Consider the following 279,493-nt stretch of genomic DNA (forward strand, 5'->3'; position numbering starts at 1 on the left):
TGTGTGTTTCTGGGTGAGACGCATTTCTTCCCCATGACATGGTAAGTCATCAGGTCATCTAAGAAATCCTGACTGTTACTCCTTGCCAGCTCCACCAGTTTCCCTTCACTGGATCATCAGGTGCTACGATCTTTATCTTGACTGATGTCTATCTCTGCATTTTCTCCTTGCTGCCAGTGTTAACAAGTAACCATTGTAATCTACTGAGCTCTCCTGAGATTTCACATGCTTCTCTGTTTTCCCATTGTGCTTTATGAACAATTCACTTTGTTGTCGAAACCAGGGACCCTGCTTTCACCGCAGACTAACTCCTTTTGCTTTGCATCCAACTGGGCTCTCATCCTGCCATTTTCATCCCCTTAACAACTCTCATATGAAACTCCTTCTCTCCCTTCCTTATGAAATTGTCTTAATTATGCCTTTCATTGGCTTCCACTCAACCATTGACATAACTTCTTAACTAGTCACCCAGATTAGCCTCTCCAGTCAGTCTTATTCACCACAAAGTGTTCTAAAGAGCTCATCTTGTCTGGTCATCCTTTTACTTGAAGTCTTCAATAGCTGTTTATCACCTATAGCCAGTATTACTGGGCTTAGTTGTGTATTAATTTGGTTAGGCCACCATAACAAAGTACTGTACCACAGACTGTATGGCTTATACAGCAGAAATATATTTTCTCAGAGTTCTGGAGACTAGAAGCCCGAGATAAAAGGGTTCTTACAATTGGTTTCCTCCGGAGCCTTTCTCCTTGGCTTATAGTGATCATGTTTTCCATGTATGTTAGCATGGTCTTCTCTCTGTATCATCTGGGTCCGAATCTACTTTTCTTACAAGAACCCAGTCATAATGGATTAAGGCCCACCCTCAGTGAGCCTATTTTTGCCCTAATTACCTTTTAAAATGGCCTATTTCCATATAAAGTCATATTCTGAGATAATGAGGATTAGGACTTCAACATCGGGATTTTCGGGGGGACAAATTTAGCATATAAACAAGTGGCTTACTCATCTTATTCTTTACAAAAATTCTTATTATTTGTACACATGATAAGCCTCAAAACTTACAAAACTCTATAGTTGGCCCAATAATTGACTCAGTCGTCTTTGAGCCTTGCAAAATTTAATATCTAACAGAACGAGATCCAAATTCCCTTATGATCATTCTATCATACTTACTCATTCTGCTGTTGATCATTCAAAATCTATAACTTGTGCCATCAAGTAGGCAAACTGGTTAAACTTGTACTATTGAGTAGGTAAACAGGTTAAAACTTGTAAAAAGCAAGAGAGTTCCAGAAAAACATCTATTTCTGCTTTATTGACTATTCCAAAGCCTTTGACTGTGTGGATCACAATAAACTGTAAAATTCTGAAAGAGATGAGAATACCGGAACACCTGACCTGCCTCTTGAGAAACCTATACGCAGGTCAGGAAGCAACAGTTAGAACTGGATATGGAACAACAGACTGGTTCCACATAGGAAAAGGACTATGTCAAGGCTGTATATTGTCACCCTGCTTATTTAATTTCTATGCAGAGTACATCATGAGAAACTCTGGGCTGGAAGAAGCACAAGCTGGAATCAAGATTGCTGGGAGAAATATCAATAACCTCAGATATGCAGATGACACCACCCTTATGGCAGAAAGTGAAGAGGAACTAAAGAGCCTCTTGATGAAAGTGAAAGAGGAGAGTGAAAAAGTTGGCTTAAAGCTCAACATTCAGAAAACGAAGATTATGGTATCCGGTCCCATCACTTCATGGGAAATAGATGGGGAAACAGTGGAATCAGTGGCTGACTTTATTTTTCTGGGCTCCAAAATCACTGCAGATGGTGATTGCAGCCATGGAATTAAAAGACGCTTACTCCTTGGAAGGAAAGTTATGATCAACCTAGATAGTATATTCAAAAGCAGAGACATTACTTTGCCAACAAAGGTCCATGTAGTCAAGGCTATGGTTTTTCCTGTGGTCATGTATGGATGTGAGAGTTGGATTGTGAAGAAAGCTGAGTGCCGAAGAATTGATGGTTTTGAACTGTGGTGTTGGAGAAGACTCTTGAGAGTCCCTTGGACTTCAAGGAGATCCAACCAGTCCATTCTGAAGGAGGTCAGTCCTGGGTGTTCTTTGGAAGGAACAATGCTAAAGCTGAAACTCCAATACTTTGGCCACCTCATGCAAAGAGTTGACTCATTGGAAAAGACTCTGATGCTGGGAGGGACTGGGGGCGGGAGGAGAAGGGGATGACAGAGGATGAGATGGCTGGATGGCATCACCAACTCGATGGACGTGAGTTTGAGTGAACTCCGGGAGTTGGTGATGGACAGGGAGGCCTAGGGTGCTGCAGTTCATAGGGTTGCAAAGAATTGGACACAACTGAGCGACTGAACTGAACTGAACTGATTGAATAGGTAAACTGGTTATATTTAGTCATTGAAGAAAAACATATGTGTTCATCATAAAAATTCAAATGGTAAGAAAGGGTTATACAGTTAATAAAAAACACCTGAATCTCTCCCTCTCATTCAAGATCTTTGTTTCTCTTCCCCAGAAAATACTAGGATTATCAATCTTCTGTGTGTAGATGTCTTGGAAAAAATATTCTATAGCTCAAGTAGCACATATTTATGCATTGTGTCTGTTCATGTTTCTTTGTTTATGGTAAACATGGGAGATACCATGCATGCTGTTACGCACTTTGTTTGCTTTGTGTAAAAATAAGTTTTGGTGACTGTTCAATTTCAACAAGTATTTTTAAATGTTTCCTAGAGGTAGAGAGATATGAGGGCTTCCTAGGTGGCACTAGTGGTAAAGAACCTGCCTACCAATGCAGGAGACATAAGAGATGGGATTTGATCCCTGGTTTGGAAAGATCTCCTGGAGGAGGGCATGGCAACCCACCCCAGTATTCTTGCCTGGAGAATTTCATGTCATACGGTTGCAAAGAGTCAAACACGACTGAAGTGACTTAATGCACATGCAGAAAGATGTGTGCTACACTACTTTACTGTTGGAATGGATCATTATTAGTTAAGAAGTTCTATATAGATATAGTCAAGGTTCTTCTCATCTTTTGCTTCTTTTGCTCTAATTATTGTATGTAATTTCTTTCCCTTGTCTAATTGAATTGTCTACATCCCAAATTCTGTTATATAATAATAGTGGTTCCAGACATCTTGTCTCAAGTTCAGCCTTTCTATCTATTCCTTCTATTTTTCTACCATTAGGCATTATGTTGACCTTTGACTCCTATTATACATATAGGTTGTTACTGTTGCTATTTTTAATATTTTAGAAGTATCTATTGGGGGAATACTTTTCCACCCTTTTCATTTCTTTTTAAATTGAACTAGTTCAATTTGCACAACATCCCTAGTCTCTCTCATCCCTTTTGATTCTGTTCAGTGTAGAAATATCTTGCCTTATTTGGAAAAAATGAATCAGGCATGCTCAATTCTCTCATTTCACTCTTGGAAGCAGACCCCTTGACGTGGATGAAATCTATCTGGTTCAGCATTTGCAGTGACTTTGTGACTGTCTGCTTGTTTGTAGTATTCAGTTGGCAGCATTTTTGACACTGTCTTATTTAAGCTGTCTTCCAATGTTTTCTTTTAATCAGTATTAAAAACTGTTTTTTATTCCATTTGCCATTCATTTGATTTTTTGTGTATTTTTAGTGTTGAAATGGTTTCTTGAGCTCTTTAGCCCCCCCAACAGTGAAAATACAATCATATTGTATTAAGAGCTTTAAAAATCTAGAATGAGTGCTTAATCCATCTTTAGCAATAACTACAGATAATTTAATCAATTGTCAGTTTATTAATATAGGCAGATGGTATGTGCTGAATAGTTATTAATAAAAATTTAAATCACTGTATTTGTATATTCACAAGTAAATGCAATGCACTGTTTGCCATTCTGTGCTTTAAGGCATGATTCCTAAATTTGCTTCTTTTTGCACTACGCCAGTTAAAAGCCATTAATAAAGAACACCATGGGGATGTGCTTTACTGTCTTCTAATTTTAGAGGTTAAGTGTTTTGTATCCACTCAAATATGGTACCAGAAAGGTGTCTTATAAGAACCTATTAATATACTACAATTATCTGTGTATACAGATAACGATACAGGTACAAAAATGAAAATAGTGGTTTATAAGAGTAAATCACTCCCTTTATTGTTATTTGATAAAGTAGTAGATTTAAACTAAGACATTCATCTTTGGTTTGTGTTAGGAAAGATACTGTACTTTGGAGTTGCTTTCAGGAACTGAAGTAACTATCAATTATTTTAAATCATTTCTTTAGATTTCTTTGAATATAACATGGTGCTAGTGATACATCTTAAAGTGGCAAAACAGCTTTAAGTGAGTTTTTTATGTGTAGTTACTGGAAATAGGAATGTGTAGGTTAAAGGTATTTCTGTTATAGCCAGACCAGGCTTATGTGTGAACCTCAACTTTAGAAACATTCTATTAGATTGGTGCAAATGAAAGTGTGATTTCAGACTGTGAATTTTAAATCATTATAACTGGGCTCACACACATTTTTATTAATCAAAATAAGAACCATTAAAATAAACATATTTTTGCCAATGAGAACAGTTTATTTATTCCTGTAGCATAAAAATACATGTTTCGAGATAGGACAGATTCTTGAAAAGCATTTTCTACATCCTGCTGGTTGTGGAAGCATTTTCCCTGCAAAAAGTTGTCCTGTTGGCTGTGCAATGTGTGGTCAGGCTTTGTTGTGGAGAAGAATCAGGCCCTTTCTGTTGACCAAGACCAGCTGCATGCATTGTAGTTTGCAGTGCATCTCATCGATTTGCTGAGCATACTTCTCAGACACAATGATTTTGCCAGGATTCAGAAAGCTATTGTGGATCAGACCGGAAACAGGCCAACAAACAGTGACCATGACCTTCTCTTGGTGCAAGTTTGGGGAGGTGTTTTGGAGCTTCTTCTTGGTCCAGCCACTGAGCTAGTCATAGAAGGCTGTGGTATAAAATTCACTTTCCATCACATGTCACAATCCAATCAAGAAATGGTTCATTGCTGTTGCATGGAATAAGAGAAGATACTTCAAAATGATGATTTTTTAAAATTATTATTCGCAGTCAGCTCATGAGGCACCCAGCTATCAAGTTTTCCACCATTCCAATCTGCTTCAAATGCCAAACAACCTTAGAATGGTCAATGTTGAGTTCCTCAGCAACTTCTTGTGTAACTGTAAGAGAATCAGTTTCAATGATAGAGAGTTCTCAACTGATTGTTGTCAACTTCCAATGGCTGGCCGCTGTGCTCCTCATCTTCAAGGCTCTTGTCTCCTTTGCAAAACTTGTTGAATCACCACTCCACTGAAAATGTGTTAGCATCCCCTGGGTCAAGTGTATTGTTGATGTTGCCAGTTGTCACCACTGTTTATGACCCGTTTCAAACTCAAATAATTTCTTGAATTTGCTTTTTGTCTAACATCATTTCCATAGTCTAAATATAAATATAAAATAAATATAAACTATAAATATAAAATAACAGCAAGCAATGTCATTACCAGAAAAACATAAAGTGAGAAATGTGCATTAAATTAGTGTATGACATAACCACAGTTATTTAAGAATGTATTCCAATATCAAAAGGCAAATTTCAACAATGCAAAAACTGCAATTACTTTAGCACCAACCTAACAGTTTTGAGTTTGAAAAAGTTAACCTCTCAGAGCCTCAGATTCTATATTTATAAATGAGAAGGAAAACAGTAGTTCTACTTAAACCCTTATAAAGTTGTTGCATATATTAAATTCACAGTACTGAACACACCTGGTGAATAAGGAAATGGCAACCCACTCCAGTATTCTTGCCTGGAGAATCCCAGGTACAGAGGAGCCTGGTGGGCTGCCGTCTGTAGGATTGCACGGAGTCAGACACGACTGAAGCAACTTAGCAGCAGCAGCAGCAGCAGAACATACCTGGAAGATATCAAGCTTTCAGTAAACATTAGTGGACACAATTTATTTTCATGTAATTGCTAACATTCACATTAACTCTGTCCCCTCTATCCCCTCCATCAGTTAAAATCTACATATAACTCATTTGTGCCAAATGGATCTTAATAAAAGATACATAATTCCAACAAAGCTCAAAACCTACTGTTTATCATCCATTTCATTGTGCCCTCCACTTAATCATGAATACATTATTGGTATATGGCAAGGAAAAGCTGAGTGGGAATGCATGTACAGTTTCTTTGGAAATACACCATATGCCCAATATGTTCAGTTTAGTTCAGTCACTCAGTCATGTCCGACTCTTTGTAACCCCATGAACAGCAGCACGCTAAGCCTCCCTGTCCATCACCAACTCCCAGAGTTTACCCAAACTCATGTCCATTGAGTTGGTGATGCCATCCAGCCATCTCATTCTCTGTCGTCCCCTTCTCTTCCTGCCCTCAATCTTTCCCAGCATCAGGGTCTTTTCAAATGAGTCAGCTCTTCGCATCAGGTAGCCAAAGTACTGGAGTTTTAGCTTCAACATCAGTCCTTCCAATGAACACCCAGGACTGATCTCCTTTAGGATGGACTGGTTGGATCTCCAATGTGTAAATAAATTTAAAATGTGCTTCTCATCAGAGACTTTCCTGTTTATAAATTATACTTTTTTTCCCTGTAACACATTAAATGGGGACCGTTTAGGATAAGGAAAAAAGATTTTGCCATCCACTGTCTGCCCCAGTTCCAGTTGTAATGACTCACATTTTTTGCTTAAGAAAGTTAGAGCCACAAAAGGACCATTCAATGTGACCACTTAATACTATAACTGTTATTGTAATTTTTAAAATTGATTACTGTTTAAAAGTATGTCAAAGAACATTGTTAATGTAGTTATGAACTTTCTATACTATGTAAAAAGATTCTATTTATACTTCATTTTTATGGTTAAGATAGCAAATAGTGGTTACATTTTAACTTTGTGTTATTTGTGGTTACAATCAAGTAACAATAAGATGTACACTAAAATCTCTGGGACAGTACACCCACATTTTTATAGCATTTGGATTTGCACACTGTGAGAACAGTGACGATAATACTTTTGATTCTTATTCTCTTCCTTGTTCTTTTCTTTCATTCAGATTTTCTGTAACTTTCAAGTTTACTGTAATTAACATGTATAACTTCATAACCTTTTTTTTAAAAAATAATCTCTGGTTATGTTTAACATCTAGATGAGATGAGAGTCAAAATCAGGTCTACTATTTAAATACATAAAAGAAGTTTCATCTCTTTCACAAGTAATATTTTTATTTCCTGTATTATTATGGCCAGAAAAGATTTTTACCAAATCCTACTAAAATTTCTTATACATCTTATAAAAACTTTTCATATTCATTATTTTCTATGAATTTACATTCAATGCTTTTTAATAGGGGCTTCCCAGAGGTGCTAGTGGTATAGAATCTGCCTGCCAATGCAGGAGACTTAAGAGATGAGGGTTCGATTCCCGAGTCGGGAAAATCCCCTGGAGGCGGGCATGGCAACCCACTGCAGTATTTCTGCCCAGAGAATCCCACTGGCGGGCTAAAGACCACTGCTGCTGCTGCTGCTAAGTCGCTTCAGTCGTGTCCGACTCTGTGCAACCCCATAGATGGCAGCCCACCAGGCTCCGCCGTCCCTGCGATTCTCCAAGCAAGAACACTGGAGTGGGTTGCCATTTCCTTCTCCAATGCATGAAAAGTGAAAGTGAAGTCGCTCAGTCGTGTCCGACTAGTAGCGACCCCATGGACTGCAGCCTACCAGACTCCTCCGTCCATGGGATTTTCCAGGCAAGAGTGCTGGAGTGGGGTGCCATTGCCTTCTCCGTCCTTCTCCGCTAAAGGTCACTAGAGGGAGCCAATATTTCATGAATACAAAAGTTTGGCACTGATTTTAGTGACCTCCTTCTCCACTGCTGCTGCTGCTGCTGCTAAGTCGCTTCAGTCGTGTCCGATTCTGTGCGACCCCATAGACGGCAGCCCACCAGACTCCCCCATCCCTGGGATACTCTAGGCAAGAACACTGGAGTGGGTTGCCATTTCCTTCTACACTAAAGGTCACTAAAATCAGAGCCAAATTTTGTATTCATGAAATATTTGCTCCCTCTAGTGGCCAAATTAATGGTGGCTCAGAGGTTAAAGCGTCTGCCTGCAATGCAGGAGACCTGGATTTGATCCCTGGGTCAGGAAGATCCCCTGGAGAAGGAAATGGCAACCCACTCCAGTACTCTTGCCTGGAAAATCCCATGGACAGAGAAACCTGGTAGACTACAGTCCATGGGGTCGCAAAGAGTGGGACACGACTGAGCGGCTTCACTTTCAACGTGGGCGGTGGATGGGTATATAGATACTGATAAGCTCACTATGCTATAGATCTATCTAGTTGATCTATTGATCTATTCATATCTATCTACATATATCTATACATCTAAAATGCTTCTCATTGAGGAATGTGGATTACTTCTAAGGAGAATCAGAAAATGCTTAAACCCTATATCTAGTCAATTTTAATTGAAAAATTTACATACAATAAAATGTTCCCGCTTTAAGTGTGTAATTTAATGAGTTTTAACAAATGAATAGACTGTGTACCATACCACAATCAAAATATAGAACATTTTTGTCACCTTCAAAAGTTCTTTTGTAACCTTTTGGAGTTAGCCACAGCCAAGTAGTAAAAAATAGAAACTGTGGAAACAGACATTATTGCCTTGTGTTAAACTTTATGCGTCTCTCACCGTGAAATAATCATTATCTGTGGGTTTTCATAGACATTCTTTATAAGCTTGATGAATATCCCCTATTTACAATTTTTTGCGAGTTTTAAATTTTGTTTTCATGGATGAATGTTGAATTCTGTCAAATATTTTTTTTCTACATCTATTGAGCTCATTACTGTTTTTTTTTTTTTTCAATCTGTTGCTATAGTAAATTGAATTGATTGGTTCTGAGTGTTGAACCAGTTTTACATTCCCAGGATAAACCTCACTTGGTCATGATAGATTGCCTTTTTGTATATTGTTTTATTAAATTTACTAGTGTATTTGAAAATTTCTGTTACTGTGTTGTTGAGGGATGTTGGTCTGTAGTGTCTTGTAATGATTTAATGCCAGGGTACCTAGTGCCCTTATAAACGAGTTGGGAAGTTTCCTTCCTTTTCTGTTTTCTGAGAGATTTGCATAATATTGTTGCTATTGGTTTCTTAAATATTTGAGAGAAATCATCAGTAAAGTCCACTGAAGACTAAAGATTCTTTGCCAGAAGATAATTAGTAATTTGATTTTTTCATGGAATTATTCAATTTTTAAATTTCTTTTGGGGTCAATTTTTGATGATTTGTGTTTTTAAAGAAATTTGCCTATTTTATTTAGGTGGCCAAATACATATGTAATTGAGCCCTATCTACAATCTAATAAATTAGTCCTCTACAGTTTCATGAAAACTTACAGAAGACATGAGACTCCTGAAGAGAGACAAGAAATTTGCTACAGCAAAAGTAGTTATCAAAAATGACCTATCCAAAAAAGAAATGAAGAAAATATTTCCATTTACAATAGCACCAAAAAGTATAAAACACTTAAAAATAAACCCAACCAAGAAGGACTTTAAACTCAAAATTGCAAAATGTTGCTGAAGGAAATCAGAGGAGACATAAGTAGATGGAAAGATACCATGTGTTCATGGATTGGAAGACTTACTATTGCCAAAATACCAACATTACTCATAGCAATCTGCAGATTTAATGCAATATCTATCAAAGTCTCAATGCCATTTTTAGAGGAAGCAGAAAAACCTATTCTAAAATTCATATGGAATCTTAAGGGGCCTTGAGTAGCCAAAACAATCTTGAAAAGGAAGAATAAAGTTGGAGGTCTCATACTCTCTGATTTAAACACTTATTACAAAGCCACAGTTATCAAAGGATGTGATGGTGGCATAAAGCAGACACACAGAACAATGGAAGAGAAGAGAGAGCTCGGAAATAAACCTTGCAATAGATGAGCAAATGATATCAACCAAAAAAGTAGTTGCTGGAGCATTAGCATCATTGTTCCATTTTCCTGAGCCCCACGTACTACAGGATGACATGGAAGACCAGATGAAGCCTGAATGTGTAGTCAGTCGGCTGTTGCACCACAGATGAGGAACTCTGAGCTTAAGGATCTCATCCCTTTAAGGCAAGCAGTAAGCAAGCATTCTCTTTGTATACAGGGAGTAATTACCTCATCGCTCAGAATTACCAGCTGCAGGAGAACTCATGAGAGATGGGGAACTGCCTAGTGGTCCAGTGGCTAACACTCCATGCTCCCAATATAGGGGGCCTGAGTTCGCTAGCATGCTGCAACTAGAGCTGGTGCAGATAAATAAATAAATATTTTAAACAAATAAATACTGCTGCTACTGCTGCTGCTGCTAAGTCACTTCAGTCATGTCCGACTCTGTGCGACTCCATAGATGGCAGCCCACCAGGCTCCCCTGTCCCTGGGATTCTCCAGGCAAGAACACTGGAGTGGGTTGCCATTTCCTTCTCCAATGCGTGAAAGTGAAGTCGCTCAGTCGTGTCTGACTCTTAGCGACCCCATGGACTGCAGCTTACCAGGCTCCTTTGTCCATGGGATTTTCCAGGCAAGAATACTGGAGTGGGTCACCAGTGCCTTCTCTGAAATAAATACTAGTTTCTTTAAATATAAGAAAATATTTTTTTAAAAAAAGACTCCTGAGAAATGGCCCAGGTAAAAAGTGGTCAGGGTCTAGTCTTGACACTCAGCAAAACATGTAGGAATGAGAATAGGAATGCATTGCTCCCTATAATGCTCTTTTCCTTTAATTAGTCTTACAAGTTTATCAATTGTATTGATTAATTCTCAAAATTCACTTTTGATAAAATTAATTTCATGAGCTGTTTTTGTTTTCTATTTAATTTAGCTCTTATCTTTAGCTCTGTTGTTCTTATTTTTCTAATTTGTAGAAGCTTAGACCATTGATCTTATTAAATTTTTAATTTTTATTTTATATTGGAGTACAGTTGGCTTAAAATATTATGTTAGTTTTAGATGTACAGCAAAGTAATTAAGTTTTACATATATCCATTCCCATATATATCACTATAGACTATTGATTAGAGTCCCCTCTGTTATACAGTAGGTCTTTGTTGATTATCTATTTTATATAGGGTAGTATATCCCAAATTTCTAGTTTATCCCTCCCCACATTTTTCCTTTAGTAACCATAAGTTTATTTCCAAAGTCTATGAGTCTAGGTATCAATTCATATGGGTCAGAAGGGCCATGATCAAAAAGTTTACAAACAGTAAGTGCTGAAGAGAGTGTGGAGAAAAGGGAACCCTCCTATACTGTTGGTGGGAATGTAAACTGGAATAGCCACTATGGAGAACAGTATGGAGATTCCTCAGAAAACTAAAAATAGGACTGCCATATGATCCAGCAATCATACTCCTAGGCATATATCTGTGCTTGTGTTCTCAGGTGCTCAGCTGTGTCTGACTCTTTTGGAATCCCATGGACTGTAGCCAACCAGGCTCCTCTGTCCATGGAATTTTCCAGGCAAGAATACTAGGGTAGGTTGCCATTTCCCACTTCAGGGGATCTTCCTGATCTCAGGATCAAACTCTCATCTCCTGTGTCTCCTGCTTTAGCAGGTGGGTTCTTCTACCATTGTGTCACCTGGGAAGCCCCATATCCATAAAAAAACTATAAATCAAAAAGAAACATGCACCCCGATGTTCATTGCAGTGCTATTTACAATAGGCAAGACATGAAAGCAACCCAAATGTCCATCAACAGAGGAATGGATAAATAAGATGTGAAAGTGAAAGTGAAGTCGCTCAGTCCTGTCAGACTCTGTGCAACCCCATGGACTGTAGCCCACCAGGCTCCTCCATCCATGCGATTCTCTAGGCAGGAATACTGGAGTGGGTTGTGGTACATGCATAAAATGGAATATTACCCAACCATAAAAAATGAATAAATCCATGCCATTTGTAGCAACATGGATAGACCTAGAGATTATTAGACCATTGATTTTAGACCTTTACTCTTCTCTAAAATAAGCATTTAAGGCTACCGATTTCTCCAGAAGTACTTTTTTAGCTGCTTTCCTCAAATTTTGATATATTCTCTGTTCATTTTCCATTTTCATGTCTTCTTTGTCCCATGGATTATTACTATTATTTTAACCTACAGAATCAAAATGCCTTTGTTTGAATTTTGAATGTACCACTTCCTAGACTTGTAGCTTTGGGCAAGTTTCTTAATTACTTCATAGATCAAATTTATCATATGTAAAATGAGAATTCAAGAGGATCTTTCTCAGAGAATTATTGTCAAGATTAAATGAATCAATCCATGTAAAGGACAAATGCCTGGAACAGAGTAAACCTACAGAAACTGTTAGCTATTATTATTGATAATTTTTATTACTTTAAATTTAATGAATGTAACAATTCATAGACATAATCCTATATTTTTAAAACAGAAAATATATTTAATTTTCCAAATTATGTATTTTTCATTTTGTGCACAACTTTTTCTATACTTTGCATTATCCTTAAGCTGGACTACAAGAAAAATTTAAAAAACAATATTTAATTCAAAGGCATGAAGGTAGTTCTGTTTCTTTCTTCATATTATCACTAGTCAGGTAGTAGGTCTGATAGCTCTCTGCAGTTTTAAAGGAAAATAACCTTTCAATAGCCAAACGAAACCACTTATTGTCTAGTATAACTTCTGCTCCCTTCTGCCTACAAGTCTTTCATTTTGTGAAAGATACGCTCCTTAGAACTTTCTCTCTGCTAGGTTGGATGCTGCCTGATTCAAGTTGATTTTTGCTCAAATAAAAGCATAACTCAGTTCATCTTCTACCACATCTCAGCATAAAAAAAGGCCAGTCTGATTTTTACTTTTTAAAGGAAGCTGCTAATTTGTTTTTTCACTACAAATTCACCACATAACAAAGGTTCCTAGGTAGTGTAAGTTTGATCATAGACTCCAGAAAATGAATGATAGGTTTTCCTCTCCAAAGTGGAAATGATAACAGAGCAATAGAAATTCTTAGGTCCAAGCCTTGTTCAGCCAGGTCTCCCTCCTCCCTCCACACACTCACACTTGTCTTTCTTTCTCCTGATCTCAGGAGAAAGGTATCCCAAGGTCTCACTAAGGGAGACAGACTCTGTAATATCCTTCCTGCTTTAAATGAAATCACCAGTAGCCTGGGCAGCTGCGGGGGCAGAGCAATGGTTTGGGAGTAAGGGAGCGTGCTGCTTGAACTGATTAGTTTAGACGCTTTCCCTGTTTCCTCGCTATGGGCACATTATCAGCGTGCCCAGTGCAAGAGAAACCATGTCGCCGCCAGGCCATTCCTCAAACTCCTGCCTTCCGACACACGTGCTAGTCCAGCCTGGGGCTCGGGTCCGTCAACCCCGCCCCGGCCCTGAGCTCGGCTTCTAGCCCCGCCCCTGCAAGGGGAACCCCCGCCTGGTGGGACTCGCTCTCCCGCCGAGCCGGGTGGGGGCGGAGTCCGGCCTGGCGCTGTGAGGACCGGAGTGGCGGAGGTGGTGCCTCTGTGAGGGAGCCGGCATTCGCGGCCATGACAGTGGTGGGTCGCGGTTTCTGGCTGCTCCGCGGCCGCCTGGGCCGAGTGTCGGCGCTGAGCCGGGGCGCGGTGTCGCCCTTCGCGGCGCCAGGACCGGCGGGGCAGGCGTTCCGGGGCTTTCGGAGCGGCGGCGTGAGGTACGAGCGCTCCCGGACGCTCGACCTCCTCAGGTCCGGGCGCTCCCGGGTGCGAAGCCACTGCCTGTGGGAGGGGCGGCCGGACGCCTGCAGCTGGCGCGGGCGAGGCCTCGCGCGTGTGACCCGGGGCTCCTGGGCAGCCGCGCGGCGGGGCGGGGGCGAGGCCTATCTTCGCTCCGAACTTGGCCTTGCAGGCCAGGCCGGCTGGTCGCGTCCGCCTCAAATCAGGCAGCTTGGATGTTCTCTGTGCTCACTGGAACGTTCCATCTTTGCAGCAGGTGCAGTTGAGTGACTGAAGAAGACCTTTGAGACCCAGAGAAAAGGGGCCTTAAAAACACGTGGTCTGCTTGTTTGAAGCATTTGTTTGGTTTTGGTTGTGGCTGTATTTCGTAAACAAAGGAGTGGGCAATGGCCAGATGGTTTAGAGTTTATGAGTTTCTTTGTTGGTGGTAATACTGAGGTTTTTTCCAGCTCTACAATTCTTAATGATTTCACAAAATCAGACAGTAATCTTGACTTTTCGGTATTTCTCTGGATGGCGCTTCCCAAATGTCTGCAGTCTTAGATTGACATGATCAATCTTAGATTCACTGCATCTCTTTGGACCTTGTTGCTGGCTAGCAGATTGCGAGTAGGTTTTAACTGTTCTGTACAAATGGTACGCTTCGTCCGTCCGTTACTTGTAGCTATTATACAAACTCAGATCTAAGAAGCTAAGAATAATTTCTTTTGACCCAGAGCTAGTGAGTCCATTTTTTTTCAGGCTTACAGGGACTTCAGTAACATTCTGTAACTGCAGTTTTACGTGGCGAGAGATTGTGCCTTACTCGTCTTTTTGTAGCCCCATGCCCAGCACTATGCCGGGAAGAAAGGAAAGATCAGTGATGAGGAAACATGAGTGGCTGCTTATTTAACTTAAATTGATTAACTCTTCATTGTATATATTTGGATCTTACTCTTGGGTGATTGAAGTGAAAAAAAAAAAATTTCCTATAGGGTTTACTTTGGACTTAGTTTGTAATGACTGCTGTTTGTCTTCCAGAGAATATGTGAGAAAAATAACAATGACTCACAGTTCTGATTGTGGAAGCTCTCATGGTGTCTGAAAAAAATTACCAGTTTTTTTTTGGATACAAACTCTGCAACCTAGGAAAAACAGATTCTGTAGAATTCTCTTTGCGTTACAGAATTGAAGGAATTATGCACCACAGTCACGCTATTTAGATAATTATTTGTTGAATTTGAGTTATTTTAGGGCTTCTTCCCAGAGTGAAGATAACCGTTTTCAAATTGTGTAAGTTGGTTAATTTCCCTTTGTCAGATGGTGTAAATAGACAACCCCATCATCCTGTCTTCTCCAGGTATCAATACACTGAATGAGAACCGTAACAGCTAAAAATCTATCTCGTTGAAGCCACTTGTTGTCACACACACATGCACATACACACATGGATAATACAGAGCTTTTAAAATTGAATTTATGGTCTTTTATAATTTAAAATAATTGGAATAATTTTGGAAAGCTATTTTTAATGTAAATGAAGTGTTACTTTCAACTCAGCTGCATTCAGATTAGAGCTGTATAGAAATAAGTAATACCTTTGATAGGTTTTTATTTTTTCAAGGCAGCACTAGTTAGGTTAGGATAGCTGGCATTTTGACATCCCCTTGTCACTAAGTACCATGTATGAAGGTGAAGTTGGCTGTAAGGTTGATAAACACCTGTGGACTGATGGGTCTCGGGTGGGGAGAAATCCGGACAGTGTGTTGATGCTCATTGGTGTCTCTTTTCTCTTCTAGGACCAGCAGAGAGAAGAGATTCCATCTTCCAGAGGTCGCCACTGTCTGCCTCCCCACTTGTCCCCATCCTCGGTCATCTCTTTTAACACATTATTGACCAGAGATGTATTAATATGTCTTTTGTTACCCAAATGTTATTGACTGGAAATATATCAATATCACTTGATAACAAATTGCTGGCCACAAGTGTTAGTGTCTGCAAAAATCCCCCGGTCAATAATGAGTTAATATGTAGTGACACATTAGTTGTGTAGTTATTCATAGTGAATGTGGTTTAAATCCTACATTATCCTCTTGACTTGAAATTTGAGCCTTAGTGTTTTTCTTACTGCAGTGAATCTTTGAGTTTGATGAACTCTTTCCCTAATGATATTGACTGTTTTCTTTTTTTAATATAAATTTATTTATTTTAATTGGAGGCTAATTGACTGTTTTCATTTAACAGATTTATTACTAGTTTCTGGTATAGAGCCTCAAATGAAACAAAGTATTTTTGATTGTCTTTCATATCTTTGGCTAATTAGATACTTATAATGGAACATATAAATACTTTTTTAGTAGAGAATTTCAAGAAATAGTGTTTAACAGAATTTGAAAATTACAAAATTATTATTTATTGTTTAATATTTAATCTCAGAATGGTTTCCCTTTAAAATTTGCAGTGAGTTTTCCCCCCATTTACTCATGATAAAACAGATTTATTAATTGAAAGAAAATATATTTAAATGTCAAGGAAATAAGTGAATAAGCCCCTTCTATTTGTTACAGCTTATTGTTTCTTGAAATGAATTACCTAAAAAGCCAAAAAGTTACAAATAAAAAATTCTTGGTGACTAAATTTTCCCAGTTCTGCCTTGCTGTGTGAGAAGTTTACAAATCAGAATGTGCTTGGGTTGTAAAACATCGCGTGAGTCTGGCGCAGCGTTTTTAAGTGTATGGAGCTGGGCACCAGTCTATCCCATCTGGAGGCAAAGTTGCAGATTTTTATGTTAATGCCATTCTCGAGGCAGATTTTCGGGTATCCTCCAACAGAGGCTTCCCCAAACCATGCTTTACTACATCAACTCATTAATTTTTTTAAAATAAAAAACCTATATTTTTGGAGCTAGTAAGAGATACTGGCTTATGTTATGTAAATGATCATGTCTTATAGGACTTCCCTGGTGGCTCAAATGGTAAAGAATCTGCCTGCAATGCAGGAGACCCAGGTTCAATCCCTGGGTGGGGAAGATCCCCTGGAGAAGGAAATGGCTACCCACTCCAGTATTCTTGTCTGAAGAATCCCATGGACAAAGAAGCCTGGCAGGCTACAGTCCATGGGGTTGCAAAGAGTTGGCCACAACTGAGCAACTAACTAACACCTTCTTCTTTCATAGAATGGATAGTTTTAATAATTTTAAAAAGAAAAATTGTATATGTACACTTGTTTGTTTTTCTTGAGACCCTCTTTTCTAGTATTTACTCAGTTTCTCTGTCTGCTATAGAATTGATTTAAAGATCATTTTATCCTCATGTGAAGCTTAAAGAACCCAGACTCCAGTTAGTACCATTACTGAAGCTGATTTTCCATGGAATTATTTCAACCAAGATAGAGTTTGTACTAATGGCTAGCAAGGGCAGTTTCTCAAAATCACATTTTATTTTGCTGGAATTGTGATTTTTGAGTCTTAATGCCTTACCTCTCTTAATGACAATGAGCTATGATAGCTATCTGGTTATAGTTTTTATTTCTAAGCGTTTATTGGTGGTGGTTTGGTCACTAAGTTGTGTCCTACTCTTGCGAGTCCATGGACTGTAGCAGTTATGAACCTTTTATAACTGCTTCACCATTTATATGGTCTTATATCTTAGTTTTATATCTGTGCTTCAGCTGTTCAGAAATAATATGTTCTAATGTAATGTCTCCAAAATCAAGTTTTCTGATTAAAATGGATCAACAGGTAAACAGAAAATTAATACTAATCTCAGACCTTGTTAGTCATGATTTTAGTAATAATCTAGCAATTTCTTTAATGACCCAAATCTTTGTTTTTCAGATGCTTTGTAGTTATATTATTCTTTCATGTTAATACCCTGCTGCTGCTGCTGCTGCTGCTGCTGCTAAGTCGCTTCAGTTGTGTCCGACTCTGTGTGACCCCATAGATGGCAGCTCACCAGGCTCCCCCATCCCTGGGATTCTCAAGGCAAGAACACTGGAGTGGGTTGCCGTTTCCTTCAATGCAAGAAAGTGAAAGTGAAGTCGCTCAGTCATGTCCGACTCTTAGCGACCCCATGGACTGCAAGCCTATCAGGCTCCTCTGTCCATGGGATTTTCCAGGCAAGAGTACTGGAGTGGGGTGCCATTGCTTTCTCCGGTTAATACCCTAGTTAGATGATAAAAGTAGGAACAAAGAAACCCAGCAGATTACCTTCTATGGTCGCATACTTCTCATGGAATTCCATGGAGCTCAATGAAGATTTTTAAAAATAGTTTGGTTTAGGGATGATTAAGTTGTAGAAGGATGCTTAAAGATGTAGGAGGTTGGGTGAAAACTGAGCTGTCGAATGAGTGGGATAAATTAATGATTAGTAATTAGTGAGATTTACTATTAAGTGCAATCTGGACAAGAAAAAAATCAACTGATTTGTGTTCAGAATGGGATATAATACAAACCTAAATTAGTTTCAAAGACCACCTCAGGTTTGATAGTATCCAAGAAGTTTTATACAGCTGCTCCTGTTAATATCATAGGTATTTTCTGTGTTGCCATTGTTTTTGTTAACATTTTATTGGCTGTATAATATTACGTTAAGTCAAGTGGCCTTAATTTACCTAACCATTTTGCTGTTGGTTAATGTCTAGTCCTTGAAATATGAAATAATTCACTCTCAGATGCAGGTCATGTTCCTGTCAACATCATCATACCAACCAGGTTTGTTCACTTAATGATCTGAACTCTACTTAGGTTTCTAGAATTATTCTCATTAGAGTATGCCTCTAACCAAGAGACTATTCAAAGATTTGTCATTCTAAACTGAGGGCATATTATAATTTTAAAATAGATGTTTCCTTTTCCCACTTTGGCTATTTATTAACTCTGCAATGAATATCATCTTGCTTTAAGCAGTCCAGTTGTATTGTTGAAAAATAAATTCATATTAATATTTAATGTTTCCTTACTCTGTGTTAAACATTTTGCTGAGATTTTTCACGTATAGTTTGTCCTTCAATCCTCATAACAACTGAAAGAAGTAGACACTATTACTATTCCCAATTAACAGATTAGGAGATTGAGACTTAAAGAAATTAAATAACTTGTCCATGATAACACAGTAAATAGATGATGAAGACAGAGTTGGAAAATGCATGATCTATCCGGTGCATTTCTCTATAAGCAATTTATAAATTTCCCTATTGCTTATCATCGTTCTGAAAATTCTTAGTAAATTGCAGAACTTTTGTGAATCAAGACACCTGATTTTGCATATAAACCTTAAAAACTGTGTTGTCAGATTTCTTTAATACAGGGTATCTCTTTACTTGGGAATCCATGGATAGAATTTAAGGATACCTAAACTTAGATGGTCACTAATCTCTACTAAATTTAGCATTTTCTTCAATTGTGAATGTTTGCCTCAAACCAAAGTAATAGGAGTACAACTTATAATATTGCCAGCAAAAATACAGGTATATTAATAACACAGTTGATGCAGAGATCGCAAAACATATATACACTCACCAATACTCTTTGATATTATGGTAGTAATTAGACTTGCCACTAGTTGTTTTATTTAATGCTTTTTAAAAAATATTTGATAACAATATTTCAATAAAACTGGTTTTCTGTAAACTATGTATTTTATGTTAAACATTTAAAAAAACTGTTCTGAGAAGATGTACATGGGGTTTAACAAACTGCCCACGTGTTCTCATAGTACAAAGCTTAGCATATAAGATTTTTTTCTGCAAAAGTTATGAATGTTTAGGTTGTTGTTGAGTCACTAAGTCATGTCCGACTCTTTTGCGACAGGCTCGTCTGTCCATGGATTCTCCAGGCCAGAATACTGGATTGGGTTGCGATTTCCTTCTCCAGGGGTTTAGGTTGTTGCTGATGTTCTGCATTACAGGTTAGAGGTCTGAAGTTACAAAATTGAATGAAAGAATCGTACATAATGGAAAGAATTTGCTTTACTTTTTATTGATTTATAAAAATATAATTCCTTTACTTCATAGTGTAAGATAGCATTTGGGATGTGAAATAAAATGTTTTTTTAAAAACTTTAAACTTAACATTTCTAAATATTAATTTACTTAAAAATAAATTCACTTGCTTTGAAAGGCTCCCTAGTACTAGTTAGTGATTGGTTTTATTCCATATGTAATTTTGCCCTGGTTCCCTTGAGTTTGTTTTGTTACTGTTGTTAATTTGAACCCCCAAATCTTCAAATTTTGCCCTAAGATACAAAGCACTATGCTAGGACCTGCAGAGATATTTTAATTGCTTATGACTGTATTAGGTTTTTTCATCTTCATAGATCATAAAATAGTTTATTACAGCTCTAATTAAAGTTGTGGTTGAAAATGAGATTAAAATATAGATGCAGAAGCAAGATGTCAAGTATACAGATTAAATACACTGTTGTTTGTGAGTGGACTTTGATTTACTATTTTGTGAAAGAGTATTTTGATACACAAGAAAAGTAGTGATTTTTTCCCCCTCCTGTATACTACTTTGTTTTAGCTAATTAAACACTTAATTTAGTTCTAGGAACCATAGATTAGGATGGTTGTAGTTATTTTCTGTAAAGTGAATAGGTAAATGGACAAGTTCATAGAAACAACAGTAAATGTTGATGATTTTTTTTTGTTGTTGTTTAGTTGCTAAGTTGTGTCAGACTCTTTGTGACTCCATGGACTGTAGCCCACCAGGCTCCTCTGTCTGTGGGATTTCCCAGGGAAAAATATGGAAGTGGGTTGCTAATTCCTTCTCCAGGGGATATTCCCGACCCAGGGATAGAAGCCATGTCTCTTGCATTAGCGGGTAGATTCTTTACCACTGAGCCACCAGGGAAGCCCTGATGGCTTTTTAGTCCCATATTACTTCTGGTTCTCTGAATATTTCTCCATCTATTACTTAACAGAAGCTAGGAAAGCCATTTTTACAAATGAGTCAATCGACTCTTAGTCAAAGCTTCTTATATAAGGTCAACAGAGACTATTCCCATTATATACATGAGGAAATTGCATGCCTTTGAAAGCAGTTAAGTAACTTGGCCAGCTTTTAAGGGTGAACAGGGCTGCCTCTCAGGACTTCTGGCTTTGAGTGAGTAATTTGTAATGTGTTGCGCTGCCCGACTGCTAACTCTCCTCCCTGGCTCCTCCATTATGACATATTCTTTCCTAATGAAGGGACTTTTAGTGCTAGCTGAGCAATAGGGGGAGAATAAACTGCTGAAAAGGAGAGCTCCTTGTCTTGCCTTCTTTGGGGGTGACTTGCAAAGTTCCTACCTTTGCAGGAAATGTCACCTGAGCAAGTAATGACAGGGTGCATTGTGTGAAAGATATCTAAGGGTCAAATTGACTGCACTTTTGATTTGTGTTAATGGCAATGTCACTGTATAATTTTTTTATGAAATCACATTTTTAAGAGGTAAAAAAGTAAGATCACACTCAAGTACTGCATTTAAGATTCTTGTTAAATGAGGGCTACTCCATTCTTCTAAGGGATTCTTGCCCACAGTAGTAGATATAATGGTCATCTCAATTAAATTTGCCTATTCTCGTCCATTTTAGCTCACTGATGATGTTCATTCTTGCCATCTCCTGATTGACCACATCCAATTTACCTTGATTCATGGACCTAATAGTCCAGGTTCCTATGCAATTTTGTCCTTTACAGCCTCAGACTTTACTTTCACCACCAGACACATCCACAACTGAGCGTCATTTTGGCTTTGGCCCAACTGCTTCATTCTTTCTGGAGCTACTAGTAATGGCCCTCTACTCTTCCCTAGTAGCATATTGAACACCTTGTGACCTGTGGGGCTCATCTTCTGGTGTCATATTCTTTGTCTTTTCATATTGTTCGTGGGGTTCTTGTGGCAAGAATATTGGAATGGTTTGCCATTCTCTCCTCCAGTTGGCTAAGTTTTGTCAGAACTCTTCACTGACACATACTCAGTGAAAAACAGGAGATTCATCAAAAGTTCTTCCCACAAATTGGGATACTTTGAATTGGGATTAAAGATGTATTTATTTACTAAGGCAGCCATAAACAAAGTACTGCAAACTAGATGGCGTTGTAGAGGAGGGGATACTCTTCTCTTTTTTCTCTCAGTTCTTTGAGCTGGCAATTGAAATGAGAGAAGGCAGATTAACCCAAAAAATAAAAATAAAAAATATATTAACTATATATGAGGAATTTACAGAAACATGAAGAATCCCAAAGACAGGAAAGATGAGGTATATACATTATTTTGGACTAAGGAGAAGAAGGTAAGTGTCTAGGACTTCGAAGAGAAGTAAGGTAATTCACAGGAATATGAAAAGAGTTAATGTTTGGTGAACAAATGTTTGCCTGGCCATCTAGAGACAGAGGGACACGGAGCTTTGATCAAACCAGCCTTGCTAGGTTCCTCCCTGTTCCACGCCTAGTTCATACTTTAGTATGGTTATCTGTGGTGACAGCTCCTTCCTGGAACTGGAATTCCAATTCTTAAAGTTCTCTTAGGCATCTGGGAGAAGTTCAAAGGTTTCATCCCAAATCTTCTGGGCCTTGGTTGTTTTCAGCTGGAAATAATCTGCATGTTAGAGTGTCACATCTTGGGGCACCCTGCCCTGAACCTCATCAGTTTAAAACAACAGCAACTTATCCTCACATTTGTAGAGGCCAGGAGTCTGAAATCCAGAAAATCCACAGAACCATGCTCTCTTGGCCTGGCAATCCTTGGCTTTCTTTGGCTTACAACTGTATGACTCTGACTTTGTGCCTATAGCCATGTGGCCATCTTGCCTCTGTCTTCATGTGGCCATCTTCTCTCTGTCTTTTTATAAGGACAAAAGTCATATTGTATTTAAGGTCACTGAACTCCAGTGTGACTTCTCCTGCAGCTTAATTACATCTGCAGATGCCTTATTTCCATATACGATCACAGCCGTGGGTATCAGGGATTAGGGTCTGAACATATCTTTTGGGGGACACAATTCAACCCTCAGCAATAGAATTTCAAAATTGCTTCTATAATGCTTGAGGCGTCATTGTTTAATTAGCTTAGTACCTCCTTTTGGAGGAAAGGGGTACATTTCTATTGTAAGCTTTGTTTTCAGTATTTGCAGTTCACTAGATGTTTCAAACCTGAACTCCTTATTCTGCCCTTGTCTGGCTTATTTTTTTGAATATGTTAATAATTCCCAGTAGATTTTGAACAAAGTGCAACACTTTCTGGCTCATTTACAAAATATATTTTTAAACACTTGTTTTTAAAATCATGTAGGCAGGCAGTGAAGAGAGTACATTCTGCTGTGATGAAATAATTTTTTGTATTCAATACAAACCTCTCCACAATAGCTTTGTAATTTAGTTGTAATAACTGAGCTTATGTGTACAATATTTGTTAATTTGTTATCAATTTATACTTTTGGGCTTTCTCCATGGCTCAGCAGCTAAAGAATCTGCTTTCATTGCAGGAGACACAGGAGATATGGGTTCTATCCCTGGGTCAGGAGGATTCCCTGGAGGAGGAAATGGCAACCCACTCCAACATTCTTACTCTTGGCAGGCTACAGTCCATGGGGTCGCAAAGAGTCCTAGTTGGTAGATTGTATGCTTGTTTGCATGCTTATGGATACATGCCCCATGACCAGTTTCAAGCATATACACATGCCTCATAGGTTTCTTTATATTGAAAGTGTTAATGCAAGTTCATATGTCTGATGCACAATAGGATTTGGGAGTAGAGGAAGGTTTACAGCAAGGCAATGCAAGGAGATGTGTAGTTCACGCCCTAAAAAGCTGCAAGGTCCCTGAAGAGTTTCAGCAGAGCACTTTTAAAAGCCAAGTGAGGGAGGGGGAGTGTCTCAGGGTCTGTGATCAGCTTATGCACAATTCTCTGATTGGCTGATGATGAGGTAGGAAAGTGGTTATCTCAGGGGTTAACATTATTGGTCCTTAGACTCCTGGTGGCCTGGGGCTATGTGTTCATCATTGTCAAATGGTTAACATCTTTCATTTGTTAGCATGAGGGAGGTTTTTTTTACATCTGCAAAACAGCTCAGGAAATGTGCTTCAAAAGATATGGGGGAAAGCCTGTCCTGGGAAGGCCTCATGGGATCCTGCTTGGTTACAGAGGTAGTTGACCACTTATCAGGAATATTAGAATGGGGATTTTTACTTTGAAAATGATGGGGTGTAAATCAGTGGCTCTTAACTGAGGCTTGGCAGAACTACTTTATAGAGGTTTTAGTTAAGCCCAGTAAGATTTTTAAATCTAGCCTATAGCGTCTCAGAAAGTTCCTGGCAATTCCTTAGCCAATCTGGCTCAACTGTGAGTCCTGTTGTGTTCTGTAAAACAAATTTTGTCAGAGATGATGAAGGTTTTCTTAAGAGACAAGAAGTGTAAGTTCTAGAGGTAAAGATGGTTTTCACATTAGAATTAAGAACTTTCCATCGAAAGTAACTGTAAAATAAGTGAAAAGTCAAACCATACACTGGTGATACTTGATACACAGATATAACTGATGTAGACTTAAAAAACAGACATAGCCTGAAAGTTGAGAGTTATGTTTTATTTGGCAGAAATTTTTAGTACTTAATCCTGGGAGGCAGTATCATCTTAAGTATCCCTGAGAGAACTGCTCCAAGGAGGTGGAGGGGGGAGTCAGGTTATATAGAAGTTTGAAACAAAGAACAAGTAGTCTGAACATCAAAAGTATTTTTGTGAATGAAAAAACCAGTTATCTCAAGTTAAGGAGTTTAACACTTTTCTATGTATGGGAAGATGCAAGAATCTGGGTTCACTGAAATCACTCCTTTCAAATGCAGCTCAGCTCTCTGGGGCCAGCCTGCTGGGAATCTTCACATTCTGGTTCCTTGGTGCTCACCACAGAGAGTGGCTGCATTGTGGTCTGATGGCTGCCAGATGGCACAGGTCTTCTCCCTTCTGAGTGGCCTGGAGGACTGGAATCCCTGATGACTGTGACATCCTTGTTTACCGATATGGCAGGAAATACTCCGTTTCTCACTGTTATGAGATTAGTGTTCAGAATGCATAAATAGCTACTACAAATTAGGCACAGCTAATAATCCATTAGAAAAATGGTCAATAGAGATGAACAGTGAAGTGAAGTCACTCAGTCGTGTCCGACTCTTTGCGACCCCATGGACTGTTGCTTACAGGGCTCCTCTGTCCATGGAATTTTCCAGGCAAGAGTACTGGCGTGGATTGTCATTTCCTTTTCCAGAGATGAACAGGCACCCCGTAAAAGAGGAATTCCAGATGGCCAATAAACCTATAAGTCATTCAACCTCTAGTAATTAGGGAAACACATATTTAAACTACAACAAAATGCCTGCCATTAAACTAATGTGTTATGTAAAAACTTTGACAATCTCAAGGAAGTAGAAATTCTTAGACACTACTTACTGGTGGATGTATGAACTAGTGCAACCACTTTGAAAATAAGGTGGCATAAACTGAATACATATAAATGTATCGTATAATCTAGCAATCCCATTCCTGGGTGTAAACCTTAGAGAGAGAGTATGTTTTATATTTATATCATATATAAATGTGAGATATATAATGTAGCTCATATATTGATATACATTATGTATTCTATATATATGTTATATTACATCATATAGTATATAATATATATGATTATATTTCTAATGTTTAGAGATACAAACATTAGTTTAAATGATAAAGGAAAGCAATGGAATTATAAACTCCAATTTCAGGATTGTGTTTAACTCTCTAGGAGAAGATAAGGTTTTGATAGGGGAGGGTTTCAGTATACACAATTGCAGTGATGATGATAATATTTTCTATAAACTGGGTAGTAAGGTTGTTAATTTTACTATTTCTTCTTATGTTTCATACATATTTTGCATTTATTCACTTTTAATTTAATTCAGGATCTGTTTTGATACCATTTTAAGATAGAAAGATAAATATCCAGAATACTACCTATCTCACTGTTTTATTCAGTCAGTTCAGTTCAGTCGCTTAGTCATGTCCGACTCTTTGTGACCCCATGAACCACAGCACGCCAGGCTTCCCTGACCATCACCAACTCCTGGAGTCTACCCAAACCCATGTCCATTGAGTCGGTGATGCCATCCAACCATCTCATCCTCTGTCGTCCCCTTCTTCTCCTGCCCTCAATCTTTCCCAACATCAAGGTCTTTTCCAGTGAGTCAGCTCTTCTCATCAGGTAGCCAGAGTATTGGAGTTTCAGCTTAAAATGGTTCAGTCCTACCAATGAACACCCAGGACTGATCTCCTTTAGGATGGACTGGTTGGATCTCCTTGCAGTCCAAGGGCCTCTCAACAGTCTTCTCCAACACCACAGTTCAAAAGCATCTATTCTTTGGTGCTCAGCTTTCTTTATAGTCCAACTCTCACATCCATACATGACCACTGGAAAAACCATAGCCTTGCTTAGATGGACTTTTGTTGGCAAACTAGTATCTCTGCTTTTTAATATGCTGTCTAGGTTGGTCATAACTTTCCTTCCAAGGAGTAAACATCTTTTTATTTCATGGCTGCAGTCACCATCTGCAGTGATTTTGGAGCCCAGAAAAATAAAGTCAGCCACTGTTTCCACTGTTTCCCCATCTATTTGCCATGAAATAATGGGACCAGATGCCATGATCTTAGTTTTCTGAATGTTGTGCGTTAAGCCAACTTTTTCACTGTCGTCTTTCACTTTAATCAAGAGGCTCTTTAGTTCTTCTTCACTTTCTGCCATAAGGGTAGTGTTATCTGCATATCTGAGGATATTGATATTTCTCCCGGCCATCTTGATTCCAGCTTGCATTTCCTCCAGCCCAGCGTTTCTCATGATGTACTCTGCATAGAAGTTAAATAAGGAGGGTGACAATATACAGCCTTGACGTATTCCTTTTCCTATTTGGAACCAGTCTGTTGTTCCATGTCCAGTTCTAACTGTTGTTTCCTGACCTGCCTACAGGTTTCTCAAGAGGCAGGTCAGGTGATCTGGTATTCCCGTCTTTTTCAGAATTTTCCACAGTTTATTGTGATCCACACAGTCAAAAGCGTTGGCATATTTTTCATTTAATTTCTTCACTTAATTTTATGCTGTTTTTATCGTTATTTTCAGTGGCTACATATTAACTCCAAAACTGTAATACAATAAACAATTTAACTCTGATAATCCCACAAATATTTTATAAACACAGTAGTAAATATAAGCTTCCTGTCCTACCCAGCTTAGAGTGTTGTGAGAGAGACAGTAATTTTAGTAAGGACTTAAGACTCTACATGAGGGTAAGAGCTGGGTGCTGTGAGCACTCTTAGCAGAGGCAGATCCCCAGTTTGAAGGTGTCAGGGGGCATTTCCCAGATTGCCTTCCAAGCTGAGACTTGAGGACCGTGTGGGAATGAATGAGGAACAGATTTGGTAGGGATGTTAGAGAAGTGAGAAGGAGGATGAAGAGTGTTTTAGGTCAAAGGAATAGTGTATATGAAGGCCCAGAAATGAGAAACTGGCACAAGTGATAAACTGAAATGTAGCTGTGTGTACTGTGGGACTTGGTAAGCACCATGAGGCTGAAGAAAGCTCATGCAGGGGCATGTAAGCTACAGGACATTTGGATTTGAATTAAAACTCCCTTTCCCTCAGCTTTTCATGTAAAAAATTTTGGAGTCATGTTTGACTTCTGTTCTGTTTTCTTTACACCCTATATTCAGTCTCAGTAAATCCCAGTGGCTCCACCCTCAAAATAGATTCAGAATCAGACTACTCTCAGCACCTTGACTGCCTGCTCCGCCCATGTCCAAGCCTGAGATTCCACACTAGCCTCTTCACTGGCGTCCTCACTTCCCTGCTTCCTCCTATAGAGTCTCCACATTTTAACCAGTTATCACTGAATAATGAAAATCAGGTCATGACACTCCTCAAATCTTCAAATGCCTGCTTTCTCACAGAAACAGCCAGCGTCTTTTCAAAGGCCTGGAATGCAATGTGATCTGAGGTCACACTCCTTCTCTGACTTTACATCCTGTTCTGACCCATTTGTTCTTTCCACTGCAGCCACTGGCCTCGTTGCTATTCATCAAACATACCAGGCATGCTCCAGCTTAAAGTCCTTTGTGCTTGCTAGGTACTTCCCTTAGCCTAAGTTCTTTTCTCCAGGTAACCACCAAACATATTCCTTCACTTCTTCGTTTACACTCAGGTGTTACCCTATTAATTAGGGAAGTGACACTTTAACCTTCTTATGGAAAATAGTAAATCTGGCCTCCACAAATGCCTTTTCTTTCTATTTCTCACACATAATATATTAAATATTTGCTTTAAAATTTTGCTTATGTCTTCTTCAACTACAAATATAGTTTCTGTGAAAGTGAGTAATTTGTTTTGTGTACTATTATTTGTATTCCTGGTGCATAGAGTAGTGCCTGGCATATAAGCAGTGTTCAATATTTATTTATTAAATTAATTTTTTCAATGGGTATATAGTCCAGTTTTAACAAGGGAGCTGGCATGTTTCCATTTGGAAAATTGCTCTGGCTGCAGTGTGGAGAATGGATTGACAGCAATCGAGATCTGAAGTTGAATTCTTTGGAGCTGTGTGCTTCTATGGCCGAACATTTGAGTTGTTGCTGATATTTAACAGTTTTCAACAATATGCATGTTTAAAAAAATCTCATTTCTTTATGCACTGAGGTCTATGTGAGCTCTTAATGTGTGTGTTTACCAGTACTTCTAGCAGGTAGACTGATGCAGGCATCTTGCATTGGCCCTCCACTAATTCGAGGTCGCTTCATTTATCCTTACATTGTGACTCCCACAGAGCCAGGCTTGCTCAGCTTCTCCAGTGACTGGGGAAATCAGTTTGATGGACCAGCTACGACTGAAAATGCTCTAAGTCCCTCTTCATAATTGGGTAGCAATCATATGGGTGTTTATCTGTAAACATCAGCTAGGCCAGGCCAAACCATGTCAGCTGTAATTAGCAGGCCAATTTAGCACATCAGTGCTATCATGTAAAGTTAAGCCCTGTCACCTCAGCCTCCAACAGAAAAGGTGCAATCAAGTTTAATCTGCAAATAGATTGTCTTTTTGGAAGTCAGGAATCAGTTTATGCCATTATCATCTCTGACATTCTCAAGGTCACACAGTTTTATCGTTTCCAGGCTGTAATTATCCTGAATTATGTCCACTGTTGCCAGTTTCACAATAATCTATGAATAAATCACTGTATTTAACAGAGAATTGGCTAATAAAACATGTAAGCAGCTGCATTGCTATTCATATGCTCTTAAAATGCAACATGGAGCTCAGATGGTTTTATATTTTAAAATACAAATGTATGTTCTTTACATCTGAAGTCACTTCTTTAAAAGTGACTTCTTTAAAAGTGACTTCAGATATATGTTAGCAGATAAACTCACTTCTAAAGCAGAGTATTTTGCCTATCTGAATATTGTTGACACAACTTACTTTTTGGAAAGTATTTTTTTAACTACTTTTTATTTTATTATTTGTTTATTTTATTTTTTTCTACCTCTTATAAATGAATCATGTTGAAATTGTTTGCCATATCTGCAGGCCCTTAGTACTTGTTAATATAGGAGGTCCTTGTTCTTTCAGTATTAATATGTGTGTGTGTGTGTGTGTGTGTGTGTGTATGTGTGCTCAGTTGTATCTGACTCTTGGCAATCCCATGGACTGTAGCACACCAGGTTCCTCTGTCCATGGAATTTTCCAGGCAAGAATACTGGACTGGGTTGCTGTTTCCTTTTCCAGGGGATCTTCTCGACCCAGGGATCAAATCCATACCTCTTGTGTCTCCTGCATTAACAGGCAGATTCTTTACCATTGTGCTACCTGGGAAGGCCCTTAGTATTTAAAGTCCACTTAAATGAATCAATAACAAATGAGCATCAGGAATTCAAAGTAAATAATGAAAAAAGTGTGTTTCTTAATCCTGAAAAATAAAATTTAAACTCAAAAGTGAATGTATTTTATCTTTAGTCTGATAATTATGTATTAATACCAATTATTAGAATGTACAAACTACAAAAGGTCACTCAAGAGCCCTCTGTATTAAATAATTTAAATTTGTAGTTTTAAACCTTACCACAAAGAAAGCCCAGGGCCAGGGAGCTTCACAAGTGAATTCCACCAAACATTTAAGGAAGAAATAAAACCGATTCTACACACACTCTTCTGGAAATGTGAAGAGGGTTGGATACTTTCTAACTCATTCTATGAGGGCAGTTTCACCCTGATACCAAAACCAGTTACTTGTTTACCTATGGTTATGATTATTATAGGGGCTTCCCAGGTTAAGAACCTGGTGCTAGTGGTTAAGAACCCACTTGCCAATGCAGGAGATGTAAGATTCCTGGGTCAGGAAGATCCCCTGGAGGAGAGCATGGCAACCCTCTCCTGTATTCTTGCCAGGAGAATCACACAGACAGAGGAGCCTGGAGAGCTCCATAGGGTTGCAAAGAGTCGGACGCGACTGAAGTGACTTAGCAGACACATTATTATTAAAATACACTTTAGTGTTGAACTAAAGAAGTGGTTTTCAAACATGCTTATACATAAGAATACCTGTGGGAGCCTGTTAGATGTATAGATTGCCAGGCTGTCTCTTCTCCCCCAGGGGTCCTGAATCATGGGTGTGATGGAGGGAGGGCGTCCAGAAATTGCAAGTTCAGTAAGCTTCCCGGGCCATTTTGATGTATATATCCATAGACTGTATTTCAGGATCACTTCTTAGCAGAATATTGTTGACATCATAATTGGATGAACCCTGTAGACCACTGGTGCCAGGTTGAAATAAGTTGTTCTTGATCTGGTTCTGCATGTGTGTATACCAACCTGTCAGAAAGGGGAGCTGACTTATTTGGAAGGGGTGACACATTTTCATTTTGTTCGTGCTGGCTGATATTCATGATGCCTGCTCTCGTTAGAACATAAAAGTTGTACAGGTGATTGAAAAAATTAAGTTGGTAAAGGTTTTTCTTTCTTCCATTTCTTCTCTTGCATAATATTCATTGACCTGCATTTAGTGTTTTGTATAATATTCATGCACTATAGATCATGCTTCCACCAGACCTTTCAATAGTGAAAGGACAGGGGCACCAGATGGGACTATTTTTTATTTTATCTAATACCTTTAAAAACTAAACATGCAGTAGTGTGTGCATGCATGCTAAGTTGCTTCAGTCGTGTCCGACTCTTTGTGACCCTAGGGAGCATAGCCCATCAGGCTCCTCTGTCCATGGGATTCTCCATTGGAGTGGATTGCCATGCCTTCCTCCAGGAGATCTTCCTGACCCAGGGTTTGAACCCACTTCTCTTATGTCTCCTGCATGTAGTAGGAGCAATATTAATTCACCACTTTAAAATTTGAGATCATGGAGAGCAGTAAAGCCTTCCCATAATGCATTCATTTTTGTGCCTTTCCAGAGATAAATTTATGTCATCTATCAAAGTCTAGCATGCTTTACCTTCTTAAACACTTATAAACTGCTGTGAAGTAATGTTTTGTGTGTTTTTTCTGTTAGAAATAATGCCTTGGTATGAGCAGGGTGGTGGGGGTGGTGCTGTGGGGAGAAGGGGAAACAGCCACTTGGTTCCTGACCTGATCCCATCAATGATAAGCATGGCAGTACTGGCAGCTGTCGTCACAGAGTCCAAAAGCTGTGGGGCACAATTTTTCTTGGAGCAAATGAGAGCAGCTGTGTAGTGTAGAACTCATGACTTCAGGATTTTGTACTGGATGTACTATTAAGAATGAACTGACTTTGTCTTTGGGTCAAAAGGCTGTGGGGCCAGGTATATGCAACATGTCTGGGGCTTTGAAGATAGGGGCCAGTTTTAACTCGACTGTGCTGATCTGTCTCTTCTGAAAAAAAAAAAAAAAAAAGCAGAGCTTTTAATAGAACCAATATTCTAGGTCTTGAGTATGTGATTTGATAATTAGAAAACATATGTGAAAGTGATGAAGAAATGTATACTATAGACAGATCATAATGCAGAACTAAAAACTAGAGTTGGACTAGTTTTAAAAAGTTACGCATGCATTTCTGAACCTGAAGAATGAGTGTCAAATATATCTGAAAAAAATCAAAGTTTGGTTGCTCGCTTAGGGGATCATAGATATTTTGTTCACTCTCGTACTTAAAATTGATGTGGCTGGATAGTCCTTACTGCCTTCTTAGTAGTATATTTGTTTTTTGTTTGTTTTCCACAGATATGATGCAATTATTATCTCAGGAACTGAAATGGCCAAACAAATCCAGAAAGAAATCCAGCATGGCGTGGACTCTTGGGTTTCCCTTGGGAACAGAAGGCCCCACCTCAGTATCATATTAGTGGGTGATAACCCAGCAAGCCACACGTATGTCAGGAGGAAGATTAAAGCCGCCGCTGCTGTAGGTGGGGAGCATTTTAGCTGTACTTGTTACCAGATAACGTTTTCTGGTTTTACTTCAAAGTGTGATAATTATGAATGATAACTGTCGACTAAATGCTATTTGAATAACGTGTTATTATTTATTGCCATTCTGTAGATTATTTAGTTCCCAACATTCACATTCATTTCTTATTCTTTTTTTCTTCAAATTTCTTTAAATCAACTTAGTGTGATTTCTGATCCTGTTGGGAAACATGAGAGCAACTTGTTACATTTAAAGGGCCTGTTTTTTTTTTTTTTTTTTTTTTAAATCACATTAACCTGGCTAGTTCATGGTGGTGGTGGTGGTGGTGGTGGTGGTGGTATTGGTATTTTTACTCTCCTCGAATCCACTAACAGTAGCTCATCACAAATAAGTGCAATTTGTCGCATGGGATACTGGGCCAAAGAATGCATGTGAATCATAAGAAAACATCTGTATCATTTAAAAGTTCTGTCCTGATGGTGCTTTGAACATCACTTTTGTAGAAGGGCCTTTTCTTTCAGTGGGATAAGAACAGAGGGAACCAATCAAACACTGTGTAAGACACCATTAATGAAAAAACACATCTTTGTTAGTCAAGTGACTTTCTGTGCTTGTTTTTCTTTCAGGTATCTGTAGTGAGATCATTCTAAAACCTAAGGATGTTTCTCAGGAAGAACTGTTGGATATAACTGATCAATTGAATGTGGACCCAAGAGTCAGTGGTATATTAGTTCAGTTGCCACTGCCAGGTACATAATGCTCTTCTGTGTATCTAATTTGGTTAGGGGCAAGGACGTCTTTCAACATTATGTCATGACACCACAAGTCATTTATAAAATAGGTTCAGAAAGGGACTAGCCATTATAGTAGCATTCAAGGTGGCAATTTCTGAATGACATGTTTATAGTGACTGAAAATTGTGAAAGAAAACTTTAGGCTTTGGCAATAATACATGCAGTTCTTGTTTTGCACAATAGTGCGAGACCATGAAAATGACTAAGTTGAAATTGGGCAAAGGATCTTAACAAATCAATAGGAAAATAACAATTGTTCTGTGACCTTTAAAATGTTTTCTCAAAACATTAAAAACTCTCTTACCGTGGTTTATAAACATGTAAGGAGATGAAAGCTATTGTTTTTTTAGTAGTCATGTATGGATGTGAGAGTTCAACTATAAGAAAGCTGAGCACCAAAGAATTGATGCTTTTGAACTGTGGTGTTAGAGAAGACTGTTGAGAGTCCCTTGGACTGCAAGGAGATCCAACCAGTCCATCCTAAAGGAGATCAGTCCTGGGTGTTCATTGGAAGGACTGATGTTGAAGCTGAAACTCCAATACTTTGGCCACCTGATGCGGAGAGCTGACTCATTGGAAAAGATCCTGATGCTGGGAAAGACTGAGGGCGGGGGGAGAAGGGCATGACAGAGGATGAGATGGTTGGATAGCATCACCAGCTCAATGGAGATGAGTCTGAGTAAACTCTGGGAGTTGGTGATGGACAGGGAGGCCTGGCGTGCTGCAGTCCATGGGGTCACAAAGAGTTGGACATGACTGAGAGACTGAACTGGACTGAGGAGATGAACAAAATAATGAAACTAATATTTATCCAGTACACTGTAATTTAAAACATTAGAAACATTGAGCATTAAAGTACTTTATTTCATTGCCAAAATCTTATCAAGAGGAGTTTGAACAGTTACTTGCCTTCTCATGATAAAACTTACATGGAGCAAGCATTTTTTCTCTGCCTTGGTGAATTAAATTGTCAAATTCTTTTTAAGTTTGGATTAACTTCCATTTTGTCCTTTGTCCTTTCAAAGTCATGAAATATCTCCAAGAGTTTCTTTAGTGTGAGGTTTGATTCTGGTGTCACTTCCTCTGGGCGTTGTCATCATTTTTGTTCCTCATTTATTTTGATCCATTTGCGATGACTAAGTTCCTTTGGCTTCATAGCTGCATCACTCCAAAGGACATGGTATCAGCTTCTAGGGTCTTTTCCAACCAACCCATTTACAGTCCATTAGAATCCTATTGAAGCGACTTTTACAGTCATGGCCCTTACCTTCTTGCTAGCCTAGGTCTCTTTTATCTTTGCTTTGCTGTTGCCATCTTCAGATCTTCGGTTCACATCCAATTTTTACTTCCAGCATCATCACATTTATTTCTTTGTTGAACTTTCATCTTTATGGGCTAATTCCCTCTTTTGATTATGTACTTTTTTGAAATGTCAGTGAATTTATCCCTGAAACCCAAGGAGGCAATATGATTTGCTATCTGTGTTTGAATTTAGTAACAGATGTACAGTGACCAAGCATTCACAGACTTCGTCTGTTAAACTTACATAGTGATATTTGGACCAAAGAGTCGGCATGCATGCATGCATGCCAAATTGCTTCAGTCGTGTCTGACTCTTTTCAGTCCTGTGGACTGTAGCCCTCCAGGTTCTTCTGTCCATAGGACCCTCCAGGCAGGAATACTGGAGTGGGTTGCCATTCCCTCCTCCAGAGGATCCTCCTGACCCAGGGATCAAATCTGCATCTCTTAATGTCTCCTACTTTGGCAGACGGGTTCTTTACCACTAGCGCTACCTAGGAAGCCCATCAAACAGAAGTGGGTTGCCATTCCCTTCTCCAGGGGATCTTCCTGATCCAGGGTTTGAACCTGGGTCTCCTGCATTGCAGGCAGTTTCTTTACTGTCTGAGAGTTGATAGCTCTTATATAATTATTGACAGTTAAGACACCGTGATAACTAAAATTTGAACTGTGTTGTTGGAAGACAGGTGTCATTTGACTGAATTATAGCTCTGAAATTCATGCATATTTCAATGAGATAAGCAAGGATTAGCCTGAATATTATAGATTATAGTAGTTTTGTGCAGTTTTGAATTATTTTATAGGTTTTGACTTGCAGAAACTAAAGCCGAATGATGTAATTGTCTGTGTTCTTTGTATGGTGCTAGTATTTTAACTTATCTAATAATATAACTTAATATCCTAGCTATATGTTATAACATTTGTGCTGTTTAAATTACACTCCATATTCCCATTTCTAATTCTTTTCCTCTTATATGGCTGCATTTAAAAGGTCAAAAAGTTGGAACAGATCTTAGAAGTTATTAAGGTTTGCCCTTAAGAAAAATGCTTCTGACAGATAATACTGTAGATTCATCATGTTAAAATTAGCATAGTGATTTATCCCATACTGTTATAACTACAAAAGGAATTCAACACATACAGCACACTCATGTGATATCATAGAAGACTAGGACCTGGAAAATATCAGGGGTATATTAACATCACAAGTCTGTCCAAAAATTTTTTGGCATTGAGTTTAAACCCAATTGTTTGGCTCATGCAAAATAAGAATCTTTATTTTTTTGGTACTGCTGTATTTGCCAAGCAACATTCTTGTGGTTTTCAGTTTTTAAGTTTTCCCCACTTATATTTGTATCCAATTCAAATTGTTATAGAAAATGTATCACAAATTTCCAAATATCTAGTTTGTCTTAAAGAATTAAATTCACATCTGTAGAAAATTTACCCCTTTAAAATCCCATGGACGGAGGAGCCTGGTAGGCTGCAGTCCATGGGGTCGCTGAGGGTCGGACACGACTGAGCGTCTTCACTTTCACTTTTCACTTTCATGCATTGGAGAAGGAAATGGCAACCCACACCAGTGTTCTTGCCTGGAGAATCCCAGGGACGGGGGAGCCTGGTGGGCTGCCGTCTATGGGGTCGCACAGAGTCGGACACGACTGAAGCGACTTAGCAGTAGCAGTAGCAGTATGGGCAATATTCCTCCTTATTGAATTTGCTAGCAGTTTGCCACTAGATGGCAATGGTGACCTGCTTGTACTAAAATAAATTGAGTCCTGTGTTCATTTTAGAAATATACAAGCAGCTCATGCAGCTCAATACCAGAAAAATAAACGACCCAATCAAATCATGGGCCAAAGAACTAAACAGACATTTCTCCAAAGAAGACATACAGATGGCTAACAAACACATGAAAAGATGCTCAACATCACTCATTATCAGAGAAATGCAAATCAAAACCACAATGAGGTACCATTTCACGCTGGTCAGAATGGCTGCTATCAAAAAGTCTACAAGCAATAAATGCTGGAGATGGTGCAGAGAAAAGGGAACCCTCTTACACTGTAGGTGGGAATGCAACCTAGTATAGCTACTATGGAGAACAGTGTGGAGATTCCTTAAAAAACTGGAAATAGAACTGCCATACGACCCAGCAATCCCACTGCTGGACATACCCAATGAGGAAACCAGAATTGAAAGAGACACATGTACCCCAATGTTCATCACAGCACTGTTTACAGTAGCTAGGACATGGAAGCAACCTAGATGTCCATCGGCAGATGAATGGATAAGAAATATACACAGCGGAATATTACTATTAAATATTTAAAAAAACACATTTAAAGCAGTTCTAATGCGGTGGATTAAACTGCAGCCTATTATACAGAGTGAAGTAAGTCAGAAAGAAAAACACCAATACAGTATATTAATGCATATAAGTAGAATTTAGAAAGATGGTAACAATAACCCTATATGCAAGACAACAACAGAGACACAGATATAAAGAACACACTTTTGGACTCTGTGGGAGAAGGCGAGGGTTGGATGATTTGAGAGAATAGCATTGAAAAATGTGTATTTCCATATGTGAAATAGATCACCAGCCCCAAGTTCGATGCGTGAAATGGGGCACTCAAAGCCCATGCACTGGGATGACCCTGAAGAATGGGATGGGGAGAGAGGTTGGAGGGGGGTTCAGGATGCGGGACACATGTATACCCATGGCTGATTCATGTCAATGTATGGCAAAAACCATGACAATATTGGAAAGTAATTAGCCTCCAATTAAAATAAATAAATTAAAAAAAAAAAAGAAACTGAGAAGCAAGAGCCAAAGGGATATGGTGATAACACTTATCTGGATGCTTTGAGAAAGGGCAGTCTTCTACCTAGCTGAGGAGCCAATAACATACAAAATAACACTGATTAAAATTAAGCCTTTATTATAGGCATTATTATTATAAGCATTATTATACTCTTTACTTTTATTGATTCACTGGATCCTCACAATTTCCCAATGCAGATGGGGAGCTATTATTATGTACATTTTACTAATGATGAATTTGAAGTACAGAGAAGTTATGTAACTTCCTCTCAGGTCACAGAGCTGGTAATTGAGCTGGGACATGAACCCAGGTTCATGGGTCCCTCATGCCTTCACCATCATGTTACCGCCCTCACCAACTTGTCAGTGTTAGCTCGTGAGTAATGTGTGCTTGCTATGTGGCAAGTATTCTTTTATAGGGATGATTTTATTTAATCATCAAAATAGCCTTATGGGTAGGCATTATCTTCTTCATATTGCAGGTGAGAAGACTCAACTATATTACTTATTGACTTAATGTACATTATACTGGTACATAAAATTTGTTGTTTAGCAGAATAAGTTGGAATTCTCCAGGCAAGAATATTGGAGTGGGTAGCTGTTCCCTTCTCCAGGGGATCTTCCCAACCCAGAGTTCAAACCCAGGTCTCCCACATTGCAGGCTGATTCTTTACCAGCTGAGCCACAAGGCAAGCCCAGGAAACCATAACACAATGCAATTACCTTAAACAATGTGTTATAACATAAAGTATTTAAATTAACTCATCAATCTTTTGATGTAGGCTTTCAAGGAGGATGACATTTTCCCTTCTTGTTTCTTCTGTCTGGTCTAGGAATTAAGTTGACCTGAGACAGATTAACAAGAGAAAAACAAACAAAATTTTAGTAACTTGTGTACTTGGGAGAGACTCAGGAAAACTGAGTGACTCTCCAAAATGGTTTTAGCTGTCACCTTAAATACTGCTGGACATGGAGAAAGGAAGGGAGTTCCAGACAAACATCTGCTTCTACTTCATTGACTATGCTAAAGCCCTTGATTATGTGGATCACAAAAAACTGGAAAATTCTTAGAGATGGGAATACCAGACCAACTTGTCTCCTGAGAAACCTGTGTGTGGGTCAAGAAGCAGCCATCAGAACCAGACATGGAACAACTGATTGGTTCAAAATTAGGAAAGGTGTATGACAATATTTTCACTCTAGTTATTTAATTTATATGCAGAGTACCTCATGCAAACTGCTTGGCTGAATGAATCACAAGCTGGAATCAAGATTTCCAGGAGACATATCAACAGCCTCAGATAAGCAAATAATACCACACTAATGGCAGAAAGTGAAGAGAAACTAAAGAACCTCTTGATTAGGGTGGAAAAGGAGAGTGAAAAAGCTGGCTTAAAATTCAACATTCAAAAAACTAAGATCGTGGCATCCAGTCCAATCACTTTATGGCAAACAGAAGGGGAAAAGGTGAGAACAGTGACAGACTTTATTTTCTTGTGCTCCAAAATCACTGCGGACGGTGACTGCAGTCAGGACATTAAAGATGCTTGCTCCTGGGAAGAAAAGCTGTGACAAACCTGGACAATGTTAAAAAGCAGGGATATCACTTTGCCGACAAAGGTCTGTATAGTCAAAGCTTTTTCCAGTGCTCATGTAGGGATGTGAGAGTTGGCCATAAAGAAGGCTGAGTGCCGAAGAATTGATGCTTTCGAACTGTGGTGATGGAGAAGACTCTTGAGTGTCTCTTGGACAGCAAGGAGATAAAACCGGTCAATCCTCAAGGAAATCAACCCTAAATATTCATTGGAAGGACTGAAGCTCCAATACTTTGGCCGGCTGATGTGAAGAGCTGACTCATTGGAAAAGACCCTGATGCTGGGAAAGATTGAAGGCATAAGAAGGAGGCGAGAGGATGAGACAGTTGAATGGCACCACTGACTCAATGTACATGAATTTGAGCAAACTTCGAGAGATAGTAAAGGACAAGAGAGACTGGCATGCTGCAGTCTGTGGGGTCGCAAAGAGTCAAACCCAACTGAGTAACTGAACAACAACAGCAATTCAGATATAAGTCTAGAAAACTGTGAGTGTATGTCCTGAGTCAGTTGTGTCTGACTCTTTGTGGCCCAATGGACTATAGCCTGCCAGGCTCCTCTGCCCATGGAATTTTCCAGGTGAGCATACTGGAGTTGGTTGCCATTTCCTACTCCAGGAGATCTTCCCGACCCAGGGATCAAACCTGCATCTTTTGCATATCCTGCATTGGCAGGCAGATTCTTTACCACTGAGCCACCTGGGAAGCCCAGGAAACAGCAATCACTCAATTAAATTTTAATGTGTTATTTTACTATTGTTCCATGACAACAACTATTACTAGTATTAGTAATGGCAAATTTTTGCCATTTATTATTGCCAGGCATTGTTAAGTGCTTTATATACGTAAATCATTTAACGCTCACAAGAACCTTTACCGGTAAGTACATTTTTTTGATCCATGGTTTATAGTTAAGGAAACGAAACTTGTTAAGGTTTCATATGCTACATAGGTTTCACTCATATGCTACAGCATATGAGTAGCAGAGAAGTACTAGATATCCAGTTATAGCATTCTTTCAGTCATAATCACAGTCTTAAAACTGAGTTAAGTCAAGCACCAAGGGAGATGCTTACTCACTTTTTGTATTTTCTTGCTTTCTAGGAAATCTACTTCTCATCTATTTCTGGTTAGAAAATTATAAGTAGAGTGGGGAAATTTTTTGATCTTATCTTTTTCTAAAGTAGTTTTTCAGATATTTCCCTTCAGTTATCTAGTTTGATGCCTTTACAGATCAACATCTTCCAATTTATGTGAAAGGACTGAATAGAGAAATTAGAATGAAATACAGGATTAAAGGATTGAAAATAGAGAGGGTGAGTAAGAAGAGTTAGAATTCACAGTGTAGATTTAACAAAGATAAATTTTTCTAGTTATTAGTAGGCATATAAATGTTGATGTTGACCTAATTAGTGAACATAGATATGTGTATTTGTCTAAACCTTGATTCTTCATTTGGAGGGGGAAAAAAAGAAAGAAATGATCTTACTATAGTTGTTTTTCTTGAGAGATTATGGAATTTATGTATGCAGAATACTTATTGCTCAATTTTTAATGTTCTTGACCAGAGTGAGAAATTTTTATCACTCTGGACTTCTCCAGTTTTGTGGAACTTTTTCTTGCTTATTTCTAAATAGTTTCTAAATTAGAAATCACCTTTGTTGTAGCTTTCTCTCCTTTTCTTTATGGGGAAAACCAATTCCACATAGAATATTTCATTGCTTTTTAGTACTATGTTTCTTCTACTAGATTATTAGTTATCAGTTCCACCAAAGTAGGGGAAATTGCAGTCAACAATATTATTCTACCTTGCCTCATGGTAGACTCTTAGTGACTGTTATTGCTGAAATAAATGAACCCTGTAGCTTCACAGCTACTGTTTTTAGTGTATGTGTGTCATTGAAGTTTCATCCTCCTGCATATTCTTCTACATCTGAGTAGTGTATTTATTAATTTCTGTCACCGATCAGTATTTGGTGAGGCTCTTATACTCCATATCCTTGAAAGCTTCCTGTAGTGATAGTATTTCTTATACAAAGGACAGGCTAGGATAAGATACATTTTATTTCTTGAATAGGGCTTTAGCCTCTGACTTCTTAACTACATTGGTTATCTTTCAAAGATACCAGGGCTGACTTCTTTCTGACTTTCAAGTCTTAGCTTAAATTCCACTGGTTCAGAGAGCCTTTCTCAGCCTACACCTTCTGAAATTACTTTAGTTCTATCAATTCTTGTATTAGATCTGCTTTTCAAGTGTGCCAAACAGCCACACATTTCCTTACATTTCCCAGCTTCTCCTGGCAATTAGATTGGGGCCATGTGAGTTTTGGTTACTGGGCTGTGAGGATAAGTGACTTTTTTGAGTCACTTCTGGACTGAGATAATTAAAAGCTATGTGGCCTCCCAGAGCCACAGCCATTTTTGTTGCAGTTATCATGAAATCTAGGTGTTATAGATGATTGCCAATTATGAGATGAAAAGAAGTGGAATTCTTTTTTTTTTTAAGTTTTTTTTTTTTATGTGGGCCATTTTTTAAAAGTCTTTATTGAATTTGTTACAATGTTGCTTCTGTTTTATGCTTTGGTTTTTTGGTCACAATACATGTGGGATCTTAGCTCCCCAAACAGGGATTGAACTTGCACCCCCTGCATTGGAAGTCTTAACCACTGAACCACCAGGGAAGTCTCAGAAGGTGGGACTCTTGGCAGAGGCTTACATGAATAAGAAATAAGTATTCTTTCATAATGGATTGGAGTTTCAGAGTAAAGCACACACACACACACAAACACAAATATGATAAAAACTATATATACACAGATCTAAGAAGCTCAACAAACTCTCAGCCCATGAAATAGGAAGACAACTATACCAAAACCCCAAAATGAAATTCTTCAAATCCAGTGTGATTAAAAATAATGTTGAAAGTGGCAAGGGGATGGGGAGTCTCATTACATACAGAGGAACAAAAAGAGGGAAATAGCAGACTTCTCAGAAATGTAAGCAAGAAGACAATGGAACATCTTAATCTTTAAAGTACTGAAAGAACGAAATAACTGTCAATCATGAGGTCTATAGTGAAAACATCTTTAAAGGCAAAAAAAGCATTTTTATTAATGTAGAGAGAGTAGAGTCCAGATAGAGGTGAAAACAATCATGTGCATACCCACACTGTAAAACTTGTTAAAGGAAGTCCTTCAGGCAGAAAGAAATGATACAATATGTATATTATCAAAGGAATGAAGAACACTGAAATTGGTAGCCACATGACTAAGTATTTATGGTATTTTTCTTAAATTATTTTTCAAATCATTTTAGAATATAATTGGCATTTATCCCAAAATAAAAACAATGTAATGTGTGGTTTGTAACATGCATAACAGCAATAGTACAAAAGTCAGAAAGGAAGAAATGATAAAACATTATTGTTAGATTCTTATGCTATATGTAAAGTGATAAAATGTCACTTGAGAGTGACTGAAATAAGTTATGGTTATATACTATAAAGCCATAAGCAACTGCTGAAACAAAACAAAGAGTTAGAGCTAATAAAGCTAGTAAAAGAGATACTATCCAATCATTAAAATGTTCAAGTTATTCTAAAGGAAGAAAGGAAATGGGGGAACATTGAAAACACATAGCTAGATGATAGATTTAATCACATAAATGTAATGTTGTAAATAATCCAATTAGATGTCAGAGGTTGTCAAATTGAATAAAAAACAAGATCCAACTATATGGTACCTACGAGGAATATAGTTTACATATAAAAGCCTACTGCTGCTGCTGCTAAGTCGCTTCAGTCGTGTTCAACTCTGTGCGACCCCATAGACGGCAACTCACAAGGCTTCCCCCTTCCCTGGGATTCTCCAGGCAAGAACAATGGAGTGGGTTGCCATTTCCTTCTCCAATGCCTGAAGGTGAAAAGTGAAAGTGAAGTCGCCTAGAGAGGTTAAAAGAAAAAAGATGGAAAAGATACGCTATACTAAGGTAGATCAAAAGAAAGCTGGAGTGGTTATGTTAATATCTGCCTGCCAATGCAGAAACCACAAGAGACACAGATTTGATCCCTACATCAAGAAGATCAGATTCAGATCCCTGGGGATTCCCAGTCCCTTTGTTGGATCCCCAGGCTGGGAAGCCTGATGTGGGATTCATAACCATCACAACTGTGGGAGAACTTCTTTGGTATTATTGTTCTTCAGTTTGTGGGTCATCCCCCCGCCAGCGGATGTGGGAATATTTTTTCTCACGATTGTGCCCCTCCTACCGTCTTACTGTGGCTTCTTTGTCATTGGATGTGGGACATCCTTTTTTGGTGGGTTCCAGCATCCTCCTGTTGATGGTTGTTTAACAGCTAGTTAGGATTTTGGTGCTCTTGCAGGAGGAGATGAGCACACGTCCTACTCTACCATCTTGAACCAGAAACTGACGTCTCTTCTTGTAAGGGTATTAATCCCATCATGAGGGCCCCACTCTGATGACTTCATATAAACCTAATTATATATCATTTACATTAGGGGTCAGGGATTCAACACATGAATTTTGAGGGGACACAGTTCAGCCCCATAGCAAGTGTTTACAAAGTAGTTGGAGGTTAAGGGGCAGGAAGGGGAGAGAGAACGAGATGAGGAAAAGGGGCCTGTAGAAACTTTCCAGAGTGGTATATATATGTTCATCATCTTGATTGTGATAATGGTTTTACAAGTATATACATATGTGAAAGCCTATCAAATTGTGTACTTTAAATATATGCAGTCTACTATATTCAAATATTCTTAAATAAAATTATTTAAAAAACAAATCTATTAGGAATACAAATGGATACTATAGAACTCTTATGGAAAGGAAGTCAAGGGAATGATAAGATCAGGATGTGGGATGAAGTTTACCTAAGGTTGGAGCAGGAAATGGGGTGGGTTAATGGATGAAATATATGATTAAATATAGATTTTTTATAGTCAAGTCCATAACTTTTGTTTGGGGTGGCAAATTTGCATATGCCTAGCTTACTATGAAAATAACTAGTTAATTATTTAAAACTGGATTATGCTTGGACCAAATATCATGTGTCACAAGTCATTCAAAAATTTATGCATTTAAAGTTTATGCAAAGAAAAAGGGCCAGATTTTAAACAATAGTTTGTTCAAATCCTTTCTGACATGATTTAGTGTGAACATAGAAACAAGTGAAAGTCACTCATTCATGTCCGACTCTGCGACCCCATGGACTCTGCAGTCTATGGAATTCTCTAGGCCAGAGTGGGTAAACTTTCCCTTCTCCAAGGGATCTTGCCAACCCAAGAATCAAACCCAGGTCTCCTGAATTGCAGATGGATTCTTTACCAGCTGAGTCACAAGGGAAGCCCAAGAAACAAAGTCATCGCTGCAAATCACTCATCTACTTAAAAATTTTTTCTTATAGGTAAGACTTTTTTCAGAGAATTTGTATGAGGGGCAGGTAGGGGAAGAAAGGGCTTCCCTGGTAGGTCAGCTGGTAAAGAATCTGCCTGCAATGAGGGAGACCTGGGTTTGATTCCTGGGTTGGAAAGATTCCCTGGAGGAAGGCAGGGCAACCCACTTCAGTATTCTTGCCTGGAGAATCCCCATGGACAGAGGAGCCTAATGGACTGTTGTCCATGGGGTTGCAGAATCAAATACAACCAACTAAGCACAGCACAGCACAGCACAGGGGAACAAAATGGAAAATTCTGCGCTGGCTTATGATAACCACATGATGGCAGCGTTAAGCAAACTGTTTTTTTATGTGTGTGTGTTTTGTTTAATGGTTTATAGAGAAAGCTGAGTAAATCACTTAGATGTGCTTTATATATCAGTAGGATTGGTTAGTCCCTGTAGCCATATGTGTTTCTTCCTATTTATTTCCAAAGGGAAATCATCCCAAGAGTTATTTTAGTCCCTCAGATCTATATAATTATGTCTTTTTGAGCAGTTGCTATCCTAAACAGACTATATCATGTAACTTGAGATTATTTACTTCTCAAAATATCTTCACAGTCTGGAATTTCTTAGAACAACAATCGTTGCTTCTTTTTTTTCCTATTGTTCTCTTTCCTCTGTCATAATGTCCTTAACTATTTTTGAGTGCTTTCGGCTTTGATAAGGAATTCACCAAAATCAAAAGACCCTTTGAAATGTCTGGATGTTTCTTTGTAGAATTCTTTAAAGAGAAGTGTTTAAATGATTTCTCTCAGACCCTCTTTGTTCTTTTTCCAGTTCAAAAAAATATTTACCTAGAATACAATCTATATATGATTCTGTGATAGTCACTAGGGTAAAGGGGTGGTTAGAAAACAATTTGAGACGCACTATCCTTAAAAACTTTGCCAGGAAATCCCTGAAACACAGTATCTCTTCTTTTCCCTTTTGTGTTAAAGGAATTCATTAGAATAGATATGCTCGGTTATCAGACTGTTTCCTCTGTGGAAAAGACATAGCTTCCAGTTCAGTACAATGTATTTGACAGAAGTGTATAGTGTCTAGAAATCCAAGGGTTTAGAAAACCAGGGTGTCTTCAACACCACTTCTGAAGAATAATGCAATCTTTGGATCTCCGTCTACTCTTCACGTCACTCAAGAAACTTATAAAGGTCAAACCTTTGCGTGATGTGTAGGTTCCCACTTCATTAACTTTTTAAAGAGCCTGTGAAGTCAGCCTGCCTAGGAATGTCTGCCTAGTTTCTGTGGCTATAGGAGAAAGAGGCTAAGAAAGGGTGGAGAGCCAGATCCACCCCTTTCTGGGCATCCACTCCGCCTCTGAGTTCTACTGTCTTCTCAGATTTAGGGGTGGAGTAATACAGTGAGACTCGAGTCACTTCCCATTGCCTTTTTGTCTTGTCACTGCTTGATGCTGTAACAATTCTTAAATGATATTGGGCAAGAGGTAAGCATCTGATACGTATTTTGTGTCTTGAAACATTGACGTAGAACCCAGAGGGTGTAACTTAAATAATATTATGTACTGGTTTGAGAACCGTGAACACAGCTTCCAAAACTGTATTTACTCTGGGAAAATAATTAACTCATCAAGAGTGTGAAAGTGTGTTAGTCACTCTGCCATGTCAGACCCTTTGTGATCCCATGGACTGTTACCCCACCCGGCTTCTCTGTCTATGGAATCTCCAGGCCAGAATACTGGAGTGGGTTGCCATTTCCTTCTCCAGGGGATCTTCCTGACCCAGGGATCAAATCCAGATCTCCCACATTGCAGGCAGATTCTTCACCATCTGAGCCACAACTAGGGAAGCCCAGCTCATCAAGAGGCTACAGCTAAATGATTGACTAAAATGTGAGCTCCAGAGGATAAGAGTTTTGTTTGTTTGATTCACTTATATATTCTAAACCCTTAGAACAGTGCTGAGCTTCCCTGGTGGCTCAGTTGGTAAGGAATCTGCCCACAGTGCAGGAGACCCAGTTTGATCCCTGGGCTGGGAAGATCCCCTTGAGAAGGACATGGCAACCCACTCCAGTATTCTTGCCTGGAGAATTCAATGGACAGAGGAGTCTGCCAGGCTACAGTCCATGGGGTTGCAAAGAGTCGGACATGACTGAAAGACTAACACTTTCACTTTTCACTTTAGAACAATGGTAGACACTCAGTAATCATTTAAATATTGTAAATCTACAAATATTTGTTGAGTGAGTAAATGAGTGAATTTCCAGGGGTCTTGTCCACACTTGGACTTTAACATACCTGCATAAAACTTTACCTGAGATTTCTTATTTTTCAAGTCCTGAAAGGAAGAAATAAATGAAAAACAAAGAAACATGAATCTTTTACACATTAAATTTATATTGGAGAGTGTAAAAATGCCAAATATCTAATAATGTAGATGCAGCTATTGACAAATCAAGATTTTAGTGAAAGCTACTTTTGATTTTTTTTGCATTGTATTTGTAAAAGAGGGATATCAGAGATTGCAGGAGAATCAGGCACCTTTTCCTTGCAGTAGTCTACTCTAATTGTTTCCAGTTTACCACTCATTTGCCTCAGTATCTTCATTTATAAATCAAAGGTAGTTATTTAAACAAATTTTCAGGCACTGTTATTTGTGCTAGGAATACATTAGTGAAAAAAAAGGACAGAAATTTCTACCTTTGTGGAGTAGTAGGGGAGATAGACAATAAAAAATAAACATAATAAGTAATTACTGTATTTTTTTAGAAGTTGATATGCTATGGGAAAAGAGAAAACATAGAGCATGGTAAAGAGAATCAGGATGTTTGAGGGGTACTTGGGATGTTATATTTTTATTTTGGAGTATTTATTATACAGAGGACATGTTAGGATAATGCACATTTTATTATTTGAATTGGACTTTATTGAGCCTCTGATCTCTTAACTACATTGGTTATCAGATGTACCAGAGCTGAATTCTTTTCCAGCTTTCAGGTCTTAGCTTAAATGCCACTGGTTCAGAGAGCCTTTCCCAGCCCATGTCTTCTGATATTATTATAATTTTGTCAACCCCTAGTTTAGATCTGTTTTTTTTTGTGTGTGTGTGGCAGACAAATAAAATACTCCAAGCATGCATGTTTCCTTACATTCCCCAGTTTCTCTTGGCAGTTAGGTTTGGGACTTCAAAGGAGAGGCAGGCAATTCACCTGAAGACAGAAAAGCAAATGTTTAGGAAGCAAATGTTTGCTGGGCTACGCAGAGGCAATGGGATACAGGGTGGACTCTGATTTCTAGGCCCTGCCTAGAGTTCCCCCAGCACTCCTAGCCCATATTCTTTGCAGATATTTCGGGTGATACCTCTGTACCTCTGTTCTGGGAACAACTCTATCTAAATTCTTTAGGCAGCTGAAGAATTTAAAGAGGGAGATAAAATGTAATCCTCATGTCAAAGAGACACATATGACAAATTTTCTCCTTCACAGAATGAAGTAAGGATTGTGTCTCTTTGTTGCTGTTGTTGTTGGTTTTTTCCCTATATGACTGTCAAATTATTCAAGTGTTATTTGTTGAAAATGCTTTCCTTCTCTCATTACATTGCTTTTGGCAACTTTGTAAATAGTCAAATGACTGTGTAAGTGTCCATTTAAAGTTGGGCTCTCTATTCTGTTCCATTGATCTATTTGTCTATCCCTACACAGCTACCTAGTCCTGTATTCTTGCCTGGAAAATCCCATGGACAGAGGAGCCTGGTGGGCTACAGTTCATGGGGTTGAAGAGAGTTGGACACGACTGAGCGACTAACACTTTCACTTTCATACCAGCCCCACTCTGTGCTGATTATTGTAGCTTTGTAGCAAGTCTTAAAGTCAGGTATCCTAAGTCCTTTTTGTTCATTTTTAAGATTTCTTTGGATGTCCTAAGTCCTTTGCATAGCCATATACATTTTAGAATCAGGTTGTCAACTTCTACAAAAAAACCTCACCGGGTTGTCTTTGCAATTATGTTGAATCAACAGATCAAATAGAAAGAACTGACATCTTAATATTATTGAATCTTCCAGCCTATAAATGGGTAGCCATTCCCTTCCCCAGGGGATCTTCCCAACCCAGGAATGGAACCTGAGCCTCCTGCATTGCAGGCAGATTCTTTACCATCTGAGCCACCAGGACTCCTGAATACTGTACACCTTCCATTTATTTAGGTCATCCATCAGCAACATTATGTAGTTTTCATTATAAAAATCATGCCCTAAATTTTAAAATTTATTCCTAAGTATTTTCTGATCTGAGTTATTATAAATAGAATTTTTAAAATTTCATATTTTAGTTGTTTCTTGTATACAGAAATGCAATTTATTTTTCTGGATATTGACTTTATATTCTGTGATCTTGCTAAATTCACTTTATTTGTTCTTTTGTTGTCATGCATATTCTTTACAAGGTTTTGCATAAACAACCATCTGTGGTGAGAGAGTTTAACATCATCCTTTCTGATCTTTAGACTTCTTTTTTTAATTTTCCTTCTCTTATTACACCAGCTAGGATCTCCAATAAAATACTGAATTAGAGATGGTGGGTGTGGACACTTCTGCCACCTTCTGATCTTGGGAAAAGAGTCTGTATTTCATTATTAAGTATAATGTTTGCTGTAAAAGTTTTTTTGTGTGTGAATGCCTATCACATTGAAGACTTCAGGCTTTTCTTTGCCCTTGTTGAGCCACAGATGCATTCTGTTTAGTTCTCTTAGCATTAGATGGGCTTCTTGGGGTTTGCCTCTTATGTGTATTGTCCAGGGGTCAGTCAGAGTTTTGGGAAGAAATTATAGGCACAATTTGACTCTCCCCTTTGTGGTTTTCTCTTTTCCTGGATAGATATACCCCTTCAATTTCCAACTTCTGTAGTAGCCCCAAACTTTGTCCTTTGATTCCTTAAGCAAGGAAGACCACAGATTTTTATCTAAATTCTGCCTAGAAAAACCTCTCAGATGGGAAACTCTTCCAGTGACATTTCTTTCAGATGTCCATTCTCTTACAAATCTATTTCAAGTAACTCTCCAGTGCTTTCAGAGAGTTGTGTTTTTTGAAAATGTTTAAAAATTTTATGTTTCACTTACAGTTATTACAAAATATAGGCTTTATTTTCTGTACTGTACAATACATCTTTGATAGTTCTTTTTTAATATATTTTTCCAATGTTTATAGTTGTTTTCCTTGAGAAATTTGGTCCAATATAAACAACTTCAACATTATTAGACATGGAACCTACTGTTGAAATAACATGGTCAGAATACTATTACAAAGAATGTGGAATTTAAACAAAGATTTGAAAAAAAAGAAGGATTTAGCTAAATTGACAGGTTTTTTTGGTAAAGCCTCCAGGCAGATAGAGGAGCAATAACCAAGCTAGGAGATGCCTGATATGTTAGAAGAATAGCAAGAAGAGCAGGGTTTTGAGGAGAAGAGTGGTGTGATCAAACATGCATTTCAAAAATAAAACCTCTGCTATTTTGAGAACAGATTATATAGATGCAAATATAGAAACAATTAGCTAGAGAATTAGCTGTTACAAGAATTCACAGGAAAAATAATGGCTTCTTGAACCAGAGCGGAAACAGTGTCAGACTTTATTTTTGGTGGCTCTAAAATCACTGCAGATGGTAATTGCAGCCATGAAATTAAAAGACGCTTACTCCTTGGAAGGAAAGTTATGACCAACCTAGATAGCATATTCAAAAGCAGAGATATTACTTTGCCAACAAAGGTCCGTCTAGTCAAGTCTATGGTTTTTCCTGTGGTCATGTACGGATGTGAGAGTTGGACTGTGAAGAAAGCTGAGCGCCAAAGAATTGATAGTTTTGAACTGTGGTGTTGGAGAAGACTCTTGCAGTTGGACTGTAAGGAGATCCAACCAGTCCATCCTAAAGGAGATCAGTCCTGGGTGTTCATTGGAAGGACTGATGCTGAAGCTGAAACTCCAATACTTTGGCCACCTCATGCAAAGAATTGACTCATTGGAAAAGACTGATGCTGGGAGGGATTAGGGGCAGGAGGAGAAGGGGATGACAGAGGATGAGATGGCTAGATGGCATCACCAACTCAATGGACGTGAGTTTGAGTGAACTCCGGGAGTTGGTGATAGACAGGGAGGCCTGGCGTGCTGTGATTCATGGGGTCACAAAGAGTCGGACACGACTGAGCGACTGAACTGAACTGAACTAGAGTAGACATGGTGAGACCAGTGAAGTGCTATATGTGATGTGAAGGAAGAACGAATAAATTTTTGTTGATTAGATATTCTGTGTGAAAGTGTTCAGAATGACTTCAGATTTTTCTAGCAAGTAAGCATAACTTCTGTATAACACAGAAGGATGGAATTGCTATCAACTGAGAAAGCTATGAGTAAATCAGTTTAATACCATTCATGTATGACCCTAAATCAAACCCCTTATGATTATACAGTGGAAGTGAGAAATAGATTCAAGGGATCAGATCCGATAGACAGAGTGCCTGGAGAACTATGGATGGATTCAAGACATTGTATAAGAGACAGGGATCAAGACCATCGCCAAGAAAAAGAAATGCAAAAAGGCAAAATGGTAGTCTGAGGAGGCCTTACAAATAGTTGTAAAAAGAAGAGAAGCAAAAGGCAAAGGAGAAAAGGAAAGATATACCCGTTTGAATGCAGAGTTTTAAAGAATAGCAAGGAGAGATAAGAAAGCCTTTCTCAGTGATCAGTGCAAAGAAATAGAGGAAAACAGCAGAATGGGAAAGACTAGAGATCTCTTCAAGAAAATTAGAGATACCAAGGGAATATTTCATGCAAAGATGGGCACGATAAAGGACAAAAACGATGTGGACCTAACAGAAGCAGATGTTAAGAAGAGGTGGCAAGAATACACAGAAGAACTATACAAAAGAGATCTTAATGACCCAGATAATCGCATGGTGTGATCACTCACCTAGAGCCAGACATCCTGGAATGTGAACTCAAGTGAGCTTTAGGAAGCATCACTACAAACAAAGCTAGTGGAGGTGATGGAATTTCAGTTGAGCTATTTCAAGTCCTAAAAGATGATGCTGTGAAAGTGCTGCACTAAATATGCCAGCAAATTTGGAACACTCAGCAGAGGCCACAGGACCAGAAAAGGTCAGCTTTCATTCCAATCCCAAAGATAGGCAATGCCAAAGAGTGCTCAAACTATCACACAATTGCACTCATCTCATACGCTAGTAAAGTAATGCTCAAAATTCTCCAAGCCAGTCTTCAGCAATATGTGAACCATGAACTTCCAGATGTTCAAGCTGGTTTTAGAAAAGGCAGAGGAACCAGAGATCAAATGGCCAACATCCATTGGATCATCGAAAAAGCAAGAGAATTCCAAAAAACCCATCTACTTCTGCTTTATTAACTACGCCAAAGCCTTTGACTGTGTGGATCACAACAAACTGTGGAAAATTCTGAAAGAGATGGGAATACCAGACCACCTGACCTGCCTCTTGAGAAACCTGTATGCAGGTCAGAAAGCAACAGTTAGAACTGGACATGGAACAACAGACTGGTTCCACATAGGGAAAGGAGTACATCAAGGCTGTATATTGTCACCCTGCTTATTTAACTTATACGCAGAGTACATCATGAGAAACGCTGGGCTGGAAGAAGCACAAGCTGGAATCAAGATTGCCAGGAAAAATATCAATAATATCAGATATGCAGATGACACCACCCTTATGGAAGAAAGCTAAGAACTAAGCAGCTTCTTGATTAAAGTGAAAGAGGAGAGTGAAAAAGTTGGCTTAACATTCAACATTCAGAAAACGAAGATCATGTCATCTGGTTCCATCATTTCATGGCAAATAGATGGGGAAACAGTGGAAACAGTGACAGACTTTATTTTGGGGGGGAGGCTCCATAATCACTGCAGATGGCGACTGCAGCCATGAAATTAAAAGATGCTTGCTCCTTGGAAGGAAAGTTATGACCAACCTGGACAGCATATTATAAAACAGAGACATCATTACTTTGCCAACAAAGGTCCGTCTAGTCAAAGCTATGGTTTTTCCAGTAGTCATGTATGGATGTGAGAGTTGGTCTGTAAAGAAAGTTGAGCACTGAAGGATTGACGCTTTTGAGCCATGGTGTTGGAGAAAACTCTTGAGAGTCCCTTGGACTGCAAGGAGATCCAACTAGTCCATCCTAAAGGAGATCAGTCCTGGGTGTTCATTGGAAGGACTGATGTTGAAGCTGAAACTCCAAACTTTGGCCACCTGATGTGAACAGCTGACTCATTTGAAAAGACTCTGGTGCTGGGAAAGATTGAGGGCAGGAGGAGAAGGGGATGACAGAGGATGAGATGGCTGGATGGCATCATCAACTCGATAGATATGGGTTTAGGTGGACTCCGGGAGTTGGTGATGGACGGAGGCCTGGCATGCTGCGGGTCATGGAGTCACAAAGAGTTGGGACATGACTGACCGACTGAACTGAACTGAACTGAACTGATGAGCTTATCCTTATCCAACAGGCACTGGGAAAGTGGAAATAAGTGCTTTTAAACAGTAAGGTGAAAATCCTTGGATGGAAAATAAGCCAGTAATTTGTTTGTTTTCTTTTTGTTGTTTTTCCTTGTCCTAAGGCAATTAAACATATTATAAATAAATCACAGAAATACGTATTAAGTGTTATAGTTCTAAAGCATGGTCCATAAGGACATTCCCTGAGCTGTTCTATTGTGGTATTATGAATTTAATTGAAGACTTTTTTTCCTGGCTTGATTTAATTACTTTTCATAGTATTAAATAGATGGGAAAAATACACGCAAAGTGAATAATGCCAGTTTTCCCATTCATTTGTATAAGATATTAACTGGTTAGTTGTTTGCCAGTGTATTCTATGAATCAAAAGTGTTTTATAATGATTAGGAAAAAAATTAATGCTACTGAATCTTGTGATTGTTTCTTCCTTTCAAGTCATGGGCCACAGGGATGAGACATCAGGGGACTTTCAGTAGCAGTCAGTCAAAATCACGAAATATATTTATTTCTATTACTCATTTAACAAAAGGTAGCATTTGCTGCAAAATGTTTGATGCTTTTGTGTGTGTACTAAGATACATGTTAGTTGCTCAGTCATGTCGGACTCTGGGACCCCATGGACTGTAACCCGTTAGGATCCTCTGTCCCTGGGATTCTCTGGGCAAGAAGACTGGAGTAAGTTGCCATTTCCTTCTCCAGGGCATCTTCCTGGCCCAGGGACTGAACCTGGGTCTCCTGCATTGCAGGCAGATTCTTTACTGTCTGAGCCACTGGAAGATGTTAGCTAATTCAAGAGCACTGTTGTCTGTGAAGGCCTAGAAGAAACAAAACAAAGAGGAACTAAAGAGCCTGTTGATGAAGGTGAAAGAGGAGAGTGAAAAAGCTGGCTTAAAACTCAACATTCAGAAAACGAAGATCATGGCATCTGGTCCCATCACTTCATGGCAAATAGATGGGGAAACAATGGAAACAGTGACAGACTTTATTTTCTTGGGCTCCAAAATCACTGTAGATGGTAACTGTAGCCTTGAAATTAAAAGATGCTTGCTCCTTGGAAGAAAAGCAATGAAAAACCTAGACAGCATATTAAAAAGCAGAGACACTATTTTGCCAACAAAGGTCCATATAGTAAAAGCTATGGTTTTTCCAATAGTCGTATATGGTTGTGAGAGTTGGACCATAAAGAGCACTGAAGAATGGATGCTTTTGAATTGTGGTATTGGAGAAACTCTTGAGGGTCCCTTGGACTGCTAGAATATCACACCAGTCAATCCTAAAGGAAATCAGTCCTAAATATTCATTGGAAGGACTGATGCTGAAGCTGAAGCTCCAGTACTTTGGCCACCTGATTCAAAGAGCCGACTTATTAGAAAATATCCGATGCTGGGAAAGAATGACGGCAGGAGGAGAAGGGGACAACAGAGGATAAGATGGTTGGATGGTATCACCAACTCAATGGACATGAGTTTGAGCAGGCTCCGGGAGTTGGTGACGGACAGGGAAGCCTAATGTGCTGCAGGCTATGGAGTCACAGTCTCCTGACTGAGTGACTGAACAACAACAATAAGAAGGAACGCTATCTTCCTTGGGATATTTTAGAATTATCAAATGTCTTGATTAGAAGGGATAGGGACCCTTTCTCCTATTAATTTATATTAATTTATAACTTATTTAAGAAGATTGATATTTATGATTTGTATCTAACACAGAAAGAAAAGCTTGTTTTAGTGCAAAGAGATGGGGATTTGATTTCTGGACTTTCCTCTCAATAGTAGTTTGAGATTGACTAAGTCTCAAAATTTTGAGCTTCATCTTTAAAATGGAGATATCTTTTCTACCTTCATTCCTGGTAACTATGAAGACCAAAGGGGAAATCTGTATAATGATAACATGAACATTAGAAAGCATTATTTGAATATGAGATATATTAACTCATATTATTTTCATATACTGTAGATTACATAATAAAATTTACATCTTTCCTGGTAAAGGATGTAGGTGAGATTTGATTTACTGCTGAGAGCATGTAGAGTTACATAAAACTCCATGATTTTTTTCTTTTTGATTTTTATGATCTTAACATTTTTTAATCTACTCACATAGGCTTTTCCCTTTAGATTAAATAATAGCCACACTAAAAATCAGTTTTCATGTATTCTTTACATCATACCTTTTATATGTCCACATACTTGTCTTTTAAACAAAATTTAATTATGACAGAATTGTTCAGAAATGATGATCTGAGTTAAAAGTTTAAGAAGCACATGAGAGAACAGGTCTGTAATTGCCAGTTTCTAGTGCTTGTCCCAAATTTTCAGATGCTTACATTTTCCCTGAGTATTTCAGCTATTGTGTGAGATGTATTATTCACTACAATGTGTAATTTTTAGTGAATAAAGCAGCACAGACCAGTAGATGGCTAAATTCAGTATAGTTCAGACTTACTTGATAAGAGGATGGCTCTCAAAATCTACGAAGAGCCTTTGTTGAATTCTTCCTATCATATATACATTTGTTGTTGTTGTTTAGTTGCTAAGTTGTGTTTGACTCTGTGGCCCCATGGACTGTAGCCCACCAGGCTCCTCTGTCCAGGGGATTTCCCAGGCAAGAATGCTGGACTGAGTTACCATTTCCTTCTCCAGGGAATCTTCCCCACCCAGGGATCAAATCCATATCTCTTGTATTGGCAGGTGGATCCTTTACCGCTGAACCCCCAGGGAAGCCCCCGTTCATATGTTATTGGCCCATAATATACTGTAGCCAATTTTGAACTTGGAAATAAACTAATTTAAGTCATAGCTCATAATGGAGAGTTCAATTACAGTTATTTCTTTTTTTTATTTACAAAACTTTTGATTTTCTTGTAAGAAATATTCATGGCATGAAGCTTCTGCATGAGTCGGTGTCTAGAAATGAATCATCTCCATCATCATCATCATCACCACCATCCAGGTTTTAAAAGGAACCAGTGTTTTTGTCCTCAAATAGTAAATATTGTCCTCGAATGTTTAATTCTAAAAAAAGTTTTGCTAGAACCTGTATAGTAATCTTCTATCTTCAGAGAAAACACATGGAGGCTTACTCTGCTAGGACATTATAGAATGAATACAGTAGCTGAAAGTGACAAACTAGTCACTGGAAAGAATTCCTGAGACCCAATTTCTATTTGAATATGAGTAATTGTGTCTTTTACATATATAAAGGACTTTGGCAGTCTAATAATGGCAATTTGGAGCTATTTAAAGTAGTTCCAATCGAAAGTAGCTCCATCGAAAGTAAGATGGCAAAAGTGTCCCTTTTAGGATACAAAAGATAAAAGACACAAAGCATGGCTCTCTGAAAACAATTAGAACTTAGGCATTGATAATGTTTAAAAAATTATGTGTAAGTGGCATTCATTGTATAATGCACAAATAAACTTTTATATAGAATATACACCTTTATTTTAGTATTTTAGGCATGTGGGTTAATTGTTGGGTTTAGGGTAACTTAAGCTACACCGTACAGAATAGTATTAAGAGCCTACTTTTCAAAATGAGATGATTGGCATCTCATATCTCATTTGGTTAATTCATTACTCAAGTTATGTTCTTTTCCCTTCAAAAAGAAAACCATAATGATATTTTGTATTTCAGTGTAATAATGCTTCAGGGAAATGATGTGTGTGTGTGTGTGTGTGTGTGTGTTTTATTTGCTTTTCTTTTATGTCATTTGGGAGGAAGCTAAGCATTAATGATGTTACGGCTATTTTTAACACTAATAGCCCTTTTAACCTATAATGCTAGCGATATTCAATAGAAGCTTATTCATGGATATATTTTGTATAGGAAAAACATAGATTTAAATATGCAAACTTATGTGGCAAAGCTTTATCATCTGACCATTCCCAGATCTCATTGGTATTGTTTTATTTTACAGATTTTTCCTTTTTACCAGGCTAGTCACTTCTGGTTCTGTACCTGCATATACTCTTACAGAAGTTAATTACAACCATTGGTCAAGAACCCTTTGACTTAATATTTTCATGGCAAGAAAAGGAATAGAGTAATGATTGTATATCTTAACTGAAACTGAACCATAAGTGATCTGGCTGAAGGCCCTCATATATAATTTTTCAGGCTTCCAGATAAAGAACAATTGTAAAATTAAATCAATTTTATTTACTTCCAGACCATATGGATGAGCGGACAGTATGCAATGGAATATCCCCTGAAAAAGATGTAGATGGATTTCATATTATTAACATTGGAAGACTGTGTCTTGATCAGCATTCCCTCATACCTGCCACTGCTAGTGCTGTTTGGGAAATCATCAGAAGAACAGGTTGGTCTATGGGACATAGGTGCTAAGTGCCACATGAGCATTTGTGCATTGCCTTGATGGAAAGGATGAAAGAAGATAGGCCATTAAACTTCAGTCTACAGAAATAGATAAAGTTATAGAAATTGAATAATAATCTGAAATAAGATAAAAGAAGAACTGGTACCAGGTTACAAGTAACTGCTGTTTCAGCTCTCAGGGTGTGCATTTTCCAAATAATCGATTTATCTCCCTACTTTAAAACTAAAAACTTAAGGTATTTTGATATACATTTTTCAAAATGTGTTATGTTTTTCCTTACCTTTAAAAATAAAACGTGCTGAACATTTGAGCCATCTCTGATGACCTAGGTTTTCATTGTAGACGCTTGCCCTTGAATTGTGCTCTAAATAAAATAATACTCTCAAAGACCCTCGAACAGGCAGGTGATGGTTCCCTTGCCTCATCACTGTCACATTTCTGGCAGCATCTCCTTATCCCAATCTGTTCTTTTCTAACTGAGAAAGAGAACTTTCAAGGGAAAGCAGATCCTAGAATTATATTCATAGGATTTTAATAGTTATAAAACTTTAATTCTAATTTTTTCATTTTACTTATGAATAAACTATGCCCCAAAGAAGTTAAGTGTATGAAATCTGTAAGCTTTACCTTTTAGATCTTTCTAAATCCGTACATTTAGTGCTTCTCTCCTGTGAAGTAAACCGCATAAATTTTATGAAAAATACTTTTTCCCACTTCATTTTGTTCTAAATTTGGTCAAAGTTTGGTTGCCAGTTAATCTTGACATTGTTGTACCTTGCCTGTTTTATGATAAATAGTTAATATATTTTAAGTCTTCACACATCTACCTCTTCATGTGAATTTTAATGTTTAAAATAATGTAATGACAACTTGAAAATGTTTATGGTTTTTTTTTAATGAGGATATAATGAGAGGGAAAGTGACAAAACCGAAAAATATAAAAAGAAATATTTTTAAATAATGAATGTTGGAACATTATAGACAATTCACAAAATAATTCAAATTTAATCAGAGGTTTTTAAAGAATATCTCAGTTAGCTGTTCAGATGATTACTTTGCTTCTTGTTGTTTATTCTTCATTTAAATCAAACTCTGTGTTTTAAGGAATTGAAACATTTGGAAAAAATGTTGTTGTGGCTGGAAGATCCAAGAATGTAGGGATGCCCATTGCCATGCTCTTACACACAGATGGAGAACACGAACGGCCAGGAGGTAGGTGCCACTTGGAGATTCTATGCACTCTTGTTAATACAATCTTCTTACTTCCTAAGCTCTTCAAATAAAAATGTGTTTGGAAATGTGATTTAGCATGTTTGTGGGCTTAATGCAATAAAGGTTTCCCTTATTCTTCATCTAATGACATGTGTGCACACGTGCTCAGTTAACCAGTCATATCTGATTCTTTGTGACCCCATGGACTGTAGCCTGCTGGGCTCCTCTGCCCATGGAATTTTCCAGGCAAGAATACTAGAGTGGGTTGCCACTTCCTACTCCATCTAATGACATGAGTGCCTTGATAATGTATGAAAGAATTGCTAGAAATATGTGGCCCATTTGTTCTTATTTTTTTTCTTTTGGCTATATGTACTTCTTTCATATCCTTAAACATACAGAGATTATGGAGAATCATATGGAGATGCTTTAAAAAACGAGGAATAAAACTACCATGTGACCCAGAAATCCCACTCCTGAGCATATAGCCTGAGAAAACCACAATTAAAAAAGACACATATATCCCAGTGTTCATTGCAACACTATTTGCAATAGCTAGGACATGGAGGCAACCTAGATATCTGCTGCTGCTGCTGCTACTGCTGCTGCTAAGTCACTTCAGTTGTGTCCAACTCTGTGCGATCTAGATATCTATCCACAGATAAATGGACAACCTAGATATCTATCCACAGATAAATGGATAAAGAAGTTGTGGTACATATATACAGTGGAATATCACTAGCCATAAAAAAGAATGCATTTAGTCTGTACTAGTGAGGTGGATAAACCTAGGGCCATTATGCAGAGTGAAGTGAGAAAGAGAAAAACACGTATCATACATTAACACATATATATGGAATCTAGAAAAATAGTACTAATGAACCTATTGGCAGGGCAGGAATATAGATGCAGATGTAGAGGAAACTTGTGGACACAGCAGGGGACGGAACGAGCAGGACAAATTGAGAGAGTAGCATTGCAATATATACACTACATGTGTAAAATAGATAATCAGCGGGCAGTTGCTGTGTAGCACAGGGAGCTCACCTTGTGCTCTGTGACGACCTAGGGGAGTGAGATGGGGATGGGTGCTAGAGAGGCTCAAGAAGGAGGAAATATATGTATATTTATGACTGGTTCACATTGTTGTACACTAGCAACCAACACAACATTGTAAAGCAAGTATTCTCCAATTAAAAATAAAAAATTGAAATATTAAAAGAAAGGTGAAAAAACTAGATACATACTAGATGCATAAATATCACATGTTGATAGGTATCTGTATACCCATGTACACCATCTCACTAAAACATACCACCAATGCATGGCTATAAGATTTTTTTAAACATTATCATGTTGGTGAATTCCAGTTTCCTGTTCTAACATTTTCAAATACAGTTGACTCTTGAACAGCACAGATTTGAACTGCACAAGTCCATTTATGTTTTTTTCACTAAACATTTACATGCTACAGTACTGTACAATCTGTGGTTAGTTGAATCAGTGAATATGGAACCATGAATACAGTGGCTGACTATAAAGTTATAGGTGGATTCTCAACTGAACAGAGGTTGGGTGTTCTAAACTTCCACATTGTTCAAGGGTCAACTATACTAATTTTATGACCTTGGTTGACATAATGCGTGTGAAATATTTTTTTAAACCATGAAGCCCAATGGAAAAACAAGCCCAATGATAACATATCACTTATGCAAAATGAATTATGAGAGTTAAATATTGTTTTTCCTTCCTGAGATTAAGGACTTAAATATTACCAGATCAAAACGTGTATGAGAATCAAAGTTATCTTGGGCCTGATAGTGGCTCAAAGTCACTTTAAAAAGCCTTAGTTTTGGATTTCCCCAGTGGTCCAGTGGTTAAGAATTCGCCTGCCAATGCAGGGGACATAGGTTCAATCCCTGGTCTAGGAAGATTGCACGTACCCCAGAGCAACTAAACCTGTGCCCCACAATTACTGTGCCTGCGTGCCTAGAGCCTGTACTGGGCAAAAAGAAAAACCACTGCAATGAGAAGCCTGTGCACCACAACAAAGAGTAGCCCCTGATTACCACAACTAGAGAAAGCCTATGCAGCAAGGAAGACCCAGCACAGGCAAAAGTTAATTAATTAAATATTTTAAAAGTCTTAGTTTTGAAGAGCTGTTCAAAAGACCAAATCTGGTAGTATGAACTCTGTAGATGGTAGCCTACAAAGAGATGTAGTGTAGATGTGTCTTTAGCTTAATTATTCACTTCTAACATAGTCTGTTAGTGCTCATCTATGTATCTCTTAGGATGTAATAATGATATTGACTCATATTTGCCTTTATTTAATAGTTTCTGTTAAGCAAGGTAAAAGAACCAGAAAGATTTATCTAAGTATACCATTTTTGTTGGAAGATTTTGACCAAGAGTCACTCGGCAGGTTTTTCTTCATTTTCAACATATTGTTATCTTATTTCATCAGTAACATATCAAGCAACATTATGCAACTTCATTATTTGCACAGCACTTTCTCATGAACTATCTTATTTTGTTCTCAATAATTCTGAAATATATTCATATTCACATTTTGTAGCTAAAGGAAATGAGCTTTAGAAACTTCAGTAACTTAGCCAAGGCCATTCAAGGAAACAGTGTACAGAGCTGGGGGCTGGGTGCTGACTGTCTGGTTAGGAGGATCATTTTGAAGTCAGACCCCTCTCCCACCAAGCCCTGTATCCTTGGACAAGTCATTTAATCTGTGTAAGCCTCCACTGCCCTCATTTGTATCTTTTTTGCTGGGTTATCGTAAAAACTGAATTAGATTTGAATGTGAAGCACTACTCACAGTGTCTGAGACAGTAAGTTAAGCCCTTGGTACATGTGAACCATGGCTATTGCTATTATTTCTATTATTATGCTTAAGGCAATAATCTGTGGCCGTACAGATGAAAAAGTTTAGAGTAACATAATCCAAGGTTAATGATGAATTTTTAACCTTCATTTGAAATTTTATTTTCTTTTTGAGGTGGGTTTTCTGTTTGCTTTTATTTGGATGAAATCTAATCTTTGTTGTAATAATTTGCATAAATGTAGAATTTATAAAGTTTATAAACTATTAGAAATATGATTTATAATATTCCAAATTATACTTTATATTATTAACATATTGTGTGCTAATTTCTTGATAGATTTCAATTTTGAATTATTTGTCTATAAAATACCTAAGTCTAAGAAAGTCAATTTCCCTCCTCTTTATGCAATTTAAAAGTAGATTTTCCTATGTCATAAAACACATTGACTTTATAAATATTCTGTACTTTGTTTTGTAAGATATGTTCACTTGAATGCATGTTAAAAATTGAATAAAAGCAGAATTAGATATAGTACTGGTTACTTACATGCCAGGTGGTTAAATTTGCATTTTTATAGTGGCATCTAGGTGCCATTTATAATTACAGTATCTGAAAGGTAATATATTGTAACTGATATTGGTCAATTTACAACATGGGTAGTGTTTAATCTCATGCACATTTAATAGGAATATGGTGACATGTATGTTTAGTATAATGAATTGTTGAGAGCTGCTCACTGAAAACCTGGAATCTGTGGGAAAGATAATATTTCAAATATCCATGTCTGTTATAGCAGTGATTACGTGGAGTGACTGCATGTGCATTGTTAGCTAGTGGAGATAATGAAGGATGATTAACTGGGCAAATTCCTATCAATAGACCTTGTTCTGATGACACTCACAATGCTGAGCATCAGCTCACGCTGTATTTCTTTGCCAGAAAAGATTCAAAGCCCTAATGATTCATTTGTGTTTTAAAGCCAAAGATAATCACACTAGAAGACGTATGGCGAGGTTGTGGTACTATCGCAGTGGCGTTAGTGCTGGGATTTTGTAAAAGAGCATTATGGAAGATTTTGCTTAGAGTCCTATGGACTCAGGGATATTCTTGATTTCATTTGTGCAATATGCATTCAGTACATATTCTCACTGAAACACTAGGGTTGGGGGTGGTTCAGTTCAGTTCAGTTGCTCAGTCGTGTCCGACTCTTTGCGACCCCATGAATCGCAGCACACCAGGCCTCCCTGTCCATCACCAACTCCCGGAGTTCACTCAGACTCATGTCCATCGAGTTAGTGATGCCATCCAGCCACCTCATCCTCTGCCGTCCCCTTCTCCTCCTGCCCCCAATCCCTCCCAGCATCAGAGTCTTTTCCAATGAGTCAACTCTTCTCATGAGGTGTCCAAAGTACTGGAGTTTCAGCTTTAGCATCATTCCTTCCAAAGAAATCCCAGGGCTGACCTCCTTCAGAATGGACTGGTTGGATCTCCTTGAAGTCCAAGGGACTCTCAAGAGTCTTCTCCAACACCACAGTTCAAAACCATCAATTCTTCGGCACTCAGCCTTCTTCGCAGACCAACTCTCACATCCATACATGACCACAGGAAACACCATAGCCTTGACTAGATGGACCTTAGTCGGCAAAGTAATGTCTCTGCTTTTGAATATGCTATCTAGGTTGGTCATAACTTTTCTTCCAAGGAGTAAGCGTCTTTTAATTTCATGGCTGCAATCACCATCTGCAGTGATTTTGGAGCCCCCCAAAATAAAGTCAGCCACTGTTTCCACTGTTTCCCCATCTATTTCCCATGAAGTGATGGGACCAGATGCCATGATCTTCGCTTTCTGAATGTTGAGCTTTAAGCCACTTTTTAACTCTCCACTTTCACTTTCATCAAGAGGTTTTGAGTTCCTCTTCACTTTCTGCCATAAGGGTGGGGTCATCTGCATATCTGAGGTTATTGATATTTCTCCTGGCAATCTTGATTCCAGCTTGTGCTTCTTCCAGTCCAGCGTTTCTCATGATGTACTCTGCACAGAAGTTAAATGAGCAGAGTGACAATATACAGCCTTGATATACTCCTTTTCTTATTTGGAACCAGTCTGTTGTTCCATGTCCAGTTCTAACTGTTGCTTCCTGACCTGCATACAGATTTCTCAAGAGGCAGGTCAGGTGGTCTGTATTCCCATCTCTTTCAGAATTTTCCACAGTTTGTTGTGATCCACACAGTCAAAGGCTTTGGCATAGTCAATAAAGCAGAAATAGATGTTTTTCTGGAACTGTCTTGCTTTTTCCATGATCCAGCAGATGTTGGCAATTTGATCTCTGGTTCCTCTGCCTTTTCTAAAACCAGCTTGAACATCAGGAAGTTCACGGTTCACGTATTGCTGAAGCCTGTCTTGGAGAATTTTGAGCATTACTTTACTAGCATGTGAGATGAGTGCAATTGTGCAGTAGTTTGAGCATTCTTTGGCATTGCCTGTCGGGGGTGGCAGAGTGTTGAAAAAGACTTGGGTAGCACTAGTGGTAAAGAAACTGCGCCAGTGCAGGAGACATAAGAAACCTGGGTTTGATCCCTGGTTTGGAAGATCCCCTGGAAAAGAGAATGGCTACCACTCTAGTATTCTTGCCTGGAGGATCCCATGGACAGAGGAGCCTGTAGGGCTACAGTCCATGGGCTGGCAAAGAATTGGACAATACTGAAGCAACTGAGCACACCCCTGTCTCCAGAAGATGAGAGGTTGCATCTTCAGGATGCATCTTAAAGCTCGGGTTCCTCATTGAAATTCAGCTTTTGCACTCAAGTTTCCCATCTGCTGCAAATTCTATATATCAGGTACATTTTTTTTTAATTCAAGGAATATCCTATCTAAATTGAAAAACCTCAAGATATTTTGTTAGTGGAACGCCTTGCCTTTGTGAAAATTGGCTCCAGTTGTGAAAAATGAACATTTTTGCCACCTTGGAAGAGTTATCTCTCACCTTCAGGAGGGGCCTTCAGGTGATAATACAGGAGTGGATGTTTCAGGCAGTGCAATGTGATATGAGTGCTATGTGTGATTAAGCTCAGCCCAATGCTAGGTTGGGCTGGGTGCCCTCCAATTTCAAAGAGAGGAGCCAAAAAGGAATGCCTGGGAGAGGAGTCACGCAAAGCAATCACAAAGTCTCAGTTATGAGACTGAGATTCTTGGTTTTGTTGCCAGGGGAGTGAGGTGGACTTTTGCTGCCTCTGTGGAATGAACCATTGTCAAACTGGGGCAGGGGGACACCAGGCGTATAGTCTTTATTCCTCCCATCCCACTGTTCCTAAGGTAGAAGTACTCACGGTAGGATATTGGGGATATTATGTCTTGTAATGCCTCCATGTTGAGTTGACTTCACTGCATTATAGCTTTGAGTTTGCTTAGTGGAAAGCAATAGCAAAGAACAAATGCTTGTTGCAGTCTCATTTTCTGTGTTGAATAGTAGGAGTACTGTTTCATTTTCTTCAGCCAGCTAGTATCTGGAAAGCACTGTACTTGGAAAAATACCACATATCCTTATATCGGACAGCTGGAACTATTAGTTACACTCAGGCAGCTGGAACTATTAGTTACATTGTTGAAACTAACACTAAATGCTATATAAAAAAATGAAATGAAGTTCAAATCCTTTTCTTTCCCTTTCATTTTCTCTCTTTCATCCTGACCTCAGAGTACCAGGCATTTGTTTAATTAGCAGCACAAAGCATCCCTTTTCTGATGTCTATAAACCCAGTAATTCAAAGCATGACTTGTAAAGATGTTGTGTTCTGCTCCACCAGCATTTTCAGCTATTTCTCCCATCAAGTCCCCTTTGGTATCTTCTGCTGAAGCTTCTTAGAACTACATATTATTCCCCAAACACACCACCTCTTCCAAGCCGCCTTTCCATTACATACCCTGTTCCCTAGGCAGGGAATGCTGCTTCTCATCCCTCACTTGGTTTCCTCTCACCTTCCACCCATCTTTCATGATGTGCACAAAATCTAACTCTTAAATGTTATCTATGCTGCCATCACAATACTAATTCTGTTACGTCTTGATTGTCTACCTATTCCCCTTTTCTACACATGCATAGTAAACATGAGCTGCTTAAGGACAAATATTTTGTCTTGGGCTTTTTCTATCTCTGAAATTTAGCACTGAGATTGGTATGTAGTAATGCAACTAGTCAGCGAATCAATAACAGTTTATTAGTGTCCCCTATTAGCACCAAAGAATTGATGCTTTTGAATTGTGATGCTGGAGAAGATTCTCTAGAGTCCCCTTGGACTGGAAGGAAATCAAACCAGTCAATCCTAAAGGAAATCAACCTTGAATACTCATTGCAAGGACTGATGCTGAAGCCAAAGCTCCAATACTTTGGCCAGCTGATGCCTTTGCATCATTGGAAAAGATGCAGCTCTTTGGAAAGGATCCTAATGCTAGGAAAGGTTGAAGGCAAAAGGAGAAGAAGGCAGCAGAGGATGAAGTGGTTAGATAGCATCACTGACTCAATGGACATGAGCTTGAGCAGACTCCGTGAGCTAGTGAAGGACAAGGGAGCATGGCATGCTGGAGTCGACAAGATCCCAAACAGTCAAACACAGTTAGTGACTGAACAACAACATGAGCCTATATTATAGAAAATAAGACTGCAGGCTAGGGATTTAAAATAGAATATTGCTATTCATTGAGGGGAAAAAAATTCCCTGTATAGTGAGGAGGAGGGAGAAAAGTAGCTAGGTGCTTACTACACACTAACTCCTTCATATTTTAACATTATAGACATTTATATATATAAGCATAACTTATGACACCCCTTCCCCCAAGAATCAGATCATAGGAGAGGAGAATGCCTCATGACAATCAGGAGGAGACCTAAGTATACTGGGAAGAGAAGGGAGTTATTAACAATAGCATTAATTGAAAGAGGTCACAGCATTTTTCCAGTAAAACATTTTAAATTTATCATTTTGTTTAGACATTTTTTTTTTCTTATGCTACTGACATGTAGCCCTTCTTACAGAGGGGCTGATACCTTTCTCACTCAGTATGCACAATATGATGGTGAATAAATCATATTCTTGAGCTCACAGTTCAGTAGGAAAGGCAATCACTAAACAATCAGGTAATAATGATTAATCATAATTGTGCAAAATGCTGCAAAAGAGAGAAAAAATGCTGCTATAATAAAAGCTTAAGGAATGGATGATTTCTAACTGTACTTCTGCATGAAGGTTATACCTATTTATGTCTATCTTCTGTTACTGTTGCAATGGAATATTTTTAATAGTCTACCTTCTGTCACTACTCTTCATTTCAGACTAAAAAGTCCCACCTCAGGGACAAAAACAAAAATATATACTACTTAAAGTTATTAAAAATTTATAAAATACTAGAGGAAAAGGTTCATTTGACAGAAAATAAATAATTCATACCATAATGGTAAATTATGATTTGATGATTTTTTAAAAACAAGTCAATGCCATGAAATTATTTTATGTATAAAATAAGAACATCAGATAGAACTTCCTCAAACAGGCCTCTCTGAAAATCTCTCCTACTCCCTCACACACAGCTCTATAGACACACTAAAGAACTTTTCCTTTACAACATTTATCAGTTTGTAATTATTATTTATTTGTAACATTATTGACTAATGTTCATTATATTTACTGGACTGTTAACTCCGCAAGAGCAAAAACCAGATTTCTTTATCTTCCCATTTTATTTCCAGAATCTATTAATAGCACAATATTTCTCCAAAAATTCTTTGTTCAATAAATGAATGAAAAGATTACTTTATTTTGTAGACCATGAGTATCACAAAGGTTTTAACACAGCTATTCACAAACTGTAGTCTTAGAAGGCCTGATGTACCACAAGATTTTAAATGGTTCTGAGGCTAACCATGAAAGGCCAAAAACTGGGCAATGGCCCAATTCCTGGAAATCCCTGCCTCTTCCCCCAAAATAATCAGGGAATAACTGAAATAATCGGGGAATAATTAGAATAATAGTTGGAATAATAATGAGTTGGAATGATCTTCCCACTCATTTGCCTATGAAATTACTCAGCCCATAAAAACTTGCCACCCCATATTTTGGGTGCTCTGACCTTCTGAGATGGCCCACACTCTGTCTATGGAGTGTGTTTCTTTCTAAATAAATCCATTTCTTACCTAAAGAAAAAAAAAAGAGTATTTTAAATGGGTTTGCGAGAGATCTGGTTTCGATCCCTGGGTTGGGAAGATCCCCTGGTAACCCACTCCAGTGTTCTTGCCAGGAGAATTCCTTGAACTGAGGAGCCTGGCAGGCTATAGTCCATGGGGTCACAAAGAGTCAGACACAACTGAGAGACTGACGCTGGTTTCTGGCTAATTTTTTTTTGAAGGGACAAAAATTAGTCAAATAAGTCTGGGAAATCTGCGTTAAACAAAATCAAACATATATCTCGACTGTGAATATAGTCATATAATATAGCCTTTAATATAGTGAGCATTGTGAAACTCTGAGAGAGTAAAAGTCTTTGGTATTTGACCCTGGAAGTTGTTTTTCTGAAACAATATAAATCTATATATGTATATTTATATACATCCTGGAATGCAGAGTCAATTGGGCCTTAGGAAACATCACTACAAACAAAGCTAGTGGAGGTGATAGAATTCCAGTTTAGCTACTTCAAATCCTAAAAGATGATGCTGTGAAAGTGCTGCACTCAATATGCCAGCAAATTTTGAAAACTCAGCAGTGGCCACAGGACTGGAAAATGTCAGTTTCATTCCAATCCCAAAGAAAGGCAATGCCAAACAATGCTCAAACTACTGTACAATTGCTCTCATCTCACACACTAGCAAAGTAATGCTCAAAATTCTCCAAGCCAGGCTTCAACAGTATGTGAACCGTGAAATTCCATATGTTCAAGCTACATTTAGAAAAGGCAGAGGAACCAGAGATCAAATTGCCAACATTCGTTGGATCATCGAAAAAGCAAGAGAGTTCCAGAAAAACATCTACTTCTGCTTTATTGAATGTCCCAACGCCTTTGACTGTGTGGATCACAACAAACTGTGGAAAATTCTGAAAGAGATGGGAATACCAGACCACCTGACCTGCCTCCTGGGAAATCTGTATGCAGGTCAAGAAGCAACAGTTACAACTAGACATGAGCAACAGACTGGTTCCAAATCAAGAAAGGAGTACGTCAAGGATGTATATTGTCACCCTGCTTAACTTACATGCAGAATACATCATGGGAAATGCTGGGCTGGATGAAGCGCAAGCTGGAATCGAGATTGCCGGGAGAAATATCAATAACCTCAGATATGCAGATGACACCACCATTATGGCAGAAAGCAAAGAAGAGCTAAAGAGCCCCTTGATAAACATGAAAGAGGAGAGTGAAAAAGTTGGCTTAAAGCTCAACATTCAGAAAACTAACATCATGGCATCCAGTCCAGTCACTTAATGACAAATAGATGGGGAAACAGTGAAAACAGAGACTTTATTTTGGGGGGCTCCAAAATCACTGCAGATGGTGACTGCAGCCATCAAATTAAAATATGCTTGCTCCTTGGAATAAAAGCTATGATCAACCTAGACAGGATGTTGAAAAGCAGAGACATCACTTTGCCAACAAAGGTCCATCTAGTCAAAGTTAGGGTTTTTCTAGTAGTCGTTTATGGATGTGAGAGTTGGAGTATAAAGAAAGCTGAGCACCGAATAATTGATACTTTTGAACTGTGGTGTTGGAGAACACGCTTGAGAGTCCCTTGGACTACAAGGAGATCCAACTAGTCTTTCCTCAAGGAGATCAGTCCAGAATATTCATCAGAAGGACTGTGTTGAAGCTGAAACTTGAATATTTTGGCCACCTGATGCGAAGAACTGAATCACTAGAAAAGACCCTGATGCTGGGGAAAGATTGAAGGCGGGAGGAGAAGGGGATGACAGAGGATGAGATGGTTGGATGGCATCACTGACTCGATGGACATGAATTTGAGTAAGCTCTGGGAGTTGGTGATAGACCTGGAGGCCTGGCGTGCTGCAGTCCATGGGGTCGCAAAGAGTTGGACACGACTGAGTAACTGAGCTGAACTGAACTGAATGTATATTTATAGTTGCCATATTTGTATCTATATATTTGCTATATATGTACTGATATACCCCAGAGATCTAGCCTTTTTCCACACAGAGGATGAATAGGGCAATAAGCAGGATGTTCTTCAAGATGTCTGCATTTTTCACTCTCAATTTCAGGACCTTGAGAAAACTTATTTAGCATTAGTCTATGGTCAATGGCAACCCACTCCAGTACTCTTGCCGGGAAGGTCCCATGGATGGAGGAGCCTGGTGGGCTGCAGTCCATGGGATCGCTAGGAGTCGGACACGACTTCACTTTAACTTTTCACTTTGATGCATAGGAGAAGGAAATGGCAACCCACTCCAGTATTCTTGCCTGGAGAATCCCAGGGACGGGAGACTGGGTGGGCTGCCGTCTATGGGGTCGCACAGAGTCGGACACGACTGAAGTGACTTAGCAGCAGCAGCAGCATGATCTTTTAAGGCTTTCCTGGTAGCTCAGATGATAAAGAACCTGCCTACAAGGCAGGAGACCCAGGTTTGATCCCTAGGTTGTGGTGTCCCCTGGAGAAAGATATGGCAATTCACTCCAGTATTCTTCCCCAGAGCATTCCATGGACAGAGGGGCCTGGCAGGCTACAGTCTTTGGGGTCACAAAGAGTTGGACATTTCTGAGTGACCAACACTATGCCCTTATAAGCAAGTTTGCAAAAGCAGACATTGTAGTAAGATTCCTCAGTTTATTTTCATCTGTTATTCTTGGAAGAAAGAAAATAAATGCAAAAATTATATAAAGCTTTAACAAATAGACCTCATAAACACATCTCCCAGCCAAAACAACTAGAAAGCAAAGGGTAACACTTTGGCTTCTGCTAACACTTAGCCTTTGTCCCATGACTGAGTTGGCTACCTCATTTTGGCTAGGATTTTGGAGGGTCTGGTTGCTTTTTTTTTTGTTTTTAATAGTTTAAAATCTGTTTCACAGTCAGGAATACTACCATCAATCCTGACCTGGCAGCTTGGTAGCATGAGGAATTTGGTCACGTGGGGAACTGATTCATGTGGATGATTTAACAAATTTTATCCCTATTAATAGGAAAATAAACCCAAAAATATGACTCCAAAGCCAATATTTTCATTTGTAACCAGCAACTTGTTCTCCCCGTAGTTGCAATCTTGACAAGTAAAGTTGGACTCCTGGAGCAGGAGAGCCTAGTGTTAATGAGACTAGGTGCTCTGATCATATTGCCTGAGTGCACCCTGTGTTCCTGTATTTCCCTGAAACTCAGTGTTCAGTTCATATTAGCTATTATAGTGTACTTGCTCTAAAAAGTATTTAAAGTGGTCCACAACAATATGCAAAGCACAATGCAAATGAGAAATAGTTAAGAAAAAGGAGAAATAAGACCTGAAACTAAAATGGAGTTATGAATAAAGGCTACTATTTAAAATAGGCATATCATTAAATCTTCATGGATATTTTCCCTTGCCAAGCACACTGCGGTTTATATACTGTCACTAAATATATGTTTGGTGAATTTAATTGGGTCTAAACTACACTTTTTGTATTAGGGTCAGTAATTTCATTCTGTGAGCTTTTTAGCAGGAAAACAAAATGACTAGTTACCCAATTAAGTGTCTTTAGGATTAAAAATAAACACATGCTCAGAATAAATAAAACATACTTTGCATTTTCTGATATTAAAACCAAAGAGTAATTTCTCCTAAATTCCTTATAAGCAGGGAACTATGAATGGACTGAGTAATATTCATAATGCTTTTTAATTTAATGAAATGGTCATATTTTATAGAGTTATTTCTTTCATTGTTTAGCTTAGGTCAGAGCTACCACTGGCATGTATTTCTCTGATCTCACTCATACATTTCTTCTGATTCTCAGTTTCTGAGTCATTCTCTTCTTCCCAACTTCTAAACCAGTGTTCTCAACCTTAGCTGTCCACTAGTATCATCAGAGGGCTTTTAAAAATGTAGCCACCTGAACCCAATGTAGAATAATTATATCAGAGTCTTTGTGAGGAGGATCTGAATATCAGCATTTTTTATAAGCTTCATAGAAGAATCTAACACAATGATAGTAATTGAGAATGAAGCTCAAAACATTGGAATGAGTCCAGGACTTCACTTCCTATTCCAGAGTCATTCTGTAGGCACTTTTTTCCCAGCCTCATAGCTTCATTTTTTAATGTTTTAAATTAATTTTTATTATAGTATAGTTGCTTTACAGTGTTGTGTTAGTTTCTGCTGTACAGAAAAGTGGATCAGCTATATGGTTATATGTGTCCCCTCTTTTTTGGATTCCTTCCCACTTAGCTTACCACAGAGCCTTGGGTAAAGCTTCTTGTGCCATACAGTAGGTTTTCATTGGTTATCTATTTTATACCTAGTATCAATAGTACATATATGTGTCAATCTCCCAATTTCCCAATTCATCCCACCCTCCCCCTACTTTGGCATCCATATGTTTGTTCTCTATTTCTGTGTTTTTATTTATACTTGCAAATAAGCTCATCTATACCATTTTTCTAGATTCCACATGTATGCGTTAATATATGATGTTTGTTTTTCTTTTTCTGACTTATTTCACTCTGTGAGACAGCCTCTAGGTCCATCCATGTCTCTGCAAATACCATCCTCATAACTTTAAATCCACCTGTATCACCCCTATGCTCTACAGCCATGTAACCACTGTCCACTTGAAAACTCCACTTGGATGGTCCACAGGGATCTCAAAATTACCAAATACAAACATTCACTCTTAATTTTACTCCCCATAGTCCTCATCATCTTAGTAAATGTCACCATCGATTCACCTAGTTGTTCAAGCCATCCTTGACTTCTCTCTCTCACATTCCCTATCTTATCCATTAGCAACCTTTGCAAAACATACTTATGATCTCATCACATTCAATAGTGAGACCCGAGGTCAGTAAGCAATTATCTCACACTATAAAATGTGCACATTTCATAAAATTTACATCTGCCTTTGTCCCATCTCCCACATCCAGTCTATTTTCCAAGTGGTGTATCTCAGTCATTGGTGGCTTCCCATAATACTCACAGCAACAAAATGCCAGAACAGAAGCCAAATCCCTCGCTGTCATATGCAAGATATTGCATGATCCGACCTGTGTCTCCATACTCACTTCCTACTGCTTACCTTCCGCACTGCCCTCCAGTCACACCTGCCTTTTGCTTTCCTAGAACATGCCGTACTTGCCCATGTGTCAGATCTTTGCTCTTGGCTTTTCTTTTGCCTAGAATCCTCTTTTTTGTAGTTATTTGCATAATTTATTTCCTCACTCCTTCTGGTTTCTGTTCAGATGTTAGCTCCATGGGAAAACTGGGTTTGATCCCTGGGTTGGGAAGATCCCCTGGAGAAGGGAAAGGCTACCCACTCTAGTATTCTGGCCTAGAGAGTTCCATGGACTGTATGGTCCATGGGGTCACAAAGCGACTCTCACTTCGCTTCACCATTCCTAACTTCCCCACTGCCCTCCAGCACACCTGCCTTTTGCTTTCCTAGGACATCCTGTACTTGCCCACGTGTCAGATCTTTGCTCTTGGCTTTCCTTTTGCCTACAGTGCTCTTTTTTGTAGTTATTCATATAATTTATTTCCTCACTACTTCTGGTTTCTGTTCAGATGTTATCTCCACAGGCTGTCCCTGACCACCTTATCAAACTAGCACCTATCCTGTTGCTCTTTATTCACTTATTCTGTGCTTTTTAACTCATAGCATTTATTCTTATGTAAATTTTTATTACAAATTTATTTGCTCATTTATGTATTATCTTTGTTGGATGATGAATCCATGAGTTAAATTCAATCATTTTTGGCTGAAACCAGGGGCAGATTTTTCTAATTGTCTAGAGCAATAGGTGGTTATGATTCAGTAAGTCTTTCCTAATACTCCTTCTCACAAAATAAATTTGAGATATACGTAAAAGGAGTGAGATTGAAATGGTATTTGACTAAATGTGAAACCATATTCCTTAGTTTGCATCCACCTAGCAACCCAAAGTGTTTGAAAAATAACTGACAGACAGATAAACAGCAAATCAAACCAGCCTAGTCTTGACCAGATGCCAGGTTAAAGTCTGGCCCATTTAAAATATGAAAAGAAGGCTTAGATCTGAGTGCTTTGTAACTACATCTAAAGTTATTTAAATAAAGAAAAAGCAGCTGAAATTGAAACAAAAAACTTATAGTAAATGGAATTCAGGAGCCAAGAGAGTACAATATTATTTTAAGATCTAGGAAAATTGTTGTTGTTCAGTCACTAAGTCATGTCCAACTCTTTGCGACCCCATTATTGCAGTGCGCCAGGTTTCCCTGTCTTTTACCATCTCCCAAAACCTGCCCAAACTCATGTCTGCTGAGTCGGTGATCCTATCTAACCATCTCATCCTCTGTCCTCCCCTTCTCCTCCTGCCTTCAATCTTTCCCAGCATCAGGGTATTTTCCAATGAGTCAGCTCTTCACATCAGGTGGCCAAAGTATTGGAGTTTCAGCATCTAATGAATACTCAGGATTGAGTTCCTTTCAGATTGACTGTTTTGATCTCCTTGCTTCCCACCTGGAAAAACTGGCTGGAGATTATTTTACAAGAAGATCCCCTGGAGGAGGAAATGGCAACCCACTCCAGTATTCCTCCCTGGAAAATGTCATGGACCGAGGAGCCTGGTAGGGCCACAGTCCATGGGGTCATGAAGAGTCAGAGACAGTAGATCAACTGAGTACACACAAAAATTAAAGCCTAAACTGTCTTTTTTTGTGATAGAGGCACATAATGTTTTCCATCAGATGTGCTCTCATCAGTACTACCGGTGTATTCTGGGTGGGATTTGAAGGCAGACTTTATGCCTAAGGAAAAGGAAGTGTCATCGAGATCCCTCCCTGGCCTCCCTAGTATCAGCATAATCCCAGAAATGCTATTCTGCTGACCAAAGTGAAAACAGTGTGTGCCAGCTCTGATTCTACTGCTCTGAGCTTTCCTTTCTGTCCCATGTGGAGGCTGTGCAGTGAAGTGCCTAGGAGCTTGGCCTCAAGAGCTGGACAAAATGAGTTTGAATTCTGGCTCTTACATAGATTTATGACCTTGGACAAATTATGGGCTCTTTGTGTTTTCTCACTTTTCTCATTTATATAATGTAAATAATGTTAGTTTCTACCTCACAAAAATACACTTACAGTGTTTGGTGAGGATTGTTATGAGTTAGTATGTGTAACTAGAACAGTGCTAGTTGTGTAGTAAGTTCTTACATAAGGGTTGTTTTTATCATATATGCTTTGGTTCTGCCCACGTAGCTTCCATGGAACATTTCTTAGTAGGAAGGGTCTTGTTTTTCTGTTTCATGCTTAAAGATATAAAATAGCAGCTTATGAAGAGAGAAAGAAATACATGTTCAAATTCAGAACTTTCAGGCCTCTGGAGTCATTTGTCCAAAACCAGAACTCAGTCTTCATTTTTCTATCTAGTGCTGTTCTGTTGATGAGTACTGAGTTTTCCTTCTTGACAAAAAGAAGTTTTCCTTCTTTGCTATTTCCTTGATTTTTTCCCTTAAGCCAGACCCTGGTATAAGTTAAATGTATCAGGAATGATGCCATTTTCCCTTATCCAGAGAAGCTGACAAAGCAATACCCTACGTGTGAGATTCTAGCTCCTACTGGATTTGCCATTTTGCTTCATCTGCTGATGCAGGCACAAAAACAAATATAGGTTTGAAGATTTGCCTCATGGATAAAGAAGACGAGACTTGCCCTGTGTTGTTGAGGAAGATAGATCTAGGATCATAGCAAAAAGGTAGAGTTTTGCTGTTATATGAAGGACTTTCTAACAGTTTGGGCTAAATACAATACCCATAATTATTTTTATGGAAAATAATTTATTAGTTGGAAAAGATAGGAAAAGCATAAGGGAATTGAAGCAGAAGCAAACTAAATTCCTGCTCACATTAAGAATCTGTCTCTAAGAGCTTTAAGTGCCCCTGTGTGGTTCTTAGCTAGAGTAGATCATGGTTCTCTCTGCTAGTTCTGTAACTTATATCTCCTTTTAATGTGGAATTATCACACTGTATTACAGTTCTGATTCACAGGTCTGTTTTTATGTGAGAGTAGAGAATTGTGTGTCTCCATTACTTGGCATGGCCCTGGGATTATTTCTTGGTTGTTGAATAAATGAAATGCCTGACAAAAGTAAATTCCTCATTTAGGTAATTTTAACAAAAAAATGATACTCTAAAATGAATCATATTGTGTTGTCTTAGCATTTCTAACATCAAAAATTAATTTCTTCAGTTGGCACTCTGTGTTAGTTACCACCAACCCTTTGCTATAATCTGTAATTTTGCATAAATCACAGAGGTAATGATAGCCTAGAAGATTGTGCAGGGGGCTGGCTCCCAGTGAACAATTTTTGATTGACTGAAGACTCTTACATAGTCAGGAACATTTCTTGCTCAGCAGCCAATTATTAAGTTCTAACAGAGCTCTATGATTCTAAGAGATAGGTCCTCAGTCTTTCATTCTTATTATATCTTACAAATATGATGTAAAACACTGGGCACAATAAAATTGCTTAAGATTCTTCTTATAAAACATTTTTACCTAGATTTGTGTGATAGAGAAAAGGAGGCCTGAGCCCAGGCTGTTATCTCATGCACACTAGGAGGATAAAACTGAGTGTGAGAAAAAGTCATCTGAGTGTCAAAGATATGCATCATTCTGTGGAGTGGCTGCAGTAACTTGTTGGTTCTGATTATCCTAGGGAAAAAGCTAAGGCACTAGTAATGACTAGGTGCAGCAAGCCCTGGATTCACTGAAGAAAAGTGATGGAACACCAGAATTGAAAACAGAAATGACAAAATTTTCACAATGCCGAGCAAGACAGGTTAAATAAGGGTAGGGTTAGGACAGCTAATTCTCAGGAAGAGGGACGGGGTTTTGTTGTTTAGTCACTAAATTGTGTCCAACTTTTTGCGAATCCATGAACTGTAGTCTGCCAGGTTCCTCTGTCCGTTGGATTCTTCAGGCAAGAATACTGGAGTGGGTTGCCATTTCCTTCTCCATGGGATCTTCGTGACTCAGGGATCGAACCTGCATCTCTTGCATCTACCTGCACTGGCAGGCATGTTTGTCACCAGCTGAGCCACCAGGGATGTTCAAAATATTTTTTCTTTATTGATTTGGCTGTGCTGAGTCTTAGTTGTGGTGTGCTCGATCTTCTAGCTGCAGCATGCAGGATCTTGAGTTGTGGCGTGTGGGATCTAGTTCTTCTATCAGGGATCAAACCTGGTCCCCCTGCATTGGGAGCATGGAGTCTTAACCACAGGACCACCAGACCACCACAGGAGTCTCTCCAGGAACAGGTATTCAGGGGCAAATACAGAAGAGTCTGAGGCATTATTTGAACACATTTATTCTTAAACTCCCATGGTTCACTTCTCTTTTGCTATCATCATCTACTCTAATGAAGAGTAGGTTAAAAACCTTCCATGGTTTGATTGTGCAACCGTCAGAAACTGATCCATCAAGTCTAAAACAGACTTTGATATTGCCATGAGTATTCCTAGCCACACTCAGGAGTTAAAAAAAAAAAAAACACTAGATATTATTAATTAAGAAGTGGAGTTACCTGAAAGATCTTTCCATGCTGATTGAAATTCATCTCATTTTTTTCTTTTGCTCGAAGCTTTATAGGTTGTTAATTATATGTGTATATAATTCACTGAACTGTGTATCTCTCAGTTCCTTAATGAAATCATTAGTAATGATGAAGTGGGAGGTTTTGGTTTCATTTTGGTTTTTGCAAGGATTTGGGATGCTCTCATTTGGTGGTTTTTTAATTATTATTTTTTTGGCTGTGCTGGGTCTTCATTGAGACACTCAGGGCACTCAGGCTATTCACTGTGGTGTGTGCACCACAGGTGGGCTACTTGCCACAGGTGGGCTCAGCAGTTGCAGCACACAGGCTTAGTTGTGACATGTGGGATTTAGTTCCCTGACCAGGGATCGAACCCAGGCCCCTTCATTGGGAACATAGAGTCTTATCCATTAGACCACCAGGGCAGTCCCAGGGGTCTCTCATTTGGAACAAGATAATGCTTGAGTGGGCTGTTAACATCTAAGGGAAGTTTTCTAAATATAGGAAAACTGTATTAAGATAGAGATGGGAGGATGCTTCATAATTCTGGTGCCTTGGGATGGTTCTAAACATATACTTTACATATGTTGATTGTTTATAGCTTTTACTTACTTTTAGTAACTACATGTCTTTAACACTATTTGTTTAATAAATAGCTACTGGGAATTCTCTCAGTATATGCAAGATACTGAACAAGACTTTGAAAGGAAAACTGATACAAAGGACACCGCTTCTGTTCTAACTAGACTTTGTGATGTTAGACCCCAGGTGATGGTGAAGGGAGGAGGGGCTTCATAGATGATGCCAAGTTTATGGGCAGAAAATACCAAGGAAGGTGGTGCCATTATAAGAGTATATAACATAGGCAGGATAGCAGGTATGCAGTGGCATTTGCAGCTAGCAGACATGAAGGAGGACACAATGAGTGAAGGAATTTGGGTTTTAGTTCATATATCATCTGTTTATATTTATGTGTGGCACTTGGACAAGTAGATCTTGAGTGAAAGAATAAGAATAGAGTTAATGGAGTCTGTTTAGAAGTCATATGAGGAAATATCACTTCTAAAGGTATAGGAGCCATTCATATGTTCCAAGGGAAATGGTATGGAATGGAAAATCATAGAACCTTGGGAAATAGATGACACGGAAAGGATAGAAATGGCAAAGGAATTTGGAGGAAAAAAGGAGCTCAGTCGTGTGGGAGTCAAGAGAGCAGAATTATGGAAGCAGGCATGGGGTGACTAACAATGCGGTGATTGGAGAAAGAATGAGTGACTCCATCATAAACAAGATTCATCATTATTCAGGGAAAATTGTGTTAAAATCAGCAATAAAAATTGCTAAGTGGATTTTTTTAACACTAGAATAGGTTTTATATTTTCATCTAGCTTACTATTAATATGAATTTTATTTGTCTTGGTAACTCAAGCACTGATCATTCAAATTGTGAATTATGAGTGGCAATGTGTTCTAGCAAGTGTTTGGCATAGTGTTTGGTCATAGTATTCAACTTTTCCATAACAGTTTTCTGTTGAGTTTATTACTTTGTTGGTAAATTCTTAAAATTATTTTTTGGTGTTTTGACCTTGCGACAGGCATTTTTGTTTACTTAAACATGTGTATAGAATAAAATTTATTTAAACAGTTGCATAGAGTAAAATTCACTTTTTTGGTGTTTAGTTCCATGAATGTAGACAAATGTACAGTCATGCAACAACCACTAATATCAACATTCCCCAGGGCTGATCCGTATATATAGTATCATGAAAGTGTTAGTGACTGAGTTGTAGCTGACTCTTTGTGACCGCATGGACTGTGGCTCACCAGGCTAGTCTGTCCATGGAATTCCCCAGACAAGAATACTGGATTGGGTTGCCATTGCCTTCTCCAGTGGATCTTCCCAACCCTGGGATCAAACCTGGGTCTCCTGCATTGCAGGTAGATTCTTTACCATGTGAGCCATCATTTCAGTGCAGTTCAGTTCAGTTGCTCAGTCATGTCTGACTCTCTGCGACTCCATGAACCGCAGCACACCCATCCTCCCTGTCCATCACCAACTCCTGGAGTTCACCCAAACCCATGTCCATCAAATCAATGATGCCATCCAACCATCTCATCCTCTGTCATCCCCTTCTCCTCCCACCCTCAATCTTTCTCAACATCTTTTCAAATGAGTCAGCTCTTTGCATCAGGTGGCCAAAGTACTGGAGTTTAAGCTTCAAAATCAGTCTTTCCAATGAACACCCAGGACTGATCTCCTTTAGGATGGACTGGTTGGATCTCCTTGCAGTCCAAGGGACTCTCAAGAGTCTTCTCCAACACCACAGTTCAAAAGCATCAATTCTTTGGCACTCAGCTTTCTTTATAGTCCAACTCTCACTTCTGTACATGACCACTGGAAAAACTGTAGCCTTGACTAGGACCTCCTTTGTTGGCAAAGTAATGTCTCTGCTTCTTAATATGCTGTCTAATTTGGTCATAACTTTCCTTCCAAGGAGTAAACGTCTTTTTGTTTCATGGCTGCATTCACCATCTGCAGTGATTTTGGAGCCCAGAAAAATAAAGTCAGCCACTGATTCCACTGTTTCCACATCTATTTGCCATGAAATGATGGGCCTGGATGCCATGATCTTAGTTTTCTGAATATTGAGCTTTAAGCCAACTTTTTCACTCTCCACTTTCACTTTCATCAAGAGGCTCTTTAGTTCTTCACTTTCTGCCATAAGGGTGGTGTCATCTGCATATCTGAGGTGATTGATATTTCTCCTGGCAATCTTGATTCCAGCTTGTGTTTCTTCCAGCCCAGCATTTCTCATGATATACTCTGCATATAAGTTAAATAAGCAGGGTGACAATATACAGCCTTGATGTACTCCTTTTCCTATTTGGAACCAGTCTGTTGTTCCATGTCCAGTTCTAACTGTTGCTTCCTGACCTGCATATAGGTTTCTCAAGAGCCAGGTCAGGTGGCCTGATATGCCCATCTCTTTCAGAATTTTCCAGTTTATTGTGATCCACAGAGTCAAAGGCTTTGGCATAGTCAATAAAGCAGAAGTAGGTGTTTTTCTGGAATTCTCTTGCTTTTTTCAGTGATCCAGTGGATGTTGGCAATTTGATCTTTGATTCCTCTGCCTTTTCTAAAACCCGCTTGAACATCTGGAAGTTCACGGTTCACGTATTGCTGAAGCCTGGCTTGGAGAATTTTAAGCATTACTTTTAGCATGTGAGATGAGTGCAGTTGTGCAGTGGTTTGAACATTCTTTGGCATTGCCTTTCTTTGGGATTGGAATGAAAACTGACCTTTTCCAGTCCTGTGACCACTGCTGAGTTTTCCAAATTTGCTGGCATATTGAATGCAGCACTTTCACAGCATCGTCTTTCAGGATTTGAAACAGCTCCACTGGAATTCCATCACCTCCACTAGTTTTGTTCGTAGTGATGCTTCCTAAGGCCTACTTGACTTCACATTCCAGGATGCCTGGCTCTAGGTGAGTGATCACACCATCGTGATTATCTTGGTCATGAAGATCTTTTGTGTACAGTTCTTCCATGTATTCTTGCCACCTCTTCTTAATATCTTCTGCTTCTGTTAGGTCCCTACCATTTCTGTTCTTTATTGTACCCATCTCTGCATGAAATATTCCTTTGGTATCTCTAATTTTCTTGAAGAGATCTCTAGTCTTTCCCATTCTGTAGTTTTCCTCTATTTCTTTGTATTGATCGCTGAAGAAGGCTTTCTTATCTCTCCTTGCTATTCTTTGGAACTCTGCATTCAAATTGGTATATATTTCCTTTTCTCCTTTGCTTTTCACTTCCTTTCTTCTCACAGCTATTTGTAAGGCCTCCTCAGGCAGCCATTTTGCTTTTTTGCATTTCTTTTTCTTGGGGATGGTCTTGATTCCTGTCTCTTCTACAATGACACGAACCTCCATCCATAGTTCCTTAGGCACTCTGTCTATCAGATCTAGTCCCTTAAATCTATTTCTCACTTCCACTGTATAGTTATAAGGGATTTGATTTAGGTAATCCCTGAATGGTCTAGCGGTTTTCCCTACTTTCTTCAATTTAAGTCTGAATTTGGTAATAAGGAGTTCATTATCTGAGCCACAGTCAGCTCTTGGTCTTGTTTTTGCTGACTGTATAGAGCTTCTCCACCTTTGGCTGCAAAGAATATAATCAGTCTGATTTCAGTGTCGACCATCTGATGATGTCCATGTGTAGAGTCTTCTCTTGTGTTTTTGGAGGAGGGTGTTTGCTATGACCAGTGTGTTCTCTTGGCAGAACTCTATTAGTCTTTGCCCTGCTTTGTTCTGTACTCCACTGCCAAATTTGCCTGTTACTCCAGGTGTTTCTGACTTCCTATTTTAGCATTCCAGTCCCCTATAATGAAAAGGACATCTTTTTTGGATGTTAGTCTAGAAGGTCTTGAGCCATCAGGGAAGCCCCTATATAGTATTATGGATACTGTTTAAAGTCCTTTTTTAGATTACTTATCATGAAGTGAGTTGGATTTTCTTGAATATGATGTTTGCAAGATACTTCTGCTAGGGTTTGGGGAAGACATTCTGGGCAGCCTTCAGGGTTTTTTTCTTCATCACCTTCACAGAATCAAACCATTTCCTTCTTAAACGGCTCCTCTGAGTCTTTGTGTTACCACTCTCTGTGAACTATGCGAGGTGCAAGAGGGCTTCTTCTGCCTTTATTCCTACATGCAATAGGAGAGAGAGATTTTGCAATTTGCTATGACCTCCTTCACCTTCAGGAAGTATATTTTTGTAATCATTTTTCAGAGATTTGTCACTACTGGCCATGTTGTTATTGTTTGAACTTCTTTCTGCCTTTCTCCCTGTGTGGTACATACTAACTCTGCTGCACCTGGGTACTGTTACATATTTTTGGAGTCTGTGAAAAGTATGTCTTCTAGTTTTGCTAAAAAGAGGGATTATGCAGTTTTTGTTGTTGTCATTAACTGTGTGATTTTGCATGTTATCTGGAAGGAGCAGGTAGAAGATCCTGTTAACACACCCAAGTTCTTGAAGTCTTTCCTTTAACTGCTCTCATCACTGCCTTTCTCTCATTCCCTTTCCTTGGCTCACACATTAAGCTCTGGTATCCCCCATACTGCCAACTCCTCTTATTCCTACATCATTTTATTAAAACATGGAGTATTTCCTATTATATCCTAGACCATGTTATCATTTCCTGAACATATAATTTCAAAGTTGATCCACTTTTTCCTGTTATCCTTTTGACTTGTAATGCCCTTTTATTTTTTCCCTGATTAGTATACTCTTGTTCATACTTCATGAGCTAAAAATGTGTATTGACTCCTTTAGGAAGCCTTCTTTGACATCTCCTCAGCTGTTGTTTCTGACTCTTTGTGACTTCATGGACTGCAGCACACCAGGCTTCCCTGTCCTTTAGTCTCTCCCGGAGTTTGCTCAAATTCATGTACACTGAGTCAGTGATGCTATCTAATTATCTCATCCTCTGCTACCTCCTTCTCCTTTTGCCTTCAGTCTTTCCCAGCATCAGGGTCTTTTCCAGTGAGTCAGCTCTTTGTATCAGGTGGCCAAAGTACAGGAGCTTCAGCTTCAGCATCAATCCTTCCAACGAGTATTAAGGGTTGATTTCCCTTACGATTGACTAGTTTGATCTCCTTGCTATCCAAGGGACTCTCAAGAATCTTCTCCAGGACCACAATTTAAAAGCCTCAATTCTTCAGCCTTCTTAATGGTCCAACTCTCAAATCCATACATGACTACTGGAAAAACCATAGCTTTGACCATATGGACCTTTGTAGGCAAGATGATGTCTCTGCTTTTTAATACACTGTCTAGGTTGGTCATAACTTTCCTTCCAAGGAGCAAGCATCTTTTAATTTCATGTCTGCAGTCACCATCCACAGTGATTTTGAAGCCCAAGAAAATAAAACCTGTCATTGCTTCCACTTTTCCCCCTTTCATTTGCCATGAAGTGAGGCAAATCAATCTCTCACCTGTGTTTCCACACCACACTGTCCCATTTTCACTACACTTACTTTGTTGCTTTTAATATTTATATATCTTATTATCAAGCCAGTGAGTATGCCCTGCATCTATGTATTGGCCTGTCTATATAAAACTTTCAAATCCTTGGTTTCTTGGACTCTACTTGCAAATCTCCTATGATGAACAGCACATACCTTCATTTGGTCTCATTTGACTTTCTACTGGTCAACTGAAGGGTGCAATATTTTGAGTCACTAGATTTATATATCTAGTTTTGATAATTTCAAAGCAATTTTACTAGTCTTAGGATGTTACTAGAGCTCCTCTAGAATTGAAGCCTCATTAAAAAAAAAAACTCGGTAATTACTAATAGAAGTTATTCTGCATTCCAGGTGATGCAACTGTGACAATAGCTCACAGATATACCCCCAAAGAGCAACTGAAGATCCATACTCTGTTGGCAGATGTTATCATAGTTGCTGCAGGTAAGTCTTTAGTGCCTGTTATTTGTTGAAATGTCACAACAGCAGACTAATTCCTTCCCTGGTTGCTGACATGTCTGTAAGAATAGCTTCTTGGAAGAATTAGGTATATGTACAACTAACTTCCATTCTGTCTTTTGGTAGTCATGATACTGGTCCATTATGCCTGTGTTAGCATTTGTTACTTCATTATGGGAAAGCAAAACAGTCTTTGGAGTGACAGATTAAGCACAAGAATGAACGTGTACTTTGACAATTACATTGACTGGTGTAATTGGTTCCAAACATGAATAAGTTAAGAGGAGACTGGTAGGAAATGCTGTTGAAAAGGTAGTCAGGGCTAGCTCATGTAGGATCTTGTAAACCCTCCAGGGACTTTCATATAAGCCAAAGATGGCTGTGAGCAAAAGATTGATATGGTTTGGCTTATGTTTTTAAAATATTACTTATATTATGTCAAGGAGAATTGATTCTAGAACAGTAAGAGTAGAAACAGAGAGAACAGTTATTGCACTTCTATTTAATGAATCTCAATTTTCCCTTAATTTGTTTTATATTCAAACATACAAAGAATTCTACCCTTCACTTCTAACTTTACTCTTGCCACACAGTATTTCTGCATTACAGATGACTGTGACTCTTCTTGTTTTATCCGAGGCTTGAATGGTGGCATTTTTCACTTTGTTTATCAATTAGATGTTACTGATAATTTCTAGACTTTACAGTTAAATTGTTGAATATTTTCAAACTACAAAGGGAGGGTAAAAGTTCCAGAAAAAATTGAGTTTGATGAAGAGAATGATAATAGTTTAAGTTAGTTTCAATCAAGTTTAACTGACATTTAAGTAATATAGACCCTTCTCTGGAACTCAGAATATATATGTGATGATTCCAGGTGGAGTAATTTGCCTCTTTGTAGAGTAAAAATAGAAATATTACACTTTCATGAAGTCACCAGTAAACTGGTAAAGCTAATCACATTTCTTGTTTTTCTGAAAAACTATATTCAAGAGATATCAAATGCAAATTTTTGAACTGAGTTGACATAAATAAGACATCAGATGTTTAAAGAGGCAATAAAAGTTTTTATACCGTAGGTCAACATTAAGTAAAAAGCTGTGCAGCAGCTGATATATTAGCAGAGACAAACACTGACTCCTTTTTAGAAATACTAGGATTCACACACCAGTCTCAGGATTTGGTAAACAGAGAGAAATTAGAGTGATCTTCCTGGTTTATCTCTAACTTTAGACAGAATGAAATTTACATTATCTTTAAAAGGTGCTATTGGCTCCAGTATTACCAACTTGTAAAGACTGTTTCACCATTGACCTCATTTCCCATTTATCAATTATGACATTAAATGCATATTTTCTTCTAGTGGAGTAACATCCCTCAGTGTTCATTCAGTTCATGTTTGATTTTTTTTTGTATAAAAAATGACAAATGTGTGATCAAAATCCTCTTCAGAACCACTGACATTCTTTGTGACTAAATCAAAGCTTATGTCACAAGTATACATTCTTGAGTTCCTCTGTGGAAAGGCTTAAATCAGCACTTTGTAAAAGGCAGAGGAACAAGAGATAAAATTGCCAACATCCATTTAGATCATAGAAAAAGCAAGAGAGTTCCAGAAAAACAACTTCTGCTTCATTTACTATGCTAAAGCCTTTGACTGTGTGAATCATAACAAACTGTGGAAAATTCTTCAAGAGATGGGAATACCAGACCACCTTGCCTATCTCCCAAGAAATCTATATTCAGGTCGAGAAACAACAGATAGAACCAGACATGGAACAACTGACTGGTTCCAAACTGGGTAAGGAGTACATCAAGGCTGTATTTTGCCACCCTGCTTGTTTAACTTCTGTATAGAGTACATCATGTGAAGTGCTGAGCTGGATGAAGCACAAGCTGAAATCAAGATTGCTGGGAGATATATTAATAACCTCAGATATGTGATGACACTACCCTTGTGGCAGGGTGAACTAAAAAGCTTTTTGATGAAGGAGAAAGAAGAGAGTGAAAAAGTTCGCTTAAAACTCAACATTCAGAAAACGAAGATCATGGCATCCCATCCCATCAGTTCATGGCAAATAGATGGGAAAGCAATGGAAACAGTGAGAGAATTTATTTTGGGGGATCCAAAATCACTGCAGATGGTGTCTGCAGCCATGAAATTAAAATATGCTTGCTTCTTGAGAGAAAAGCTGACAAAGCTAGACAACATATTAAAAACTAGAGACATTACTTTGCCGACAAAAGTCCATCTAGTCAAAGCTATGTTTTTTCCAGTAGTCATGTATGGATGTGAGAGTTGGACTATAAAGAAGGCTGAGCACCTAATAATTGATGCTTTCAAACTGTGGTGTTGGAGAAGACTCTTGAGAGTCCCTTGGACTGCAAGGAGATCAAACCAGTCAATCCTAAAGGAAATCAATCCTGAATGTTCATTGGAAGGAATGATGCTGAAGCTGAAGCTACAGTACTTTGGCCACCTGATGGGAAGAGCTGACTCATTTGAAAAGACCCTGATGCTGGGAAAGATTGAGGGCAGGAAGAGAAGGGGACGACAGAGGACGAGATGGTTGGATGGCATCACCGACTCAATGGACATGAGTTTGAGCAAGCTCCAGGAGATGGTGATGGACAGGGAATCCTGGTGTGCTGCAGTCTGTGGGGTCGCAAAGAGTCAGACATGACTCAGTGACTGAACAAAAACAGCAAATCAGCACTGAATACAAGGGGTTAAAAATAAGACAGGAAAAAGACAAAGGAAAATAAAAGAAGAATTGATGCTAAGGAGGAGCGAAGCCTATATAAAATGAACAAGTGAAAGTGTTAGTCCATCGGTCATGTCCGACTCTTTTCAACTGCTTGAACAGTAGCCTGTCAGGCTCCTCTGTCCGTGGAATTCTCCAGGCAAGAATACTGGAGTGGGTAACCATTCCTTTCTCCAGAGGATCTTCCCCACCAAGGGATCTAACCCAGGTCTCTTGCATTGCAGGCTAATTCTTCACCCTCTGATCCACCAAGCCAGGAGGTACTCAGGCCCCTAGCTAGGCCACTGTGGAGACTCCATAAGCAGCAGCCACCCTGCTCAGGATAGCCTCTTACCACCAGAGGGCGCCAGTCAGGTGTGCAGCTACTGCAAACAGCTAGTTGGACACACTCCATCCTTATCCTGAGGGAGAAGACATTTTGAATGAAAGCAATGCGATCATGTCTTACTCCTGCCTTGTATTCTAGTTCTAATGCCTCCAACTATTAATAGATACTAAAGTATTCTGAAAGCTGGAAGACTGACCTATACAAAGCCCTCCTGTCATCCCCAAGAAATAAATATTTGGATAATGGGAAATTTCAGGGAAGAAAATTGAGAATTATAAGAAATAACTAAAGATTGCTACATTTCCACTCCCTTAATAAACACCTGGAGAATTTAAGGGTAAAATATGTAGATATTGATAAATGATGGTAAAGTATAAATTAATGTAAAAAAGAAATTCCATAGAACCAGACGATAAGAAAGAAATATTTCTAAAATGACCACATCATCATGTGTGGGGAATAAACAAATACAATTAGCAGTGGGTATTAAAGAAGGAGATAGTGATCTAATAGCAGAGTTGCTGGAACAGGGAGGGCTAGATCGTTATCATAATGAAGATGTCAGCATAAATGGAAGCAGTTGCATCTGAAAGTCAGGAACAGTAGAAGGAGGAGCATGGTATAATGTATCAGAAAGTTTAATAATGTTTGAGAAATGACAGTACAGAATGTAAGGATGAAATCTCAGAATGGGCTTGAACAAGAAAAAGGTAAAAAAGGAAATCATTTTGTGAAGATCCTGGGACATGAATAAAATTAGCTTATATTAACTTCACCCCTCCAGTTTCTCAAATTCCCATAGGTTTAACTATGCATCCCTTACATTTTAAATATCTACCTTCAAAAATCAAGAATTGGACTAATTTAGAAGCTCACACTTGAAAATCAGATTGTCAGACTGCTTCCCAAGTAGCCCTAGTGGTAAAGAACCCACCTGCCAATGCAGGAGACATAATGACACAAAGGTTCAATCCCTGGATCGGGAAGATTCCCTGGAAAAGGGAATGGCTATAGGAAGAAGAGATAAGAAAGCCTTCTTCAGTGATCAATGCAAAGAAATAGAAAAAAACAACAGAATGGGAAAGACTAGAGATCTCTTCAAGAAAATTAGAGATACCAAGGGAACATTTCATGCAAAGATGGGCTCGATAAAGGACAGAAATGGTATGGACCTAAGAGAAGCAGAAGATATTAAGAAGACGTGGCAAGAATACACAGAAGAACTGTACAAAAGGATCTTCACAACCCGGATAATCACGATGGTGTGATCACTCATCTAGAACCAGACATCTTGGAATGTGAAGTCAAGTGGGCCTTAGGAAGCATCACTACAAACAAAACTAGTGGAGGTGATGAAATTCCAGTGGAGCTATTTCAAATCCTGAAAGATGATGCTGTGGAAGTGCTGCATTCAATATGCCAGCAAATTTGGAAAACTCAGCAGTGGCCACAGGACTGGAAAAGGTCAGTTTTCATTCCAATCCCAAAGAAAGGCAATGCCAAAGAATGCTCAAACTACTGCACAATTGCACTCATCTCACACGCTAGTAAAGTCATGCTCAAAATTCTCCAAGCCAGGCTTCAGCAATAAGTGAACTGTGAACTTCCTGATGTTCAAGCTGGTTTTAGAAAAGGCAGAGGAACCAGAGATCAAATTGCCAACATCCACTGGATCATGGAAAAAGCAAGAGAGTTCCAGAAAAACATCTATTTCTGCTTTATTGACTATGTCAAAGCCTTCGACTGTGTGGATCACAATAAACTGTGGAAAATTCTGAAAGACTTGGGAATACAGACCACCTGACCTGCCTCTTGAGAAATCTGTATGCAGGCCAGGAAGCAACAGTTAGAACTGGACATGGAACAACAGACTGGTTCCAAATAGGAAAAGGAGTACGTCAAGCCTGTATATCGTCACCCTGCTTATGTAACTTATATGCAGAGTACATCATGAGAAACGCTGGGCTGGAAGAAGCACAAGCTGGAATCAAGATTGCCGGGAGAAATATCAATAACCTCAGATATGCAGATGACACCACCCTTATGGCAGAAAGTGAAGAGGAGCTAAAAAGCCTCTTAATGAAAGTAAAAGAGGAGAGTGAAAAAGTTGGCTTAAAGCTCAACATTCAGAAAACGAAGATCATGGCATCCGGTCCCATCACTTCATGGGAAATAGAAACAGTGGAAACAGTGTCAGACTTTATTTTTTGGGGCTCCAAAATCACTGCAGATGGTGAATGCAGCCATGAAATAAAAAGACATTTGCTCCTTGGAAGAAAAGTTATGACCAACCTAGATAGCATATTCAAAAGCACAGACATTACTTTGCCGACTAAGGTCTGTCTAGTCAAGACTATGGTTTTTCCAGTAGTCATGTATGGATGTGAGAGTTGGACTGTGAAGAAGGCTGAGCACCGAAGAATTGATGCTTTAGAACTGTGGTGTTGGAGAAGACTCTTGAGAGTCCCTTGGACTTCAAGGAGATCCAACCAGTCCATTCTGAAGGAGGTCAGCCCTGGGATTTCTTTGGAAGGAATGATGCTAAAGCTGAAACTCCAGTACTTTGGCCACCTCATGCAAAGAGTTGACTCATTGGAAAAGACTTTGATGCTGGGGGCAGGATAAGAAGGGGACGACCGAGGATGAGATGGCTGGATGGCATCACTGACTCAATGGACGTGAATCTGAGTGAACTCCAGGAGTTGGTGGTGGACAGGGAGGCCTGGCATGCTGCAATTCATGGGGTTGCAAAGAGTTGGACACGACTGAGCGACTGAACTGAACTGAACCCACTCCAGTATTCTTGCCTGGAGAATTCCATGGACAGAGGAGCCTTGTGGGCTACAATCCATGGGGTCGCAAAGAGTCGGGACACGATTGAGTGATTAACACACAGAAGCTCAAATCTGAAAATCAAGATTGCCAAACTGTATTTAGAAATAAGAAGTTCGAGTCTCTATAGCTACCGCTGAGTTCACAGAAAGCATGAATCTGTTTCTAGGGTATTTTCCTGTACTATGCTTACAGCACTTAACACCTGTGTGTGGTTGTCGGTCACCTTCACTAGACTAGAGCAGGGACAGGGCTGGATTTTGTTGTTGTTGGCTGTTTTTCTAGCCAAGTGCTTAGAACAGCATCTGACCCATAATGGTACTCAGTAAATGTGTACTGTAATTCATCTTGAGATTATAATTGGAGCAAGGATTTCTTCAAATTGATATAAACTTATCTGATAAATATGTAAGAATACTTTTATAAGGATGAAATTGTTAGTGTAAGATATTGGTTGATTTGCTAAGAGACAACATTATTTTTATGACTACTAAACTTCTTACTTTGTCATTGTAAATTCATAAAGCCATAAAAGTGAAAGATATGTTTATAAAAAATCAGTTCAAAGGTGGATGAATGGATTGATTTTAAAGATTAAAAAATTATTAAGATCAAAACTTAGAGCAGGATGAAGAAAATAAAGACACTATTATAGACATCTAAAATATAGTAAGAAAAGAGGAAGATAAGGGGGAGGGATAAATTAGAAGGTTGGGATTAACATGGCTCAGTGGGTAAAGAAACTGCCTGCAATGCAGGAGACATAGGAGATGCAGGTTTGACCCCTGGATCAGGAAGATCCTCTGGAGGAGCAAATGGCAACCCACTCCAGTATTCTTGCCTCGAGAATCCCACGGACAGAGGAGCCTGGCAGGCTGCAGTCCACAGGGTCACAAAGAGTTAGACACAACTGAGTTACCAAGCACACACACTCTGTGTAAAATAGATAATCAACCAGGACTTACTGTAAAGCACAAGGAACTCTACTCAATACTCTGTAATAACCTATATGGAAAAAGAATCTGAAAAAGAATAGATACATATATATGCATAACTGAATCACCTTGCTGTACACCTGAAGCTAACACAACATTGTAAATCAACTGTACTCCAATATAAAACAAACTTTAAAAATAAAAATATAATTAGAGTATTAGTTGAATGAAAAGAAGTAGTTTAGGGGAAGGCTAAATTGGCTTTGTATAAGATAATGATAAAATAGGGGAAAGTAGCCAGATTAAGGAACCAATTTTAAGAATATGGATAAAGCCTTTGGCTCACCCACATCTCATGCTTACAGGAAGCTGGGGGATGTCTTTAGTTTGTAAAAGTTGTAGGAATCTTGATTATCCAGACAAGATAGGCAATGTTTTTCCCAGACATTGTCCAAAGGACCCTCCACCCATCTGAGTAAACTCTGTGGAATTAGCTTCATTCAGAAGATGAGCTGCTGAGTCAATGCCACTAGCATATTAACTTCTGGTTGCAGAGTGTCATAGCCGGTGAAAGCTGGTGTTTTGTCCACTAAGCTCTCTCCGCCAGCGTGATGAATGAACCTTCACAGTCGTAACTGAAGCGTCTCTATTGCAACACTTTTAATGATGGACACTGTAATATAAAACAGGATAAATGGGCAGTTCAGTAATTTGAAATATTCATACTTACTTGTCATAAAATGCAAGCTGACCAACTAACTTCTTTCCACTGCTTCTCCCATCGTTTTATCAAGTTTTAGACACACTCCCATTACGCAACATCCTAGGCTCAGAGCTTTCCCTCTGGTAGGTTTCCTCCACCTTGAAGCCAGGTTAGTAAATTTCAGGATGGCAGGAAGTTCCAAGGGGTGGGGCATGGAAATACTCTACTCGACCATCTGAAGTTCATGCAACTCGGGAGTGGAGCTTGCTCACTCGCAGTCCTGAGTGCTTCCTGAATGGATGCTCACCCATTTCACGGTCTCACTGAAGCTACTGTTCTTCTTGTATCCTATTTCTGATTCTTTATCTTGTCCCCTTTGGCCTCTGTTTCTCCATTTAGAATTACTTTCTGCTTTCCTAAATTTGTCATTTATCTCAAATTTTTTTCAGTTATTTTCAGCGGTATAGAGTAGTGTAAAAAGCACAGGCCTTGGGAATTACCTGGTGGTCCAGTGGTTAGAACTCCATGCTCTCATTGCCAAGGGCCTGGGTTCAATCCCTAGTTGGAATTATTACTTTGTTATGTTTTTATGGCATGTATTTAAACATTTTATGAAATATTTAAAATCTTCTTTTAAAATATAGCAAAAGAACAATGTTGCAAGCATCAATCAAGTTTGTCATACCTAAATGTTGTGTTTTCAGTTTCTACATGCTGTACGTTTCTGCAGCTTGCTTTGTTCTGGTTAACATCATGCTTTGGAGATTTGCCCATATAAATACATGCAGCACTAGTTGTATAATACTCAGTTGACTGAGTATCCATTTTCTGTTGATGGATATGTATGTTATTTCCAATTTACTGCGGTTGTAAAAAGTGCTGTAGTGCTGTACAGAAATAAATCTGTGCATATTTCCTCAGGCTCATTCTTTCTTTCAACAGATACTAATTTTGCCCTCCATCAGGTGCTAGAAAACAAAGATACATAAATTATAGATTCAGTTCTTAGGAAATTCAGAGCCTAGCAGAGGAGAAAGATGTACAAATTAGTATAATGCAGTTTGATGATACAGTATTAGAAGTATTTGTGGGTAGATGTGTTTATGTCTGGTTATCTATCAAAGAGAGAAACAGAAAGACAGACAGTAGAGAGATAGAGAGACAAAGACCAAAAGGGACAGAGACAAAGATAGGGAAAAACAGAGAAAGAGAGACAGAGACAGACAGACAGACAGACAGACAGAGGATGTGTCACTGAGGAGGAGTGACAGCTATGTTTCACTGACCCTGAAGGCGAAATGATTGAGTGGGGTCCCATCCCACAGAGTGAAGAGAAATTCCCTGGGAAGAATCACAGGGAAGGGGCCTTCTGGAAGCTTAAAACTGTAAAATACTGTGTGTGTGTGCATGTGGGTGTGCTTGGTTTCTCAGTCTTCGCTGGTTCTTTGTGACTCCAAGGATTGTAGCCCACTTGGCTCCTCTCTGCCCATTGAACCTTGCAAGCAAGAATTCTTGAATGGGGTGCTATTTTCTACTCCAGTAAAACACTGTGCATGTATCAAAAAATGTTCAGGTCAGCTCAGTCGCTCAGTCGTGTCCAGCTCTTTGCGACCCCATGGACTAGAGCACACCAGGCCTCCCTGTCCGTCACAACTCCCATAGCTCACAAACCCATGTCCATCAAGTCGGTGATGCCATCTGACCATCTCATCCTCTGTTGTCCCTGTCTCCTCCTGCCTTCAATCTTTTCCAGCATCAGGGTCTTTTCAAATGAATCAGTTCTTCGCATCAGGTGACCAAAGTATTGGAGTTTCAGCTTCAGCATCAATCCTTCCAATGAATATTCAGGACTGATTTCTTGACTGATTTCTTGTAACTCTTTCAAAATGATGCTTCTTTGTGAGTGGTGAAAGATGAAACAGCATTCCGAAAGAGCCAGACAGCAAGATAAATGAAGAGATTTGGATTTTATCATGTCAGTTATGGATTAAACTTTATTTATTTTTTGTAACATACCACTTCACTTTTAATGTAAGAAACTTACAAAAACATGCTTACATTTTCCCCTTCCATCTTCTGTGCTACTATTGTACATTTTACTCATGTATAGTAGTAAACCCCATGATACATTGCTGTTATATTTGCTAAATACTCAATTATATTTACAATAAATTTTAATGAGAAAAATATTTCATAAATATGCATGTATTTCTCATATCATTTTCTCCTAACCAGAAGAACTTCCTTTATTATTTCTTTTTAACTTTTTGTTTTCTGTTGTAGTATAGGTGATTAACAATGTTGTCATAGTTTCAGGTGCACAGCAAAGTGATTCAGTTATACATATACATGTATGTAGTCAGATTCTTTTTCCATATAGGTTATTACGGAGTACTGAGTAGAGTTCCTTGTGCTATACAGCAAGTCCTGGTTGATTATCTACTTTACATATAGTGTGTGTTCTTAATCACTCAGTTGTGTCTGACTCTTTGTGACCCCATGGACTGCAGCCTGCCAGGCTCCTCTCTCCATGGGATTCTCGAGGCAAGAATATTGAAGTGGGTTGCCATTTCCTCCTGCAGGGGATCTTCCCCACCAAGCGATCAAACCTGTGTCTCCTGCATTCTTTCCCCATTTAGATTGTTAAATAATATTGAACAGAGTCCCCTGTGCTATACGGTAGTTCCTTGTGAATTATCCATTTTAAATATAGTAGTGTGTGCATGTCAATTCTAAACTCCCTGATTCAGATGGAGAAAGACAAATATTTCACGATATCACTTAAATGCAGAATCAAAAAAAAAGAAGATATAAATGCACTTATTTACAAAACAGACTCACACACTTAAAGAACAAACTTATTGTTACCAGGGGTGAAGGGTTGGAGAAAGGGTAAACTTTAAATAGGTGTAAGCATTGGAATAACATGATGATATTTAAATTTTTGAAGGGTTGATGCAGCTGGGAGTAGCATTGATGTGGTTCTAAACTAATATAATAGTTGAAAATCAGACAGAGAAAGAAAAAGTAAACTAGTCTTTCTGGCTTTGGATCCTGGGCATATGGTGTTACTATTAACAAGGGAGAGCATGTAGAAAGGAAGCAAGATTTGTGTGGAGAAGTGAGAGGGTGAGAGGTGATGATGAATCTCATTTGAACTTGTTGAGTTTGAAACATTCACAGTATATTGAGGTGGAGAAATCCATAGAGGCCTGAGATATGAGGATTTGGGGTTAGGAAGAGAACTCTAATCTGGACTGACAGGTTTGGAAGTCATTAGCATCAGTGGTACTAGACATAAGTTTGTTTAGACAAAACAAGTATTTATATAATCAATTCCATTTTCTTCCTCTTTTATTATTTTGTTACACTTCAAAATTCACAATGTGATGTTTAAGAGGAGTTTTTTAAATAAAGACATTCCATATCATTCCGTGTTAGCCTGATGTATTTAAATTTTACATATTAATAATATTAAGGCATATTTTATGCTTTACACAAGTGTTATCAAACAACTTTTTTATAGCAAAGTTGTGTGGATTGCATAGTTACATCACACCCATATAGTAGAGACAAAATTATACTCTAAAAACAGAATGATTATCTTAAATTCATAAATGTTGAATCTTCCACATATATACTTAAAAACCATTCATAAATGTTTCTCACAGCTTATATTTTCTGTTCATGCTTGTGTTTCTGGTATGTTCACAGTAAATTTGTCATAATTATTCTTTATCATTCAATGCATTTGATTTCCATTATATAGTTTGGTTAAGTTTCCCAGTTGACCTGCTTTTTCCAGTCTTAATTCTCACAGCCTGTTTTATTGTCAAATAATTTTTTTCATCAGAGAAAGCCTTTCAGTACCTAAATTTCTCATGCTTATTTATTGGTTAAATGCTTTGTAAAAATAGGAACAAGTGATTTTCTCAGTACTTTATGGTCTGATTATCTGTTTTCCGAGCCTGATCTGCTTAATTTTTACTTGAATAATCTATTGACTTAAATTCATTCTTTTTTTTTTTTAAACTAGGATCTGAAATGAAAGTTCTACATACTTTAAATATACTCTGTAGTTTTTCCTATCCATTTAGGCTATTTTTCTGTTCATCCGGTATATTTTTTCTATTTATAATTCTACTCCTATGGTGTCCATTCAACTCTGGAGGGTCTGATTAAGGCAGACATGGTCATGACATTTATAACCATGGGAGTAACTATTAAAAGTCCTTTATCCCTCTGTTGGGCTTCCCTGGTAGCTCAGTGGTAAATAATCTACTTATCAGTGCCAGTGCAGGAGACATGGATTCGATCCCTGGGTTGGGAAGATCCCCTGGAATAGGAAATGGAAACCCATTCCAGTATTCTACCTGGGAAATCACATGGATAGAGGAATCTGACTGGCTACAGTCCATGAGGTTGCAAATAGTCAGACACAACTTAGTGGCTAAACAACAAACAACCAACAGCAAATTCCTCTCTTAGCAAATTATTGCCTCTGCATTAAAAGACAATAGACTCTAGGGTGTCTAATCCATATTTAATAAAGAATGGTGCCTAAAACCATGATATTTTCCTTGTGTATCAGTAGATAATTTAAAATCTACTCTACAGCTTCTGTGCCATTTTGAATATGGTCCTTGAATATTGTGACTTACTTCGACAACTGACTCCAGTAAGCTGACTCTGGACTACAGAGGAGGTATAAGGCAATTTTTAAAACCATGCCTTCAATGGACTTATCTCTTTCTAGTTTATTAATTGTTTAGTAGGCCTAACTTTCTATGAGGCTGTATCAAGTCATTGTTTATAGTTGTTGAAAAAAAAAGCTGCCTAACAACACTCATATAAGGCATAAAAGAGGCCTTAATATTATGTAAAATTTAAATACATGATACTAACATAGGATGACAGTGGGTGCCTTTATTTAAAGTAGAAAAGTCTCTTTCAAGCATCACATTGAAAATTTTGAAGTGTAACAAAATAATAAAAGAGCAGAAGGAGAATGGAAATACAGAGGACCTAGATGAGATGTGTGATGAGTGAAAAACAGTATGAATTACAAGTGGGACAGTACTGACGTTATTCATACCATCTTGTGATCTCCAGTAGCCGGGACCACGTCTTATTTATCTTTGTATTTCTTGTACCTCGTGAAGAACCTTCCATTGGGAACTAGAAAACTTACTGTTAAATGAATACATTTCCTTCTTTAAAAGTCAGGTGCTTATCTTTGGTTTAAGGGTTTTCCCCCTAAAACTTGAAGAGAGCTTTCATCGGGGCAGATGATCTCTTCAGGATCCATTCAGACTCTGATTCTTCTTCAGACCTTGTTTGGGGCTGTTCCACTTCACAGAGCCTTAATATGGCATTGCATCAGCACCGCTGACTCAGAGCTTACACCTGCAGAATTCAAAGGTAAGATAGGGAGGAGGCCGAGAAACATCTGAGAAATGATGACTGTCTTCAATGAAAGAATGAGAAAATGCTATCTCTTTGCTCTCTATTGTGGGTAGAAGTATGAGCCCTTCTTTGGTGAAGTCATCATTCCTGTGGTATATTCAGATTTGCGGTACTGCTGAATGTTTATCCCAAATGTATGGTCACTGGCAGAAAGTGAAATGATGTCAATAGATCTCTAGTCAGTCATTAGTTGTGGCCTTGCAATAACACCATGTATCTAATTAAAATACAAGAAACCAAAAAAAATTTTTTTAAATTCAGGGATGAAGTATCACATATCAACACTTGTGTAATAATCTGTACAGAGGTGGTGACTGAAGAGGAGGCTATGGAGAACCTGACTGTGCACCTAGCTACCTGTTTGAGGTGTGGCTTTGGTTCTAAAGGAGAGCGATGGGGAGGAAGGAGTCACTGTGCAGCCACACATCTCCTCAGGCAGCTTTCTGTGTAATTCCTTTCTTCTCACCCATTTATGTAGTCAGAGAAGTGTTTCCAGCCCTGTCTCCTCATCTTTCACCTAAGTGCATTTCCTCCCAAATTTATTTCTGATTTGATTAATTAATAATTGCTTATTTTAGAATGATTTACCTTTGTTACAAAACTTGAAGATTAATGAGTGCTATGTATGAGTGTGGGCTTTATGACTGTGGATGGAACAGATATAAATGTCATAGTTCTTCCCTGAGTGTGCAGATTGCAGACAGTCTTCTCTTAGTATATTACTAATGTGTGTGCTTTAAATCAAGATAGTAACATCAGGGATTGCATATTGCATTGGAAAAAAAGGGCAGGTACATTTCAATCATGTTTCTGTTGTATGTATTTCATAATTCATACTTACACTTATTTTAAAGATAAGTAGGAATATACCTTGTCTTTGACATACATACATACACACGCAAACCAAAGGACATGTAATATACATCTTTGACAAGATAGTTAGGACAGTCCTAAAAATAATGTGATACGTCATATCAGAATGAATGAGAAGCCCTCCTTATATACTGAGTATCATACATTCTTTTAGGTCACTAGGATATCACTCCAAATTTACTTCTTCTTGAATTTAAAAAAAAAAAAGTGCTTGAAGGACTTCCCCCCTCCTCTACTTTATGATACATTTTCTGATTTTTTTTACTGGAAACTCTGCAAAGGAGTACTTGAATGTCTCAAAAAGAACTTACAAGATGGCATTAATAATTATAGTGGGCACTAGAGGAGATAGTAAACTTGAGTACATTTCTCCAAATACAAATAATTAGACTTTAAAACTTGTTATAAGCTTGTGAACAGATAAGGTCTCAAAATACTACATCCAGGAGTTTAAAGAAAATTGTAAGGAGGTTTTCAGAGAAATATTCAAGGACATCCATCACAGATTTATTGATGACAGCAAAAAGTTTGAAGCCGCCTAAGTATCACCCTCCTGATTTAACTTATTTGCAGAGTACATCATGAGAAATGCTGGACTGGAAGAAACACAAGCTGGAATCAAGATTGCCGGGAGAAATATCAATAACCTCAGATATGCAGATGACACCATCCTTATGGCAGAAAGTGAAGAGGAGCTAAAAAGCCTCTTGATGAAAGTAAAAGAGGAGAGTGAAAAAGTTGGCTTAAAGCTCAACATTCAGAAAAAACAAAGATCATGGCATCCAGTCCCATCACTTCATGGGAAATAGATGGGGAAACAGTGTCAGACTTTATTTTTGGGGGCTCCAAAATCACTGCAGATGGTGAATGCAGCCATGAAATTAAAAGACGCTTACTCCTTGGAAGAAAAGTTATGACCAACCTAGATAGCGTATTCAAAAGCAGAGACATTACTTTGCTAACTAAGGTCCATCTAGTCAAGGCTATGGTTTTTCCAGTAGTCATGTATGGATGTGAGAGTTGGACTGTGAAGAAGGCTGAGCGCCGAAGAATTGATGTGTTTGAACTGTGGTGTTGGAGAAGACTCTTGAGAGTTCCTTGGACTGCAAGGAGATCCAACCAGTCCATTCTGAAGGAGATCAGCCCTGGGTGTTCTTTGGAAGGAATGATGCTAAAGCTGAAACTCCAGTACTTTGGCCACCTTATGAGAAGTGTTGACTCATTGGAAAAGACTGTGATCCTGGGAGGGATTAGGGGCAGGAAGAGAAGGGGACGACCGAGGATGAGGTGGCTGGATGGCATCACTGACTCGATGGACTTGAATCTGTTAACTCTGGGAGTTGGTGATGGACAGGGAGGCCTGGCGTGCTGCGATTCATGGGGTCACAAAAAGTCGGACATGACTGAGCGACTGAACTGAACTGAACTGAAACATCCAACAATTCAGGAATATTTAAGCTATAAGATGGTATAGCTATAAGAAGGAATTCCTATTACCAGTTATATTTTGAAAACTAATTATATGATTTATAGACAGGACCTAATGTCTATATAGATTTCTGTACAGAAATCTAAATAGAACCCCACAACACACACATATGAAAAACTTCAACTTGAGAAGAGTTGTTACCTCATGCTAATGGCTAATAAGTAAAACATAGATATTGATTCTTTATCTTTCTCTGAATTCTCCAAATAAATTCTTCAAGATGTACTGATTTCACAATTATAAAATAAAATAGAAAACATTAAGGTGATCCATTCCCCATCTGTGGCAAGATTCTGCCTGAAGTTCATGTTGTCTTCTGGGGCTGATAACCTTTTTATATAAACGAACATGGGAGTGCACTGTTCATTGCAGCACTAATTACAATAGCTAAGACTATTGGAAGCAACCTAGATATCCACTAGCAGGTGAATGGATAAAGAAGTTGAGATACATATACACAATGGAATATTAATCAGCTATAAAAAGGAACACATTTGAGTTAGTTCTGAAGAGGTGGATGAACTTAGGGCCTATTATACAGAGTGAAGTAAGTCAAAAAGAGAAAGACAAATACAGTATATTAACACATATTTATGGAATTTAGAAAGATGGAACCAACAATTCTATATGCAGGGCAGCAAAGGAGACACAGGTGTAAAGAACAGACTTTTGAACTCAGTGGGAGAACGAGAGGGTGATTTGAGAGAATAGCACTGAAATATATGTATTACTATACGTAAGATAGATGACCAGTGCAAGACCAATGAATGAAGCAGGGCATCCAAAGCCAGTGTTCTGGGACAACCTAGAGGGATAGGGTAGGGAAGGAGATGGGAGAAGGGTTCAGGATTGGGGGTACCCTATGTATACCTATGGCCAATTCATGTTAATGTATAGCAAAAGCCATCACAATATTGTAAAGTAATTATCCTCCAATTCAAATAAGTAAACTTTAAAAATTAAAAAAAAGAGCATGGAGTGGTGTAAAGCTGAGATGGCCTGTCCCCTGCAAAGTACCAAACATGTTAATTAAATGACTCTTCTTGAAAGAGGAAGAAATGAAAAGACAAGTGAATTAAATGGATAAATCATATGAGATATAAATTATATCTTCATAAAGCTTATAAAAACCAATGGGAAACTGAAAGATGCAGGGATGCTGAAATTGAGGGCAGTTTTTGCTTTTAAATCGGTTATCAAATATTCAGAAAAAAAATTTAGTGTTTTGTTTTGCTTGTTTGTTTTTTATCACGTGAAATTGCTTTATTTAAAACGATTCCATCTCCTGCATCCTGATAAACTCAGTTCTTGGTCATTAAGCAATGAACCCTTTTGATGTTAGGCCACATGAAATGTAACATGATTACATTAGTAAAACTGAAATGCTCAGCAAAGTATTTTATTTAAAAAGTATAACTGCCAAAAGAAGATGGAATGGGATGGGGAGGGAGGTGGGAGAGGGGTTTAGGATGGGGAACACATGTACACCCATGGCTGATTCATGTCATTGTATGGCGAAAACCACTACAATATTGTAAACTAATTAGCCTCCAATTAAAATTAAAAAAAAAAGAAAAGAAGATGGAATTTGGAAGTATTTCTACCCAATCGCTGAGAATTGTATTATCAGTAATATCCTGAGTTAAAGTTCCCAGAACTACAGTCTGTCTGTACCAGCATTTCAAATGAAGCAAACAGCATTCTATTACTACACAGAAGATAGAACAATCAGTCATTATAAATAAGTTGATTCAAGTCTATGGAATATTATCAGAATTACAGCCAAGACGGGGACTCCAGATCAAGCCAGTGTAGTAGTCTTTGTTTTGTTGCCTCCTCATTGTATGAAAAAGTCATCTAGTTCTCAAGTAGGACCAAGAAGGAGTAGGATGAGAGTCTGAGGGAAAGAGGTAGTAGGAAGGGAAAACCTCTACTTGCTCTCATTGGAGCCCCTGATTTCTCCCTTTGCCATTCTGTCTTGAACATTCCTTGCCACTGATGGTCTATCCTTTTGTCTCAAGGCCCTAGAGCTATCCAGATGCCATTAATACCATGTTCTTTTGTAGTCAGTCAAGGACAAATCCAGATTTCAACTGAAATAAGCTTTGTAACAAATAGAGGCACATTCATTTTTTGCCCCTGTATAAATAGTTTAAACCTTAGAGAAACCTATTTAGTTTCCAATTTATCTGACTCATCTCCAGCAGAAGCTATTCCTTGATATTTCTGAAAAAGCATGTACAGGGACATTAAGATTTTTTTCTATATGGTTAAATAATTAGTACTTCCTCATATGCCTGAGTATCATGGACATTATCTTTTAAAATATAGTGATGTTTTTCAAACAGACTTTTTTGGCCACTTAATTTTTTAATTGAAGGATAATTGCTTTACAGAATTTTGTTGTTTTCTGTCAGACATCAACAAGAATCACCCATAGGTACATCCATGTCCCCTCCCTCCCAAAACTCCCTCCCATCTGCTTCCCCATCCCACCCCTCTAGACTGTTACAGAGCCCCTGTTTGAGTTCCCTGACTTATACAGCAAATTCCTACTGGCTGTCTATTTTATATATGGTGTTGTAAGTGTCCATGTTACTCTCTCTGTACATCTCACCCTCGCCCTCCCCTGCTCCCGCCACGTCCGTAAATCTGTTCCCTCTGTCTGTGTCTCCATTGCTGCCTTGCAAATAAATTCATCAGTACTGTCTTGATTGCATATAAATGTGTCAGTATATGATATTTATATTTCTCTTTCTGACTTACTTCATTCTGTATAATAGTCTCTAGGTTTGTACACCTTCAAACAGACTTTAAAGTAACCTTTAAGTGGAGTGTTTCAGTATAGAATTTTCATCATTTTATTTAAATATTGACATTCATAATATTTATCTGTTATAATACAGATTGATATTTATTGAGCATTTCTAAAAATCATCACTTTTAAATCTCATAACACCCTTATGAAGTCAGTAAGTTTAATATCCTTATAGATGCAAAAAGTTGAGGTTTAAAGTGAACTGATTTGCCCATGATCATATGATGGAATGCCTGAACCAGGACTGGGAACCCCATCTGGATCTTGAGTCTTCAAAGCCCCTGATGTTGATTCTTCTAAAACCCCTGATGTTGATTCTTCATTCTGCTTTTGGCTATTGTTGTCATAATTTTGGAAAGCAAGATGTGCTTTCATTTTCTGTGTTTATTTGCTTTATGTTAACTGCAAGTGTTATAATAACTGAAGGAGCAGGCATCATGCATGCATAAATGTTTCTCAAGAATTTATAGCTATACTGGGTACATTCCACATTTTATTTATAGCATTTTTTAACGGAACTCAAGGGGCATATTTAAGCAAGACAAAAAACAAGCATGAGTTTAAATTTTCAAAGCTTGCAGAGTTATATCTACAATTCTATAACTCTCTGCAAGTTCATAACATTTCACATTTGTCTATTCAAATAGCAGAAAACTTGGCATTTTCCTTGTGTGAATATTTGTTACATCTTCATTCCAGTTCAGCTCTTACAAGACAGCCTGCCATATGTGTCCCTTTCATAATGCGTGGTGATGCTTAAGAGCACACTCTCACAGAGTGATGCTGACATTCTTTAGGAATCAGTAATCTGTTGAAAGGGGCAAAAATTATCCCTTCATCTCTGTGTCTTTTAGTCATAGACTCATATTTGTTTTTAGCAAAATATGTTCTCCAACTGGAAAAGTTTTAACTCCTGGTACATTTTTTGTGTGATTTCATGGCCAAGGAAATAATTTAGAACCCATATCAAATTTTTTAACCTATGGTTTATTCTTATATATTCCTTAAGTGTTTTCTCACCACCCAATGTCCTCATTAGGGATTTTGACCTGTAAACTCTAGATAGGAACTGGTTGGTACACCACTAATCCTAGAATAATTGTGTAAGGAAAAGGCTCTCTTCCCCTCCCCTGACCAAAGAGACGAAAAACAGTGCCTCACTAATTATGCCATTGCTTTCCTAGAATCAGCTGGAGATTATAGCCACATAATAATAGTAGCTACACAGGTAAAATTGAGACAATCTTGGTTTATTTATATGTGGTCCTGTAAGTCATACTTGTTTTTTACCCTAAAAAAAATAACTAGGGATATACACAAAATAAATTGAATTGCTAAAATTGTCAAAAGGGGATTAACAATGACATTTATTTAAAGAAATTTAATTATACCTTGACTTTTAAAAAAAGTTTGAAGCAACTTATAAAGACATTTTAGTTACATAGGAATAAGGTCACTTACGGTAACTTAACATCACTAAAGCTTGTTGTTGTCAGTCACTAAGTCGTGTCCAACACTTTGCAACCCTGTGGACTGCAGCACATCAGGCTTCCCCATCCTTCACTATCTCCCAGTTTGCTCAGATTCATGTCCGTTGAGTCGGTGATGCTATCTAACCATCTCATCTTCTGCCATCCTCTACTGTTTCCTTCAATCTTTCCCAGCATCAGGGTCTTTCCCAATGAGTTGGCTCTTCACATCAGGTGACCAAAGTATTGGAGCTTCAGCATCAGCATCAGTCCTTCCAATGAATATTCGGGGTGTCTACTAAACATCTTAAAGTAACAGATAAATCCTCAGAATTCTGACTAGTAAACCCAGAGTATTTTGTGAGATGTTTCCTTCTTCCTGGTAGTGAGGCAGAAAAGAACTTCCTCATGTCAAAAGAATATTCATAGCCCTGCAGTGCCAGCCAAGCCAATTAGAAGACCCAAATGAAAGAAACTACTCCAATAATGTTCTCTTTCCTTTTGGAAGTTCTTTCTGCCTCACTACCAAGAAGAAACATCTCGCAAAATACTCTGAGTTTATTGGTCAGAATTCTGAGAATTTATCTGTTACTTCAAGAGGTCTAGTAGGCGCTTACTGAACTTACTCACTTAACTTCCTCAGATTAAGTTTTCAACAAGAATCTAACTCCTTTTCACCAAGTTAAAGTACACAGAACAAAAGCCTTGGTGACTTTCCTGTTTTCCTTTGGGATTCCTTTTGCCTTTCTCCTCATTTAATTAGCATGCCACTTTCCAAGGACTGATGCCTGAAGCTAGTCTAGCTGCATTCATCCTTTCTCCCTTCATTTGCTTGACATATGTACTGAGTTCATACACGTTAGTGCCAGACGCTGTGTCACATGCTGGTTAGTTTCTCCCTCATGGAGCTTATAATCTACTCTAAACAAACATGTAACATGCAAATGTAATGGCAAAATTGTGAACTGTGTGAGAAAGTGCAGGAGCTGTGAGTACATCTGTGGAAGGAGACGTGGTTGGTACCAAGATTGGTATAGTCACAGAAAGCCTCACAGAGGAAGTGGCTATTTGACCATATGCTGGATTTAGTAATATTAGGCAAGAAAGACTGTCACAGTTTTCTTTTATAATTTTAACTAGGCACTTCATGTATATCTGGTATATTCTTATTACTGTGCATCTCAGGTTTAGAAGTCATCTTCCACACAGTGCATTTGAGTTCCCTGAGGACAGGGGCTCTGTGTGCTTCCCTTACTCTCCTGAATGTCAGCCTAGCATCTCACCACACTCCTGCTGGGCTGCATGGGAAGGGGGTTTATGGTAGGATAAAATACCGTCAAGAAATTTTGAAGCTTTCTCTAATCCATTTGTGTGGATTTTGTTCATTTTTTAAAATGAGTGTCGGATTTTTGGAGGGTACTTATTTTTATTACGTAGTTTTATTTGTTTGTTTTTAATAAGTTTTTTTTTAACCTCAAAAAATTATTCCCTTGATTTCCCTGCTTTCATATCAAGCCTCTTCAGAGTTCCATGCTCTGGATGTGTTTAGTGTTTCCAAATGAATGTGAATGTGTCGTCCTTAATTTTGTTTGGTACTTGCATCACAGAGGATGTTATAATCAGCTAGTTATTCTCCCAAAACAAAGCTTGTAGGCAAGGTAACAGACCCACCCATTAAATCCCTAAGAGAACAGAGAGCTTTTTTTTTTTTTCATTCTTACAAGGTGCCCATTCTTTCCTCACTTTGGCTTGTACACTGACCCCATTTATGGTAGTGGACTCTGTAAGGTTTGGCCCAAACATCATTTACTAACACTGTTGTTATACTTTATGGAAGACCAGGTTAGAAATAACACCATTCAGTTTGTTGACAGGTGTGACAGAGCAATCTTCTTGTTACTATCTGTCCCAACTGTTGTTACATGATGATTATATGTTAAGGTTGTGCCACTCTCTATTTGTGGGGGGTGGGGTCTCAAGTGAAGAGTGAGATCATTCATTGTATTCATCATCACAGTCTTTCCAAAGTGACGCAACCCTTAGATCAGACAGGTGGATGGAGTGGGGAGGTCTTTACTTGGTTATAAAGATAGATCTTTCTATTGGTCTTGATGGAAATGGATCTGAGTGCCCACTGGTCTGCTGTTGTTAGTGGAAAGGAAGATAGGAGAGTAAAGACTGGTGGTGGGAGAGTAAAGGCACTGGAGTGAATTGTGGTGAACTTGTACTAGCCATCTGAACTAGGTTATAGCTTGATTTCAAGCAAAGATAATTTTACAAAAGCATTGTCCTCTCTGTAAGCTTGACAGTTTCCAAAAACGTAATTTTTTTTCTCAGGAGAGCAATGATGATATTAATGAATAGGATTTGTAATACTGTAAAATAATATGTGACAACATTTAGAAGATCTTTCCTCCCCACTGGTACTTCTGTCGTGCCCATCCCTCCAAATCATTGGGTACATCCAGCCATAGCTTTTCCAAGAATTGAATATAATATAAAACTAGTTGTTTTTGACATTTTCAATGGAGAAACCAAGTCTCAATATTCAGGATACATCTGAACTGGAATGTTGACCAACTGGAACTGAACCAGCCTTTCTCTTAAGTGCATAGTGGGAAAAAAAAGTTTTTTTCCTATTATTTGACAATATGGCAAAACATTTTTAAAATTAATAAACATAGTTATTCTAGAAAACAAGAAAGAGAAGTCTCTGTAGAATAGAATAAGCATATAAAAGTTATAGAGAATACAAAACAATGGAGATTGTAAACAACATTAAAATTTATTTTTCTGAAAAGATTAACAAAAATTGTCAAAACTTTACCTAGGTTGACCAAGAGGGAAAAAAAAAAGAAAAGTGTCAAATTGCTAAAATCAAGAATGAAAGAGAAGACATCATTAACAACCTTAGAGAAACAAAAAGAAATTCTAAGGGAATACGATGGAAAACTATAATGGATGAATTCCTAGAAAGACACAGACAACCAGAGCTAACACAACGAGAAACTGAAAATCTGAGTAGACATTTAACAGTTTAGGAGATTGAATAAGTAGTTTAAAAACTTCCTCCCACAAAGAAAAGCCCAAGTCCGAATGACTTCACTAATGAATTCTACTAAATATTTAGAGGCAAATTAATGTCACTTCCTCTGAAACTTTCAAATATAGACAACATGGGGATATTTCCTATGAATCCAATATTATTCTGATACTGAAATAGAAACATCACAAAAAAGTACAGACTGATATTCCTTATATAGATCCAATAATCCTCAATGAAATACTAGCAAGCTGAATACAGCTATGAATAAAGAGGGTAACATATCATGACCAAATGGGGTTTGAAGTGAAGTGAAGTCGCTCAGTCGTGTCCGACTCTTTGCAACCCCATGGACTGTAGCCTACCAGGCTCCTCTGTCCATGGGATTTTCCAGGCAATAGTACTGGAGTGGATTGCCATTTCCTTCTCCAGGGGATCTTCCTGACCCAGGGATCGAACCTGGGTCTCCCGCGCTGTAGACAGATGCTTTACCATCTGAGCCACCAGGGAAGTCCCTAAATGGGGTTTACACTAGCAATATGTTTTACTTTAACATACAAAATCAATTAATGTAATGCACACCATCAACAGAATAAAGGAAAAAAGCTTTGTGATCATTTCATTAGACACAGAAGAAGCATTCAACAAAATGCAACATTCTTTCAAGATAAAGACACCCTTATAGCTCAAATGGTAAAGAATCTACCTGCAATGCCTGAGACCCAGGTTTGATCCCTGGGTCAGGAAGATCCCCTGGAGAAGCAAATAGCAACCCACTCCAGAAGTTTTGCCTGGAGAATTCCATGGCCAGAGGGCCTGGTGGGCTATAGTCCATAGGGTCACAAAAAATTTGTCACAACTGAGTGACGAACACCCACAACAAACTAAGAATAGAAGAAAGTTTCTCAATTTGATAATAGGCATTTTAAAAAATTCCATGCTTAAATCATACCTATTGGGGAAAGACTGAATATCTTCCCCCTAAAACCAAGAATAAGACAAAGATGACAATTCTTACCACTTTTATTCTATATTGTACTGGAGGTTCCAGCAAGTTCAAGAAGTAATAAAAAACATTCATGTTGGAAAGGAGGAAGTAAAATTATCTCTTTTTGCAGATGACACGATCTTGCATACATAAAATCCTAAATAATCCACTAAAAATTATTAGAACCAATAAATGAGTTTAATAGAGCTTCAGGATACAAGATCAATATATAAAAATCAATTGTATTTTTATACATCAGTGATGAATAAACTGAAAACAAAACTAAGAAACAATTGCAGAAAGAATAAGCACTCAGGAATAAACTTAACAAAAAGAATGGAAAATATCCTACCCCGAAAAGTAACAAAACATTTTTGAAGAGAATTAAAGATCACATTAAGAAGCAGAGACATCATTTTGCCAACAAAGGTCCATCTAGTCAAGGCTATGGTTTTTCCAGTAGTCATGTATGAATGTGAGAGTTGGGCTATAAAGAAAGCTGAACGCCAAAGAACTGATGCTTTTAAACTGTGGTGTTGGAGAAGACTCTTGAGAGTCCCTTGGACTGCAAGGAGATCCAACCAGTCCATCCTGAAGGAAATCAGTCCTGAATATTCATTGGAAAGACTGATGTTCAAGCTGAAACTGCAATACTTTGGCCACCTAATGCAAAGACCTGACTCATTTGAAAAGACCCTGATGCTGGGAAAGATAGAAGGCAAGAGGAGAAGGGGACGTCAGAGTATGAGATGGTTGGATGGCATCACCAACTCTATGGACATGAGTTTGAGTAAATTCCAGGAGTTGGTGATGGACAGGGAGGCCTGGCGTGCTGCAGTCCATGGGGTCACAGAGTCGGACACGACTGAGCAAGTGAACTGAACTGAAAGATCACATAAATACAAAGAAAAAGGTCCCCTATTCATCTCATGCTTCATAATTTTCCATATGATTTTTAGGATTAAGTTGTCAACTTCTGAAAAAAGTCTGTTGGAATTTTGACAATTTCTCTGAATCTGTAGAATACGTAAGGGATATTGGCAATCTCCATGGTTTAAGTCTTTTAAACCAGTAGTTCTAGAACAACTGGATATCCACATAGGCAAAAGAATGGAGTTGGACTGCTTTCTCATACTATACATAAAATTAAGTCAAGATGGATCAGAGACCAAACATAAGAGCTAAAGTTATAAAACTCTTTGAAGAAAATATTGCAGTAAATCTTCATAACTTTGGACTAGTTACTAGTTAACTATTACACCAAAAACACAATCAACAAAAGAAAAAAAGATAAATTGAATTTCATAAACAATTTTTAAAAACTTTATTCCTCAAAGGTTATCATCAAGATAATAAAAAGACAACCCAAAGAATGTGAGAAAATATTTGCAAATCAAATATCTGATAATATTTATACCCAAAATAAACAAAGAACTCTTACAGTTCATCAATGAAAAAACAAATAAGCTAATTCAAACATGGACAAATGATTTGAACAGAGACGCTTCCAAGAAGTTAAATAAATAATAAAATCACATGAAAAGGTGATGACTATCATTATCATTAGGGAAGTGCTAACCAAAACCAAATGAGATAACACTTCATACCCACCAAGGTCACTATCAAAATTTCAGATAATATCAAGTGTTGCAAAGAAAGTAAAAATTGGAATCTATATATATTCCTTATTTAAGTATAAAATGGTTTAGGAAATTATCTGGCTGTTCACAATGTTAAATATGGAGTTTCCATATGACTCCATAATTCCACTCCTAGATATATACCCCAAGAAAATGAATACACAACCCCACACAAAACTAGTACACAAATACAACACCATAGTATGATTCCCTTTATATAAAATAACCTGAATAAACAAATCCATAGAGATAGAAGTAGATTAATAATTAACTGGGACTGGGGAGGCAGGGAGAATTGGGGAGGGACTGCTAATGGATAAAAGGATGATGAAAATGTTCCAAAATTGATTGTGGTGAGAAACACACAATTTTGTGACTGGTGATGAATACTAAAAACCACTGAATTGTAGAATTTAAATGGGTGAATTGTACATCATTAAAGCATCTAAGAAAAAAATGCTATGCACAGAAATTCCTTGGGGTTAATTGTGGTGCATACATAATTCAGAATTTCTTCCAAATGAGATGAGATGTTCTGCCAATTGAAGCAGAGCAGTGGTTGTTAAAATTTACAAGTTTAAAAAAATGCATATACATATGTACAGCTATCTATATATTTCTATTTGCTCATCATAGATATTATAGAAATTTTGAAATTTTAATTTTTTAGTCAGAAAACTAAGTGTACTAGAGTGGAGTTAAAATTCTGAAGATGAATCATCTAAATTTTGTTTGCATTTTATTCATAAGCAATTGGAAATTTCAAATATAAGTATTCAATGAGTGGAATAACAAAACTCTGCAGGTTTTACTGCACTTACATGCATTTATTATAAACCATATTTTATTGAAATATAGCTTTATGTAAGAAAAATTAAATATGAAATATCTCAAGCTGTATGCACACCTAATCTTTAAATTCTATAATTAAAATTTGGAATATCTCAATTAATGGTATGAATCATTTGATAGAGCTCATATTTTCAATAGGATAAATTTATAATCTGTATTAGAATACACAAAAATTTTCATAGATGTATGTAAAGTAGCTATTAGGATCAAAATTAGGGAAAGGAAAAAGAGAGATGGCACAAAAAGTAAAATCAGGAAATATAACTGAGACAGTAGGACATTTTAAAATTATATAGTCTTATGCCATTAAATTTTAAAACCAAGATTGATACTTAAAACCTGGATAACATGTTAAAACCAGAGAATGGAATCCCTGAGGATTCAGTGGTTAAGATTCAGTGCTTTCACTACTGTGGGCACAGGTTTGATCCCTGGTTGGGGAACTAAGATCCTCCTAGCTGTGTGGCATTACCAGAAATAAATAAATAAGTAAAATAAAATAAAATTTAAAAAACTGGGGAGGAGAGATGAGGAATGACCAAAATTGTCCCAAGACAGAGAAAATCTGATTAAGCTGCTGCTGCTGCTAAGTCACTTCAATTGTGTCCGACTCTGTGCCCCATAGATGGCAGCCCACCAGGCTCCACCATCGCTGAGATTCTCCAGGCAAGAACACTGGAGTGGGTTGTCATTTCCTTTTCCAATGCATGAAAGTGAAAAGTGAAAGTGAAGTCGCTCAGTCGTGTCCGACTCTTCGTGACCCCATGGAGTGCAGCCTACCAGGCTCCTCCATCCATGGGATTTTCCAGGCAAGAGTACTGATTAAGCTACTAAGTATAAAATAAATTGAATTGGTAAACAGTTCTTCATATTAAAATAATAAGTACTAGATGGACTGGGGATAACTTCAGAAAGAACTTTTAATTCTTTAAAGAATAAGTAATTATGTCTTATGTAAACTTAGTATGGAAAAAGAAGAGAGGAAGAGGAGGTGGAGAAGGTGGGGGAAGGGGACAAAGAGAGAGAAGAAACATTACCCATTTTAATTTATAAGATCACTGATGGGGCTTCCCTGGTAGCTCAGTTGGTAAAGAATCCACCTGCAATGCAGGAGACCCTGGTTTGATCCCTGGGTTGGGACGATCCCTGGTTTGGGAAGATCCCTGGAGGAGGGCATGGCAACCCTCGCCAGTATTCTTGCCTGGAGAATCCCCATGGACAGAGAAACCTGGTGGGCTGCAGTCCCTGTGGTCGCAAAGAGTCGGACGCAACTGAGAGATTAAGCATGCACGCATAATACTGATATCAAAACAGGACAAAGGTGACGGGAATTAAAAAAAAACTTTGTCTAGTTTTACTTATGAATATTAGTAAGTTTACAATGGTATTAAAAGAATATGACAAGAATTCGGATTCTTTAAAACTATATTACCATTAAAAAAATTGAATTCTTTAAACTATATTACTACCCAGCTTTCCAGGTGCCACTAGTGGTAAAGAATGCCTGCCAATGCAGGAGGCATAAGCAACACAGGTTCGATTCCTGAGTCAGGAAGATCCCTGGAGGAGGGCATGGCAACCCACTCCAGTATTCTTGCTTGGAGAATCCTATGAACAGAGGAGCCTGGTGAGCTACAGTCCATAGAGTTGCAAAAAGTCAGACAGGACTGAAGCAACTTAGCACACATGCACCATTACTCTTATAACCTCAAAAAATGTAGAAAAAGTATTTATAATAGTCAACACTTATTTGTGATTTAATAAAACAGCAGCAAAGAAACAAGTTTTTAAAACAATCATTCCGAGCTAGGAATGAAGAAAATTTTCTTAATCTAATGAATGTTATCAGTCGAAAATAAATAGAGAAAAAAATCCTCAATTTTGAAATACTAGAATTATCCCCATTCATTTAAGGATAAAACACAGAAAACAACTATTTATTTGATTTTTTCCTGGTGCTCTGTCATTTTCCCTTTATTCTATTGATCAGATTTCTATGGCCAGGCTCAGATTCAAAGCATGGAAAAAAGACTCCACTTCTTAAATAAAGGAACCACAAAGTCATGTTGACCTAAAACAAAGAGACTGACAGTTATTTCTCCAGCAAAAATGGATTTATTCAGGATCAAGGAATTGCGATTTGTGGTCTTCAATGACTCAGTGACTAAACAACAACAACAACACATAATGTTGTACTATTCCTATGAAACTATTCCAAATTGCCACTGGATAAACACATTGCCAGCCAGTAGATAATGACCTAGGCTACCCATCTCCTCCAGACTACTCTGTTTTGATTTTGCTAACTGATGATTTGAGCTGCATGTATTCTCTCTTCCTGTGCTGTTAACTCCCATTTTTGTTTTAAATTCACAAACAAGAGCTAGCCTTTGAAATCCTATCCCCCACTACCCGGAGCCCCAGTTAAAAGCAGAGCCCCAGTTACATGCTCTCTCACTCTCTTTCGCTTTACCTGTGACGTCACTGACTATGTGCCCCAAGTGTGTCATGTAATTTCCAGCTCCTGTGTCAATAAGCCTTTTTTAAAATTTCTTAATTTAAACGTTATTGCTGATGGCATCTTACAATCCTAAGAACCAAAAGAGCAGGTTCAGCCACAGCATTGTTATCAATAGGCCAAGACCAACAAGCAACAAGATGGAAGAAGGGAAGGTCTAAGACTGTGTACAAATGAAATAACAGAATTATGAAAAAAATAATTTGTGTTTCCAAAATATCAGCCTCATTTATATACATTATTTAGACTATCTGGCTTTTGGGAGCTATGTTTTTAAGCAAAAGGAACTAAACTCACTGGCTTTCAAAGTGAACTCTTGGGAACCTAAGGAGCTGGTGCTCCCCCAATCCTACCTTTTTTTTTTTTTTCTTTCAGTGAGTGCATCTGTCCTTGCTTTGATCATTTTACATGTGAGCTTGGTAAACATTTTTCCTGTAAAGAAAGGACGAAGAAGTGTTTGAATCTTATTCCATTTGTATGCTCTGTAGACCCCATGGAGATTGGCAGTGTAGACCCTTTGAATTGATGCTTTCACACTGTGGTGGTAGAAAAGACTCTTGAGAGTTCCTTGGACTGCAAGGAGATCAAACCAGTCAATCCTCAAGAAAATCAACCCTGAATCTTCATTGGAAGGATTGATGCTGAAGTTGAAGCTCCAGTACTTTGGCTACCTAATGTGCTAACTCATTGGTAAAGACTGATGCTGGGAGAGATTAAGGGCAGGAGGAGAAGGGAACAACAGAGGATAAGATGGTGGGATACACTGACTTAAAGGACCTGAGTTTGAGTAAATTCCAGGAGGTGATGATGGACAGGGAGACCTGGTGTGCTGCAGTTCATGGAGTCACAAACAGACACGACTGAGTGAACAACCTGTTGTCCCAATTGTCCTCCAACCTCCACCCATGCCTCCAATGCACCAGTGTCTATTTGAAAGGAACATGGTTTTAATGCGAGAAAGAAAAGAGAAGCATGCATCTCACCCCCCAAGAGGTCCACTGGACTTTGCAGCACAAAGGTTCAAGGTAAAAGCTGGTATCAATGATCAGGTCTTAGAAAAGACCATCATTCTGGGAAAGACTGAAGGCAGGAGGGAAGGGGATGACAGAGGACCAGATAGTTGGATATCATCACCAACTCAAGACATGAGTTTGAGCAAGCTCCAGAAGACCGTGAAGGACAGGGAAGCCTGGCATGCTATAGTCCATATGGTCGCAGAGTCAGACATGACTGAGCAACTGAACAACAACAAGAACAAAATTGCTCATGTAACTACTCATGAGCAATTCTAAGAGTTTCTGAAAACAAAGGGATTCCATATCCCTAGAGAATCAAGTATGGCACAGAGCAGAATCCTACTGGTCCTCAGCTCTGTAAGGAATTCAAGGCTGGTCTAGCACCCCAAGGATTAGAAGCTTTAGAAGTATCCAGAGATTGCCCTAGGTACAAACATTACTCTCCTGACAGGCATCATAGTCAAACAGGTATCAAAATAGCCAGATAGGAAGCCAGGGAAAAAGAGAAAAAAGAGGACATGTTCTGTGGTCATTGTCACTGATTCACTGGCTTATAACCCACTTCTTGGGGATTCCTAGAAGTAACAGAAGGACTCTTTGGGGAAGACACTGAAGTACTCTCACTACTAATATAGTCTGTATTCAGCTAGGATGCATTTAGCCATCATACTACTGTCTCCAAAACAAATACTGTTGAACATGGTTTTTTCTCATCTAGACAGAAACATATACATTCACACAAATTCCATTGTAATTGCTCTTGTTATTTATGTAGTAGGACAACTTCCAGCTGAAGGAGTGATGCATCTGAATAAGCATTTCCATGGTGTTACTTTTATATTTGAATAAGAATTCTGGTTTTGTTCCCAGTCTCACCTCTGACTCATCATTGTGAAACCAAGAAATCAATTAGCCTCTCAGCACCTCAAAATCTCTCTTCTGTGAATGAGGATAATGGGTAACCTTCTCTTGCTTCACTGAATTGTTGTAAAGTTTAATTAGATAATGTTCGCACAGCCCTTTGAACTCTACTAATTAAATTGATGTGTAAATATGGTGCTTCTTTTTATCAGGATGCCTTGACTGAGCCATTTCATAAAGAAAGATGACTGTGATAGGAGGAGTCATAGGGAAAAAAATTACTTTAAAAAAAATTCTTGTGAACTAAATTCTGAGATTGTCAAATAACCATGTGAAATCATGTGAAAATACCTAGTTGGGGTTCTAAGGATATGGCCTCTACTTACTCAAGGAGTGTTGGTTTTACCTTCATATAAAAGTAAACAGTTCCTAGGGTGTAGAATTATGTCCTGTTTATACTTTAAATAATGCTGTTGTTTTTCTAAGTGCTATATTTATCCAGTATATTTTGCTAAAACAGCATTGGTTGTTTATTTCATATTTGTCATATAAGGGACCAAAAAATAACAGATTTGAAATAGCCTAATAAACTTATAACCTTTGAAATAGTGTGATTCTGTGTAAACCATCCATTGGTTAGTCTGCTTATCAATAAAAGAGATTTCACCCACAACAACAGAGAAATCTTAGATGAATCAAAATCTTACTAAATTTTCTGATGAGAATGCTGTTGCTGCTGCCACATCGCTTCAGTCGTGTTCAACTCAGTACAACCCCATAGACGGCAGCCCACCAGGCTCCCCCGTCCTTGGGATTCTCCAGGCAAGAACACTGGAGTGGGTTGCCATTTCCTTCTCCAATGCATGAAAGTGAAAAGTGAAAGTGAAGTCGCTCAGTCGTGTCCGACTCCTAGCAACGCTATGGACTGCAGCCCACCAGGCTCCTCTGTCCATGGGATTTTCCAGGCAAGAGTACTGGAGTGGGTTGCCATTGCCTTCTCCACTGATGAGAATAGTTCACTCTAAAATAATTATCCCAATTATTTTCGAAATTTGCATTCATAAAGACCTTTTGTTTCTGTCAGAAATAACTTCATAGATGGATTAATTCGCTTGTGGTAAAAAAAAAATCATAAGCCTACCTCCATAAACCTATCTCAGGCTTTAGTATGTAATTTTATTTATAAGTTAGAATTTTTAAAAAATTAATTTATTTTTAAAGGTTACACCCCATTTATTGTTATTATAAAATATTGGTTATTTTCTCTGTGCTGTACAATATATCCCTGTAGCTTATTTTCTACATCACAGTGTGTATCTCTTACTCTCCTACCCCTATCTTGTCCCTCCCTCTTCCTTCTCCTCACTGTTAACCACTAGTTTGTTCTCTATATTTATTTCTGCTTTCTTTTTGCTGTATTCACAAGTTTGTTGTATTTTTTAAATTTCGCACATAAATGCAGTATCATACAGTATTTGTCTTACTCTTTTGAAGTATCTCACTTAGCATAATACCCTCCAAATCCATCCATATTACTACAAATGACAAAATTTCATTCTTTTTTTATGGCTGAGTATTATTCCTCTGTGTGTGTGTGTGTGTGTGAATGTGTGTATATCACATCTTCTTTATCCATTCACCTGTTGATAGACACTTACGTTGCTTCTGTATCTGGACAATTGTAAATAATTTTGGTATAAACATTGGAGTGTGTTATCCTTTCAAATTACTGTTTTTTTTCAGACATATACCTAGGAGTGTAATTGCTGGTTCTATTTTTAATTTTTTGAAAAACTTCCATTCTGTTTCCCCAGTGGCTACATCAGTTACATTCCCACAAACAATGTACAAAATTCCCTTTTCTACACATCCTTGCCAACAATTTGTTATCTGTGTTCATTTTATGATAGCCATTCTGACAGGTGTGAAGTGATATCTCACTGTAGTTACGATTTGCATTCCGTTAAGGTTTAGTGATGTTGAGCATCTTTTCATGTGCCTATTGGCTACTATCTTCATGTCCCTTTGGAAAAATGTATATTCAGGTTTTCTGCCCACTTTTTAATTGTTTTTTTTTTATGTTAAGCTGTATTGATATGTATTAATATGGGCTCTTTAATGTATGTTCAATATTAACTCCTTATCAGTCATATCATTTGCAAATATTTTCTTCCATTGGGTAGGCTGGTGTTTTTTTGTCAATGGTTTCCTTTACTGTGCAAAATATTTTGGGTTTAATTAGGCCCCTTTTGTTTATTTTTGCTTTTATTTGCTTTGATTTAGAAGACAGATCCAAAAAATATTACTACAATTTATGTCAGAGTGTTCTGCCTACGTTTTCCTCTAGGAGTTTTATGGGTTTTGGTCTTAAATTTAGGTCTTTAATAAGTTGTTGTTGTTGTTGTTTTTACTGAAGTCTTTCATTCATTTTGAGTTTATTGTTATACATGGTGTTAGAGAATGTTCTGACTTCATTCTCTTATGTGTTCAGTTCAGTTCAGTTCAGTCGCTCAGTCGTGTCTGACTCTTTGCGACCCCATGAATCGCAGCACACCAGGCCTCCCTGTCCATCACCATCTCCCGGAGTTCACTCAAACTCACATCCATCGAGTCGGTGATGCCATCCAACCATCTCATCCTCTGTCGTCCCCTTCTCCTGCCCCCAATCCCTCCAGCATCAGAGTCTTTTCCAGTGAGTCAACTCTTCGCATGAGGTGGCCAAAGTACTGGAGTTTCAGCTTTAGCATCATTCTTTCCAAAGAACACCTGGGGCTGACCTCCTTCAGAATGGACTGGTTGGATCTCCTTGCAGTCCAAGGGACTCTCAAGAGTCTTCTCCAACACCACAGTTCAAAAGCATCAATTCTTCGGCGCTCAGCTTTCTTCACATTCCAACTCTCACATCCATACATGACCACAGGAAAAACCATAGCCTTGAATAGACGGACCTTTGTTGGTAAAAAATGTCTCTGCTTTTGAATATGCTATCTAGGTTGGTCATAACTTTTCTTCCAAGGAGTAAGTGTCTTTTAATTTCATGGCTGCAATCACCATCTGCAGTGATTTTGGAGCCCAGAAAAATAAAGTCTGACACTGTTTCCACTGTTTTCCCATCTATTTCCCATGAAGTGATGGAACCAGATGCCATGATCTTAGTTTTCTGAATGTTGAGCTTTAAGCCAACTTTTTCATTCTCCTCTTTCACTCGCATCAAGAGGCTTTTTAGTTCCTCTTCACTTTCTGCCATTAAGGGTGGTGTCTTCTGCATATCTGAGATTATTGATATTTCTCCCAGCAATCTTGATTCCAGCTTGTGCTTCTTCCAGCCCAGCGTTTCTCATGATGTACTCTGCATAGAAGTTAAATAAGCAGAGTGACAATATACAGCCTTGATGTACCCCTTTTCCTATTTGGAACCAGTCTGTTGTTCTGTGTCCAGTTCTAACAGTTGCTTCCTGACTTACATATAGGTTTCTCAAGAGGCAGGTCAGGTGGTCTGGTATTCCCATCTCTTTCAGAATTTTCCACAGTTTATTGTGATCCACACAGTCAAAGGCTTTGGCATAGTCAATAAAGCAGAAATAGATGTTTTTCTGTAACTCTCTTGCTTTTTCGATGATCCAGCGGATGTTGGCAATTTGATCTCTGGTTCCTCTGCCTTTTCTAAAACCATCTTGAACATCTGAAAGTTCATGGTTCACATATTGCTGAAGCCTGGCTTGGAGAATTTTGGGCATGAATTTACTAGCGTGTGAGATGAGTGCAGTTGTGTGGTAGTTTGAGCATTCTTTGTCATTGCCTTTCTTTGGGATTGGAATGAAAACTGACCTTTTCCAAGCTGTCCAGTTTTACCAGCACCATTTATTGAAGAGACTGTCTTTTCTCCATTATAGATTCTTGCTTTCTTTGCCATAGATTAATAGACCATAAGTGCATGGGTTTATTTCTTGGCTCTCTAATCTGTTCGTTGCTCTACATGTCTGTTTTTGTATCAATACCAGGCTGTTTTGATTACTGTAACTTTCTAGTATAGCCTGAAATTAGGTAGGGTGATTCTTCCAGCTCTGTTCTTTCTCAAGATTGTTTTTGCATGCTAGAAATTTTTACTGATGATATTATTAGTGTGCAACAATGAAATTTCATGTTACTGAATATCCTAGAATATAGAGTTGATATGTTTTATTAGGAATTTAAAGAACTGATATAAGAGTTTTGAAAATTGCTAAATATAAAGGAGGGAGTTTGCAATAACAAATATTTATATAAAATCTAACAGCTATTTTATTGTACTTATAATGTTTCTTATTACCTATTTACTTGAGGAATACATCTGCTGATAGGCCAACATAGCCTAAAAGTATTTTGAATTTTTAGAAACTTAAAATTCAGTTTCTGAGTCACATCTTCTAAAATATATGTTCTTCTGCAAGTCTTCCTTTGAATGATAAGAATATAATTACAGGAAAATTTCAGATTGTTTAGATCCCGATAGAGGATTTTGTAAAAGTATTAGGATGACTTAGTAAACTCCTGGGTATAACAATAGCCCAGATATGTATATTTTTGATATTTCCAGAAGAAGGCCAATAACTATTGATTATTATGATCTAAAAGAAATCATAATAGTCAATTATGATTAACACTACAGAAAGGACACTACAGGAAACAAAATACAGATCTAAACTAGAACATATTGTCTCAGGAGACACAAGGATAAAACAGAATTTGAGGTTGCTACTACAGGGAACTGGGGAATGAATATTCTATTTATGGATCTGAGACTCTGAATGATTCTATATCCTCAACCCATTGGTGTTTTTACCTAGAAGGACAGGAGTTTTAAGAACCAGTCCATTTTCTATTAGTTTTGGTCTGTCTTTAGCTTGTGCTTAAAGAGAATATTATGTATCAGAGTCACCTGAAGAAGTGTTAAAATGCAGAGTCCTGGGCCATATCTGGCCTGCTGACTCAGGACACAGGCAGTCTAACAAGCTCCCCAGGTGAAACTCACTAAAACTTAAGAACATCTCAACAAAAGTGCTTTTCTCACTAGATAGAGGTTTAGATAGAAGTTGAGTCCCATTAATGCCGCCAATATTATAGAAGTGTTACCCACAAGAACTCTAGCATTTCTTTGAGTTCTTCAATTTGAACTTGATTTAGACACAGTAAGTCTAAGTTAATATGCCAGTTAGTTGAGACCTCATTATGAATAGGAAGTCCTCAGAGTTTTCAGGAAAGAGACTATCAAGAAATCACTTAATTTGTTGATGATTCCACTTTCAGCATACATCTGTCCCTATCAAATTAGCAAGTGTGGGGTCACTGAGGAGCCAAGACCGCACTTCTGCTCTCAGCCAGGACATGTGGAATGTCTGAGTATTCTTAAACACCCACCACCTGAGTGGTCTGTTTACTCCAAGGGAGATGTTGAATTAAATAGCAAAGTTTAAGACTAATAAAGTAGTGCCCAGATCAAGCAAAAGGTTGCCTTCTAACATTATGAGAAAATTCTCCTTGTGAATATTCAAGGATAAAATGAGAGACTGGGCATTTGATTCCTTTTCCTCCTCCTCTTCTTCCTCATAGGGAGTGTCTAATTGTTTTATCTGAGTCTTATTCTTTGTTCTCATGTTCTTTTAAAAACGCTCAGTAAAGTTCTGGATGTCTATCAGTGGGTCTATTATTCCATTCTAGTTTTTCTAGGATGTTTTAAATTATAGATTTTAAATTCTAAATGTTTCTAGTGTATTAAACTTTCTATTTCAGGCTTAAAGGTATTGGCAGAAAGTTAGCAGAGAGCTCATTACATCTACAGCAGGAGTTACTTATGAGAACTGTCTAAAGGTATTAAAGAACTTGTCTGAATTCTCCAGTGGATGGTTCCTTTCTTTGTTTGTAAGACAGAATCAGCATTCAATCTAAGCTCATAGGAGGGGATAGTTTCCAAAAGACCTTGTCTAATATGCACAACTTTTCTAAATTCTTCTGATTTCTTATGCAAATTGGGTTCTTTGAATCCTATCTTTCCATCCAACTCTTTAATAACAGAACACATGTGTACTATTTGATATACACTTGAGGGTACTGAATTATTGACTCCTAAAACTATTTCTAGTTCCTCTGCAAATTTTATCACTTGGCTTGTTGGCTCAGTATGAGACTAGGCCTTAAAACAACGCAATTTTCCCTGTTTCTGATGGTGAGGGGAGGGGTGGTTAATTGTATGAAGTAATTGCACTTTGGAGATTTTTCTAGCCAGTTAGGAGGTAAAAGGAACAAGTCAGAGGAAGTGGATAAAGTTAAGCTGGGGGAAGATAAATAATAAGATAAGAGCTATTTGATTTGTACCAAGACTTGGAAGACTCTAAAAGAGATCATTTTTAGTTTTTCACTTTTTGTTTGCTTCGGTGAAGACATATTTTAAGGGGACAATTTTAGAATCTAAATGCCTCAGATACTCCCTCTGAAACATTAAAAAAAAAAAATGCAGAACATTGGATATTTGGGATGCCGTGCTAATGCTAAATCACTTCAGTTGTATCCAACCCTTTGTGGTCCAATGGGCTGTAAGCCTGCCAGGTTCCTCTGTCTGTGGAATTCTCCAGACAAGAACACAGGAGTGCGTAGCCATTCCCTTCTTGAGAGGATATTCCTGACCTAGGGATCGAACCCAGGTCTCCTGCACTGCAGGCAGATTTTTTATCATCTTAGCCAAGGGAACAAGTGAGCTGAGGCAAAACTTATCCATAGGATTTTCCAAAATTCAAAAGACACTTTCCAAATTTTTCAGTCTTCAGGGTCAGTTTGAATAATGGATTTATCTACCTTACCCACATTGCCTCCCTGTGAACTCTTCCTTTATAGATATACAACAAAAGATGACAGCGATAGAGACAAATTGTGTTGTAAGTAATAGCACTGACTTCCACCAAAGATAAAAGTTATTTAACTGAACATATAATCAAAGGATGGAGAAGGCAATGGCACCCCACTCCAGTACTCTTGCCTGGAAAATCCCATGGACAGAGGAGCCTGGTAGGCTGCAGTCCATGGGGTCACTACTAGTCAGACATGACTGAGTGACTTCACTTTCACTTTCCACTTTCATGCATTGGAGAAGGAAATGGCAACCCACTCCAGTGTTCTTGCCTGGAGAATCCCAAGGACGGGGGAGCCTGGTGGGTTGCCATCTATGGGGTTGCACAGAGTCGGACACGACTGAAGTGACTTAGCGGCAGCATAATCAAAGGATTCCTAAAATGAGTTTCTTATTTAAAGAAGACAAAATAAACTCAGCATTTGGGGACTTTTAAAGAAAAGAAATCAGAGTTGGAACTCAATGCAAGACTTACCTCATCATCCCAGTCACAGAGGCCGACAGCTCCCTGTACCAGGAAGAGGCTCAAAGGGCCAAAGAGGCAACCATGGTTCCAACTTGAGTTCCTGGACCATAGCCAAGAGAAGTTCTTGATTAGATTTTCACAGATCCCCAGTACTGTTGAACACTGGTTTCCCCCAGATGTCATCCAAACAATCCATCAATAAGAGAAATCTAAGTTAGGTTAGAGAAACATGGGAGAACACTATCTTGACAGTCCCTTAGAGGCAGTAGTGTGCTGGAGCTAACTCTTATTAGCCTGAGAAGGATTCTGAACATCTCTTCCCAATTCCATGTTCAGTCATGTCACCATGGTAACTTGAAGTCAGCCATGATAGGACTACTTATACCAAAGAAATCATCAAATTCTACAAGTCAGAAATCGCTGCCCCCCCACCCCCACCCTACACCAGCCCCAGTGAGCTACTTTACCTTAGTAACATCTTAGGGTGTAGAAGCAAAGTTGGAATATTTAGGATATGTTGAAGTTTGTTTTGGGGGTTTCCCTGGTGGCTCAGATAGTAAAGAATCTGCCTGCAATGCAGGAGATGTGGGTTTGATTCTTGGATGGGGAAGATCCCCTGGAGATGGAAATGGCAACCCATTCCAGAATGCTTGCATCAAGAATCCCATGGATAGAGGAGCCTGGTGGGCTACAGTCCATGGGGTTGCAAGAGATTAAGCTTGAAGTTTGTTTTAAGGCAAGTCTCTTAATAAGAGATTTTCAGTAGGATTAGGTAAAGATCATAATATAAAAGTTTAGGGTTGAAGACACAACAAGGAGAGGATTTAAAGCAAGGATTTCCAGGTCTCAAAAATTTTGATACTATCTGTTGAGATGTCAAACAGTTTGATGTTAATTAGAATAAGTCTTTTGATGTGTTCCTGAGACAATAAAATTGCTTAAAATTTTTATCTTTCTGAGCAAGAGTTTCCTAGAGTAATAAAGTTGCATTGATAAAGATAATGAAATAATAAAGTTATGTCAATATATAGAGTAAGTTATGTGGCTGTGGATGGTTTTGGTTCTCACATATAATGCTTGAGTCTTCAAATTATATGAGAATTAAGGATAAGTTTCTATGGAACTATCACATCAAAAAGAAAAAGCTCATAGGAAATATTCACTTGAAACTCCTGTTCATTTTCAGCTTTAACAAAAAAGCAAATAAAAATTTTTCTGACTTCACATTCTGCTAGTATCTAAAGTCTTTTTTGGACTAATATCTAAAATCAGTCCATGGGGTTGCAAAGAGTCAGACACAACTGAGTGACTGAACTGAACTAGACTGAAAGTCTTTTCCAAATGTTTAAATAGTTTTTAATATGCCACTTTATCAAATGATAATAATTTAATTTAAATATATTGCATTTGTTTATTTGGAGAACCAAACACCTCATATCTAAGAAATTTCTTTTCAGTGTCTTTTAAGGTAAAATTAATGAACAACTTTACTACCAGTCATTTGTCTCTACAAGACAACAGTGTCAGTGGACAACTTATTTAACATATCTGAAGTAGGTATCCTATATGCCCATTTGTTATCATTCAACTGTTAAGTACAATTGAAGTTTGTTCAGTTATTTCTTCCTTTTGTTTAGCAGAATGACAGGGTCAGAGGTCTGCAAGGATTCAGAAATGAATTACTTGAGAGAAGAAAGAAAAAAGAATTATTTTAATTAGAGAAAAGAGAATCTTTAAATCGTAAAATTTGAAAGCATCATTAACTTTCCCAATTCAATCTCATCTTTACCCTATTGTGAACATTTCTAATAAGGAATAAGGACAGTATTTCTCTTTGTGGCTTATTATTCTTAAAATATTCTCTGTATTGAGCTAAAATCTATTCCCTTCCTTGTCCCTTCATTCTTCCTTCTGAAAATATATAAAGTAAATCAACTCCTTATACCGTTTAACACATTGAAGACACAATTATTGGGTTTTGATTATTTTTAGTTTTTAGGGTTTTTTTTTTTCCCCCTGAGAAAGGCAACTTGAGTTTATTCAACCATTCCTCTGTTTCAGAGATATTCAGTGTGTGGACCAATACTGACCCATGGCTGTTCCTTACCCTTGGGGAACTATAAGTTATAGATCCAAATCAACATAAAGAGCTGCAGCAGAATATAAATCAGCATACTGGGACTTCCCTTGTGGTCCAGTGGTTAAGAATCTGCCTGCCAATACAGAGGACAGGAGTTCAATCCCTGGTCAGGGAACTAAGATCCTACATGTCACGGGACAATGAGTTGCAGCATATGCTGCAACTAGAGAAGCCCACGTGCTGCAACAGAGTGCCTGCAAACTGCAAGAAGACCCAGCTCTGCCGAAGTGAAAAACGAAACCAGCATATTGCTGTTTTCATTGAAAAATTCTTTCTATGAAAAAATAAAGCTGCTGCTGCTAAGTTGCTTCAGTTGTGTCCAACTCTCTGCGACCCCATAGACGGCAGCCCACCAGGCTCCCCCGTCCCTGGGATTCTCCAGGCAAGAACACTGGAGTGGGTTGCCATTTCCTTCTCCAGTGCATGAAAGTGAAAAGTGAAAGGGAAGTCACTGAGTTGTGTCCAACTCTCAGCGACCCCATGGACTGCAGCCTACCAGGCTCCTCCATCCACGGGATTTTCCAGGCAGGAGTACTGGAGTGGGGTGCCATTAAAAAATAAAGCTAGGTGAATTTAAAAGCATGTTTACTGATATAGTTGTTTTACATTGTGGCATAAACTTTTTCTTCTTGTCACAACCTGATGGGTAAAGAGTTGAACCAACTAGTTTGATAGCACTTGTTCCATATGACATGATTTCCAGATCCATTTTCATCATTCTTCTCGAGATCACCCTCCAGAATACAACCAACATTTTCAGAGACAGTCTGCTGAAAATATAGTGGAAAACATTACATCCCTGTATCTGGACATTATTTGTCTTGGAGCAACCTAATAGTTTTTAGTGAGAGTGACTTTTTAATCAAGTACAGCCAGCTGGTCAGAATTATATACAGAACCTCTTTCAAATTCTTATTACTATTGATAGTCCACTATTCCAAAGTAGCTACGTACTAGCGGTTCTGTCCAATTTTGTGTTATTTGCTAATATGGATTATGCAGCTTTTGCTGTATTAAAAAACAACCAAATACCCCCAAACTCAGTCAATTTAAACAACACCCTTTAAAATAAATTTCTCATGAGTCTGGTTCAGCTAGTCAATTATGGTGATCTTAGCTCAAATATTCTGACCATGACTTGGCTTGTTCAAATATCTGCCTTCAGCTGGTGGTTGGCTAGATGACTGGTCTAAGATGGCTTCCCTGAAACGACTCAGCTCTCTTCCATGGGATTTGGATCTGCCATTAGGGAGGCTTGTATTTGTTCTCATGGCTGTGACAGGGTTCCAAGAGAGACAGGAAACACACAAGACCTCTATAAGAATTAGTCCCATCCCTGCCATAAAGTAGAGCAGAGAAGGGTGGAAAATGGACCTGGAGGAGGACAAGGATAAAATAACTAACTATTGTGATGCCAATGCATTCTTCCAAGTTCTCACAAAATTTGAAAGTGGCACTGAAAGATACTTTTCATGGAAGACCTCAAGAGACCTTCTTATAGATGCATTGATAAGCTGTTTCAGAATGTATTATTTAACCAGTCATGACTCTACCATTAAGAGCTTTTATTCAGCCCATGTTTTTCCATCATGTTTCACCGAGTCCCATCATAAGGCTTCAGTAAAAAACTGTCAAACTTGCTGCTGCAGATAAGAAATCATCATAGTTTCCCGAACACAAATGATCATCACTGCATTATTTATGATAACAAAGTATTGAAAAGACTGCAGGAATGAATAACTTACTATGGTAATGTATATAATAAATTATTTCTTGCGGTTTTAAAATTTTAAATAATTGATGAAAAAGGAAAATGCTTACAATTTAATTTTAATTCAAAGATAATGTGGCACAATACAAACAAAACTATATATCTTTTTATAGGCTTTTATATCTAATGAAGAAACATTTTGAAATCCTAGAAGCAAATACAATAAAATACATTTATTATCTTTGGATGGCAAGATTATAGTGATTTTTGTTTTCAGCGTAACCTTTTAGATATTTTTGACACTTTCTGCAATGGACATATGTAACATCATCATCAGGAAAAAAAAATGCATTCAGTTGTTTTCCATTTTGTAATTTTCCTGAGAATTAGAATCAAGCTCACATTTCCCTCACTTTGGAAAACTGTGTATTTGACTACTGCCAATTGATATTCATTGAGATACTGTATTGAATGGTCCTAATTGAAAGGGAAATCTGGATCTTTCCCCAAATCATAGTAGCTGGATTTTAATAACTACTTCATTGTCATTTTAATTTTAAAACTATTTCCTGCTGCCATAATCACTTATGGTTTCTTTTTCTATTGGCTGCTAAGCATATACAAGATTTAATTACTTTATTTGGAGCATTACTCAATATCTATGCTAGAACTGATAAAAAAGGAGAACTTCTCTGGGGCAGGATAGGAAAGCAAGAGAAAAATATCTCTCAAGCATTGATAACCATCTTGGTTGTATCATTGGTGTGGCTGAGGAACCTTGTCAGCTAGCTACATCTATTTTGGCCCTGTCTTCTTAGCCTTTTAATTCTTACTATCACTAAAAATCATATGTCACAAGATGACAGTTAACGCATCTGGATATTCAGATGATAGAAGAAAGCCTCTGATGATACCAAACAGATTACTGTATTCTGGTTAAGGGATGTAGTGTGAAAATGAATAAATCACATTCCAGACACAGTGTCCTCCAGAGGCACGCTGATGGAATAAAGATGGACACAAATTCTTTGATTCTCCTCCCATTGGGAAGTGGCATCTCTACCCCTCCTTTTCAATCTAAGTGGATTCTGTCACTGCCTGACCAATAGAATATGACAGAAGCAACATTGTGCTAGTTTCCAGGTTCCATCCGCAAGCAATGGGTGCCTTCTATTTCCTGCCACTTGGAACACTCACTCCTGGATTGGAATACTCACTCCTGGAAGCCAGCTATGGGGCTGTGAGAAGTCCAAGCTGCACGGAGAGGCCACATATGTGTGGTCTAGTCAGCATCCCCAGACAAGCTCAACTGCAGGCCTGTGAATGCACCATCTCAGACAACCAGCGATGTCACAGGTTGAGATGCTTCAAACTGCAGCCACTAATTGACTCCATTCATATGAAAGACCCCCAGGAAGATCCATCCAGCTGAGCTCAGTCAACTCACACAACTGTGGAACATAATAATGAGTTGTTGGTTTAAGACACTGAGTTTAGGAATGATTTGTTAACTTATAGCAAAAAAATAAAATTGGAGCACTAGCTATTGTTAGCTGATATTGTTGCACCTGAAATAAAATTTGAAAAGAGTTATAAAAAATAGATGGTGACATCACTTTTCTGTAGAGCTATCTTTCAAATTCAAATGGAGAAACTGAAAAGAATGTACGGTTTCTTCCAAGTTATATACAGAAATGATGAATCAAAGAAACCAAGAAAAAATCAAAGCAGGATAGTCTTTTATGTTTGGAAATGATAAGATACTACTTTGCACACAGCACTTTACAGTCTACCACAACCCTGAGAAAAATGGATATTACCATATTACCATTAATGTTTTGTCTTTTTTATCCTCCTTCCCTCCCTCACTTCCTTGTCTCTGCCTCCATCTTCCTAGTTGTTTTCACTCCACTGCACTCACCCTCAACAGAAGCCTGTTTTATCTCCATAATCTCCCCATGCTATTTACAGTACATGAAATAACAAAAGGAGGCTGCTCAAGCTGGGTCCATTTGAAGTCTGCTAAGCAATCCAGCGACTTCACTTTCACTTTTCACTTTCATGCATTGGAGAAGGAACTGGCAACCCACTCCAGTGTTCTTGCCTGGAGAATCCTAGGGACAGGGGAGCCTGGTGGGCTGCCGTCTATGGGGTCGCACAGAGTCAGACACGACTTAAGCGACTTAGCAGCAGCAGCAGCAGCAAGCAGTCTCTAAGGTAAAAGGGTAAACCCTAGCAGGATTTCATCCAGCGATACCCTCATGTGCTATCTTTCCATGACAACAAAAATACCGGATGTATAAATCTTTGTTATGCTCAAGGACAAAGTTTAAGTATTTTCCAGTGTCTTACAACTCTGTTTTGCTTCTAGGTGTCCCAAAGTTGATCACATCTGATATGGTTAAGGAAGGTGCTGCTGTAATCGACGTTGGTATCAACTATGTCCATGACCCAATCACAGGAAAGACAAAACTCGTTGGAGATGTGGACTTTGAAGGTAATAAACTGCATCTCTTTTGACAAGTGAAGAAAAACAGAGGTTCAACTTTGCATGTTTTGATAGTTGAAAGAGAGATTTTCTATTTGATTGGGGCATTACTTTTTTATAATGTTTTTTAAGATTATTTATTTTGGCTGTGCTGGATCTTTGTTGCTTCACAGACATTTCTCTCGTTGCAGTGAGCAGGGGCTACTCTTCATTGTGTTGCACAGGCTTCTCATTGCAGTGGTTTCTCTTGTGGAGCACAGATTCTAGGCTTGCAGGCTTCAGTAGTTGCAGCTCACAGGCTGTAGAGCACTGGCTCAGTAGTTGTGGCACATGGGCTTAGTTGCTCCACAGCACGTGGGATCTTCCTGGACCAGGGTTTGAACCGTGTCCCCTGCATTGGCAGGCAGATTCTTAACCACTAGAGCATCAGGGAAGCCCAGATTTGGGCATTATTATTAATTATTACATTAATCTTTCCTCGGATGGAAAAGAGTTTAATGACACTCACATATTTCCTTCCTCTGCCTGATTTCTTTCCTTCACTTCTTCCTTCCTACTTTCCTTCTTTCTTTCCTTCTGTCCTTCCTTCTCTCCGTCCTTTCCTCCTCTTCCTTCTGGGAGAAAAATATAATGACATCATTAACATTTAGTTTTAAGATTAAATTCCTTGTAGTGCAGTTTTCTTAGTGCAGTTTTCTTGTTTTGACTGTTGGGAGTGTATCTCTGTCCTTCATCATCCATGCTTTATACTCAGCCATTCATTCTCAGTGCCAGAAGCCGTCTTGGGATATGTTTGCTAGCCCTCACTATATTTCAGATCTAAATAGTTCCCTGGATAATTCAAGTCAATTTCCCTCACTTGTGTTTTAAAGAGGATGAGAAAGAGGAGTTAGGGTAACATTACTATGGCCAATGAAAGAGACAAAGCAGCCAATGTGTAGGAACAAAAGAAATTCTAACCCAATGCCTTAGCTGTATAGATGAAGAAACTTAACCCCGAGATATATTTTTAGATGCCTGACCCCTAATCCAATTTTACCTCCAGTATCTTTGTCAAATACTTACCTGCATTGGGCTTTTCAATATAATCATGGAATCTTAGCTGTCTAATAATACATGCATATAATAAAGTAGAGATATTTTCATATTAGACACATTTTGTATATTGGATTGGTCATTCTGTCCAAAAAAGCAGGATCATGCAAGAACTTCCTTGAGTTAAAAGTGTGTCTTTACAGACAAATTGAAAGGAAAAATCATGCTCTTTTTAAAAATAATCCAAACTTCACATTTTCTCTTGGAATTTGGTCATTAGCTGATGATTTGCCCAAATCCTATAGTGGTATGTAATACAAATGACTATGCAGACTCAGAAGCGTCCTTCTGAGTAAGGTATTGGCCCTTGAATGTGAGATTTCAGGGTGCATCAGGGACCAGGTCCAAGTAGGGAGGCTAAGCCTGGTGCTAAAAAGAAAAGGGAAATCTGAAGGCAAAAGCTCTGGAGACAGAATGATGAAGAGAGCAGAGTACAGATGGACCTTATCATCGGCTGCCCCCACAGGCTGTCATTCATGGAGCCCTGCCAACCTAGCAAGGTGGCTCCCCAACTGAGCATGTATGTCTGTGTATATGTGTGTGTCCAAACTGACCTCTTTAGGAAATGACCCCTTTTCTTTCTTTAATTTTTCATGTTCAGTCACTAATGTCAGATATCTATAACATATTTGAATTTCTTAACTTGAAATTTCAAGTACGGATAGATTTCATTTTAAAAGTTGACCTTTTTTTTTTTTTTTTTTTTGCAGTCATTCTGCTTCTGGGTTACATTATAGTTACTGTGTGTTTATTGCAAAATCACCACACACTTATTATGCATCCAGATGGCATCGACAGCACATGACAACCAGCTCAATGCAAGAAAGCAGGATATTAAACACAGCTCACAACCTTGACTGTACTTGTGGGGCAAGCTGACCTAGCTGACATTTGGCAGTGTTTTATAAGACCCTTCTCCTATATGATATTTCATTCAATTCAGATTTTATGAAAACATTTTTTTTAAATGAGCATTGTGGGGTGGGTGCATATGCTGTCACATGTTGATATACAATCCCTTGGTAGTATCTATTAAATTACAGTTGTGTGTATCTAACTATATAATGAAACAAAAAAGGACATGACCGTGAGAGACTAAGATATAAGGAAGAGCACTGGGCTGAGAGGCTGCAGAGGTGCTCTGAGACCTATTATTGCAACCCATTAACTTAGCAACCTCTCTGTCCAGCAATGTTGTTATCGGTTGACAGCAATGATGGCAGTTGTTCCTTCCAGCTCTAACACTTCGTGTATCTTGGACATTCAGCTGAGTGTTGCCACGTGACTGTGTAAAAACACAGAAACTTTCAGAAAGTCAGGTTTTTCTGATCCTATCATAAAACATGCCTATATGATTTATAAAATTACTCTTGTCGCCCTGCTGGTTCATGGAGCCAGAGCCCTAAGACGTGGACTTGGTAAAGAAGGCCTTACCGGTGAGGCCATGACTCAGTCACCCAGAGGAGCACGCAAGTGATAGGTTTTGACATGCTGCTCTTCAGATTGTTCATCAGGACTTAACCTGAGGTGAGGGATGATCCCGAAGCTGAGAGGGAGGGACTTTCACGTGGGTTCTACTGCAAAACTTATAGGTAGCAGTCAGCTGTAAATTGCCACAGGGAAATTGTGGCTGATTTGTGAGTATCGATGAAAGTTTCATTATAACTATAGCCAAGACAGATAAACCAGATACAGGTAAAATGCAGAGCTGAAGTAAATGGTCCTTGCAGAAATCTTGGCTCACTTATAAAGGAAACAGGATGACCTACTTCAAGTAGATTACTTCAGTGGGAATGATTTTTAAAGAATAATTTCATCCACGACCCCCTTTAGGTATTACTGGAAATATGTAAATAATTGCAGAATATTTTACAAATTCAGTGATTTATAGAACCAGGTGCCGTTTAGTCTATTTTCTTTCTAAGAAAATACACATGCCTGTATGTATTCTGCTTCATTATTAGATGTTTTGACCTCATTTTTAAATCAGGCTTCTCTCTAAGAAGACTGATATTTTATATCAAATACAACATGAAGGTTGCATCACACTTACTATAGTTCTTGACAAAAGAGAACGTAAAAACACCCTAAATATTTCCTTTTGTCTTTGAGGTCAGATTTTTCTTTGGGTTTAGATATATTTTCCTCTAAACTGCATCTTCCTTCATCCGCTAGGGTTTCCTGCTCTTATTTCTGTGTTCTCATAGCCAGTGTTTGTGAAGTGCTTATAGGGTACTAGGTATTGTTCTCAGCCTTTTACATGTGAATAACCCTATAAGCATGTATTGTTTAATTTTGATTCAGTTATTATGATAACCCTATAAGGTAGGTATTGTTATGCCAGCTACACACTGGGACTAGCCATCTGCCTCCACAAGGATTAAATCATGAGCTGCTGCAGCTGCTGACCTTCAACATTCCCTGAAAGGAGTTCAGGGTGGAGATAGAAATGAGGCACTGTGTGATCTGGGAACAACTGGCAGAACAGGTCTTCAGATAGAGATTTTCAGAAGATTTTATGAGCCCAATTCTTGCATCTCCTCGTGGCTAGAAAAGCACTAAAACCCTTCATAGTGACATCTGCTCCTCGTGACTAGCAGTAATTTTCAGGAGACTAGCATCAACTTTCAACAAGCCTGATTACGTGTACTGTCCCTTCACCAAAATCACTGACCTTTCCCCAGACTCTGTGGAGCAGTTTCTCAGAGCTATCTGAAATAGCTTTTGGCTACAGTCCTCATTTTGCCTTTAATAAAACTTGTTCCTTGTCCAGTTTTAACTGTTACTTCTTATCCTGCAAATAGGCTTCTTAGGAGATAGGTAAGATGGTCTGGTATTCCATCTCTTGAAGAATTTTCCAGTTTGTTGTGATCCACACAGTCAAATGTTTTAGCATAGTCGCTGAAGCAGAGGTAGATGTTTTTCTGGAATTTTGTTTTTTTTGTGATCTGATAGATGTTGGCAATATGACCTCTGGTTCCTCTGCCTTTTTAAAATCCAGCTCGTACATCTAAAATTTCTCAGTTCATGTACTGCTGAAGCATAGCTTGAAGGATTTTGAGCATGTGAAGTGAGTGCAATTGTATGGCAGTTTGAGCATTCTTTGGTATTGCCCTTCTTTGGGATTGGAATGAAACCTGACCTTTTCCAATCCTGTGGCCACTGCTGTGTTTTCCAAATTTGCTGGCATATTGAGTGCAGCACTTTCACAGCATCATCTTTTAGGATTTGAAATAGCTCCGCTGGAATTCCATCTCCTCCACTAGCTTTGTTCTTAGCAATTCTTCCTAAGGCCCACTTGACTTCACACTCCAGGATGTCTGGCTCTAGGTGAGTGACCACACTGTCATGGTTATCCAGGTCATTGAGACCTTTTTGGGGTAATTCTTCTGTGTATTCTTGCCACCTCTTCTTAATCTCTTCTGCTTCTGTTAGATCTTTGCTGTTTCTGTCCTTCACTGTACCCATCTTTGCATGAAGTGTTCCTTGGTATCTCCAACTTTCTTGAAGAGATCTCGTTTTTCCCATTGTATTGTTTTCTTCTGTTTCTTTGCACTGTTCACCTAAGGCTTTCTTACCACTTATTTTGACTGTTGAGAAAGAGAAGCCTACATGTTTCCCCTGGTTCAAGGACTAAGATTTTTGTGTGTATGCCCAGCCACGAAAGATGAGTTACCTGCTGTTAGAACCTGCCTGTGAATATATACCCAGGACTGGGATTGCTGGATCTATTTTTAATTTTTTGAGGAACTCCATCCGGTTTTCAGCAGTGTTTGTACCAATTTACATTCGCATCTACAGTGCACAAGTGTTCCCTTTTTCTCCAGATCTTCTCTACCACTTGTTATTTCTTGTCTTTTTGACAGTAGCCATTCTGACAAATGTGAGGTGATATCTCATTGTGGTTTTGATTTACATTTCTCTGATGATTGAGCAACATTTTATGTACCTGTTGGTCACTTGTATGTTTTCTTTGGAAAACATGTCCATTCAGTTCCTTGGCCCATTTTCTAACTGAGTTGTTTGAGTTTTATTTTTATTTTTTTGCTATTGAGTTGTATGAGTTCTTCATATATTTTGGTTATTAAATTCTTATCCAGTATGTGGTTTGCAATTGTAGGTTGCCATTTCACTCTGTTATTTTTTTCTGTGCTGGTGCTTTTTAGTTTGATGCTTCCTACTTGATTTTTACTTTTGTTGCTTGTCCTTTGGTGTCATAGCTAAAAACCTACTGCTAAGACCAATGTTAAGAGTTTCTTCCCTATGTTTTCTTCTAGGAGTTCTATGGTATGAGGTATTAAATAGAGTTTAATCCATTTTAAGTTAATTTTTGTGAATGCTGTGAGCTAGAGCCCCAATTTCATTTTTCTTCATGTGTTTATCCAGTTTCCCCCGTATCATTTTTTGAAGAGATTTTCCTTTTCCGATGAAGTGTTCTTGACTCCCTTGTCAAATGTTAGCTGACCCTATGTAGGGGATTTGTTTCTGAGTTCTCAGTTCTCTTTCATTGGTCTGTGTGTCTCTTTTACTGCTTTCATTATTATATCTTTATATATTGTTTGCTTCCCAGGTGACTCAGTGGTGAAGAATCTGCCTGCTAATATAGGAGACGAAAGAGACACAGGTTCAATCCTTGGGTCAGGAATATTCCCTGAAGGAGGAAATGGCAACCCACTCCAATATTCTTGCCTGGAAAATTCCACAGACAGAGAAGCCTGCTGGGCTATAGTCCATGGGGTTGCAGAGAGCTGGACACAATAGCACAAGCACAAAATATTGTTTGAAATGGGTCCTTCACCTTTGTTCTCAGGACTGCTTTAGCTATTTAGGGTCTTTGTGTTTCCATACAAATTTTAAGATTTTTTTTCTGTTTCTGTGAAAACTTTTTCTGTTTCTGGAATTTTGATAGAGATTGAATCAAATATATTGATGACTTTGGCTAGCATGTGAAGTGAAGTGAAAGTCGCTCAGTCAAGTCTGACTCTTTGCGACCCCATGGACTATACAGTCCATGGAATTCTCTAGGCCAGAATACTGGAGTGGGTAGCCTTTCCCTTCTCCAAGAGATCTTCCCAACCCAGGGATCGACCCTAGGTCTCCCACATTGCAGGCAGATTCTTTACCAGCTGAGCCACAAGGGAAGCTTATAGACATTTTAAAAAATATTATTTCTTCTAATCCATGAACATAGAATATCTTTCCATTTATTATTTGTGTCTTCTTCAATTTCTTTCATCAAAGTCTTGCAGTTTTCATTGTATAGATCTTTCATTTCTTTGGTTAAGTTTATTCCTAAGTATTTTATTGTTTTATGAAGCTATAGTGAACAGGATAGTTTTCATTATTTCATTTTCAGATTTCATTGTTATGTATATTATCAACTACATTAAATCAACACTACTCATGTATGATCCAGCAATCCCACTTCTCTTATCCAAAGGAAACGAAAATAGGATACAGAAAAGATATGTCTTGTTTAGTGTAGTTTTACTCATAAGAGCCAAGATATGAAAATAAGCTAAACATCCCTCAATAGATGAATGGAGAGTCTGGGAGAGCAATGGGGCCAAGTGACCTCCTGCAGCTGAGTTACCTTGCCCTGTAGGTCACAGAGGGAGGCAGGGCCAGCACCAACTCCATAAGGTACCAGGGAAAACAGTGTTCATGATGGAGTCTGTGCTTGAACTTGAGAGATTTGTAGGTGAGGAGTGGGGTGGTCCTAGGGAGAGAGGGAAAAGGGGGCATCTAACCCGCCACCCTGGGGCAGTAAGAGGAAAGAGAAGGTCAGGTGCTGGATCAGTCTGTCTGTCCATTCCTAGGTCTATAACTCACTCTTTTCTTAACCTACCCCAGGAACAGGACACCACCAGCCATGGAGGGGATACACCAGCCAAGTCCCGCCCCTGTCAGTGATTTCTCTCTGGCCCATAATTCTCTGCACAGTAAAGGCCCAGCTGCTTCTCTGGCTTCTCACAACAGCCCTTTCTAAAAAATGCCGAGGAAGATGGTAGGAAGGGGAGAGGTGCTCAGGGCCCTCTCTGGAATCCCTGGAGGCCACAGAAGGGCTGGGGGTGGGATGCAGGAGGGTGGAGATGCCAAGTGTCAGGCATTGCTGTGAGCATTTGGGATGCAACAGTGACTGACACAGGCAAAGTCCTTCCCGACAAAGAGCTTACATTCTGGTTGGAGAAGACAGATAATAAATATATAATATAATATATTAGGAGAAGGCAATGGCACCCCACTCCAGTACTCTTGCCTGGCAAATCCCATGGATGGAGGAGCCTGGTGGGCTTCAGTCCACGGAGTCGCTAAGAGTCAGACACAACTGAGTGACTTCACTTTCACTTTTCACTTTCATGCATTGGAGAAGGAAATGGCAACCCAGTCCAGTGTTCTTGCCTAGAGAATCCCAGGGACGGGGGAGCCTGGTAGGCTGCTATCTATGGGGTTGCACAGAGTCGGGCACGACTGAAGCAACTTAGCAGCAACAACGGCAGCATACTGTATGAGGCAGTATTTAATGTTACAAGAATAAAACAATATGTGGGGGCCGGGGCTAGAGATTGATGGCCTTAGGTTGTTGAGAAAGAGTGGTCACAGCAGGCTAACTGCTGATCTGAACAAAGTCAAGTCGAGAGCCATGTGGATATATGGGGCAGGAACAGTCTAGACACATGGATGAGCAGGGTGAAAACCTTGAGGTACAATGCGCCTGCTGGTTTTGATGAGCTGAGGAAGGCCACTGTAACTGGGAACAATATAAATAAGGGGAAGAATGCTGGGAAATAAAGAGGAAGCAGCGGGGGTACCACATCATGAATGGCCTTACAGACCATGGAAAGGAATTTGAATTTTACTCTAAGTGCAGTGGAAAGCCATTGGATTATTTACGCCAAAGCTTTTGCAGGATATTTATGCATTTTTTTTTTTTTTTTGCATTTAACAAGATCATCCTGTTTTTTTGAATAACAAATCAACCTTAGAGAGGTGAGGATACCTGTTAGGATACCTGTTAGGGTACCTTAGAGAGGTGAGGTACCTGTTAGGGTACCTGTTAAGAACCCATTGTAATTATCCAGGTAAGAAATTATCCAAGATGGGGTGTGGACCCAGGTGGTAATGGTTGAAAGTATTAAGAGGTAGTTAGATGGTAGATAAAGTTTCAAAGGAGAGTTAGAATGATTGGCTAAGTGATTAGATATAAAAGAAAGAGGAGGATTATTTATGACTCTAAGAGTTCTCAAATAGGCAGGAGTGAAGGTATTCTTTTGAGATGAGTTTGAAATGATCAGTGAATTTCATCTATTTATGTGTATATAGGGCAGAGAGTGGGCAGAAAAAAAAATGGGGCTCTTTCCATGGGAAGGGAACAGCAGATCAAAAGGAAAGAGGGAAGATTCCAAAAGGCCTTATGTACTCAATAAGTGATCCAACATTGTTTGTTGAATAAGGAAAGTACGATATTCTAAATAATTGTGATTTGATCCAAATAGTTATAACCTTACCATGCATTCTTCAAAAGAATCTCCACTAGACAAATCTCTCCTAGAGCAAAAAGAACCCTATAATTTGGGGCTCCATCTGGTCAGAATTATTCCTCAAAATTCAAATGCCATAGTCAAAATATGAGGACAGAAGAGGGTCCAGAATTACACAGAAGGTTCTATTCTTATAAGAAACTACTATAAAGGAATTAAAACTCCTGAAGTTCTTTTCAAAGCAGCTTTTCATCTATATTTTCTCTTCTTTTACTATAGGTGCTTCCAGATGTCTTATTTATGCATGGAACTCTACATTCAAAACCTGAGAGTTACCTTTTACTCCATGATCTTTTTATGTTATGTACACTATTTTATGTAAGGCTATAATTTGGAGTTAGACTGATTTAGGTTTGAATTCTAGCTCTGTTGCTTAAAACAATTAGGATCTTGGCAAATCACTTCACCTCTCTGAGACTTGATTTTATCATCTGAAAAACTGAGATAATAATACCTATCTTATAGAGTTGTTATAAAGATTAAATGAAATAATCACCTCACATGAGCTAATGTATGAGACTTCCTGAGCATAATATCTGGCAAAAAACAGTGTATGTGTGGGTTTGTAAGTGCACATTATTCAGCCTTTCTCTCCATTCCCACTAGAGTACTAACCTGGACATATGTAATTTCACCTTTCAATTACCACTCAGCTCCTCATTACTTTTCTGACCTCAGCTCTCTTCCAGTCAGATCTGTTGTCACCCAATAGTCTCCATCTTCTCCAAACTCCCATAGCAGGTCTCAATCTGCCCTACTCTTTCTGTTCTTAACCCTGTACTGCCTTACGCTTTCATGTAGTCATCCCCTACTGAATTGTACACCTCTGTAATGTAAGCGTCCTGTCCTCCGTTGCTTTTGTATCTTGATCCCACACCAGGTCTCAACCTTCTCAACCATATCACTGGATATTGCATGATAATCCTGGATAACTTATAAATCTCTAGTGTTACTCTTACATTACAGAAATAATTCCTTATAGTTGCCTGAATGGGAACAAAAGCTCCCACTGAAGGTGGCATCTGACATATTATTAATCTACAGCAATCTAGATTCAGTAGTGATACATCCACTGAATCATACATTGTTTTTTCAGTGCACACTTCTCACTCAACACATCTTCAAGGTACCAGGGATTTGGCACACACAGATAGACCAAGTCCCTGTTCCCACAGAACTTATATTCTCTGGTGTGTGTTAGTCTCTCAGTCATGTCCTACTCTTTGCACCCTCTTGGACTGTAGCCCACCAGGCTCCTCTGTCCCTGGAATTCTCCAGTAAGAATACTGGAGTGGGTTGCCATGCCCTTCTCCAGGGTATCTTCCCAACGTAGGGATTGAACCTGGGTCTTCTGCACTGCAGGCAGACTCTTTACCATCTGAGCCACCAGGGAAGCACTATATTCTCTAGATTATATGTCAAAGTAACCATTTTTTGGAAGTGGCTTTGGTACTGTGTGTGTGTGCTAGGTTGCTCCAGTCATGTCCAACTCTTTGTGACCCTATGGATTATAGCTCACCAAACTCCTCTGTCCATGGGATTCTCCAGGCAAGAATACTTGAGTGGGTTGCCATGCCCTCCTTCAGGGGATAGTCCCTCTCCAGGGATTGAACCTGTGTCTCTAGGGTCTCCTGCATTGGCAGGCAGGAACTTTACCACTAGTGCCACCTGGGAAGCTGATTTTGGTACTACTTACTCTTAAATGTATGTTCTAAAGCTGGGAGAGTAAGAGCATGTTACCAGTTTCTAAGGAAATAAAGCTATTTTGGAATGAATCACTTTTAGAGAACTATTAATCTGTGGTGATATTATAAAGAACCAAAATTAAACTGAGTTTTCCATGTTAATAATTTAATTTGATGATGTATGTCTTACTCAGTTTGGGCTGCTATGACAAATTGTTAAAGGTTAGGTGGCATAAAGAACAAATATTTATTTCTTATAGTTCTGGACACTGGTAGTCTAAGATCAGAGTGTCATCATACCCAGGTTCTGGTGAGAACCCCATTCTGAGTTATAGACAGCTAATTTCTCACTGTATCTTTACATGTCACAGAAATCATGATAGCGCCCTGATTTTTTTTTTAAGTACTGAAAGTTGGAACCTCTAATGACTTAATCTTTTCCTAAAAGGTCCTGAGAATTTTGCAAAGAGATTGCACTGGTCATAGCAAACACCCTCTTCCAACAACGCAAGAGAAGACTCTACACATCGACATCACCAGATGGTCAATACTGAAATCAGATTGATTATATTCTTAGCAGCCAAAAATGAAGAAGTTCTATACAGTCAGCAAAAACAAGACCAGGAGCTGACGGTGGCTTAGATCCTGAGCTCCTTATTGCTAAATTCAGACTTAAATTGAAGAAAGTAGAGAAAACCAGTAGACCATTCAGGTATAACATAAATCAAATTCCTTACAATTATACAGTGGAAGTGACAAATAGATTCAAGGGGCTAGAACTGATAGAGTGCCTGAAGAACTATGGCTGGAGGTTCATGACACTGTACAGAAGGCAGTGATCAAGACCATCCTCAAGAAAAAGAAATGCAAAAATCCAAAATGGTTGTCTGAAGAGGCCATACAAATAGCTGTGAAAAGAAGAGAAGCAAAAAGCAACGGAGAAAAGGAAACATATACCCATTTGAATGCAGAGTTCCAAAGAATAGCAAGGAGAGATAAGAAAGGCTTCCTCAGTGATCAATGCAAAGAAATAGAGGAAAACAATAGACTAGGAAAGACTAGAGATCTCTTCAAGAAAATTAGAGATACCAAGAGAACATTTCATGCAAAGATGGGCACAATAAAGGACATAAATTGTATGAATTTAAAAGAAGCAAATGATATTAAGAAGAAGTGGCAAGAATACACAGAAGAACTACACAAAAAAGATCTTCATGACACAGATAACCGCAATGGTGTGATCACTCACCTAGAGCCAGACATCCTGGAATGCAAAAGTCAAGTGGGCCTTAGGAAACATCACTACGAACAAAGCTAGTGGAGGAGATGGAATTCCAGTTGAGCTATTTCAAATGCTCAAAGATGATGCTGTGAAGGTGCTGCACTCAATATGCCAACAAATTTGGAAAACTCATCAGTGGCTACAGGACTGGAAAAGGTCAGTTTGCATACCAATCCCAAAGAAAGGCAATACCAAAGAATGTTCAAAGTATACTTCATAATTGCACTCATCTCACAAGTGAGCAAGGTAATGCTCAAAATTCTCCAAGTGAGGCTTTAACAGTACATGAACCGTGAAATTCCAGATGTTTAAGCTGCATTTAGAAAAGGCAGAGGAACCAGAGATCAAATTGCCAACATTCACTGGATCATCAAAAAAGCAAGAGAGTTCCAGAAAAACATCTACTTCGACATTATTGACTATGCCAAAACCTTTGACTATGTGGATCACAACTAACTGTGGAAAGTTCTTCAAGAGATGGGAATACCAAACCACCTTACCTGCCTCCTGAGAAATCTGGATGCAGGTCAAGAAGCAACAGTTAGAACTGGACATGGAACAACATACTGGTTCCAAATCGGGAAAGGAGTATGTCAAGGCTGTATATTGTCATCCTGCTTATTTAACTTATATGCAGAGTACATCATGAGAAATGCTGGACTGGATGAAGCATTGAGCTGGAATCAAGATTTCCAGGAGAAATATGAATAACCTCAGATATGCAGATGACACCACCCTTATGGCAGAAAGTGAAGAAGAACTAAAGAGCCTCTTGATGAAAGTGAAAGAGAAGAGTGAAAAAGTTGGCTTAAAAGTCGACATTCAGAAAACTAAGATCATGGCATCCAGTCCAATCACTTAACGACAAATAGATGGGGAAATAATGAAAACAGTGAGAGACTTTATTTTGGGGTGGCTCCAAAATCACTGCAGATGGTGCCTGCAGCCATGAGATTAAAAGATGCTTGCTCCTTGGAAGAAAAGTTATGACCAACCTAGACAGGTTATTAAAAAGCAGAGACATTACTTTGCCAACAAATGTCCATCTAGTCAAAGCTTTGGTTTTTCCACTAGTCATGTATGGATGTGAGAATTGGACTATAAAGAAAGCTAATCCCTGAAGAATTGATGCTTTTGAACTATGCTGTCGGAGAAGACTCTTGAGAGTCCCTTGGACTGCAAGGAGATCCAATCAGTACATCCTAAAGGGAATCAGTCCTGAATATTCATTGGAGGGACTGATGTTGAAGCTGAAACTCCAGTTCTTTGGACACCTGATGTGAAGAACTGACTCATTTGAAATGACCCTGATGCTGGGAATGATTGAAGACAGGAAGAGAAGGAGACAACAGAGGATGAGATGGTTGGATTGCATCACCAACTCAATGGACATGAGTTGTAGTAAGCTCCAGGAGTTGGTGATGGACAAGGAAGCCTTGCCTGCTGCAGTCCATGGGGTCACAAGAAGTCGGACATGACTGAGCAACTGAGCTGAACTGAACAGGTCCCACCTCCTAATATCATCATACTAGAGGGTAGGATTTAAATATATGAATTTTAAGGAATGCAAATATTCAGTCAATAATAATACAGTTGATCAGTCTGACTCAAAATATAAACTTTTCTTAGTGTTAGCTCAAAACTCCAATTTTAGTATAAAAGAAGATCTAACACTTTTAGGATAGATGGCAGATAGATAGGGAAACAGTGGAAACAGTGACAGATTTTATTTTGGGGGGGCTCCAAAATCACTGCAGCTGATGACTGCAGCCATGAAATTAAAAGATGCTTACTACTTGGAAGAAAAGTTATGACCAACCTAGACAGCATATTAAAAAGCAAAGACATTACTTTGCCAACAAAGGTCCATCTAGTCAAAGCTATGGTTTTTCCAGTAGTCATGTATGGATGTGAGAGTTGGACTATAAAGAAAGCTGATCTCTGAAGAATTGATGCTTTTGAACTCTGGTTTTGGAGAAGACTCTTGAAAGTCCCTTGGACTGCAAGGAGATCCAACCAGTCCATCCTAAGAAAATCAGTTCTGAATATTCATTGGAAGAACTGATACTGAAGCTGAAACTCTAATACTTTGGCCACCTGATATGAAGAACTGACTCATTTGAAAAGACCCTGATGCTGGGAAAGATTGAAGGCAGGAGGAGAAGGAGATGCCAGAGGATGAAATGGTTGGATTGCATCACCAACTCAATGGACTTGAGTTTGGGTAAACTCTGAGAGTTGGTGATGGACATGAATGCCTGGCGTGCTTTAGTCCATGGGATCTCAAAGAGTTGGACATGACTGAGGGACTAAAGTGAACTGAACTGAACACTCTAGCCCAGAGGTGATCTCTTCCAGTCATTTTGAAAGAGCTGATGGAAACTGGCAAAAATCACTGTTAGAGAGACTATTACTAACACTGTGGTCATCGTGCCGACCTGTCATTTCAAAAAACAGGTAGAACCACTGATGTTCACAATGAGATCGTGACCATTGAGCCAGCTGCCATCTTGCCAACATGGGCAAGAGGCTTAAAGTCTAGGTCTTTGAAATCAGGTCATCCTTTAGAGACATTCATTTTAGTAGAACATATTCGACATTGAATTCTTTATGTGGAGAAGAGCTGGACTTTCCAGGTGGCAACAGTGGTAAAGAATCAGCCTGCCAGTGCAGCAAACACAAGAGACTAGGGTTCCATCTCTGGGTAGGGAAGATCCCCTGGAGTAAGAAACGGCAATCCACTCCAGCATTCTTGCCTGGAAAATTCCATGGACAGAGGAGCCTGGTGGGGTTACAGTCCATGGGGTCACAAAGACATGACTGAGCACACACACATATGGAGAAGAGTTAAATTGAAAGGTTGTCTACCAAAACAGAAGTACTTGATGCCTCTGAAGTCCTTCTTCTTCTTTTATACTTAAGGGTGAGTTTTTTTTTTTAAGTTGTTCCTCAGGGTCTTTTTTAAAATAAAAATATCTATAGGAAGGAAACTTTATGCCCTAGTGTCTCAGGTTGATTATGGCAGACTACTGGGATCAAGACAGTGCCAGTGATTTTTGAGGATACTCCAAACAGCCTATCTAGGTTTACAGATTTGCCACTCTGCTGTACAAATGTTCAGAGGCTTGAGGAAAAAGGACTGGGGAGGGAAGAAAAATGATTGGAGAGAATGACAAGAATAAATGATATATTTTTTATAAAGGAAGTCATGAAAGGAAGATATTTTAGTCATGTTGACGGAGTACTAGAAATATCCTAGCGGAGATCCTTACTCCTGCTCACCAAAATGGAAACTAGCAATGATGGCTGACACTATTCATGGTCAGAGAGGAGGTTCCTCTGGTGGTTCACAGTTTGTTGAAAACAATTTCAAATTTTGATCAGGTGATTAATTTGTTATTTGACTCCATTGAAGGCCTTCTGGTTGTGAGTGGTAGTTTTAGAAATTTACATCTGTATTTCTCTTGGCATCTCTCTAGTCAGTCAGCTGTGTTTGACTCTTTGTGATGCCATGGACTATAGCCCACCAGGCTCCTTGTCCATGGAATTCTCCAGGCAAGAATATTGGTGTGAATATAGATTTGATTTAACATAATGAATAAAGCAGATAAACAAAAAAAAAAAAAAGAAGAAAGAAAAGATTTAGCCACCTTACCCAGTTTAAGTTAAATGGTTGAGGGAAGTCTTCGTAAGAAAAAACTTATAAAAATACAACCAAAGTCTCATATTCTTGTCCCTAGTAGGGTATTAATCCTGCCCATTCCATTAATATTCCACTGGGTGCCATAATAATGAGTGTATATATACACACACACACACACACACACACACACACACACATATATATATATATATATATATATATAATAACTTGTAGAAACCCCAGGAGTCAGACAGCTAGACAAATGCAAGAAAAAGCATAGTAAATTGTCTCTAGGGCACCTGATTCCCTGTTGCCTCACAAGAATCCAGTGGCAAGCCATTCACTTGTCAAGGAGCCCTTTACTCTCTCTCTCTGGCTCATCATGCTCTCATTTTTTATATCAGCCATATGAGAAAGTGGAGTGTTTCCCATATTATCTCCTGAGTCATACTATTTCTCCAGTCTCATGCAAGTCAGGTTTTTCTGGTTGTTATTTACCTACTTCATTTTCCTGAAGCTTGTCTTCCCTTCATTACAGCGGATATGTTTGGGAGGTCATGCTTCTAAATGGTCTGCATTTAGAAGCAAGGGAAAATCTCTAAGCATTTAATTTGGACAATTACACATGTATAGGAGGAGACAGAAACTCACATGAAGGGAACGAGGAGTTTTCCTTCTGCTGCTGGTTGCCACAAATAAAGAATCATTCCTTTTCCTTTTAGGGAAGGGAGTTGGTTTTAAAAATTAGTTGTAACATTACTGAAAATCTAATATGGGCCATAGAGTGCTTCTTTGCAAGAGACAGAGAAATGGACAAAATACAAATGGAAATAAAACAGTACTTTGGGAATTTAACATATCAATTCTTTCTCTTCTACCCAAGAATAGATTTGTAAAGCACAAATACATTCTTTGACTTAACTAGAATATACAATTTCCAAACTGTATTAGCAAAATTAATTCTATTTAGGTATATATGTAAATTCCATTATTTGGCAACTTTGGAGTCAGTATATCACATACTATGGTGCTTCCTAGGTGGCTCAGTGATAAAGAATCTGCCTGCCAATGCAGGAGACACAAGAGATGTGGATTTGATATCCCGGAGTTGGGAAGATCCCCTGGAGTAAGAAATGGCAACCCTCTCCAGTAGTCTTACCTGGAAAGTCCCATGCACAGGGGAGCCTGGCGAGCAAGGAGTCACAAAGAGTCAGACACAACTGAGTGAATGAGCACACACGTCATATAGCAATAGAAATTCACTATCTGCTTAAAAATTAGTGAGTCTTCCTAACAAAGTGTTTAAGATGAGAGTCTCGATTATTAAACTCAGATCCTGAAAACCTGGGAAAGTAAAGTTTCCAGAGGAAATAATGACACACAACACACAAGCCAGAGATATCCTGTCATGAAGCATGGGTTGCTGGCGCCAAAAGGTTAAGGATCACACACTTCTTCCTTACTTTAACTGTTAAAAAGTATTTTAATCCCCTATGTTGCTATAAGTATCCTTCGTTAGCAATATTTCCACACCTCATGACCATGTGTCACCCCTGGTTTTTTTTTTTTTAAGGCACACACCTAATCTGTACACCTGGTTTCTTTCATCATCCCTCCATTACCTCAAATTTTAAACATGAATAACTCCTGCACCATACCTATTCTTCTTACCTTCAAACTGAAAGATGGTTGACTTCAAGTAAGAAATGATGGAAATTATGTCAAGCCAAACCTGTGTTAATTCTTCCCTTTAGAAATTTGAAATCAGTCACATGATAAAGAGTAGATATCTACATATTGGAGAAAAGGAAGCATAGTAGATTAGATACATATTTCATGCTGAAAAGGGATTTCTTGAAAAATAATTGAATAGCATTCAAGAACCGAAAACTTTATGAAAATAAAACTTGGATTTCTCTTTTATTCTAATTTTCTTCTGAAAATTATTTAGCAGTATACAGAATCTGCCTGCAATGCTAGAGACTGGGGCTCAATCCCTGGGTGAAGATCCCCTGGAGAAGGAAATGGCAATCCACTCCAGTATTCTTGCCTGGAAAACGCCATGGACAGAGGAGCCTGGCAGGCTACCATCCATGGGGTCGCAAGAGTCAGACATGACTTAGTGACTAAACCACCATACGTTTTTCTCTCCAATTTCTCATTTTGAAAAGCTGGTTATTCTTAAATACACAAATCACTAGGTTTATTCGCAAAAGATATTTTTTCAAAAGCTTATTCATCTTGAACACAGTAACGACAGCTGTCATCACCCAACTCAAGTGTCCTGACCCTTCACTTTGTGGTCATGCAGCCCATGACCACCTTCCTAGCCTCTTCTCTGTTCTCTGCTTGCACCATGTGCTTCAGTCATAATGCACTTTTTTGAGCTCCTCCATTGCATCGGCTTCATTGGCAGGTCCAAAGTTCCTTTGCTTTTATTATTCCCGGTATTTGCACTGCATACTTTCCTTCTTTCTTACTCCCGCAGACATTCATAAAATCCTGAAGCTTTTCTGTCACTTTACAAATATTCTCTGACCCCAGTTTGATTTCTGTTCCTCTTTGAAGTGCTCTCACAAGAACCAGAATTTATTCCCACCTCAGCAAGTTTACCTTTATGTTGCTTCTTTGGTGTTCTCACTTCTCTGGCCCAGATGATAAGCTCATCCCATTAGGAAAAATATATACAGAATAGGCAGTTTTCCCCATTTGAGTTATCCTGCATCAGAATATTTTTTTCAAAGTTTTAAAAATACGTTATAAACAACAAGGTCTTACTGTATAGCAAGAGAGCTGTATACAACATCCTATGATAATCCATAATGGAAAAGACTATGTAAAAAAGAGTATGTGTAAATGTATCACTGTACAGCAGTGATTAACACATTGTAAATCAACTATACGTCAATAAACAAAAATAAAAGGCTTAACCAGTGTTCTTAGGTTAATGCCCCAAATTTGTATCATTATCTGCTACGCTGTATGAGCTAGACTCCTCCATGTCATCTCCTGAAACTCTTCCCTTCATTTCTACATGTCAACCCCACTGACATTCTTGCAGTGTTTCCAAGAATTCATGCCATTTTCTGCCTGGGGGAAGTCTTATTTCTACCTTATCACAAACATTGTTCCCCAATCAAGGACACTGTTTATTCCCTACCTCTCCATTTCACCTGGAAAAGTTGATTCATCCTCTGATTTCTGGACTTGGCAGAGATATTCATATGCTCAACCTCAGTTAGGTCCTCCCAACACAGTCACAGTGCAGTAAGCATTTTATTTGTAGAACATATCATAGCCTTAGCTCAATTATTATATAAGTAATTATATTTATAATATAAATCTCCCAACTAGACTATAAGTTCCAAGGGATAGTGACAGTGGCTGTCTTTCTCAAGAAACTTTTTTGGTAAATCTCTCTGGGGAGTTTTGAGCATGTGTTGGAACAGTGAATAATGGAGTTCAGAAAATATGCAATGGTTCGGACATACTGCAAGACAAGGATGTAGGGCTGGATCATAAAAGATCCTAGCTGACATGACAAAGAATTTATATTTTCTAAAGGCAGTCTACCACTGAGCTAGCTGGGTGGCTAAAGACAGTCAAAATTCAACAGATATTTATAAGCTGAAATGATCTAATCTATTTTTTAAAGAATAAATCTAGCAGCAGGTTATATGGCTAACAAGGTAGAGACTGAAATCCAAGAGACTTATTACAGTAGATTAAAAAAAATGACTATACGTATCTTCTTGCCTCATGGGCACATCCTCTTGGCAATGTGACTTGGTGATTCTTCCTATTCTAAGCCTTTAAATTTGAGCTTGACCATGTGACTTGCTTTGACCAATGAGGCATTCAGGTGTTACACTGGGGGTGGCTGGGACTTGACTGGAAAGTCGGAGGCCACCACATGAAATAACCTTCATTGAAGCAGTGGATTTTAACCACATTTAAATCTCCTCCACATATGTTTATATGTATAATATTCCCTACCCTCATTAGAAACATCTCTCATTTCAGCAGTGATTCTCAGTGGTGCGTTCTGGAATCATAAGGTGGGAGGAGGCATATCTAATTTGACTACAGTTCTCAGGAGATTCCAACATACTCCATGATGACAAGTTGAAAATCATGCTAGTAAATTTCATGGATCAATAAATGAATAGTTAATGTAGCTGGGGAGTTAATAAGCACCACAAAGGAAGTAGCATTTAGCCAGATCTGAAAAGGAAGAATAAATATTCATTGGATGGAGAAGTGCAGAAATGGTATGGCAGAAATGGTATGTACAAAGGCAAATCCTGTGTCCAGAATGACTGATTTTAATCTGTGAGCTCTTTGCTCTTTTATTTCTAAACAACTGAACACACACTCTCTAATGTCTGAATTTTGCTGATAGGCATTATTTTTAAGGAAATTATAGAATATATTTTGCAGAGTCAACAGTTTAGAAAGAAGTCATTCAGATAAATTATCATGACAATTGTCACCTTTCCTCAAAATATTCTTTCTTTTAGGAAACTGCTTTAAAATCATCAAGTCATTTCCATCTAAATCTCATTCCCTAAAGTAAGTTCCATACAAGTAACAACAGGATTTGAGGATTATTTTACTTGCCTCCATTGTCAGTTTCAGTAACTCTAAAATCATGTTGACTTTATGAAATTTAATCTAATCATGGTTTTGTGGTATCTGTTCATAAGTCTCTCATGAAAGCATCAATGTCAATCAAGATCTAATTCCTGATTCCTGTATGTACAGAATTTTAGTATTTTCCTTAAAATACAAACATACTCCTTCACAGTAGATAAGTTTATGAATGAAATTATTGCCTTAAAATTCTTCTGTCATTCTTTTCAATGGAGCATATAGAACACATTTTCTCACACATAATAGGATTAATCTTTAATAGCATCATCTTCTGCAAACAGGTGCAAACCCTGTTTGCCCTCAGGGAAAGACCAGTCAATGAGAAGTTATTCTGGTGATGTAATGCTTGTTAACTTACTCTTTCTCAAACATGATTGGGGAAAATGCTTTTCAGAGCATTAGAGAGGTATTGAACTTAACTCTTTTCACAAACATGTTACTTAGGACAGCCTTGAAATAGTTATGCAAACTAATTAGACTAAGAGAATTTCTTTTAAGCATTGGCATCTGTACTCATTGGCATTTGCCAGTGATAATTCCTCATATTTCTTGAGAAATCACTTGCTTCCATACCCTGGTCCTTATGTAAATAGAAAAGGAATACATTAACATTAGCCAGCAGCAGCATAACTTAGCAGTTCTTTCTCAGACATAGATCGTAATTAAAATCCAGTCAAAAGCAATAGAGATCTTATATTTTTTAAATCAAATTCAACACAGTCTGCCTCTCATGACTCTGTACAAATTCCATTTTCATACCTGACTAGTTATGTCAAAGATAAAAATATCTGAAATAAGTATTTGAATAAAACCAGATGTGTTGACAGTGATGTCACTAAATTCTGCCTAGTGATAATTTACAAGGCTCTGTTGATACAACTAAATGTTCATGGAAGTCCAGAGAAGTCCTCACCCAGGACAGGTGAAGTCCCATTACCCATCACATAGTCTTGATTCTATGAAGTGACAGGACAGGATAGATATATGTTGGTTTGCATAGTAAAGTGTGCAAGAGAGCAGACATAGAGCCACACATTTCAGGCAGGTATTATTTCATGTGACAGTTCATTCTCATTCCCTATTCCTCCACCTCAAGCCTCACTTTTTTAGCAAAAGAATGCAGTAGTAAGCGTGTTGTGAAAAACATAATTTCAAAGAGGAGGGTCATAACATCTGAACAGCCGAGTGCTTTATCTGATCTGAATTTCACCCAAGAAAGAAAGCAACTCAAACTGCTAAGCCAGCTGAAATTTAAGTGCTGACATAATTCAAAGATGATGAACTCTTGAGTACTCAGAGTAAAACTGGAGGTAAATTACAATATTAGAACTTTCCGCTTTTTGTTTCTTTTTTCTTAATATCCTCTTAACCCTTTGAGAAAACTGAGTTGATTTGGGGCACATAAGCCTTTCTTGGAGCTTTTCCACTTGTTCTTCTGCTACTGCTGCTAAGTTGCTTCAGTCATGTCCGACTCTGTGCGACCCCATAGATGACCCCTTACCAGGCTCCCCTGTCCCTGGTATTCTCCAGGCAAGAACACTGGAGTGGATTGCCATTTCCTTCTCCTTCCACTTGTTCAGGTCATGGTAATACAGTTGCATTGGGATGAGGTGGAATTATGGAACCACAAAATGATTCAAGCCTGACTGTGAATAATGTCTCTACCATATTGGAGAATGATAAGTCATTTTAAGTTCAGTGAGCCACACTTTCTTCAGCTATTGAAATGATAATTAAATATCAATTATTAAAATGATGTGTCTACAATTCTTGGATTGTAGTAAGTATTCAATGGATACTGCCTATGGTTATTACTATTTTTCCATATAAAAATAATTTCAAGCCACTTCACTTTTCAAAGTTGAAATCCAAATTATATAAAAAAATGATTGCATACCCAGAATGGATTCCCAATTTTGTCTGCTTCTATCTTTTAACTATGAAAGTTTTTTTAATGTTTTCCATTGAATATTTACTTTGATATTGATTCTTAATGTACCATATTATGCAGTAGTATTCTATTTTTATCTATTAATATTTCAAAGTCAGTGCTTTACAAATATATGATTTCACATACTATCAGTATAAATAATAGCAGTACAATACATTTCTTCTAGAGATCTGATGCAATTTTTAAAGACATTTTTCTCTAATCCTATAGAAAAGGTCCTGGAAGGCACTGTTCATACCATCAAGTTAGTTTTTTGAAAGTGAAAAATGCAGTTTGTTACCCACCAGCTACTTATGTAGCTTGAGAATTTCAGTAAATTAACTTGAACTAAATTGTTTTTATGCTGTCTATATCCAGTCAAAAACATGGTCACATTCCTGCATATTGATTTTAGATTTTAAATTTCAACAACTACTTACTTTATGTTTTCATAACTTACTGAATGCCTCACCTGTGCATGGAGAAGTTCTAAGATTAAAAAGGACAATAATCACCCCAAAGACAGTTTCTGCCTTCTAGGGGCCAATGTCTAATTAAAGGAATAGCACACTGTGCTAAATTTCATTTAACAGAGTTTGGTAAAAAGTGACTGGAAACATAGATGGCAACACTTTTAATTTAATATTGAGGGGGAATAATTTTTAAGAAAAATTATAAACAGGTAACATTTTATTGGCTTTAAAAGAATAATAAATAAAATAAAAGGAGTTGTTTATTTGGATAAGGTAGCAGTATATTCCAGGTGGAAGGACTAACAAGAGCAAAGGAAGTAAGGACCAAGAATTCGTATTGATTTGTGAATTAGATGTTGACACAGCCTAGTGTTTCTGCAGAATAGAGTACATTAGATTGAATTACAGCCAGGAAATGACATGCTTCCTATATAGAGGCACATTTTGGAAAAACAAAATATTATCTTCCAAATCATTATACTCTTATCCTTTCTTTGTTATATACCATGAGACGATTCATGATATACACTAGCAGGCTTTTTTGGTGGGTGATGTCTTCAAGCTTATCTGGACTTTTCTTCAAGTAAAAGAATGTTATTCCTTTGCTTTTCTTATGATTAAAAGGCCCAGGTGGAGCTAGTGGTAAAGGGTCTGCATGCCAATGCAGGAGACATAAGAGAAGTAAGTTAGATCCCTGGGTTGGAAAGATTCCCTGGAGTAGGAAATAGTAACGCATTCCAGTACTCTTGCCTGGAAAACTCATAGACAGAGACGCCTTGCAGGCTACAGTCCATGGGGTCGCCGAGTCAGACATGACTGAGCACACACACACACATATGAGTAAAAAATTACAATATACTAGCATATTGAAAAGCAAAGACATTACTTTGCCAACAAAGGTCCGTCTGTCTTGTCAAGGCTATGGTTTTTCCAGTGGTGAGGTACGGATGTGAGAGTTGGACTGTGAAGAAAGCTGAGCACCAAAGAATTGATGTTTTTGAACTGTGGTGTTGGAGAAGACTTTTGAGAGTCCCTTGGACTGCAAGGAGATCCAACCAGTCCATTCTAAAGGAGATCAGCCCTGGGTGTTCTTTGGAAGGTATGATGCTAAAGCTGAAGCTCCAGTACTTTGGCCACCTCATGCGAAGGGTTGACTCATTGGAAAAGACTCTGATGCTGGGAGGGATTGGGGGCAGGAGAAGAAGGGGACAACAGAGGATGAGATGGCTGGATGGCATTACTGACTCGATGGGCGTGAGTTTGAGTGAACTCTGGGAGATGGTGATGGACAGGGAGGCCTGGCATGCTGCGATTCATGGGGTTGCAGAGTCGGACATACTGAGCGACTGAACTAAACTAAACTAAATACACTTAAGATAAATGCAAATTTTAAAAACCATATTTCAAAAAGGCAATGTAAATTGTACAAAAGTAATGCTTAATTAAGATTTCGAAAACATCTACTGATTTCATGTTTGTAGAAGCATCTAAGAGTAGACTTTAAAAGGCAATAAATCTAAATAGCATGTGATTAATGAGGTCAGAGTATGCATTAAAGTATTCAGTATGCTAACTTTGTATTAAAAGAGTTACCTGGGAAAACTTCATTTTTCTTATTCACACGGTGAAACACTGAACCAGTAGGTCAATTCATGAAGCCATTCACCTGTAATATTGTGGGTGTGGGAACGTTCTTAAATAAAACTTGCTAAAAATTCTCTGTCATTTTCTTTGAGTATATTCACTGAAGAAGAAATCTTTATTCATACCTTAGAACAGGACTATGTGTATTTGCTCAGTTAATTTTAATATCTTTAATGTTTTTATTAGACTTGCACTGGAATGTATTATCCATATATACATGATGCTGTTGTTATAACAAGGCATTCCTGATGGCTCAGACAGTAAAGAATCTGCCTGTAATTCAGGAGACCAGGGTTCAATCCCTAAGTCAGGAAGATCCCCTGGAGGAGGGAATGATTAACCACTACAGTATACTTGCCTGGAGAATTCCATGAACAGAGAAGCCTGGCAAGACTATTTTAATTTAATGGATAGTGCTAAACTGTTTGTATCCTGTCTTCCCTTTAGAGACTAATATCATGTATTTTAGAAATAGTTAATTGGAATTACACATAATTGAGTCAATCACTGGAAAAGATCAGTTTTCATTCCAGTCCCAAAGAAAGGCAATGCCAAAGAATGTTCAAACTACCACACAATTGCACTCATCTCACATGCTAGCAAAGTAATGCTCAAAATTCTCCAAGCCAGGCTTCACCAGTACGTGAACCAAGAACTTCCAGATGTTCAAGCTGGATTTAGAAAAGGCAGAGGGACCAGAGATCAAATTGCCAACATTTATTGAATCATAGAAATAGCAAGAGAATTCCAGAAAAACATTTACTTCTGCTTTGATTACACCAAAGCCTTTGACTGTGTGGATCACAAAAACTGTGGAAAATCCTTCAAGAGATGGGAATACTAGACCATCTTACCTGCCTCCTGAGAAATCTGTATGCAGGTAAAGACACAACAGTTAGAACTGGACATAGAACAATGGACGAGTTCCAAATTGGGAAAGGAGTATATCAAGGCTGTATGTTGTCACCCTGTTTATTTAGTTTATATGCAGAGTACATCATGCGAAATGCTGGACTGAATGAAACTCAGGCTGGAATAAAGATTGCGGGGAGAAATGTCAATAACCTCAGATATGCAGAGGACACCACTCTTATGGCAGAAAGCAAAGAACTAAAGAGCCTCTTGAGGAAAGTGAAAGAAGAGTGAAAAAGCTGGCTTAAAACTCAACATTCAAAAAATGGATCACGTCCATACATGACTACTGGAAAAACCATAGCTTTGACTAGACAGACCTTTGTTGGCAAAGTAATGTCTCTGCTTTTTAATATGCTGTCTAGGTTGGTCACATCTTTCCTTCTGAGGAACAAGTGTCTTTTAATTTCATGGTGATGGTCACCATCTGCAGTGATTTTGGAGCCCCCCAAAATAAAGTCTCTCATTGTTTCCATTGTTTCCCCATCTATTTTCCATGAGTGAGAGTTGGACCATAAAGAATGCTGAATGCCAAAGAACTGATGCTTTGAACTGTGGTGTTGGAGAAGACTCTTGAGAGTCCCTTGGACTGCAAGGAGATCAAACCAGTCAATCCTAAAAGAAATCAGTCCTGAATATTCATTGGAAAGACTGATGCTGAAGTTGAAGCTCCAATACTTTGGCCACCTGATGCAAAGAAGTGACTCATAGAAAAGACCCTGATGCTGGGAAAGACTGAACGCAAAAGGATAAGGGAAAAACAAAAGATGAGATGGTTGGATGGCATCACCGACTTGAAAGACACAAATTTGAGCAAGCTCTGGGAGTTGGTGATGGACAGGGAAGCCTGACATGCTGCAGTCCATGGGGTCGCAAAGATTTGGATACAACTGAGCAACTGAACTGAACTGAATCAATCATGGGTTACAGATTTTCTTTTATTAAACTTTTTATTTTGTATTGGAGAATAGTCAACTAACAATGTTTGATCATTTCAGGTGTACAGCAAAGGGACTCAGCCATACATTTACATGTATCTATTATTCCCCAAACTCCCATCCCATCCATGCTGCCACATAATATGGAGCAGAGTTCCCTGTGCTATACAACAGGTTAAATTTTCATCATGTAGCACTAACTGAACTGTGTGAAGTTTTATGCTGCAGTGTTGGCCTTGTGTTTTTTTATACACATTCAATATCATATACAGAAGTGTGTGTGTGTGTGTGTGTGTGTGTGTGTGTGTTACAGTCTGCTTCATTGTAAAAATTATTTGAGGATGCTAGAGTTATACATGTATAAAAATTCAGTGTATTCTGTTAATTAAACAAAGAAACCCTTGGACTGAGGTGGCTCTAATGCCCCAGCTGTCTACATAAGCAAATCAAAATCTAGGTCTGGAAATGCCTCAAGGTTATGAAATTGAAAGCTAAGGACAACCTATCACAAACAGCCAACTAGGCTGTAAAGCTGGGCATTAAAGCTATAACTAATAAGTGGTTTTCTTGCTTTGTTTCTACCTTTTCTCTGTAAGTCGCTCCTGTTGCTGAAAGCTTTCCAACTACTTCAGGTTTGGTGCTGCTGGATTTGACTCCATTCTTGTGCAGATAAACTCTTAAGTTTTAAAATATTCACTTCAGTTTTTACAGTTTTAACAGTTCCATATGTTTAAAGATATGAAATCCTGAGAAAAAATAAGAAATTTTTCTGTTTCCTCCATCAGCTGTTAAGAAGAAGGCTAGCTTTATCACTCCAGTTCCCGGAGGCGTGGGACCCATGACGGTGGCGATGCTTCTCAAGAACACCCTTTTGGCAGCTAAAAAAATCATTTACTAGATCACGTGAAAGAATAAAGCAAACTGAAGTCATGCTACATATTTATTTGACAAAAGGCAAAGATCTTTATATTTTACTACAAAGCTATTTCTACATTGTATTTATTTTTTCATGGGTAGAATCATTGTGGATCAGATGATTCACACAATCTTATGCATTTCCTGCTAATATTTACTGGAATATTTTGAATGGATTTTGAGTTTTAGGAAAAAAGAAAACAACTGCAATGACACTTTGTTAACAGTTGCTTGTTTTGTGAATAATATTTGTTCATAATGTTAAAACAATAAAGGGCTCATAACAAATGCATATATTTTTGACACAAATATCACAGTGTGTCTTCAACAAACATGATGTCAGCCAAATAGTCTCCTTTGCAAAATGTAATTTAGATTTTACCATAATCATACTCAATTATATATATATTTTATATTCTACATTGTATGCTGAAAGATATCGCTAAGTTGTGTCCTACTCTTATGATCCCATGAACTGTAGCTTGCCATCATGTTCCTCTGTCCATGGGATTCTCCAGGCAAGCATACTGAAGTGGGTTGCCATTTCCTTCTCTAGGGGAACTTTCCCGATGCAGGAATTGAACCCAGGTCTCCTGCATTGAAGGCAGATGCTTTACTGACTGAGCTACGTGGGAAGCCCATATTGCATGCTGAAAAAGAGCAAAAGAGCTTACTTGCTAAAAGAAAGATAAAATATTAAGCATAAAATTCTGATCTCATGTACTTTCCAAATGTACTCCCCAAGGCATACTAATGAAAAATTATGCTCCATTCGAGGAAAGAAAAATGTGCAAGGAACCCCCAAAATGCCATGCTACTTGGAAAGCTATTGATTATTTCAAATTGTGAATGACTACTTGACATAGTAAAAATGCAATAAGAATATGTTAGGCTTACATGTAATTGCTTTGTTCTCCTACAAACATGTTTGAATAATACATTCCACAAATCTAGAAATCTAATAGCAAAATATGACACAATGTGCCACAGCTACTTCTTAAGATATAACTAAAAACCTACTGCTTTGTTGCCCAGTTATTTTCTCTTATGGCATTTGGTTCTCACAGTAGATGCCACGTTTTTAACACAATTTAAATTAGGAAATACATGTGACTGTCAGTTGAAGGCTATTTGAGACTACCCTAGGCACATAACTGTATTGTTGTCATGCCCAAATCCCAGTGTGTTAATGTACCAATAATGATTCTTACCCAATGCATGTCTTTATTAGTGTGTACTCTTAACCACTTGTGTGAAAATAGACTAGATGTTTATAATTAATAATATTTAAACTGTATAATAAAATGAGTTTGGAAAGAAATACATGTCTTCTTTTTTCCTAAGCTATACGTTTCCTTATTCATATACTCGTTATCTATTTCTTCACAGCAGGCTGGGGAAATGTACAAATGTCTCAAAAAGGAAAGAAAATGTTCTGTAGCCCATTCCACACTAATCTTGGTCTGATAACCTTGATAGTAGTTTTTTTTTTAATTTTTGTTTGTTTACTTTTGGCTGTGCTGGATCTTCATTGCTGCACAGACTTTTCTCTAGTTGCGGCAAGTGGGAGCTACTCTTTGTCGCGGTGCGGGGGCTTCTCATTGCAGTGGCTTCTCTTGCTGCAGAGCACGGGTTCTGGGGCATGCAGGCTTCAGTAGTTTCAGCTCCCGGGATAGGTTCAGCAGTTGTGGTGCACAGGCTTAGTTGCTCCACAGCATGTGAGATCTTCTTGGACCAGGCACTGAACCCATGTCTCCTGCATTGGCAGGTGGATTCTTTACCACTCAGCCACCAGGGAAGCCCCTTGACGGTAGTTTAAAATCAAAGATCCCAAGCAAACATGTCAGAAAGGCCCTCATTAATATTTAAGTGCCCCAAATCCCCAAAACAAACAATGACTATTGCAGTGGGGTCAAGACTATCACAATAGAAGAGATTGAAATCAACTCCACTTATAGCTGAGACATCAATAGATTTATAGGCAATGAAAAGAGTGAGGGGATCAGTAGATGGAAAATTACTAAGAGAACTTGATTAGATATCAAGGCTGGAAGGATTTTTGTTAAACTACCTCACCAGGTAGTTTGCCTGGAAAAGCTCATGGACCGAGGAGCCTGGTAGGCTGCAGTCCGTGGGGTCGCGAAGAGTCAGACAACTTCCCTTTCACTTTTCACTTTCATGCATTGGAGAAGGAAATGGCAACCCACTCCAGTGTTCTTGCCTGGAGAATCCCAGCGACGGGGGAGCCTGGTGGGCTGCCGTCTATGGGGTCGCACAGAGTTGGACAATACTGAAGCGACTTAGCAGCAGCAGCAGCAGCACCTCACCAGGATTCTTGTTAAAGTTAGGTCAATATAAAGGGTGGGAGAGGAGGAACTTAGTCAGATATGGCAAGAGGACAAGAAGCAGGGCAGGGGGATTCTCCATAAACTAACTTAACAGATTTCTTTGCTCAAACTGTGCTCAACAGTCTAATTCGATGCCTAGTTAAGAAAAGGATTCAGAGGAACCTAACTAAAGTTTCGTCAAGAAGGAAGCCTTTGTCAACACATAAAGGAAATGAAGTTGGTTCGTCAGTATCATAACTCTACTTATAGATATTATTTGGGGTTTATAAAAGATAGATATATGATTGTCTTGTGAAGGAGATTTGTAGAAGTTCCCTTCTCCTACAAGTGTCTGTAAAAAGGACCCTGAGGATTAGTGAGGACTGAATAATAACATGAAGACATGGAGGTGAGAATGAGCTTAGCAAATACATATGAAAGCAAGGGCAACAGTCAGACTGAAGTGAAAAACGTATGTTGCAGAGTGGTGGAAATATAGCTGGATAATAGCAGAAATGGGTTAGAAAAAGCCTGGATAAATCAGAATTTAGACTTTAGTTAGTTAGTGATAGAACATGGGAGTTGAATCCTGGAGGATGTTATCACTGATTATCATGAGAAAGTTGTAAAGAGGAGCTGATTTGAAAACATGTTGTGTTTACAGTGATGACATAATACATAAATCAAAGTCCTAACATAATATCACTCTGGATTGAAAATAATTTATGGCTAGTGGTGAAAATTTAAGACACAGTAATGATGCTAAAGCTGAAACTCCAGTACTTTGGCCACCTCATGCAAAGAGTTGACTCATTGGAAAAGACTCTGATGCTGGGAGGGATTGAGGGCAGGAGGAAAAGGGGACGACGGAGGATGAGATGGCTGGATGGCATCACTGGCTCAATGGACTTGAGTTTGGGTAAACTCCGGGAGTTGGTGATGGACAGGGAGGCCTGGCGTGCTGCGATTCATGGGGTTGCAAAGAGTCGGACACGACTGAGCGACTGAACTGAACTGAACTGAACTGAGTGTGTGTTAACCACTAAATTCCTAAACTTTTTGACCACTGTATACACCCTGCAGCTTTCTAATCTTGTTCAATAGTAATAGCTATCCTTAACTGAGCATGTGCTAAATGTTTTGCATTTTTGAGGTGGTTGTTACTGACATTTTGCATTTGATATATGAGGAAATCAACCCGTGAGGTTATGAAAAAGTCTCAGCCAAGGCCAAATGGGTAGGAAAGGTAGAATTGAAATTCAAAGAAAGGTCTGTTGGGTGATATGAACCAGAACCCACTCTCTTTTCTATCACTCTATCCCCTCAGTGCCCACCTCCCTGCCACCTAGAATCCTTTCTCTTATCATTATATTTCTAAAATCTACTTGCTATTTAAGATTCACTTCAAATGAAACTCATCCAAGAGAAATGCTGTGAGATTTTGACTAAGTTCCATCTCTGAACTCTCATACTCATTTATGTACACATTCACGGCAGTCATCTATCTCTACCCAGCGCTGTAGTTAAGTTTGTACTTTCCTTGACTCACTCTAGTTCCTTGAGGTCAGAGTCCATGTATGATTTGTCTACTCGTCTTACAAGTGTTGGAAGTTAGAGGCATAACGTAGTTTATGAGTGAATGGATGACAGCTAAATTCATGAGAATTACAGATTAGAGAAAGATAAGCAATGTGCTGGTGACCATTTCCTGCAAATGTCCCAAAACAAATTGTGGCTCTTAGTCAAAGAGCAAGAAAGAAAGAAAAATTGGAAGGGTAGGAGAGGAAAGAGGAGATGAAGAGAGGGAAAGAAAGGAAAAGAAACTGTAAGTGGGAGAGGGAAGGAAAAAATAAACTTAAGGGCGAGGGGCGGGAGGAGAAGGCAATTCCAGTGTTGCTTGTGACTAGAGAGAGACGAATAAATTAAAAAGACAGTAAAAATGGTCAGAGGAAAAATTGATAGATGGGCATTGCAGCTCTTCGCTTTCTTTCTCATTCTAACATGCCTCAAGAATACAAATATCCATATGGCCACTTTACAGTACCTACCATCCCCATTCTTCAGAATTGCTGAAAGACTCCCTGATGAGAGGACTGAAGACATGAACATTGGCGATTTCCTACTTAGAGTGTTAAGTGGAATCCATCAGGATGAGTCCTAGAGGAAAAGAAGCAAAGGATAACTTGGAGCTATTTTCACAGGCTCAGGTGGTAGATGAGTTTATGTATTATGTGGTTTAGTCCACCAGAGTGGAGAAATGTCTAGATAGACAGCTGTCCACTTCTCTTAGTCCAAATATGTGCAGAAGCCACAGTTCATTTAATGTTTAGATTCTTATGGTAAAGGTAATTCACTTAAATCTTGATTTTAGGAGATAATGTGAATTCCTCTAAGGTCAGTATACTGACTCCTACCAGAGGACACAGCTGGGGAGATGGAAAGGACGCGTGACCTGGAATCCTGAACACAGGTTCAAATCCCAACTCTAGGGTGTGTCCTCTGGCAAGTCATTTAATTTCCTTTGAGTCTTCAGTCTTCATTTATTATATGGGAATTAAAACAAGACCTGTTGTTTATTGCTTTCTTCACTCAAGATAGATTGAGTATACACTATATATTAGGCATTGGATATATTGGGGCCAGCCAGGATTACTGAAGACAAATTTGTGATGTGTGTGAAAACCTTCTGTAAAATGCAAAGCACGGTTAAGTACCAGTTAACAGTTCCTACAAAGATGTTGTACTATGTCCCAGTCTTTGGAATAAAGGTCTTTAACTTTATTCCTAGCATCTTCCTCCTGAAACTGCAATTGGTTGTGGTTTATTTAATCCTTTGTAAATTATTTCTTCTTAAATTCTCACCAATGGCACAGAAGGTCATCATATGACTTATAATTCAAATATTATTTGCTTAGGAAAAATAATATCCAGAAATTGTCCTAATAACGGTTAAAAAGAAAACTTCACAAAAGTGGAAATACGAACTGTGTAGGCACATTCACGTAAGCCAAGTCCTATATATTCTTTAACTTTAAAAGGATGACTCTTGTGGTAAGTGATTGCCCAAGTTATAATGAGTTCAACAAGCTCATTCTTGTGTGATTTCTAAAGCCAAGTTTATATTTGAATAGTGAAAGGGATCCTTTCTGGTAAACTGAATTTGCTGGGTGGACATGATGCAAATGACAACCTATCCCGAATTATACAAGTTTTCAAGGTACAGAAAATATGAGCAATTGAAAGTCTTGGTAGAAAACTTTAACACCTCAGCAAAACATATTTATAAATTATTTTATTATAAATTGGGCAAGTGAGAATTTATGAAAGCTCCTATTGGCACAAAAAGTACTAGCAATAATTACATATTTTGGCCTTAAAAATGATACTTTAATAATCATAAGTAGATGAATAAGGTAAGGTGAAGTCGCTCAGTCGTGTCCATTGCGACCCCATGGACTGTAGCCTACCAGACTCTTCTATCTGTGGGATTTTCCAGGCAAGAGTACTGGAGTGGGTTGCCATTTCCTTCTCCAGAGGATCTTCCCGACCCAGGGATCGAACCCAGGTCTCCTGCATTGTAGGCAGATGCTTTACCATCTGAGCCACCAGGGAAGCCTCAAGTAGATGAATAGCAAAAAAAAAAAAAAAAAAAAAAAAAGAAAAAAAACTGAATGTTATATTAAACTTAAAACTTTCTATTCATTAGATGTACCAACTATAAATATTTTAATTTCATCTTGTTGGAGATGATATTATTATTGTTGTTGTTAGTAGTATTTTGGTGCTTTACTAGCCTAATCACTGGGGCACATTTTTAAGAACTGTAGTTCCTAGAGCTTGGTAGCCATTCCATTTACTCAGAAAAATATTAAATGGCAAAAATGACATAAAGGTAAATGTTATACTCTTAAAAATAATTATTTTTACAGAACTTGAAATACTAAAGCTAAGTAGCAAAAACTAAAATGGAATATTAAACCTTTACTTTTATGCACGTTTAATTGTTCTCTCCTGCCACTAAAAAACAAAATATCTTGATTTACAGTGCAACCCAATCTGTCCTAAAAAGTAGTGTAAATAATTGCAGCTTCAGGGATATTTCTTTTATTAGCAGGTTAAGATGTTTCCTGGTTTGGATATATCAAAACTCCCTTTCTTGGAATCCTGCATGGATTGCCAGCAGCTTAGGAGCTAGAACAATTCTGTTCACACCAAGGGAGCTTTACCTGAATTCAGTTCTTTTCTGTTGTTTTAAGTACATTTACAAACATGATTATGCCCACAGGTAACAGGAAACCAGTGTTTCAAAAGAAAAACTTGATCACACTACCAGATAACACAGGTATCCTAAACAAGTGCATGAACGCCCCAAGGCTTCATGCTGCTGCCAGAAGGACATATTTTTTTGATTGCTAAGAACTGCCAGATGACGCTTCATGAAATATAAATGCAAGAAAGCCTCTGAGAGAGCTCAATAAAAACCTTCCACCCATCGGTCTAGGAGGATAAGAGCAAGATACTATTAACAAGTGCAGGAAATGGATTTCGGGGTTCCAGTATCAGTCTATCTCTTGATCAATGGTAGGTCATTTCTTTTTATTGTGTTAATGTTGTGTCATTGTAAAATGTGAACAGGATTTGCTTTCTCTGTATGAGTGAGAAGTTGGCTTTTAGCAATTGTTCTTTATGACAAAGATCCAAGCAAGGAATCCGTGGATTCATTTAGTTTCTTATGTAATGTTTTGACCCATTCCTCTCTTAATATATTTTGATAGCTTTTTTCTGAGATCTCTATATTGTTTGTTCTATACAACTGAAGAGCAGTTGAGACATTTTAACTATGATATGATAGTGTCCTTGTGATTGAGTGAGTTTATAAATGTATTCATTTTCTCTTAACAATTAGTGGGTTTCTATTTTCTCTAGCTGTAATGTAGTGAATGGAATTGATATGTATGAGAAACTATCAGAAAACTGCCCTTAGTAGGTTATGGATCTCAAATGTAGATGAAATAAAAATAGAACAGATGTGGGAAGAGACAGAATAACTTTTGATCTGTTGCTTGTACGTAGAAGGAGGCTCGCCTGCTAAAGATGCCTTTCCCCTCCTTCACACAGCAATGACAGCACTGACTGGAGAGGCAGCCAGGACTATAAGCCCCCCAGTCACAACCCAGCAGAGTAACTGGACAGTTAACAAAACAGAAGGTATTTTTCTTCACACGTTTGTATTTCAAGTGACTTTTTAAAAAAATGTTTGAGCGAAATTTGGATTGTGATAAAAGCAACGCTGGAAATTTTTAAACATATATCTTATTATTAAACAATCTTTTATCGGGACATTGTGAAATGGAAGTGGCAGGTACACATGTCGCAGAGAATCATCTTTTTAAAAGGAAGAAGTGGAGCAGGTGAGAGAAAGTTGTCTTCAGTTACAGTCCTGGATGTGAAACCTGCCACACTTTCTGCCTGATTCCTGCTGAGTTCCCAATAATCCAGGCACGTCTAAAGGCAATTTGTCCCCATTTTGACATTCTCGATGAGTAACAATATTTTGATCTGTGATTATGAGCTCTTGCAGCCAAAAAAAATCTGGCAAGCAGATGAAGCCTTAATCCACCTTCTCTAATCTTGGGAAACGTCTTTTTTCTAGCTTGTCTTTGGGGTTTTTTTGTTGTTTTAGTGTACGCTGTATTTCCCAACCACTTGTACCAAATTTTTGTTGTTGATGGTGATGACATATTTTATTATTGTTATTAAAATAGTTTCTGGCCATTGTTGAGCATCAGCATGTTTCCAAACTCTTTGAACTCTTAGAGGTGAATTTAGGAAGCTTGTTATCTGCCAAGACCTGTGTATCAGGTGGCTGTGATTCTCAGGCAAATCAAATATCACCCCCTGATGGGAAGATGGGCTTTGTGATTTACAACAAAAGAAACACCATATCTTGCTCTCAGAGCCTGGCAAATAAAAGAAGATGAAGTCAAATACTTTGTTTGTGAACATGAAAGATAGTAATACTTAAGTATTCTTCATTTCACCAATAACTTTATATTTTAAAAACTTCCTTAAAATATTTTACCCATTTGAATTTTTGAGCATATATTAATTTGAAAAACAAAATGTGCGGCTTTTAGGATAACTTTTAGCCAAATTCTTCATGTCTCCGAGACTTTAAACAAAGAGAAAGCATCCTTGTGGGAAGATAATACTGTTGAAATTAAAGAAGTACAGTTCCCTCTGTGTCGTAACAGTTTGCCCATCACCACCGTTTTTCTTCCCTATTAGTGAACTGCAAATCAATAGCCTCCAAGTTACAGGCAATAATATTGGAAAGAAAAGGGATTGAATATGTCACTTCAGTAGTTTTCCTTTGTGTTCTTGATTGGGGAATTCTAGTTTCCTGCTTATTGTTTAATCTAAAAACTCTGAATCCAGCACCTCAGGAAAATTTTTGTGAAGTTATAATTAATATTCTTGTCCTTAGGTGGAAGATGAGTCTACTGTCTCCTTAAAAATATCTTCTTTCAGTTCTCACATTTTCTACTAAGTCCTGATTCAGGCTTGGCTAGTTGAACTTAGTTAATCTTGAAGTAGGAGGAACCTAGTACAGTTTATAATGGGAAGTTCTCACTGCCTTAATGATCAAAGCGAGAAATTAGATTTACTATGCTACGTTTAACAAAATGAATATGAATTTTAAGGTAATGTGCATTCTCAACCAAAATGAAGTTATACATTGAGGACATATGATGTTTATTCACAACAATGACAAAAATAAAATGCCACTAATTCTGCTTGAGAAGAATTTAAGAATCAAATATTAAACTATACTAAAATTATACCATTTTACCCAAATGTCATTCCCACTGCATAAACCCCAAGAACAGCATAGGTATATGTCTTTAATACATCAAGGAATGAAAGATAACCTTTCTGAAATATATGTATTTTGCCACAGTACAGCTTCCCAAAGGGAAGTATCCCATAAAAAGGCTTCTGGACACTTGACCGCAAAAGTTTAACCAGTGTGGTCATCTGAATAGTCTAAGAGCTAGGAATCAAAACCCAGGTTTTCTAATTCCAACTCCATGGCTTTTCCTACAATCTCATAATGCCTCTTAATTGAGTAAAACTTGTAATCAACATCCAAAGGTATTGTCTTAGCTATGTTAAACCTGAGCCATAAATTATTTCTGGCTTCATATATGGGTCATAACAATACCTCTTCTGAAATCAGTTATGGAAACAATTTCCTTTCCATTAGTTACTTAAGGTCCACAGATGAGCAAGGGCAGATTCTTGTCTCACTCCTCTGGGGAGAGAAGAGAAATCAAATTCATTATCTCACAAGCCTATATCCACATCTCCCTAAGTGCTTACTTCTCAGGTATATGAAAGCTTCTATATTAATTACCATCCAGGATACATTTGGGAAGCCTTGTTTAAGATACCATACTGACTAGAATCAATGCTGCCACCTTTTGGCAGACTTGTATCTATATCTTATAATGAAATTTCTGAAGAACAGAATGATAGTCCACCCCCACCACCTAATTTATCAATATGTCTAGATGATATTAACCTAACCTTTGTATATATAACCTGCCAAAGGAATGAATCAATAGTTCAAATGGCAGAGCGCTCAAAGAATATTCTTAAAATGAAAGGCCTTTTTGTATATGTGTTATGAATCTACTATGAAAGCGTGACCCACTTCATCTGTTAATATAGTATCTCCTTTTTCTAGCTGACTACACAGAAGTACCCATAGCCTTGAAGTTCTCACATCCTTGCCTGGAAGACCACCATAGTTACTGCATCAATGGTGTCTGTGCATTCCACCATGAGTTGGAGAAAGCCATCTGCAGGTAATTACAAAGAACTTCCCAAATCCTAGAGACGGGAGGAGGAGACTGTATGCCTCCTTTCACATGGTGTTTCATATGGTACATTTATATACACCTCTGTCTTACCCAGTAAAAAAAGGTACATGATCTGAATATGATTCACCAATTCTCTTTGTATTTGAATATTTAAGGAGTCTTTTTCTAACCTACCTAATTCTCAGTACTTAAAAGTATGGTTCCTAGATTAGCAGCATCTGTGTAATCTGGGAGCTTGTTAGAAATGCAGAAGCTCATGCCACACCTCAAAACTACTGAATCCAAAACAACTTTTGAAAAGTGAAAATGTTAGTTGCTCAGTTGTGTCCAACTCTTTGCAACCTCATAGAGTATAGCCCACCAGGCTCCTCTGTCCATGAGATTCTCTGGGCAAGAATACTGGAGTGGGTTGCCATTTCCTTCTCCAGGGAATCTTCCTGACCAGGGATTGAACCTGGGTCTCCTACATTGCAGACAGATTCTTTATCATCTGAGACACCAGGGAATCCCAAACCAGCTTTCAATGACATGCAAAGACGTTTCTAAGATTTTTATGAGTTGATTATAGGATGAAATGAAACTATGGCAAAAATATTTCAGGATTATAAAGTTCTAGATCAACTGAGATACTGTTTATGACCATTGATTTACTCAGCATCCTCTTATGAAAGAGTAGGTTAACAATTTTCTAGGTCAACTCATGGGGGTGTCCTACCTTTCTTCTCTACCAATGAGGGAAGCTGCATTAATATGGGATTTTAATCAGATAATTAGTGCAAAATGCATGGCTTCTTCTTCTTTAATAGATCAATTTTCATTTGGTATGTGCCTCTTTAAATCATTTTTATTTGTTTTCATTTTCTGAAATTAGTCATATGTGTTTCTATCTTCATGAGTTTTAACATTATACATTTTTTGTTTTTTTAAAGGTGTTTTACTGGCTATACTGGAGAAAGATGTGAGCATTTGACCTTAACTTCATATGCTGTGGATTCTTATGAAAAATACATCGCAATTGGGATTGGCGTTGGATTACTATTAAGTGGTTTTCTTGTTATTTTTTACTGCTACATAAGAAAGAGGTAAGAAAAAAAAAAACAAATTATGAAGTCACTAGATACTCATTCATTTGACAAACATTTACTGAGCCCCTACAAGGTACCAAGCATTGACATATATAATTGTCTAGTGAAAATATGGCTGTAAATCTGGCAAGTTCCAGCATGTTTGTTTTGATGCCTCTTCTCATAAACCCAGGCAAGAGGTGGAGATTTACCTGCAGTTGCAATAGGATAGCTCCAGTTTACAATTTCCCTTCATCCTCATCTCTGTCTGCCTACATCAAGTTATAAATGAATAGGACAGTCAGTCCACAAGGGTGAAGATTAACTGTGTCCTGGGCACAACTATATGGAGTGCTGAATACCATGTTTGGGACACCATACGTGCTCAGTAAATATCTGTTGAATGGACACATCAAAATATAAGTATGAAATTAATGAAAGTGTGTAACAAACTTGGGCCATTTTCCTCCCAGACGTCAACTGAGGGTACATTCAGGAGATACTGCCTACTGCTAAAAGCTAAAGAAGACAAATTTGATGCACTAAGTATAAATTACTCATGTATTAATTATTAATTATTATTTCTGGCCTTTCCATGCTGGTAATTTTACCTAAAATCCACATATAAGGAAAAGTCAAAAAATACGTGACATACATTAAAGAAAAGTAAAAATACATTTCTTTTGCTGTACTCTGTTAACTAAGTTGTCATTTTTAAAATGACCAAAAGTTATTATACAACATAAAAAAAATGTTTTCTTAATAACTGCACCTTAGAGTAAAATTTGTTATATCAATTGTGGATCGATTGATACAAAATCTGTTAAATCAGCTACATAAGAGATCAAGAAAGGAAAAACAAAGAAAAGGAAGTAAGACCTTTTAGTGTAAATAAGACAGCTGCCTGAAATCAAGTTCCCTAGAAGAAGAACTATGAAAGAGATTCTTGAGTGAGTGATTGGTCAAGGAACTACTCAAAGCTGAAACTTGTAATGAAGTAGGAAAGCTAGAGCAGAGTGGAAAGGAAGCAAAGATGTAGCTTTAGCTGAAATCTATCCTCAGCCTGATTCCACAGGGAGACCTAGAACATGAATGGCATCTCTGACCCAACCTAAGGAGGTGAGGGAGCTTGGTTTTAGTACCCAGCGTCATCAGGTGTGGATGTCAGGATAATCCTGTCAGGTAAGGGACAGGGCCTTGGAATCTCCCAGAAATCTTCAGGCAAAATCCTCTCTTGGCTGAGGACAGTCCTCTAGAGAAGGATGGTGCTACAATCCTCTAAAGAAGGATGGTGCTGTGAGCCTTATTATGGGCTTCCCTGGAAGCTCAGCTGGTAAAGAATCTGTCTACAATGCAGAAGACCCTGGTTCAATTCCTGGGTCAGGAAAATCCCCTGGAGAAGGGATAGGCTGCCCACTCCAGAATTCTTGGGCTTCCCTGGAGGCTCAGACAGTAAAGAACCCGCCTGCAATTCAGGAGACCTGGGTTTGATCCTTGGCTTGGGAAGATCTCCTGGAGGAGGACATGGCAACCCACTCTAGTATTCTTGCCTGGAGAATCCCCATGGACAGAGGAGCCTGGTGGGCAACAGTCCACAGGGTCACAGAGAGTCGGCCACGACTGAGCGATGAAGCACAGCACATACACATGAGCCTTATTAATACCCACGGCTGCTGAGGGATGGGGACGGTAAAGGGGGTATAGGTGGGACACCTAAAGCAACTGTTATACCAGAGCATTTATATAATTCTCAATAAGCTATACAAACAGCAGTCAAATTCATATGGAAACCAATGCTCTGTTTTAGGTATCTAAAATTGAAATCACCTTACATCTGTTCCGGAGGAAGACCACTGTGATGCCTTTGTAAGAAATTTTCATGAGGCACTGGTGTAAATCAGTGGGCCCAAAACTGAAATCTTCAAGTGAAACAACAAAACCTCCCAAGCTGACTAGAAAGTTGGGATCATGGTGAAATGAGAGAATAAATTTCAACGTTGGTCCTTAGACTCTGTCATCGTTAAAGCGCCGTGGGAGCCAAGGGAACAAGCTACAGTGACAGAAGTCAAGTTCACAGTTCTACTCTGGGTTTGCTGCTTCTGTGTGGTTTTTGTTCTCCCTATGGGATATTGAGTTTTACACTTCTGACTATGTCAGATGTGAATTCTCATGACAATAATTATCATCTGTGCAGTTGTTAGGGGAAGCACACTGATTGAAACCTTCCACCCTGGCCAGGCACCACAGTAACCACTTGCATGAGTTGTTTTATGACAGAAGGTCCTGGTAAGGAACAGGGAACTAATAAGCCTGCCTCCACCAACCAGAAGAGTTTGGGAAAGGTCAAAAGGAAACCCCACCTGTCCGACTACCTCCCAGAATCCTTCTCTCTGGCATCCATCTTGGCTGAACAAGGTGTGCACCACCAGGAAGGACTCAGAGTCAGAGTGATTGGCTAAGGACAACCTGAAAACTAATCCTATCACCATAAAACCCAAGACTGCAAGCCATGTGACAGAGCAGTTCTCCTGGGTTCCCTTACCCTCCTGCTCTTCGCCTGGGCGCCATTTTCCAATAAAATCTCTTGCTTTGTCAGCACATGTGTCTCCTCAGACAATTCATGTCCGAGTGTTAGACAAGAGCCCAGTTTCAGGCCCTGGAAAGGGTCCCCTCCTACAACACAGTCAGCCTAAGCAAGGCCATGCTTGGGTTCTTCACTATGCTTGCTACTGGGAATTTGGACCACAGCTCTATGGACCAAATCTGAAATATGCTGCTTTCATGGTGTCTAAAAGAATGTGATGTCAACTACTCGGATGAGATTAGTGTTACGGCACCGCCGGTGACCCAAACATGTGACTGAAGTCTAAGCTAGGGAAAAGAAAATGGAATGTCCGAGGCAAACACAAATCATCCCAAGCTTGTGACAACACTGTGAAATATGGAATAAGCTAAAGAGTTTCTGATGACTGAAAACTTATCTGGATATTGAGCCTTGAATAGGCAAAACATTTTTGTTTCTGCATGGATTATAAAATTTTGTGCTCGACTCACTAGTCCTCAAATGCTTATGTTCATCACTTTCTCCTATTGTTAGTGGAATTACCTGGTGACTATTTGGACTGACATTCTAAAATTCTACTAATGAATACAACTCTACAATTGACTCTGAAATAGAAACTGAAGAACCAGACATTTTCACCAACCAAGAGCATGTGGAAACTTTCTGTACCATTTCTGGATACCTGATAGAAGATTTATACGTGGAGAAAATGGAACATTGATAGAAATAACATTTTGAGAATTATGGTGCTACCTGTTTAATCATTATTCTTCCACCTAATTCAAATAATCCTAGGCCCCTTAATTTATTTGGGCTTTCATGTCATTTTCCACAAAGCCTTTCTAGCACTAAAATTTAATATTGAGAGAAGGGAGAAAATTTTCCACATCTGTGTTGCAAGTGTGATTATTCTCAACTCCATGTCTGTCCCCAGTCTCACCCCTCACTCTGAAACACACCACTGGATGTCATCTTCGGTGTGTATTTTAGTGTTTGGTTGTTAAAATAATAATTTAAGAATTTGTTCTTAAAGGAAGTGAAACATGAAATTAAAGAACAGTATCTACCATGTTTCTTTTAGATTCAATCTAAGACTATGGACTTTTTTTCTTATTTTCTATTGTGGAATAGATAAGCAAAATATTTTGATCATGGCATGGGTTAAAAAAGGAGTCAAGGTGAATTTTCTTACAATGGAAGCCTAGTAGCAATGGCTTCTCTTACATCAAGTTGTGACTTTTCATTCACTTCTAAATAAAACTACCTCCTGCTTTCCTTTGAGTAGAAGGCATTTCACTTGCTTAGTTTGTTTTTCCTTCAGAAGGAATTTAGTGCAGATGAATTGCACATCAGCACTTTCTGCATGATCTCACAAAGTATGCAGAGGTTACATCATCCCAAGGAGTAGGGAGGTAAAGGTTCCTCCCAATGACTCCTCTTCCTGAGCATTTCAAATAGGTGTTAAAGAGCTGGGGAGAGTCCAGGAAGAAACAATAAAGCTTAATTAAGGACTGCCTTCTGATGAAAAGAAAGAGGAAGTAAGACTAAAGTCTCTGGAGAGGTGATAAACTAAAAAGTTACAAATATTTGCTGTCTATATGTGTACTTAACTGAATCAATATTGAACAAGAAATTAAAATTCCCAAAATGCCAAACCAAAAAGTAGATCAAAGCAGAAAACCAACAGAGGTTCAGTTTTTTTCACCTTTGGAAGAGTATGCATTAACATCATAAAATCCACCCAGTGAGAAAATATGGAAATTTAGAGTGTGGCTCCTGAGAAGCCATCTGTTTGTGATCAGCCATACAAAGGAATCTTGTGCTCATATAACCACTAGAGTTCATTTTCCAGGAAGGAATCCCTAGTATTCTCATGGCAATATCTGCATTTGTAAGCAGGTCTTCAGTAGGAACATGTATAAGATGTTCTGCAACTCTTTCATTTTCTGTTTTTTCCTATATGACATAAGACCCTCCCTGCAAAGAAGCCTACCAGTGAAGATCTGGTATCAGAACTACATTTTCAGTCATTTAAGAAAGAAATGAGAACATATTTCTGGCATCTTTGACTAAATCAAACCAGCCAACAGGGTTCATCAATTTCTTTCATTTCCCGTTTTGTCTCCTTCCTGTGTCTACCCTTCAGTTCTTGAGAACACATTCTTAAGTCATCAGCATTCATGAGTGCTCATTAATTAGCCCTTTGGAGCATGATGGCAACAGGAGCGAACACTATAATTTCAGTCATGCTTGAGCGAATAAATTTACAAAAAAGGAATTATAACTGCTTTCCCCAGGTTATTTTTTTTTTTTGTATAATTATATTGGAAGTAGATGAAATTATAATACAGTTTGTCTTTTAGTGTTTCCTGGCACAATACAACCCTTTAATTTTGAAATGTCCCATTTTGCTGACATCAAGAAAATGTCCATTTATTATATGCAATTGAAAAAAGAATGTCTTAAGGAAATAACAATGCAAACATGAGTAATTGAAGCTTTGATGTTGAACAGAAGGACACTTCTCCACAGAAGACCGTGAGTAAACCATCTAATTTCTCTCCCTTGCAAACTGTAACACACTCTGTGATATGATGTAAATATTGATATCCTACAACCCACACTCATGGGAAGGGTTACCAGAATCTCTCTATTGCAAAATACCACTCTTTCTGGCTTACATCATTACTGTCTGACATCAGGATACTAGCATTTGCCAAGATGAACTGGAAGTGTTGAAATTTAATTTGTGAGGTTGGGACTGCTCATCTGGGTGAGTCTACATTTCTGTCCAATCTTTTGGCACAGCCTTATTCAGTAGCACATTCAGAAGCATATCTTCCAGATTCAGCTCCAAATTTCTGTTAAATGTTCAATGAATGCACAACTCAGAGTACAAGGCCTAAGTAGCTATTTCTTGAGAATTCAAAGTATAGACTTCTTGAGAATAACCATGTGAAAAAAATGTGATCCATCACTACATTTTACTCCTCCGCCAAAAGGAAACATGAGGGCTGTTATAGACTTTGGCCAAAACCCACAGCTTCCAGAGAAGTATTTCATAAAGATTAAGAATGTGATTATACAGTAACAAGAATTGAATTGTTTAATCAGGTCTTATGCCTATACTTCATGGGCTTTCTGAGTAATTTTTATCTCTCAGATAATATTGGAGCATAAGTAACTTAGATTAAAATTCTGTTAATACCACAGTCTAGCAAGTATCAAACTAGCAGTTTTCTTTAACAGAATGTTAGTTAGGCTTCATATCTTTCTGGAAAAACAATGGCATATCTAGATTTTTTTTAACTATACAAAACTATTGATTCAATATTGAGTCTCTTCTCAAACGAAACTGAAGTAATAGTGTAATATAGCTACCATTTATAAGCATTTAAAATGTTTGAAAAGCATTCTTAGCTTTATTTTAATTAACCCACACCTATATGCAATTAAGGCTTACAGAAGGCAAATCATTCTTTTCAAGGTCACATAGCCTTTCAGTGGCAGAGCCTAGATAGATCTAGATAGATCTAATGCCAAAATCCCTTATTTAAACCTGTATGAAAATAGTTCCCAACATTTTATGAAAAACATTAGTGTTGGGGGTTGATTTTCTTTCTTTTTTTTCTTACGAGTTTGAATATATTCCCAAGAGATTTGCAAGCAAATGAAAAGTTATTTTCTTTAAAATATATAAAATAATGACCTTGTCATGAATCGACCACAAAAATTTCCTGGTGTCATCTGTAGATTATTAAAATATGAATAGCATCCTTAGGGTGGGGCCAGAACAAGCTTCCAGTGCCTACTGAATGTACAGTCTGAGAAGAGACTTTAGACTATAAATGAACCCTGGTTTATCCACGGGATGTAGGGAATGAGTTGGTCACTTGGGAACACTTGATCCCAGCCTATGGACAAGGGTACTTTGGCAGTAACATCCTAACAGGAGCATCGTGATTGAGTTTGGTAATGAGATGAGGAGCAAGTGGTTTTCACATCTCTAGGAAAATCTTAACAACCTCCTTCCCACCACAACACCCCCAATTCTACCCTAGTGCCATATATTCTTCAGAGAAAAACAGTCAATGGTAGTGGTCCAGCTTGGGGCACAAATTGGAAACAACATTAAAAATAAAAAAATCTGCAATGAATGGATAGTTAAAGTACCTGTGATCTAGTCTAGCTGTGTGATTCTCTAACTTTGCTGGGGCCATTTGGACTGGATATCTTTGTTAAGTGAAAAAGATATTGTTTAGAGATGACCTCCACATTCCCTTCCTGGTTGAAAGTTGTATGTTGAAAATGTGCAGCCTATAAGGCAGATCCCATCCACAAAAAATCAAGATGTTTTGCTATAGAAATCTAGCTTCTAGAAAAAAAGGAGATACAGGATATATAATAGGAGTTAAAGGAGATCTCATAGATACAGGATATATAATAGGAGATACACAGCTCTGACCCTATTTTCTTAACGTAGCTTTGATCAGGAGTGTGTCCTGAACACCCAGCCAGTTTCTGTCTTCTCATTCAGGGTTCCTATGGATCTTAAAGTGTGCCACGATGGTTTGACTGGATTAATTTTAAGATCCTGCCTCATCTAAATTCCTCTGAATCTAGTCATCTGGGTAACCTGTAGAGGGCCTTGTTGTACTGCAAAACACTCAAGCCATGAAAACCTGGAAGCTGTCAGGGGCGGCATCCAGTGACTCAGATTCCCTGCCCTGCCCACACCCTCAGTCACTCTCTGCTACCATCTTTGTCAGATTTGTTTTCTCATTGTTCAGCCCTGTTTATGTTAACTTCCTGATCAAAAACTAAACTGACTCCCCATTGTGTGCCATGTTTAACAAAGGCTCCTCTCCCAGTAGTGTGAGACCCTCCACAGGGAGGCTCTGGTGGTCTCTTTCTTACCTATCTTTCCAGGGGCTCCCAACTCAGACCATCAGCTGCAGCCACCAGTTGCCCTTTGCTCTCTGAAGAGATCTCACAGTTTCTATCTGTATGTTAGGTTGTCAGCTATTCCCTCCACATGTATCACCCTCCTTCATCTCTGTTGGTCAAGATTTCATGAAATTTTTTTTTTCAAATCCTGCCATCTCTATGAAGAATTACATTATTTACAAATATTATCTTTCCCTTCCTTTGAGTTCCCTGATTATTATTTTGTTTAACCTCTCAAATAGTGCTTACATTCTGCCTTGTATTATAATGATTTTTGTTTTTGGCTAAGTTCCAGTTATGATCAGAAATCTCAGAGAGCTGAGTTCTGAGTCCCAACTGTTTACTAGCTCGGTGATAGAGAGTAAATTATTTAACCCCTCTAAATCTCAATTGCATCCATTATAAAATGGGGATAATAATAATTACACCTAACCCATAAGGTCATTTTAGGATTAAGTTAACTTAGATAGCTAACTATGTAAAATATTTAGAACACAGTACCCATTCAATAAATTTTACTTATAATTATTAAACATTTGAAACTCCTGTATATGCCTTCCTAAAAAAATTATCACATTGCAGAATTAAGCAATAAAAACCACAGGTCATATGGGAAAACTAAAGCTAGGGGTATAATACTTGAAAACTGTGTGACATTAAAAAAAAGAAACACTAAAGAAAATCATCAAACCACAGGGAAGAGACAAAGAGAAGAAGAAAAGAACAGGGAAAAACTATACAACATCCAAAAGCAATTAACACAATGGCAATGAGAGCATACCTATTAATGATCACTTTAAATGTAAATGTACTAAATTCTACAATCAAAAAACTTAAAGTAGCTGAATGTATAAAAAGACAAGACCTATCTATATTATGCTACCTGTAAGAGATTCACTCCAGATCTATAAAAACACACAGACTGTAAGTTAAGGGATGGAAAAAGATATTCCATGCAAATTAAAACAAAGCTGAGAGTAACAATCTTATATGTGATAAAATAAAGTTTAAAAAACTGCAACAAAAGACAAATAAGGGTATTACATAATCATAAAAGGATCAATTTAAGAAGAAGATATAACATTTGTAAATAAGTATGCATCCAACATATAAGCATCTAAATATATAAAGCCAATATTAACAGATATAAAGGGAAAATCAATAGTAATGCAATGATAGTAGGGACTTTAACACCCCACTTATATCAATGGATAGATCAACCAATATATACAAAACACTGCATCCTCAAACTGCAGAAGACACTTTTTCAAGTGTACATGGAACATTCTCCAGGATAGGTCACATGTTAGTCCACAACACAAATCTAAATAAATTTAAGATTAATATCATGTCAAGTTTTTTTCCAATCAAAACAGTATGAAACTAGAAATCAATTACAAAAAGAAACTAGAAAAAACACAGACACATGGAGATTAAACTACATGCTACTAAAAAACCAGTGAGTCAATAAAGAAACCAAATAAGAAATTTTAAAAATACCCCGAGACAAATGAAAATGGAAACAGAACTTTCCGGAGTCTATAGGATGCAGCCAAGTCAATTATGGGGCAATATCGTAGCAATACAGGCTAACTCAAGAAACAAGAAAAGTCTCAAGCCAGCAAGGTGACTTTACATCTAAAGGAACAAGACAAAAAAGAGAAAGCAAAGTTAGCAAAAGGAATGAGATAATAAAGATTAAAGTGAAAAATAACAGAAATAGAGACCAAAAAAACAATAGAGAAGATCATTGTAATTAAGGACTATTTTTTGAAAAGTAAACAAAATTGATAAACTTTTAGCCAGATTCATCAAGAAAAAGATCCCAAACAAATAAATGAAAAATGAAAGAGAAGTTACACCATATACTACAGAAATACAAACAGTCACAAGAGACTACTACAAACAATTATACAACTACAAATTGGACACCCTAGAAGAAATAATTAGCTTCCTAGAAACATTAAATGTTCAAAGACTAAGTCAGGAAGAAAGAGAAAATATGAACAGGCCAATTACTAGAAATGAAATTGAATCAGTAATCAAAACCTCTCAACAAACAAAAGTCTAGGACCATATGGATTCACAGGAACATTCCAACATGTATTTAAAGAAGAGTTAATACCTATCCTTCTACAACTATTCCAAAACACTAGAGGAAGTGTTTCCAAATTAATCTATGAGACCAGCATTATCCCAATAAGAAAACCAGACAAAGAGACTATAAAAAAAGAAAAGTACAAGCCAATAGCCCTGATGAACATAGATTTAAAAATTCTCAACAGAATATTAGCAAACCAAATTTAGCAATATATAAAAAGGATCATACATCATGATCAAGTGGAATTTATTCCAGGGATGCAAGGATGATGCAATACCTGCATATTAATTATTGTAAAACAGCACTTTAACAAATTAAAGCACATTTTATTTAAATGATCATTTTCAGATGCAGAAAAAGCATCTGATGAAAGTCAACATTTATATGTGATAAAAACTCTCAACAAAGTGAGTATGGAGGGTACAAACCTAAACATAATAAAAACTGCATATGACAAGCCCCCAGCTAACTCATACTCAATGGTGAAATGCTGAATGCTTTTCCTCTGAGATCAGAAACAAGTGAAGTATGCCCACTCTCACCACTTTTATTCACATGATACTGGAAGTTCTAACCATAGCAATCAGAGAAGAAAAAGAAATAAAGGCATCTAAAATGGAAGCAAAGAAGTAATACTGTGACTCTTTGCAGATAGTGTGATATCATATAGAATAACCTAAAAATTCCACCAATAAACAATATTGACTAATAAATGAATTCATTGAAGTTGCAAACTTTACAAAATTTACAAAAAGATATAGAATTAATTTGAAGACATTTGTTTAATTTCTATACATTAATAACAAACTCTGAGAAAGAGAAGTTAGGAAAGTAATCCAATTTACAATTACTTCAAAAAGAACAAAATACCAAGGAGGTGAAAGACTTGTACTCTGAAAACTATAAGGAAAAGATTAAGTAAGATACAAACAAATAGAAAGATATCCTTTGCTCACTGACTGAAAAATTGTTACAATATGCATACTACCCAAAGCAATTCACAAATTCAATACATTCCTTACTTATCAGAATATTCATGAAATTTTTCACAGGACTAGAACAAATAATCCTAAAATTTTTATAAACTACAAAAGACCCCAAATAGCCAAATTATTCTTGAGAAAGAAGAACAAGACTGGAAGTATCACATTCTCTGGTTTCAGACTATACTGTAAAGCTATAGTAATCAAAATAGATATTGTTGGCAGAACAACAGTCATATAGATCAATGGAAGAGAATAGAACACCCAGAAATAAACCCACATTTATATGGTCAGTTAATCTATGATAAAGGAGGCAAGAATACACTATAGGGGAAAGACAGTCTCTTCAATAAACATTGTTGGGAAAACTAGACCATTACCTGGAAAAGAATGAAACTAATTTTCTTATACCATAAGCAAAAATAAAATAAAAATGAATTAAAGGCTTAGATGTAAGGCCCCCTCAAACCATAAAATTCCTAGGAGAAAATGGAGACAGCATCCTCTTTGACATCAATCTTGGCAGTATTCACTTATTTATTTATTTGACAAGGCAACAAAATAAAAAATAAACAAATAGGACTACATGAAACTAAAAGACTTTTGTACAGAGAAGGAAACCATCAATAAAGTGAAAAGGCAATGTCTGAATGGAAGAAGACATTTGCAAATGATATGCCTGCTAAGGGGTTGATATCTAATATATATAAAGAATGTGCGTGTCTCAATAGGAAAAAAATTAGATTAAAAATGAGCAAAAGACCTAAACAGGCATTTTTCCAAAGAAAACACACAGATGACCACAACGGCAGATGAAAAAATTTTCAGCATCATTAATCTTCAGGGAAAAGCAAATCAAAGCCACCATGAGATATCACCTCACACCCATCAGAATAGCTATTATCAAAAAGAAAACAAATGACAAGTGTTAGTGAAGAAACGGAGAAAATGGTACCCTTGCACACAGTTAATGCGAAGGTAAATGGTGCAGCCACTATTGAAAGCAGCATAGAGATTCCTCAAAAGGTTTAAGTAGAGCTACCATATGATCCAGCAACTCCATTTCTGGGTATTTATCCAAAGAAAATGAAAACTCTAACTGGAAATCAAACATGAACTCCAATGTTCACTGCAATATTATGTAAATACAAGAGCCAAGATATGGAAATAACCTAAACAATCACGGGTAAATGAGATGTGGTATATATACAGTGGAATGTTGTTGTTGTTTAGTCCCTAAGTCATATCCAACTCTTTTACAACCCCATGGACTGTAGACCACAGGCTCCTCTGTCAATGGGATTTCCCAGACAAGAATACTGGAGTGGGTTGCCACTTCCTTCTCCAGGGGATCTTCCCGACCCAGAGATTGAACCTGTGTCTCTGTTTGGCAGGTGGGTTCTTTACAACTGAACCACCAGGGAAGCCCCACAATGGAATATTAATCGACCATAAAAAAGAATTAAATCTTGCCAGTTTTGACAACATGAATGGACCTAGAGGATATTATGCTAAAGTGAAACAGAGAAAGGCAAATACTATATGATTTCACTTATATGTAGAATCTTAAAACAAACCAACAAGCATAACAAAACAGAAACAGACTCATAGGTACAAAGAACAAATGAGTGGTTCCCAAAAGGGAGGGGTGGGGCAGTGGACATAAAGGGGAAGGGGAATAAAAGGTACAAACCTCCAGTTACAAAATAAATAAGTCATGCCGCTGTACTGTACAGCAAAGGGAATCTAGTTAATGACATCACAATTATACTTTATGGTGACAAATGGTAACTAGACTTGTCATAGGGATCATTTCATAATGCATAAAAATAACAAATCACTGTGTTATACACCTGAAGTCAATATAATATTGTAAGTCAAAATACTTCAATAAAAAAGAGTAATAAAATCAGCATAATCTTATACATTCTAAATGATTAAAGATATATGAATAAATAATAAAAATACATAGTAGAGTGTGTAGTGTACTTTACCTCAAAAAACACCTGAAGTTTGCTTGTGGAAGTGACAGAGGAAGAATTATGGAAACTGGGTACAAAGTTGTAACAGCAAATATTTCTAACGCAAACCTGAACCAAGGTAGCTGTCATATATTTGTGATTTGGGCAAGTGTGCATTTGGTGTAGTCTACTCAGCTCAGCTCAACAGCTTTGTGCATTAATCTAGTGCTTTTCTCGGGTGAAATTATGTGTAAGCGAACACAAAATTCCTATTATGCTGAAACTGTTCCTTTATGTTAGAAGTAATGCTCACTTTCAAAACAAGCATTCAAATAAAACTGTACCCTGAAATGATCATAGCTCTTATATCTTAACCTAAAACTTAATTATAGTTTTAGACACTTGAAATATTCTGATAATATTTATATCAGGACCTTAAGGACTGAGGGTTATGATAACCTTCATTTCTCCCTCCAATTTGTAACAGGAATGCCAACACATATTTCCAAGGACCCATGATACTGTGCTTTTGAGTTCTCTCAGACAGACTCATTATCATTATGTTTGTTCTTTTTTAATCAAACTATAAATGGACAGAAAACTTCATGACTATATTTCCCTTCCAAAATTCATAATCACTCTAAGATCATTTTCTTCCAAGTGTTATTGACTTAAAGTATTAATGTGAAAAATCCCAATTCTTCCTTCTTTCATAGTGACTTATTCCCCTCGTGTATTTTTTCTTTTCTTTCTGAGCATCAAGTTTGACTCCCTTCAGTGATATATACTAGGCAATAAATCTTGCCAAACTGCAGACCTTCTTCAAGCAGCAAGAATTCACTTAAGAATTATCAAAGCATTTAGTTGAAAAAAGGGGACATTACGCAAAAGGAAGTAAAAAAGAGTCAAACTTGGTATATACTAGGGTCCCCAGCTTGAGTCTAACATGCTACCATTAGGGTCCAGGCCTGTCTAGGTAGACTGGGCAAAAATGTGTGTCTATAGACAGCTGTCTTGAGCAGACTGAAGTCCATTTGCTTGAGGGACTAAGGAGCCTTCTCTGAGCACACCTTCAGGTACACCTCACACCTAATCAAAATTAATTTATGTTCCACTGGTTTTTGTTTGCAGGCCTAGGGAAATATATAGCATGTAGTAAAACGTAGTAACAATTAATTTGCTTCCCTTGCCAGCAAGTAAGAACTATACAAAAAAAGATCTTCATGATCCAGGTAACCACGATGGTGTGATCACTCACCTAGACCCAGACATCCTGAAATGTGAAGTCAAGTGGGCCTTAGGGAGCATCACTATGAACAAAGCTAGCGGAGATGATGGAATTCCAGTTGAGCTATTTCAAATCCTAAAAAATGATGCTGTGAAAGTGCTGCACTCAATATACCAGCAAATATGGAAAACTCAGCAGTGGCCACAGGACTGGAAAGGATCAGTTTTCATTCCAATCCTGAAGAAGGGCAATGGCAAACAATGTTCAAACTACCACACATTACACTCATCTCACATGCTAGTAAAGAAATGTTCAAAATTCTCTAAGCCAGGCTTCAACAGTACATGAACTGAGAACTTCCAGATGTTCAAGCTGGATTTGGAAAGGGCAGAGGAAACAGAGATGAAATTGCCAACATCCATTGGATCATAGAAAAAGCAAGAGAATTCCAGAAAAACATTAACTTCTGTTTTATTGATTATGCCAAAGCCTTTGACTGTGTAGATCATAACAAACTGTGGAAAATTCTTAAAGAGATCAGAATACCAGAGCACCTGACCTGCCTCCTGAGAAATCTGTATGCAGGTCAAGAAGCAACAGTTAGAACTGGACTTGGAACAACAGAATGGTTCCAAACTGGGAAAAGAGTAGTATGTCAAGGCTGTATATTGTCACCGTGCTCATTTAACTTACATGCAGAGTACATCATGAGAAATGCTGGGCTGGCTGAAGCACAAATTTGAATCAAGATTGCTGGGAGAAATATCAGATATGAAGATGACACCACCCTTATGGCAGAAACTGAAGAGGAATTAAAGAGCCTCTTTAAGTGAAAGAGGAGAGTGAACAGGCTGGCTTAAAACTCAACATTCAAAAAACTAAGATCATGGCATCTGGTCCCATCATTCCATAGCAAATAGATGGGGAAACAATGGAAGCAGTGACAGATTTTATTTTCCTGGGCTCCCAAATCACTGCAGATGGCAACTGCAGTCATGAAATTAAAAGACACTAGCTCCTTGAAAGAAAAGTTATGACCAACCTAAATAGCATATTCAAAAGCAGAGACATTACTTTGCCAACAAATGTCCATCTAGTCAAAGCTGTGGTTTTTCCAGTGGTCATGTATGGATGTGTTAGTTGGACTATAGGGAAAGCTGAGAGTCAAGAACTGATGCTTTTGAACTGTGGTTTTGGAGAAGACTCTTGAAAGTCACTTGAACTGCAAGGAGATCCAACCAGTCCATCCTAAAGGAAATCAGTCCCGAATCTTCATTGGAAAGACTGATGCTGAAGCTGAAACTCCAATATTTTGGCGACCTGGTGGAAAGAACTGACTCATTTGAAAAGACTCTGATGCTGGGAAAGATTGAAGGCAGGAGGAGAAGGAGATGACAGAGAATGACATGGTTGGATGTTTGAGCAAGCTCTGGGAGATAGTAAAGGATAGGGAAACCTAGTGTGCTACAGTCCATGGGGTCACAAAGAGTCAGACACGACTGAGCAACTGAACTGATCTGGCCAGCATCCATGTCTCTTTTGAAAATAGAACCCCAATTTTGCTTTAGAATATCATCCTCCTTTAACTTCATTGTACCTGGTTAGATGTACACATCTCACCTCTATCCCCAGGGGCAATCAAAACATTCCATCACCCAACAGTAGATACTGAGAAGCAGTTGTTCAGTCGCTAAGTCACGTCCAACTCTTTGTGACCCTATGGACTGCAGCACGCCAGACTCCTCTGTCCTATCTCCTGGAGTTTCTCAAATTCATGTCCACTGAGTCAGTGATGCTATCTAACCATCTCTGCCACCCCTTTATCCTTTTGCCTTCAATCTTCCCCAGCGCCAAAGCCTTCTACAATGAGTTGGCTCTTTGCATCAGGTGGCCAAAGTAATTCAGCTTCAGCATCAGTCATTCCAATGATTATTCAGGGTTGATTTCCTTTAGAATTGACTGGTTTGATCTCCTTGCTGTCCAAGGGACTCTCAAGAGTCTTCTCCAGCACCACAATTCAAAAGCATCAACTCTTGGGCACTCAACCTTCTTTATGGTCCAACTCTCACATCTGTAAATGACTACTAGAAAAACCATAGCTTTGACTACATGGACCTTTGTTGGCAAGTGATGCCTCTGTTTCTTAACACACTAGGTTTGTCATACCTTTCCTTCCAAAGAGAAAGTGTCTTTTAATTTCATGGCTGCAGTCACTGTCCACAGTGATTTTGGAGTCCAAGAAAATAAAGGTGCTTCAACCTTTTCCCCTTCTATTTGCCATGAAGTGATGGAACTGGCTTCCCAGGTGGCATAGTGGTAGAGAATCTGCCTGTCAATGCAGGAAAGGAAGGAGATGTTCCATCCCTGGCTCAGGAACATCCCTGGGAGCAGGAAATGGCTACTCACTCCAGTATTCTTGCCTGGAAAATTCCATGCACAGAGGAGCCTAGACGGCTCAGGGTCTTTTGAAATAAGTCAGCTCATTGCAGCTGATTTCCTTTAGGATGGACTGGTTGGATCTCCTTGCAGTCCAAGAGACTCTCAAGAGTCTTCTCCAACACCATAATTTAAAAGCATCAATTCTTCAGCGCTCAGCTTTCTTTATAGTCCAACTCTCACATCCATACATGACTATTGGAAAAACCATAGCTTTGACTAGATGGACCTTTGTTGGCAAAGTAATGTCTCTGCTTTTTAATATACTATCTAGGTTGGTCATAACTTTTCTTCCAAGGAGCAAGCTTCTTTTAATTTCATGGCTGCAATCACCATCTGCAGTGATTTTGAAGCCCAAAGAAATAAAGTCTGTCACTGTTTCCATTGTTTCCCCATCAATTTTCCATGAAGTGATGGGACCAGATGCAGTATCTTAGTTTTTTGAATGTTGACTTTTAAGCCAACTTTTTCACTCTCCTCTTTTACTTTCATCAAGAGGCTTTTTAGTTCCTCTTCAGTTTCTGCCATAAGGGTGGTGTCATCTGCATATCTGAGGTTATTGATATTTCTCCCGGCAATCTTGTTTCCAGCTTGTGCTTCACCCAGCCCAGCGTTTCTCATGATATACTCTGCATAGAAGTTAAATAAGCAGGGTGACAATATACAGCCTTGACATACTCCTTTCCCAGTTTGGAACCAGTCTGTTGTTCTAACTGTTGCTTCTTTACCTGCATATAGATTTCTCAAGAGGCAGGTCAGGTGGTCTGGTATTCCCATTTCTAGAAGAATTTTCCACAGTTCATTGTGGTCCACACAGTCAAAGACTTTGGCACAGTCAATAAAGCAGAAATATATGTTTTTCTGGAACTCTCTTGTTTTTCCAATGATCCAGCGGATGTTGGCAATTTGATCTCTGGTTCCTCTGCCTTTTCTAAATCCAGCTGAAACATCTGGAAGTTCTTGGTTCATGAACTTTTGAAGCCTCAGTTCACGTACTGTTGTAAAGTTTTGAGCATTACTTTACTAGCATGTGAGATGAGTGCAATTGTGCGGTAGTTTGAGCATTCTTTGGCATTGCCTTTCTTTGGGATTGGAATGAAAACTGACCTTCTCCAGTCCTGTGGCCACTGTTGAGTTTTCCAAATTTGCTGGCATATAGGGTGCAGCATTTGCACAGCATCATCTTTGAGGATTTGAAATAGCTCAACTGGAATTCCATCACCTCCAGTAGCTTTGTTCATAGTAATGCTTCCTAAAGCCCACTTGACTTCACATTCCAGGATATCTGGCTCTAGGTGAGTGATCACACTATCAGGGTTATCTGGGTTGTGAAGATCTTTTTGTACAGTTCTTCTGTGTATTCTTGCCACCTCTTCTTAATATCTTCTGCTTCTGTTAGGTCCATGCCATTTCTGTCCTTTATTGTGCTGATCGTTGCATGAAATGTTCGCTTGGTATCTCTAATTTTCTAGAAGAGATCTCAAGACTTTCCCATTTTGTTGTTTTCCTCTATTTCTTTGCATTGATCACTGAGGAAGGCGTTCTTAACTCTCCTTGTTATTCTTTGGAACTCTGCATTCAAACGGGTATATCTTTCCTTTTCTTCTTTGCCGTTCACTTCTCTTCTATTCACAGCTATTTGTAAGACCTCGTCAGACAAACATTTTGCCTTTTTTTGTTTGTTTGTTTTGTTCTGTTGCAAGGCAAAAATTATTAAAAAGCATTAAAAGAATTTCAGAAAGGAGAGTCCACATATCCAAGAAATGTAGATCTGACACCTAAGTAATTAAAGGAATTACAGTCTAAAACATCTTTTAAAATTTGTAGCTTAAACTGTTCAAGGAGATAAGAGGGGAAAATCATAAAATAAGAGCAGGGAACTGGAAAAAGAGAAGTGATGGTCCTAAATGCAATCTTTAGTGTAAAATAAATCCAGATAAACTAAAATAAAATCTAGTAGCTTAGGCACAAGATAGAGAGAATTAGAAAAATGAAAGAAAGTTCTGAAGAAATCATCTAGACTAGTAGCTCAGAGAAATAACGAGATGAAAGGTATGAAAACTTCCAAAATAAATCAAGATGATTTCCAGAAGGATAGAATAGTTTAGAGGAAATATTTAAGAAATAATGGCCAAGAACTTTCAGAAATGATGTAAGACATGAACCTTCAAATTGAAGACATATACCTGGGCTTGAGGAAGATGAGTGAAAACAAATCTATACCTAAATAAATCACAATGATACTGAAGGACATGAAGGACGAAAAACACTTAAAATTTGTCAGGAAAAAAGATATATTGTCTTAATAAGTCATTGATAATAAGGGCATATTCTCCCTCAGCAAAAACAGAATATTATTATACAAGGGAATTATTTTCAAAATATTTAGCTAAAATCAATGTTACTATAGAATTCTACCCCCATTTTAATAGTAAGAACAAAATTAAGACATTCAGCCAAAAAAGGCACTAATACTTTCCAACAAAAGTGCTCAAATCACTGATATATAATTGAGATTACAAAACTTCAGTTAAATCACATATAATGTTTCATCTCACATTTTTCTTTCCTGTGACAAACATAGTTTACAGCTTCAGGTGAACAGTTGGATGAAGTAAATATTTTAAGAAATACGGTTTTTTAAAAAAAAAATAAACATTTTTGGTCTCTAGTTTAGGGCTTCCCTCATAGCTCAGCTGGTAAAGAATCCACCTGCAATGCAGGAGACCCCAGTTCAATTCCTGGGTCAAGAAGATCCACTGGAGAAGAGATAGGCTACCCACTCCAGTACTCTTGGGCTTTCTTGGTGGCTCAGCTGGTAAAGAATCCACCTGCAGTGAGGGAGACCTGGGTTAGATTCCTGGGTTGGGAAGATTCCCCTGGAGAAGGGAATGGCTGCCCACTCCAGTATTCTGGCCTGGAGAATTCCATGGACTATGTCCATAGCGTCGTAAAGAGTCAGACATGACCTAGCAAATTTCATTTTCTTTACAAATCAGGCAAACTTGTATGTTTCTTTATCTTTAGCAAACAGACTTAAAGAGATATGCAACTTTATAATAAGATAAAAAATACAAAAAAATTAACTCACCAGCTAATATTTGCTAACCCGTTATTGCTATGACTTATGATTTAATCTGAACTCTAGCTTTCCAAGGACCATGGTAACTATCTTCTCATTCTCAAGATTTCTTATTCTACTCAATAAAGGCTTTCAACCTCTGACTCTTCTTTTTAGGAAAGTCTTAATTAAAGATATTGAACTTATACTTTTCTATTTCTGAAAAAGACTTAGTTTCCTATTGCTAAATTATCACTGAAAGAACTGCCAATGAATATATTTTAACAAGATGAAGAAGATCATGAGAGGAAAAAATGTCATGCAAGTAGCAATGATGAGCAAGGAAATCAGACATACATTTTGGTAAACAGAGAGAGTTCTGGTTAAAATTAACCTGGGGCAACATTTATAAAATGATGTAAAACTTAAACACTAGATCATAACAAGGATATTAGAGAAAGAATTTAGAAAGAAGTTAAATTGTAGTAAGGTCCTTGTCTGTGCGAAGTCGCTTCAGTTGTGTTCAACTCTTTGTGACCCCCATGGACTGTAGCCTGCCACACTCCTCTGTAATGGGGATTCTCCAGGTAAGAATACTGGAGTGGGCTGCCGTGCCCTCCTCCAGGGGATCTTCCCGACCCAGGGATGAAACTCCTGTCTCTTACATCTCCTGCACTGACAAGAGGGTTCTTTACTACAAGCGTTACCTGGGAAGCTCCCTCATCTATATAAACAAGGAGAAAAATACTGACTGGAGTGACTATGGCATAAAATTATAAAAATTAAGAATGAATGAAAAAGAATATGGTAAACCGTTAATAATATTAAACATTTATGCCTTAAGGATGAATACTATGTATTACTCTTAAAATAGGAGAATAAAGAAAAATATACCAGAGAAAACTTTCACCAATAAAAGGCAGAAAGGGAAAACTAAAAGATGAAAAATCTCATATTAAACAGAAAACAAAATGAAATAGCGATGATAAATTGGAACATATTATAAATTATAATAATTGTAAAGAGTTGGAGATTTCCAAACTGGGATGAAAAAATTAAATGCAGGCATTCAGTCATTTACAAAAGATAGTATAAAACCTAGACATAAAATTATCATGGAAAGAGAGTTGATGTTAAATATTAAATGGAATAGAGTTCAAGGAAAAAACCTTGAATTGAGATATAGATGCAAATATGTGCAAGTGTTTGTAGCCACTCAATCATGTCCGACTCTGCGAGCCCATCGACTGTAGCTGCCAGGCTCCTCTGTTCATAGGATTTTCCAGGCAAAATTGCTGGCATTTGTTACCATTTCCTTCTCCAGGGGATCTTACTGACTCAGGGATTGAACCTGTGCCTCCTACATTTCCTACATTGCAGGCGGATTCCTAACCATTGAGCCATCGGGTAGCCCACAGATACAAATAGTAATGCATTTAAAATTATAATAACCCTGAACTGGTATCTACTTAATCACCTGAAATCTACAAAACAAATTTGGCAGAATTACCTGGAGAATTGGACAAATATATAATCATAGGCAGAGAATTTAAAATGTCTCTAAAGAGCTGATTGAATAAACAAACAAAAACTTAATATAAGATTTGAATAGCACAATTAACAAATTCAGTCTGATACACACTGTTTCTTAAAGAAGGTCCAGACATTCTTTTCAAGCACATGAAGAATGCTTACGAGTCCACCACAACCAGATCATCCCTCAATGAGAATTTTAAAAATGGAAATTATACAAATGTCCTCTGATTAAGGGGCTTCCCTGGTATCTCAGATGGTAAAGAATCTGCATGCAATGCAGGAGACCACGGTTGGATCCCTGGGTCGGGAAGATCCCCCAGAGAAGGGAACAGTTAGCCACTCCAGTATTCTTGCCTGGAGAATTCCATGGAAGGAAGAAACAGTCCATGGTGTCTCAAAGAGTCAGACACAACTGAGAGACTGACACTTTCTCTTTTCTCTGATTAAAAAGCAATGAATGAAAAATTAGCAATGGAAAACAGCAAAAGCTGAGGATGAAACAAAACATATGGCTTTGTGGGTAAAAGCATGGACCCCTGGCAGACTGGGTTTCTTAGCTAACTAGCTGTGTAACCTTAGGCAGGTTAATTTCTTTATATTAATACCGCAGTTCTTTCAGACACTTATTTTTTCAAACTCAAAGTATTTTAGTCTCCATAACAGGAGAATTTTACTGTAAAAGTAAAGAATACATTAAAATCATCAGCCAGTTTCCCTAACAGACACATAAAGTTTACAAGTAATAAAAGAAAACATACAGGAAGAACAGAATCCCAGAAAAAACTGGCGACATGGTTTTGCAACAAGAATCTCCCTACTTAAGAGAATCTTGAGAATCTACTCGAGTGGTAAAAAGTTGTGAAAGACATTACAGTCAGAGGTTGTGTAAAAGGTTAAATTTGAGGTACACTGGGCTATATATGTGATATCCTGGATTACCAGAATCAAGATCTAGAAAGAGATAAACAATCCCAAGCCAGGATCTAGACTGGGGCAGGCAAACCTTGATGCATCTGAGTAATTTCCTCCCCAGATTATGTGACCATAAATGTGTCCAGGTTCCTTTCTCTGCCCATGCTAAACTGTCACTTATCAATGTGACATAAATTCATATCTCAAGAGTAACCCTGAGCCTGAGTTGCCAATAGCAAGAGGAACTGGATTCAGAGGGAGTGATTCATATCAAGGCACGCACTGGGCATGAGAAGTAGCTAATTTACCATGAAAAACATTGGTCATAAAGCTGAAACATTTATGAGAAAGGTTTCTTCATATCTGTGTTGCAATATTACAAACTGGAAAAAAGAAGTGAAATTGCCATCTTAGTCTGGAACAAACTTAGGTTTTTTCATTATAAGTACTAAATATTTTTATATGTATACTGATCATTTGTAAATATACTTTTATGAAATTCCTATTCATCTTCATAACCCATTAAAAAAATTAGGCTGTTTCAGTTTCTTATTGACATATAGAAAATGTAAAATACTTCAAATACTAACCATTTGTCATTTGTGTTGCAAATGTTTATTCTAAGTTGTTTTCCGTTTTTATTTTGTCTATATTTCTCTTTGAAATACAGAACTTGAAAAGCTCTGTATTTTTCACAAAAAGTTCTGAGTTTTCACAAAGTTCACAAAAGTTCACAAAAGTTCTGAATTTTCACAAAGATCTTTTCTACACTAAATTGTTTTCATTTGAGAAAGAAATGAAAGACTAGAAAGTATGTTTTCACACAAGAATGTAACTTTTTATTTTAGAGATTATACAGAATGCTGAAAATCTTCATTGTTTTTTCTAATTTGTGATGAGTGTTTAGTCATTTTTCAATTTATTGTCATATATTTAATTAATATTTATTTATATTTCCAAGCTGCAGTTCTGTGGCTCTCTTTCATTCTTACAGCACCAGTACAACACATATATTTAAAAACTGTATTGCTACTGCTGCTGCTGCTAAGTCACTTCGGTTGTGTCCAACTCTGTGTGACCCCATAGATGGCAGACCACTAGGCTTCCCCTTCCCTGGGATTCTCCAGGCAAGAACACTGAAGTGGGTTGCCATTTCTTTCCCCGATGCGTGAAAGTGAAAAGTGAAAGTGAAGTCGCTCAGTCATGTCTGACTCTTAGCGACCCCACAGACTGCAGCCTACCAGGCTCCTCCATCCATGGGATTTTCCAGGCAAGAGTAATGGAGTGGGGTGCCATTGCCTTCTCCAGTATAGCTACATAATATGCTTAAAAATCAGGTAAAGTTAGAACCTCATTATTAAGCCGGTTTTTCAAAATTGTATTGTCTATATCTCCAGATTAAACTTTTGAAAAAACAACCTTTAATAGGCTTCATATAAACATGAAAAAGAGAATTAACAAAAATTCAGAGACTAATAATTCATTTTTCCATTATTGTTTCTCAATCACCAACACTTATACTTTTCAGAGTGAATGATTATTTTGTACCACTTCAGAGATATTCTACACATAAACTAGTATAATCATTTATAAACTGGTTTGCTCCAAACTTTACCATACTATATATGTCATTTTTTGTTGTTGTTTTTAACCTATTATCTTTGTAAGTATTTCATGCAAGTGCATTCAAGCTCTGTCATTTATTTCAAGAGTGCACAGTCTTGCCTTGCTTCATGCACCATATTAATTAACTGGTCTTTACTTGGCAGACATTTACATTGCTTCCAGTCTCTTACTACAACTAACAGGGTTGTCAAGAATATCCTTTTACATATACATCAAGATACAGATTTGAAAACATATCTATAAAGGTAAGTTCTTAAAAATAGGACTGCTGTTTCCGCTATGTGGGGTTGCTGGTTCATAGATACATCTCTTTTCTGTATTTAAAATGTTATTATTTCCATTTCTTTATCAACTCAGTGTCCACACCATTAGTTAGAAATTATGTATTATTTATACAAAGAAAAGAATACTCTTTTCTTAAGAGATGTTTTGCAAGTATTTGTTGTCTTTTGAATTATTTATGGTGTTTTTTGGTACCTATAATATTTTCCATAATTGAATACATCCATCTTTTATTTTATGGTTTATTTTCCATGATGCTTTTATAGCTTCATTTTTAAATTTCCATGCTTGATCCATCTAAAGCTTGTTTTAGTGTAAAGAGTGAGCAAATAAAGTTGTTTCTTCTTTAAATGTCTATTCCAGTTTCTCAACAACATTTATTGAATACTTGTTCTTACACATTAACCTTCAATGCTACCTTAATATTATATACTATTCCCATATTACTCTCATATTGTTTTCTGTATTGGATTCTGTTTTGTTTCATCAATTTACCTAGTTTTCTCCAAAAACTGACAATGCATACATACTCTTACTTTAGAGAGAATTTACATTATTATGATAGTCAGGGTTTCTGTCCAAGGTTAGGGTATATCTTCCAATTGATTCAAGTCTTCTTTTGTCTTTCACAATAGCGTTTTAATATTTTGTTTATAGAATTCTTGTACATTTATTGTTAAATTTATTCACAGCTATTAAAATCCATTCTGGTATTACTGTAAGGTGGATCATATTCCACTTTAAATTTTAACTAGTGGTTAATTCTATATAGGAAGGCCATCAATTTTTGTAAATAAAATTTCTGGCCATCTTATTGAAACATCTATTTAATTGTAATAGTTTATAAGGTTTTTATAAACATGTGGAATTCCTTTTTCTATAAACATAAGGAATCCCTGCTTCTATTAAGAAGGATAATTTACCTCTTACTGAAACTCAGACTAGGAATTGAACCCACACATCAGGATTCAAACCCAGCCAAAACCTAAACTGGGACTTAAACCCACAGTCCTTTAACTGAGATCACACATCTGGTCTCAGGACTTAATGAAGCTTGGGTTCTTGATGTCTCACTGTAGAAAGAATTCAATGAGAGACAAAGTGATAGGTAAGAAGTGGATTTATTTCGAGAGAAACACACTCTGCAGACAGAATATGGGCCATCTCATAAGGCAAAAGCAAGACCAGGGTATGGGGTTGTCTGTTTTTATAAGGGTAGGTGATTTCACAGGCCAATGAGTGGGGAAGTAGTCCAGTTATTTTGGGAAAGGGGTGAGAAATTCCAGGAATTGGGCCATTGCCTACTTTTTGGTGTCTATGGTTGGCCCTGGAACTGTCATGGCACCTATGGGTATGTCATTTAGCTTGCTAATTTGTTACAATGAGTGTATACTGAGGCTGGAAGACTAGTGAAGGTCAACCAGTCTGCAATCTTGTACCTATTTGGTTCTAATCAGTTTATCTCACGTCCTCAGGCTATGTTACTCTTTTAGAGGTTATGCCCTGTCCCAACAGTGTCAGACTTTATTTTGGGGAGCTCCAAAATCACTGCAGATGGTGTTTGCAGCCATGAAATTAAAAGATGCTTACTCCTTGGAAGAAAAGTTATGACCAACCTAGATAGCATATTCAAAAGCAGAGACATTACTTTGCCAACAAAGCTCCATCCAGTCAAGGCTATAGTTTTTCTAGTGGTCATGTATGGATGTGAGAGTCAGACTGTAAAGAAAGCTGAGCGCCGCAGAATTGATGCTTTTGAACTGTGGTGTTGGAGAAGACTCTTGAGAGTCCCTTGGACTGCAAGGAGATCCAACCAGTCCATTCTGAAGGAGATCAGCCCTGGGATTTCTTTGGAAGGAATGATGCCGAAGCTGAAACTCCAGTACTTTGGCCACTTCATGTGAGGAGTTGACTCACTGGAAGACTCTGATGCTGGGAGGGATTGAGGGCAGGAAGAGAAGGGGACAACAGAGGATGAGATGGCTGGATGGCATCACTGACTCAATGGACGTGAGTCTGAGTGAAATCTGGGAGTTGGTGATGGACAGGGAGGCCTGGAGTGTTGCAATTCATGGGGTCGCAAAGAGCTGGACATGATTGGGCGACTGACGCGAACTGAACTGAACTGATTCCTTCCTGTCTCAGTACTATTTAAATATTTTTTCCGCTTCTTTCTCTCATCTAATCCTGACAATTACACTAGCTAATAGTAATTTATCATTTCCAGTTTTATTATGAATATACCTAGGGTTTTCCAATAATATGATATAGATTTTTGACTCCATCAATGTAAAATAAAAGTAAATTATATTATTTATATTTCAGTAAAAGTATTTCTAAAGTCAAGAATGGATATTGACTATTATCAAAAGAATTTCATCGTCTATGGATATTGTTACAATTTTGCCCTTGTTCTATTAATATGTTGAATTAAACTGGTAATGAGGTACCATTTCACACCAGTCCGAATGGCTGCGATCCAAAAGTCTACAAGCAATAAATGCTGGAGAGAGAGTGGAGAAAAGGGAACCCTCTTACACTGTTGGTGGGAATGCAAACTAGTACAGTCACTATGGAGAATAGTGTGGAGATTCCTTAAAAAACTGGAAATAGAACTGCCTTATGACCTACCAATCCCACTGCTGGGCATACACACCGAGGAAACCAGAATTGAAAGAGACACGTGTACCCCAGTGTTCATCGGAGCACTGTTTATAATAGCCAGGACATGGAAGCAACCTAGATGTCCATCAGCAGATGAATGGATAAGAAAGCTGTAGTATATATACACAATGGAGTATTACTCAGCCATTAAAAAGAATACATTTGAGTCAGTTCTAATGAGGTGGATGAAACTGGAACCTATTATACAGAGTGAAGTATGCCAGAAAGAAAAACACCAATACAGTATACTAATGCATATATATGGAATTTAGAAAGACAGTAAAGATAGCCCTGTATGCGAGAGAGAAAAAGAGGCACAGATGTATAGAACAGTCTTTTGGACTCTGTGGGAGAGGGAGAGGGCGGGATGATTTGGGAGAATGGCATTGAAACATGTATAATATCATATAAGAAAGGAATCACCAGTCCAGGTTCGATGCAGGGTACAGGATGCTTGGGGCTGGTGCACTGGGATGACCCAGAGGGATGGTATGGGGAGGGGAGGTGGGAGGGGGGTTCAGGATGGGAAACACGTGTATACCTGTGGCAGATTCATGTTGATGTATGGCAAAACCAATACAATATTGTAAAGTAATTAACCCCAATAAAAATAAATAAATTTAAATTGAAAAAAGAAAAATAAATAAATTGGTAGTTTTCTTTATGCTAAATCTTCTTTACACTGTTAGTGTGAATCGTAACTGCTCTTGGTTTTTTTTTTTCTATTTTTTAAAGTGCTGCTAAATTTTATTTTCTGCTTTTTCAAGATTATTGTATTAAAATTAATGTGTGAATTAAAACAATTTTTTTGTGCTGACTTTGTTAGATTTGGGTGTCAATATTAGGCAAGTTGAATACTAAACTATAATGATAAAAATCATGAACTTTGAAGCCAGACTAGCCAGGTTCAAGTCAGCTCTGCTGTTAGTGACTGAATGACCTTGGGCAAGCTGTTAAACCTCTCTGTGCATTAACTTCCTTGACTGTAAAATGTGAAATCTGAGGTATTCTGGTTCTTTCTTACTATTAAAATGTAACTCTTCAAGTTCCAAACAAAAGGATGGGCATGTGATAACAAGGACCCTCTTTCTCAAAAAATAACTGTATAAACTTTATTCACTGTCCAGCTTTAACATTTCCATTTCTACTTTGGCCCTGATATCAAAGCCAAAGTATACACTTTATTTGCAGCTTAGCATCATGCTAGATTTTAGTTTGCTTAAACATAGGGCAATAAATGACATTCTTGTTTAATGTTTTATTTGACAGCAAGGTTTGTGTTAGTTTCAGGTATACAGCACAATGATTCAATTATACATATATATGTAATTCTTTATCAGATTCTTTTCCATTATCAGTTATTATTACAAGATGTTGAATATAGCTCCCTGTGCTATACAGCAGTCCTTGTTGTTTACCTGTTTTATACATAGTATCATGTATTTGTTAATCCCAAACTCCTAATTTATCTATCCCTCCCCATCCTTGCTATTTCTTTCAGTAAAACTAAGTTTGCTTTCCATGAAGGGCCTTCTTTTTGAAAGAATTTAAACCCTAACTTTTGTTCCCATCCCTATAAGACTGTCAATAGCTCTGCTCAGCTTTTCAGCCCCTCATCCACTGATTTCTTTGTTGAGAATCATCCGGCGCAGTACAAATTGTGAGGCTCAGCACCTTTACTCCTGGATATGGATCCCTCAGTTCCTTACTGCTGCCTATCTGATGGATTCAGATCAATGCCTTCTTTCACTGCGCTCCTTTTCTGGGCATTCTGAGTGAAACGGTTAATCCAAAATACTATTGTCTCCCCACTTTCTATGATCAGTCTAAAACAAACTAATATTTTTGCCTACAGTAATTATTTTAATTTTGTTTATATCTATTATTTTACATGCTTTTCTCAATTCTACTCTCTATGTCCCCTACTGCAGCAATCCCCAACCTTTTTAGTACCAGGGACACTTTTGTGGAAGAGTTTTTCCATGGACCTCTTTTTATAAGAATTCCAGTCAGATTGGATTAGGGCATAGCCTAATGGACTCATTTTAACTTAATCATTTCATTAAAGACTATCTGCAAATAATCACATTCTGAAGTACTGAGGGTTAGGACTTAACAGATGAGTTTTGGAGGGACACAATTAAACCCATAATACAAATCACTGTCCATTCTATTTCAAATAATGATTTTTCATCTTGATATTGCAAATAATTCTCACTCAGCACAGTGATATCAAGTCTGACCAAGGGGAATGGTAAAAAAAGAAAAAAATAGTGACTGTGTAAATGGAAATAATTGTAAAATTTATATGTTAATGCCAGCAATAAAGTCATATGGTCCATGAATAAGGTTTAAATGAATAAAATGTTATGAGTATTTGTAGCAAATTAAAGTTGATCTGTACTTTTACAGATCACTACAGAATGGTGGCTCAGATGGTAAAACGTCTGCCTACAATGTGGGAGACCTGGGTTCGATCCCTGGGTCAGGAAGATCCCCTGGAGAGGGAAATGGCAACCCACTTCAGTACTCTTGCCTGGAGAATCCCATGGAAGGAGGAGCCTGGTGGGCTAAAGTCCATGGAGTCGCAAAGAGTCGTACATGACTGAGCAACTTCACTTTCACAGAATTACAGATTACAGAAACATTCAGACTGCCTACAATGACTACTGTTTATGGTGATTATCTGTAACTTTAGATCAACAAAATGTGTACTTTGAGTTCCGTTCAGTTCAGTCGCTCAGTCATGTCTGACTCTTTGTGACACCATGAATTGCAGCACGCCCGACCTCCCTGTCCATCACCAACTCCCGGAGTTCACTCAGACTCATGTTCATCGAGTCAGTGATGCCATCCAGTCATTTCATCCTCTGTCGTCCCCTTCTCCTCCTGCCCCCAATCCCTCCAGCATCAGAGTCTTTTCCAATGAGTCAACTCTTCACATCAGGTGGTCAAAGTACAGGAGTTTCAGCTTTAGCAACATTCCTTCCAAAGAAATCCCAGGGCTGATCTCCTTCAGAATGGACTGGTTGGATCTCCTTGCAGTCCAAGGGACTCTCAAGAGTCTTCTCCAACACCACAGTTCAAACACATCAATTCTTCGGTGCTCAGCTTTCTTCACAGTTCAACTCTCACATCCATACCTGACCACAGGAAAAACCATAGCCTTGACTAGATGGACCTTAGTCGGCAAAGTAATGTCTCTGCTTTTGAATATACTATCTAGGTTGGTCATAACTTTCCTTCCAAGGAGTAAGTGTCTTTTAATTTCATGGCTGCAATCACCATCTGCAGTGATTTTAGAGCACAAAAATATAGACACTGTTTCCACTGTTTCCCCATCTATTTCCCATGAAGTGATGGTACCAGATGCCATGATCTTCTTTTTCTGAATGTTGAGCTTTAGGCCAACTTTTTCACTCTCCTCTTTCACTTTCTTCAAGAGGCTTTTTAGCTCCTCTTCACTTTCTGCCATAAAGGTGTTGTCATCTGCATGTCTGAGGTTATTGGTATTTCTCCCGGCAATCTTGATTCCAGCATGTGTTTCTTCTAGTCCAGCATTTCTCATGATGTACTCTGCATAGAAGTTAAATAAGCAGAGGGACAATATACAGCCTTGACGTACTCCTTTTCCTAGTTGGAACCAGTCTGTTGTTCCATGTCCAGTTCTAACTGCTGCTTCCTTACCTGCATATAGATTTCTCAAGAGGCAGGTCAGGTGGTCTGGTATTCCCATCTCTTTCAGAATTTTCCGCAGTTGATTGTGATTCACACAGTCAAAGGCTTTAGCATAGTCAATAAAGCAGAAATAGATGTTTTTCTGGAACTCTCTTGCTTTTTCAATATCCAGAGGATGTTGGCAATTTGATCTCTGGTTTTTTTGCCTTTTCTAAAACCAGCTTGAACATCAGGAAGTTCACGGTTCATGTATTGCTGAAGCCTGGCTTGGAGAATTTTGAGCATTACTTTACTACCATGTGAGATGAGTGAAATTGTGCGGTAGTTTGAGCATTCTTTGGCATTGCCTTTCTTTGGAATTGGAATGAAAACTGACCTTTTCCAGTCCTGTGGCCACTGCTGAATGTTCCAAATTTGCTAGCATATTGAGTGCAGCACTTTCACAGCATCATCTTTCAGGATTTGAAAGAGCTCCACTGGAATTCCATCACCTCCACTAGCTTTGTTCATAGCAATGCTTTCCAAGGCCCACTTGACTTCACATTCCAGGATGTCTGGCTCTAGATGAGTGATCACACTATTGTGATTATCTGGGTCATGAAGACCTTTTTTGTACAGTTCTCCTGTGTATTCTTGCCACCTCTTCTTAATATCTTCTGCTTCTGTTAGGTCCATACCATTTCTGTCCTTTATCGACCCCATCTTTGCATGAAATTTTCCCTTGGTATCTCTAATTTTCTTGAAGAGATCTCTAGTCTTTCCCATTCTGTTGTTTTCCTCTATATCTTTGCATTGATCGCTGAAGAAGGCTTTCTTATCTCTTCTTGCTCTTCTTTGGAACTCTGCACTCAGATGCTTATATCTTTCTTTTCTCCTTGGCTTTTCACTTCTCTTCTTTTCACAGCTATTTGTAAGGCTTCCCCAGACAGCCATTTTGCTTTTTTGCATTTTGTTTCCATGGGGATGGTCTTGATCCCTGTCTCCTGTACAATGTCACAAACCTCATTCCACAGTTCATCAGGCACTCTAGCTATCAGATCTAGGCCCTTAAATCTATTTCTCATTTCCACTGTATAATCATAAGGGATTTGATTTAGGTAATCCCTGAATGGTCTAGCGGTTTTCCCTACTTTCTTCAGTTTGAGTCTGAATTTGGTAATAAGGAGTTCATGATCTGAGCCACAGTCAGCTCCTGGTCTTGCTTTTGTTGACTGTATAGAGCTTCTCCATCTTTGGCTGCAAAGAATATAATCAATCTGATTTTGGTGTTGACCATCTGGTGATGTCCATGTGTAGAGTCTTCTCTTGTGTTGTTGGAAGAGGGTGTTTGCTATGACCAGTGCATTTTCTTGGCAAAACTCTATTAGTCTTTGCCCTGCTTCATTCCACATTCCAAGGCCAAATTTGCCTGTTACTCCAGGTGTTTCTTAACTTCCTACTTTTGCATTCCAGTCCCCTAGAATGAAAAGGACATCTGTTTTGGGTGTTAGTTCTAAAAGGTCTTAAAGTGTCTTCTACTCCAGAGTGTATCTAATCTTGTTAAAAAAATTAGCTATATCTTCAAACAAAATATGACTTCAAATATGTAGCTATTTCAAAATTGTTGTAATGTTTATGCTTTCTAAAAAATTAAGCTGGGGATTTCCAAGTTTATATTATAGCATTAACAATTAAAAAACTGACATCAATTCGGGAACCAAATGAAGACAGACATCACATTTATAAATAAACAAAAACTAGAGCAAGGAATCACATTAAATTATTTCTTTTTGTTTTCATGCTTGGATATGTAGTATAATGTAAAGAGCTGAAAGTAAGTATAGTTTTCATATTGTACCTAATGGTAAGTATACTCCCAGTTTCTTTATTACTTACCCACTTCCCCCCCAAAAAAATGTCACAAAAAAGTATGTCCTATCACTCAACTCTCTTTTATGAAAGACAAAGATTCTACCCACTCTATAATTTGAAGAGTCATTATTTATAATTAATGAGAAATGGAATATTTCCTGCCATGAGAATAGACATGAATGTCATAGGCATCAGCCATTGCAGCCCTCCAATGTGAGGTCTTTTCACACTGTTCATGGAGTTCTCAAACCATATTGTCAAAGCTATGGCTTTTCCAGTGGTCATGTACAGATGTGACAGTTGGACTATAAAGAAAGCTGAGTGCCGAAGAGTTGATGTTTCTGGACTGCGGTGTTGGAGAAGACTTTTGAGAGTCCCTTGAACAGCAAGGAGATCAAACCACTCAATTCTAAAGGAAATCACTCCTGAATATTCACTGGAAGGACTGATGCTGAAGTTGAAACTCCAATTCTTTGGCCACCTGACGTGAAGAACTGACTCATTGGGAAAGACCTGATGCTGGGAAAGATTGAAGGTGGGAGGAGAAGGGGACGACAGAGGATGAGATGGTTGGATGGCATTCCCGACTCGATGGACATGAGTTTGAGCAAGCTCTGGGTGATGGACAGGGAAGCCTGGCGTGCTGCAGTCCATGGGGTCACAAAGAGTCAGATACAATTGAGCAACTGAACTGAATGTGAGCCCATGAGTCATAAGGGAACTCACGGAGAAGAATACCTGCCATCTAGCAGCCAACAGACTACAGCCACTCCCTATGGTGAGCCCTGAGGAACTCAGGATGTGAAAACAGGATATTGGCCTCAGATAGCTGAAGTGCATATCAAAGGAAGCAGTTTGTTTAGTTAAAACAGAAGCAAGGCACAGATTCACATCAGAAGAGAAAGGGTGTTGGCATCTCTCCTAGTGAGGAGGAGCTCAGTAGAGGTGGTTAAGTCATTTATATAGGGCAGTTTGACAGGGTCTTCAGTCAATTATCTGGTTTCTTTTTCCACACCTGACCTACCCTAGGACCCACCTGTGGGTGTGCATGCACCCCACAGCCAAGATGGATCTCAAAGTGAAGGCTTCTGGGAGGAGCAAGATTCATTACGGCCTGGTATCATCCCCTGACTTTTAACCCCCAAGGGGCCTTTCTATGTGTAGTGTCTCCCGTGTCCCCAAAAAGCAGGGAGCAGAGATCCCTTAATTCTTTCTCCAAATGAGGTTTTGTCCCTCTTTGTCCTTGCCGTGATTATTACTTTAAGAACAAACACTGGCTATTTACCCTATTTCTGTTGTTATTTCCATTTCCGAGGGCAAATAGGAGGTTGATTGTAAATGCCTTAACTGGAGCCCACCTATCTCTTGTCTCAGGAAATGCAAACAGGTGGCTAGTTGTAAGTATCCTGCCTGAAGCCCACTTCTTCCTGCCCCGTAAAATGTAAACAAGAAGTCAATTGTAAATGTCTAAACTGGAGTCCATCTATTTTCTGCCTCAAGACTACCTGCTCTTTGTTGCAAACTTCTATGTAACTTGGCTCCTCTTGCCTCTTTAGACCAGTGAGATTCTGTCTCCCAGGCTTGAAGTCCTGAAAATTTCCACCGAATAAGACATAACTCTCATTGTTTAGGTTGCTTGTACTTTTTCAGTTGACATTAAGTATCTTACAGATATCCAGCAACTGTACATACGCGAAAACACTGCTTAAATCGTCACAACATTGCAACACTCCCCACAATGAGGAAGTTTATATCTGTTAAACTTTTATTTACTTAATAATAAAAGCAAAGGACTCCTTCTGACATTTTTGCATGTATTGTTTATCTCTAACTATGGTTGTGCACAAGTGTGTACGTTTGTGCATGTGTGTGTGTGTGTATGTGTTCAGGGGGAACTGATAGTTTATTTCATGAGTACCTTCTATGTTGCAGGGATTCTTTTCAACATTTTAATATATGAAAGTGTTTCAACCTCAAAAGTATCCCATGATTGCATACTCTGTTAACCCCATTCTTCAGATAGAATGGTGATCCAAGCTTGCTAAACAACTTCAAGCTAATACTTGTTAGCTTTTAAGGAGTTAGGATTCACGAATAAAGTTTAAAAATAATGAAAATCATCATTAACAGTCATTACCCCACTTAGTCCATTTCTCCGTCTTTAAATAAAATTGCGCTTCAAACATAGACAGCAGTCTGCCTTCCATTCCTCCTGCAGTCCCTTCAAAGCCTCATGGCCAAGATGCTACACCAATCCCTTGTGGTCCATTCCAGTCTCTAGTCTTGCCAGAGCATCTCCTGAAACCTCTAGTCCTTTAAGAAAAGTCTGATTTGTCCTGTTTCTACAAAGCAGGATCCTGTGGGCCTCCTGGACACAAAAGCCCTGCTGTGCCCCCCATTTCCAGATTATAGGTAATCGGTTTCATTCAGCCTGGATGACTTTCCTTGAATTCCAAGGGGCAAGTTCAGTCAGTTGCTCATTAGTGACTGGAGGGAACGTGGAGATAAGGGAGGAATAGTCGAAAGAAACAATCATGGGGTCTTGGGGCAGGGTCCTTGTTACCCTTTAAGAGCTAAACATAACAATATCTTTGAGTGATCTGCAGATACAGAAATCCCCAACCAGGTGAGAGAAATTAATGGTACCCAAACCGAAGGTTGATGATGCTTACTCCCACTTACCTCACCACCAATCAAGCAAAAGAATGCCACACCCTCTTTGAACCATTACTATAAAATGTCTCACTACCCCCTCCAGGTTGGTACACACAGTTTTGAGGGTATTATCCCACTGTGTTCCCTTTTGATTGGCAAAGCAATAAAGCTATTCTTTTCTATTTCACCCAAAACTATGTCTCTGAGATTTAACTTGATGTTAGGATAAAGAAACCATATTCAGCTTCACTGTCTCAGCTAGAGGAGAGAAATTCTATTCATCAGCACTCAAAACAGAATGATTTTCTTCCTACCCAACACACCCCATTCCTGTGGCCTTGTTTTTGGTTGTCTGCTTGGCCAAGAGATTTCAGTGTAAACACTGATCTGAATCTGTTCTCAGGTATCACCCTAGGTTCCCAGGGCAATACTGCCACCAAATCACAAGTTCCAGTAAACTCTTGGAGTACATTTGGTAACTTATGTGAACAGACTAACTGCCAACACTATCCATGTTTTTATTTCAAATGGAAATGGCTCTAACTTTGGGCAAGAAGTACTAGGGCTTCCCCCAGGCAATCCTAAATATGTATACTACTGAATATTCAACAAGGAGATCAATAGGAATAATGGGACAATTTTGATACCCCCATATTTCCCTAAAAAATAGATAAACAAAAGAAATCTAATGACTTTTGCCTATGTTTTTACCAGTACACTTCTATGACCATATCTATGACATAATTGGTGGTGCCACTGGTAAAGAACCCACCTGCCAATGCAGGAGACTCAAGAGATGCAGGTTGGATCCCTAGGTGGGAAGATGCCCTGGAGGAAAGCATGGCAACCCACCCTAGCATTCTTGCCAGGAAAATCCCATGGACAGAGGAGTCTGGTGGGCTACAGTTAGGGTCACAAAGAGTTGGACACAAGTAAACTGACTTAGCATGTATGCATGACATAATTATTGCTCATTCTTAAGTGATTATAATAATCATCATTATCACATAGGTTCTTTACACATAACCAATATTTCCAGTTATAAACAGTAGATTTATAGGAACCTCTTTGCTAGATACTGTCTTTATCAGCTCTCTGATGTTACTGTGCAATTCTATAAGCTAATTAAATTCATAGGTTCTGTACTGGGTATGAGGGAAACTCCAAGGGCAAAATGAATTCACAGATAAAGGTTGAATAAATCTCTGATTTTCAATGACAAAGTAGTTTCATCTCATGATAATTTTTAATGGATTTTTTTTTTTTTTTTACAAATTGGGAAATATATAAGCTGATGTTATCTGAGGAATACTGTTAAGAATGAAGTTAATGTATTTGAAGTAAGAATGTAATTTCTGACTAACATCTTCCTTACTTAAAAAATGATTTTACGGCTATCCAGTTTCAGTGCTGACATACAAAGAACTTAGAAGGTATCACTCCCATCCTTAGAATAAGAAAAAGCTGACAAACTGAAAATCAACTAATAGTCTTGGCCCTGTTAGAGAACTGAATTTACAGGACAGACTGCCACCCAGACAAATGTTCCATTTTGGGCTTCAACTGTTTTTCTGCCTTCTCTGGTTTTAACTGGTTATTATATATGATTTCCTTTCACCTCTTCTGCTGTATCAATTATAATACTTCTTTAAAAGTTTTAATATTTGCTCTAGGAGTTTGAAGCACACATTTTAAACTAAAGCCATCTTCAAATAATAATATGATACTGCCTCACGGGTAGGGCAAGCATCCTATAACAGGTATTTCCAATTTCTTCTTCCCGTCCTTTATCACAGTACTGTCATTTATTTCATTTACCCACATGTTATAATCATTCAATACATTACAATTATGACTGCACACAGTTATGATGGCATTAGCCTATTCTCTAATCTTGGTCATTTCAAAAAACAATAAAAACTTCATGTGGTTTCTAATTTCCAAGTTATTAAATTACTGTACACTTACCATGGGCCAAGCACAATTCTAAATACTTCACGCTTATTTAAGATCCTCATCCTTATGAAACAGTACTATCATTTCTGCTTTATAAATGGCCAAAAGCTGAGGCAGAGAAAGTTTAAGTGACTTGCCCCAAGTCAGACAATTAATAAGCTGGGTTATATGGATGTGAAACCAGGCAATCTGGCCCCAAGCCCATGCTTTTAACTCTCCACCCTCTTCAGTACTTCCACATGTATCATCCAGTTTGATGCCAAATCCCTTCATTTACCTAATGATCATTAATGGAGTATTCTTTATGTTCCCCCTAGAGAAGGGAATAGCAACCCACTCCAGTATTCTTGCCTGGAGAATCCCATGGACAGAGGAGCCTGGTGGGCTACAGTCCATAGGGTTGCAAAGAGTCAGACAGGATTGAGCACAATTATGCTCCAGGTACAGAGCCACGTGCTGCAAGATATGAAACAAGTGTAAGACTCAGTGCCTGGTTCATCATCTACAAAAGGAAAGAAATATTAAAAGGGTTCCTCAGGCCTTTCTAGTGTTGCCTGAGGAAATTCAACCTTTCCCCATATCCGTCTCTGACCTACAAATGAGGAGGGTCTGTTGTGAATTCTATACCAGAGTTGTCCAGTTTGTCAACAGGATCCCAGGTGGAAGAAACCTCTACTCTTATCTACAGGAGAAAAAGTTCTCGATTGTTTTCTACTACTCAGGCTTCAAAGCAAAGAGAAATCCTCTCTGCTCAACAGCATTACTGTCTCTTGTCATGTCACCCGTGCGTGCGTGTGTGCATGCATGCTAAGTCGTTTCAGTCGTGTCCTACTCTTTGTGACCCCATGATTGTAGCCCTCCAGGCTCCTCTGTCCATGGAAGTTTTCCAGGCAAGAATACTGGAATGGGTTGCCAAGCCTTCCTCCAGGGGATCTTCCCGACCCAGGGATCTCCCACAACTCCAGCACTGCAGGCAGATTCTTTGCTGCTGAGCCACCAGGGAAGCCCATCCTGTCATACACACACACACAAAAAGCTACATCAGTCTACTGTTCATTTTCTACAAGACCAGATGGCACAGTTTCATGTTTGACTTACTCATCACTCCAGCCTTTTCTGTTCTGCTTTTGGCTAGAAAACATTCCGAGTTTTCTTCCCTCCTTGCACGCAGTCACCTCTATCCCCAGCCGATTGTCTTTTCTAATGCCCTCCCCTCTGAGTGACGCTCTTCCTTATCTGAGTGTTGTTTGGGAACGGGTTGACTCTTGACTCTGCATGCCTTCAAGGGCTTCATTTGGGAGCCAGTTGTTGATCTGGAATAGTTTATTCCTTTGGGCTTCTTAATTCTCCAGCTCCTCTAATCCTGCTGTAAATAGGTGACCGGATCCTGAACTTAAAGCCTTTCTCTCCAAACCCTGAGTTACTGAGAGGCAAAGTGTCAGTATATGTGTAAATGCCGTACTTTTGGAATCTATAGTAAACGGAGGAGATGTGTCTATGGCGTGCGTGCGTGCGAAGTCGCCTTAGTTGTGTTCAACTTTTTGTGACCCTATAGACCGCAGTCCGCCAGGCTCCTCTGTCCATGGACTTCTCCAGGCTAAAATACTGGCGTGGGTTGCCATTTCCTCCCCTAGGGGATCTTCCCAACCCTGGGATCAAACTGGCACCTCTTAGATCTCCTGCATTGCAGGCAGGTTCTTTATTCTTTCTTGCATGATTATCAAAGTGGGGTTCTGGTATTACTTCAAACCAAAGGGCTGGCTAACCTAAGGTAGCCTAACGCTGCATAGTTAAAAATTCAGGTTAACTTGGGGTCGAGTGGAAGCCAAGGAACAAGCGAAGCAAAGAGTGCTGAGTCTGAAGGGTGAGATGGGTGAATTGGGAGGAGGAGGCACAAAGGGATTGACTGTTGGAGGACTGAGGAGATGGAGAAGAGGGTGGAAAGGGACTGGGGATTCAGAGCTGATCAGTGAGAACCGGCGTTTGAGGAAGAGTGGGAAGGGCAATTTACAGAAACCAGGCAGAAACAGACCAGTCTTGGGATCCAAAGGAACATCTGGAAAGACCAGGGATTTGAAATCTGACAAACCTATTTTCAAACTCCAGCTCCACCACTGCTTGATCTTGGAAATGTTATTTAACCTTCAGGTTGTCATCAGTATATCAGGGATTATTATGTCTACCCAGTGGACTGATGTGAGGATTAAAAGGAGGAATATGTATAATACACTTCATGCTTCACACATAGTAAATATTTCATAAATACAAGTTCTCTCTTTTCTTTTGCTTCATATTCCTCTCTCCCTCCCTCCCTCATCCACATCCCAATCTTGAGTCACTTCTAAAAACTGGGTTTGTGTCCTCCATCTTAGATAAACATGACTTTAGGAAGTTCTAATAATCATTTCTAATTCTTTTTAATTAGTTTAAAATTATGGGATGTCACCTTTGCCCTTGAAACACCACATTTCTCTCTGAGAATGATCTATTCCCATTCCTGACAGATTGATAAAATCTAAAAATTCTATTTTTTCCTTTCCACTGAAATGAAATGTTTTTTTATCTAAAAACGCATGAAGAGTAGCACAATAAATAAAATATCTGGACCCTTAAGGAAAAGAATGTCTGGGAATTCCCTGGCAGTCCAGTGGCTAAGACTCAGCACTTTCACTGAGAAAAAAAAAAATAATAATAATCTTATTGCAGATGTGTGGAATCTAGAAAAATGATTAACTTATTTGCAAAGCAGAAATAGAGACACAGATGCAGAGAACAAACATATGGATCTGGCAAGTGGGATGAATTAGCAGACTGGGATTGGCATATATACAGTACTATGTATGAAACTGGTAACTAATGAGAACCTACTGTATAGTTCAGGGACCTCTACTCAGGGCTCTGTGGTGATATAAATGGGAAGAAAATCCAAAAGAGGGGATATATGTATACATATAGCTGGTTCACTTTGCTATAGAGCAGAAACTAACACAATCCTGCAAAGTAACTATACTCTAATAAAAATTAATTTTAATTAATTTTCAAAAAGAGCTTTCACTGCCATAGTCCCAAGTTGAAATCCCTGGTCCAGGGAACTAAGATACTGCAATGTGCGGTCAAGAAATAAAAAGAAGAGGGGAATGTCTTCACTCACCAGAAACCAAAACAGTGATCAAAACTTAGCACTGAATTCTGAGCAAAAGGGTCAAAATTTGTGTAAATTATCTAATGGACTTATCACAAGTCCACAATATAAATTCCAAAATTCTGATGCAGATTTGAAAGATGTAAGCAAAACTGAATTTTATATATACATATATATATAATAAGGATCCAGTCAAATACTTCAATTTTACTGAAACTCCATGCCTAAATAAAGTATTGCTTGAAATAAATAGAACATCATATAAGAAAGCTTTTAGTTTATGTAAAGTGATTTCACAAGTAGCGTTTTTTGTTATAACTGGATTTGACCTATAAGGTAAGGAAATTATAACGTACAGAGGTAGTTGTTAAACCTTTTACCCAGTGATATGTTTCTTTAAATGGAATTTTCTGCGGAAGACCTGCATTTAGAGCAAAATGTAACAGAAGTGGGAGTGAGAACCTGGAATCCATCCACTCTAATAACACACATTCTCTCTCCCATTTCTGACTATGACAGAAACTTTGAGTACCACCACCACCACCCCTCCCCATTCATGTAGCCCCTAGGGCTTTAGAATCCACAGGATTCACCACTGCTCTAAAACATCACTGATCTATGTGTCTTTATTTTCCTAAATTGCATATTGTAACCAATTACTGTGCTAGTAAATAAATTTTAATGAATCTTAACTATTATATCTTTGTGGCCTATGGCATAAATTTTTTTGGTAATAAAAAGAAGAAGCTCCATTTTTTTAGTCATTTATTTTTATTTATGTATTTATAATTTATTCATTATAAATACCATGCTCTTTTTCCTTATCAAATAAATGTTTAGTTTAAACCTAAGACTGTTGAATAACTTGGGTTGTCTTAAGCCTTCTAGTTGCTAAGTCCACAAATCAGAAACACAGATGTAAAGGTATTTCAGATACTTTAAATGTAACAAATGGCATGAGCAATATCTTAGTTAATCCATAAAATTGCATGATGTCATTTCTCTTAATAACACTGGGGATGTGTTTATTATCCAGGCCTTGGTATCATGTCTGTATTAATTTTCACAGTAATGGGCATCCAAATACCCTCAGCATATTTGTCTTTTTCATGTGGAACACAAGAGTAAGTGTTACTTGGGCTCCTAATTGCTGGGTTTCTAACAGAAGAAGTTCTTTGGCTCCTTAAGCTGCAGGATTTTCTCAAAATATGTCATCTCTGACCAGTTCTCAGCATGATTCACGATGTTACAGTCTTTAACAAGCAGCATTTTCTGGAGATCATTTCAGATATTTCTTCTGCTCAACAGGCCTTTGGCTGTCCGCACCAAACCTATCCTATAACACTGTGACTTGTGAATAGTACTGATCAGAGCACACAAGTATTGGTAAGTGCCTGCTTAATGGGCAAGTCTTCCTTACCACTGGCCCTAAGTTTGATTCATAGATATCTAACAAAACTGGCCCAGGAGCTTATTAAGATAGTATGCACACCATTAAAGTAATAGGATTTGTGCTGGCAATAATTATTAACCTAGTCATGTTGGATCACTACCAGATATATGACACCCAAGTCCCAGTGTAATTTTCTTCTCTTCCTTTAATATACAGTATGGAATTCAGCTTTAGTAATCAACACATTCATTCAACAACTAAATATTTAGTGCCTCATATATGCAAGACAGGACTTCCCAGGTGGTGCCGTGGTAAAGAATCCACCTGCCAACACAGGTAGACACTAAAGACATGGGTTTGATCCCTGGATCAGGAAGATCCCCTGGAGTGGAAAATGGCAAGCTGCTCCAATATTCTTACCTGGAAAATTCCATGGACAGAGGTGCCTGGTGGGCTACAGTCCATGGGGTCGCAAAGAGTCAGACATGACTGCATAATAGCACACACACATATGCAAGACACTAAAGTAGGTATAGCAGAGTATCCAAACACATGAAAGGCATCACTTTGGCTTCAAGAATATTAAAATCTGGTATTAAAATACAATACAAATAAAATACAACTTGTAAACCACCACTCACAGTAACAATCGTCATACTTATTGTATAATTTATGTGCTAGCCAATGTTCTAAAATTTTCAACTCCAAGCTACTGAATAAGGATAGCTATTGATCCTTTCCTCATGGAGTTCATCTTTCCATGAAAGACACAAGAAGCAAATACATGAAGAAGTGCTAAGTTTTATGATGGAGGAAGTTCAGGCTGTAATAAAAGATGTCACTGGAAGTGCCTGACATGGCCTAGGAAGATCCGAGAAGGCTCCCAGAGAAAGTGATAATAAAGTTAACACTCATTTGAGTATGAGCCAGGACAAAAACCAAGCAGAACTGCCAAGAATCTGGAGTTGAAGTGTCATAAAAGTATTTGAACTCACAAGTCACATAAGTAGAAATGTTATAAACACCAAAGCTTCTGCTCTCAAATCCTGTCTATCCCTGTCCATTGCTGTGCTTGATTTAGTCTTCCCTTTGAATATCTTCTATTGATTTGTGATTCTGGAATCAAGGATTTGTCAGAGCCACCAGAGACCTTCGCTGGTAGCTCAGATGGTAAAGAATCTGACTGGGTTTGATTCCTGGGCTGGGAAGATTCGCTGGAGAAGGTAATGGCTACCCATTCTCGAGAATTCTTACCTGGAGAGTTCCATGGACAGAGGAGCCTGGCAGGGTCCATGGGGTCGCAAATAGTCGGACACAACTGAGTAACTAACACTTTTACTTTCACTAGAGAGCTTGGTACAACAGATAACATAACAAAGCACAGGTTTCTTGTTAAGATGCCATGATACCCATTACAAGACTGGCAGGATAGGGTAAGCAGAGAGAAGGGTAGTTTACAACCATTCCTTTTGGAGCCCCATGGGTATACAGGTAATATTTTTTCCAAATCCAAAACACACTTTGTAATCTAAGTGAGGTATTGGAAGGCCTCTAGAAAATTGGCTCAAGATTCAAGTCAAACTCAGGTTTCCTTCTGGTGAGACTCTGGGTTTCCTCTAGCTTTATTTTTCATACATTCTTAGGAATGCAGATGCACTAACCCAGGAAGGATAGATCTGAAGTACTAAGTCCTCTGTTACAAAAGTAGAAAGACAACTCGATTTTTACAAATAGGTATGTGTTAAGGGGTGTGTTCAGAGAAAGGAAGATTAAGTTCCAGGGAGTCTGGGGAGTCGATTCATGAGATGAGGGGAGTTTTGAAGAATCTTGAGTCTGACATTATAGTCCAAGAGCCAGAGCACCTTGAGAAGGGACTAGGAATTGTATGGATATTCCTTCCGTGTCATTATATTTTTGATCTTATGTCATTCTGAAATCCAAATCAGTTTAAGTGCCATGGCACCATATAAAGACATGATGAGCCATGGCTCTTTCTCTATAGTCAGCTACTTGCCCTCACTGAAGATACAACAGATATTATATATGTGCGTGTATGTGTACGTATGTATACTATATAGAGAGTACCTGTTGTGTGTTTTCCCCTGCGCCCCTTAACTCTCACCCACAAATAATGGATTAGGTATCGGCAGGAAAGGAATGAGAGGAGACCAATGCATTTAAATAAGGAGTGAAAGAGATAGTCTGTATATATTAATAGAATCTCAATATCTCAGAAAATCACTTTGTTCCTGATTCCTCTCCTATAACACACAAGGTTACTTTCTTAGATCTGTATATATATATAATATTGAAGAAAATTATGTTTGAGGTTTCCCTCCAAATTAAATAAGAAAAAGATGAGAAATGCATGTTATAGTAAAGCCCACAGTAAGCAGCTTCTCTGTTGGGTTCACTTGAATACTACATGGGTTAAACAAAGGCCTGCCTACAAGAATGACTTCTCTCTACTCCAAGAGTTTTATACTTGGCTTTGATGACTTACAGGACTCTTGTGCTGTGAAACTTCCCACTCTGAGTGAGGCCCACTGACTCTTCTTTTCTGACAGTGATATTTAGTATTAGAAGAAATACAGGACACTAAATGTCTGTAATCTGACTTCTGTCTTCTTCTTTACACTGAACTTTCTCCTGAAAGGTTACCAGTGATCTCATTCTTGCCAAACCTCTTCCTCCTTTCCTTCTACCGTCTTGACCTCATTGCTCCACCCGCCACAGGCACCTCTTTGGAACATTCTCCTTGTGCTTTGGGAATCCAGCACTATCACCATTTCCCTTGGAACTTTTTGACTTTCTTATATATCTTGACACTAAATAAATATCTGATATTTCTTAATGTCAAAAATTACATCTTACAGTTCTATCTCACCATTTTATTAATTAACCTCATTTGAATCCCATGAAAATACTGAGACGAATGAAAGACAGGAACAGGTTTTACAGATGAGGCTAGGGCAGTGTAAATAAGGTCATAAGGTCAGAAGACTCAGGAATGAGAGGAGCTAGCATCGAAAACTAGGGCTTCTAACTGTTGATTTAGTGTCCTCTTTTTTTTTTTTTTGCATAAATGTTCTTTTTTTTTTTTTTTTTCACATTTAACATATACCCTTCTTTCCAACAGAAAAAGTGAAATTTTCTTCATAAATGTGGCTCGGGTCATACTATAGTACAGTTCTTGATCCACGACAGGATCAAGATTTTCAAGTTTCTAAATCCCCACATAGTTTTCATGGCATTTATGATTCATACATTGCAAGCTAAAGGAAGAAATGAACAAAACACCTAAACCAAAATCCTAGGGGAGATGAAGGTAAGATTTCAGAAAACTGGAGAAGCCTGTTTAGAAGATAAACTACTTTTTCATATCCTAAGGACATTATCTGTGCTATCACTCTAGGATATTTCAGCCGAGGTCTCAGATTGCTCAGTGCTTAAAAAGCAAATATAGTTGAGAGATAATAATGTTGTGGTTCCATCACATCAGTACCAGATTTCAGAGGTCATAGAAAGCTATCCCATTTCAAGATCGTGTGGTTCAAATTTACTTTTCAAGAATGAAAAAGGTCTAGCCCAGAACTGTTAAATGACCTACACAAGATCACACAAGAGTTTATGTTCAGTCACGACTAGAACTTGGATCTAAACTATGTGGTTCAGTATTTGTTCTCGCTTTCCATGTTTTAGTTAAAACATCAAGCTCTCTGCTAATAAGAATACATTCATTTCAGGCCCTTCCCAAAATAAATGAATCAGAATCTCTGGGAAAATAAGGCCCCAGGTTCAGTATATATCCTGAAGCTATCCAAGTGACTTTAACGTGTAACCATGGGTAAGAATTAGTGTGCAGCCAGCTGTACAGTAAAATATTAGCAATTATACAAATCATTCCTTACAGACTAAGATACATTACAAGACAGACTATAATCTAATTTGTGTATCATTTTATTTGGGGGATAATTTTCTAAATCTAACAGGTATTACCAGTAATATCCAAGGCAATAAAAATGAAGACTTCAATAGCTATTGCTTTATTGGCTTCACTAGCAATGTTTTACTTATCTGTTAGTGGTAGTGTTAAACAGAGGAAAAAAACAGTAATCATAAAACAATTCCTAGGATTGATGCGGCATTTTACTCCATCTTCTAGATATCTTTACCTCCAGGGTATACAGAAATAAGGCAACAGTAGATTGAGGGCAGGAGGAAAAGAGGACAACAGAGGATGAGATGGTTGGATGGCGTCACTGACTCAATGGACATGAGTTTGGGTAAAGTCTGGGAGTCGGTGATGGACAGGGAGGCCTGGTGCGCTGCGGTCCATGGAGTCGGAAAGAGTCGGACATGACTGAGCAACTGAACTGAACTGAGATAAAATTTATTGAGATGTAGATTTAGATATCTTTGAAGAGATTGAAGACAAGCAAGTTTCAGGCTGTGTATGTTTCATCCTTTCTCCATGGTTGAGAAGGACACTGTTCTTACTATTCAGTTGCTAAGTCGTGTTTGACTCTTTGTGACCCCATGTATTACAGCACACCAAGCTTCCATGCCCTTCACCGTCTGCATCAGGTGGCCAAAATATTGAAGCTTCACCATCAGTCCTTCCAATCAATATTCAGGACTGATTTCCTTTAGGATTAACTGGTTGGATCTCCTTGCAGTCCAAGGGACACTCAAGAGTCTTCTCCAACACCACAGTTCAAAAGTATCAGTTCTTCGGTGCTCAGCCTTCTTTATGGCTCAACTCTCACATCCATATATGACTACTGGGAAAACCATAGCCTTGACTAGACAGACCTTTGTTTGCAAAGTAATGTCTCTGCTTTTTAATATGCTGTCTACACTGGTCATAGCTTTTCTTCCGAGGAGCAAGTGTCTTTTAATTTCATGGCTGTAGTCACCATCTACAGTGATTTTGGAGCCTAAGAAAATAAAGTCTGTCACTATTTCCATTGTTTCCCCATTTATTTGTCATGAAGTGATAGGACTGGATGCCATAATCTTAGTTTTTTGAATGTTGAATTTTAAGCCAGCTTCTTCACTCTCCTCTTTTACCTTCATCAAAAGGCTCTTTAGTTCCTCTTCACTTTCTGTCATCAACGTGGTGTCATCTGCATATCTGAAGTTATTGACATTTCTGCATATTTAACTTATATGCAGAGTACACCATGAGAAACACTGGGCTGGATGAAGCACAAGCTGGAATCAAGACTGCCAGGAAAAATATTGATAACCTCAGATATGCAGATGACACTACCCTTATGACAAAAAGATGGAGAAATAGTGGAAACTGTGGCAGACTTTATTTTGGGGGGCTCCAAAATCACTGAAGATGGTAACTGCAGCCATGAAATTAAAAGACACTTAACTCCTTGGAAGAAAAGTTATGACCAACCTAGACAGTGTATTAAAAGGCAGAGACATTACTTTGTCAACAAAGATCCATCTCGTCAAGGCTATGGTTTTTCCAATAGTCATGTATGGATGTGAGAGTTAGACTATAAAAGAAAGCTGAGCACCGAAGAATTGATGCTTTTGAATTGTGGTGTTGGAGAAGACTCTTGAGAGTCCCTTGGACTACAAGGAGATCCAAGCAGTCCATCCTCAACGAAATCAGTCCTGGGTGTTCATTGGAAGGACTGACGCTGAAGGTGAAACTCTAATACTTTGGCCGCCTGATGTGATGAGCTTACTCATTTGAAAAGACCCTGATACTGGGAAAGATTGAAGGTGGGAGGAGAAGGGGATGACAGAGGATGAGATGATTGGATGACATCTCCGACTCAATGGACATGAGTTTGGGTAAACTCTGGGAGTTGGTGTTGGACAGGGAGGCCTGGCGTGCTGCAGTCCATGGGGTCGCAAAGAGTTGGACAGGACTAAGCAACTGAACTGAACTGATTGACATTTCTCCCAGCAATCTTGATTCCAGTCTGTACTTTATCCAGCCTGGGATTTCTCATTATATACTCTGTATATAAGTTAAATAAGCAAGGTGACAATATACAGCCTTGACATACTTCTTTCCCAATTTGGAACCAGTCTGTTGGTCCATGTCCAGTTCAAACTGTTACTTCTTGACCTGCATACAGGTTTCTTGGGAGGCAGGTAAGGTGGTATTCCCATCTTTTTAAGAATTTTTCACAGTTTGTTGTGATCCACACAGTCAAAGACTTAAGCATCATCAATGCAGCAGATGTTTTTCTGGAATCCCCTTGCTTTTTCTATGATCCAATGGACATTGGCAATTTGATCTCTAGTTCCCCTGCCTTTTCTAAATCCAGCCTGAGCATCTGGAAGTTCTCAGTTCATGTACTGTTGAAGCCTGGCTTACAGAATTTTGCTGGTGTGTGAGATGAGTGCAATTGTGCGATAGTTTGAACATTCTTTGCACTGCCTTTCTTTGGGATTGGAATGAAAGCTGGCTTTTTTCAGTCCTATGGCTACTGCTGAGTTTTCCCAGTTTACTGGTACACTGAATGCAGCACTTTAACAGCCTAATCTTTTAGGATTTGAAATAGCTCGGCTGGAATTCTATAACCTTCACTAGCTTTGTTCATAGCGAAGTTTCCTAAGGCCCACTTGACTTCGCACTCCAAAATATCTGGCTCTAGGTGAGTGATCACACCATTGTGGTTCTCTGGGTCATTAAGATCTTTTATGTATAGTTCTTCTGTGTATTCTTGCCACTCTTCTTAATATCTTCTGCTTCTGTTAGGCCCATATCATTTCTGTCCTTTACTGTGCCCATTTTTGCATTAAATGTTCCCTTGGTATCTCTAATTTTCTTGAAGAGATCTCTAGTCTTTCCCATTCTATTGTTTTCCTCTATTTTAGGAATCAGTCAACTAAAATGGACCAGAATGGGTGAATTTAATTCAGGTGATCATTATATCTATACTGTGGGCAACAATCCCTTAGAAGAAATGGAATAGCCATCATAGTCAACAAAAGAGAAATGCAGTACCTGAGGCAAATTCAAAACAGAAGAATGATCTCTGTAAGTCTCCAAGGCTAAGCCTTCAATATCACAGTAATCCAAGTCTATGCTCCAACACTAATGCTGAAGAAGCTGAAGCTGAATACTTCTATCAAGACCTATAAGACCTTCTAGAACACCAAAAAATGATGTCCTTTTCATCATAGGGGACTAGAAGGCAAAAGTAGAAAGTCAAGAGATCTCTGGAGTAATGAGCAAATTTGGCCTTGGAGTATAAAATGAAGCAGGGCAAAGCCCAACAAAGAGTTTTGCCAAGAGAATGCACAGGTCATAGCAAACACTCTCTTCTGACAACACAAGAGACCACTCTACACATGGACATCACCCTATGATCAATACTGAAATCAGATTAATTATATTCTTCACAGCAAAACATGGAGAAGCTCTATACAGTCAGCAAAAACAAGATGGGGAGCTGACTTGACTCTGATCATGAACTTCTTATTGAAAATTCAGACTTAAATTAAAAAACGTAGGGAAAGTAGCCATTCAGGTATAACCTAAATCAAATCCCTTACATTACATTACATTACAGTAGAAGTGACAAATAGATTCAAGGGATTAGATCCAACAGACCAAGTGCCTGACCATCTCCAAGAAAAAGAAATGCAAAAACTCAAAATGGTTGTCTGAGGAGGCCCATAAATAGCTGAAAAAAGAGAAGCAAGAAGGCATTAAATTGAGTATTTATGAAACTACATAAATCCATATGCAATCATTGCAATAATCATGCAAATTATTTTGAAGTTGGGGAGTTTCTCAAAGGTTGATGATGTATGAGACATAAAATGCTTACTGAATGATTGTTGAATCAAGGTCTTTATGAAAGTTAACATTTTAACTGTAAGACATTGATAAAGAAGTAGGAGCACCAGTGTAGGCGATGTATGATCACATGCTTCTAGGCATTAGCTAAACTTGAAATAGCAGTACTTTAAATAGGGATGGCTGCATTCCTAATTCATCATCACTGCGTGTGTAATTAATGCTCTGTGGGTATGCATAAAGTGACAGAAAGGGAGGCTCTTTTATTACTAGGTCACAGCTCAAGACAAGTCCAAGAAACAGCAGCTTCAGATGTCAGATTCCTAATATCAAATGGCATCTGTCTTTTTCTTATATTTTATGATTACTGAATGATTTTTCAGAGGATGGTGTTGATAAAATTCACACGTGGTATTTTCAATGGGGCATTGTTAGAACAAAATGTTTTACATAAGCATGATGGACTATAAAAAAGGAAGATGAACAAATGCTTTGGCGATGGAAGCTGGAAGACTGACACACCTAATTTCCTTCTTAATAGGAAAGCAATAATACGGGACATTCTTCTTGGAAAGAGTGTCAAAACTATCTGCAAAGGGACGTGAACCCTCTTTTCAAATACTCTGAGACTAGAAACTCCAGAAACATGGATTTAGTGAAAACATATGAGAGCAATGCACATATAAGAAACACTGTAAATGGAAACTTACATTACCATGTATAAAATAGATAGCCAAGGGGAATTTGCTGTATGGCTCAGGAAACTCAAACAGGAGCTCTATATCAACCTAGAGGGGTGGGGTAGGAAGGGAGATGGAAGGGTTCAAAAGGGAGGGGATATATGTATACCTATGGCTGATTCATGTTGAAGCTTGACAGAAAACAACAAAATTCTGTAAAGCAATTATCCTTCAATTAAAAAATAAATAAAGTAAAAAATAATTTAAAAAATAAACACTACTTTCAGTGAACCAGATGTTGCTATGGGTAAAAGCAATACAGTGTGATGGTGAAAGAGCTGGTGTTGCCTGGAGTCAGGCTGCTTGGTCTGAATTCCGTCTCCTGTTGTTTATGAGCTGAAGGGCCTTGAACAAATTCCTTACTCTTTCTGCCTTAGTCTCATCTGTAAAATAGAAATAAAAATGCACTCACCTCACAGGGTTACTTAGGGGAATAAATAAGCAATTATATTTTAAACTACCTAATGAGTTAAAAATGTTAGGTATATAAATGCTACCTGTTGTTGTTGTTGCTACTGTTATTATTACTAGGCACATTCTGATTTAGATTTAAGAACAAATATCCACTACTTTCATGTTCCTTTCCACCTATAGTTCTGAATTAGAACAGAACCACAAACAAGATACTGTCTTTTAGTGAATTCATTCATCTAATCACTCAGCCATCTATACCACTCACTGTTCAAATGGTAGGTAAATTTTTACATGTTTTGGAATCATTTTTTGGTTTAAGAAAACTCAAATTATCAGGCCAGTCAATGAAAAATTGTAGTTTACTATTAATTAGACTTTAAAGCTTTCTAAATGTTTACTTTCTTCTACCTCTGCATATATCGAAAGAAACACAAGGACATTTCCCTTTCTGAATTTTCAAACTAATCCTCTGTTAAGAATGGATTAGTCCAGAAGACAATGACTTTTTTACTTATTTTTTTATTTATTTTTATTTATTTATTATTTTTTTTTACAATGACTTTTTAAAAAAGTCTAAGATAAAGGATATTTAAATAAAGGGAGGAAAACTCCATTCAATATAAGTTCTTCCTTTCTCTATTTTGTCTCTAGTAGGATACAATATGAATAAATGCATCAATGAAAAAGCATGACAGTTTTTTAATTTTCAGTCAAGGAGAAAAGCTAGGGGGCTTCTTTGATGGTCCAGTGGCTAAGACTCCGTGCTCTCAGTGCAGGGGGCCCTGGGTTCAATTCCTGGTCAGAGACCTAGATCTCAATGCCACAACTAAGAAGTTTCATGCCACAACTAAAGACATCAGTGCCACAACTAAGATCTGGCCCAGCCAAATAAATAAATACTTTTCTTAAAAAACGAGAAAAGCTAAACAGTCACAGTGCCACAGAGACTACAGGGAAATATGGAGCCTAGAATTTTGCTTGGAAATGCATGCTTTGTTTGTACTTTATAAGATACTATTTCATCTACATTTACATAATTATCATGAAGGACATAAATTCTTCATTCAAGTGGAACTTGCTAAAGTATGATTCATATTTGGCTAAATTTAGAATAAAATCGTTTTTTTCCAAAAGTTAGCATGATAGAACAGAATTCACATTCCAGGACTCATATTTTGAATATTAAATTTAATAGCTTTATCTCAAACACTTTCCTATATTTTTCAACACCTTTATTGTTAAAAGAAGCAGCCTATGGCTGATTCATGTTCATGTTTGACAGAAAAAATAAAATTCTGTAAAGCAATCATCCTTCAATTAAAAAATAAATAAATTTTTAAAATACATTATTTAAAGAAAGGCAATCTAATACCACACCATGGCAGCAGTGCTTGCTAAGGATTACCTAAAAAAAAATTATAAACATTTTGTTATAGAAAGGCTAATTCACCAAAGTAGGTATGCTCTGTTGTTAGTTTGAAAATCATTAATTTCATAATAAACAATTGCCAGTTGCAGTCCCAAAGAAGCAAGTGATGGGAGAAGAATTATGAAGTTTCATCTGTTCTTGTCTAAGGCTAAATGCTAGATTTGGGGTCTGGTCTAGGACTTGATCTGGCTATGGTGTGTAGTAGGTTTACACCTGATATCAGTTTAGGGCCTGTGTATGCAGTTTAGGATGTGTGGATCCTGCCAATCCAGGGTTTCCTAATTCTCCTAAGAGGACCCCTTTTAATGGCACACAGCCCCATCTGACAGAGGTAATATGTTTGTTATATATTAACTAAAATACATGTACCAGCAAGCCACCTTGAATTCATTATTAATTTAAAATGAATACACTTTAATAATCACAATCCTTAATACATTTAAAACATAGTATTAGATAGATATCAGACTATAAATATTATTTATATTTACTAAGTTTTTAAGAAAGAATCCCCAAACTGCAAGGGTTGGGAATTGCTGACCTGGCTGATGTCTTGAAGTTACTACCAGTTGGAAAATTCTATATGACTTGATTGTTTTCTTGCCAAACTGTCCTGCCTTAAATGTGTTGGGGGCCTTTAAGAGGAATTATGATTGTGCTTGATACTATGTTTATACATTTAAATGAAAGATTAATGAAAATGGTTCCCAATTATCAAAAAAAAAACAAGACTGTTTCGCGGAGGCAGCGGCCAGTCTTCCCTGATGTGTCATGACAGAGTCATTCTTGAAAGCTGATGGTTATAAAATTGAGTAAACATAAAACCAATAAAGAGATTTCTTCACACAACATGAAATCAGCTTGTAGAGGAGCACATTGCTGTGGAAAATTTTGGGAGAAGCACAAGGATTTTTTCGTGATGATGGTATCTCCTGCTTGCAGGCATCAGCTAGAAAATGAAAAAAATTCCTCCCCACATATCAATACCAAAGAGCTGACTACTGTCGCGTGACCCCATTTTTTCCAATCTGTTCCCACCCCATCCTTCTTTTGCGTACACACCACGACACTATTTACTGAAATACGACATTAATTAGGACTAAGACAGTCTTCTTCCTGTCACTGTTTGTAAGTACTTGACAGGGGCCACTGTGCAAAATAATGAAATACTTCCAGCTGACCCCTCATTCTTTCCACTGAATTCTGCTTTAGTTTTTCAGACACTTGAGGGCTATTTCTTTTCCAGATCAAGTTTGTAAAACAAAAACCATCACGAACCAGCAGTCCCTTTTCCCAATTCTAATTTACCAAATTTGTGATCCCTATCAATGTTCCATTAAGCTAACCCACCTCCAGGATCACCTTTCTTGATTCCATTTATTCTTTCAGAAAAGAGCAATTGACAAGTTACTTACTGCTTGTTTCCTTGCTGGGTTCAGAAATTAAACTCAGGAACTCCTGAGGCACAGGTAATCCTACTTGTACCTTACCATACATTGATTCACTTAGCTCCTGGATACAGACCATCATCCTAACATGTATCTGCATATCACAACAGGCATTTTTAATGCATGCCAACTCTGTACTAGGCACTATGGGAAGCACTTTCACTATCTTCCTATGAGTTAGATACTATTAGTATCCCTAGTTTACATACGAGCAAACTGAAAGCGGTTAAAACACTTGCTCAAGGATTCACATGCAAACAATCTAAATCCAGAACCGAAGATCCTAACCACTGAGGGAGAGAGGAAACATGCTTCCAACATGAGTAAAGAACATCATTGATATGAAGGAAAACAAGGAGAAAGGAAGGAAAGGGGGGAGGGGAAAGGAAGAAAAGAAAAGAAAGACAGGATGAAAAAAAGAAAAAGGAAGAAAGAAAAGAGGAAAGGAATAACATGAAGATAAAAAAAGGTATAGAGTAATCAACATATGAGATTTCATTTCCTCTTCAAGTATGCTGTCAGTATGTCAGGGATGTATGGGCTTCCCTGGTGGCTCAGCTGGTGAAGAATCCACCTGCAATGCAGGAGACCTGGGTTTGATCCCTGGGTTGGGAAGATCCCCTGGTGGAGGACATGGCAAATCACTCCGGTATTCTTACCTGGAGAATCCCCGCGGATTCTAGCTTGGTGGGCTATATAGTCCATGGGGTCACAGAGTCGGACACAACTGAGCAACTAAACACATCTCAGCATATGCTGTCAGTAGTGCTATATTAACTCACTGTTTTTAGGACCTACAGGGTAAATACAACAACAAGTAAGGCAATTCATACATTTGAGCAGAGCCAAAGATAGGACTGACAAATAAGAAAAGTTAATTCAAAGTAGTTTCATCAGGTGTAAAGTACCATCTGGCATTCTATATCTAGTCTGCTGCTGCTGCTATGTCGCTTCAGTCGTGTCTGACTCTGTGCGACCCCATAGACAGCAGCCCGCTAGGCTTCTCTGTCCCTGGGATTCTCCAGGCAATATCTAGTCTAGCCGAAAGATAAACAACACAAGCTGTGACAGATCAGAATGGAGAGAGAGGCCCCAGCAATCCAGGCCCTTGAGGAGAACCATGAAAGTGAATAGGTTTGGCTCTATTTCTCCAAACTGGGACTCTGCTGGCTCAGGGAGGACAGCGGGAATAAGCCAAGGCAGAGTGTTTCCCAGCCTGCCTGCGGCTAGACAGGTTGTCTTGGTGAACTAGCCGGAGTTGAAGCGGATAAGTCTGTTGAGCTCACAATTGTGTCTGGTCTTCTCCAAAAGGCAATGGAAAGTCACTGAATGATTTTGTACAGAAGAGTGACAGCATTAAGGCAAAATTCAGGGAAGTTAAATTAAAAGCAGTAGGCTGATGGATGGGGAAAGCATCATTTAGGGGCTTTTCTTCATAATCACTACATTTGTTTTTTCTTTTTTTTTTTAATTTTTAGTTTTTTATTTTTTAAATTTTAAAATCTTTAATTCTTACATGCATTCCCAAACATGAACCCCCCTCCCACCTCCCTCCCCATAACATCTTTCTGGGTCATCCCCATGCACCAGCCCCAAGCATGCTGCATCCTGCGTCAGACATAGACTGGCGATTCAATTCACATGATAGTATACATGTTAGAATGTCATTCTCCCAAATCATCCCACCCTCTCCCTCTCCCTCTGAGTCCAAAAGTCCGTTATACACATCTGTGTCTCTTTCCCTGTCTTGCATACAGGGTCGTCATTGCCATCTTCCTAAATTCCATATATATGTGTTAGTATACTGTATTGGTGTTTTTCTTTCTGGCTTACTTCACTCTGTATAATCAGCTCCAGTTTCATCCATCTCATCAGAACTGATTCAAATGAATTCTTTTTAACGGCTGAGTAATACTCCATTGTGTATATGTACCACAGCTTTCTTATCCATTCATCTGCTGATGGACATCTAGGTTGTTTCCATGTCCTGGCTATTATAAACAGTGCTGCGATGAACATTGGGGTACATGTGTCTCTTTCAATTCTGGTTTCCTCGGTGTGTATGCCCAGAAGTGGGATTGCTGGGTCATAAGGTAGTTCTATTTGCAATTTTTTAAGGAATCTCCACACTGTTCTCCATAGTGGCTGTACTAGTTTGCATTCCCACCAACAGTGTAGGAGGGTTCCCTTTCTCCACACCCTCTCCAGCATTTATTGCTTGCAGCATAATCACTACATTTGGAAGCCTTAAATGCTCGCAGCACGCTGGAAGCAGAGGGGCTGCAAAGGAAGGTGTAGACACACACACACACACACACACACACACACGCAAAAAAAAAACAAAAAAAAACAAAACAGCTCTGGAGGGTGGCGGGTGTGAATACAAGGAGCCACTGACAAATTTCAAGAACGTCCATAGGTCACTAATACACACACACACACACACACACGCACACACACACACGCACACACACACAGCTTTCCAAAAGCACGAACTGAGAGCTCCAGCCCTGGTCGAGACTGACTCAAGCTAACGCCCGTCACCCAGAGCAACCCAAACCACCCACCATCTGGCAGGTGACCCCAAAAACCAACCCTTCTGGTCCACGCTCCCCATCTCCTCCCGCAGGAGCCAGGGAAGGAGATGGAAAAGTTTGGGGAGTAGTCCCCGGCTCACGAGAAGGGCATTTTCTCATTCCTTGGTCACTCTCAGGTGTTCAGAGCGGGAGGACGACATCCGGACTGTCCTCCGGCCACTCCTCCCCCGGGCCGATTATGAAACTGCGGGCACTTTGTACCTCACCCCGCTCGCTAGTGAGTACTCAGGCCCCTCCCCAGGCTAATAAAGGTCGCAGCGCGCGGCCGTGGAGCTCACTTGCCAGACACAGGCCGGGTGTCCGAAGGACGCGTGGTCCCGCGTAGCTCCAACCACCGCCGCCGCAGCCCAGCCGGACCCCTCCCGCAGCCCGCCGGAGCCCCCGTGTCCCCGCGGCCCCACGCACGCTCACCGCGAGAAGGATGGAGCCGCGCCGCGCCCGCCAGGTCCCCACGCTGCTGCTCGTCCTGGGTGAGTCCTCCGCCCCTTCCCGACGCAGAGGACGCGACTCGGGCTGCCCGGGGCGCAGTTGTCACTTTCCACCCGACTCCAGGGTCCTCCGCTTCCAACCAGGTCTCTCCTTAGGCGGGGAGTCCGGTCCTTTCCTCCCGCTGCGGATGGAATGCGATGGGGTAGGGGAGCGGGGACCGGTGTTCAATATGCCTTTCGCTCATCAAGGAACTTGGGCTGAGTGGTCTGCGTGAATTAATACAGCTCCGTGTTGGGAGAAATAAAAAGTTGAAAAGATCAGCCCCCGCCTTAGGAAAATCTGACAGTTCTAAGGAATCCAAAGACAAGGGAAAACTGGGGTGAGGGCGAAGACAGGAGGCGGGAGAAGGGACTAGACCTGCGCCTATAAAAGACCTTTGGGAAAGAAAAGCGGTTTCCTCCCGCCTGGCCTTCAGTTTTCTATATAAAGCGGGCTTCAGCTTTCTGCGGTGCTGGCGTGCGCCGGCGCCGGCTTCGGTGAAGCTCCGGACTCCACGAGTGTAAACGCAGCTCGCTCACCTGGAGCTGCAGGGACACGTGGGCCCTGCCGCTTCCAGTCCCCCTTCCCTCCCACCTCCCCTAGACTCCCGGGCAGCGCTCTCATCACTTACTGTTAATTGCACTCTGTAGCCTGTAGTGGACACGACTGAACACACAAACACGCACGCAGCTTGTGGTGGCTGAGCGTACTTTAATGCATGTCTTTTTATTTGAGATAATTCAGTTGTTGGTGGTTTGTGTTTTTTTTTTTTTTTTTTGGACAGAGGGGGGAAAAATCCTTATGTAACTTTACTGGTTTTGAAAAAAAAAAAATAATGCTAATTCCTAAACTTCAAGAAGAGTTTGGAGCTGTTATGAAAATCTTCCTAAGGAAATAAAGGTTGCCAATCTCGCGTTATTTCTGGGATTGCAAAGAGGCGAATTCCCCTAACTCTATCTGTGCAGGATGTGACAGTTAAATTATTATTTCGACACACCTTATCTTAGGCGTTAGGAGACCTAATGACATGCATACTATGCATGCTTGTAACTTACTTGTCCAAGTTCAAGAACATAGGTGGGAACTGGATCTGTGGTTTCTACCAAAACTTCTAAGAATAACTTGCTAGGAGTTTCTCAGTAAATAATGTGGCTTTGCTATCTTTGTTATGAAGTCTTCCTAGAGTTAGATGTCAACCTAGAGGTCAGAATAGCTCAACACTCCCCCCCCCCCACCCCAATACCTGTAAGGTTGCTTTGAACAATGCAAATGTCTGTTCTGGGCCACTGGTTGAGTATTCTAACTTGAGACATCAAGATCCTATGAATATCCTGGTAACTACCCACTTGGCTTATGTGTTGTGTGTGTTTTTGTTGTCATAAAAATGCTTAACTCCTTTATTGCATTACTTAATTATAGTTCACCTATTTCATCAGCTGCCAAGCCCATTTCTAAATGAGCTCGGTTAGTTTCTGTTTTCCCAGTTTGTTTAGGTATTTCTCTGCCACTAGGAAAGTTCCTGTTTGAAGTTCTGTATCATATCTCTACACTCTATTCAGGTATGCAAGTCCAATCGTCTTATTCCAAAGCACATGGAAAAAAGGCAAGGCCAACTGTTCTTTCTGAAATTGCCATTTCCCCCGTAAACTAAAGAGTACCTAGAAATGCTTTTCCCAAATATCTATCCTTCAAGAAAAAGAGACATTCATTTGAGTTTTCAGCAAACATTTTATTATTGCCTTTTTTGTGTGTGGAATTTATATGTATTTATGTCTGTGGAAAAAAATACAGACACTTTTATTTCCATCTTCTGTCTCCAACACATGCATATTTAAATTGCTACACACACCCCACAATCATTTGGTCACTTTTACATTTTATAAGTATTTGATATTGATGGTTCCCGAATAAAAAGGAAAAAAAAAATGTATATTGAGTCTGCAATTAATGTTTAGGGTCTCTTGATCTAAAACTCAAACGTGTTCAAGGATACCTAAATGGGCTTTTGAGCATGCTCCTGAATGACAGATCCAAGACAATTTATCCATACTTCATTGCACAATGATAGAGAATTGACAGAATAAACATTCTTTCTTGAAATCTGAGAAGCATAGATCTCAGTGAGGCAATGGCTTGCCTTAGAGCTTTCCTTTTGACCCTGAGAGTTTATGAGCTGCCTGGTGTTGGCACAACCTGAGATGACACATCGAGGGCAGAAACACGATGACAGGCCTCTCCGGTCTGGATTTTGACCCAGGCACCCTAGCTGCCTTCCGCATCATCTTGCCATATAAGCAACTTGGGTAATTGGGGTGTGTGGTTCATCCCTGAGACCCAAATCCAGGCTCTGGGAAGGCAGATGCCTCCTGTGAACTAACCATGTTGTGTGTGAGGTGTTTTCCACCTCCTTAAAATAACTCCTTAAAATACTCCTTTCAATAACTTAAAGGAGTTACTCCTTAAAATAACTATATGAGGTAGAGATGATTAGCCCAGTTTGACAAATGGAGAAACCAAGGTTCAGTGATGTCAGATACCTTAAAAGGACTTAGAGACAGCAAATGTCAAGGTCATTCTGGGTCAATGTGTAAAGAGCCAGAGGTTTTCAGAGTTAGTTATCAGGAGCATAATAAAGTAACTGGTTCTAATAGGGAAGTCCTAGAGTAGTGTGGGGGTTGCTGCAGAGCTTAGGACCTGTTATGGGCACTGGCATATGTGCAAAAATGGTACCTGATGGTATCACTCAAAAAACCAGGCACAGAAAAGATGAGATTATTTCTTAAAGCTCTGCTCAGATATGTTACATTTTTACTTAACCTATATTCAGCATTTTTAATACCCAGGAAATGACTTTATTATGAAGCAATCATTGACGTCAGTTGACTGAGACCTTTGTTTCTATTTTTATAGTTTCCTAGATGTATGTTAAGTAAAGCAGTCAGGGAGAAGGAAACCCACATTCTTTTTATTCCCTGGATCATTCACAATATTGTGAACTGAATGTAGTGTTGACAAGGGATCAAGCTGGAATCACAGCGTACTTTATTACCAGTGAGAAAATAGACCTACTTCTCTGGTTTTTTAAAAAAAGTGCAATGGTCCCATAGTCACTTTGGAAAACTGGAATTTGAATGTCTTCTGTTCATTTTTGCCCAGGAATCTCCCATTTCCTGGTGAATGATCACCCAGGAGATGCAAATGTCATGTAAGAAATCCTCTTTGAAGGGACTGTAAATTTAGGTGTGGTCTCCTCATCTGTCAGTCTTCACTCTGGATATGGGCCTATGCAAATTCCCATGGCGGTAACTGCTGGTGGAAACATTCCTTCCGAAGACAATGGGAAGACTCCTCAAAGCTGTAATAGCGCAGCTCCTCAGGGAGGAGCACCCTGACAGCCATTGCCTTCATATGGCAGTTCTGGAACCTTTGGAAAATGAAGTAACACAACAGACTCAGTGTCCTCTGGCGATGCAGTTTATGTTAAGGCTGGATGTCTGGTTTCAGGGCAAATAAAGGTTCAGTGACATTCTAGGTTAAAGCATTAACTAGGATACTGTTAATAATACCCAAGATAGCTTGATAATTGTCCAGAAAAAAAGTTAGCTCAATTATTTAGGTCTAAAAGCCTGAATTTTAAACTTGAGGAATGAAAGTTAAGTGAAATACAAATCTTTTTGAAAATCCTCAGGATAAGCGGAAAAGTCTCTCTTTCTCGTATGTATGAATAAATGTGTATATGTATAAGTTTATATACACACGTGTGTATCATACTTCACAGTTTTGCACTGAGACATAGTATATAGAATGTAGTTTCACATCCCGCTTCTTTTATTTCATGCTTTTGGAAAGATTTATTCCTCCTTGAGCTTCAGTTTTCTCATCTGTAAAATGGAGATTATAATGACTATGATGTTAGGTTATTGTATATGGATGTTATAAATATCATAATATTAAAAATAACAGAGAAGCAGTTTTAAAGTTAGCGTTGTTATCCGTAGTAGTAAGTGTTGTTTTAGGAAAATGCCTCATTTGATCTTTGTAACTCCCTTTTAGCCAGGAGAGGCATTATTTTTCCCAGTTTATAAATGACAAGACACACTTTAAAAGGAGTTACACAGCCTGTAAGGCTCCTTTTTAAAATCTGGTGTGCCATCTACTGTGGATGCTCCCAACTCACTTCACTTTTGGTGAAAGTTCTACTCATCCTTTAAGACTGAAGAAAAATATCAGGGCTTCTCTGATACCTCCCTCCATCTTTCTCTCACCACTGGAAAATTAATGTGCAGTCTGCCCGGCGGCCCCCTCCCCCCGCCCCCCACTACCCGCCACTTTGCTTCTCTCTGAATCCTCCTATCCTACTCTTTTCTCATTACACTGTGAGTGTGTATCCCGCCCTGTCTTTCCTTACTGATGCTCAGCTTTTATCATTCACATTGTAACAGACTTATGTTAACCAGTCAATGACTATCATTGGAGGGATGATGAGAATGGTGCTCTATTTAGGGTTCTTAGCACTCTGTTTTGACTCAGACAGCTGTTCTTTGAAAATGTGCTTGCAAAGTCAAATAGTTTGGCAGAACAATAGTTTTTGAAAATGCAGTTGTTTAATAATAAAGCTGAACACTTTTTCTTCCCTGTTTTCCCCATTTCTATCTCAATGTAGTCTGTATTCAATGACAGTATGCCTAACAAAATTTAAGTGTATCAGCACTGTGTGTGTGTGGATGGATGTGTGTATATGTGTATTTGTGTGTGTGAGAGAGAGAGAGGGAGGGAGGGAGATAGGGCAATGATATGACTGAATGATGGATAATCAGCAAGAAAAAGTATTATTTTAGAAATGAGAGTAACCTTAATCTAATCTAAATTCTCTCTCTCCTACTCCACCCTGCTCCCCGGTGATATTTTCAGAGATAAGGGAAACTTAGCTGCAGAGAGATAAACAGTCTCTGAGCTAGAACTAGCTCCATACTTCATGAATCTGCCGGGAGGGTTTTCCAGCCTTGGGTCTATTTACACTATGGACTGGATAGTTCTTTCTTGTGGACTGTTCTATGCATTGCAGGGCATTTAACAGCAATCCTGGTCTCTACCCACTAGATGTCAGTAGCAGCTCTAGTTGTGACAACCCAAAATATTTCCCACGTTGCTAAACGTCTCTGGTTGGCAAAATTACTCCAGGGTGAGAAGCACAAGCTGATGTTTTCCATTGCTAGGAAACATTGCCGCTCGTAAGTTGCAGTTCGAATAATCAGTGCTTGAGTTACTAAGACAAATAAAATTCATGTTAATGGTAACCTCATTGCAGATATGAAAGCAATTCTAACGTTAAAAAAATCAACTTAGCAAGTTTTATTGCTGATTTAATACCATTTTCCCTGAATAAAGATGAATCTTGTTTATGATGGAGTCATTCATTCTTTCTCCAATCATTGCATTGCTAACCACCCCATGTCTCCTTTCATAATTCAGTTCTCTTGACTCCCGCAAGACTGAACTTTCCTTTTTCCTCCAATTTCCTTGGTCATTTCTATCCACTCCTTGTCACCTATTTCCAAAGTTCTATGATTTTCCATTCCATACTTTTTCCCTTGGAACATTTGAATGACTTCTATCTTTTAAAGGTAGTATTTCCTCAGAAGACTTTCAAATAGATCCTGTCAATTCCATTCCTATTCTTTTACTCAAGATCTTTTTCCCCAGGTACCTCATAAATATAAATAAATGATATATGAACTGCAAACGCAGATTCCTTCATTCATTATGTCCTCCTTCATGTCTGCTAGCTGCAAACACTGCCACAAATCTGCTGTCTTGCCTATGTTATCTACTCTTTTAATGGCACCACCTTCCTCGGTATTTTCTGGTCAGAAACGTGGTATCATCTATGAAGTTACTCCTTCCCTCACCACCACCTGGGATCTAGCCTCTAGTTAGAACAGAAGCTATGCCCTTTACATCAGTTTACTTTTCAGCATCTTGTTCAGTATCATGCATATAGAAGACTCTTGGTAGATATTTGTTGAACAAATATTATTAGAAACAGACAATTACTAAAAAGTTAGTGTAAGTTAAGTTGCTTTCCTTCCCTCTCGTTTATCAAGTGTAACTAAGCCCTTCCCACCCTTCTTTTATGTTAAGGATGCACGTATGTTTCGAGCAAAAGTTGAAGTCTCCAGTGTTAACCAAAAAATATATTTTCACAAAATAAAATTTCTTAGCAGCTCCCATTATGCTAGTTGCATCACACAGATTCTTGGAATGAAATGTAATTAGCCTTAAGGCTTTTAAAATTATCTGTTATGTACTTATTTTCTCCTCTTTTCTTTCTTTTCTTTTTTTGATGCATACTGATGAAAACACTATCCTTTTGCAAATTCATTTTTGGCAATGGGCTTCTGTAAAGATGAATAATAACAATAGTTAGTATGCGTCTAAAAATGGTAAGTTTTCAAAGTTGTAGGCCACAATAAATATGACTGTAAGGAAGGAAGAAAAGGCAAATGGCACACACTTATCCAAACTGTTTCTCCTTTAGAAGATTTTTCTTTTGAGACAATAATGTAATAGCAATTTAAATTTCTGAATTGAATCAATGGGGATACATGTAAGAAGCAAGATGGAAGGGGGTAAAGATAGAAAAGGTGCTAAAAGGATCTTCTGTGAAATATTATCTTGAAGAAAAAAATACATTTTCAATAGATAATTTGAAATAATACCCTAGAGATGAAACTTTGGTTTTAGAGGTTGCACATTTAGAGCTCTTAAGTCACAAAATTTCAAAACATCCAGATTAGTACAAATTGTATACTTTATTCAGTAATTGATATGCTTTCTCCTATATTATGAGAACATTTCCATTATGAATAAGATAGATAGCTTTAAATCCATTTTTATGATAAAATAAGCTCTAGTTTCATATTTTGACACATGATTCTTGATTTGAATAGTTTTAAGTATAGTATTGTATGATAAACAAAATATATGAGCATTTTGAAGTATGATTTAGAAATTACTGCCAGAATTGAAGAGTTATTTAATGTCTCTGAACTGAAAACTATGGCCTATTATATCTTCTCTTGACACTTTACAAGGAAGATCTTATGGCTGTATTTGAAATTCAAAATTAAAGACTTATTTGTAATCTGTCATTATATCAACCTCTGGTTTCATTCTGTTATCCTGTTTTTATCTAAATAGTTACTGTTGGCTTTTACATTTACTTTTTAATGATTCTTAGCGGTAAAGTTAACATTAAAAGCTGTAGAAAGAAGATGATTGCTGGCAGGAAGCAAGGTTTATGCTATATAGATATACATTATGATATGTATATACTATTATATATGCTATTCTCTGAGAAATAGGCTGTTACTAGAAAGTACTTTCAGTAGGTCTTTTCAGTGTCTGATGTGATAACAGAACTTACAGTTATTTTAACTTTATCTAATAGTGGAATTTAAGACAAAAAGACATCTGGAAATGATGAAGGCATATTCACTCCTTGAAAGAAAGTATACAAGACCTAACAAGCCTAGTATGCTAAAGACAAATCCTAAAATTACAGACTGCCCTGGAAGAAGGTAGAAAACTAACAGTCTTGTGAGTAGGTAGGCATGTGACCAAGCAGAAGTGTGAACAAAGAGGATTTTGCTGCCTGTTTGGGCTGGGCAATTACTATGATTCATAATGAGTTTGCTGTTCTGGTCTAAATATCCTAAAAGGTTAAATTAGGAAAATAAGATGCATTCCTTTCATTCTGTAACCCATCTCATTTTATTTTGGGTCATTTTTATTTGACTTGATTGCTATTCAGGAGAGTCATTTTATCTCTGAGAATTGCAGTTGATGATTGCAGAATAGGCTTGGTTAACCAGTCACCAAATCTCAGTCTCCATCTAGATGGCCCCTCAGTGTGGCCAGAAGGAAGCAAGGACAAAGGAAACCGTATGCAATAAAAAGGACGTTTTCTACCTTTAGCATTTCTTCTGAAGGTCAGGCATGCGCTTTTCACTTAATGCCCCATGGCCCAGGACATTTGCCCCCCACCCCCAACTCCCCACTGGGGTGATGGCACTCAGCCTCTCCCACTCGCTGTCCCCAGTATTGTGTAAGGTGTAGGCTCGGCCCTGACTCACAGAGTAGAGGTGATTTGTATCCTGTGAGTCACCGGTGCCACTTCCTGCTGGCATATTTGAGATTTCACTGAAACAAATCTCTGAAAGGTGAAGGTAGATGAATAGGCGAGCTTTAAATTCCTGAAACCCATTTGGAAATTGGACAGAAATAATGGGCTCCAGAGACAGTTTTGTTTTCATAACATTATTGACATAGAAGTTCCAATGGCTAATTTTGTGTTTACAAATTACCATTTAGCGTGGAATTCCTCTGTATCATAGTTACCAATGTAGGGCTGGCCACCAATCTGTTTGCTGGCATTATCCAAACTCTATATCCAAATAATATCATAGGGTTGTATTTTCTCAGCAGGGACCCATGGTCAAGATCAAAAATTCAAATATAAGATTTGCAGTTGACCTAGAGAAAGATCATTATGTTCAATTAACACTAAAGTCATGAAAAACTGAAAGATTAAGGAAATATACAGATAGGACTTCAGCATGTATCTCTGTATGACTTTAATGAGTAGTGATTTATAATTGGATATGAATGCTGGATGTTAAAATTCTCCATGGGTTAACTTTTCCAATCTTTTGATCACTCCCCACAATTCCTTTACCCCTTTTTGCAAGGCCCTGGGCTAAATGTGAGGTTGAGGAAAGCTTGAAAACCACTTTTGAAGCAATAGAGCTGTGTGGATGAACACATGATTTAGAACCAATTTTGGTAATTCTTCCCAAGTGGTGCTAGTGGTAAAGAATCTGTGTGCCAGAGCAGGAGACACAAAAGATGCATGTCTTATCCCTGGGTCATTGGAAAGATCCTCTGGAGAAGGAAACTGCAACCCACTCCAGTATTCTGGTGTGGAAAATTCCATGGACAGAGGAGCCTGGCCGGCTACAGTCCATGGGGTCTCAAAGAGTCAGACACGACTGAGCTCACACAAGAATTGAACACAGTAGTTCATTGACTACATATATCTATGATTAAAGTGTAATCTAAACACTGTCATTTGAGAACTACATTTAAAATCATTTACCATTCCATCTATAAAATACCCGGATGTGGGATTAATGTACCAAGTCTCATAGAAACCATCCTGAGAGATGGACTATGTCCAAGGGAGCGTCACAGGTTAGGACAGCCCAGTTTTTGTGGAGGCACGCCCTGCCCTGAACATTCTTTAATTCACAAAGACAAATATTTCACTTGTGGCTTGACCAACTGGAACAAAGTTTCCAACAGTGGAAAAACTGACAATATGAAAAACCTTTGAGAAAAAACAACAACAACTAATAAGCAACACCTCAGAGCAATTAGCTGGATTTTATCATAATAGTTGCAGGTTGCATTTGTAAGCAGGTCTGAACAGGAAAGGCTACTGTCTGATTTCTGCAAAGAATGAAGAAACGATCCTTTTCAGAGAAATGCGCATTTGCACAGTGGCCCTGGCCAGCCCTTTTGCAGTAGGAGAATAGGTAATATCTCCTTCCATCAGTTGAAGAGCCGTGGAGGAATCGGAATGTCGGGGATGTAAAAACACACATTTAAAACTCCAGCTTCGCGACCTCAGATCAGACGTGGCGACCCGCTGAATTTAAGCATATTAGTCAGCGGAGGAAAAGAAACTAACCAGGATTCCCTCAGTAACGGCGAGTGAACAGGGAAGAGCCCAGCGCCGAATCCCCGCCCCGCGGTGGGGCGCGGGACATGTGGCGTACGGAAGACCCACTCCCCGGCGCCGCTCGTGGGGGGCCCAAGTCCTTCTGATCGAGGCCCAAAAATAAATAAATAAATAAATAAAACTCCAGCTTGTGTTGAGCAGATTGTGTAAATTAAAGGAAGTGATTCTTTTTTTTTTTTTTTTTTTGATACAAACAGTCCCACAGCATTTATTGTCATCTGGTAATAACATAAGGGTGAGCAGAACAATATGAATACACGTTTTAGAACTACATCTCTAACAAAGGACACCTAAAAAACCCAATCGTTTGGTATTGCCAAACAATTTCTCACTTTATCTGTCACTTCTAGTTGGAGACACTTTGGAGCAGAGTAATGTTATCTCCTTTTAGCATGATCCGACCCAGTTGTTTTCTTGACTTTGTTTTAGAATGAATCTCTTCTGCATCATCTAATACGAGGTTCATATACTCATCAAAACCAATGATACAGCCCTCTATCCGCATATTCACTTGCTCATAAAGCCACACCTGAATCCGCGATCTATTTTGCAAGTATCTGAAGATGAGATTGATGGGCTGCACCATCACCTTCTGCACCTTCTGGCCCTGGCCCCAGTACGCCATGCTGGACGCTCACAAGCACCACACTGCTCCACACTAAAGGAAGTGATTCTTTACGAGTGAAAGTTTCTGGCAAAATTATATCGAGAAGTAGAATGATATTGGCTTGGATAAAACTCTAGCTAATTCACCCCTGAAAAAATGTGTGGACAAAGTTATCCTTTTCCATCTCTGTTCAACTGACAGTGGAATCCAAATTTTAGCCATTTTTTTTTTTTTTGTCATTTAAGAAAGATTTTTTTTTTCCCCTGTAAGGACAATCAAAGTATCATTTATATTGTAGGAGAAATATGAAGCAGGGAGGTGATAGTTCTAAACTTTCCAAAATATATTTTCAAGTCACTGAAAGATTATGAGACTCAGTGTCATAAGATGTACTCCTAACCCTTATCTTCTATAATCTCTAGATAATTGGTCTTGGATAAGACATTTAATTTAACTACACTGCAGTTATTGAGGTCAACATAACTACTTCACAGGATTATAATCAGTGTCAAGTTTGAAACATTAAGAAATTACAAACTCTGATGCTTATGTTTTACCCAAATCATACTCAATTTGCTTAACATGTACACACCTCCTCTGCTTGTGAAAAAATAAAATTCTCTATTATATGGAATAATTATCCTTTAAAATACCAAAGTACAGAGAGATTTAGAACCTTGTTATAGACCAGTAGATGGCAACCCACTCCAGTACTCTTGCCTGGAAAATCCCATGGACAGAGGAGCCTGGTAGGCTGCAGTCCATGGGGTCGCTAAGAGTCGGACTGAGTGCACTCTAAGAGTGCACGACTGAGTGACTTCACTTTCACTTTTCACTTTCATGCATTGCAGAAGGAAATGGCAACCCACTCCAGTGTTCTTGCCTGGAGAATCCCAGGGATAGAGAAGCCTAGTGGGCTGCCATCTCTGGGGTCGCAGAGTCGGACACGACTGAAGCGACGTAGCGGTAGCAGCAGCATAAACCAGTAGAGGGCACTATCCACATATGTATATGCTAAAAACAAGCTTGCTGTTGAATGGCATGGAACATTCATGAGTCTCATTTCATTTAATTCTCCCCCGACTCTATAATTTGGGGAAATTGAGATCCAGAGAATTTAATTAATTTGTCCAAAATTGCATAGCTCAGGTTTTCTCCCAGGATTGCCTTTCCACCATACGCCTCTTTATGGCGTTAAATACTCTGCTTCAGTTATATTTAGCTGAGTTCATTCCCTGTAATGTCCATTATGCTCTAGTGTTATTGCCTGTTTCCAAATTCTGTAATGTGGCCAACAAACAACATTGCTGTGTACTCTGAAGAAAGTTACTTAAACTCTTTATGCCTCACTTTACTCATATGGCTAATGGGAAGAACAGTAATGTCTTCTTCAAAGAGTCACTGGGTGGATTAAAGAGATAGTATAGGTAAGGATGGGCTTCCCTGGTGACTCAGACGCTAAAGAATCGTACTGCGATGCTAGATTCTCAGGTTCAATCCCTGGGTCAGGAAGATCTCCTGGAGAAGAAAATGGCTACCCACTCCAGTATTTTTGGGGCTTCCCTGGTGGCTCAGACCATAAAAAAATCTAGATGCCCACACATAGTACATGGCCAAGAAATGTCAACTGCTGCCAACTACTACCACCACCACCACCACCAATAATGTTTATTATATAACAGTTACTCATATAACCTGGAACGAGTGATTAAAGAGCAAATACATGACTCCTAAGAAGAAGAGTAAAACTCTCTGCAGTAAACCTTCCTGCAATTAAAAGGATTCTTCCTGTTCTTTCCATGCAATTCCCTATTCCTTCCATGCAGTTCACAAACTTCTTGAGGCATCCTGGTGCCAGTTCCCCAACGTTTATCTTTTCAGGGGAGACACACAATGAAACACCTTGTTAATCTCTTATTGGATGACAGAAGCTGTATTCTAAGGCTCAGTATGGTTCATATAGCATGTGTATTCCTTCCCATATTGGATAAGATATGTTCTGACTTTACTTAGATTACATATTGTTCATTAAAATCTATTAATATTTTCATGTGTAATACAAAGAGTTCCTTAGGTACTTAAATCAACAACTGATGTATCTTCAGCTGAGAGTCCTATTTCATTGTGACCATAAATAGAAGCTGAGTTTTATTTGAAGCCTTCTTTGTGATAGGTTCTACTTTGGATCATTGCTCTGAACACATCATGAAGTAAAACGGTGGAAATTTTCCAGTTGCTAAGCTTCTTAAGAAATCAAATGTTAAAACCAGGTCTTTGAAAAAGTTACTGTGCAATGTTTGGAGCAGGTCAAGTTTGTAACTCTGAATGTAATGCCAAGGCTTTTACCATGGGACACAGAGCTGGGTGTTCATTTATTTTCAGTGATATGCCTGTTTCCATGAATTATTTTCTTTCAGGGTTTAGATGGATCAAATTCTTAAAATAATTAAAAGAAATCTGCAAATATTGTAATTATGTGGAAATCTGGTCAGAGTTTCTTTCTTGAAGCATTAGTTATATATTTTGTTTTTCTCCATAAATAGTTTTCTATCTTCTTCAAGCAGTCTTCAGTACAACTGTGATTCCTTCATGTATCCCAGGAGAGTCGGGAGATAACTGCACAGCATTAGGTAAGCCCAGCTTTGTCAATGTTGCATCAAATAATTATGCATTCTTAACAGAAATGTAAACTTAAAGACTATAAATAACAGATAGTGGGAAAAAGAGGGGGGAATAGCTACTCTATTAACAAAAGAACTCAATGATCTGGAAAAATTATATAAAGGAGTAACTGGAGGCAAAGGGACCGGATATCTAGTTGTATGTGAAGATTTGATATTAAAGAGAGGGAACAAAGAAAATCAGATTCCCTTTGATCATTTCAGAGCTTTGCTATGAAACCATTGGGAGAGGTTGGATCCCAGGCAAAATAGGCAAATTTGAGCTTTGTACACAGTAGATCAAGTATTTCGTTGTTATTTTTTGTAAAAGGAACAAATGATGTCCTTTATTTTGAGTTACAGCATTCATTCAGAAACTATCTATAGAGTACTTAATACAACCCGAATACTGTGCTTAGGTGGCATCAGTGGTAAAGAAGTAGCCTGCCAATGCAGGAGGTGTAAGAGATGTGGGTTTGATCCCTGGCTAGGGAAGGTCCCCTGGAGAAGGGCATGGCAACCCCCTCCAGTATTCTTGCCTGGAAAATCCCATGGATAGAAGAACCTGATGGGCTATGGTCCACAGTCTCACAAAGAGCCAGACACGCCTGAAGCAACTTAGCATACGTGCGCACAGATAAGTGGTGCAGTCTTATCTTTGGACCCCAGAGGACTCTGACTATGGTTCAGGAGAGATCTGCTTTATATTCAGTCTGAGTTATTGAATTCAAAGTTATCCTGAGTAACCAGAGTAGTACGCCTCCTTTCTTGTCCTTCCTCACTATACTCTAGAGGTTTGGTCTGCCTCGCTCCCTATTTTTGGCTATTTGAATAAGAGTATTTCAGTCAAGATGCCTTGTTTGGTTATTTCATATAGATTCTTCAAATTTTAGATTCTTTAATATTTTAGTAATAAAACATTCTAGGGATTCCTTGGTGGTCCAATGGTTAAGACTCTATGCTTCAACTGCAGGGGGCATGGGTTCAATCCCTGGTTTGGGAACTAAGATCCCACATGCCACATGGCAAAAATAGTAAATAAACTGTAAAAAAAAAGCTCTTAATAAAATATTCTAAAGTAAATTTTATATGTAGGTTGTAGCGCTGTTCTAAAGAGGCTACTATTTTCATGGTTGTATTTGTGTAACCAAGGCATTTATAAGTCAGGGTTTGTTTAGGTCATGTTCAGCTCTTATCATTAGAGACTTTGATTGATTTTGGGTTTGGGGTGGTGGTTTAGTCATAAGTCATGTCTGATTCTTTTGACCCAATAGGACTGTAGCCTGTCAGGTTCTTCCATGGGACTTTCCAGGCAAGAATACTGGAGTGGGTTGCCATTTCCTTCTCCAGGGGATCTTCCTGACCCAGGGATCAAACCCTAGTCTCAAGCATTGCAGGTGGATCCTTTACCAACTGAGCTACCAGAGAATGCACACCAAAACAAGCCTTGTTGGCTTACAACCCGCTATAGATTTAAGCTGTCTTAAATTAATTAATGGATTCAGCTTGTAAATGTCAGAATTATTTGAAAAAATTAGACACCCTTATTTGGATAAGTGAATAACCATAAAGTATTATGATTTTTCGTGTGTGCCTTCAACTTACCTTTTCTAACCTTAAACATTGTCTTTTGAGAATTATTATTCCCAGTTTTTATTTTGTTTAGTCCATTTTCCTTTGGGAATCCAGTGTTTTGCTTATTGGTCTAGAGAGTATGATAACTAAAGTGACTTTTTGTCCACAAATGCCTGAGAACGGTTACTATTATGAAAGGACGATACTATTTCAAAGAAAGTAACAGAATACATTGCACTTTCCTTTTCTTTCACAGTTCAAACTGAAGATAATCCACGTGTGGCTCAAGTGTCAATAACAAAGTGCAGTGCTGACATGAATGGCTACTGTTTGCATGGACAGTGTATCTACCTGGTGGACATGAGTGAAAATTACTGCAGGTAATGTGCCAAACACAAACAACCAATATTTTAAAAACCCACATTGTCTCTCTTTTTTATCTTCTTAATAAGTACTCTATTATTTCCCTGGGCTGCAGTTTTTAGTATTATTAGCATGCAATTTATATTTACTATTAGAAACTTTATTGAGTTTTTCTTTTAAGTTGCGCTGTGTGTGCTAAGTCGCTTCAGTTGTGTCTGACTCTTTGCAACCCTATGGACTGTAGCCCACCAGGCTCCTCGGTCCATGGGATTCTCCAGGCAAGAATACCGGAATGGGTAGCCATTCCCTTCTCCAGGGGATCTTCTTGACCCAGGGATCGAACCCAGCTCTCTTATGCCTTCTGCATTGGCAGGAGGGTTCTTTACCACTGGTGCCACCTTCTTTTACTTTGGGGAACAAATAGTAGAACAAATGGTAGTTATCAGATTATACAGATACTTCAGGGGTGTGGAGTGGGGAGGGCTTCAGATATCTTCCTCTCACACTTACCACAAGAGCAGGTCAACTCTTAATCTTTTCACTGGACTTATATGTCAGCTATTGTTACAAGCATTAACTCCACTGATTTAGACAAAAAGCACCTCAAACCCACACAACTTACAAAACACCATCCACATTGGCAGCTGAATCAGACTATCATTTTAATATAACAGTTGTGATTTGAGAGCTTCATGGGGCTCTTTTATCAAAGTTGGGCCAGCTTTCAGGTCAGTCTTTGAATTCATCTTTACAACTTTTGGCAGACCTTGTTGATATCTTGCATTATAGTGTGAGATGACCTCTTATGAAACTAATTCAGAACCAAGATTTCTTTTTTTTAATATAAATTTATTTATTTTAATTGGAGGTTAATTACTTTAAAATATTGTATTGGTTTTGCCATACATCAACATGAATCCGCCACGGGTATATACATGTTCCCCATCCTGAACCCCCCTCCCTCCTCCCTCCCTGTACCAACCCTCTGGGTCATCCCAGTGCACCAGCACTAAGCATCCAGTATCATGCATTGAATCTGGACTGGCGATTCGATTCATATATGATATTATACATGTTTCAATGCCATTCTCCCAAATCATCCCATCCTCTCCCTCTCCCACAGAGTCCAAAAGACTGTTCTGTACATCTGTGTCTCTTTGCTGTCTCACATACAGGGTTATCGTTACCATCTTTCTAAATTCCGTATATATGCGTTAGTATACTGTATTGGTGTTTTTCTTTCTGTCTTACTTCACTCTGTATAATAGACTTTAGTTTCATCCACCTCATTAGAACTGATTCAAATGTATTCTTTTTAATGGCTGAGTAATGCTCCAAAAATAACTGATCTTTCTCTCCCATTGTCCTTTAGGTGTGAAGTGGGTTACACTGGTGTCCGGTGTGAGCATTTCTTTTTAACCGTCCAAAAACCTCTGAGCAAAGAATATGTGGCTTTGACTGTGATTCTTGTTATCTTGTTCCTTGTCATAGTTGCTGGTTCCATATACTACTTCTGCAGATGGTAAGCCAGTGTTTTTTAACACTCTTCTTTTGTAAATTACCTTTTTACAAGACACACAAACTGGGAAAAAATATGGCAAAGTATTATTTAGTGGGAAAAGACAGACTCTGCACTAAAGATATTTTTAAGGAAGTTTCAGCAGCAGAACATCTGGACTTGACTCTGTTTGGGGCTCTGTTATTTATTACCTTTGTGACCTTATACAACTTAAACTAAGAGTATCAGTTCCTTCCTTTATAAAATACAAATAGAAATCCTTATTCACATTAATGACAGGATTACTGTCAGTATTGAGTATCACACATGCAAAAGTAAATCATAAGGCGTCATGCCAATGTTAAATTTAGCCACTTGAATTCAATTTATTAGTTTGAAGTTTGTATTTCATAAAATATAATTTGTAAATTAGTAACCCCAGAGGCTTAAGATCTTAAAATTTAAGGCAGACTAGTAGAAATGAGTATCCAGATAATCGTAAGAGTTACTTTTAAAAATTGGTTCATGCCAGTCCCTTAAAATTCCATCTTCAACACTCCATCTTTGTGTATAGTTCTGTACTGATATATGCTGATAACTGAGTGGGCATTGAAACTTTTGACAGTATATCAGATTGGCTGTTTTTTAAGGTTAGTATCAGGAATAGTATGACTTAAATAGTGTGTGTGTTCAGTCTTATCCAACTCTTTGAGACCCCATGGACTGTAGCTTGCCAGGCTCCTCTGTCCATGGACTTTTCCATGCAAGAATACTGGAGTGGGTTGTCATTTCCTACTGCGAGGGAACATCCTGATCCAGGAATCAAAACTCAGTCTCTTGAGTTTCCTGTATTGGCAGGCTGGCTCTTTACCACCGTGCCACCTGGGAAGCCCTACTTAATAGTAGCTGCCTTTAAAATGTCTCCATGAAATCCTTCTTACTGTGGAAGGGCTACAAATTTTTCAGTGTACATTTGAGTGAATTTTATTTTTAATAATGCACTTCTACTTTTGAAGCTCCAAAAATGTTACTACAAGATTAAATTTATTTGGTTTGTGTTTGCTTCTAAGTATTCATCAAATTATTATAATACCTTTTTAGTTAGTCACGATCACATAACTGAATATTATTACAACTGAAACACACCTGAAAGGTGTTTAACTACAATCCTTTCTTTTCGAAAGATGAGAAAGTGAGACCTAGAGAGGTGAATTGACATGCTCTGGCTTGTCTAGTTGACAAGTAGCCAGATCAAGGTCAAACAAAGGTTTTCCTAATTGTGGTTTTCAACTAAGCAAAAACATTATGCAGTTTCCTTAAGTCTACATGATTCATCTTCAAAATGGGTAGAAAATGAACTCAAAATATTAGGTAGATAGCTTTAATGAATGAATGAAGCTTTAAAGAATGAGTGAATGAAGATTCTGAACCACTAGATTTATGAATCCTAGCTAGGAGAACTTGTCAGGTTATGTAATCCATTTTACTTTACTTTTTTCATCTGTAAAATGAGGTTGATAATGCTAAGTGTAAGGATAAAATAAAAAATGAATATATAGCACTTAAAACATTGTCAGTCACGTAGTAATTGCCTGATAAATGTTATTTTTATTTTTATTGGTGATAACATTACATCAACATGATAGGTAGAATATAATAGTGATATTCAAAGTATTTGTACTTTTTTTCTTATTTGTAATAAGGAAAGAAGGAAGAAAAAGGGAAGAGAAGACAGAGAAAAAGAAAAAAATGATAACAGTCCAGGATTAAATGTGGTCACATGCTGTCCTGGAATTTTACAGTTTTCATGATCATCTCCTCTGAGAAGTTCTTTAACTGCATTTCACCATTTCCTCCCAAAATTATTTGTCCAGGGAAACTACTCCTTGCCCCCTCCCTCTTTTCTCACCTTCGGCCTAAACCTGGTTACCTGTGTCATTTTGGAAGCACCGTGCTAAAGTACCTTTAGAATCCAAGTATTTGTTTCTCTTGTTAGCATACTTTGCTCTTATTACTGTTAACTACATTGCTAATGATTTCATTTCTTAATATTTCTAGGTACAGAAATCGAAAAAGTAAAGAACCCAAGAAGGAATATGAAAGAGTGACCTCAGGGGATCCAGCATTGCCACAAGTCTGAATGGTGCCATTAAGCTTATGGGCAGGAATGCACTGCATGCCTGGTTATGTTAATATTCTTATTTTATTAATAATATTTATGTGGGGTCATATGTTAAGTCAACAATGATGTATTTTTTAATATGCTAAGAAAAGTTTTTATTTTTGTTTTATTTTTAACAGATTGCTAATGTATAATGTACAAAAAATATTTAATATAAAAGGAAAGTGGATATTTTTGTAAGAAATCCTTTTCTGGGCTAAATGCTTTACTGAAAACTTTTTTGCCTGGTGTACAGTACATAGGAGTGAGCAATGCCCAGTTCACTGTTTAGAAAGTGTAAGCGTGTGACAGATTTCTATAAGCCGAAAATATGGTCAAACCAATTTAATATATTTTTCTACTCCTCGAATCAATGATAATTGGTTTGACTGTATCAGAGTTCGGTGTTTGAGTTGGCACCATTGTGCCATGTTTTGAAACAGTAGTGCTATGGGAACTGGGGAGAAGCAAATATAGATCTTGGGCTAAACACTACACCCTCTGCTCCCTCCACTCACATATCCTCACTGTTTACTGCCTGGAAGGATGGTGCGCAATTCTCTATGCCCATTCACAACTCCTATGGATATTAGTCATCCATCTAATACAGGGGTCTCCAACCCCTGGCCACAGACTGCTCCCAGTCCACAGCTGGTTAGGAATGGGCTACACATCTGGAGGTGAGTGGCAGGCAAGCAAGCAAAGCTTCATCTGTATTTACAGCCTCTCCCCATCACTCACTTCTCCCTGGTGCATAGGAAAATTGTCTTCCACAAAACCCATCCCTGGAGCCGAAAAGGTTGGGGACTGCTAATCTAATAGATTTTCCTTAAGAAAATGAATTGATAAAACTTTTACCATCTTTTATGTAATTTTATGTATAGCTTCACAATGTCCTTTTTTTTTTTCAGTACATTTATGCTAGGTAACTGTTGCTCATGAACTAATAAAAAAGTCCACACATGAAGCCAAAATTTGTGCTTCTTTTTTGAAGAGTATTTACTTCTATATGAACTTTGCTGAAGAATTCTACAATTAAATTAGTCCAAAATTTGACGGACTAAGTGTTATTTTAAAGTATAATATAAGACAGTTATTCTGTATATGGTCTAAAGAGATCTAAAAGCATGTTTCTGTTTCCCACTAATATAGCTGAAGTCAAATATGCTGTATAAGAATATGTTTTAATCCTATACATCCTTATTGACATCTACTGTATGTAAGAGAGGTCTGCTTATTTTGAGTGATATTGATTGTTTCAAAAAAATTTATTGACAAACCAAGAAATCATCTGAAATCCATTTATTTTATTACAAAAAGGAGTCATATTGGTTTATCTTGAGCATTTCAATTCATATTACATAATTAATTGTAAGTGGTTTGGGATGTTAAATCTTTATTTAAGGATGCTTAAATAAAGATTAAACACTAGCCCCTGTAAAAGTTAAATTTTTATTTATAGTTTGATATTAAATAATAAAAAAGATAGGACACAGATTGGTTTGATGGGTAAAAATTAATTTTTAAAATGTTTTAATGAGGATAATGCTGGGCAAACATTAAAAAACCATTGCTATTAGCTCGTTTCTTACAAACAATGAAAAAAATTTGGCTCATATTTAGTCTATCTTCCTTATTTTACAAATTTCTCACTATATATATTTCTAGAAAGATCTATCTATATCTAATGTATTGAGACTAAATGCAGACCAATGCATAAATACCTAGTTTGTGGCTTCCCACCAAGACAACACAGTAACCCAGTAGACATACTCTATAACTAAAGAGGGTCTAAGATTGATGCTAAAGAAAACCTCATGATCAAGATTTGTGTAATATATTAAATATTTAAAATACAATCAAATGCCATTGTTCTTTTGGACATTCTTTGTTCTTATCTCTCTGCCAAAGTCAAAGCAAGGAGAGAGATGGTGCATTGGGAGGACAGATTTTTATTTTTGAGTCCTGAGAAGAAGTTTAGTTAAATTCAACTGCTTTGAGGTGTCAGATCAATTTCTATGTACCAAATACATGATACTAGCTTCTAATTTCTGTTGAATTCAGTAATGCAGTTTTTAAAAACTCATGTCTGATCCATTTTGCCATTTTTGCTGCAACAGTCAGTATGTAGACTTTTGGGAAAAAATGTGTTTAACTTGCTGTCCAATAATTTCTGATTTTTTTCTACTTTTATTCCTATGGGGAAAAGGGGTGTAACAACATTTATATAAACAGTGTTGCTTGAGTAAATTTAATGTTTTGACTGAAGAATAGTTTTATCTAAAACATGCCTGTTATTCAAGTTGGATGAGGTTAAATGTAAGATAGTGAATTTCTCTCTGCTTTTTTTGCACTCTGTAATTGCACTTTTTAAGTTTGAAGAGCCATTTTGGTATACAGTTTATATTAAAGATGCTATAGAAGATAAAGTTGTATCACATGCAGTTTAAAGTAACTTATTTGACAATGAATTTTATCAGAGTACTGAATTGTATCAATTTGTTTGTGTTCAATATCAGCTTTGATAATTGTGTACCTTAAGATATTGAAGGAGACTATAGATACTTCACAGGATATTATTAATTTTTATTTATTTTTTGTTGGAAACTGGAAAAAACAAAATTGAAAAATAAAAATGCATGAAACACCTTGCATTAAAAATGTCATTGATTGATTTAGTCTCTTGTTTTTCCATACGACATTAAAGGGCTTAAAAGCAGTGATAGAACTATAATGTGTTTAAAGACATTGGTTTTAGTTTGGGAAAGCACTGTACAAATTTATCATAGATTATGGCCTACCATAATATAAAATTTCTTTGAAATGTAAGGAATTACATTAATTATAAAATTCTAGATGTTAATATATTTTAAAATAATATTTTTAGAGAGTAGTTGCTATATAGCATGTGCAACTCAGCTCACTGCTCTGTGATGACCTAGATGGGTGGGATGGGGGACGGCAGGAAGGTCCAAGAGAGAGGGCATATGTGTACACATATGACTGATTAACTTTGTTGTGCAGCAGAAACTAACACAAAATTGTGAAACAACTATAGCCCAATAAAAATTTATTTATTTATTTATTTATTTTTGATATTCCAACAGTTTTTATTTTTATTTTTTATTTTTTTCTTTTTTTTAATTTTAAAATCTTTAATTCTTACATGCATTCAAAAATTTTTAAGAATAAATATCCTACTGAGAAATAACTTTTGAAAGGATGCATCGGACAGAAGCATGTCCCATGATTCCCTCAGCATCTGCCAACCAAAAGTTTGGGTTTTCCCAGGCCTTCCCAGGTGGCTCAGTGGTAAAGAATCTGCCTGTTAATGCAGGAGATGCGGGAGACACAGATTCAATCCCTAGATCTGGAAGATCCCCTGGAGTAGGGGATCCCACTCCAGTATTTTTGCCTGGAAGAGTCCATGAACAGAGGAGCCTGGTGGGCTACAGACCACAAGGTTGCAAGGAGTAGGACATGATCAAGCACACACACCAGCCCACAGCAGGAAACACGGATCCTCTGAACCTCTGTCACAGTAACACCTTCTGAAGTACATGTTTCAACAATCTATAGCATGCTTTGTCTTTTATTGGCTCCTCAGACCACTTCATAAGTCTCTGGATAGGGCAGGGAGGCATAGCTCTGACCATTTTACAAGGGGATAAACCAATCTGTCCAGGGTCACAGGTAAAAGATGAAGGTGGGGTGAGAAACAAGGTCTTCTGGTCCCCAGTTGCACTGCAGCTTTGGCCATGGTGGTGCTAGTGTTAAAGGACCTGCCTCCCAATGCAGGAGACATAAGACACTCGGGTTCCATCTGTGGATCAGGAAGGTCCCCTGGAGAAAGAAATGGCAACCCACTCCAGTGTTCTTGCCTGGAAAATCCCATGGACAGAGGAGCCTGGCTGGCTACAGTCCGTAGGGTCACAGAGTCAGACATGACTATAGTGACTTAGCACCTGGTTCATGTCAGGAGCAGCAGAACAGACCATCACGTGGAGTGAGTGTGAGATTTAATTTGAAATTTTGTGGGGGAGAAACAGAAATTTCTATAAAATGAATTTCTTGAGATCTCACAGAACCATCAGACTGATTCTGTTCAAAGTCTGAGAACCCACAGGGTTAAGTAAGGAAAAGAACTCCTTGAAACACTTCCAAGATGCCCTCCTCATCTGGTTGTCAACCTGTTTTCAGTCTCATCCTTGATCTTCCCTACTATCTTCTGTCTTCCACCACTGATTTGTAAATGCTAGAGTCTGCCCGAGCTCTTAATTTTGGAACTTTTTCTCTACATGCATATGTGCTAAGTTGCTTCAGTCATGTCCAACTCTTTGCGACCCTATGGATGGAAGCCTGCCAGTCTCATCTATCTATGAGATTCTCCAGGCAAGAATACTGGAGTGGGTTGCCATGCCCTCCTCAAGTTTTCTCTATATATACAAGCTCTACTTTATATCATACAGCCTTGTGCCTTTAATTGCCATTTGTATACAGACTATTCCTTGACTAGGTATTTCCCCTGATTTCTAAACTTCATTATACAATTATCTATCCACTTGGATATCTACTGGGCATTAAAAGGTAACATGCTCAATGATCAACAGTCCCTTATTGTTTTTTTTTTTCTACCATGTTACTGTTTAATTACATTCAACTCCATCCTTTTTGTACCTCAGGCCAAAAACCTGGTGTCTTTTCTGGAAGGTGATGAATGGTTCACTTTCAAGTGGTTTCAGAGAGGATTATCCTCAAATTTGTACAACAATGGAAAAACTGCAGAACTGGACATTTTGAAGGCATTATGCAGAAGGAAAAATCTCCCAGAAGACTAGACTTTGATAGAATATCACAATTTTTTAAAAAATAGGAAATTGTAGGCAATGTATATGACTTTGATCAGTTCTAGAACATATTTCTCCTCAAATGGTCACAAGACATTGTTTTGTTCAATAGGGTCCAACAAGAATTCTTTAAGAAAGAGACATAAAATATGGAACCCTTAAAAATATCCTGCCTGGCCAACTAATGGTAAATACCCAACATACAGAGCCAAACAAAAGAAGGGCATTCAGTTTATTTAAATTTAGAGAAATATTTAGGAAAAGTCTTCCAAAAATTTCACATGAGCCTGCAGAGCCTTGTGCCTACTAAGAAAATAGGCACAGCCAAGTGATTTAATGCAGGTGTTGTTAATAGGTCTTCCCTGGTGGCTCAGTTGGTAAAGAGTCAACCTGCAATGCAGGAGACCTGGGTTCGACTCCTGAGTCAGGAAGTTGTTAATAGCTCCAACACATGCTAAATGGAGGCCATGTGACAAAGCTTTGGATAAGGGCATGGTTGGACTCATTGGAAATATAGGAAATATGAATAAATTATGAGTTTCCCCAGTGGCTTAGTGGTAAAGAATCTACAAGAAATGCAGGAGCCACAGAAGATGCAGGTTAGATCCCTGGTCTTCCCTGGTGAAGAGTATGGCAACCCACTCTAGTATTCTTGCCTGGAGAATCCCATGGACAGAGGAACCTGGCAGGCTACAGTCTATAGGGTCACAAAGAATCAGAAAGGACTGAAGTGACTCAGCAGGCACACATATAAAAATATCAGTGGAAAGGTGATTTTTTCCAGTCCATCTGTCAGCAAGGAGCAATGGTTTTCTGTTTAGTCTTTTTCTCTGGACAGCAGGATTGATACCAGGGAAATAAGTCATATTCTTGACCCTCAACTTGTCATCAGGGATAATTTATGTTCTGGAAAAATGATAAAAATTAATAATTTATGAGTCAATCAATTAATACTTATAGAAAATCTTTTTTTAGTATCTAGTAATATGTAAGGACTGTAGAGTATTCAAAAGAAGTATTAAATGTACGGTAGATTTTAAGAAACTTAGAAGAGGAATTTGAAATTATCATGACATATAAAGAACAATGCAAGGCGTTAGTAGTTAGAGTTCTTTGGCTTTTAAAGGAGAAAGACTGAAATTGACTCTGGCTTAACCAAGAATAAATTTTTGGGAAGGATATATAGGGTTTGATAGAATTAAAAGCCAAAGAATCAAGGAAGTTCTAGTGCTTTAGTTAGCAGTATACTGCTTCTAAAAGGTGTGAATTCTAACTGTTTTTGTTCCTGGGTGCAAGTAGTCAAGGGAGGCAGCATCTGATTACTTAGCTGGGATCATGACCTCACCTCTTGCCCTGGCCACTAGTACATTTTAGTTGGAAAGCCATAGATTTTGTACCTAATGGGAGAATATTTTCCCACAGAGGAAAATCAGAGAGCTATTACTAGAGGAAGAATAAGCAAATTCTGAACAGGCAAACAACAGAAGTCTACCATAGATCCTAAATAGTATTATATCAAGCCATTTAGAGAAAGGTTATGCCAATGGGGAAGCTTTTACTGAGGAAGTGGGACTTTAACTGGACTTGGAAGATTGACAGGACTTTGATAAGTGAAGGTGGGACTGTAGGACATTTCAAATGGAAGAATAATCAAGAAAATCATAGCACGTTAAAGATATGTAAGGAAAACCACCCTGACAATAGTGTCGGATATCTACTTGGGAATAAGTTAGAATTTAGTTGGAAGGATCTTCAAAATCATACTGAGAAGATAAACTTTATATTTATATTTGGGGGCTCCAAAATCACTGCAGATGGTGACTGCAGCCATGAAATTAAAAGATGCTTACTCCTTGGAAGAAAAGTTATGACCAAACTAGATAGCATATTCAAAAGCAGAGACATTACTTTGCCCACAAAGGCCCGTCTAGTCAAGGCTATGGTTTTTCCAGTGGTCATGTATGGATTCGAGAGTTGGACTGTGAAGAAGGCTGAGCGCCGAAGAATTGATGCTTTTGAACTGTGGTGTTGGAGAAGACTCTTGAGAGTCCCTTGGACTGCAAGGAGATCCAACCAGTCCATTCTGAAGGAGATCAACCCTGGGATTTCTTTGGAAGGAATGATGCTACAGCTGAAACTTCAGTACTTTGGCCACCTCATGCGAAGAGTTGACTCATTGGAAAAGACTCTGATGCTGGGAGGGATTGGGGGCAGAAGGAGAAGGGGACGACAGAGGATGAGATGGCTGGATGGCATCACCGGCTCAATGGATGTGATTCTGAGTGAACTCCGGGAGTTGGTGATGGACAGGGAGGCCTGGCGTGCTGCGATTCATGGGTTCACAAAGAGTCGGACACGACTGAGCAACTGAACTGAACTGAATGATTAATGATTAATAAGTAATCATTTAAAGTTCTTGATCGGGGACACATGATGGCATCATAAGCTGAATAATACCCACCACCACTCCCCATGCCCCAAAGATGTCTTTGTCCTAATTCCTGGAACCTGTGAATATGGTCCCTTACATGACAAAAGGGGCACTGCAGATATGATTAAGTTTACAGACCTTAATATGGGGAGATGATTCTGATGAGCCCAGTGGACTCAGTCTAATCACATGAGCCTTTAAAAGTGGGGAGCTGTTCCCAGCTGTGGTCAGAGAGCTGTAGTCTGAGAAGGACTGGACCCAAAGTTAAAGACTTTGAGACAAAGAAAGTTATCATAAACCAAAAAATGCAGGTGGCTTTTAGAAGCTTGAGAAGACAAGAAAATGGATTCTCCCAGAGAGCCTTCAGAAGAGAATGTAGCCTCACCAACACCTTAATATTTACCCAATGCCAACACCTTACTTTTAGCCCAAGGAAACCTACATTGTACTTCTGATCAATAGGACTGTAACACAATGAGATCTATTGGCTTAAGCCACTAAATTTGTGGCAGTGTGTTACAGCAGTAATATAAACTGAATATGATTAGTGTTTTGAGAAAATTTAAGGGTTCTTATTTAAGAAGACTGATTGAGAAAATCAGTCTGATTGACTGAAAAAAGAAGACAGAATACCTAGCTAGATGAGTGTTGCAATCACCTAGATATAAATTGAAGAAAGCTACAACTGTGGTTACATCTGACATAACAGAGAGCAGGAGGAAAATTTCAGACACATTACAGAGAGAAAACCAGAAGTGGTTAGTGACTGGATATGTGAAATAAGAGAAACTGAAGTTAGAAAGATTCAGCTTTGGAAAAAAGAAGTTAATTTAGTATAAATATGTTGAATGCAAGATAACAACAGGATATACTTATAGAAACAGCATGTTCAAGGTATTTGACAATACCTCAAAATTATGTATACTGTTTTCCAATTTAAAGAACACTTTACATCTATTAACTCTTTGCTTAAATGCATTCTCTGAGACGGAAGGAGAAGATTAATAATTGTTACTTACAAGAGAATATAGTTTCTGGAAAGGTTGTGGTTTTCTCTGAGTCACAAAACAAGTGAAGTCTCAGAACTAATATGTTATTTCAGGTCTCCTGATCCCCAAATTTCCACCTACTTAGAGCTGCCTCCCTAATGTGGAACTTGGGTGTGTGGTGTGAGTTAAAGATGTGATGGTGGGAACTCCCATCACAGAGACTATAGCTGGTGTCAGAGAAACATTTCAAGTCCAATACTTCAAAGAGTGAGGGTAGAGGAAAAATGCCAAGAAAACCAATGATTGACACAGAGGAAATATCTTCACCAAAGAAATTGTCAAAAAAAAAAAAAAAAACCAAACAAACAAAACAGGAGCCAGTGAAGGTAAAAGGAGTGGTTTCATGTTTCTAATGTTTCATTCATTCATTCAAAAATTACTTATTGAAGGCTTTGTATATGTCTCACAGTTCTACATCTCAACAGTGAGGGATGAACAAGACAGATTATGCCTGGAATTTGCATTTCTAGTGGGAAAAGAAGAAGACAAATAAATATTAATAACAATAATAGTATCAAACTTTTATATAAGGCTTATCATTTACTGGAAAGCTTTTAAAAAGTAATAACTCATTAAATCCTGATAACAAGTCTATAAGCTATGTAACTGCTTTTATAAGATTCATTTCTCAGATGAAAGAAATGAGGCAGAGTAACTTACCCAAGGTCTTGTGGACAGTGATTAAGTCAGTAATACATGATACACTTCAGTGTCAGGGCTGCTTTAGCTAGGGTGGCCACATGTGTGCATGCTAGGGTGGGCACAGAGGCGTCTATATGGAAGTAATATATGAGCACAGATGTGTGGGGCTGGGGAGCAAACAGTGCTATAGACTGTGGAGCCAAAGCATTCTGGATCTGGAGCAGAAAAAACCAGGGCTCTAATATTCAAAAGACAGTAAGGCCAACATGGCTAGAGCATGCTCCGTGGACAGCAGCAAGAGAGAAGTCAGAGAAGCAGGTGAGGGCAGAAAATTTGGGAAGTATAGGCTTTGTATAAGGTGTTCACCTTTTGTTAAAAAGGCAGCAAGCCATCAAAGGGTTGGGAATAGAGTGGTGATAAAATTTGAATTTCATAATGTCATATGCAGCTGCATGGATGAGCCTAGAGATTATCATGCTAAGCTAAGCAAGTCAGAAAGAGAAAGACAAATACCATGTGATGTCACTTACATGTGGAATTTAAAGTATGGTACAAATGAGCTTATCTATGAAACAGACCCATAGACACAGAAAAGAGATTTGCACTTGCCAAGGGATATGGAGGATAAAGGAGAGTTGTACTGGGAGTTTAGAATTAGCAGATGGAAACTACTATACAAGGTCCTACAATTTAGCACAGGGAAATATACTCAACATCCTGTAATAATCCATAATGAAAAACAAATGAAAAGAATATATATAGTTTATATATATATTTGATTTATAATGTCATGGTTATTGTCTGCTATACAGCAAAGTAATTCAGATATACCTATACATATATCTATGTATACATATAAATACAGAAAGTAATTCAGATATACCTATATATCTATATATACACACAAAAAGTAATTCAAATATTCCTATATATGTGTATATATATATATACAAAGTAATTCAGATATACCTATATACTATATAAGTATGTATATCTATATATACACACTTCAATTAAAAAAAAAATATGTGTTCCAAAAAGACCAGTCTATCTGCTCTGGAGAAAACAGAATAAACAGGGGCAAAAAAAGCCTGGAAGACAAGGTAGGGGCTTATTTTATTCCTACTTAAATAATAACATGGCAAGGACAAAGATGGTAGTAGTGGAGGTCATGAGAAGTGGTTGAGCTTGGGCTGTATTTAGAATGAACCTCATTTCAACAGGACTTGCCGATGGGTATAACCAGGAGAGTGCAGTGGAACGGAAAATCAGGAGGAAAAAAATCTAAGATTGGCAGTAATAGCCAACACTGTCCAGTACACTAGAAACTTGGAAAAATAAACTGAAGAAGAGTAAAAATGTTACTGGTTTTGACTTCTGAATATCATGGATTTTGAAAGAGTGTGTTTAGTGGTTGATGAGGTGGGTGAAGTCAGATTGCTCTGGATAAAGGAGTTGGTGGTGGCTGATGGCAGAAAATACTTACCTAGAATTTGCCTGTGTCAGAGAATGGAAATGACAAGCTCTCAATCATTCAGTAATTGTACACCCTTTGATTGCAACCTTTTCTCTTTGGCCTTTTCTGTGTTCATTCGAATCAATAGTTAAAGAAAGCTTAAGGCCATGGAGGAGGATAACATTATTGGTTAAATTGGAAGTTGGGACTCACCAATGACTTTCAGTTCTCCAGTCATCTCTGGCATTTATACCACAGGTAACTGAGAGTTGGCTCTCATCCCGGGTTTCAGGAAAAGGACCAATGCCTGTGAGTCATATGCTTACACAAGATGAAGACTAGATTACAGAGGCAGAATCTCACTGGGGAAATATAAATAATACTCTTATCACTGGGCAGGGCTTCTTTATAAAACATGGGTTGGACCACAGAACAGAAAGTTGAGCTGAAGAATATACACAGCAGCTATATTGAGAATTGATTCCCTCAGTGTATGTGATGGCTCCTGACCTGTTGGTCATGTCACATAATTTAGGAATCAGGAGTAGGAGGTCTCAGGTTAGTGGAAGTCAACAATTATAGTGGTCTTCTCAGAGGGCTTCCCTGGTGGCTCAGAGGTTAAAGGGTCTGCCTGGAATGTGGGAGACTCGGGTTTGATCCCTGGGTCGGGAAGATCCCCTGGAGAAGGGAACGGCAACCCACTCCAGTACTCTTGCCTGGAAAATCCCACGGACAGAGGAGCCTGGTGGGCTACAGTCCATGGGGTTGCAAAGAGTCAGACATGACTGAGTGACTTCACTTCACTTCACTTCACTTCTCAGAGGTAAAAATTTGCTCTGCTTGACAAGACTGGGAATCCTAATGAGGACTGGTAGTTGAAGTAAAGTGTCACATAGCAGCATTGTTTCTGCCTTTTTAATTTGTGCTTCAGAATCTCCAACAATTCATAGTCTTCATTGTACTATTCCATAGCATGGGACCCAATATTCAGTAGTTTATATGCTTAATATATACCTGTTTACCAGCTCTTTGTTGTTCTGTGATACTTGGTAGAAAAGCTCAATGTTTATTACTAATATGATAATATAACTAATGACTCCTCACTGGGATCAATCTAGATTGAAAAAAATTCCCAAACAAAACGGTACAGACATTGTTCCTACCTCTTTAGACACACACACACACACACACACACACACACACACATTAAATAGTCCTTAGCAATATGCATATAAAGCTATAAATAACACATCCAGAGTTGAATGACAAAGAAAATATTTATTAAAAATCAGAGAAATGATTTCTGAATTCTAGCCTATACTATCTAAACTTTAGGTCCTAAAAAAACTTGTAAGAAACTAACCTTGGAAATCAAATCACAAGAGAATGAAATTCCTTTGAAAGTCCTTGATAATGACAACAAGGCAAATTTAGCATATAATAAAAGAAGTGTGCCTTGTACACAGATTTTAGTAAATATTTTTTTCTTATCAGAATGGGCAATCTCAGGCTTGATACTCCTATTAGGCAGCAATTCCAGCAGGCTATGCCCTATAGCAGACACATATCTGTTTGCTACAATGGTAGCAGAATATCCTGGTGTTGGGTCACAACCCAGCCCCCGTTCAAGGAGGTCAAAAAGAAACCAAATAAAGAGGCAGCACACTCCAGATTGGTAGCTGGCAGAATGAATAAGCAAGGGAACTTATCTACAAGGTCTTGGGCGATGGTGAGATGACTAAATTGCCAACACCACCCAACAGATTCTTGAAACTTTATATTAAGCCCTTAATGGAGTATTGAAAAGCAGAGACATTACTTTGCCAACAAAGGTCCATCCAGTCAAAGCTGTGGTTTTTCCATTAGTAATGTATGCATTGAGAGTTGGACCATAAAGAAGGCGGCTGCTGCTGCTGCTGCTGCTGCTGCTGCTGCTAAGTCGCTTCAGTCATGTCCAACATTCTGCGAGGGCCAAAGAATTAATGCTTTTGAACTGTGGTGCTGGAGAAGACTCGAGAGTCCCTTGGACAGCAAGGAGATGAAACCAGTCAACCTTAAAGGAAATCAATCCTGAATATTCATTAGAAGGACTGATGCTGAAGCTGAAGCTCTAATACATTGGACAACTGATTCGAAGAGCCTACTCATTAGAAAAGACCCTGATGCTAGGAAAAATTGAAGGCAGGAGGAGGAGGAGACAATAGAGGATGAGAGGGTTGTATGGCATCACTGACTCAATGGACATGAATTTGAGCAAGCTCCAGAAGATGGTGAAGGACAGGGAGGCCTGGAGTGCTGCAGTTCATGGGATCGCAAAGAGTTGGACACGACTGAGCAACTGAACAACAACAAAATGTAGTTCAGCCACATACACCTTCCGGATGGTGTCAGTAACACACTGTTTTCTCAAGGCTGCATCCTTGAAAATGGCTCCCACTGTGGGAATGGCCGGCAGAACATACATTCCCAGGACAGGGGACGGGCTGAGGGACATCCAGTTTCCCTGGTCCAGCTCTAGTATCCACTGGTGCTCATGTCCTTTAGATGAGCTCCTCCAAAACCCGGATGTCAGTCAGTTCAGTCGCTCAGTCATGTCCGACTCTTTGCAACCCCATGAGCCACAGCACGCCAGGCCTCCCTGTCCATCACTGACTCACGGAGCCCACCCAAACCCATGTCCATCGAGTCGATGATGCCATCCAACCATCTCATCCTCTGTTGTCCCCTTCTCCTCTTTCCCAGCATCAGGGTCTTTTCCAATAAGTCAGCTCTTCACATCAGGTGGCCAAAGTATTGGAGTTTCAGCCTCAACATCAGTCTTTCCAATGAACACCCAGAACTGATCTCCTTCAGAATGGACTGGTTGGATCTCCTTGCAGTCCAAGGGACTCTCAAGAGTCTTCTCCAACACCACAGTTCAAAAGCATCAATTCTTCGGCGCTCAGCTTTCCTTATAGTCCAACTCTCACATCCATACATGACCACTGGAAAACCATAGCCTTGACTAGATGGACCTTTGTTGGCAAAGTAATGTCTCTGCTTTTTAATATGCTATCTAGGTTGGGCATAACTTTCCTTCCAACCTGGATGTATATTCTATTAAAAGAAGAGTTTAGGGGTCATGCTGTAAATGTCACTCATCACCTTCAGCAGCAGAATTTTGTGTCATTGGAAAGAAGTTATAGTATGTGCAGGAGTGCGTGAAAAGAATAGAAACTGTATTAAAATTTATGCATATGTATGTCTTACTTAAAATATGTAAACTATACATGCTGCAAATTGTTTTTTGTAACTTTTAATTACAAAATAATATGTCTATTTTTAACAAAATTTTAAAGTGTTATTAAGTAAAAATAGGTTTAAAGTTACTCCGTTTTCCTACTTCTTAAATTACCACATCTTGATTTATAGTTTTACAGTCTTTAATGTGAATGAGATTGGGAGCATATGCACAGCATTGGAATAATTTTGTTTGTAACATTTTGCTTCATGGTTTTAATATTTAACAATGGCAATTTTACATGCAACTAAGCCTTCTTGTCCAGAAAATTTCATAGACAGAGGAGCCTAGTGGTCAATGGTCTATGGGGTTGCAAAGAGTTGGACCTGACTGAGAAACTCAGCACTCATGCAAATATTATTATGGCTAGTATTTTAATGACTGCATTATCTCAAAACAAAGCTATATTACTGAATGTGTAAATTGTTTCTAATTTTCCAAATTTGTACAAATTTAGATGAATATCCCTATACCATAACCAAGTGCCTCTCCATGGTTATTTTCTTGAATAAATACCCCAAAGTGAAATTATTTGAACAAACTTAAGGGCCAAATAGTCAAAGCTATGGTTTTTCCAGTAGTCACATATGGATGTGAGAGTTGGACCATAAAGAAAGCTGAGCACCGAAGAATTAATGCTTTTGAACTGTGGTGTTGGAGAAAACTCTTGAGAGTCCCTTGAACAGCAAGATCAAGCCTGTCAATCCTGAAGGAAATCAGTCTTCAATATTCATTGAAAGGACTGATGCTGAAACTCCAATACTTTGGCCACCTGATGTGAAGAGCTGGCTCATTAGAAAATAGCCTGATGCTGAGAAAGATTGAAGGCAGGAGGAGAAGATGGTTGGACAGCATGTGATGAGTTGGAGCAAGCTCTGGGAGTTGGTGATGGACAGGAAAGCCTGGCATGCTGCAGTCCACGGGGTTGCAAAGAGTCAGGCATGACTGAGTGACTGAAATAAACTGAACTTAAGTGTATATTAGTATAAGGGCTTCCCAGGTAGCACAGTGGTAAAGAATCTGCCTGCCAATACAGGAGACAAAAAAGACACATGTTTGATCCCTGGGTTGTGAAGATCCCCTGGAATAGGAAATGGTAACCCACTCTGGTATTTTTGCCTAGAAAATTCCATGGATCAAGGAGCTTGGTGAGCTACTACTCATGGGGTCTCAAAGAGTCAGACAAGACTGAACATGCTCTCCAGAAGGATATATAAGATTTTGCTTTTGATACAATTTGCCGGAATTATTTTTTAAGTTCTAGAATGATGAAAAATACATCTTAACACCAATCAATTTAATATTATTTTAATACCGCTAATTTGCCAGTAATTATTCAATCAAGAGTTAACCTCTGAACATTTCATCCTATTCCTTCCTTCTCTCTCTGCACAAGTTGGGCCAAGTTCCAGGTATCTAGAACTCTTCCTCTAAATATATTAGTGTTTGTTTCCTAAGAATATTTTCTTACATAACCAGAGTCAGGTTATCAAAATCAGAAAATTTAACCTTGATATACTATTGTCTAATATTCATTCCATATTCAAATTTTATCAACTCTCCTAGTGATAATCTCATGCTAAACTCTCTTTTTGGTTCAGAATTCAATCAGGATCACATATTGCATTTAGGTGTCAGTTTTCTTTAATTTCCTTTCATTTGGAACAGTTCCTCAGCATCTTGATCTCGTAAACCATAAATGTTCTTCCCATTATTAATATCAACCCTTTAGATTAAGACAAATGACTCCCTTTAAAAGACCAGAGTCATGGAGGAGGGAACAGTCACGAATCCGTTAGCATCCTTAACTACATTAGCATACATTCAGGAATCATCTTAGCAGGAAAGTGTGCCCCTCCAGGAGAGGGAGTTTACTGAGAGAACAGTGAAGGAAAACTGCAGAATGCGAAAAGCTACTGATGACGATGATCCTGGCTGAAAAGTTAGAGTGATCCTGTGAGGACTGAAATGACAGAAGGAAGGCTCTGAAGGCTGGAAGGAATAGTGATGATATACAGAGAAAGTGATATTACAGAGATGTGAAAGTCGCTCAGTCATGTCTGATACAGAGGGCATCAATACCTGGTTTTTGCCATTTTACCAATTTTCCCAAGGATAAGAAAATTCTGTAACTAATGCAATGGGGCTTATAAAATGAGTTAACTATAGCATTCTTTTCTTACCTTTTGACTTCTGATATCCAATGATACTTCTCAAAGAAAAACAATATGAGCTGGGACTGATCATTTGCTTTTTAAGTCAGTTCTCAAACATATTCTTTAAAAGGAGAGAATATCTACTTGGTCAATTAAATCCATAAATATTTCATTAAACTGGTTAGAATAATATAATTCAGCATAGCAAACAATATCACCATAACAACTAATAATACTTGTAGCAGTTTCATAGGTATAAGTCCTAACTTTCTGAAGTTAAATTCCTATCACCACAACTATGTTAAATAACTTTCATTTGCTCTTCCATGCTCACCAGTGAAAGTCCCCAGGGAACACACGTGAGGTCAGACTGTTGGGAAAATGCACTTCTTATTAGGAGGAACTTTTTATAGTATTTGTGTCTGTGCTGGATGTTTTAGAGGAGAATATGAGAAAGCCAAGTTTTTTCCTGGATTGGGTGCCATCAGAAAGCTTGAGTAATTCAACTAGGTACCCTATACATTTTTATTTAACAGTCAGGAGGAAGTATGCAAGGCTAAATTTGCCATTGGTCAGAAAATAATTGCCACTCAGGTTAGTGGAGGTAGAAGGGTATTTGGATATTTGTGACTGCATTGTATACTGTCTTGGTTCTCATACGATTGGAATGTGGTCTTACTTTTGTCATGCCCCACCATGGTTGTGGTGTGGCCCTGTCTGACTCTCCTACATATTTGTCGGATGTAGTTTGTGTTCAGTGGAGGACACCAGGGCCTACCTGTGAGATGCCAGATGTCAAGGCCTTTCATTTTATTTCATTTTATATTATTTTATTGTTACTCTTTTCTCAACTTATCTATTCCACATTCAATAAATGTGTATGAATGACAAGATGTGCCTGGCACTATGTGAGGTACAAGATATGGATGGAAAAAAAGATGAGAGGCTAGAACTCAGGTAACAATAAAGTGTTCAAGAGTATGGCTTTGAGTTAAAGTCCCAGATTTAAATCCTGGCTTATCACTTACTGGGCTTCCCTGGTGGCTCAGACAATGAAGAATCTGACTGAAATGCAGGAGACCCAGAGTTTGATCCCTACGTTGGGAAGATCTCCTGGAGAAGGGCATGACTTTCTACTCCAGTATTCTTGCCTGGAGAATTCCATGGACTGAGGATCCTGGTGGGCTGCAGTCCACAGGGTCACAAAGAATTGGACACAACTGAGTGAATACTTTCCCTTTTTTCTTTATCACTTTCTGTCTTCTTGAGTAGTAGTAATAGTGTTAGTCACCCAGTTGTGTCTGACTCTTTGCGATCCTACAGACTGCAAGGTCACCAGGCTCCTCTGTCCGTGGGATTCTCCAGGCAAGAATATTGGAGCGGATTGCCACATCCTTCTCCAGGGGATCTTCTCGACCCAGGGATGGAACCCGGGTCTCCTGTATTGCACGCAGATTTTTTACTGTTTGAGCTACAGGGAAGACCTTGAGTCTCCTTGAGTAAGTTATTCACTATCACTAATTCTCAGTTACTTCATCTGCAAGTAGGAATAATAACATTAACAGCTCCCTAAACCGTTATTGATATTAAATAAATGTTATCATCATTATCATTAAAGAAGACAGAAGTGCTACAGAAGAGGAACCAGAGATGCTGTGATGGTCTATATCAGGAGTACTTCAACTCAGGGACAGTCAGGGAAGTGCCCCAAAGAGGAAATATTTAAATGGCGCTCTGATCATGCTTTAACTAAGTGGAAGGAGTGAGGAGAAGGGTATCCTATCCAAATAGAAGAAGGAATCTAAGCAAATCCTAAAACAGAAAAGATGTGTCATGTTTGAAATCCTGGAAGAATGCCTGTAGAGTCGGTTTAGTCCAGAGGAGGTGGATGGTGGGAGATAACGTTCATGAAGGGGGCAGTTAGGAAGCACCTTAATGCCATATTAAAGATTTGAGATTGTCCTAAGAGCAACAAAGCAGCACCACCAACAGTGCCATGCCTCACCCAACACCTTTTACAGGAGCTGCTGTTAACAGTTACACAATAAGGAACTTGAATTTTAATCTCTATTCCCCTCTCTGACTCCCAGACATGTGCTAATGAAGGGATTTGGGTTGTCAGCTCAGACAATGAACACAGCCCTAACTTGTGCCCAGCTCTGAGAAAAACAAGAGTCATTTAAAAAAGAAGAGGAATATCAATGGACAAGTTAGTTTTCCCAAGTTTTTCCAAGATAGTAGAATATATGACACTTGCTTTTTAAAAACCCCTATATTCAAGTATGTTTAGCATTACATTGTATATTTTAGAGTCTAGTATTCCACAGATTTTCTTTTTTCCTATGTCTGTAATTTTTTAAAAATACCTGTAACTCACTTAGGCACCAAGTCATTTAACTGGTATGGAATCACTTCAGTACAAACAAATAGTCTAAAATATAGATACAGTTTTTTTTAAATTATGTATTTACTTCTATAAAAATTTACAGACATAAATATTAGTTATTTCTAGTAACTTTTGGTTTCTACACTTTAAAATTAGTATAATTATCTCCCCTGGCTTCTAGGATTGTTATGAGAATTACATGGGATAACATATCCAATGGATATTCAGCACATGCTTGTTAATTTCCCTTCTACCGAAAGAAGGCCTGTTTTCAGCAGAAGCCAAGGATAGCCAGGAGAGGCTGACCCTTGAAGTCTGACTTTTGATTTCCCCAGTTTAATTTGGAAAGTGTCACTGCCAAGGTAACAGAAGAGTTGTATTTGAAGCCATGGTCTGTTAGAAGATGTGTAACAGAGTTGAACAAAGTCATCAGTGAATGCAATTCTGTCTTGTGTTCCTTTATCATCAAAATTACTTTTCCCAAAGATCTTTGCAGTCATGAGTCCATAATAACTTGTCAGATTTTGTCCAGGTGGAGCTGAACTTTAAAAAAAGATCTAGCAAAATAAACTGCCCTAGGCTAGCATCCATGTGACTCATTTGAACGGAAATGTGAAATTATTTGAAGGCATAAGGAAAACTTTATATTAAGTGATCTAAATAAAATGAATTAAGTGTTGAGAGATGAGTCAGTTCTTTTCTCTCAAAGCACTAGCATTCCTGCTGATTTCAGTTAGAATTATTAATCTTCCTGTAATTATTCCACCTTTTCCTTCACCTTATATTGACCTCTCTGGTCTATGTTTAAATCACATAGACTCTCTTAAAATTGTAAAAGCCGCATACTAGTATTTACATTTTGACATTAAGGTTGATAAATTTGCTTTTGATGGAAAGTATCTGAGTTTTTCAATAAACTTTCAATTCTGTAATACTTTATTTTCCTGAACAGTTGATATAATGCATCAGAAGGATGCATTTATGTCAATGGTTCTGAGAAACTGATAATTCAAGAAAGTACCAAACTGTGTCATGGATTATACAGAAGTATTTACAGACCAAAGTTGAATTAACACAATGTTTTGTTTTATCCCTGTAAGAAGTGCAAGCAGTAAATAGATTTCCTTCCCAGATGGTGGTTTGTATAGATGGTGACATCTGTGTTGAAATGATCACACAAGCTTGCACGCAATTCATGCCCAGGCTTTTTCCATCAAGGAAAAATGACTAAGAAGGACCACACCAGCCTACAGGCCAAGAATTGCAGGACAGTCTCCTTGCCTGCCCAGGCCCAACCTGGCACAGGTTAAGGGATAGAAACCCTTTCTGATCATCCTCATTCCCAGTTATGAGTGGGAAAAATTAAACAGAGTAGTCCTTTAAACTGGATATTACTTTGCTATCACAGATGATTAGTGACAATAGCCAGTGACAAAAATGTACTTTCCCCGAAATTAGGTTTAATTCTTTGTTGCTTCCTAACTCTGTGTTTCTCAGTCCTGGCTGTACTACAGGAAAATTTAAGAGATCTAAAAAAATTTTTTTACTATTCATTTATTTGGCTGTGCTGGGTCTTCACTGCTGTGCACGGGCTTCTGGTATTGCAGTGTCTTCTGTTGTCTTGGAGTTCAGGCTCCAGGGCATATGGAATCCATAGTTGTGGTGCAAGGGATTAGTTGTCCCAAGACATGTGGGGTCTTCCCGGACCAGGGATCGAACCTGTGTTCCCTGCATTGGCAGGCAGATTCTTAACCTCTGGACCACCAGGGAAGTCCCAAGAGATTTTTTAAAAAATATCTATGCCTAGGTCCTACTCCAGAAAAATCAATCAGAATCTTGTGGTTTTAAGGCTTGATTCTTAGAAGCTGTTTATATACTGCTAATGCTTGCTTATGTGCAGGTATTATTAACAATAATGGTTTTAACAAATGGAATCAGTCAGCAAAGGACCTGTGGAGAGTCAGACTTAATTGATCCAGGTTTTGCCTGAGAATTTCAAACGTGATTCTAATAAGCAACCAGGCTAAGGTGATGATGTTATAAACTGCCTATATTCTGTTTAGACATGTGTAGAAATCCATGACAAACAAGTCTTCTAATGCAGTGATCCCAACATTGGTTCTTTTCAGAGACAGCAGAGCCATTAATAACTATCATAATTTTCACATTTAATTAGCAAGCACTACATTTCAAAGTATTTCCCAAAGTGTTAGATCATATTAAATGGGTATGGAAATATTTTGAAAATAACTTAAAAATACAAAACTAATACCTGCTTAATGTTGTCTATTATTTTCTGATGTTATTTTAACTCATACTTCAGTTCGGTTCAGTTGTTCAGTCGCGTTCGACTCTTCGCTACCCCATGGACCACAGCACGCCAGGCCTCCCTGTCCCTCACCAACTCCTGGAGTTTACTCAGACTCAAGTCCATTGAGTCAGTGATGCCATCCAACCATCTCATCCTCTGTCATCTCCTTCTCCTCCTGCCTTCAATCTTTCCCAGCATCAGGGTCTTTTCAAATGAGTCAGCTCTTTGCATCAGATGGCCAAAGTATTGGAATTTCAGCTTCAACATCAGTCCTTCCAATGAGCACTCCTTTAGGATGGACTGGTTGGATCTTCTTGCAGTCCAAGGGACCCTTTAGAGTCTTCTTCAGTACCACAGGTCGAAAGCATCAATTCTTCGGCACTCAGCTTTCTTTATAGTCCAACTCTCACATCCATACATGACTGCTGGAAAAACCATAGCCTTGATTAGATGGACTTTAGTCGGCAAAGTAATGTCTCTGCTTTTTAATATGCTCTCTAGGTTGGTCATAACTTTTCTTTCAAGGAGCAAGCATCTTTTAATTTCACGGCTGCAGTCACCATCAAAAGTGATTATGGAGCCCAGAAAAATAAAGTCTGACACTGTTTCCGCTGTTTCCCCATCTATTTGCCATGAAGCGATGGGACCAGATGCCATGATCTTAGTTTTCTGAATGCTGAGTTTTAAGCCAACTTTTTCACTCTCTTCTTTCACTTTCATCAAGAGGCTCTTCAGTTCTTTACTTTCTGCCATAAGGGTGGTGTCATCTGCATATCTGAGGTTATTGATATTTCTCCCAGCAATCTTGATTCCAGCTTGTGCTTCCTCCAGCCCAGCGTTTCTCATGATGTACTCTGCATATAAGTTAAATAAGCAGGGTGACAATATACAGCCTTGACATACTCCTTTCCTATTTGGAACCAGTCTGTTGTTCCATGTCCAGTTCTAAGTCTTGCTTCCTGACCTGCATACAGATTTCTCAAATTTAGCTCCTCTTATAAACTGAGAATTCCTTAAGGTTCACCTCTTTATCTTATTTATCACTGTATTCCGCAGAAACATTCAATAAATATGTACATTTGGTAAGTATTCAATAAATTTATGTTGCATAAACGATTGGATAATTCCATTTACTTGGATGAATACTAATGAATAATATTGTGTCTGACTCTCCCTAGGTCTTACAGAAACAGTAAAAATTTTGCTGATAGCTGCTTTTTTTCCTGGACTGGTGCTTACAGTCCAGGAGATGAATGGAATATTAAGATTTCAGCTTCCAGACTATTCCATGTGCCTGTCATCAGTACTGACATGCCACAGTAGAGCTCCAGACTGGCACAAGCCCAAAACTCAAGAGACACATGTGTTTTCCTTTGCTAGCAGTCAAGAATCAGCCTGTCCAGAATCGTTGCAATCCTTATATCTTGCTCTTTTTTTCATCGTCATGCTGCCTGTCAAGTGGGCATCCGTGATCTTCGTTCTCCAGCCAGGGATTGAACCCATGCCCCATGCAATGGAAGCATGGAGTCCTAACCACTGGACAGCCTGGGAAGTACTGATCCTTCTATCATTTTAAATGAACAACTTCTATTACTTTGGGCATTCTCACACAGGGGTCTTTTTTAAAAAAAAGTGCAATCATAAGAATGTACTAGCAATGCTTAGAACAGAAACCTGAAATCTTAACACTTGGTGCAGAAGCCTCAGTTTACCAGGTAATCTTGCCCATCAGAAGGACTACCTGAGGCTTCTGTTTGAACTGTGGTTTACATCTGCAATGTATAAGATGGATATCTGGGCCAAGGAGAAGTCTTAGCATGGGGAAAACATTTAATAACTGATTAAAATTAAATGACAAATGAGCATGTTCCTTAACATGCACAAGCCCACTGACAATATTGAGGAGAAAAAAGTGGCTTTTTCTTGGGAAATTGAAAAAATGACTAAGAGGAGCCTCCAAAAGCCTACTGGTAATATAAACTTTCCTTCTCCCAAATAGCTCCAGAGTCAGGTCCAAATTTATCATCCTTTTAAGCAAAAACTAAATTCTGCTCTCCCCATTCAAAGGAAATGGGAAATCATCATCATCACCACGGGATGGAAGTTATAATATGATCTGAAGACAGGAAACTTGATAATCAGTTTCACTGGCCCTTCTGATTCCAAAACTGCCTCTGAGAAGGAGGAGGAGTAGTGCTTTACTCCTGAGGGGCACGGGCACCTTGACTCTGGAGAGGGCTGGATGGGGTTTGGCCCCAAATAAATTTGCCTTCAGCTATTAAAATTCTGCTTTGAATTTTAGAATTCAGGCTCACTGAACTTACAATCAAATGTCTTTTAGGAGTACTGGCAGGCCTAATGGAGCAATGGCAGTGATTCTGTTAAAAAAAATTCTGTGCTTAACTTGGAGCCAAGATAATATTTAATGCAAACAACTGACTAAAGAATTACCATTTTACTGGGTGGGGAGAATAGTTATTTTGAGTTTTGAGGCCAAATAGAGAAGTGATAAACACAGAAGGAAAAATATTAGTCCTCTTTCAAGTTCAGATTCCAGCTAAAACTGTTTATCATAATGACCATAATTATTTTTAAAAGCACTCTGAAAAAAGTTGTGCAGAGAGTGGCAAATCTGAAGATCAGAATCTTAGAGTCTCATCTAAAATTAGTGTTTTCTTTGTTAATATCCCTTGCTATGTTTCTATAAATGCTAATCTCAGGTATATGCTTTCAAAAACAGTAGCTGTCACCCAGGCCCTTAATAATCTTTTTGAAATGAGGTAATAAAAAGAGCTAATTATAAGGGAAGAGAAAACAACATACATATCCAAACAGCTGACCAACATGAGGTATCACTTTCCTTTTCCAAGGCAGAACAGGATGAAGATCCAGCAACTACTTTTACAGAATGGAAACTGACTAACAAGATGTAATCATCTTGGCATGAAACTTGTATAGAAAAGACTTAGGTTGCCATGAAAAATTAAGCAAGGTGAAAATATAAATTGATTCTTGATATAAAGTCAATTTTATTGAAAGCACATTTCTATTATGTTGCAAATATTAATGTTTAAAGGAGAAAAATAGTTATACCGATTTTCTAGTAATACTATCCAGCATTTTACTAACCAGAATCCTCTGTTAACTGGCATTTCTGAATATTTCCAGTACACAAACAATCATCATTACAAACTGAGATATGAAAATATTGTGAAGAATTATCTAAAGCTTAGGCATATTTGTACACTCTAATACTTGAAGATAAACAATGCTATGCAAATCATGTTTGGTATATCATAGACCATAACAATATTTTCTAGGAATCCCAGATATTTTATAAAAAATATCTATTTAAAGAATTTCCTCCTAACCTACCTTAATAGAGAAAGACACGTCTCTGAGGCCAATTAGAAAAGTTTCAATGAATAAAAATTATTAATGTGCACCCTCTTCCAACAACACAAAAGAAGACTCTACACATGGACATCACCAGATGGTCAACACCAAAATCAGACTGATTATATTCTTTGCAGCCAAAGATGGAGAAGCTCTGTACAGTCAGCAAAAACAAGACCAGGAGCTGACTGTGGCTTGGATCATGAACTCCATATTGACAAATTTAGACTGAAATTGAAGAAAGTGGAGAAAACCACTAGACCATTTAGGTATGACCTAAAGCAAATCCCTTATGACTATACAGTGGAAGTGAGAAATAGATTTAAGGGACTAGATCTGATAGACAGAGTGCCTGATGAACTATGGATGGAGGTTCCTATCATTGTACAGGAGACAGGAATCAGACCATCCCCAAGAAAAAGAAATGCAAAAAAGCAAAATGGCGGTCTGAGGAGGCCTTATAAATAGCTGTGAAAAGAAGGAAAGTGAAAAGCAAAAAGAAAAGGAAAGATATACCCATTTGAATGCAGTGTTCCAAAGAATAGCAAGGAGAGATAAGAAACCTTCCTCAGTGATCAATGCAAAGAAATAGAGGGAAACAATAGAATGGGAAAGACTAGAGATCTCTTCAAGAAAATTAGAGATACCAAGGGAACATTTCATGCAAAGATGGGCACAATAAAGGACAGAAATGGTAGGGACCTAACAGAAGCAGAAGATATTAAGAAGGTGGCAAGAATACACAGAAGAACTATACAAAAAAGATCTTCATGACCCAGATAATCACAGTGGTGTGATCACTCACCTAGAGCCAGACATCCTGGAATGTGAAGTCAAGTGGGCCTTAGGAAGTATCACTATGAACAAAGCTAGCGGAGATGATGGAATTCTAGTTGAGCTATTTCAAGTCCTGAAATATGATACTGTGAAAGTGCTGCGTTCAATATGCTAGCAAATTTGGAAGACTCAGCAGTGGCCACAGGACTGGAGAAAGGTCAGTTTTCATTTCAATCCCAAAGAAAGGCAATGCCAAAGAATGCTCAAACTACCACACAATTGCACTCATCTCACATGCTAGTAAAGCAATGCTCAAAATTCTCCAAGCCAGGCTTCAGCAATACATGAACTGTGAAATTCCAGATGTCAAGCTGGTTTTAGAAAAATTAGAGGAACCAGAGATCAAATTGCCAACATCCACTGGATCATTGAAAAAGAAAGAGAATTCCAGAAAAACATCTATTTCTTCTTTACTGACTATGCCAAAGCCATCAATTGTGTGGATCACAATGAACTGTGGAAAATTCTGAAAGAGATGGGAATACCAGACCACCTGACCTGCCTCTTGAGAAATCTTTATGCAGGTCAGGAAGCAACAGTTAGACCTGGACGTGGAACAACAGACTGGTTCCAAATAGGAAAAGGAGTACGTCAAGGCTGTATATTGTCATCCTGTTTATTTAACTTATATACAGAATACATCATGAGAAACGCTGGGCTTGAGGAAGCACGAGCTGAAATCAAGATTGCCAGGAGAAATATCAATAACCTCAGATATGCAGATGACACCACCCTTACGGCAGGAAGCAAAGAAGAGCTAAAGAGCCTCTTGATGAAAGTGAAAGAGGAGAGTGAAAAAGTTGGCTTAAATGTCAACAATCAGAAAATTAAGATCATGGCATCAGGTCCCATCACTTCATGGGAAATAGATGGGTAAACAGTGGAAACAGCAGCTGACTTTATTTTTCTCAGCTCCAAAATCACTTTCGATGGTGACTGCAGCTGTGAAATTAAAAGATGCTTACTCCTTGGAAGGAAAGTTATGACCAACCTGGACAGCATATTAAAAAACAGAGACATTACTTTGCCAACACAGGTCTGTCTAACCAAGGCTATGGTTTTTCCAGTGGTCCTGTATGGATGTGAGAGTTGGACTATAAAGAAAGCTGAGTGCCGATGAATTGATGCTTTTGAACTGTGGTGTTGGAGAAGACTCTTGAGAGTCCCTTGGACTGCAAGGAGATCCAACCAGTCCATCCTAAAGGAGATCAGTCATGGGTGTTCATTGAAGGGACTGATGTTGAAGCTTAAACTCCAGTACTTTGGCTACCTGATGCAAAGAGCTGACTCATTGAAAAGACCCTGATGCTGTGAAAGATTGGGGGCAGGAGGAGAAGGGTATGACAGAGGATGAGATGGCTGGATGGCATCACCAACTCGATGGACATGGGTTTGGGCGGGCTCCGGTAGTTGGTGATGGACAGGGAGGCCTGGTGTGCTGTGGTTCATGGGCTCACAAAGAGTTGGACACGACTGAGTGACTGAACTGAACTAAACTGATGTCTCATTCTTCAGTTGACAATGAATTTGAACTCACTGGTTTCCCTTCACCATCAGTTTTTAGGTAATAGATGGTTTCTCATTAAGGTTATTTCTTGATTTGTCTGTCACTTTTCTAATGTATTATGCCCCATTTTTGATTTCAGGCATAGATAAGCAATGAGAGAGTTGATGAACTATAAGAGTTGTGAGAGCTCAATCATGAAAATGGTCCTAAATGGCATTTTTCAAAGCACAGGCCTTGGACCATTTGCATCAAGAGGCGATCTGGGGGGTTTCCGGCACATGTAGTAAGTAACTCAAGTTATTTTTATTCATACAAATACTGAAAATACCTGCCTTAAAAAGACTTCTTTTCCTCATTTTTAAAACAAAAGTGTTATAAAACCTAGAATTATTTAGACATTTAGAATTTTGTTGAGCTCTAGGCTCTGCCTAATGTAAGACTGCTTCTGATGGAGCTCAGCAACAGCAAGTCTTATAAAACCTCTAAGAAGTTACATGATGATAATGGTGATAATGGTGGAATCACATTGAAAAAGAAAAGACAGTGAAAATCGCTCAGTTGTGTCCAACTCTTTGTGACCCCATAGACTATACAGTCCACGGAATTCTCCAGGCCAGAATACTGGAGTGGGTAGCCATTCCCTTCTCCAGGGGATCTTTTCGACCCAGGGATCAAACCCAGGTCTCCTGCATGGCAGGCGGATTCTTTACCAGCTGAACCACCAGGGAAGCCAGGAATCACATTAATCTTGACCAAAAGTCTAGGTTTCTGTCTTGAAAATTTTAAGCACAACATTCATCTGCAGGCCTTTGCATCAAATCATGTTGTCTTTCATTTGCATCAGATCAATTATGGCTGAAATGATCATCCTCTAGATTTTAAATGCCCTGCTTTTCATTTGTGCTGAAAAATTGCCATTCTGAGCAACCTCCCTTGACCTCCCTAAACTGTATCACCTTCCCACACTTTCATTTGGATTTACTTTTATTCATAAAATAATTATCATGTTATCCATTATATATGTATTGTTTGCTTGCTTAAGTTCTTCTGCCCTAGAATAGAACACCGATGAGAGCAATGTTTTCATATATTTTGTTCACTGCTTGATTCCCAGTGCCTAGGAGGGTCATCAACCCATGAGAAATTTTAATAAATATTTGTGGGACATGGATGAGCCAACATACACAGTTGTCAGTTAATCCCTCAGGAAACACATGTTTGAAAGTGGTCTAAAGGGAACTAGAATGTGAGCTCATAAAACTTGCCCAATGCATTTCATGCTCCAGTGAAGTTGTCTGTAAGAGAGTGTGCTAAAGGTAAATCTGTGTTCCAATGTCTTAAGACACTCCCCTAATAAACTAGTCTCCTTGATTCCAATACTGTCACTTCCTATTTTATCCCCTACATGGAAGCTAGGGTGATCAGACCACATTGTTCACCTGCTTAAAACCCTTGAACAGCAGCCCACTGTGTCCAGGATAAAAGACCCCCAGAGCTTTGCATGGTCCAGCTTCATTTGAGTTCCCACCGTTTCTTGCCTAAGCAGCACTTAGTGCAAACTCTGTCAAACTCAACGCTATACTGATGCTGCTCTATTTGCCTGGACTGCCCTTGGCAAGCTCTTGGCCTTGGCAAGCTCCTATTCCTTCTTCACATTGTAGGGGATTTGCCATTATTTTTTTACAGAAAACTTCCCTGACATTGCCATTTCAGTTAGCTCTTCTTGGTGTATTTTCTGAGCATCCTATAATTCTCTTCCATAATATTGATCACAATTGAAATAGCTTTTGAAGATATGAATATGAAAAGTGCTTATCTCCACTAAAGTCCAAGTGTCATTTCACAAGCTCTTTATCTTTTTCCATCCCAGCTGTGAGCACAACGTAGTGTGGACTTTCAATCAACATACACTGAATGAAAAAATGAATTGTCCCAAGCTAACCTCTGGGAAGAATGGAGTTAAAATATAGCTAGTTTATGCCATTGTGAATGCTCTGAGGTTCCTGGAAAGCTTATTTTTTTGTTAATTGTTCTGTTTAGCCGCTAAGTCATGTCCGACTATTCTGCCACCGCATGGAGTATATAGCCTGCCAGGCTCCTCTGTCCATGGGATTTCCCAGGCAAAAATACTGGAGTATTGCCATTTCCTTCTCCAGGGGAATCTTCCCAATCCAGGGATCGAACCCATATCTCCTACATTGGCAGGCAATTTCTTTACAACTGAGCCACCAGCAAAGCCTCAATTTTTGTTTATAGTTTTATTTTAAGTCTAGTATCCTCTTTTATTGTTAATTGTAACTCTTATGTATTATCTGATGGTTTGATTTAATCCTTTAAAATCATTCCAAATAATTTTTATTGTTTACTCAGAGCTGAAGATCAGTATAAATTTTGCAAACCACTATTTCAGCCAAGTCCTGTTGATTCCAAAGCCTAAGGTGTAACCTCCACTGTGCTGCCTTGGCAATATTAGACCCTTCCAGAATATTAGAGCCTTCTACAGGTTTCTGGTTCCATCCTGAAGCCTTAGCCACTTCTATACTTGGAGAGGGCCCAGAATTCACTTTATTGAAACTTAGTTCTTCTCTGTTTACTTGGGCATTTACAGAAATTAATAGTAGCAAGCTAAAGCATCCTGCTTCATCAGTGCACACTGCAATCAAACAGTCAGTTGAGGAATCCATATACGACCTGATGTTTTTAGGTCCTGGGTTTGGGGCCCTGGAAGGCAAACTTGTACTTTACCTTATTTTTTCAATACTAGAGTCAAAAATTTTAATGAATAGGGTGACAACTCTATTTATTCAGATTTTGTGCAAAGATTTGTATTTGGCAGCTACCTGGCATGCTAAATGCTGAGCTCAACATGCCTTGGCATGTAAGAATGAGTTTGCTCTCTCTGCCCTGTTTGTGGCATTCTGGCTGATAAAGAAGGCCCCAGAGTCGATGAGAATTCTAGATCAGCTATGGAATTTGTAATATTATTTGCTTTGAATCAGAATTCATTTGACCACCTTTAGCATTCTCAATACTGGCTTGGGTCCTCCTTAAACTGTGTGTTTATTCTAGAGCAAACCTCAGTTGATGTTTCAAAATCTCAGTTAACAGGAAATCAATGAACTCTAGAGAAGTAAGTAAAAGGCAAAAATTCTTTTTGTGCAAAAGTTCACTGGGCCTTTGAAGGCATGCAAAAATGACACGTGAATCACTAACATGAATGAGTGTATTATGCATCACGGTGATTTTACCTTTAATCACTAATATTTTCTATGTGAAACAATTATACTTACTTTAAAACCACTTCAGAATTTCAGTACTATATATATCTTTATGTTTATTTTAGACTAGATCCCAAATCTTAGTTGCTTAGATTAGGGCAATGTACCAAGAAAGAAAGTCAGAAATCCGACTAAGAGGGTTACTTATCTTGTTATATAATTTACAAGAAAGATCAAGGATAGCATTGAAGAAGCGCAGAATAATTGGCAAAATTTTCACCTACTTTTGAAATAGGAACTGGTCTATTTTGATAGCCCAGGAAGGTTTCTTAAAAATGAAATGAGTAGTCATTGTAGTCATTTAGTTTCTTGTTTTTCCAGGTTTATTACATAAATGTGCACTAAGTTAGTACATTTGGACTTTAACATACAATTGAGATCACCGGTATATCTTGTTAAATAGCAGATTTGAATTCAGAAGGTTTAGACTGAGATTCAGCCTTTCCCCCAAGGACTGGCTGATGCTGATGGCTCTGGAACCATTCTGTTCATGCCAGAGTTAAAGTTCAGTAGAAACTGATGTTAATTGAATTCTTGAGAACTAATTTCATGAGGGAATGCTATGACTTTGTATCCTTTTATTTATTGAACAAATGCATGTAGTACCTACGATGTTCCAGACACTGATGGGAGTAGGACATTGCCATGAAAAAACCAGATCCATTGCAATGCTTGTGAAGGAATCCTTAGGGAAACAGCTGAGAACTAGCCTTGTCCCTGCCTCAGAGACCTGTGGAGAAGACAAATACCAAAAAAATAAATGCATATGCAAATATAATATTACAAATCTTGACACTGCAATGAGAAGAATAATGAAAGAGTTTCAAAGATTTATACTAGGGTGTGTAGATGTGAATTTCAGCAGACTTGAAAGATGCCTAAGTGTTAACCACTGAAAAAGGAAGAATGTGTTCCAGGCAGAACAGTGCCTTGGGCAAGGACCCTAAGACATAAAAGAGTTTTTCTTCCTCATGAAATCTTAGACATTTTTAGATGACCAGTGTAACTCAAATGTAGAAAAAAGTAGATGGGGCAAAGAAATTAAATTAAAGATGAGTGACCACCTACCTTAACTTACTAGAAAACAATATTTTTCAGAGTAACAGAATGCATTCTTAATAATGACTTTAAGACAATTAGGTATACACCAAGGTGTATGATGGGGCTTCCCCAGTAGCTCAGCAGTAAAGAATGTGCCTGCAATGCAGAAGAGGCGGGTTTGATCCTTGGGTGGAAAAGATCCCGTGGAGTAGCAAATGGCAACCCACTCCAGTATTCTTGCCTGGAAAATCCCATGGACAGAAGAGTCTGATGTGCTGCGGTCCACAGGGTCGCAAATGAGTCAGGCATGACTTAGCAACTAAATAACAACAACAGAAAGGTGTATGGTGACCACCTTAGTGTGGATAGGCAGGCAAGGATAAAACTGCAAAGTGCTTTTGGCTATGAAGTTGTTAGGATTTTTAGTTTGTTTCTTTCCTTGTTCTCTCTAGTGGGAAGAACTCCAAGTCATAGGAGTAAAATAATTTCATTTGTGGTTTAATAGATCACTCTGGAAGTTGTAAGAGGATAATGGTGAAGCCAGTCTTTTTATTTCCAAGCATTTTTTTGCTTTACTTAAAAAAGAAAGTGTCAAAAAGATACAACATTAACTAGAGCACAATTAAGAGCCTCTTGATGAAAGTAAAAGAGGAGAGAGAAAAAGTTGGCTTAAAGCTCAACATTCAAAAAACGAAGATCATGGCATCTGGTCCCATCACTTCATGGCAAATAGATGGGGCTTTCCCGCCTGACTTTATCTCTTTGGGCTCCAAAATCACTGCAGATGGTGACTGCAGCCATGAAATTAAAAGACGCTTACTTCTTGGAAGGAAAGTTATGACCAACCTAGACAGCATATTCAAAAGCAGAGACATTACTTTGCTAACAAAGGTCCGTCTAGTCAAGGCTATGGTTTTTCCTGTGGTCCTGTATGGATGTGAGAGTTGAACTATAAAGAAAGCTGAGTGCCGAAGAATTGATGCTTTTGAACTGTGGTGTTGGAGAAGACTCTTGAGAGTCCCTTGGACTGCAAGGAGATCTAACCAGTCCGTTCTAAAGGAGATCAGTCCTGGGTTTTCATTGGAAGGATTGATGCTGAAGCTGAAACTCCAATACTTTGGCCACTTCATGTGAAGAGCTGACTCATTGGGAAAGACCCTGATGCTGGAAAAGATTGAGGGCAGGAGGAGAAGGGGAGGAAGGAGGATGAGATGGTTGGATGGCATCACCGACTCAATGGACATGGGTTGTGTGGACTCCGGGAGTTGGTGATGGACAGGGAGGCCTGGTGTGCTGCGGTTCATTCGGTATCAAATAGTCGAACACGACTGAGCGACTGAACTGAATTGATCTGAAGTGCTCATGTTTTGTCAATTTTTTGTTTGTTTGTTTCACATAGCTATATAACATTTAGCTACTATGTATGACATATGAATTTACATGGTGCTTCCATTTGTTTAATTAAAAATACATAAGCATTAAGTAAGAAAGTTCTTAAAGAATTTTAATATCCTTGAAATATCAAGTGTTACATAAATTTAAAGGATTTTTAAATGCCAGGAATGTAAATATGATGAGCAATACATGATAAACAACTTGGGCAAACATCAGGGGTTTAATGCTAGTGACCTGAGGTGCAAAAGTAGATACTCACATCAATGATGGCCCTTTTCTCCTCCGTGTCCACTGGGTAACTAAAATATCCCACACAGAGGATATAGAAAGACTCTGTGGGTTCTTGCAACAACTAAGTCAGTGCCACCTACTTTCTTTGCATTGCTTCTTTTTAAGAAGTGATTTCTCATTTCCTTCCCACCCTCGTCAGAGGACCAAAATGCTGACACTTTACAAGGCTCACTACTGCAGTGATTCTTCAGCTTTCATCACCTCTCTAACCTTGGTGTGTCAGAGTCTTCCCCAGAGTCAGGCCAGTATCTGGCAGTGATTTGGCTGCTTGGGGAACATAGTCACCGTGTCCTGACCCTAAGGGCTGTTCATGCACCCCAGGAGCCCCGGTGTGGGTACACAGGTGTGGGAGTGAGGGTGTTCAAAGGCCCCACTGCTTCCTTTCTTGCCTCTTCCCCATCCCTCACTCCACGCCCTCTGATGCCAGTTGACTCATTCATTCTCCATGACCCACCACCTCCTCTGGAACATGTCCATGTTCGCCCCGCCTTCCCGTTTCCTCTGCCTGGAGCTCTAAGACAGAGAAGTGCTTTCCTAAAGAGATGAGTGATATCACATCCTTTCTCAAACTGTTTATCTTATCCTCAGCCTTTGTTACAAGTTTAATTCTCTTTGTGCTAGAGGTGTTTTTAGCATTTGTGACTGAATCAAATTTATTCTAAACACACTGCGACATTTTTGTTATTGAAACTAGTTCTCTTAAGAATGCTTTTTAAAAAATGGAGTTATTCCCACCCATCCACCACCTTGTATCTAAATGAAGATTTTAGCATAGGGGGGTTGCAAAAATAGCCTACACCTGTGTAAAGCAAGGCTACCTGGCCAACACAAGTACAAATTACCCCCCCCGCCACACACACACCTTTTGCATGTTACAACTAGGGGGACTGATGCAGCCACCGCAAAAAAATCAAGGTTGTTTTCAGATTTTTATCTAGTTCTGTGAGACAACATATGTTTTAAAAATAAGAAAATTATAACTTTTTCATGTGTGTGTGTGCTTAGTTGCCCAGTTGTGTCTAACTCTTTGTGGCCCCATGGACTGTAGCTCTCCAGGCTTCTCTGCCCATGGAATTTTCCAGGGAAGAATAGTGGAGTGGGGTGCCATAAGCTACTCTAGGGCATCTTCTCAATTATACTTGTTGTAAAAAACAATTGAAAGCAGCATAACACAGTGAAAAAAAATACTCATCCTTAATACAACCATCCAAGGATGAGCAAGTTTCACTTTGGGGACCACTAGATCACATTTTCCATTACCTTATTCTCATACCAGGTAGACAGGGCTAGAGATGCAGGTGGGGATGAAAGAATAACAGTCATGGCCAATGGCCCCCAAGTATTTCTAAGTAGGTGGTAGAAGATACACATCATTTCCTTATCCATACAGGATGTCACAAGTACCTCTGTAGAGAGAAAGAAAGGAAGTGGGAGTGAAAGCAGAGGAGGGTATGTGAACAGAACTCATCCATCCCTACATTCTTCCGGATACTTCCTCACATGGTAGGAAAAGTCAAAGAATAAAATTTAATAGAACTCACTCTGTTAAGTGATCCACCAAGTCTCCTCTGGGGACACGTGAACCTGCTTCTGCTTGTTGATGAGGGTCATGGATCATAGATTATTCCCTTGGAGGCTGAAAAAAACTTGACCCATTTTATTCAGCCGGGAATGTGTGCCTGGACATGTTTGTAACTCTATTTTTCTCTTAGATCACACAATTCAGTATGATACTTAGTGCCAATGTATGCTTGTTCCTGTAATTTACTTACTTGACTGTGCTGGGTCTTCGTTGTGGTACACAGGCTTTTCTTTAGTTGCAGTGTGTGTGGCCTTTTCTAGGTGTGGTGTATGGCCTCTAGAGCACTTGGATTCAGTAGCTGTGGCACCTGGGCCTAGTTACTGTGTGGCATGTGGGATCTTGGTTTTCCGACCAGGGATAGAACCCACATCCCCTGCATTGCTAGATGAGTTCTTAACCACTGGACCACAAGGGACTTCCCCATATGTTTGTTCTTAAGGGCTTCTAGGGAGGAGAAACCAGCCTCAGGGATGCTGCACTTGCTTTTTCCTTCTGCATTTGTCCTCCTAAATCTTTGTCCTTCTAAAAAATTGTCCTCCTAACATTTTCCTCCTAAATCTTTGCATGGTTTTCTCCTTATCACTCATCCAAGCTCAAATACATACACAAAGAGAACTTCTTTAATCCAATGTACTAATGTACTTGTACAATGTACTTCTTTAATCCAATCTAGCTCAATGTGCAATTAGCCACTATCACCTCAGCCTTCTCTAACTCACTTTATTTTCTTTAGCCTTACCAACATTTTAAATTGCTCCCTTTATTAATCTACTTGTTTATTGTCTGTCACTATATTATAATGAGAGCAGGGACCTCATATGTCTAGCTCACTACTTATCTCCAATATCTAGAAAAACACTTGGCACAGTGCTTTAAAATGTAATTGTATTTAATAAATATTTATTACATAAGAATAAGCTTAACAAATGTGATGTAAATTATACTGACAGAATAACTTCATTGGAAATAATGAATAAAGTTTAGATGGTGCGACTGTTTCACTAGTCACAAAAAACATGAAGCAAACAAAAGTAGGAAATTCTGGGTGAAGATAATATACAGATTGGTCCTTATATGGGCCCAGACTGAGAAGATCCTAAGGGATCTCTTTCATCTGTTTTTTTCTCATTTCTTTTCCTGAGATGCTCTTAATCTATGCATGGGAAAACACTTGTACCCTGTGCAGTACTTTACAAACAGAAAATGTTTTTCTTCCTGTTACCTAGTCATCTTCTATTTGCTCTAATTTGTTGACAACGAAGAAAACAATGGTTATTTGAAAATAGATCGTCCAAAGGAACAGCACACAGAATATCTACCATGGGTCAGTGCAAGTGAAGCTTTTGAAACCACCCTATAAAATATTGTTTGTCATCCCCATTTATCAGATGAGGAAACTGAGATTTAGGTTTTGAATAGCCTATTCAACTGAGTTCAGTTCAGTTCAGTCGCTCAGTCTTGTCCGACTCTTTGCGACCCCATGAATTGCAGCACGCCAGGCCTCCCTGTCCATCACCAACTCCCGAAGTTCACTCAGACTCAAGTCCATCAAGTCGGTGATGCCACCCAGCCATCTCATCCTCGGTCGTCCCCTTCTCCTCCTGCCCCCAATCCCTCCCAGCATCAGAGTCTTTTCCAATGAGTCAACTCTTCGCATGAGGTGGCCAAAGTATTAGAGTTTCAGCTTCAGCATCAATCCTTCCAGTGAAAACCCAGGGCTGATCTCCTTTAGAATGGACTGGTTGGATCTCCTTGCAGTCCAAGGGACTCTCAAGAGTTTTGTCCAACATCACAGTTCAAAAGCATCAGTTCTTTGGCACTCAGCTTTCTTCACAGTCCAACTTTCACATCAATATGTTCAACTGAAGCTAGTCTTAATTCCAAAACTAATGCTTTCTGCTATGATGTGTGGAAAAGGAAACCCACTATTATGACAATCCCCACTCCTTACTCCACATCACACACAGTAGCTAAACAGGATGGCTTGTAGCAATCACAGAATTCCTTGAAATATGGAGGATAATGCTAATCATTTGTTTCTTCTGCCTATTTGCTTTTCTCCCTGAGCTCTCATTTCCACTGTGACTCCGACTTAATTTAACATTGCCACTACGAAGAAGAAAAAGAAGGAAAAGAAGAGAAAAGGGAGGCAGGAAGCAAAGAAGGACAAAAGAAAGAAAACATATATTAAGGATCTGGGCACCAGGATTCTGTAATTTTTAAAAGATCTTTTTTGGTTTGCTTTCCACAGACAACTGTATCTTTTATTACAGAAAATAAATCTCAAAAGAGGACCGTTTTTCTCCATTTATATCTTGCACCCTGGCTCAAAATGAATTTAGATTCTGTGTTTCTTACTATAGATACCACGTTCCTTTCAGGCAATTTCTTGCTTTCAGTTTGCTTTATATGTTCTTTGCTGAACAACTTTTAACAGTGAATATTATTTGCTATTTTCGTAATTTTTTTAGGAAACATTCATATCTTTAAGTAAGATTAGCAAGAACTTGGGGTATGGAATGGGAAGAAAATGTGATAGAAGGAAAGAATTAGGAGATGAAATTTAATTTTAAATGGAAAACTTTGGAAAGGAGTAGATTAACTCTTTCTTCCCAATACAGCCCTTAGGAAAAGGAGAGATAGAAGTGACTGTTCCCTACACTGGGCAGGGGCACATCACATAAGTGTGGCCATTTTAGTGTGGAATCTAAGCTTAAAGTCACAATGTAACTGTGGCTCTTTGCTCTCAAAGACACTGTTCATCATAACAGGCCCATCCTGTACTATATACTACAATTGGTTGTGTTTCTGCTGAGGTTGAGGGGATTTAAAGTGTTCCTGGCCACCTCTTTGGTGGCTAACATTAAGCCATATTTGCTATTGGTCCTTCTCTGGTTGATGCTTTCTCCAGCTCTCCCTGATTATCATAACTATACACTTATATATCAGTAATTAGACCTTTATCTTGTTCAAACTTTTGAGACCCTGAGTTTGTGTCTCTTTTGCATCTCTGTCCAGAGTTTAACTTTGGTCCCCCTGATCTCAGTTTCATAAGTTTTGAAATGGACAATATATCCATGTAACCACCAAAGCCAGATAAAAAATATTTTTATTATCCCCCACAAATTCCTTTATCCCCTTTCCAATCAATTCACCCCTTCCCCTGCTCCTAGAGCATATGCTTTCTAAATCATGACTCTATAGATTGATTTTGCCTATTCTTGGACCTTATAAGATTGAAACAATACATTTAAGTCTTTTTGTCTCATTGCATTTACTTAAAATGCTTTTGAGGTTCCTCTGTTATTGTACATGTCATTCTTTATTGCTAAGTGTCATTCTACTGTACAAATATACCATTTTTTAAAATCCACCTTTCTGTTGATAGACATTGGGTTTTTTTCCAGTTTGGGGCAATTTTGAAGATGGTTGCTTAGCACAGCTTTGTACATTCTCTTCAGTAAATACACAGGAGTGAGATTGCTGGGTCATAAATTAGATGTGTATTCAGTGTTATTAAAAATTGCCAAACAGTTCTCCAAGTACTTGCACCAGATTTACACTCCCACCAGTAAATATAGGGCAGATCACATTCATTTACACCAGCAAAATTATTTTGAATTGTCAATCTTTTCAATTTTAGCCATTCTAAACGGTATAATGATATTGTTATCGATTTGACTGGATTTTCATTTGGTCTAGATAACAAACTCTTGGTCAGATATACATACAATTAAAAAATATTTTTTTCTTGTCTGTGGTTTGTCTATTCATTTTCTTAATAGTGATTTTAAAGACTCAAAAATTTTGAAGTCCAAAATTTCAACTTTTCTCGTCCTATGGTTTAGTGTTGTTTGTGCCCTGTCCAGAAAATCTTTGCCTACACCAAGGTCTTAAAGATGTTTTCATACATTAAAAAAAAAATAGCACAATCTAATACAGTTTTCTTTGATGATTGATTTTTTTGCCTTAGCTGCACCATCCAGTACTGTAACCTGTAGGCATATCTAGCTATGAAGCAATTTATATGTGCCTGCAATGACTTAGGAAGTTTTTAAAATTTAATTTAAATAGACAGGTGTGGCTAGTAACTACTAAAGTAGATAGCAATTCAAGGAGTTTTAAGGTTTGGGTTCCATATTTAGATCTACAATGAATCTAGAATTATTTTTATGTATGGAATAAGTAATCAGTTTAATTCTGTGTGTATATCTAGTTGCTGCAATAATATTCACTAAAACTACTTTCTTTTCTCCTTTAATTTATTTGGCACCTTGATGGAAAATCAATTGAGTGTAAAAGTATAGATGAAAAAGATTTTTAATGAACTACATAAATATTGAACAATTATTCATTTAGTACCTTTATGTGCCAGGCAATGTGCTAAACTCTGGGAGAAACAGAGAGTCCTCCATTTAAGGTTCAATTGAGATACATACTATTGCCCCTGCCCTCATTAAGATCTCAGTGCAGTTAGCAACATGTGTCAGTCACAGGGAATTGCAATGTGGTAAAATATGGTGGGAGAAATAATCTGTGCCTTGGGCATATGTAGAAAGATATATGCAATCTGGATTTAGGGGCAATAGTCATAGAAGGCTTTTTTAGAGAAATTGATCTCTAAGTTGGATGCTGAATAAAAGTTAGTTAAAGAGTGAAAAGATGTATTTCAGGCAAAAGAAGAGGAATAAAAGCATCTAAGAAAAAATAATGCTTGAGTGCTTACAATTATCCCATGCTTTCAGTTCAGTTCAGTCACTCAGTTGTGTCTGACTCTTTGTGACCCCATGAATTGCAGCACGCCAGGCCTCCCTGTCCATCACCAACTCCTGGAGTTCACTCAGATTCACATCCATCGAGTCAGTGATGCCATGCTTTACATAGGCTATTTCAATCAAACTTAACAATAATCTGAGGCACAATAATAGCACTATTTTGCAGACAAGTAAATCAAGGCAATAAAGGATGAACTACCCAAGTCATTAATGTAGTCAAAAGAAATACCAAAATCTGAAATTAGTCTCTCACTCCAAAGACAGCACTAAGTCATATCCAACTTTTGTGATCCCATGAACTGTAGCCTGCCAGGCTCCTCTGTCTGTGGGATTCTCCAGGCAAGTATACTGGAGTGGGTTGTCATTTCCTTCTCCAGGGGAGCTTCCTGACCAAGGAATGGAACCCAGGTCTCCGGCATTGCAGGCAGATGCTTTACCAACAGAGCTACATGGGAAGCCCTCACTCCAAAAGTAGTGCTCTTAAATCCACTACTCAATAATGCTCACAATATTTGATATTTATTTCATTATTCTGTATTTTTAATACCTGTTGGATTTTATTTTAATTGGATTTTAATTTGTAATACCTGTCATATTATACATTAAATTCTCAGAAGTTATTCATTTTATAACTGGAAGTTTGTACACTTTAATCAACATCTTCCCATTTCTCTTACCCCCACCCTAACCCCTGGCAACCACCATTCTACTCTCTGCTTCTATTAGTTTGTCTTATTAAATTACATATATAAGTGATAGCACCCA

General features: G+C 38.4%; 4 protein-coding genes across 24 annotated transcripts; 3 read left to right on the forward strand and 1 right to left on the reverse strand.

Annotated features, from left to right (window-relative positions):
* The first annotated feature begins 13,553 nt into the window (after positions 1–13,553).
* Positions 13,554–155,592, forward strand: MTHFD2L (methylenetetrahydrofolate dehydrogenase (NADP+ dependent) 2 like). Of its 19 annotated transcripts, XM_042251873.1 has the most exons (10): positions 13,554–13,636; positions 15,571–15,604; positions 17,607–17,753; positions 32,006–32,190; positions 32,819–32,941; positions 56,823–56,975; positions 58,098–58,205; positions 83,172–83,264; positions 127,444–127,569; positions 154,142–155,592. In XM_042251873.1, exons 3-10 carry the CDS (start codon positions 17,713–17,715, stop codon positions 154,252–154,254), a joined length of 942 nt encoding a protein of 313 aa, XP_042107807.1. In that variant the 5' UTR covers positions 13,554–13,636; positions 15,571–15,604; positions 17,607–17,712; the 3' UTR covers positions 154,255–155,592. The 19 variants fall into 19 exon arrangements, 14 of the variants coding, with proteins under 14 accessions (XP_042107807.1, XP_004009957.3, XP_060273196.1 ...); XM_060417215.1 differs by lacking the exons at positions 13,554–13,636; positions 17,607–17,753 and adding an exon at positions 13,938–14,048; XM_060417212.1 differs by lacking the exons at positions 13,554–13,636; positions 127,444–127,569; positions 154,142–155,592 and adding exons at positions 13,938–14,048; positions 123,346–126,603.
* Positions 155,593–155,952: 360 nt separating this feature from the next.
* EPGN (epithelial mitogen) lies at positions 155,953–174,534 on the forward strand. 2 transcript variants are annotated; one of them, XM_004009909.5, is made up of 5 exons: positions 155,953–161,179; positions 161,717–161,806; positions 164,349–164,469; positions 165,414–165,566; positions 167,356–174,534. In XM_004009909.5, the coding sequence occupies exons 1-5, from the start codon at positions 161,137–161,139 to the stop codon at positions 167,405–167,407; spliced, it is 459 nt and encodes a 152-aa protein (XP_004009958.1). In that variant the 5' UTR covers positions 155,953–161,136; the 3' UTR covers positions 167,408–174,534. The 2 variants fall into 2 exon arrangements, with proteins under 2 accessions (XP_004009958.1, XP_060273202.1); XM_060417219.1 differs by lacking the exon at positions 161,717–161,806.
* A 46,676-nt stretch (positions 174,535–221,210) lies between these two features.
* On the forward strand, positions 221,211–242,734 carry EREG (epiregulin). Of its 2 annotated transcripts, none has more exons than XM_027971077.2 (5): positions 221,211–221,404; positions 234,355–234,441; positions 236,303–236,426; positions 237,782–237,931; positions 239,966–242,734. In XM_027971077.2, the coding sequence occupies exons 1-5, from the start codon at positions 221,356–221,358 to the stop codon at positions 240,045–240,047; spliced, it is 492 nt and encodes a 163-aa protein (XP_027826878.1). In that variant the 5' UTR covers positions 221,211–221,355; the 3' UTR covers positions 240,048–242,734. The 2 variants fall into 2 exon arrangements, with proteins under 2 accessions (XP_027826878.1, XP_042107811.1); XM_042251877.1 differs by having other exon boundaries at positions 234,376–234,441.
* On the reverse strand, positions 231,475–231,863 carry LOC114115331 (small nuclear ribonucleoprotein E-like). The gene has a single exon (XM_042251879.2). The coding sequence runs from the start codon at positions 231,827–231,829 to the stop codon at positions 231,551–231,553; it is 279 nt and encodes a 92-aa protein (XP_042107813.1). The 5' UTR covers positions 231,830–231,863; the 3' UTR covers positions 231,475–231,550.
* Positions 242,735–279,493: the final 36,759 nt, after the last annotated feature.

This window comes from Ovis aries, chromosome 6 (assembly GCF_016772045.2).
Source record: "Ovis aries strain OAR_USU_Benz2616 breed Rambouillet chromosome 6, ARS-UI_Ramb_v3.0, whole genome shotgun sequence".
Taxonomy (NCBI): Eukaryota; Metazoa; Chordata; class Mammalia; order Artiodactyla; family Bovidae; genus Ovis; species Ovis aries.

Coding starts and splice junctions, on each gene's coding strand:
- MTHFD2L (XM_042251871.2), top strand. CDS start 13,628: ATGACAGTGGTGGGTCGCGGTTTCTGGCTGCTCCGCGGCCGCCTGGGC. Junction 13,771..32,005: donor TTTCGGAGCGGCGGCGTGAG/GTACGAGCGCTC, acceptor TGTTTTCCACAG/ATATGATGCAATTATTATCT. Junction 58,206..83,171: donor AGAACACGAACGGCCAGGAG/GTAGGTGCCACT, acceptor TCTGCATTCCAG/GTGATGCAACTGTGACAATA.
- EPGN (XM_004009909.5), top strand. CDS start 161,137: ATGGATTTCGGGGTTCCAGTATCAGTCTATCTCTTGATCAATG. Junction 161,180..161,716: donor AGTCTATCTCTTGATCAATG/GTAGGTCATTTC, acceptor TCCTTCACACAG/CAATGACAGCACTGACTGGA. Junction 161,807..164,348: donor GACAGTTAACAAAACAGAAG/GTATTTTTCTTC, acceptor TCCTTTTTCTAG/CTGACTACACAGAAGTACCC.
- EREG (XM_027971077.2), top strand. CDS start 221,356: ATGGAGCCGCGCCGCGCCCGCCAGGTCCCCACGCTGCTGCTCGTCCTG. Junction 234,442..236,302: donor AGATAACTGCACAGCATTAG/GTAAGCCCAGCT, acceptor TTTCTTTCACAG/TTCAAACTGAAGATAATCCA. Junction 237,932..239,965: donor ATATACTACTTCTGCAGATG/GTAAGCCAGTGT, acceptor TAATATTTCTAG/GTACAGAAATCGAAAAAGTA.
- LOC114115331 (XM_042251879.2), bottom strand. CDS start 231,829: ATGGCGTACTGGGGCCAGGGCCAGAAGGTGCAGAAGGTGATGGTGCAG.